Source organism: Stenella coeruleoalba (assembly GCF_951394435.1).
Source record: "Stenella coeruleoalba genome assembly, chromosome: X".
Classification (NCBI taxonomy): domain Eukaryota; kingdom Metazoa; phylum Chordata; class Mammalia; order Artiodactyla; family Delphinidae; genus Stenella; species Stenella coeruleoalba.
The window spans coordinates 1082369-1370726 of NC_137152.1; the positions used below are offsets into that span (position 1 = coordinate 1082369).

At 45.4% G+C, this 288358-nt stretch overlaps 1 protein-coding gene and 2 long non-coding RNA genes across 7 annotated transcripts in view; 2 read left to right on the top strand and 1 right to left on the bottom strand.

Moving 5' to 3' along the window:
• DHRSX (dehydrogenase/reductase X-linked) overlaps positions 1-41370 on the top strand; it is a 154939-nt gene extending 113569 nt beyond the window's left edge. For 3 of the 4 annotated variants that reach the window (XM_079909795.1, XM_079909797.1, XM_079909796.1), the window contains exons 3-5: positions 6242-6449; positions 18568-18775; positions 40362-41370. In XM_079909795.1, coding sequence (XP_079765921.1) covers positions 6242-6449; positions 18568-18775; positions 40362-40559 — 614 coding nt within the window. In that variant the 3' untranslated portion in view covers positions 40560-41370. The remainder of the gene's footprint in view (positions 1-6241; positions 6450-18567; positions 18776-40361) is intronic. The other variant, XM_079909798.1, reaches the window with a different exon arrangement.
• A 3520-nt stretch (positions 41371-44890) lies between these two features.
• On the top strand, positions 44891-162425 carry LOC307179934. 2 transcript variants are annotated; one of them, XR_013825616.1, is made up of 5 exons: positions 44891-45868; positions 138074-138178; positions 159182-161148; positions 161879-162026; positions 162219-162425. It is a non-coding gene; the product is annotated as an uncharacterized lncRNA (long non-coding RNA). The 2 variants fall into 2 exon arrangements; XR_013825615.1 differs by having other exon boundaries at positions 161879-162425.
• A 3199-nt stretch (positions 162426-165624) lies between these two features.
• On the bottom strand, positions 165625-241235 carry LOC307179935. Its single transcript, XR_013825617.1, has 3 exons — positions 239600-241235; positions 180251-180318; positions 165625-167433 (listed from the first exon to the last, which is right to left on the bottom strand). It is a non-coding gene; the product is annotated as an uncharacterized lncRNA (long non-coding RNA).
• Positions 241236-288358: the final 47123 nt, after the last annotated feature.

Genomic DNA, 288358 nt, shown 5'->3' on the forward strand with positions numbered 1-288358 from the left:
CTGTTGCTTTAAAAATATGTTTTCCCCAACGATGCTATTTCCGCCCAGACCTTGCTCAGATGACTGTGATGATTTCCCAGCTCACCTTGAACTCGTGCTGTGCCCGGAGCATCCTCACTGTTGCTCGGGGTCAGTGAGTTTCTGCTAGAATCTGTCAGCAGAGCTTGTATGCAATGACGATCCGTGTTGGCAGGTCCCCAGGGCTGCGTCATTGCTGCACATGTCCTGTCTTGTACATTCTCGTTAGGAAATACGTAACACGGAGTGGGGCGGATGGAATAGGTACAGCCTGAAGGAGATCGGGGAGGGGTTGCCCTTCAGCTCAGGTCACCACGAACCGGACCACGGGTGCCCCAGCGAACATGAACACGGATGAGTCCGGCTGTTCTGCCCCAGCGGGGTGACATCCAGAGTCGGTGCAGCTGTTCCAATGTCTGGCTGACCCGAGCCTCCTGGCTGTTTTCTCTGCTGTCAACGTCCAAGGAATCAAAGACCATCATAAGGAAGTAACAACCACCACCAGCTTCCTTTTATTATATAATGTTACCCTCAACTCACCAGGTGGAAGCCGGGAAGTCGCTGCGGGTTAACACCCCCAGATTCAGGCCATAATTCCTGCTGACCCCATATCCCCTTCAAATGCCCCTGCTCCGTGATGTGGGGCATTTTCCAATGGATTTTGACCTTGGAAGGGCATGTCTAGTGGCTGCCAGTTTGTCCCAGGAGGTGGAGCTCTCTAGCCTGGACTTGACCGTTTCAGCGTGCACAGACCACTCCCCCATCCTAGTGGCTCAAAATAACCGTCTCCTTTTTTATTTTTTATTTATATTTATTGAAGTACAGTGGATGTGCAATATTATATAAGGTACAGGTAGACAATATAGCGATTCCCAACTTTTAAACATTATACTCCATTTGTAGGTATTATAAAATATTGGCTGTGTTCCCCGTGCTGTACATGTGTCCTTCTAGCTTATTTATTTTATGCATAATAGCTTGTTCCTCTTTACTCCCCTCCCCCTATCCTGCCCCTCCCCCCTTTCCTCTCCTCTCTGGGAACCACGTGTTTGTTCTCTGTACCTGTGAGTCGGCTTCTTTTCTGTTATATTCACTAGTTGGTTGTATTTTTCAGATTCCACATATAAGTGATATCCTATAGTATTTGTCTGGCTTATTTCACGAAGTATAATGATCTCTAGGTCCATCCACGTTGCTGCGAACGGCATTAGTTCGTTCTTTTTCCTGGCTGAGTAATATTCCATGGTATACATGCACCACATCTTCATCCACTCCTCTGTCTTTGGGCACTTAGGTGGCTCCCGGGTCTTGGCTGTCGTCAGCAGTGCTGCTGTTAAAATAACCCTTGTGCCTGCATTTTGGGCAGTCGTCACTCTGGTCCTCCCGTGGGGTGGCACCTGGGTCGCCGTTGTCTGACGGGTCAGCCAGGGCCAGACGTCCAGGGTGGCTTTCTCCTGTGGCGGGAAACGGGTCCTGCCCGTCGCCTGGCCTCAGCTGAGCTGGTCGACCAGATCCCCACGTGCGGTCTCCTCACCAAAATAGTGATCTCAGAACTGCCAGCCTTCTCTAGTGAAGCTGGCTGTGCCCAGAGAGACAGAGTTCTGAAAACCGGAAGCTCCGGGGTCTTTCTGAGCATATGCCCTTGGACGTTGTACGACATTGTCACTGCCACTGCGTTCGACTCATGACAGCAAAGTGCATGAGGCTGCCAGGATTTGAGGAATGCGACACAGACTCGTCTCCCGAGGAAACGGGTGTCAGACGCATGTGCAGGCTGGCTGTCCGGCTGCTTGGAGGACGCTGTCCCTTTCAACCAGCCTCACATCGGCCAGGTGCCCTGGATGCACGGGTCTGTCCTGCGCTGAGGGCTGCCGGCACTGACAGAGCTCACTGGTCCAGCTTCGTCCCACTAACTTGGGCGATCAAGGAAACACATCACCAGGGAAGTGCGTGCGTTTTCTCTAAATGCCAGACCTTATGTCCACGTGACAACCCAAAAGCCTGTGTTTCTTCTGGGTGACTTCTGAACGGCACCCTGGCATGCTCTTCAGAAACATTTTTCAAATTAAAAAAATGTTTTCATTTATTTTGGCCGTGCCGCGTGGCATGTGGGATCTTAGTTGCCCAACCAGGGATTGAACCCACGTCCCCTGCGTCGGAAGGTGGATTCTTTTTTTTTTTTTTTTTTTTTTTTTTTTGCGGTACGTGGGCCTCTCACTGCTGTGGCCTCTCCCGTTGCAGAGCACAGGCTCTGGACGCGCAGGCTCAGCGGCCATGGCTCACGGGCGCAGCCGCTCCGTGGCATGTGGGATCTTCCCGGACCGGGGCACGAACCCGTGTCCCCTGCATCGGCAGGCGGACTCTCTGTGCCACCAGGGAAGCCCGGAAGGTGGATTCTTTACTGCTGGACCTCCAGGGAAGTCCAGAAACATTTTTTTTTTATACCTTACTTTTTATTGACTACAAGACAACATTTTAGAATATTTTTGAGCCTAATATCATGTAATCTTAACAAATTCATTTGACTGTGAAAATCGTAACAAAGTGTCTCATCTCAGAACGACACAAGTTTAGAGACCAGACATGCTGGAGCGTATAGGTCTGTAGCTGAGAAAACCTATTTTTGGTTACATAATGGTCCTGGGGAAAAAGAGAATCGTAGGGTTTAGAGTTAAAATAATGGATTTTAGTTCTGTAGTAACCTGAATGGGAAAAGAATTTGAAAAAGAATAGATACACATATGTGTGTCACTGAATCACTTTGCTGTACACCTGAAACCAACACAACATTGTTAATCAACTGTACCCCAATATAAAAGTTAAAAATAAAATCATCCTTTGACCTAAAAAAAAAAGGATTTTTAGTTTTAATTCTATGATTTCCTGGCTGTGTGAACTTTGCCAAGCCACTTGACTTCTTCTTTATGTTGTTTTAATGGAAAGGCATTTTATTTTAAATGTAGCTGTGTGAACCTGTCAGTCCCAAACTCCCAATCTGTTTTGTTCATCGAATTTTAGTGGCTGTAGGTATATTTGAACACCACTCCGCTGAGTGCCTAAGACACGTATAGCTCGTTTTTCTCGTGTCTGTGGCCTCCGTCCATGCTGTGCCACAGTCATGGTGTTTGACAGTCATCAGCGCAGGGGATAAACTTTCCACAGCCCGGAGGTTTCTGGGGAGAGCTGGGTGTGGAGGGGAGAGGCAGGTGTGGCCAGGGTGCGCGTGAGGTGAGACACCACACACCTGAACTCCCCGTCTTCTCGTGTCTGCGTCTGGAGCCCCATCTTCCGTCACGGTTCCTCTTCCATCCTTGTCTGTGGAAGCTGCCGTCAGCCTGCAGCCTCCCTACAGCTCTGTTTTTTTAATATTACCACCTTGCAACACCGAGAGCACTTGGCTGGCTCTGTGAAAGCCAGAGCCTGAATCAGATGTTTTCTGCCTCAGGAACCTCAGAACCTGCAGTGGGGATGTACGGGGTCGTGAAACCTACCCGGGACCTGAGTGTGGAGGGACGTGCAGTGTGGCCTGTGTGGCCCGGGAGGGGCCTTGCAGTGCAGCTGGGAAAACTGTCCACACGTACAGTTACTCAGACATGAATGTGTATTTGGAGAATGACATGTAGAAATGCATACACAGGCACATACAAATATATATATACACACACATATACAAATACAAAAATATACATATAGAAATACACATCCATATAAAATACACATCAACACACACATATACAAATGCATGTTCAGAGAATTACATACAGAATTGCATATACCTGCAAATGCAAATGTATGTACATTATACAAATACAAAATATATACACGTAGAAATACACATCCATATAAAATACACGCACATCAACAAACACATACACATATACAAATGCATATGTGGAGAATGACATGTAGAAATGCATACACAGGCACATAGAAATACATATTTATATATATACACACATACAAAATACATATAGAAATACACATCCATATAAAATACACGCACATCAACAAACACATATACAAATGCATATGTGGAGAATTACATATAGAAATGCATACACAGGCACATAGAAATATATATTTATATATATACACACATATACAAATACAAAATACATATAGAAATACACATCAACAAACATATACAAATGCATATACAGAGAATTACATATAGAAATGTATATACAGCTACATACAAATGTACATATAAAATTGCATACACAGGCACATACAAATGTACATATACATATGCAGATACAAATATATGTGTATACATCCATGTAAACAAACATATCAATGCAAACAAACATATACACATATGTAAATGCATATACCCAGAGAAGTGTATACACACGCAAGTACAAACACATGTATATACACATGCAAAAATATATATGCGTATGTGCACAAAATTATGCGTATATGCAAAACAACTTGAAAATGCAAATATATATGTAAATACAAAAGCCTATGTGGACGAATATACAACTGGAATACATGTATGCATGCATTACACATAAACACAGGTGCAAATGCATAGTTGACTGTGAACACTTACACATAGGCAAATAACTGCTCATATACTTACAAATATGCACACATGTACATGCATATGCATGTTATGCAAATGCAGGCACTCATGCAAGTACATATACATGCATCTGCAATGCAAATTCATAGGCATGCATACAACATATATGCAAAAGAAAACGCATGTATAGTTGATAGGCATTTGTAAACACATGTGCATGCAAACACACACGCATAAACACGTATGTGTATAAATGTGTGCAGTGCACATGTGTGCAAATACATATGAACATATACACGATACGCATGTATACATGGACATATACAAATGCATCTAGAATAAGCATACGAATACATGCAGGATTCCATGCACAAATAAAATGCACACACACAGGCAGGCAGCACGCACACACACCTAGACACACACATAGACAAACACACGTGCAAGCCTGCTGGCCGCTCTAGGAGATGGAACCATATGGGCCAGGCATGTGTTCTGCCCATCACCCATGTCCTGGCCTCTGTAGGAGGGACTTAGGGACAGGGATTTAGGTGACCTTTGCCCCCCACCGGAGGGCAGGCTTGGGTGTCCCAAACTGTCGGGTAGAACGCACAGAGCTTCAGGACATGCTTCACAAATGTGTTTATGGACCAATGGCTGGCGGGCCGGCTGGGGCCTGCAGTGGGGACGTTCCCCAAAGGGCGCCTGAGGGATGAATTCACTTCTGGGGTTCACCTGAGTGAGGGGCTGCCGTGGCAACGTGAGTTTGGGGGTCAGGGGTCTGTCCACCTGCTTGTGGACCATAGGATAGCGTCACCCCCTGGTGTCCCAGCCGTGCTGCCCCCGCCTCAGACCAGGCCCCTGGCATCTGCGGATGGCTGTTCCCATCCAGAACAGGGATCTGCCCGGGGGACACTGTTGGGTGACTCAGGACTGTCTCACTTTCTGGGGGGTCCTGCTGTTTTCTCATCATTTACAAGCTCGGGCCGTTGAAGGGCAGAGTTTGAGAGCAGGAAGGGGTCTTGTTGGTCTTTTGGCATCTTCCCCACCGTGTACAGAGCAGGAAACTGAGGCAGGAAGGTGGGGCAGCAGCCAGGACCAGAGCCACCCTCCTGGCGCTGGGCAGGTGCCCCATCCACCTGGGGGGCAGCGCCACCATCCTCTCCTACCTCTTCCCATCCCACCCCATCCTCGTCCCACCTCATCCCACCCCATCCCATCCAGCCTCATCTCATCTCCTCCATCTTCATCCCATCTCACCTCATCCCACCTCATCTCCTCCCATTCCATCCCATCCCCGTCCCACCTCATCCCACCCCATCCCATCCAGCCTCATCTCATCTCCTTCCATCCTCATCTCACCTCATCCCACCTCATCTCCTCCCATCCCATCTCATCCCATGTTATCCAAACCATCTCATCTCCCATCCCACCTCATTCCATCCCATCTCATCCCATGTTATCCAAACCATGTCATCTCCCATCCCACCTCATTCCATCCCATCTCATCCCATCCTACTTCATCTCATCCCACTTCATCCTATCCCATCTCTTTCCATCCCACCTTATCCCATCCCATCTCTTCCCATCCCACCTCCCCCCACCTCATCCCATCCCGCCTCCTCCCATCTCCTGCCATCCTCATCCCATTTCTTCCCATCTCACTGTCCGTGAACCCTCCTGTGTCCGCAGCTGGTGTAATGATGGTGCCGCAGGGGACCACCGAGGACGGCTTTGAGGAGCACTTTGGTGTGAACTACCTGGGGCACTTCCTGCTGACCAACCTCCTCCTGGACACCCTGCGGGAGTCGGGTGCCCCCGGCTGCAGCGCGAGGGTGGTGACCGTGTCCTCAGCCACACACTACGTCGGGGAACTGAACTTGGACGACCTTCAGAGCAGGTGGGTGCCAGTCGCCAGGGGTCTCGAGTGCTGCCAGGACGGTCAGGGTGACCCGTCACCACGACGCACTGGGCAGGGTGCTTGTCCCAGGGGATGGCGGTTCACACCCCCAAACGTTTGTAAATCAACCTGTCTCGAGGTGAAAGCTGTGTTGACTAACACAGGCAGACCTGGGAGATGCTGCGGGTTTGCTTCCAGACCACAGCAGTGGAGCAAATATTGCAGTAAAGCGAGTCACACGAATTTTTTTGCTCCGAGTTCATCTAAAAGTGATGCTTACGCTACACTGTAGTCTAGTAAGTGTGCAATAGCATCGTGGCTATAGAAACAGTGTACACACCTTCATTAAAAAATACCTCATTGCTAAAAAATGCTAACCATCCTCTGAGCCTACAGGTAGTCATGATCTTTTTGCAGTAGTAACATCCAAGCTCCCTGATCAGAGACGCTGTAACAAATAGAGTAATAACGGAAAAGTTTACAATACTGCGAGAATGACCAAAATGTGACACGGAGACACAAAGCGAGCAAATGATGTTGGAAAAATGGCGTCAGTAGACTTACTCAACGCGGGGCAGCCCCAGACCTTCAGTGTGTAAAAAAAATGCAGTGTCGGTGAGGCGCAGTATCGGTGAAGCGCAGTATCGGTGAAGCGCAGTATCGGTGAGGCGCAGTAAAGTGAGGTCTGCCCGTATTAACAATTGTTTGCTAACTGGCACTCACACATCCATATCAGTCTATTTATATTTATGCTTTGAGGTAAATCCTATTATTATCGTCATTTTACACTTGAGGAAATTGAGAAGCATATATTTAAGAAAACTTATTTAATGGAAGTATAGTTGATTTACAATGTTGTGTTCATTTCTGGTGTACAGCAGAGTGATTCCGTTATACACATATATACGTTTTTTCCTGCATTCTTTTCCATGATGGTTTATCCCAGGATATTGAGTAGAGTTCCCTGTGCTCCACAGTAGGACCTTGTTGTTTATCCATCCTAAATGTAACTGTTTGCACCTGCTAATCCCAGAGTCTCAGCCCATCCCTCCGCTCCCCTCCCCCTCCCCCTCCCCATTGGCGACCACAGGTCTGTTCTCTGCGTCTGTGAGTCTGTTTCTGTTTGGTAGATAAGTTCCTGTGTGTCATATTTTAGATTCCACATATAAGTGCTGTCCTATGCTATTTGTCTCAGACGTCTGGTCTCCAGGACTGGGGGAGGATGAAGTCCTGTCGCTTTCAGCCCCCAGTTTGTGGGTCACCTGTGCTGGGGCTGAAGGAGACCTTCAGGGTGTGTGGGTCTCGTGGAGGACCAGCCCCGTGGCCTCTGAGCCGGGCCAGGATGGGTGTCACGGGCGCTCTGGGGTCCTGATGGAGTTAACGGGCTGACTTCGTTCGCTGCCGTTTCTGAGTTGTCCCCGTTTATTTCTTAGCACGTAGGTGTGCGTAGCCCTTGAGCCAACCCGGTGCTTTCTGCACAGGGCGTGCATAGCAAGGAAGAGAATGAAAAGGCCCCTGAGCCTCTAGAGAGTCTAATGTCGCCTCAAGCACTCACACAGCAATGCGGCTGCTTCTCCCCCTGGACTCAACACCCTGTGTTTTAACTCCTGGGGTCCAGTCGTCCCTCAAAGGGGCGTCTTTGGACAGAGTGGTTCTGTCATCCGCATGGGTCCAGGCTCAGGGTCTGCAGAGGGTATAGGATCGCCAAGTGTTTCCTGCATCTGATGGGGGCATGACTGCACACGGCTCGTAAAAAACAGCATCGTGGGCTTCCCTGGTGGCGCAGTGGTTGAGAGTCCGCCTGCCGATGCAGGGGACATGGGTTCGTGCCCCGGTCCGGGAAGATCCCACATGCCGCGGAGCGGCTGGGCCCGTGAGCCATGGCCGCTGAGCCTGCGCGTCCGGAGCCTGTGCTCCGCAACGGGAGAGGCTGCAACAGTGAGAGGCCCGTGTACTGAAAAAAAAAAAAAAACAAACCCAGCATCGTGACAAGGGGACCCGTGTACGGGGTGGGGCGCTTCTTTCAGGAATATCGTCGTCTTTTTCTCCTTTGAATACGGGTGTAGAAATATGCAAGAGAACGCAGACGTGTGCCGCGTAGCTTCCTTTTTCTAAAATGAAGCCTTTTATGGCATTGCAAGAAACTCTGACATTTGCAGAGAAGTAATCTCACGGCCCGCAGGAGTGCGTGTGTCAGGAAGCGGTGATAACTGCCCTCCTGTATTTGTTTACGTTTTCCTATGTCGAATCACATCAAAGGCATCTCGTTGTTATCATTGTTTTCCCTAAATGGTTATCCAAAGGGGATGAGACCGTTTAGGACCGTGGTTTTCAAGGTGGGGTCCCCAGAGCAACAGCATCTGTATCACCTGAGAAGTGATGGATGATACAGGTAGACGCTCAGACCACACAGCCACCACTTGTGAAATCAAAACTCTGAGGGTGGGAAAACAATCTGACGAAATATATGTACGTATACACACACACATGTATACACATATATATAACTGAATCGCTTTGTCGTACACCTGAAACTACCACAATACTGTAAATCTTACTATGTATAAAATAGATAACTAAGGAGAACCTGCCGTATAGCACAGGGAACTCTGCTCACTGCTCTGAGGTGACCTGAATGGGAAGGAAATCCAAAAAAGAGGGGACATAGGTATACGTACAGCTGATTCACTTGGCTGTACAGCAGAAACTAACACAACGTTGTAAAGCAACTGTACTGCCGTCAAAATTGTTTAAAAAGACAATGAAAGGGTATTTCCTAGCAACCTGCTCCCTCCAGGTAAATCTTATATATACCTCATAGTGTATATGTCACTTGAGACCAGGCCACATACAGCCTTTTCATTCTATAATAAACATACAGAAAATTACCTTTAAAAAAACGGAAAGAGCCCAACTCACGCTTGTTCTATTTTAAAGGCTTGACAATAGACTGTTAAAACGTTAAAACCGTGTTCAAAACAAAACAAGCCAAACTCAGGGTGTGCGGCCAGGCATTGGGAAGTTTAACACGCCCTCTGAGGGGCTCTTAATGCATGCTGACATTTGAGAACCACTTGGGTTAAAAACATGCTGCCTTTCCGGGTAAAAAAAAAAAAGTGAATTCTTGGCTCGCACCTGATGTAGACACCGCTGGTGATGACGGTTAATTGCCAAGATTGATTTGCTGGCTTGGGTAAGGAGCGTTCTTGTCAAGCATAAATCACTTGTAAAAGCGTGAAGTGTTCCAAACCCCGGTGGGTTGTTACACACGAGAGGGCTTGTCCCCTCTGCCCGGCCGCACTCAGTCCCTCCTCCTACAGAAGAAATTCCAGTGGAAGAGATGGGCGGAATCTCGGGAAAATTGTAGTCAGTGAACAAGACTCGTGATGTAGTGGACAGCTTGGTTAAAAAAAAAAAAAAAGTTATATTTAGTGGGAAGAAGGTGAAAAAGCTATATACTATTTAAATAAAAAAATTATATTGAATTTATTTAATACTTGTATATCTATAATAGTTAATTATATATAATATGTAAATGATATAAAATATATCTGCAATATTTATGTAATTATGCAATTATAATTATATGTATAGTTATAATTTACGTATATGTGAGAGGGAGAGACTGACTTTTCTTTAAAGGTATCAACTGTGCACAGAGCTCTGTTGCATCTTTTTTTTAAAAATTATTTATTTACTTATTTATTTTTGGCTGTGTTGAGTCTTCATTTCTGTGCGAGGGCTTTCTCTAGTTGTGGCAAGCGGGGGCCACTCTTCGTCGCGACGCGCAGGCCTCTCACTGTCGCGGCCTCTCTTGTTGTGGAGCACAGGCTCCAGACGCGCAGGCTCAGTAGTTGTGGCTCACGGGCCTAGTTGCTCCACGGCATGTGGGATCTTCCCAGACCAGGGCTCGAACCCGTGTCCCCTGCATTAGCAGGCAGATTCTCAACCACTGCGCCACCAGGGAAGCCCTGTTGCATCTTTTTTTAAAAATTGCCACAGATATTATATAATTTATATAAGTTGCAGGTGTACAACAGAGTGAGTCACAATTTAAGGTTCTATTCCCTTTACAGTTATTGTAAAATATTGGCTATATTCCCTGTGCTGTACAGTATATCCTTGTAGCTTATTTTATTTTTTTATTTTTTAAATTCTTTTTTTCTGGCCACACCATGTGGCTTGTGGGATCCTGCTTCTCTGACCAGGAATTGAACCCACACCCCCTGCAGCTGAAGCACAGAGTCTTAACCACTGGACTGCCAGGGAAGTCCCCTTGGAGCTTATTTTATACATAATAGTTCATATCTCTTACTTCCCTCCCGCTATATTACCCCTCCCCCTATATTGCCCCTCCCCCTTCCCGCTCCCCACTAGAGTTGGACTTGTTTTCAGAAACTACCTCCCGTGCTTGGAGGAGCTGACAAGGTTGACCAGCAGGCCAGAGATTCAGGGAAGCGGTGACGTTTGTAGTCTTGAACCTAAAGGCTAGGTGACTTAGGTCGTGGTCTTGAACCTAAAGGCTAGGTGACTTAGGTAGAATTTCTATGCTGTGGTGTTTGAGGCCAAGTCCCTTCTTCTTTTGGGGGAACCTCATTCTTTTCCCCTGAATGCCTTCACCTGATAGGACGAGGCCCACCCACATGGCCGAGGCTCACGTGGTTTACACGCAGGCTACTGGTTTCATGGTTCATCTCCTCTGAAAAATAACTTCCTGGCACCATCTAGACGGGCACTGGGCCAAACACTTGAGCGTGGACACGTGAAATGAACCGTCAGGGCCACAGATGTGGGCAAGGCATTCTGTAGGTGATGCGCCGTGGTGTCGGTCTACTACCCACCCTGCACCCTGACTTGTCTCCGTGCTCAGCCTCCTGCACCCATGGGCACCTCGGGACCCAAGGGACCCTCTGCGGGGGTCGCGTCAGAGGTGCCCCAGCTGCGTGCCAGCCCTGAGGGTGACCGCACGGGAAGACCCCTCTGCACCTCTCCCGGGGACAGCTCGTCCTGCTTGTCCTTGGACCCTCCCCTCTGAATGCAGGCAGCTGTTTCCTGGGCTGCCCTCGGCTAGGAAAATGGTACCCTGCTACCTCCTCTCCTTGGACCCAAACCAAAGCGAGTCCCCCGTCTTGACTCTTGACCTCGGAAGAGATCAAGAGATTAAGATTTGCTCTTAGTGGCAAAGTTAACAGAACCCTCGGGATGCAGGGTTAGGCTACGTGCTGTGTCACCAGCCGAGGTGGTGCTTTGGGTACAAGTGTTGCGTGTCCCTGGGTCTTGTGGCTCCGTCCACAGAGGTGCAGCTACAGACCAGAGCTCAGAGGGGACTTTCGTAGGGTTCCTCACAAGCACACTCGCCTCATGGCTTCCTCTCCCCACAAGAAACTTAACATCTTATGGGCTTACTTCCTCTGAACATAGAAAAGTCTCCTTCTTTTTCTTGGCTTTCTCTCTTCTCTATTCTTCAGTGGAGTAAATCAGCGAAGTCCACATTTTTATGGTTTGTACCAAGGAACTTTTTCTTTTTTCTTTCTTGGCCACGCCGTGTGGCTTGCGGGATCTTAGCTCCCTGACCAGGGATCATACTCAGACCACGGCAATGAAAGTGCGAAGTGCTAACCACTGGACCGCCAGTTCCCAAGTAACTTTTGCTTTTGTAAAACAGTGGTTACTGTATGAGTTTCCTGGGGCGGCCATGACAAAGGACCAGAAATTTGGGTACCTTAGAACAACGGAAAGTTATTGTCTCACAGTCGTGGAGACTGGAAGTCCACGATCAAGGTTGGCTGGTTAGGCAGGGTGGGTCCCTCGTGGAGGCTCTGGGAGGAACCCACCCAGGCTCCGTCTCTTCCAGGCTTCTCTCCAGCTTCTGGAGTTTGCTTTATGGCGCGAGTCATATTGGATTGCAGCCCACCCAAACAACCTCATTTTAACTTGATCACCTCTGTAAAGACCCTATTTCCAAGGAAGGTTGTATCCTGAGGTTCTGGGGGTTAGGACTCCACAGCATAACCTCTTCTGTTATGGGAAGAGGGGGAAAACAATTCACACACCCACAGCACACACCATTTGTCCCTCTCCAATGGATAGATCCTTAACCATTTTTTTTTTTTTTTTTTTTTTTTTTTTTGTGGTACGCGGGCCTCTCACTGTTGTGGCCTCTCCCGTTGTGGAGCACAGGCTCCAGACGTGCAGGCTCAGCGGCCATGGCTTACGGGCCCAGCCACTCCATGGCATGTGGGATCCTCCCGGACCGGGGCACGAACCCGTGTCCCCTGCATCGGCAGGCGGACTCCCAACCACTGCACCACCAGGGAAGCCCCATCCTTAACCTTTTAAGGCTCACGTTATTTCAGCCTGACCTTGCTTTGGAGACACAGTAATCATTGACACGTTATGGGCACGGCCCTGTCTTGTGAAAATAGCTGTCTTGGTTTGAGTTTCCCAAACTTAACTTTGGGGCAGTTTTTCACTCTTTTATTCATAAGTGCGTGTTCACATCCTCGTATATCGTTGGTTGTGGCACCTCTGTGGTGAGATGTCATGTTATAAATATGCTGTCCTGCATTGATGTGGTTTTCACTAAACATTTAGCATGTTCAGTGTGTGTCCTGGGACCCCTTACAGGCAGCCGGCACCCTTGCCGTGCTTCTGTGACCAACTGTAGCAGGTGTTTGGATGAGGCTGGAATTCACAGGCGGCCCTGCCGCATCCCGGGCTGTCTCTGCCGACTTCCCTTCGTGGAAGGACAGACTCCTCTTAGCTGACGATACTTTCAGAGGTCCTGGTGGGTGGTCTCTCTTTCCATCTTCCTCCGTCGTGTTAAACCTAGGACACCAAGGCAGAATGCAAGGCAGTTGTTCGTCTTGTCAAGGGAGAACTTCCGTTTGGAGCTGAGGGATTATTGACTTGCCGACGTGCTGGCTACGGGTCCTGCTTGCAGACTGATCGTTACCAGGCTTGGCCAGCATCCAAAACGCGCCAACTGGAAACTAGGTTATGGGTAGTACGTGGAGTTTCCATAATCGTGTTTGCCATGTGCTCGTGGGTTACTGTCTCAGAATTGAACTTTCAAGGGAAGCAAATGGGACTTACTCATATGAAGTGAGCATCACACAGTCAGTTGTCTTACTGGAGTGGGACTGAGCCATCACACACACACACACACACGCACACACACATATGGCACGGTGTCCATCAAGGTAATCAATGAAGAGCTCCTTTCTTATAATAAGCTGTCCAGGCCGGTTGGTTTTTTCTGATCTCCAACGGCAAGAGGAGAATAATGTTTTCTATAACACGCTGAAAACACAGACCTCAGATACCCTTAATCATATCCACATTCAGGGTCATGTGTGTTTCCCTGGGGTTTTCCTTCAACAAGAAAGCTCAGTGAATTAATGGTTTTCAAGATATTGTCTTAGAAATCCCATAGTCATAGGCATGATTTCTCATGGGATTGAGGGAGTTCAGGAAACGGACTCCCCGTGAGACACGTAATGCGAAATGGTTTTCTAAGACAGGTGGGCGGTAGTTTACTCGTGGGCAGTAGAGAGCAGTGTGCAGAAGTAACCTTGACCACTCGTGTGGAAGTAGTTGAAACATCAAAGCATAGGATTAATACGGTGTAGGTCAAAGATGGTGGAAAGCCAGTGAGGAAAGCCATCTTTAAGATAGAATGGAATACACGCACACAAACATATATATATACACACACACATATATGTAAATGGGTGTATATATATATATATATATATAGACACACATATAGACACAAATATGTATATATGAATATGTATACACACGTATAGAGACACGTGTATATGAGTATATATATAGACACATATAGACACATATATATGAGTATATATATAGACACAGATACATCTATGTATATATGAGTATACAGACACATATATGTATATACGAGTGCATATACACACGTGTGATTACACATACGTATACACACATTCATATACATATGTGTGATTGCACACATTCATGTACATATATGTGCGATCACACATATGTACACACATTCATATACATATATGTGTCTATACAAATATACTCACTCAGGCAGTGTGATCAATGGCCATTTCTTGGTGGAGGGGAACACTGACATCACTATGGAATTGATTTTCCATTCTTCTTTGAGCTTTGTCATTTTTTTACAACCAATATATATTTCTTTTATAATAATGAAAAATTAATATTATCCTTAAAAAGTTCTCCCAAGGTATACCTTTGGTCCTACTGAAGGGGACCAGGACACGCTAGCCCCAAGTGTACCTCTTTGATACCTGCCATCTTTTGAGCTAAAGGCAATTGAGAACAAGCAGACCCAGGAAACGCTCTTTACTTCCCTCCGCCACCGCCCCCAACTGTCTAAAAAATACAGTATCAATTTACTGTTTTGTAAAGGAAATTTACATTTATCCAGGGATTTTCCATTTGTAGTAATGTCTCCATTCCAGGGAGAGAGCTACTCCTGGAGATGACTCTTTTCACCCCAGAGGCTCTTATTTGCATAACAAGACGGTCCTTATTCATATACACACATTTCTTCCCTTCCCATAACCTGCCGCCTCCACCCAGAATCCCAAAACCCCTTTTCCTTTGTTTACGCTAAGTTGGTATATAAGCCTCTATCATCTGGCCACCTCCCTGAATCACATCATTTTGGGAATTCCTATATGTATGTATGTAATTAAAACTGTTTTCTCTTGTTAAACTGTCCTTTAACAGTTTGATTTGCAGGCCCCAGGACAGAACCTAAGAGGATAGAGGGAAAAGATTTCCCCCCCTACAATACTTTATTAAAATGCAGATTTTACGTGTGTATATTTTAAAAAGTAGAAATATGTGGGTGTGCATTTATTGTCATAGGCAATAGTAACTTTGTCTTTGATGAGAACTTGAAAACCTCATTTGCTTAGCGGCAATGTATGACCCGCTACATTCCTGGCTCCTGCTGAGCCCGGGGGCACTAGCGGACCCTGTGCACTTAGCATCTGGTCTCAGGTGGCTCAGTGTAACTTCTTCAGTGGGTGTAGATTGGCTGTCGGATCAATGCCAGGTGGAGACCAGGTACAGTCCTCAATCTTGTAAATGTCACATACTGCTTACATGAAACAGGTATCCAAAAATCCAGTGTCCTCTTCCCAACCAGAAAGCCATGCTGCTTCAATTTAGGAATAGGATTTCCCATCTCTAAGTAATGTTTTCCTAGTTTTTAATCAAGAACCCCTTTGAGGATTATCGAGTCTTTGATTCAGTACACAGGTTTGCATATGTTGTGTTCAAAATATCATTTTTCACCTTTCCTTCTCTTGTCTGTAAGGTAGAGAAAGTGATGGGGGTCTGACTGTGCCAACTCAAAATATGCCACTTTGACATACAGGTTATTTTGAGCTTCTGGAGAAGCAACAGGTGCAGAAGGGTGCCTTTCGGGAGCCTCCCTTATCTGACTAAAAGCAGAAACTTGTGAGAAATGAGGACTTCCCAACTCTTTGGGGTTTTCTCTTCTTTTCTATGAAGTTCCCCATACGTGTAAAGTGAGAAGTAAAGTTGGTATCCTTCTCTCTTTACTCTGACACTTGGTGGTTTAATTTGCACGCCTCCGGTACGGAACACAAAAGTACAGGAGAAAAATTTTTCCTCCCCGACAAAAAGCCTACCACAAGACTGTCTCTACTTTTGTTTCAGATCGACTTTCAAATTCGTTATGAAGTAGTTACATCAACAGATTATTATCTATTGAAAACAAAGATATATTTTTATGGTTTCCGTTCTACCTTTTGACACCATTCATTACAAAAGCAACGTATTAAAAATCTCATGTTTCGAATCAAGCCATGCAGACATTTCCTGAATTTCTTCTACCTCTGCTTAAGTTTGTGGATTGATTCTCCCTTTCAGCTGCCTTCTGTCTGTTAAAATTGCAACAGTCTCTTCATTGTTTCCAACACCAAGTGTCCCTGCCATTCCTCCGGGCTTTATTTATAAACTTTCATGGGGAATCATGTCCTCTTGTGTATCGACTTTGATTCTTTTCCAGTTCTACGGTGGATGTTTATTTATCTTTAAATCCACCAGGGAACCTCTCCTGAAATGACTTGTACTCTTGATTTTTTCTTCCTCCTGTAGAGAAATGTATTGACTTTCCCAGCCACATAGTATATTTCGAGAATTTCCGTTCTCTCTTCTCCATGCTACCGTAGGAAACTACAGTTACATCACTTGCCAGTTTACCCTTGAGGAATGCGCACATTTATGGTTCCCTCTCTTCTTTCTAAATTCGGGGTTCCTGTTCCCTCCCAAACAGCCCTGGCAATTCAGGAGCAGACGCGTGCACGTGAGGTCGACGTGGCCCAATTCCAAGGTGAAAGTTCAGCCTTTCTCTCCCCCCACTTAATAACTCCCTCTTTCCTGGAGCTCTCTCCTCTTCTGGGGGGAAGAGACAGGAGGAAACTGCCCAAAACAAGTATCTCGACGATAATTGGGAGGTTGTCGTGGATCAGAGGAGGGCGTCTGTGCTCAGAACTGCGCTATATTTTTGTCTTAATTCCTCCCTCCAACAGAAGACCTGTTTGGAATTCCTTTGGCCGACGCCCTGCGGCCAGCTTGTCCGGTGTCACCCTTGGCTGACTTGTTCTGAGTCATCTTTCAGACAAAAGACTTGGGGCTTCTTTTCAGCTTAAACTGCATGGACCCTAGGCCAAACCCCCGAGTTTGCCTGTGGCAAAGGGGGTTTGTGACGAGGGGCTGTGTGATGGGCACACGGTGGGGACGTGCTGATGAGGAAGAAAGATGCTACCCAGGAAACAGCAGGAGGCCGGAAATCAGTCCGAAAAGGGGTTGACGTGGTTGTCACATAGGAACAGAAAAGCGCCCATGTGTGCAGTTTATAGAGTTGAGGTTTTTCAGAAAGTCTCACGTGGCAACTAAGCGTACGAGGCTCGATTTCTGATACCCTTTCTTGTCCTGTTTTCTACGTTCTAATATTTCCCTTTTCCTTTTATTATTTTTTTCCCCTTCTGTGCTTTCCTTGGTCACATTTTCTCAGTTCGCTTTTCTGAATCATTTAGTCAAGTTAGTTCGTTTATTGCCATCTTTTTTTTTTTTTTTTTTTGGCTGCGTTGGGTCCTCGTTGCTGCACGCGGGCTTTCTCTAGTTGCAGCGAGCAGGGGCTACTTTTTGTTGCGGTGCACGGGCTTCTCATTGCAGTGGCTTCTCTTGTTGAGAAGCACAGGCTCTAGGGCTTCAGTAGTCGTGGCATGCAGGCTCAGTAGTTGTGGCTCACAGGCTCTAGAGCGCAGGCTCAGTAGTTGTGGCCTGCAGGCTCAGTAGTTGTGGTGCACGGGCTTAGTTGCTCCGCGACATGTGGGATCTTCCCGGACCAGAGCTCAAACCCGTGTCCCCTGCGTTGGCAGGTGGATTCTTAACCACTGCGCCACCAGGGAAGTCCCCATTTATTGCAATTTTTAATTCCTATTTAGAAAGAGCCTTTGTCCGTTAAATTCCAAAGCGTGTTTTCTCCGCGTTTCACGCGACGACTCTGATTTCCTTCTTTTCATCTTTGTGTGAAACTCCCACGAGGGTGAATTCCACGGGTGGATTTTCTCCCAACTTAGGAGACACCTCTGAGGTTGAAAGAGTGAAAGTAACATAGAATATGGGGCACATCCCACCGGAAGAAGGAACTCAGGTGAGGCTGTATTCATATCCCATAAAACTCAGGAAAAGGAGCTGTGGGCCTGAAGAAAGTGACTAAGCCCTAAGGAATGAGAAACGATGTGTTTTGCCAGAGAGGCGTCCCGGGTTGTCAACACGTTGCGCCCCCCATAACATGATCTGCAACGACAGGAAGCTAAGATGGACAGGCTGTGTCCGAGTGGGACACGCATCAGGGCCTGTTTCCCGAGCGCTGAGCGTTCGGAGGAGAGCAAAACGCAGTCAGTTCTCAGAGATGGAAGCGATTCTCGTAAGACACTTGAACTCAGGTGCGTGTGTAGCTGCCCTCAGCCTGTAGCTGGGGGTTGCCTCCCCGGCCGGGCGAGGGGAAATCGGGGCCAGACGCCTGCGTTTCACACCCTCTCCCGCTTTGCTTCTGCAGCAGCAGCTACTCGGCGCACGCGGCGTACGCCCAGAGCAAGCTGGCCCTCGTGCTGTTCACCTACCGCCTGCAGGCGCTGCTGGAGGCCACGGGCAGCGCCGTGACCGCCAACGTGGCCGACCCCGGCGTGGTGGACACCGACCTGTATCGACACGTCTTCTGGGGCACACGGCTCATTAAGAAGCTGTTCGGCTGGTGCCTATTCAAGGTAAGGCTGCGGTGGTCGGGTGTGTCGCGGTGGCTTGTGTGCTCCGAGCCCACGTGGGCAGAGTTTGGTTTCCCGAAGGGGCTGGGCTTTCTGTACTCGTGCCGGGGGTGGGGGGGGGGCGGTCCTCAGGACGATGAGAATCCTCGTGGCCTGGGAGCCCGTGGTCCCATTGCCGAGATAAGCACCAAGGCAGAACCCTCCCCTGTGTATCCACGCGGCACTTTTTTGTTCTTGTTGCTGGAAAGGAGAAAAAGCGATTTCGGGCAGAGGCCGGCGGCGGGCTTGCATTTGCTCCCAAGGACCCTGGTCATTAGCGAGCGTGTCTGACTCGGGGCTGATGGATCTCAGAGGGTCATGTCTTGAAAGAGTAGGCGGCATCTGGGGTTGTCCTTCTGGGCTCTCCCTGGCCCTGGTTTGCACACTCTTTTTTTTTTTTTTTTTTTTTTTTTTTTTGCGGTACGCGGGCCTCTCACTGTTGTGGCCTCTCCCGTTGCGGAGCACAGGCTCCGGACGCGCAGGCTCAGTGGCCATGGCTCACGGGCCCAGCCGCTCCGCGGCATGTGGGATCTTCCCGGACCGGGGCACGAACCCGCGTCCCCTGCATCGGCAGGCGGACTCTCAACCACTGCGCCACCAGGGAAGCCCTGGTTTGCACACTCTTGAAGGGCGTTGGAAGCACACCCGTCTGCCTCGAGAAGTGAAAGCCGTGTGTCTTCCCCTCCAGCCTCCCTCCGGTTCGGGATTAATCGCGTGTGCTTCCTGCTTGTGTCTGTGCCGCCCTGCGCGCGGTGTCTCCTTGGACAGCGCTTTGCTTCTCTTGTTATTTTCTGTTGGCGTACAGTTGATGAACCGTGCGGTGTAAGCTTCAGGGGTACAGCACAGCGATTCAGTTACGCGTATACACGTGTCCACTCTCTCAGATCTGTTCCCATTTCGGTTGTTACAGAATATTGAGTAGAGTTCCCTGTGCTCTCCGGCAGGTCCTTGTTGGTTATCCATTCTACCTGTGAGAGTTTGCATCTGCTAACCGCAAACTCCCAATCTATCCCTCCTTCTGACCCTTCCCCCCATAACCGTAAGTTTGTTCTCTAAGCCTGTCAGTCTGTTTCTGTTTTGTAATTAAGTTCATTTGTGTCATCTTTTTTTTGAATATTATCTTAATTTTATTCTTGCAACATCCAAATGAGACAGACCAGTTGTCAGGTATTTTATGATAACGAATACATTACAAAGTCCAAGCTTTTGAAATAAAGGAAGATGACTTATTAAAACCTTCTAAGTATCCCTGATTTACTGATAACTTTTAATGCAGAAGGAAATGAATAGGTAGGTGTCTGACGTGCAACTCATGGTTTAACTGCAAATACCTAGATTAGGTAAGCAATTGTTATTGGTTCCTAACTAAAAAAAAGTTGCAGAATATAAAACATATACACCATTTTCATATTTAGCATCTCATTAAGACCCATGTTTCTCTATTATTTTAATTAATTTATTTATTTATTCTTGGCTGTGTTGGGTCTTCGTTTCTGTGCGAGGCCTTTCTCTGGTTCTGGCGAGCGGGGGCCACTCTTCATCGCGGTGCGCGGGCCTCTCGCTATGGCGGCCTCTTGTTGCGGAGCACAGGCTCCAGATGCGCAGGCTCAGTAGTTGTGGCTCACGGGCCTAGTTGCTCCTTGGCACGTGGGATCCTCCCAGACCAGGGCTCGAACCCGTGTCCCCTGCATTTGTCATCTTTTTTTGGATTGCATATATAAGTGATACCACACGGTATTTGTCTCTGAGTTACTTCACTCCGTATGAGAATCTCTCGATCCATCCATGACATTATAGGTTATTGTAAGACAGTGAGTAGAGTTCCCTGTGCTCTACAGTAGGGCCTTGTTGGTTCTCTATTTTATATCCAGCCGTGTGGACATGTCAGTCTCGGTCCCACCAAAGGCCGCTTGGAGGACTCATCTGGGTCCCGCTGGACCTCAGCAGACCCCTCTCCACGGGGCATCGGACACCCAGGGCACAGCACAGCCATGGCCGGATGCCGGGGCGAAGGGCGGGCTCTCACAGTACACGTGAACCAGACCACAGAGGGTGAGGCCGGGAAGTAGGAGCTGGGGACACACAGAAGGCTTGGTGACACGTGCCTGCCGCCACAACCATGGCTCACATGATGCCGAAGTGAGAAATGCTGAACGCCAGGCCCCTCAAGTCCCTCCGATTAAAGGTTCCCCGTGTTTCTGTTTCGGTGTCCCTCCTGCTCCATTTTGCCCACGTGGAGTGAGCCCTGACAATCTAGTATGCACGGGTCTCTGGGTTGTTCTTTTAACGTTTGACTCCATTTATAGTTATTAGAAACTATCATCTCTATTCCCGGTGTTGTACACGATATCCTTGGAGCTATTTTATGCCTAATCGCCTGGACCTCTTAATCCTCTCCCCCTGCATTGCCGTTTGGGGTATCTCTTTCTTGATCAAACTTCCTTTCTGGTGCAGTTAGGTTGTGATCGGTTTTACCCTGATATGTGCAATAATCCTAAGAAAAATTAACATCCAGTCTGTCGCCCTCTGTATGAGGTACAAGCTAAAAGTAATTCCTTTACATACAGTTAATCCCCAGGTAACCCAGTGAGGCCCATAGAGGCCATGGTTGTCGTTGTTTTACCATCCACACTGGAAGCATAGGGATGAAATTACTTACCTGCCCAAGGAGGCCCTGTGCCCCCAGACACATTGGTGTTTCTGTGAGTATTTCTTGCTTTTCTTTATAAACATTGTTTTTTATTTCTGTATTTTTTTTTGCTTTTTATTGAAGTGTAGTTGATTTACAACGTTGTGTTAGTTTCAGGTGTACAGCAAAATGATTCAGTTATATGTATATATTTTATATATATATAGAGAGAGAGATTCTTTTTCAGATTCTTTTCCATTGTAGGTTATTACAAGGTAGTGAATATAGTTCCCTGTGCGCTACAGTAGGTCCTTGTTGATTATCTATTTTATATATAGGAGTGTGTATCTGTTAATTCCCAAATCCTAATTTGTCCCTCTCCCTCTTTCCACCTTGGTGACCATGAGTTTGTTTTGTATGTCTGAGTCTGTTTCATAAATAAGTTAATTTGTATCATTAAAAAAAAATTAGATTCCACATATAAATGATCTCATATGGTATGTGTCTTTGTCTGACTTACTTCACTTAGTATGATCATCTCTAGTTGCATCCATGTTGCTGCCAATGGCATGATTTCATTCTTTTTCATGGCTGAGTAATATTCCATTGTATATACACACCACATCTTTGTTATCCATTCCTCTGTCGATGGACACTTAGGTTGCTTCCATGTCTTGGCTGTTGGGTGTAGTGCTGCAGTGAACATTGGGGTGCATGGATCTTTTTGAATTAGAGTTTTCTCCAGATATTTGGGATTGCTGGATCATATGGTAGCTCTATTTTTAGTTTGTTAAGGAACCTGCAAACTGTTCTCCATAGTGGCTGCACCAATTTACATTCCCACCAACAGTGCGGGAGGGCTCCCTCTTCTCCACACCCTCTCCAGCATTTATTGTTGGTAGACTTTTTAATGATGGCCATTCTGACTGGTGTGAGGTGATACCTCATTGTAGTTTTGATTTGCATTTCTCTAATAATTAGTGATGTTGAGCATCTTTTCATGTGCCTGTTGGCCATCTGTCTGTCTTCTTTGGAGACATGTCTGTTTAGGTCTTTGGAGCGATTATTCTTTTAGGATAAATTTTTAAAAGCGAGTTTGTCTATCTGGAGGCTGTGCACATGTACAATGTGGTACCCAAATTCCCACAGCACATTTCTGCCGATAGTTTTCTAGTGTTTTGCCCCCAGACCGTATGTGGTCCCGTTTAACCCTGCGTTTTCTTCCCCGTTAGCAGCGAGATGGCGTGTTTACGGGACAGTGTCTGGCTCCTTACTAGGATTACGTCTTTCTTTCCTCTGACCGTCACCTTTCAGTGGGAGGTGCTGACCGGCTTTCACAGTCTTGGCGGGTGGACCACATTCATTTCTTCCTCACCACGGGGTCGCAGAGATTAGAAACGGTGATCGCCAGAGCCCTGGAGGGGAGGGTGGAAGCCGTAAATGACAGCGGTCGCCCTGAGTTCTCCACCACTGGGCTCTCCTCAGGGCAGCCTTTTGGGGCCACCCGTGGAACTCAGATTCTGACAAGTAGGAATTAACAGTTGCAGCCGGGCCCCAGCATGCAGCCAGCACCAGCTGTAATTACATCTTCGTCAGCAGGCCGTCAAAACCCAGCTCTCCTGAATCACCCAGTTCCCCTTTGTGGTTCCGTTCAAAATCGAATTTCCTTTTGTGCATGTGACAACTTGTGCGAATTGTTGGTTCTTGTCCTGTGGGGACACTTATCTGTGCGCGTGTGTGCGTGCGTGTGCGCGCGCGTGGCGGAGGGGAGGTGATGATGCAGAAAAAGCTTCTCTGTATATTAGGGACATAATCACTTGTTTCATCTTCCACGATGAATTCTTGTGCCTTCGGTCTTAGAGAAAGTACTTTTTGCCAGAATGAGTCAAGGGGTTAACATTTTTTTTTTCTTGTTGTAAATTGTTCCGTTGTTGAACTTTCATGGTTTCTGGGCTGACGTGATTAGAAATTCCCCTCCAGTATTTTTACCTGTGGCAACAACTGAATCCTTAGCCTAGGTGATGTCCGCAGGGGGTGATGTAGGAGGACCCCAGGTGCTCATTCCTGTTCAAACTGGGAGCCCTGTGTCCAAGGGTCCATCCTTCTCTGCTGACCGCACACCATGACGATGACTAAAACCGCCAACCGTGACGCTTACTGAAGGGGTTTCCTAGAAACCTGCCCTTGCTTCCGTCTGTTCTGAATTTACTCTTATCTACACTATCACCCTCTTGTCCTGCCTTTCCTGACTCTGAACTGAGTATCTTTCCAGACCACCTTTTAGATGATTCTGCAAATCGAGAAAAGCAGCATGTAGGAGGAGGGGGTCTCCTGTGCAGTCATTTGCTCACATGTTTTGTACATTTTGGTGGTGTTCCTCTTTTCACAACCGATATAATCACCGTAAGAAAACTTAATTTGGGAGGGGGAATTTTTTTTTTTATTGGTGTATAGTTGCTTTCCAGGATTGGGTTAGTTTATACTATACAGTAACCTGAACCAGCTGCATGTGTACGTTGATCCCCTTGGTGGGAGGATGTTTGATTTAATTCAGGATTTCGGACAGAGCTGCTCTCTGTCTGAATATAGGTCATTTCTGGGTTTGACCACGTCTTTCTTGATGCTTGCGATACTGTGTTTTATAATAAGAAATATATGTGTTTGGTCCCTGTCCCCATTTCTGGCACAGAGCTCCTAAAACCCTTGGAGTTTCCCAAGTGTTGAGAGCCTGAAAGGTGTCTCTTGTTATGTTCATGAGGTGTGCCCTTTGGAACTCACTCAAGGATGGTAGCTGGTTGCCAGGGAAACCAACCAGCAGCTAAAGGGTTGGAATTTTCATTCCCACCCCCTGACCTCTCGGGACGGGGAGAGGGGCTGGGGGTTGAGTCCATCACCAATGGCCAGTAATTTAATCAATGGTGCCTGTGTCATGAAGCCTCCATGAAACCCCCAAAGGTCAGGGTTCAAATAGTTTCCTAGTTCGTGAACACGTGGCGGTACCAGGAAAGTGACAACCTGGAGAGGGTTTGGGGGTCCCCTGCCCCCGCCCCAGATCTCACCCTCTGCGTCTGTCCCATCTGGCTTTTCCTGAGTTATCTGCTATTATAATAAACCAGTGATCTAGTGCGTAAAATATCTCCTGACTTCTGCGAGCCATTCTAGCAAATTAACTGAACCCCAGGAGGGGTCATGGCAACCTTCCATCTATAGCCGGTTGGTCCGAGGCACAGGTGACCACCTGGCGTCGGAATTGTGGTAGAGGGAGGGGTAGTCCTGGGGGACTGAGCCCTTCCCCTGTGGGGTCTGAGGCTACCTCCAGGTAGATGTGTCAGAATGGAGTTGAATGGAAGGACCCCCAGCTGGAGTCGCAGAATTGCTTGTTGGTCTTGGAAAAGCCACACTTGGGAACTGGTGATCAAAATCTTAGCGCTTTTCAGAGGTGCCTTATGAATTCTCCATAAATGCCCATGTATTTATTGCATTTATTCCTAGTTATTTCCTGAAATGCTGATGTTTGTTTCGGTTCTGAATAGGGTTTATTAAAAATGTTACAAACTCGGAACACATCAGAATAAAATATTTAAAAGTCAATAATAAATGAGCACACGTCATCACAGCATCTGCCACGCCCTGCTTTTCTCCAGAGGCACATTCCTTCCTCCCCCGAGACGTAACCCCTATCCCAGGTGTGCTGTTACCCATTCTCCTGTTTCTCATTACGTGGGTGTGTCTCTGAAATTTAAGTTTGCATTTTTTCATCCTGACATGAGTAGAGTAATGTCTGTGATGTACTTTCTTTGCACCATAAATTTGTTTCCTGGGGTCGTTGTCATAAATGACCACAAATCAGGTGGGTTAAAACCACAGACATCCACCCTCCCCCATCCTGGAGACCAGACGTCTGAGGTCAAGGTGTCCCAGGGCCGCGCTCCCTCCGGAGGCTCCAGGGGAGGGTCCTTCCCGCCTCTTCCAGCGTCCCTGGGCTCGTGGCCGCGTCCCTCCCGTCTCTGCCTCTTGTCTTCACGTGGCTTCTCCTCTGTGTCTGGGTCTCTCCTGTTCTGTCTCTTAGAAGGACCCTGGGATGTAGGGCCACCGCATCCAGGAGGATCACATCTCGGAACCTTCATGGCTGCAGAGACCGCATTTCCAAATACAGTCCTGTTCAGGGACTAGGGCTTCAACATGTCTTTTGAGGGGTCACAGTTTACCCCAAAGCACTTAGTATTAAATGTCGGCGATCTGCCCATGTTGATGCATGTAGAAGTAGGTTATTGCTTTCCATCCCTGTGAAGTCGTCCCCCTGCACATACATCATGGTTCAGATTCATTCTCAGGGTCGAGGACACTTGGGTTCTTTCCGGTTCTTTCCTGTTGCCGCAGCTTTGCCGTGAAGGGTCCTCCATGGATCTCCACTTCTCACTTTCTCTAGGGAATATCGCAGGCAGTGACATTTTAAGGCTAGAAGCTTCTCACATGTTCACGTTTCCTGGGAATTCCATTTGGTTTTCCCAGTGCACAGTCCAGGGACTGAGAATTCCCAGTGGTTTACATCTTCATCATATGCGTTAAGTGTTGGACTTTTCAGTCTTTGCCAGCTTGGGTCCACTGCCGAGCTCTTCAGTCCTGGAGCAGGAAATGGCGTTTGCTGTGTTTTAATTTGCATTTGCATTTTCCGCAGTATCCTTGCGGTGGAACGGTGTCCGTGGGTTTCTTTGGCGTCTGGACGCTGGCTTCTGGGAAATGCCTCTTCCCCGTTTTTCTAGGGGGTGTTTAGCCTTTGTGTTTTGGATTCATCTCTGTTCCTTATTCTGGCTGTTGGTTTGTATCGGTTATGTATGTTGCCGATACTTTTTCCTTTGTATTTTCTGCTTCAAGAACATACAAGAAAGTAATATTGTATGGTTATAACCAAAGATATTGGAACATAGGAGAAAAATACTTTGAAAATGGAGAAACAAAAAAATAGATACATGTATATCTGTGTGTATATCTGCACACACGTACATATACATGCATACATATAGATGGAGTATGTGGCATATATCATTTGTGGAATGCACGTTGATTTGTAACTTCCTAGATGCACATAGTTATATGGAAGATTATTTATTCAAGGGACATGATTCCTTCTCAAGTAATTTTGATATATTAAATATGGGGCTTCCCTGGTGGCCCAGTGGTTCAGAATCCACCTGGCAATGCAGGTGGACACGGGTTCGAGTCCTGGTCCGGGAAGATCCCACATGCCGCGGAGCAACTTAGCCCGTGCGCCACAACTACTGAGCCTGTGCTCTAGAGCCCGTGAGCCACAACTACTGAGCCCGCGTGCCACAGCTACTGAAGCCCGTGCGCCTAGAGCCCGTGCTCCACAACAAGAGAAGCCACTGCAATGAGAAGCCCGCGCACCACAAAGAAGAGTAGCCCCCACTCGTGGCAACTAGAGAAAGCCCGCGTGCAGCAACAAAGACCCAACACAGCCAAAAATAAATGAATGAATAAATTTATAAAAAAAGAAATATTGAGATTCCAAAATTTCTATCCCATTATCAGAAGAATCACATTATAACGGCCTCACTGATGACAATGTTCAGTATACTCTGAGCCTGTACTGCCTGTGGTGATGGCTTTGTGATTCATGGTATGTGGGAACGTGGAAATATAATTTCAAAATATAGGAAAACAATGTTAAAGAAAATAAAGTCTATTTCATTTTAAAAAAACAACAAAAAAAGACAGAAACGTGATTTTACCAATTCCACCCCTGACATCTTCTACTTCCTAATAGATTTTCAGTCTCAATTTTTTTTTAGCCATATGCTTATTTAATCTGCATATATGGATCAGACTGTCTCCTTTGTGTGCTGCTTTTGGAAATGTCCCCATCTACTCTCTAGGCAATTAAATAGTAGCTCATGTATCATTTGTCCTGGTAGCTAATTTGTTATTTTGAAGGGAAAACATCTAATGTTTCTCTCTGAAGAATACTTATACCTATTGTCCTTTGTATATTATACTTGATCGTATGCTATGTTGTATATCATTCCTATCTTGCTTTTTTTTTTGAGAAATTTATATATTTATGTTTGGCTGCGTTGGGTCTTTGTTGCTGTGCGCGGGCTTTCTCTTAGTTGCGGCGAGCGGGGGCTGCTCTTCGTTGTGGTGTGCGGGCTTCTCATTGTGGTGGTTTCTCTTGTGGCAGAGCACGGGCTCTAGGCACACGGGCTTCAGTAGTTGTGGCGCACGGGCTCAGTAGTTGTTGCTCACGGGCTTAGTTGCTCCGCGGCAGGTGGGATCTTCCCAGACCAGGGCTCGAACCTGTGTCCCCTGCATCGGCAGGCAGATTCATAACCACTGCGCCACCAGGGAAGTCTTCCTATCTTACTTTTTAACAAATAAAGTATCAGTTTAATTTTATAAAGACCTGACCTACAGGGCACAGGGTTAGACAACTGTGGGTCGGCTGCATGGTTTTGAGAATAAAGTTTTATTGGCACACGTGGCTGCTTTCGTGTTACAAAGGCAGAGTTGAGAAGTTACAACAGAAACCGAAAAGCCCACAGAAGTCAAAAGCATTTCTTGTCTGGCCGTTTGCAGACAAAGCTGGCTGGCTCTGACCTAGACAGGGGACTGCATTTTAGTTTCCTTTCCTCCCTTATGTGGGTGGTGTGGGTCAGTGCATTCCCTAGAAGGGGTGGTCTTTATTTCTCGAATGATTCTGACCGTCGTGGAGCCTCATTCTGTGGGATTCTGTTCCCCAGCGACTTCACTGCGCACTTGCTTAGTGATATTTATCCTGGAGCTGGAGATCCCCTTTCTGTGCTGTTTTTTGACAAGTGTGGATGGTAAAGTTTTGATGATTTGTTTAAAAAAAAAAAAAAAAGAAAGAAAGAAAAGAGAGAGAATTAAGAAGCTTTCTATTTCCTGCCCCCTTTGCTTCGGAATAGTCTAATTGTCATGAGACGCTTTTGAAAAGTGGAACGATTCCCTTTGAAAACTCTCAGGGTTTGGGAGTTTTCAGAAAAGGAATTCTAAGTCCGCTTTCAAAATGCCTTCCATGCTTGTTGCTTGGTTGAGGGCTTCTTCCTCTTCTGTGGTTAGTTCCGGCAGCATCCTCCTATCGATAGAATCGTCTGTTTCCAGTGTTAGACTTGATGTGTTTTTACTAAATCTCTTTCCTCCAGCTCGGGAATGCTCCTGATTCCAGTTGAATGAAGTCAGCTACTCCCCTGGGCTCCGTTTAGACCTTCATTAACTCTTTTCAGTTTGCTTTTTCTCAGCTCATCTTTTAGTCTCTCAATTCTCAAGCAAAGGATGTTAAAATTTTTCAAATTCTACGTTCTTTCGCTAGCAAAACATCCACGCTTAGACATACTCCCTATTCCTCCAGGAATCCCTGTACATCCCGAGAGAGTACGTGGTGTTCTTTCTTTGTGGTCCAACGTTGAGGTGAAGCTTGCACCTGCGAATCATTTGTTAAAAATCTTTTGATCATCACATGCACATTTGGGTTTAAAATGTGCAACCACAGGGCACTGAGTAATGGTGCTTTTATATATAAGAGAGGAAATTATGGAAACTGTAGCATTCCGTAGCGGAAGCCTATTTGTTACCATGGTAATAAAGCAAAAGTGATGTGAGTTGTAAAAAGAAAAATGTTGTAGGACAGTGGCAGGCTCTGATGTCACCTTTGTAATGATGATTGTATGTCATCATTATACGTATTATTTCGTTACACGTACGTGTGTGTGCATGCATTGTGTGAAGTCTTCAAGGGTGTGCCCTCAGTCCCTGGGGGGCTGGGGGAGGGGGTCTAGAGGATTTATGTCCCTTTATGTCCCTTTATGTCATTTAATGGCATTCTTTTCCATCACTCCGAAACCTCTATTCTACACGTTATCAAAAGCCGTGGACTTGATTCCAAATTCAGAGCCGGTCCCCTGGGTAAACCAGTTAGTACCTTGAAACAACCCAGCAGGCTGATACATTCATAAAGATGAGAGGCTTAATTGGTTCTTTCTACAAGCAAGTCAAGACCATTCCATTTGTCTGTGCCGTAGGGTCAGGGAAGGTCTTCAGAGGGAGTGAGTGCCCTTCAGGCGTCTAGGAAGCAGTCAGTAGCGTCATAAATCAAATCTAGCTCCGATACAGAAAACCTGCATCTCCCAGAGGCCGTCGGGCCCTTGCATTTGGGGGTGTCATCCTGGCTGCCTCCCCCCACCCCCTCAAGGTCAACGCGTACCACGAAAAAATCGTACCACGGTTTTCAGTGCTGACTGCCTCTGGTCCCCTGGTCGGGGCTCCTGTCCAATAAGCCCTTTGAAATTCCCTTTAGCAGGTCTCCAATTACAAACGATCACGTCTCCCCTGTGCAGTGTGCCCTTGTCAGGATAACATATGTGGCTGGCCGTGGTTGGTTCCCTTCACCGTGCATCGAAATCTGTCCAGTGAAGACGGATCGGAAAGTCTGGTTCTCGGATGGATGCGCTCAGCGGCTGAGAGGCCTGGTTAAGCACCTCAGGGACACACGTCCAGGGAGCCTTCTGTCTCACCTCTGCGTCCTGAGCTGCTCCGTTGTCGGGGACCAAGCATCCAGGTGCAAGCACGCTGTCCCAGCAGCTTAAGACATGTGACACCCCCAGTTGACATTCCATCATGTCCTAGGGACCCGCCATCCATGACTCCAGGCTCCTTGGAGGTCAGCCTCTCGCCGGAGATGCTGGGTGATCCAGGGGAAGCCCAAGGTCATCACAGCAGTCCTCATAAGAGAGGTTGGGGGGCTGAGGGTCAGAGAGGGAGAAGTGACGGCAGAAGCAGAGGTCATGGCTTCCTGGCTTTGAAGGTGGAACAGAGGACCACGGGCCAGGGGATGCAGTGGCCTCTCAGAGCTGAAAGAGGCAAGGAAACACTCTCCCCACGACACCTCCAGAAGGAATACAGCGCTGCCCGCACCTGGATTTTCGCCCAGATCCACTGTATGCTCCCGACCTCTTAGGATTTGAAGAAGATGATACCCTTGTGCTGTTCTGAGCCACGATTTTGTGATAGTTCCCAAGAGCCCCCAGAGGAAATTCATACACTCCCCTCTCTCCTTAGATCTCAAGTGTCCAGACCATCACCTTGTGGCTTTTTAAGCTCCTTGCCTTCAGATCCTGCCCTTCTGGGGCACGTTGATAAGACTCACCTCTCAGGTGGGCGCCTGCGTCACCTACCTGTGCCGGGCGCTGCCCCGGACGCCATGAGGGAGTCCTTCTTGAAGCATCAGCCCCTCCCGTCCTGATGAGACCTTTGACGCACGTCTTAGAAACGCCCAGATGACGCCCACGACGTGCTGGATGTCACACAGCACTTTGTAAACATCGGCGTGTTTAATCTGTATTCCAAGACCACGGGGCGGGCACGAATCCTGCCCCCAGTTTACCAAGGGGAACGTGGAGGGATTTTTTTTTTTAACATTAGAAACGATTCGGTTTTATGAATGAACATATATTAAAATTCACAGTTTATAGTATAGTCTAAATAAAGTCTCTCAGAAATCCACTGTAGGGTCCTTGATCGAAGCAAAGGTGACAAGCTTTCGAGAAACATCCTTGTCCTTCCGATACCGTGATCTGAGGATGGTGCACGTCACGCACCAGGCATGATGGAGTGTGTTTCCTGGGTGCCGTGTGCTGGGAGATGCATATTGGATTCTGAATAGACAGGAAGGTGCTCTGAACAGTGCTCCCTCTGGGATAAATAACGTCTCCCATTTTCTATACACCTTAGGGAAAAAAAAGATCACATCACCTCAGATGGGATTCCCTAGGAGGCATGGAGCAGGGAGTTAGGGTGTGATGTCCTTCAGACTCGTGACATCTCTCTGCACAGAGCTGTGAAGACCGTTACTAGGGCATCGGGAGGTATGTCCCAACATCGTACCAGGCAGTGAGTACTCCCTTCCTCAGCAGTCTTCATGAGTGCTGAAAGGAGGAGGACGGTGTCAATGATCTGCCCTTGCAGTGGACGCAGGACACGAAAGGTGCAGCCCTTGGAGGGGGTTGAAGGCTGGGCTAAGGTCCAAGGAGCCTGAACCAGGCTGGGACCATCAGTGATGCAGAGATAGCTCAAGATGAGGGTGGCCATACTGTCATTTCTCCCTTGTCTGCTGGGTCCCTCATCAGAACCCCAGATCCCCACAAACGGTGTGAGCTACCCCCATCTCCATTCTCCCCAGGACAACTGGTCCCAGCCCCAATGAGTGTCTTAGATGTTGGGTCTGGACCTCCTCCCAGGACGCCCGATAACAGATGTCAATAGTGGTGTTATTACAGGTGGCCAGTAGGCACACGAAAAGATGCTCAACATCACTAATTATTAGAGAGATGCAAATCGATACTACAGTGAGGTATCACCTCACACTGGTCAGAACGGCCATCGTTAAAAAGTCTACAAATAACAAATGCTGGAGAGGGTGTGGAGAAGAAGGGAGCCCTCCTACACTGTTGGCGGGAATGTAAGTTGGTATAGCCACTATGGAAAACAGTATGGAGATTCCTCAGAAAACTAAAAATAGAGCTACCATATGATCCAGCAATCCCACTCCTGGACATATATCCAGACAAAACTCTAATTCAAAAAGATACGTGCACCCCAGTGTTCATAGCAGCACTGTTTACAATAGCCAAGACATGGAAACAACCTAAATGTCCATCAACAGAGGAGTGGATAAAGAAGATGTGGTACATGTACACAGTGGAATATTACTCAGCCATAAAAATGAACAGAATAATGCCACTTGCAGCAACATGGATGGACCTGGAGATGATCCTACTGAGTGAAGTCAGTCACACAGAGAAAGACACATACCATGTGATCTCACATGTGGAATCTAAAATATGGCACAAATGAACTTATCTACCCAACAGAAACAGACTCACAGACACAGAGAACACAGTTGTGGTTGCCAAGGGGGAGGGGAGATGGGGGAGGGATGGGTGGGAGTTTGGGATTAGCAGATGCAAACTATTATATATAGAATGGATAAACAACAAGGTCCTACTGTAGAGCACAGGGAACTCTTCTCTATCCTGTGATAAACCATCATGGAAAAGAATATGAAAAAAGAAAGTGTCTGTGTGTATAACTGAGTCACTTTACTGTGCAGCAGAAATTAGCACAGCATTGTAAATCAACTATACTTCAAAAAAAAACCCCAAAACAGCGATGTTGTAGGATCAGATGCACCCAGCCTACAGAGCAGCCCGTGGACTGGAGGGCGTGGTGGGATGGACCTGGGGTCTGGTTAGAGGCCGGTGCAGAGGGGCAGAAGGAGTTCATTTTGAAAATGATTCTAGAGACCAAGTCAGCCGTCTTGACTGCTTGCCCGTGGAAAGTGAACCAAGAAAGACTCGGGTCATTTGGGGTTTCTGACTCAGGGAAGTCGGGTGCATGGTGGTGGCTGTCCAGGAAATGGGGGAACTGGCAGGTGGGGATGGAAGGATGATTGACCCTGAGGTGTGTCCGTAGGGTCTCTACCTCTGGGTGCCAGCTGGGCTGCTCTGAGCGTCTGTGTGCAGCTCAGAGGAGCAGGTGGAATTTGTGGTTGCAAATATGCAGGCAGGAAGGGAGGTGACCCCCGAGGCCGTGGGTGTGGGTGACGCACCCATCATGACTGATGAGGAAGATGGGGAGGGTTGGAGTCTCTGGAAGAAGCAAGACCTGGCCGTTCCGTGCAGCACCTCCCCTCCGTCCTCTCTGCCCCTCATTTTCGTAATTTGCTAATTCTGGGTAATACCATCTCCTAAGACTGTTGTGAGCGTTGCTGACATAACACGTGGGAAAGCATGTGCAACACGGTAAAGCCCTGGATAATTACGTAGTTACAAGGCGTTCGTGTTCCCCTCTCACCGCACACAGCTCACGGCTCTGTTACGCACCGTGTGAACCCCACCCTCTGCTCTCTTTCCTTCGCTTTATTTTATTTAGTTAGTTTTTGTGCGCTTGCACCCAGCCCTCGACCCATCACCTCTGCTGGTTTTCCGCTCCAGGGGCGCGGGGGCTCTTATCTAAATGATCTCGCTTGGCTTTTTGGCTTCATGCAGAGAAAAACTTCAGCTGTAAATACGCAGTGTCTCCCCAGCCCTGCGCCCCAGGCCCCCGGCGTGCGTCTGTCCTTCAGGGATTCCGAAGCCTCTGATAAAAGCCACCCTGTTTGCTGCCGGGGTTTGGCTTCACATTTGAGACATCTCTGCTTTCTTACAAGTCTCCAAGAGGATCTCAGTTTTTTTTTTTAAGCTGCAGGTAAAATGGGAGATGTTGTTTATCCCAGAGGGACCACTGTTTAGAGCATCTTGTTATCTATTCAGAATCCGACTCTCATTTCCCAGCCCATGGCACCCAGGAAACACACTTCATCGTGCTTGGAAGAGCTCCTATCAATGACAAGTGAACGGGGACAGGTAATCCAGTTGTGCTGGGAGCTGCAGCAGGTGTACCTGGGAGGTACAGCCTTCATTTTAAAAATCGTAGGAGGTACCGTCCTCAGGTCCACGGTATCATCAGAACAAGGATGTTTCCCGAACGCTTGTCATCTTTATTTTGATCAAGGATCCTGCAGCGGATTTTTGAAATGCATTATTTAGACGATGAACTGTGAATTGAATTTGTGTTCATTCATAAAACTGAATCGTTTTTAATATGTTAAAAAATCCCTGCATGTCCTCCTCTGTAAATTAGAGGCTGTATTTGTGTGCACGTCGTGGTGTTGGGATACAGGTTAAATGTGCCAACATTTACGAAGTGTTTTCCAATATCCGGCACAGCCTGGGTGCCACGGGGATGTTTCCGAGACGTGTTTCGAAGGCATCATTAGGAATGGGGGTGGGGGATGCTTCAGAAGGATTCCCTCGTGGTGTTCAGGGCAGCGCCTGGCACACGTAAGTGCTGCAGGAGTTTCTGCTGCCCCCACCGAAGCTGCTTGGACCAGTACCATGACCTCTTTTGTTTGTTGGGTTCTAGCTCAAAAGGATTTGGGGAAAGGGGTGCTGGTTATTTCCTCTTCATGCTTTTTAGATAACCTGAAGACATCCTCGTTTAAATATAGAGTTGGGACATGTAGTCATCAGCTCAGGCTGCCCCAGTAGAACACTGCAGACTGGGCAGCTTAAACAACAGACATTTGTTTCTCCAGGTTTCGGAGGCTGGGAGTCTGAGATTACGGTGTGGGCAGATTAGTCCCTGGCGAGGCTGTCTTCCTGGCTTACAGATGCCGCCTTCTTGCCGTGTCCTCACGTGGTGGAGAGGGAGCTCTGGGGCATCTTCTTTTCTTTTAAGGACACTAATCCCATCCTGGGGGCCCCACCCTCATGACCTCATCTAACCCTAATCCCCTCCCAAAGGCTCCATCTCCTAATAGCACCCCATTGGGGATAAGAGCTTCAGTGTATGAACTCGGGGGTTGCACACATTCCATCCATAGCAGGACGTATGCATTCACTGGACACCTGTTTAAGAAGCATCTCCCACCCACCATGGACGTTGCTGGTCTCAGGTCTATGTGGCAGAACCTGAGCATCGGGGGCCGGACACCCACACAAACACCTGGCACCTGGGTGAGGAAGCTGAGGCTAACGGAGAGTGGTGGCTTTAGCAAGGTCTCCTGGGTCACGAGAGGTGATGCAGAAATTGAACCCTGGTCCTGGGACCCGCAGTTCTTTGGTGCCACTCCCTCCTCCAGAGGATGTAGCTAAACGTCCCAAAGTTAACGTTGGGCGTGGGAGGGAGTGTGTGTTGTGCGTGTGACCTGCTTATACACGCGTGTGCATCTCAGCGCCTACCAGACTTCCTTCCTTTCACTCAGGCGTGATGTGTCATCACCCTGATGGGTGAGGGTTAGGACAGTGACATCGGATGTCGGGAAGAAGAAATGCTTAAAACCGTCCATTTCGGGAGCTGTCAAAACATTTGGGAATTAAAAAGTACAAATGAAGTCTCATTTCTTCCATCTTTATCATCTGCCCAGGGCTTGGAAATGTTCTGCAGATGCTCGGGGGTGGCTGTTTTTAGCCCAGCATCTATCATGTGTTTAAGTGGGATAAGTGGATGAGATTAATTCTCCGTGAGATGCACGAGCACGAAGAACAGCTCTTTTTTTTCCCCCTGTCCTTTTCTATGTCAGAGAACTACCTGGCTGGGCAGGGCCACCCTGGGTGAGTGTGTGTACATGCGTGTAAGTGTATTTGTGTGCATGGGTGTATATGTGTGTGCATGTGAATGCATGTGTGTGTGAATGTGTGCATGAGGGTATGTGTGTGTGCCTATGAATGTGTGGGCATGGCAGTATATGTGTGTGCATGTGAATGTGTGCATGTGACGGTGTGCATGGGGGTATATGTGTGCATGTGGATGTGTGTGCATGTGATTGTGCATGTGAATGTGTGTATGGGTGTATATGTATGTGTGCATGTGACTGTGTATGGGTGTATGTGTGTGCATGTGACTGTGCATGGGGGTATATGTGTGTGAATGTGTGTGTGGATGGGTGTATATGTGTTGCATGTGAACGTGTGTGGATGGTTATATATGTGTGTGTGTGCATGTGACTGTGTGTGGATGGGTGTATGTGTGTGTGCATGTGACTATGCATGGGGGTATATGTGTGTGCATGTGAATGTGTGCATGGAGGTATGTGTTTTTGCATGTGAACGTGTGCATGTAAATGCGTGTGTGTGCATGTGAATGTGTGTGCATGGGGGTATATGTGTATGCATGTGACTGTATGCATGGGGGTATATGTGTGCATGTGAATGTGCATGAATGGGTGTATATGTGTATGTGCATGAGGGTATATGTGTGTGCATGTGATTGTGCATGTGAATGTGTGTGTATGGGTGTATATGTATGTGTGCATGTGACTGTGTATGGGTGTATGTGTGTGCATGTGACTGTGCATGGGGGTATATGTGTGTGGATGGGTGTGTGGGTGGGTGTATATGTGTGCATGGGTGTGTGTGTGCATGTGAATGCATGTGTGCATGGGTATATGTGTGTGTGCATGGGGGTATGTGTGTTTGCATGTGAATGTGTGCATGTAAATGTGTGTGAATGTGTGGATGGGTGTATATGTGTGTGTGCATGTGAGTGTGTGGATGGGTGTATATGTGTGTGCATGTGACTATGCATGGGGGTATATGTGTGTGCATGTGAATGTGTGCATGGAGGTATGTGTGTTTGCATGTGAACGTGTGCATGTGAATGTGTGTGTGTATATGTGTGAGTGCATGTGACTGTGGATGGGTGTATATGTGTGTGCACGTGACTATGCATGGGGGTATATGTGTGTGCATGTGAATGTGTGCATGGAGGTATGTGTTTTTGCATGTGAACGTGTGCATGTAAATGCGTGTGTGTGCATGTGAATGTGTGTGTGCGTGGGGGTATATGTGTGTATGCATGTGACTGTATGCATGGGGGTATGTGTGTGCATGTGAATGGGTGTGTGAATGGGTGTATATATGTGTGTGCAAGTGAATGTGTGTGTGTATGGGTGTAAATGTGTGAGTGCGTGTGACTGTGTGTGCACGGGGGTATATGTCTGTGCTTCGAAGTCCGTTTCCTTCAGAAACAGGATGACCAACAGATTTCCATTGCAATCCCGTCTCCTGACAGTAGCTGAATTTTGGGCCCAGTGCCGTGCCCTTTGCGCATCCCACGCTCATGTCCGGCACACCACAGGCAGTACCTTCTGGAACTGCCATCCTTGTGTCTTAGTTGGACATGCGGACCACAAGCACTGTTACCCAGACAAGAGGGCTTTCAACCTGTGGGGGAAGTGGACCCCCAGATAAGGCCCGCTGGAGGACCCCAAAGAAGCAGCCTCTAGAGAGGGCTGGACACGTCCCAGGGAAATCCCAGGAGCGGGGGAGCCTGCAGCTGCAACAGAGCAGGTGTTTCTGATGGAGGTGACTCACTCTGGGGGTGAAACACGGCAGGGGTTTTCTGGGCATGGACCCCTGAATCCTCGACCTGGAGAACGGTTGACTTACGAAACAAGCTCGTCCCAGGAGCCAATTGAAGGATCTTTTTGCCAAGGAGGTGTACATCCATCCTAAGAAGAACGTCTCGGACACCACTGAAGGGAAGAGCAGTTCCTCTGTCTTGTAATAACGTATAACGGAAAATCGTCTGGAAAGTGTATGTGTGGGACCCTCCCGGCTCTCACCCTGCGGCCCACGCTCTGCACGTGGCTGTGCCTGGTCTGGGTTTTATCACAAAAGTGGAATCACGAGGAGATGCCGTCTTGGATTCTGTGAGTCGTTCCTGGAAATCCTCAGCCCTGCGGGGGTCCTGGGTACCCCAGGACCTCTAGTCAGTGGGTCCGGAGTGCAGGAGGACCCCAGAGACGTGTGGTGAGCGCCGTTAAGAAGAACCGAGGCCATAAACACGCAGAGGCTTTGCCACCTCTGGGTGGACAGCACCAGAATCGAATCACAGTTGAGGTGGAAACAGAACCCTGGTCCTAGCCACCGCCCCAGGAATACAGGTAAATCCAACATCCGTTCCCAGAAAACAGACTCAGGGCACATGCGACGTGCAGGCAGCATCTCCTATTTAAACGAGTAAATCCTTTTTTCTTGGAGGATTTTTTGTTTAATACATCTGAAAAGAATGGCATATACAGAAAACCGGATGTGAGAAAGCATCGGAGCAACGCTGACGAATTGACAAGGATGAGACTTGGGGCTGGTGGAATAGGTGACCTACGCGTTTCTAAAAGTTGGAAACTGCAACTAAAATAAGATGAAAAAACCCCTATCAGCACTTGGGGAAAAAACCCCCAAACACTTAGGAGTCTTCATAAGACTGCGTGTCAGATCAACATGCTTTATACTTCATAACTGACATATAACATTGTGTAACTTTATCTCCATAAAAAAGTAGTAGAATCCTGTCTAAAGGAGCTCGTTGCTACAGTGAAATGAATGTTTTTTCCTGAAGAGACGTGACCCATGGCCACCCCGTCCCAGCACATGAGAACACAGGCTTTCCAATAATGCGTGTTCCCCTCTGTGGACTTTCTTGCAAACTTTCAGGCTCCTCCTGGGAGACGCCCATATGTTTCAGATTGTCTTCGTCAACTCATGTCTTGACCGTAGGGTCCCAGGATCTTGCTTCCTTGAGTATGGGACCCGGTAACATCAAAGGAACAGTTAACCCGGCTGCCCTCCGCAGTTTCCCATCTTTGTCATGTCCAGTGTTTTTGGCAGGTGGGTACACAGCCCTCTTGGGAGATCACACGGGGAGGTGTTGGTCTTCCAGACAATACCTTCAGAGTCGCGGCTTCTCTGCCTGTCAGACGGCTCCGTGGAGTAAAGGAAGCTTTGCCCTGCGCTTCTCTTCTTAACCTTCTCCAGCCCGATTATAAGTGCCGGGGGACATTTGTCATCACGACTTCCGAGATGGCCCTTTTGAGCACGTCTGAATCCAGAAAGACGTGACCGTGGGGTTGTTTCCTGGCCTGCGTGTGTACCTGAGGGTCCCACAATGGGACACTCTTAGAGGCACACGAGAAGGACCAGGGCTAGGCGTGTTGAGCGGATTTCCAAACGTGTGTTACATGCGATGAGCTCCTGACAAGTCATCGTCATGACAGTAACATGAGGGGATTATGTAGGTTTCTGGACACTGAATCGTAGCCCCAAAGCCCCTCACTTCCCACAAGGTCTAATCCCTTGAACTTCTCTGCCTGGTTCTTTTAATCCACCGGTTCTTTTTTTTTTTTTTTTTTTGCAGTTTTTAAAAAATTATAGTTGATTTACAGTGTTTCAGGTGTACAGAAAAGTGAATCAGTTTTATATATATATCTATGTTCTTTTTCTGATTCTTTTCCATGACAGGTTCTTACAAGATTTTGAATATAGTTCCCTGTGCTGTACAGTAGGACCTTTACATATAATAGTGTGTATCTGTTAGTCCCAAACTCCTAATTTATCCCTGCCCCCGTTTCCCCTTTGGTATCTGTAGCTCTGTTTTCTGTTTGTGAATCTGTTTGTGTTTCATAAATAAGTTCATTTGTATTACTTTTTAGACTCTGCATGTAAGTGATGTCATGTGGTATTTGTCTTTGTCTGACCTCACTTAGTACGATAATCTCCAGGTCCATCCATGTTGCTGCAAATGGCATTATGTCATTCTTTTCCATGGCTGAGTAATACTCCATCACACACACACACACACACACACACACACACACACACACACACACACACTTATATATATACACCCCACCACCCCACGTCTTCGTCTAATCCACTGACCGTGCCCAGGGACCAGCTCCCAACCCAAAACACAGGGTGTCTGGCGTTCAAACCTTCCTCCTTCCCTCCTACTGCCCGAGGTCCACTTTTCTCAATCTCTTCTCAGCCTTTCAAGCTTTTTCTTGAACTTACAGTTCTCCTGCTGTAACTCTCCTCACTGCATGGAAACCAAGAACCTTTCTGCCATCTCGACGTTTCCACCTCAAATTGCTAAATGTCGTGCGTTCAACACAGAGGCGGAACAGTCATCTGCTCTGAGCCAACGAGGAAGCATTTCGGTTTCATCAGGCGTTGGCCAGACAGCAGAAACGAACACCACGTTGTAAACAACTCTACTTCAATAAAAATAAACTTTTTAGAAAAGAGTTGGAGACCTGAGTATTTACACTGGGGTCTTCGTATGCATCTATCGAAATGGATTAACCCAATGTGGAAGTACAACCCACTTGGGTTCACCTTCCTGCACCCATGGAGGCTGGGCTGCCCCACCCTGTCCGGCCCGGCTTTGCGCCTGAGTCCATGGAAGAAGGTCGGAGGCGCTGTCTCACCCACAGTGTCTGTGAGCGTGGCGACCCCCGTGTCTCTGCTCTGAAAATTGACCTCTGTTCTTCTTTCCTTCTCCCTGCAGACCCCGGATGAGGGAGCCCGGACCTCCGTCTACGCGGCGGTCACCCCAGCGCTGGAAGGCCGTGGGGGCTGCTATCTTTACAACGAGAAAGAGACCAAGTCTCTGGGGGTCACGTACGACCTGGAGCTTCAGCGAGAGCTGTGGGCCAGAAGTTGCCAGATGACGGGCATCGCCGACGTGACCCAGGAGGTCTTCTAGGGTTAGCCACCCGCCGGGGAGACTGTGATCTGCCAGGCGTGCGCAGGTGTGTCTGTGCTGGACCACGTGTCTGCGTCGTTCACATCCCCCGCCCTTGGGGCTCTGTCTCCCCAGCGTCTCCCGTCGGCTTCCTTGCCCTGGGCCGGAACTTGAGGAGAAGAGGAATGCTGAGTGCGACCCCAAGCAGCTGGCCCTCAGCCATGAATCTCGTGATCCCCAATGTGTCCAGTTGTACCGGGTGCCCTGAGTCATTAAACCCTGCCAGCCACGCAGGCGGTGTTCTTGCTTAGCACAGAGGCGCCGAGGACCCTGGGGTAGAAACATCCGGGTGAAACGAACACTTTCAAGGGGGCCTGGGACTCTTGGGCGCTGGTGGCTTTGAGGGTGTCCTGTGTCCCCTGTTCTCTCACTCGCAATTTGTGCCGGAGGTGCGGCTCTGATCTGTGGGTCCTGGAAAGGGAGAGACGTGAGCCTTCCTTAGTCTGTTGATCAAGGGTCATGTAACCACCCTAACCCTCTGCCCCACCATCTTTAGGGGGACCAGGTCCTAGGGGCTTCCTGCCGCCATTAGGGCATCTATCAGGGCTCTCACCCCGTGACTCACGGAAAGACCCTCAACAGAGGGGTAGGGAATTCTGTAGGACACGGGGTAAGAAAGGGGACCTGGACACCTGTCACCGTGGGGTCTGTGGGACAGGGTTGGGGCCTGGACCCTGTCACCATGGGGTCTGTAGGAGGGGGCCTGGACACCTGTCACCATGGGGGTCTGTGGGACGGGGCCTGGACACCTGTCACCATGGGGTCTGTAGGAGGGGGCCTGGACACCTGTCACCATGGGGGTCTGTGGGACGAGGCCTGGACACCTATCACCATGGGCATCTGTAGGATGGAACCTGGACACTTGTCACCATGGGGTCTGTGGGATGGGGCCTGGACACCTGTCACCATGGAGTCTGTGAGATGGGGACTGGACACCTGTCACCATGGGGTCTGTAGGACAGGGATGGGGCCTGGACACCTGTCACCATGGGGTCTGTGGGACGAGGCCTGGACACCTGTCACCATGGGCATCTGTAGGATGGAGCCTGGACACCTGTCACCATGGGCATCTGTAGGATGGAGCCTGGGCACCTGTCACCATGGGGTCTGTGGGACGGGGCCTGGACACCTGTCACCATAGGGTCTGTAGGACCTGGACACTTGTCACCATGGGGTCTGTGGGATGGGGCCTGGACACCTGTCACCATGGAGTCTGTGGGATGGGGACTGGACACCTGTCACCATGGGGTCTGTAGGACAGGGATGGGGCCTGGACACCTGTCACCATGGGGTCTGTGGGACGAGGCCTGGACACCTGTCACCATGGGCATCTGTAGGATGGAGCCTGGACACCTGTCACCATGGGGTCTGTGGGACGGGGCCTGGACACCTGTCACCATAGGGTCTGTAGGACAGGGACGGGCACGGGGCCTAGACTAAACCAATCATGGGATTCAGCTGCACAGGGTTTGCTGGTCTGCACGTTCCCCCACCATTTTTGAGGGCCTTAGTCTAAGAATGGCAGCTTTGCTGCCCACTTGCCCTTCAGTGGTCACATGAAGCCTCTCTTCTGGTATCTGCTTCTTCATTTCATCGTCTGTTAACACAGGCATGTTCCTCTCCTGGAGATGTGTGCAGGGCTTGGATTCTACCTCAGACCACGATACTAATGTAATAACAACCATCATGTCGAATGCCCCGTGCCTCCCTGGATTTGGGTGCCCATCGCAGTCTGTCAGGCTCTTCCTGAACTAGTTTGATCGTGGACCTTCCAGGGTCTGCAGACACCTCATCTTCCAGCAGCGTGACGGCCGCCCTCTATGCCTTGGAAACAGGTCAGTGGTGGGACCATCCTGGTTTCATCCAGTTCCCTCTGTAGTGGCTTGAATGGTGGCTTCTCAAGGTACATGTCCACATCCTAACCCCTGAAACCTGCACATGTGTTCCTATTGGGAAGAGAATCATTGCAGATGTCATTAAGGTCTTAAGATGAGGACACCATCCTAGCTTATCCAGGTAGGGCGAATGTACTCACAAGGTTGCTGATTGGAAACAGGGAGAGGGAGAACTGATTACAGAAGAGGGAGGGGGTCACGTGACCACAGAGTCAGAGATGGGAGGGATGCGGCCACAAGTCCAGGGACGCCTGGAGCCCCCAGAAGCTGGAAGAGGCGGGAAGGACCCTCCCCTGGAGCCTCTTCAGGGAGCTCAGCTCCGCATCTTCAGAACTGAGAGAGAATAAATTTCAGTTGCTTTAAGATACCAGCACCTTGATGGTAATTTGTTACAAGAAACTCATACAGTTGTTGACACATGTGAACATCTCTAGCAGCTTAGTGGACCTTTGCCTGGGCATCCGGGCCCGCCCTGCTTCACCCACCAGTCAGGCAAGGAAGGCTCAATCCTCTCTCTGAGAATGGCTCTTGGGTTCTCAAATTCCAACATGGAGAGATCAGACATTTAGAATGCTAGCGAAAGGACTCTGTGTGTTTCCTGCCAGACTGCACCCTGAATTTCAAGACCAGGGACCACTGGTCAGCTAACCATGCATTCCCTCAATTGGCAAAATCCCGCTGAGGCCCCAGACCTGATGTCAGCCCCCAGCACATTCATGCGTTGGAATAACAGCCAGCAGCTCTTCCAGAGTGGGGTTCACACTACACTAGATAGATAGATAGATAGATAGAAAGGGTTTCCGGGTCAGCAAACTTTTTATATATAGGACCAGTTAATAAATATCTTCATATTTTAGGGCTTTATGATCTATTACAACTGCTCACCTCTTCCATATGACGCACAAGCATCTACACACACTACGCTAACGTGTGTGGCTGTGTTCTAATAAACCTTTATTTACAAAAAGGGGGGAGGTCAGATTTATCCGAGGCCCGTACTTTGTTGACCTTGGGTTTTGACCCCTGTGTGCCACGTGGAGCCTTGTAAGTCCTGTCGTATGGGTGGGCATTTAGCCTCAGAAAGACTCGGTGTCTCACCCAGTTTCAAGTTCCTGCTGACCCTTAGGTGGGAACCTCAGGGGTGTCTAACCCCAGAGACCATGTTTTCCTTACAGATGAACAAGATGTTATGAGTTCTGTGTCGTGCAACCAGGAGACGGTGGTGTAAAAGGACAGGAGACCAGGACGTGTATGTTTGAGTCCTTACCTCCTCGCCTGCATCCTGCTGTGGTTGGCAGAGCTGAGACCGCAGCGTCTGGGACTGTTCATGTGGTGGCCTGAGAGGAACAAACCAGGGCCCCTTCTGCAGGTGCGCAGACTCTGCAGGACGTCCGCTCGGATAAGAAACATCCTGACACCCTTCCCGGGAGAACCATAGGGTGACAAGGAGGCTCCCGGGGACCATGGACCAGCACGAGGAAGAGAGCTGCCAGAGGGTCAGAGATTCCTGTCCCCCTTCATCACAGTTGCAGGGGAGGTGATGATTACGGTGTGAAGCCACAAGACGATTTGTGGGTCCTGGTGGCCCGTGGCTCAGATCACTGTGTGAAGATGGAGGCGCATGGTCCCAGTGGAAGACCCTGCTTATTCAAACAGCTCACTATTATGTCGTGTATAAGAGTGTCCTGGGCGGCTGTAACACAGGACCACAAACTGGGAGTCTGAAAAGAACAGAAATTCATCCAGCCCCCGGTCCTGGAGACCAGATGTCTGAGGTCAAGATGTCCCAGAGCTGTGCTCCCTCCAGACGCTCCCGGGGAGGATCCTTCCCGCCTCTTCCAGCTTCTGGGGGCTCCAGGCGTCCCTGGGCTTGTGGCCACATCCCTCCCATCGCTGCCTGTGTCTGCATGTGGCTTCTTCTCTGTGTCTGTGTCTCTCCTCTTCTGTGTCTTATAAGGACAGTGTCATTGGATGTAGGGCCACCCTCCTCCAGGAGGACCTCATCTCAGACCCTTCACTTCCATCCGGATAATCAAGAATGATCTCTTCATCTCAAGATCCTTCATTAGTTACATCTGTCAAGAGCCTTTTGCAGACAAAGTCATATCCACAGGTAACAGGGTTTAGGACGTGGTCATATCTTTTTGGTAGAAAATATTCAATCCACTGCGTGGTACATGAACTGGATACTTGGAAACTCAGGAAACATCCATTCCTTTTCTGGTGAACTGGAAAACCACGGAGGTCACGGCTTCTTCTATATGTACCCAAGGCCGCTTTCCTGGGCGAGTGACCCATGTCACTACCCGGGACCCTGGGCTCATAAGGACGCCTATTGGCTTAATGCCCTATGGCCGCCATATTGAAATTCTTGAAGCATGAACAAGGACCCACATTTTCATTTTGCCCTGGAACTGCAAATGCGGTAGCCCTCTCTGCTCACATTCCTTCCAACCTCAAGAAAGAGGAGCAAGTCTGCACCCAATAAGGACCCCCCCACCCCCAGCACACCCTCCATCCGGCCACTGATGCGCTCAAACCTACCTTTCGTGGGTGGTGAAGACCTCTCCCCGAGATCCAGTAAGGCTAGTGGGTTTTGGCTGCACGCTGGGGAAGCCTCTGAAAACCACTAATGCTCAGCTCCACCATCAGCAGAATCCCCAAGTTCGTTCCTCTGGGCACCAGCATTCATTAGACCTCCTCAAGCCATCCTCCTGTTCAGGCAAGTTTGAGACCCTCTGGGCCAGGCAAATGCAGATTGAGGCTTCCAGCCCTGGGCGCCAGCCCCTCCCAGAACTGCTCAGATGTTCTGCTAAGCCCTACAGCCCTGACTGATGTGTTTCAGAACTAGAATTACTTTGTATGTTCAAACCAAGATGGAGACAGGCCTTGTCTAATATTTCCGGACAGCCAGGATGGCAGAGCAGGATCTTGACTTCCAGGAAGATCCCAACCTTGGAGCATTTGCACATCACTAGAGAGCCCTTTACGGCTTGAGGTCATAGTACACAAGTGCCAGCTACTCTTAGCAGCATCACAAAGTTGGTTCCCAGGTACAGACTCAGGATGAGGATGCAGGAAGAGTCCTGGCCAGTCCGACATCCTCTGTCACTTTGAGAACAAGCTTGCTGGCCCCTGAAAGATGCTGCAGTCCCTGGGCGAAGCTAGGCTCTGAGAGCAATTTGGACTGTGTAGGACCCTGGCCTCACAGGCTCCTCCTCTTTGTATGACCGGCCTTATGTCGCTCGTCCACCAGGGGAGAGAGAGGACACAGTTCTGGAGAAGTTACCATGTTCCCTCGACACCTGATTGTGGAACATTCCTCAGAGCTCAGAGACACTTCGCAGCAGCTGGAGAAGTCTCGTGGACCACTGGGTGAGTAAGGCCACGTCCATGGCGTGGTGGGCACTGGGGATCCTGGGTTTACACCTGTCGCTGTCGTTCAGGGAGCCTGGGAACGGGGCTGTGTGCATACACACCGGGATGGATGACCTTCCATCCCTGGGCAAGTCTTGATTCAGTAACTGGACCCATGGTGCATGTATTTCTCAGTTCCCTGCGTGTAGCATCAATGAGTTTTGTACGACAGTGGAAACGACCACCTCATCCATCCATCCATCCATCCATCCATCCATCCATCCATCCATCCATCCATCCATTCGGCAATGATGTGTTGAGTAGGGTTACCCAGCCAAGCTCTGAGCAAACACTGGATGGAGCTCAAAGTTGAGTGGCACAGAGCTCTTGTCCTAAAGGAGCTTGCTGTCTAGGGTGGGATTAGGACTCAAAGATATCAGGTCTTAATGCCTAGAAACTGGAGATGGTACCAGACGTGATAAGAGGCACTTTTGACGGGAAAGAGTGGGCTCTGCAAAGGGGGGTCTGTGTCCGATATGACCCAGTTGAAGCTTCCTCTGTCTCGGCTCCCACTGGATTTTGAGGGTGCCTGTATCGAAAATACCTCTCATCTTGGCTATGAGGAAATACAACCATAGAAGGTGCACCGGGCTCCCTCCAAGGCTGGACAGGTTGGGAGGCTGATTAGGAGCTCCTCAGGTGACCCATGGGTCCGGGAGGTAGCACCCTGCCCATTTCCCATGTGGGCTCTTCCTTGGGAAGTGTTAGTCTCACATTTGTTAAGCATCCTCGTTAAGCCTTTTGGTCTCTGTGTTTCCGACTCTTCATCCATCAAATAAGGCTCCTAACATGTGCCCTGTCTCCAACCGGGTTTGCCGAGTGGACAGCAAGACGGTATGCGTTCTGTTTGAAGGATGCTTAGGGGTAAATCCCCGCCAGGCATGGTTCTCCATCCAAGCTCCGTAGTCAACTGAATTTGTCGTTTAACCAGAGAAATGAGTTGGGGTTGTATTTTCTGTCGTCTGGGTACCAGTATCCTAGGGGTTGGATCTAAATTCGTAGCTTGTTTACCGACGGCCACAAAAACACAAACACGATCCCAGACATGAGGACATCCGGGGTTTCTGCATGTGTGATGGGGGAGCATCTGTACGTAGTAAAAAGCTTGAGAATTTTTCAGTCTCTGGGGCTCTCTTCAGTGAAGCATTTTCTGAAGTTCACAGTCTTTTAGCGATCTTTGCGTTTATTGCTAGCTTAGAACTTCTGGTGATATTGCCTACATCTGTTCCTTCCCTTTTTTTCCCTTCATTCTTTGCCTTCATTCTGGGATGTCATGTCGGGCTTCCTGAGCCAATGCCTGCCCTTTATTTTTTACTTTTCGTATTTCTGGTCGCAGGGTCCTCATTTCTGTCTGTCCCTTGGGCTGCATCTCATAGATACATAGTTCAGTCCTTATTTTCATGGTTCCTCTTTACCCCATGGGTTACTTCAATGGGTATTTAAAAATCCCCAAGTATATAGAATTAAAAATAATCCTTATACTGTCATGGGTCCAGGAATGCATTAAAAAGTACATCTGTTCTAATTCACCCAGAACCTACTTGTTTTGTCCTTAAAAGACCCTGCGGGACTTCTGCTCTACCGTGGTACCAGATGTGTAGATACAATAAAACGTTTTCATTTAAAATATCCTGGAAAGGAAAAAAATAGCATGGGAACTAAGAGGAACACTTTTTTAAGGGAGGAATATTTAGTTTTCTGGCTTTATTGAGGTATCAGCAACAAATAGAAAATAGACAAATAGAAATTGTATCTCTTTAAGGTGGACAACATGTTCTGATCTGCAGTGTGGAATGTCTTTTTAAGGGAGGAATATTTAGTTTTCTGGCTTTATTGAGGTATCAGTGACAAATGGGAATTGTATCTCTTTAAGGTGGACAACATGTTCTGATTTGCAGCAACAATGTGAAATGTCTATTGCCAACTGCATAATTTGGTCAAACAGTTTACCCTCCAGGATCCCGGTGTCCCATTCTGTTCAATGGGTCTTTTATGGTTATAAGACTCAAATAAGAGGATGGATCTAAGAGCGTTTTAAGGCTGCAAATACGTTTCCTGTATGAGTCATGTCACCGTTGTGGGTTTGGTGCAAATCACGTGGACCTGGTGATCTGGACTCCTTTCCTGATATCCTGGTGCTTCTAAGCAGTGGCTGTTTTCTCCGGGGTGCGGGGAAAGGCGGGGAGGGGCACCCTGAGTGGACCTCGCACTAGCATTTGGCAGGAGGAGGCCAGCGTGTTAGATTTCTTACAAGGCACAGGACAGGGTACCCAGCGTCAGATGTTCTCACACCTCACATGACTTCTTCACATCTGGCTAGACGTTCACATAGGGGAAACCCTGTTTATGGTTAACCCCAGCCTAGAACTCACGGCTGTTGACACATCAGTGCAAGAGATTGAATTTCCAGGCGAGCAACCATTGCATTCATAGAAGATTATCCTTGGCTTGAATGTTCAGCATTTGGGGAAACCGTAGGGCAGGCGGCAGCTCGTGGCATTTGAGTTACCAGTTCTCTAGGCCTGGGGCAGCCGGCACCATCTTGGGGATCCAACATACGAAGACATCCCCTTACTGCTTCACCCTCTCCGGGCGGGGCTGGGGGGAGGTCCAAGCACTGCTATGTTCAAATGGGTATGACTTTATGGTCATTTGTCTGTAGGTATCTGTGATTTTGTTTTAGGAAAGTAAAGGGACGTTAAAAATGGGTTAACCTACATCCCCCGGGTGGAATATTATTTGGCCATGAAAAAGGAATGAAGTATTGATACATGGTATATCGTGGGTGGACACTGGAAACATCCTAAGTGAAAGACTCCAGGCACAAAAGGCTACATCGTATATGATTCCACTTCTACAAAACACCCACAGTAGTAAACTCCAGAGAGACACAAAGTGGCTTAGTGTTTGCCAGGGGCCGGGAGCAGTGACCGCTCACGGGGACAGGTCTCCTTCTGGGGAGATGAGAAGGTTCTGGCACCAGATAGAGGTGGTGGTTGCACAACATGGTGAATGTGCTCAGCGTCCCTGATTTGTCCAGTTTCAATGACTCATTGGACGTTATGTGAATCTCGCCTCCATACAATTAAATACTTGCTACGAAGCAGATACAAAGCACCTCCCAGCAAGGCTGTGTTTTCTTCTCAGCCCCACACACTGGGCATTCGCGGGCGGTGCTCTGAACCGGACCAAACTGATCAATGGAGCAGAAGCGGTCTGGCCTGACCGTCCTCTTCCATTTTTCCTTTGCACCAGGATTGCATAAGACATTCTCCCCTTGGGATAGCTTTCCTGAGCCGGGATTCCCAAGAGGGCCAGAAGAGCATTTTTCCAGGGATGTCGACCCCGGCGATGGTAGGGTTGACATAGTGTGATGCTGTGGGTTCTGACAGACCTCGAACATCGTCCTCGGTTTCCACGAGCAGGGGTTACGCCCAACTCCTGTCCATCTAAGCTAACTGCTTGGTGCCGGTGCGGGAACACCCCCATGGTGGGCTCCTTGGGTATTATATCCTGTCATAGATAGTGGACAGCCCTCAAGTTGTTTCTTGCTTCAATCAGATCAAAAATAACTAATACGGGTGTTCGTTTCCTTTTCAAAAAGATTGGGAAATAAGACAGGAGATGTGGGGCTTCCATTTAGGAAGTTCCTACTTTATGCCAGGATATTTCCAAAATGGGGAGATTAGGTTTGACATAAATACATTACCATGTGTAAAATAGGTAGCCAGTGGGAACCTGCAGTATAGCAGGTTCAGCTGGAACCTGGAAGCTCTGTGATGCTCCAGGAGCTCAGCTCGGAGCTCTGTGATGACCTAGGTGGGTGGGATGTGGGGGGAATGGAAGGAAGGTCCGAGAGGGAGGGGATATAGGTATACATATAGCTGATTCACTTCATTGTACAGCAGAAACTAACACAACATTGTAAAGCAACTCTACTCCAAAAAAAAAAAAATTTCCAATATCATCTGATTTAACCGTCTATGCATCCTGCAAAGAAGGTGTCCCCGCCTTGGGCTCCCAGGCCCCCATCCACTGGACCGTATGGACGATATTTCCACGCCTCAGACGTTTCGACGCTTGATGTTTCGAATGAAGCTTTCAGCGCACGCTCCGGGCAGCCATGTCTTGTCCATGAGGTCCTGTAGTGTAGCGGGTCGAACCCTTCACTTCCAGGTAGAGTCAAGGCTCTAGGAAGCAAAACACAGCTCTCCTCTGTCTTCGAGGTCATAGCCTGCCTTTGAAGGACGCTGAAGGTCATCCTTTCACATCGAGAATGTGCAGCTTCCGGTCCAAAGCAGACCTTCCCTCCCTAGCCAGTGGACCAGCCTCCCAGCCACCGGGGCCATAGATCTGCATATCAGTGGCTGTTGGCAACTTCACTTTGTATTTTAGTTATTTGACCTTCAGGCGTCCTTGGCAAAGGCAAGCAGCCTTTAATGCTCACTTGTAGCAGGAGCCCCGCTTCCTTTAAAAACTCTGTCTCCCTGTGTCTGAAGGGCAAGGAGGCGGAAAAACAAGAGTTTCGGTAACCTTCAAAATAGAAAGAAATAGACCCCACTGGGTTCCATCATTTTCTGCCCGTCTTTGAAATTCTCTCCGTGGAAGGTTTTATAAGTACCAAAGCGGCATGAAATATGACAGTCGATTTCCTAGGATTGGAAGGACCTCAGAGGCCATGCATAAATGATGACGCACCCTTCCCGGGGCTGGAGGGAGTTATAAAACCGTCCAAGGTGATTCAGGCACAGGATTTGCTGTCGGGATGTGTCTTGGGTATTAGGAAAAAATCGCACCTGGTTAAGTTAGAGACGCAAAATTATATCCCGAGGAAAAGAACCGAAAGCATTTCCAGGCAGTGCAAGTGGCAACTCTCTGCTTGGAAAATGATGGATGGAACCCCGATGGGCGAAACCAGAGAACGCACGTGTCTTAGAAGTTTGTAAGGGAGGGAGGTCAGGACACAGCCAGGAAACTGGACCAAGTGGCCAGACGCCTATACCTTGGGTTTTCTCACAATTCGATTCATGAATATGAGTGTGTACATATATATATGTGTATGTATACATATATGCATAATTTATAAGGGGTGATGCTATTGGCTACCCCAGGTATTCTCCACCTGGGCAGGTGGACATTTGAGGCTGGACGACTCTGATGCGGGCGTCCTGGGCACTGGGGGCTGTGGAACAGCATCCTTGGTCTCCACCCACCACATTCCAGGAGCCCCTCCACAGTCGTCACACCCCAAAATGTCCGTAGACATTGCTAGTGTCCCCTGGGGGTCGGGATTACTCCCTTTGGGGAACCCCTGGGTCACTCCAAAGACTAAGCCCTTCAAAGCTATGTGCACTAGATTTTAGAATTGCAGAGCTGGAATGCACATTAAAATTCCAAGTGAGTTATCAGTCCGTTTCAGACCAAATTAAAAACAACAACAACAACAACGAAAAAGCCGCTGAGATTCCCCCCCCCCCCAGCTGGTGAACACTGCTGTTTTCTTTTCCGAGGGGAGGTGTCCCAGGCTCCCCCTCTCAGCGCTTAAGGGTCTGGGATGCTGGGGAGACGCTGGTGGGCGTGCCTCCCACCCCATCCCTCCCACCCCCACCGGACAGCCCGGACGCTCGGACCAGGTGCACCGCCCTGAGATGCAGCTTCCGCATCTGGAGCTGATATCCTGCCCACCCCCGCGGATGGTGATCAGGGATGTGAGGGGATCCGGCAAGGATCCCGGCAGCACCAAGGGGCTATGACACGCTTGGCCTTTCTGGAATCGCGATTTCTCGGTACCATTTGCAGCTCAGCTCTGGACCCTTGTCGGGGGGAGAGAGAGAGACAGACTGCGTGTTTCATGTACCATCTTAACCATTTTTAAGCGCAGAGTTCAGTGGTATTAAGTACATTCACGATGTACTTAATGTACCATCCCCACCGTCCGTCTCCAGAAACATTTCATCTTCCCAAACTGAGACTCTGTCCTCATTAAACACTCACTCCCCAGCCCCCTCCCCAGCCCCCGGCCCCCACCATCCTACTTTCTGTTGCTATGGAATCGGACTCCTCTAGGGACCCCATATGACTGGAACCCTACGGGATTTGTCCTTTTATATCTGGCTTCTCTCACTGAGCATCACGTCCTCAAGGGCCATCCATGTTGTAGCCTGTGTCAGAGCTTCACACGTTTTCAGGGCCGAGTCATTTTCCCCTGTGTGGATGGACCCTGTGCTGTGTATCCATCCATCCACCATCCATGGACACTTGGATTGTTTCCACCTCTTAGCTATTGTGAATAACACTGCTGTGAACCTGGGCTCGCAAATATCCCTTTGGGTCCCTGCTTTTACTTCTTTTGGGTAAATACCCAGATGTGGAATTGTGGGATCACAGGGTAATTCCATTTTCAAGTTTCTCAACACATAGAGCTCTTTTAAACACTTTACATGCAATAAGACATTCACTCGTTTTTGCAGGACAGTCATGTGAGTTTTAACTCATGTAGATTCGTGGAACCACCACCCCCGATGGGATTCAGAACATTTCCGTCACCTCAGAGTATTCGCTCGTCCTGGTTCTTCATTCACAGTCAGACCCTCTCTCCAGCCCTCATCCCTGGCGACCACTGTCCCTATATTTGACTCTGCCAGAAAGTCATACAGGTGACATCCTGCAGTACTTAGCCCTCTGAAATTGGCTTCCTTCACTCAGCAATATGCACTTTGCTGAGTCGTCGCAAGGAACATGGCCCGTTCCTTTTAATCACCGAGCGATACTCCATTGCATGCACACATTGTGTGTAGTTCATCCTTTCCCCGCTGAAGGACGGCCACCTGGGTTTCCATTTGGGGGTGATCTGTGCAGACTGCTGCTACCAGCATTCCTGTACAGGTCTGTGTGTGAATGCAAGTTTTTGTTTCTCTTGGATAAACATCTGTGAGTAGGATTGCTGGGTCATACGCTAAGAGGATGCTAACCTATCAGAAACAGCCAAACTGGTTTCCGGAGAGGCGGTACCATCTTGCGTCCCTGCCAGCATCCTGTGGGAATTCTAGCCACCCCACATCCTCAGCAGAGTTTGGCATTATCAGTACGTTTAGGTTAGCAATTTGAACAGGTGTATCGTGACGTCACATTGTGGGTCTGAATGTGAATCTTTTTACAGAATGTAGAGGCTTATGATTCAGTGATTTTTTTTCATATAGATTCTAAGTCAACACGATGCTCAGTGAGAGAAACCAGACGCAGAAGGACACACAGTGTGTGATTCCATTGGTAGGAAACGTCCAGAACAGGCAAATTCACAGACAGAAAATGGGTTCATGGTGTCGGGGGCTGGGGGAGGGGGATGGGAAGTGACTGCTCATGGGGACGGGGTCTCCTTTGGTGGGATGAGCGTGTTCTGAAACTAGACGGAGGTGATGGTTACACAACATTATAAACGTACTAAATGCCGCCAAATCTTTCACTTTAAAATGGTTACTTTTATATAATGTGAATTTCATGTCCATTACAAAAATCACTAGCAGTAATTTTTTTTAACGACTTTAACCTAATGCAAAGGAAAAAAAAGAAGCCCATTGTTAATGAAACAGTACCTGGAGACTGTTCCTAGAATCTTTTCATCTGTGTGCATTGTGAAATTCTGCAGAGGTGAATATGGTCCCATCTGGACCATCAGAGGAGGATGGAGCCGGTGTCACCATCAGAGGTCACCCAGCATCTGGATGTCCCTCATGTTTGGGGAACATTTTCTGTCTCATGGGCAGAGTCTGTCTCCTACCGGGCACGTGGCAAAGGCAGAATCTTCCCTTCTTTGTCCTTCTCCTGCCCCTGGGACAGGCCAGGTGAACCTGCTCCATCAGTTACACAGTTGCCGGGAGAGGGGGGAATCACGCAAACCTGGTGAGGCAGGATTAGGGTAGGTGGTCCTGAATCAGCTCTCAACATGGCAGTGGTGTGGTCCTTCCAGGCAGCAGGAGGATGGGTTCAGGGCAGCATCCAGGTATCTCCTGTGTGAGGCCAGTGTTGGCTGGGGCAGCCGAGCTGGCCTGTCCGCCCAGGACCTGGGGCATGATGTTGCTTGGGCCCTGCCTTTTCTCTGGTCCGGCAGTATCCTGGACATTCTCCAAGCTGCCCATCACCTTTTCTTCTAAGACAGTTCAGTAGTGCGTGGACCTGATTCTGAGGTGCAGACGAGGAGGTGCGTCACAGCCTACATCCCAGACCCCGCATCTCCCAGAGAGGGTCGTCCCCTCTTAGCCAAGTCCCAGAAAGGTCGTTCACGGCATCTCGGGGCAGCCACTCTATCACTTGTTGATACCTTCTGATACTTCTCTTCTGTAACCAGATGGGAAACGAGATGGTCAGACACACTGTTATCAAACCAAACTTGGGTCCGGTCACCCACGTGCAGCAAAGCCAATCTACTGACCCTGGGTTGTGGTGAAGGAACGTACAGCGTTTATTGCAGGTGCCAAACAAGGAGTCCAGGCAGCTAGAGCTTAAAAGGCCTGAACTCCTCGATGGTTTTCAGGGGAGGGCTTTTAAAGACAGGGTGAGAGAGGGGCGTGGTGAGTGTGTGATCAGCTGGTGGACATTCTTCTGACTGGCTGGCAGGGAGGTCATCGGCAGTCCACATCATCAACCTTCTGGTCCCAGCTGGTCTGGCGTCTCCATGCTGGCGAGCAGCATATGAAGGTAACTTCTCCCACCTGGTGGAGGTTTCAGTATCTGCAAAACAGCTCACAGGATTCAGCTCAGAATATGATCTATAGCCCTTGAGGAGGAACTAAGGTCCTTGACTTTGTTTAATGGCTACATTATGATTATTTTGTCATGCTTGACTGTTTCCCTTGGCTTCTCATTTTCCCACTTCTGTGATTAAATTTGCTCTTTGGAACTCGGGGAAGGACTAAGAGGTGAAAGCTTTTCTACAAACAACAGGAAAGCAGAGGACATGGGGGGAGGGGTTTCTGTCCCAGGAAGGACTCACAGGGTCCTGCTCAGTTACAACATTATTCGTAAGAATTGTACAAACCAGAGAAATGAGGCAAAAGCAATCCAGTGCCCCCTTTCAATGTCACATCTGAATGTTATCAAACCAAACCGTCTTGGGGGGGGGGTGCATTTGACCCTCTGCAATTGTAACCTTCCGTGAATTACTCTTGGGTATGGATTAAGGACCCAGCTGTGTCAGGTCACTTGGTAACTTGTAGAAGATGGTGAAGTAGTCAGTGATCTACACCTCAGAGAACAGATAACCCCAATGTGGCAGGTTTACTGCCTTGTAGGACACCCACCTGCTTTGTATGTGACTTTTCCATTTTAGTCCAGAATCCTGACTATATATTTACCAACCCCTGCAGCTGCTGTGGGACCAGGCTTAACACTGCACACATTCCCTCGTGAATGAGGTTCAAAAAGCCCTTGATACGGGCTCGCGGTGTATCTGTAGAACAGTCGTGGTTTTATGTTTTCTGACATTGTAGTTGGACACCGTCAACCATACAGGGACGAGACGTCCAGCCACTGGGTTTGCCCTGGGAGGGTCTTTCCCACATCATTCCAAAATCCACCAAACACCACTCTCTCTTTCAGCGTATTTTTTCCCTTCCTGTGGTTTCCTGAATAATGGTCTCCCTAAAACATCCCCATCCTGAATCCCAGAATCCCTGAATCAGTTCCTGGATGTGGCCAAAGGGACTTTGCAGGCGTGAGTAACTGAAGGATGCTGAGAAAGGGTGAGGGTCCTGGGTTATCCAGGTGGAACCAATATAATCATAAAGGTCTTGACCAGAGGGAGGCGGGGTGGGCGGGTCAGATAGATAGAAGGCAAGAAGGCGACAAAAGACAGATTTCAAGATGGAACCCTGCTCTTTGGAGGAAGAAGCCAGGAACCAAGGATGCAACTCCGGAAGCTGGAAGAGGCAGTGACGTGGATTCCCCCAAGTCCTGCCGACACCCCGATTTCAGCCCTGTGAGACCCGTGTCAGACTTCTCACCCCCAGAACCGGAAGGCAGTAAACGTGTGTTGTTTTGGGGTCATTGGTTCCAGCAGCCCAGGAAGCTGATGTAAGCCCCAGCGCTCACTGGCCCCGTGTCACACCCATCTTTGCTGAGGACGGAGAAGCAGCTGCCCATCTCTTCTGAGCCCGACATTTCCTACGACTTACGGAGCTTTTGCTGTCCCTTCATAGAGCCCAGCGTTGAAATCAGTCCAAACGCAAAAAGGCAACCCTGTCCTTCCTTCACTTGGAGCCAGTAAAGCGGGCTGTCATTGCAAACTGGGCTTTTTTTTTCCTTCTCTGTTTCTCCCTTGCCGACCTGGTCTCTCTCTCTCCCCACCATCATATCTCCTCTCTCCTCCTTCGCTGTTCATTTCTATTCCTACCCATTGAATAACAGCTACACCGTGATCTCCGCCGGTCCCTTGGAAATTAATTCAGTTACCTTCACAGGGAATGACCGCTTCTGACTTTAAAGTACCAGACGCCGGGGCAAGAAGGGGGAGGGAGTTAGCCCCCAGCCAAGGGCACAGATACCGAGCAATGAGAGCTCCCTCCAGCCCCGGGGCTGTGCTGCAGACCACATTAGTAATTGATGCTCTGAGCCGGCTTCCCGGGCGGAGATGCGAGCTCTGTCCTTTGGACCATTCTTCAAGTCGTTCTGAGTCTGTGCGTTTGTCAGTGTGAAGGTTGAATTGGAGGACAAAGAAAGAAAAGAAAGAAAAAAAAGAAATGCCTTCCTTGAAATAAGATCGAAGGGCAGTGTGTAGGTGTAACAGCTCTAGATAGAAGTGTGCACCTGTGCAGGTACATCACCTTACTCTGTCTGCATTACCTGATTTTCTACATTGGGAGCTCTTGGATAAGGGCAGCCTGGGTGGGATGGGGGGAGACCCTCAAGGCGTCTCTCTCTGATCTTCCCTTCTCAGCGCCGGGAGCAGAGGCTTCTTCCATTCTGAAGTCATCAGTGAGATGAATTTTTAAATGGTGTCTTTTTGTAAAAGGTCAGGGTCCTACAAGGACCCTGCTGCATGGGACGTGACCATGAGCTTCAGGTACCCAGGAACACACCTTCCCTGGAGGCCTGGGTGATGCTAAGGTCAGCTTTTGAGACCCAGAGGCTGTTTCCGCGATGGTTCTGTGTGGGAGCCTGGAGCTCTGGGGGGCTGTTCCCCAGCAGTGTTTCTGCATCAAAAATTCTGTCCTTTTAGATGACTGCGTCTTCCAGACCTGGTTTCCCAGCCTCAGCCCACTGACGTTTGTGGCTGGATGACCCTCGGATATGGGGCGTCCTGTGCACTGCGGGGCGTGGAGCTGCACAACTGGTCTCCACCCACCACATGCCAGGAGCACCCCTCCCCCGAGTTGTGACAGTGGGAAATGCCCCCAGACATTGTCAACTGTCTGCTGGGGGTAGAGTCTTCCCCAGTTTCTAACCATTATCATAGATAAATAGATACAGATGGCAGACTTTATTTAGATAGATGGACGGATGAATGGATGGATGGATGAAAGAGAGAAATAATTAGATAGATATAGATGATAGTAGATGATAGATCGATAGATGATTGATAGAAGATTTTATTAGATAATATAGATAAGATAGAGATGGATAGATGATAGATTAGATAGATATTGTTAGATAGATGCTAGATAATAGATGACCGATAGTAGTAGATAGAAGCTAGATAACAGGTAGATAATAGATGATAGATGTAAATACACGTAGACATGGATCTGAATGTCTACACAGACATGAACAGAGACTGAGGACAACCAAGGAGAGACATGAAGTCTGTGAGGAACAGAGCAGGTGGAGAGAGTTGACAGAGGGTCAGAGAAGGGGTGACGTTCAAGCAGACCTCCCTGATGGGAGGGGGTGGGCCCTGCATCTACCTGGGGTGCAGGGCGCTCCATGCGCGGGGCGGGCAGGATGTGTGAAGCCCCTGGGGCAGGGCTTGGCTTGGTGATTCCAGCAGCAAGGAGACTGTGTCGCTGGAGTGGGTGTGTCGTGAGGCAAAGTCCAGGAGGATGACCTCACTGGAGTTGAAAAGCTCTGTCCCTCCGTCGGCCCCAGCGTGTGAGGATTGAGGGGGTATTCACCGGGGGAGGGGAGAACGGGGGACCAGAGGAAGGGCTGAGCCTAAAGAGACCGTGCGGGATGGAAGGCAGGTCTTAGGGGGAAACACAGCCATCGGTGAATCACGCAGAACCCACCTCCTGGTCACCCAGGGCGCCACCCACGGCTGGAGCCTGTGGGCGCTGGGTGATGGTGGGTCACCTGGGACCCTGTGTGGGCACCTTCCGGCCTCCTTCAAGCTGCTGGGAGCACCGCGCACCCAGCCGTGCTGGCCTCAGGCTCGTGGAGGACGCCAGCAAGGGTCCGGATGCATGAAGGTCCCCGTCTGGCATCATTGGATTTTCATTCTGCGCCGCCCCCCCCCATCCCCCCGCCCAAGGACCACAGCGCTTCTCAGCAAGGACGTAGCGTGATTTTCCAGCGCCCAGGAAATAGCAGCAGGTGGGGAGTGGGCAGGTCACGGGGGCTGAGAGGCTCCCAGGCAGGAGGCCACCGCAGGGTTACGGCCAGAGGGAGCGAAGGGCCAGAAAGTGAACCCTACCCGGGAAGAGATGGCTCGTGGTCCTAAGTGGGAAGCAAAAGCCAGGGGAGGAACCAGTGCACTGGATGGTGGAGCAGGAACCCTCAGGGTAGAGAGAAGATTGACAGCCTGGGGCTAAATGGCTGCGCTTCCTCTTGGCTTTTGTGGAGCTGGTCAGAGGTCACGGCCTCCCACGGAGACTAATTATAAGTCAGCATATCCCAAGGCTCCTTGTGAAGTTGGAAGAAGACCCTGGGGACTTCCTGGACAGTCCAGTTGTTAGGACTCGGGGCTTCCACTGCAGGGGACACTGGTTCGATCCCTGGTCCGGAAACAGATCCTGCACGCCGCATGGCTCGGCCAAAAAAAAAAAGAAAAGAAAAGAAAGAAGATTCTTGGCCTCCGACCACAGCCTGAAAACCCAGACGGCAAAAGTGGGAAGGGTGCGGCTGATTTGGAGAAAAGAAGGTAGCTCTTTTCATCCATACGTGCGTGGATGAATTTATGTTCACGTGCGTGCATGCCTGTGTGCACGTGCGCTCCTGAGTGTGGATGTCTGCTCGTGCAAGTGTATGTTCACGTGAGCAGTGCACATGTGCATTTATATGCACGTGTGTGCATGCATGAACACATATGTGTGCAGGTGTGCGGTGCATGCATGCACTTATGCATATGTGGGGGGTGTGCCTGTGTGTGCGTGTGCAGGTGTGCAGCGCATGTATGTTTGCATGCCTGTGTGGGTGTGTGTGCGTACATGCCGTGCATATGTGCAATTCATACGTGCACTCGTTTTCATGCACGTGTGAATGAGTGTGCATGGGTGTGTGGATGCCTCAGGTACGTGTGTGCGTGCACGTGTGCATTGATGCCCTTGTGTGTGCGTGCATATGTGGGTGTGCATGAGTGTCCGTGTGCAGCCATGTTTGTGTGCCTGTGTGGGTGTGTGTGCATACGTGGCGTGCATATGTGCGATTCGTACATGCACTCATGTTTTCATGCACGTGTGGATGCCTCAGGTATGTGTGTGCGTGCACGTGTGCGTCGGAGCCTTTCCCGCAATCTCCAAGGCAAGGGGTCCTGGCAGGAGAAGGTGTGGACGGAGGACGGAGCAGGGGCGTGCGGAGGTAGGGAAGTCACTAGAGAGGCCCGTGGGCACGGGGCAGAGGAACCCGAAAACAGCCCCGTTTCCATGAAAACAGTCTGTAGGGAAGCTGGGGATTGAACGCCAGCAGGCTCGTTCACGGTGCAGGGTGATGAAGCCGGCCTGGTGTCTTTCGGGCGCCTTGTTTTCTACTGCGTGTCCGCATCTGCCCCCGCGCCCGTGTCAGCCCTGCTATGGCATCAGCGGCTGTCACACGTGTCCCAGAAAACACACGTGTGTGTGTGTCTGTTTCCTGCAGGCGTGACGGCACCGAGTCCCAAGCCCTGGTGTCCTGGCTTTCTGACCCCGAATGCCGTTTAGGGAAACTCACTGTGTACATTCTCGTCCCGAAGTCGGTCTACTCACAAGAGAACCATTTTGTTTTCCCCGCCTCCCAGCGATGACCCAAACCTTGGCATTGAAGGAACGGGAGGAATCTTGCTAAAAAACTGAAGGGAGAGATTCAAGGGAAGGGAGAGGAGAGCAACATAAAATTCTGTGGTGGCCCCGAATCCCATTTTCTGTCCCTGGGAGCGCGTGTTGTCCTATTTGTACGTGTTCAGAAACGACCGGCGTGATTGTTTCCATCATTCCCTCGGTCCTTACGGCAAGTGTTTTTCCCGGACGGTGGTATTGCTTCCCTGGCATTTTATAATGCCTTTGTAAATTTGGAGAAGCCTGAGCCCCACTCTCTGCAAACAAAGTTAACATTTTGCGATGAAACTCCAAAAAACAGCCTCCGTCAACCGTCTGCCCCATCTGTGCCTGAAATTCTGGTCGACCTTTTCACCTGTGTTCTTACCTGATACACACAAGCATCTTAGGAGAAACACTTCATTCTACCCATTTTACAGATGAGGAAACAGAACCTCAGTGAGCAGGGGGTTTTGCACACGATGCTATACAACCGCTTTCGACAGGGCTCACATCACTTGATTGAAAAAAAGAAAATAGTAACCATTTGTGATGCCCGTGGTGGCGATTATAAAAATTACACCATAGCATAGGATGAGGTTGAACTTCTCAGGATCTTTTTCCAAAATGACCACAAAAATGCCTTACTTCTTTAAAAATTGAAATATGGTTGATTTATAATGTTTCAGGTATACAGCAAAATGATTCATTTATACATGTATATGTTTATATTTCAGATTCTTTTCCCTTATAGGTTATATTACAAGATAGTGAATAGAGGTCCCTGTGCTATACAGTAGGTCCTCGTTCGTTGTCTATTTTATATATATAGTAGTGTACATCTGCTAATCCCAAATTCCTAATTTATCCCTCTCCCCTGACCCCCGCCATTTCCTCCTTGGTGACCATAAGTTAGTTTTCTATATCTGCCTGCCATTTGGATGCAATGATTTAATTATCATTAAAAAAATGTTGTTTTGTTCCTTATTAGTCTTTAAAAACCCCACCGAGTCTAGATGAGACATGTTGGAACCTAAGGGCCTTAGCTATACCTTAAAAGGCAACTTTGAGATGATTTTGGATGATTTTAGATGCTGAAAGCTCTTTCTGTAAAGGGACAGATTGTCAGTATCTTGGGCTCCAAGGCCAGAAGTCCCTCTTACAGCTCCTCAGGTGTTTTAGGAATGTGGCCGTGAACAGTATGTCAATGCACAGGCCTGGCTGTGTACCAGTAAAACTTTATTTACACAAGGAAGCGAGGGCCGGATTTGGCCCACGTGTCACAGTGTGCAGACATGCACTTTTGTGGGTGTGGTGCTGCCCTGGGCAGAGGGAAGTCCTATCAGACAGAACAATGCATTCACCTTTGGGAATTTTACTTACTTTTGTCCTCATTCAAGAGCTCGAAATCGGTACTTTGTCATTTTTATTTTTCCTGAGGTTAAAGTGTTTAAGCGATAATACGTCATCCCAGGAAGCCCGGAGGCCCGTGAGAGGCAGGGAGGGAGCAATCTGGGGACAGGTGGCCACGTGTGGTACCCCCTTCCCCCACGTCCCTGGGGAGATGAGCTCATTGGGGGTCAATGGAGGTGGATTTTGCTCCATTGATCTTTGGTAGAAGGAGGTCTCGCCCCTGGAGCGACATCCAGCGGCCAGTCCTGAGATACTTACGCTAATCTATTAGCTCATTCCCCGCTGCCAGGTCTGCTTTCCTCCACAGCTTCAGAGCCTTGCTGGCCCCTCCTCAGCCCCCACCCCCACCCCCAGGCAAGGGAGAGAAAGGCAGTGAGGGCTGTCGATTACGGGGAAGAATAAATGGAGAGAATAGGAGAAGCAGAACCTTAATTTACAGACCAGTGCGGGCACCATCTCTGTTCCACAGTGGCCTGCAGGGAAGCATAGGGACCACAGCGCATACCACGCAACAAAGGCCCCACCGTGGTTCCCAAGGACTGTGGGGAACCTGGTCATTGAGGCAGAGTCTAGAGCTCATGGCCTCTGGCTGGATGCAGCCTTGTCCATCCACCCCAGTGAGTCTCAGTATCATTTTCTGTGTCAGTCAGGGTTCTCCAGGGAAACAGAACCAACAGGAGATTGGGTAGGTAGGTAGGTAGGTAGATAGATAGATAGACAGATGATAGAGACAGGTGATAGATAAATAGATACATAAGAAGATGGTGGATAATAGAATAGATATGATGGATGGATAAATAGATGATAGACACATAGATAGAAAGATTGATAGATGATAGGTGACAGATAAATAGATTGATGATAGATTAGATATAAATGAACACATAGATGACATGTTGATGATAGATGAGACAGAAATATTGATAGATGAATGATAGATTAGACATAGATAAAAGAATAGATAGATTATAGATAGATGAATAAATAGATGATAGGCGGATAGAAAGATTGATCGATGATAGGTAAATGATAAATAGATAGATTGATAGGTAGGTAAATGAATTAGATTACAGACAGGTAGATATTTAAGGATGTGACTCCCATGATTGTAGGGGCTGGCAAGTCCAAAGTCTTTAGCTTAGATCAGCAGGGAAGAGTTAATGCTGTACTCTGAGTCTGAAAACCATCCGAAGTCAGAATTCCTCCTTCTCAAGGGACCCTCCGTACTTTTCTCTTCGGTCCTTCAACTGATTAGATGTGGCCCACCCGCAGTAGGAGGGCAATCTGCTTTACTTAACCTCTCCTGATTGAAACGTTCATCTCATCTTTAAAAAACAAACAAACAAAAAAACATCTTTACAGCAACATCTAGACTAAGGGTAGACCAAAAACTCGGTGCTAAGCCTGGCCAGTTTGACACATAAAGTTAACCGTCATACTTCTCTAAGTGTACCCTGGGGTGAAAACTGTTAGGTTGCATTGCAGGGTGTGGGGTTGGTGACGGATGCTTGAGACCTGAAAAGGTCCTATTTCCTCCAAAATGTGAAAATAAAGGAGCAGAACTATAATTAGCAAGAGTTTCATTCAGTTTCTATAAAAGGTAGAATCGTGGGCTTCCCTGGTGGCGCAGTGGTTGAGAGTCCGCCTGCCGATGCAGGGGACACGGGTTCGTGCCCCGGTCCGGGAGGATCCCACGTGCCGCGGAGCGGCTGGGCCCGTGAGCCATGGCCGCTGAGCCTGCGCGTCTGGAGCCTGTGCTCCTCAGCGGGAGAGGCCACAGCAGTGAGAGGCCCGCATACCGAAAAAAAAAAAAAAAGGGTAGAATTATGTTCACTGCAACTAAACTAGTTTATCATTTTATAACATTCACAGACATTGGCACACATAGAGTTCAAATGTAAAGATCTAGACACAGTTAATTCTTATCGAAAGTAATTTATCTAAAATGTCCCCAGAAATGCTTTCAGCAAAAAATATGTATGAAATATATATATATTTATTTACTTATTCTATATACATATTGTGTATATATATGCAGATTCAATATAGGTGTATATGTTATATATAACATATATGTATAGTAGTCAATTGAAGTGTATCCCTATTCTAACTGCTGGTACATATGAATGGGACCTTATTTGGAAATAGGGTCTTTGCAGATGTGATTATTTTAGCATTTCAAGTTTATCCTGGGTCAGGGTGGCCTTATGTCCTTACAAGAGACAGAAGGGGAGAGACACAGACACAGAGGAGAAGCCCTGAGAAGACAGAGGTAGAGACGGGAGGGACGCGGCCACAAGCCCAGGGATGCCTGGAGCCCCCAGAAGCTGGAAGAGGCGGGAAGGACCCTCCCCTGGAGCCTCTGGAGGGAGCTCAGCCCTGAGACACCTTGACCTCAGACGTCTGGTCTCCAGGATGGGGGAGGATGAATCTTTGTGGTTTTTAGCCTCCCAGTTTATGGTCATTTGTTACGGCTGCCCTTGGAAGTCGATACCTAGTAGTTTACGTCCATGTATATAAGTCTGTGAATAATATTGGATGAGATAGTATTTTTATATATTTTAAGTAGTGCAGTGTGGGACCTGTCAAAGAAAAGTCCAATGAGAAGAAGAGAGACTTCTGCTGTCGGCAGGGTTCCTGTTGGAAGAAGCCCAGGTTAGGAGTCTAGACCTGGATTTCAATCCCGGCTCTGCCGTTCACCAGCCCGGTGGACTTGAGGGCAATGCCAGTTGGGGAAGTGGACACCACCTACGCCTATGGTCTTGATCGGGTCGAAAGAAGTAATGATTCCTTTCTCGGAGCCCACAAAGTCCGCTTTGAAGGCGTAAACCGGTGTCAGGTTTTGGAGCAAGATGTTGAAATTGTCCTGCAGAAACTGGAGGGGAAACAATGTGGTTTTGAATAAGCAAATGACAAGATCCAACTGGTGTTTCAGAAAACTGTTTTTTTCCCTGCTTGCCCCATTTCTGCATCATGTGGGACGGGGATGAGCTCAGTGAGGTGGTCAGGTGATAGGTGATGCTGTTCTCAAACGGCAAATTCACGTGGACCTGTTCCTCATGCCTTCCACTATTTTCAGGAATCACGGCTCAAACCTGTTCCATTCCTTAAGCTGATGACTAACGACCAAAGCTGTGAGGTTCTGAAGTATTTATGTCATTATTCATTTCAACAGAATTTCCACAGGCACGGGAAGTAGTGTTCGCGTGTGAGACACACACACCCAACGCTTTGTGCACTTGTGATTCTGCAGGTTTCTTATGAGAGTTCTATGCCCCGAGGCTGGGGTCCTCCAGCCTCGCGTGGGGACCCACCCTCCCTACTTGGTGGGTCCGTGCCTCCAATCTACCTTTGGTTAATATTCCCTTGTGCTCCGTGGTCACCATTTTCCTAAATAGTAGTTGATCCCAACCTAGAGCAATATCTTGGTCACACTTTTCTCCTGTCAGCTCCCAGGACTGAAGAATGTTCTGCAGCCAGATACCAGACACCTGTGACCTCCTGGGGAATTAGGATTTACTGTCCCTGAGTATTTTGTTTGCTTTTTTTTGTTTGTTTTCATTGTGAACCAATATGTTCTTTTTAAAAAATTTTTATTTTATATTGGACTATAGTTGATTTAGAATGTTGGGTTAGTTTCAGGTGTACAGGAAAGTGATTCTGTTTTATATACATTCTTTTTCAGATTCTTTCCCCTTATAGGTTATTACAAAATATTGAGTATAGTTCCCTGTACTATACAGTAGGTCCTGGTTGTTTATCTATTTTATTTATTTATTTTTGAATTTTATTTTTTTATACAGCAGGTTCTTATTAGTCATCCATTTTATACACATCAGTGTATACATGTCAATCCCAATCTCCCAATTCATCACACCACCATCCCCGCAATCCCCGCTTTCCCCCCTTGGTGTCCATACGTTTGTTGTCTACGTCTGTGTCTCAATTTCTGCCCTGCAAGCCAGTTCATCTGTACCATTATTCTAGGTTCCACATATATGCGTTAATATATGATATTTGTTTTTCTCTTTCTGACTTCACTCTGAATGACAGTCTCTACATGCATCCACGTCTCTACAAATGACCCAATTTTGTTCCTTTTTATGGCTGAGTAATAGTCCATTGTATATATGTACCACATCTTCTTTATCCATTTGTCTGTCGATGGGCATTTAGGTTGCTTCCATGACCTGACTATTATAAATAATGCTGCAGTGAACATAGGGGTGCATGTGTCTTTTTGAATTATGGTATTCTCAGGGTATATGCCCAGGAATGGGATTGCTGGGTCATATGGTAGTTCTATTTTTAGTTTTTAAAGGAACCTCCATACTGTTCTCCATAGTAGCTGTATCAATTTACATTCCCACCAACAGTGCAGGAGGGTTCCCTTTTCTCCACACCCTCTCCAGCATTTGTTGTTTGTAGATTTTCTGATGATGCCCATTCTAACTGGTGTGAGGTGATGCCTTGTTGTAGTTTTGATTTGCATTTCTCTAATAATTAGTGATGTTGAGCATCTTTCATGTGCTTCTTGGTCATCTGTATGTCTTCTTTGGAGAAATGTCTATTGAGGTCATCTGCCCATTTTTGGATTGGGTTGTTTGTTTTTTTAATATTGAGCTGCATGAGCTGTTTATATATTTTGGAGATTAATCCTTGGTCCGTTGATTTGTTTGCAAATATTTTCTCCCATTCTGAGGGTTGTCTTTTCATCTTGTTTGTGGTTTCCTTTGCTGTGCAAAAGCTTTTACGTTTCATTAGGTCCCACTTGTTTATTTTTGTTTTTATTTCCATTACTCTAGGAGGTGGATTAAAAAAGATCCTGCTGTGATTTATGTTGAAGAGTGTTCTTCCTATGTTTTCCTCTAAGCGTTTTATAGAGTCCAGTCTTAAATTTAGGTCTCTAATCCATTTTGAGTTTATTTTTGTGTATGGTGTTAGGGAGTGTTCTAATTTCAGTCTTTTACATGTAGCTGTCCAGTTTTCCCAGCACCACTTACTGAAGAGACTATCTTTTGTCCATTGTATATCCTTGCTTCCTTTGTCATAGATTAGTTGACCATAGGTGCGTGGGTTTATCTCTGGGCTTTCTGTCCTGTTCCATTGATCTATATTTCTGTTCTTGTGCCAGTACCATATTGTCTTGATCACTATGGCTTTGTAGTATAGTCTGAAGTCAGGGAGTCTGATTCCTCCAGCTCCGTTTTTCTCCCTCAAGACTGCTTTGGCTATTTGGGGTCTTTTGTGTCTCCATGCAAATTTTAAGATTTTTTGTTCTAGTTCTGTAAAAAATGCCATTGGTAATCTGATAGGGATTGCATTGAATCTGTAGATTGCTTTGGGTAGTATAGTCATTTTCACAGTATTGAGCCTTCCAGCCAAGAACATGGTATATCTCTCCATCTGTTGGTATCATCTTTAATTTCTTTCATCATTGTCTTATTGTTTTCTGCATACAGGTCTTTTGTGTCCCTAGGTAGGTTTATTCCTAGGTAGTTTATTCTTTCTGTTGCAATGGTAAAGGGGAGTGTTTCCTTAATTTCTCTCTCGGATTTTTCTTCATTAGTGTATAGGAATGCAAGAGATTTCTGTGCATTAATTTTGTATTCTGCAACTTTACCAAATTCATTGATTAGCTCTAGTAGTTTTCTGGTGGCATCTTTAGGATTCTCTATGTATAGTATCATGTCATCTGCAAACAGTGACAGTTTTACTTCTTCTTTTCCAATTTGTATTCCTTTTATTTCTTTTTCTTTTCTGATTGCCGTGGCTAGGACTTCCAAAACTATGTTGAATAAGAGTGGTGAGAGTGAGCAACTTTGTCTTGTTCCTGATCTTAGAGGAAATGCTTTCAGTTTTTGAGCTTAAACCATTGAGAATGATGTTTGCTGTGGGTTTGTCATATATGGCCTTTATTATGTTGAAGTAAGTTCCCTCTATGCCCACTTTCTGGAGAGTTTTTATCATAAATGGGTGTTGAATTTTGTCAAAAGATTTTTCTGCATCTGTTGAGATGGTCATATGGTTTTTATTCTTCAATTTGTTAATAGGTGTATCACATTGATTGATTTGCGTATATTGAAGAATCCTTGCATCTCTGGGATAAATCCCATTAGATCATGGTGTATGATGCTTTTAATGTGGTGTTGGATTCTGTTTGCTAGTATTTTGTTGAGGATTTTTGCATCTATATTCATCAGTGATATTGGTCTGTAGTTTTGTTTTTTTGTAGTATATTTGTCTGGTTTTGGTATCAGGGTGATGGTGGCCTCATAGAATGAGTTTGGGAGTTTTCCTTCCTCTGAAATTTTTTGGAAGAGTTTGAGAAGGATGGGTGTTAGCTCTTCTCTAAATGTTTGATAGAATTCGCCTGTGAAGCTGTCTGGTTCCGGACTTCTGTTTCTTGGAACATTTTTAATTGCAGTTTCAATTTCATTACTTGTGATTTGTCTATTCATATTTTCTATTTCTTCCTTGTTCAGTCTTGGAAGCTTATACCTTTCTAAGAATTTGTCCATTTCCTTCAGGTTGTCCATTTTATTGGCATAGAGTTGCTTGTAGTAGTCTCTTAGGATGCTTTGTATTTCTTTGGTGTCTGTTGTAACGTTTCCTTTTTCATTTCTAATTTTATTGATTTGAGTCCTCTCCCTCTTTTTCTTGATGAGTCTGGCTAATGGTTTATCAATTTTGTTTATCTTCTCCAAGAACCAGCTTTTAGTTTTATTGATCTTTGCTATTGTTTCCTTTGTTTCTATTTCATTTATTTCTTCTCTGATCGTTATGATTTCTTTCCTTCTGCTAATTTTGGGTTTTGTTTGTTCTTCTTTCTCTAGTTCCTTTAGGTGTAACATTAGATTGTTTATTTGAGATTTTTCTTGTTTCGTGAGGTAGGCTTGTGTTGCTATAAACTTCCCTGTTAGAACTACTTTTGCTGCATCCCCTAGGTTTTGGATTGTCGTGTTTTCATTGTCATTTGTCTCTAGGTATTTTTTGATTTCCTCTTTGATTTCTTCAGTGATCTCTTGGTTATTTAGTAACGTATTGTTTAGCCTCCATGTGTTTGTGTTTTTTACGGTTTTTGCCCCTGTAATTGATTTCTAATCTCACAGCATTGTGGTCAGAAAAGATGCTTGGTAGGATTTCAGTTTTCTTAAATTTACTGAGGCTTGATTTGTGACCCAAGATGTGATCTATCCTGGAGAATGTTCTGTGTGCACTTGAGAATAAAGTGTAATCTGCTGTTTTTCAATGGAATGTCCTATAAATATGAATTAAATCTATCTGGTCTATTGTGTCATTTAAAGCTTGTGTTTCCTTACTAATTTTCTGTTTGGATGATCTGTCCATTGGTGTAAGTGAGGTGTTAAAGTTCCCCACTATTGTGTTCCTGTCGATTTCCTGTTTTATAGCTGTTAGCAGTTGCCTTATATATTGAGGTGCTCCTATGTTGGGTGCATATATATTTATAATTGTTATATCTTCTTGGATTGATCCCTTGATCATTATGTAGTGTCCTTCCCTAACTCTTGTAATAGTCTTTATTTTAAAGTCTATTTTGTCTGATATGAGAATTGCTACTCCAGCTTTCTTTTGATTTCCATTTGCATGGAATATCTTTTTCCATCCCCTCACTTTCAGTCTGTATGTGTCCCTAGGTCTGAAGTAGGTCTCTTGTAGACAGCATATATATGGGTCTTGTTTTTGTATCCATTCAGCAAGCCTGTGTCTTTTGGCTGGAGCATTTAATCCATTCACATTTAAGGTAATTATCGATATGTATGTTCCTATGATCATTTTCTTAATCATTTTGGGTTTGTTTGTGTAGGTCCTTCTCTTGTGTTTCCCACCTAGAGAAGTTCCTTTAGCATTTGTTGTAGAGCTGGTTTGGTGGTGCTGAATTCTCTTAGCTTTTGCTTGTGTGTAAAGCTTTTGATTTCTCCATCGAATCTGAATGAGATCCTTGCTGGGTAGAGTAATCTTGGTTGTAGGTTCCTTCCTTTCATCACTTTAAATATGTCATGTCAGTCTCTTCTGGCTTGTAGAGTTTCTGCTGAGAAATCAGCTGTTAACCTTATGGGAGTTCCCTTGTATGTTATTTGTTGTTTTTCCCTTGCTGCTTTCAATAAGTTTTCCATGTCTTTAATTTTTGCCAATTTGATTACTATGTGTCTCGGCATGTTTCTTTTTGGGTTTATCCTGTATGGAACTCGCTGTGCTTCCTGGACTTGGGTGGCTATTTCCTTTCCCATGTTAGGGAAGTTTTCGACTATAATCTCTTCAAATATTTTCTTGGGTCCTTTCTCTCTCTCTTCTCCTTCTGGGACCCTATAATGCGAATGTTGTTGCGTTTAATGTTGTCCCAGAGGTCTCTTAGGCTGTCTTCATTTCTTTTCATTCTTTTTTCTTTCTTCTGTTCTGCAGCAGTGAATTCCACCATTTTGTCTTCCAGGTCACTTATCCGTTCTTCTGCCTCAGTTATCCTGCTGTTGATTCCTTCTAGTGTATTTTTCATTTCAGTTATTGTATTGTTCATCTCTGTTTGTTTGTTCTTTAATTCTTCTAGGTCTTTGTTAAACATTTCTTTCACCTTCTCGATCTTTGCTTGCATTCTTTTTCCAGGGTCCTGGATCATCTTTACTATCATTATCTGAATTCTTTTTCTGGACGGTTGCCTATCTCCACTTCATTTACTTGTTTTTCTGGGGTTTTAGCTTGTTCCTTCATCTGGTACATAGCCCTCTGCCTTTTCATCTTGTCTATCTTTCTGTGAATGTGGTTTTTGTTCCACAGGCTGCAGGATTGTAGTTCTTCTTGCTTCTGCTGTCTGCCTTCTGGTGGATGAAGTTATCTAAGAGGCTTGATGGGAAGGACTGGTGGTGGGTAGAGCGGGGTGTTGCCCTGGTGGGCAGAGCTCAGTAAAACTTTAATCCGCTTGTCTGCTGATGGGTGGGGTTGAGTTCCATCCCTATTGGTTGTTTGTCCTGAGGTGACCCAACACTGGAGCCTGCCCCACTCTTTGTTTGGACTAATGGCAGACTCTGGGAGGGTTCACACCAAGGAGTACTTGCCAGAACTTCTGCTGCCAATGTCCTTGTCCCCATGGTGAACCACAGCCACCCCCCGCCTCTGCAGGAGACCCTCCAACACTAGCAGGTCGGTCTGGCTCAGTTTCCCCTGGGGTCAGTGCTCCTTCCCCTGGGTCCTGATGCGCACACTACTTTGTGTGTGCCCTCCAAGAGTGGAGTCTCTGTTTCCCCCAGTACTGTTGAAGTCCTGTGGTCGAATCCCACTAGCCTTCAAAGTCTGATTCTCTAGGAATTCCTCCTCCCGTTGCCGGACCCCCAGGTTGGGAAGCCTGACGTGGGGCTCAGGACCTTTACTCCAGTGGGTGGACTTCTCTGGTATAAGTGTTCTCCAGTCTATGAGTCACCCACCCAGCAGTTACGGGATTTGATTTTGCTGTGATTGTGCCCCTCCTACCATCTCATTGTGGCTTCTCCTTTGTCTTTGGATGTGGGGTATCTTTTCTGGTGAGTTCCAGTGTCTTCCTGTCGATGATTGTTCAGCAGCTAGTTGTGATTCTGGTGTTCTCACAAGAGGGAGTGAGAGCACGTCCTTCTGCTCTGCCATCTTGAACCAATCTCTGTTTATCTGTTTCATATACAGTAGTGTGTATCTGTTAATCCCAAACTCCTAATTTATCCCTCCCACCTCTTCCCCCTCTGGTAACCATAAGTTTGTTTTCTATGTCTGTGGGTCTGTTTCTGTTTTGTAAATAAGTTCATTTGAATCATTTTTTTTTAGATTCGGCATATAAGCGATATCATGTGATATTTGTCTAAAATCACTCTGCATACTGTGGTTGTTTGAGAAGTGATTAAAAGGAGAATTTCTATATTGCAAGTGAACTCCAATTTAAAAAAATAATTTAATGCAACCTAGTATATATAGCATGGATACACAGCAAGGTCCTACTGCATAACACAGGGAACTATATTCAATATCCTGTGACAAACCATAATGGAAAAGAATATGAAAAAGAACAGTTATATATATGTATAACTGAATCACTTTGCTGTACAGCAGAAATTAGCACACCATTGTAAAACAACCTTACTACAATAAAATTAAAAAAAAATAATTTAAAAAGGAGAATTTCTGAAACAATCCCTGACTTTGAATAAAGGCTTTCTCATGCCTTGTTTTTGTTTCTGAAAATGTTCCAAATTGTTCATCATTACCCAGTGTTATCTGTTTACAGGGAAATCAGATGACATTGTACGTTACAGGGACATTACATTACATGAGATGACATTACAGGGAAATCATGACAAAACAGAAACAGACTCTCAGACATAGAAAACAAACTCATGGTTACCAAAGGGGACAGGGGAGAGGGATAAATTAGGTGTTTGGGATTAACAGATACACGCTACTATGCATAAAAACGATAAACAACAAGGACCTGCTGTATAGCACAGGGAACTGTATGCAATATTTTATAATAACCTAAATGGGAAAAGAATATGAAAAAGAATAAATATAGGTATATGTACAGTAGAATCACTTTGCTTTACACCTGAAACTAACACAACATTGTAAATCACCTTTGGTCCAGTATAAAATAAAAATTAAAGAAAAAAATGTTTTTAATTAAAATATAATAAAGAAGATGGATGGCATCTAGTTGTTCCCACGGACTCTTAGGAACTTTTGGAAACTCACTGAACAGCCCTGCTCCTGGGGAAACAGCAGAGGTCTCAAAAGTATGCCAACAGCCATGGGCTCCACCCAGCAGTTTTCCACCAGCCTGTTTCCAAAGAAAGGGGTTTCATTTCTGCAATGAAATGACATAGCCCGATATCTCTGAACAGAAACCTATTCTGCTCCCGTGTATTTGAAGGGTCGAAATGTCCTGAAATCATTTATCTCCTTGTGTGATTCCCTTAGAGAAATGAATTTTATATTCTTCTGGGAAGACTGTAATTTTGTGTGTAACACAGCCTAAGTCATGGCTCCTAGGTTTACATTTCAGAGATGAAATCAACCGCCCGGTGACATTCTAGGATATTTACCTGAGAACTTAGTTCTGTGCCCTTTACCGTGTGGGCTTCCTGGGGGAAATTGGCTTTTAGGGCTGGAGACCTTCTCAGACAGGAGACTATTCTGTCCAATCAATGGGCTTTTTTTCCTGCACTTTACAGAGAAAGAAAGGAAAAGTGTATAGCCCAGTGCTCAGTTGTAGAGAACAGAGTCTATTTGAGGTACTGTAAGTTGGAAAAGATTTACTGCAGGATATATGTATATTTTAATAAAGATGTAATTCCCATGTCATAAAATCCACTCTTTTAAAATGTACAATTCAGGGACTTCCCTGGTGGTCTGGTGGTTGCAGGGGATGCAGGTTTAATCCCTGGTCGGGGAATAAGGTCCCATATGCCCCTGCCCCAAAATAATAATAAAATAAAAATTTTTAAGAAGAAATTAAAATGGACAATTCAGTGGGTTTTAGTATATTCACAAAGTTGTGAAACCATTAACTTTGTTTAATTTCACAACGTTGTCACCACCTACAGAAACCCTGTTCCCATCAACCCCCCCCCGTCACCCCTTTTCTCCTAGGCGCTGGCATTACTCATCTGCCTTTCGTCTGCATGGGTTTGCCCATTCTAGACACTTCCTGTGGATGGAACCCTACACCTGTGGCTCTTTGTGACTGGTTCCTCTCACTCAGCTTAGTGTTTTCAAGGTACATCCACACTGAAGCACGCAGCTGTACTTTGTTCTTTTTCATGGCTGAGTAATATTCCATTGTATATTTCTACCACGTCTTCTTTATCTCTTCATCCGTCGGTGGGCACTTAGGTTGCTTCTGTGTCTTGGCTACTGTAAGAAGTGCTAGCATTCCTGTTTTAAGAGAGTCTGCAGAATGCTGCTTCAGGTCTGGACCTCTGACGTGTAGGTAACCCTAAAATGTGACCAGAGAGTGTCTTAAGGCCCAAACCATCATAACTAGTGAATCTCACAGGACTCAAAATTCAGAGACAGATGTCAAGAGCACACAGGTCCCTGAGGGTTTGGGTTCCAATTCTTGTATTACGTTTTTAGCATCACAACTTTCTTTATCGTTCCCTTTTCTTATCTGGTAAACAGGAAGTACAAGTTTACAACCTTATAGGGGTTTCTGGAAGATTCAGCTCATCCAGGGTTTATGGAGCCTCTGAGATGTGTTGCTTGGGTAACAGCCATGAACAAAATAAACAACCCCTCCCGCTTGCCCTCCTTTTGCTTATGGCTTAAAAGGGATGGTTACCAATAACCAAGCTCAATAATTACGTAACAGTAATAATAATAATGATACGTAGAGGAAGTGGCAGACTGTAGGAAAAAGAACAAGTAGAAGGCAGTTGAGGAATCATGCATGCTAGGAGTGGGGTACCATTTGCAGAATAAGAATGGTCAAGCTCGGTCTTACTGAAAAGATACAGTTATAGGAAATAAAGGAAGCAGAACTCTTGGGGCTGTGAGCATCACACGTACAGTCAAGGGTCCAAATCTCATTGTGATCGTCACTCTTCTCATCACCGCCGCCAACAACACCATCATGACTGCCACCGTTTCAGTCAGCGGACGAGACTTAAGCTGCCGGCGACTAGCTCAGACGTTCAGCATCTCGGAGAAGAGACCTGGTGAAGAATCCCAGTAGGAAGTGGCTCCAGTCTCTGTGAGCTGGAAAGCGTCGGGTGAAACCCTTTCATCCTGTTCTATATTCAACACTCACGCCGCCGACAGTGCTGCCTTTGATCCGGGGCAGTGGCTGGAAGATCAGGGGTCCGGGAGTCAGCAGTGCCTCAGATGTGGGGCTGTTTGATCCCCTTGCCTGGGGCTTCTGAGCTCCAACACCCGCCTTCGTAAGGATGGGACCTGGACAGTGGTCCTGATGGGGGCATCCAGACCTCATTTCCTAAGGCCACCGCGCAGCGCTGGGGTGCCAGAGGCACTGTGAGGAAAGTGGGAGCAGAAACGAACCTCTCATTATTCACTGTGTGGGACTCACATGACAGTTCAGTTCTCCCCGTCGCCCAGAATAAGTTCTGCTGAGCAGCGCAGCACAGACATTTAGGTACAAGCCCACCGTCCCTAAAACAGAGATGTCGACGCCCACGCCGTCATGCTGCCATGAGGGTCAACGAGACGCGCCATGCTCGGCCCAGCACTCCGACGCGGTCCTCCTTTTGTCCATATATATTTATGAAACGAAGGCAGCCTCAGCATTTCGTATGCACGGACTCTGCCTGCCACCCGGGGAAACACAGAAACCGGAGTTTTCTCAATCCCCCAGCAGCTTCAAGGATGCGATGCATCCTTGGAAGGTCGTCCTGCAATATGACGCCCCGTGGAAACCCATAGGGTACATTTGCATGAGATGCTTTTGTTGGACAGGCTGCCCTGTGTGTGTCAAGGCGCTGGCTTAGCGTTGGGAATTCTGGACAGATACACAGCGGATTCAGGAAGCAATCCCAGGTCTGAGATGAAAGCAGCTATTTTCCCAGCTGGCCAGGAGCCTCCGCCGTCCACGCCTTCCTCTGGTCCTTCTGACTTAGAACCTGTGGATGGATTTTTCTTGGCGATCTTTTTCTCATTATTTTTTCAATTGTGGTAAAATAACACGACGTCACATTTGCCACCTGAACCGTCTTTAAGTGTACGGTTGTCTGGCCTGAAGCACGTTCATACTGTGTGCAGCCACCCCGCCATGCGTCTCCAGAGCTGGTTCGTCTTCCCAAACTGCAATTCTGTCCCCGTGAGATGCTCACTCCCCACCTCCCCTGCCCCCAACCTGCTGAGGACTTTTGTCCTCTGTGTTGGAATGTCTGAAGGTGGCTTCTGTGATCATCACAGGGGAACCTGGCCTGGCTGGCAACTGGGGCCAAAGTGGGGGGCCTCCTTCTGCCACCTTTCTGAGCTGGGGACCCACCAGGACCCGTGTGCCTCCCCTACCCACGCTGGAGCTCCGAGGTCCCTCCAAGGCCGAGGTCCATGGTAGCAGATCAGACAAGAGGGAGACGGATGAGGGGCCCTGACCCGTCTGCACGTGCCCCACCATCAACGACATAGAGTTCATCCTCAGCAACGAGAGACGCTGTGGGCTCGTCCTCAGGAGGGGTCTGTAAAGATACAGAGGAGCTGGTCGGGGGCTCCTGGTCGAAACCCCATTCTTGCACAAGGAAAGGACGGCTTAAGGCTTGCGTGCCATGAAACTTTCTAATCATGGTGCAGATGCAGTGCCTGACACCTCCTCCCACCTCTGCGTGGTCACGATAGTCGATTCTTCTTGCCTTGCAGCTTTCGGTGGCTGTATGAGTTTGGTAGGGCTCCCATAACAGAGCACCCCAGACCGGGGGGCTTAAACAACTCACACTTATCTCCCCCGGTGCTGGAGGCTGGAATCTGAGATCAGGGTGTGGGCAGGGCTGGTTCCTCCCGAGGCCTCTCTCCTTGCCGTGTAGACGGCCGTCTCCTCCCTGTGTCCTCACAGGGTCGTCCCTCTCTGTGCGTCTGTGTCCTGATCTCCTCTTCCTATAAGGACACCAGTTCTATGGGATCAGGACCCACCCCAGTGACCTCATTGTACCTTCATCCCCTCTTTAAAGGTCCTGTCTCCAAATACCCCAAGCACCGTCACATTGTGGGTTAGGATTTCAACATGAGTTAAGTGTAGGGGGACACACGTAACCCGTAACACTTGGCGACTCTGTGTCCAAGGAGACCGAGCTTTGCACGGCGGGTCCCATGTCTCTGGCTTACCCTCAGCATCCTGCATTTCGTGGGCAGCTCTTACACATGCCTTGTTGCTGGATGCGTTGCAGTTGGTGAGACATTTCAACACCCACCCGAGTACAGGGCACGAGGCTGGGACCACAGCCCCACACAGGATGCCTCGGCCAGGCAGTAACTAGCAGACACGGGTAGGTGCTCATGAGCTGCTTGGATGGACGACCCCCTTCAGTAACAGAGGGCTGCTTTCCTGGACCCACACTCCACCGCAGGGTCTCCTGAGTTGTCTGATTCCAACGTTCAGAGCTGAGGATGTTGGGTTTTTTAAAACCTATACCTGCAAAGAGCATCTCTAGCACTGTGTGTGGTCAGAGGAGGTGAGGTGGGGGGGACTTCATGCAGAGGAGGGGTCCTCTATGGGGGCGGGGGGGTTGCCTGTCCATGGTGGGGAGCCCTGAGTGGGGCAGAGTGTGAGGAATCACTGCCAGGGGCTGTACACCCATCTCCACACCAAGAACTGCCCGTACGACAGGTAACACTGTGTCTGCTATGAACACACAGTCAATTTTTTTTTCCAATAAACCACAAATACGTCATAGATGATGGCTAAACGAGTAGTAGCTATTTTAGCCCTTCATCTCCTCTTTTGAAGAACACCAGTATGCATGTCAGTCACGTGGGAATATGTGAATTTTTTGATATCCAAAAAGCCCAGTACAGCTGAAGATGACTAACATCTGTAGCTGCTGAGAACAGGTGGTTCCCGAGATGAATCTTGGTGGCCGATGGCATGAGATGTGATCAGCTGAATAACGTCTGCTTCGGACAGGACTTCGTGATACTCTGACCAGACAGGTCCAGGTGGGGAGCTGTTTTAAAATATAGGGTTTAGAGACTTCCCTGGCGGTCCAGTGGTTAAAAAACTCTGTGCTTCCAATGCCGGGGGCGCAGGTGCGATCCCTGCTCGGGGAACTAAGATCCCACATGCCGCACAGTGTGGCCAAAAAAATAAAATAGTTAAAAAACAGGGTTTATTATTATTCAGATATAGTAGACCCAACAAATCGGGAGATGACTGCCATGGAGAAGCTAGTTTGTAGATCTACGGCCGTGTGTCGTTCCTTAGCAATGCCGTCCTTTCCTCAGCAATACCGTCCTTTCCTCAGCAATACCGTCTTGTACACTTGAAATGTACTAAGAGGGGTGATCTTAACTGCTGTCATCACAGAGAAGCGAACAAACAAAAACGAAATTGGAAACTGTGTGAGATGATGCGTATGTATTCATGAGTTCATTGGTGGCCACTCTTTCATATTATATACGTGTATCAAAGCATCAAGTGGTACACCTTAAGTAATACACTTTTTATTCATCAGTTTTATGTTGATAAAGATGGGGAGAAATACATAGTTGGTGACTCACAGTTCCCAAGAGGAGGGGGCACACCACACCACGCAGGGCCACATGGGGAGGCACCAGGGTCGGTCAGGAGGATGGGGGTTGGGGACTAGACGACAGCCTGTATTATGGTTTCCACAGGAAGGAACAGGTAAGCAGGGTTAGGATGGGCTGGTGTGAATGATTCCAGCAGGTCCTGGGTACAGTTGCTATCCTAGCTGTCTGGTACCTGCTCTCGGAGGGATGAGGGCAGGTGGATGGTGGCCCTTGAGAATGCAAATAAAAACAGCAACACAGGTAGCTCCCTGCTGGCGTTCACACCCAGCTTCTCATCCTTAGTAGACTTAAAACCTGAATTCTGCTTCCTCCGTCAAATGTGGGTCCTCGAGGGGCTTCACTTCCAAAAGGGGCCAGTGTCATCAGCATTGTAAACTGTCAGATCCCAGACATGTACTACTCTTTCATCTTTTTTTTTAACATGGGGGAAATGTTTTCACATTTTCCTCATCTGTGCTCTCAGCTTCTCAAAAAAATGTAACATAGTAGAATCAAAGAAGATCTTGAAGCAGTAAAACAGCTAATATTTCTATGAAACAAGGAGGCGTAGGAGAGCCCCCTCAGAGGAGGGGGTGGGGCATGGGGTCTGGATGGGTCAGTTTGCATTTGGAAGGGGGGTCGTTTGCTATCTCTAGGAATTGGCCGTCCCCTGGAAGGTCAGGAGGACCCCAAGATATCAAAGCATCAGAAACACAGAAAGTAGGAAGTACATTATTATAGGACCCTTCTTCTGTTAAAGGACACTGACAGGATCCCTTTTTCTTTCTTTTTCCTTTAAAGGAGATGCTTGGCTTTGGGGAACAGGGGGAGGAGGGGCGTTACCAAGCTGTGGGAAAACGACACTTTCCAGAAACACCTGGACTTGTGCTTTGAAAGAGCAGCTCTGCTGCTTCCTGGGGACACCTCTTCTCCAGGCATTGTAGACATACCATGCCATGAGCCAGCAATGTTTCATTGTTGGCCTTGAGTTGTAGGACCACCTAATGGAACATTGTTCAGCAGCTTTACTTTGCCAGACTGGTGACTCATCGGTGGGAACCCCAGGTAGGATGTGGACCCCATGCAGAGGTGCATCTTGTCTGGCTTAGATGGATGGGTACGAATCCCCATTCTAATCTAATCTCCATTACAAGGAGGTGGAGGAAACAATTTAACAAGTGTCGTCTCTTCGTGCTGAGGTTACAGCCATGTCTCACCTACCCCGAGGCTTCACGGCCATGAGTACGGTTGACTGGGACCAGGGCGTAAAGCGATGAGCCTGTCCGATGGCAAGGAAAGTGACGGGCTTCATGCTCTAGGTGTTGGTGGAACCCTAAGGACTGACACCATCACTTCATTGGTAGGGACCGCCTTGCGTCTACCATCTTGTCACAAAACGCCATGTTGTGGAGGCATCAGGAGAAAGGGGTAAAGCTGCCAGTTGAAACAGACAAATACTCAGAACCCAGAGAGGAAGAATAGGACCCAGCACACCCTGCATCGCTCATGCTTGGGGACAGAAGCAGAGGAGAGCGAGGGATTTTACCCCATGCTGGTGACTGGATTTGGGAACTCAGAAACGCCACAGGTGACTGGAGCAATTCATCACCTCTGAGCTTGGCACTCCTGAGCTCCCCCTTGTCTGCCACCCGGGTGGCGACCCAGCTTTGCTCAGTCACACCTGCTGTCTCATTCTCACACCCCAGACTCTTCAACAGGACTTTAATGTTCAAGGTCAGCATTGTTTCCTCACAACGGAGCTGCCTCCGTGGCAGGGATTTCTCTATCTCTGCAGAGAGCGGGGTTCATCTAGAAGACGGCTGGGTTCCCGTCCAGGTGTGGGGTCCTTTCACCTTTCACTGCTCCGAGCTGGGGAGCAACAAACCGTCTGTGTGAGGCCATTGCATGAGACACGCAGGAATCTCAGCACCGAAGGGGCAAAGGGGGTTGAGAATCCCAAAGCGGTTGGCAACTCTCGTGACTGGTGTAGCGCCGGAAGGTGAGCGGGAGGGGAAGGACCCGCAGGAGTTTTCCCCTGATGAGCGGCGAGGAGACAGACGTAAACTAGTCAGAAATCACGCTTGAAAGAAATACGAAAAACATGCTAGCGCTTCATTTGGTGTCTTTCTACACAATTTTTATTTTGTATTAGAGTTGACGAACAGTGTTGTGCTGGTTTCAGGTGTACAACAAAGTGACTCAGTTCTGCATAGACATGTATCTCTTCTTTTTCAAATTACAAGATGTTGCGTAGAGTTCCCTGTGCTCTACAGTAGGTCCTTGCTGGTTATCCATTTTATATGTAGTCCTGTGTATATGTTAACCACAAACTCCTAATTTATCCCTCCCCCCTCCCTTTCCCCTTTGGTAACCATAAGTTTGTTTTCTAAGTCTGTGAGTCCGTTTCTGTTTTGTAAATAAGTTCATTTGTGTCATTTTTTAAGATTCCACATATAAGTCATATCATATGGTATTTCTTTCTCTGACTTCACTTAGTAATAATAATCTCTAGGTCCATCCAAGTTGTTGCAAATGGCATTATTTCATTCTTTTTATGGCTGAGTAGTATTCCGTTGTGTCTGTGTACCACATCTTCTTTATCCATTCATCTATTGATGGGCATTTAGGTTGTTTCCATGTGTTGGCTATTGTGAATAGTGCTGCTGTGAGCATTGAGGTACATGTATTTTTTCAAATTATGGTTGTCTCCAGATACATGCCCAGGAGTGGGATTGCTGCATGATACGGTAGTTCTATTTTTAGTTTCCTGAGGACCCTCCATCCTGTCCTCCATAGTGGCTGCACCAATTTGCATTCCCACCAACAGTGCAGGAGGTTCCCTTTTCTCCACACCCTCTCCAGCGTTTATTACTTGTAGACTTGTTTGATGAGGGCCATTCTGAACGGTGTGAGGTGATAACCTCACTGCAGTGTTGATTTGCACTTCTCTGATAATTAGCGATGCACATCTTGTGCCTCTTGGCCGTCTGTCTGTCTTCTTTGGAGACATGTCTGTTTAAGTCTTCCGTCTGTTTGGCATCTTGATGACACTTTCTAGATAGATTTTTTTCCATGGTCTTAAAAAAATAAACACACTCTTGGCCTTTCTAATGATTCAGGTTGACATGGGGATGTTGTCCACGCTGATGGGTCCAGGTTTTAAAATGTCGGTCCTACTCCAATAAGGAACATACTCAAAAGTCTTGGACATACGTCAAGCCACGAGAATCTTAGACTCGTTGCTAGACCAGCCTTCTAGACAGCTCATGGGTGCCCAAGACGTCTTACTTCTGTCAAATTCCTTCAAGGGGAAAGAAAAGGGTCCTGACTTTATGGGTTTCCATGTTTCTTTTTCTTTCCCCTTTCATTCCTGCTCTGCTCAAGGTCTGTAGTGGGTTGGATTGTGGTTCCTCCCAGAGCTATGTCTACATCCTAAGCCCTGGTTCCTGGGAACTGTAGCCTTATTTCAGAAAAGGGTCTTTGCAGATGCAGTGATGTTCAGAATCTCAAGATGAGGTCATCTCGGATGAGGGTAGACTCTAGAAATCCAATGACTCATGTCCTTAAAACAGACGAAAGAGAACACACATGTAGAGAAGGTCGTGTGAAGACAGGCAGGGATTGCAATGATGCGTCTACCAGCCCAGGAATGCCGAGGCTGCCAGCAGCCCCCAGAAGCCGGGAGGGAGGTGTGGAGCAAGTCCTCCCTCACGGCCCTCAGAGGGAACCCTGCCAACACCTTCATCTTGGACTTCTGTCCTTCAGACTGTGACACAATACATTTCTCTTGTTTGAAACCACCCCGTTTTTGTAAATTTTGTGATAGATAGCATCTTCAGGAAACTAACAGAAGCTCCAACACGAGTTGTTTTTTTCCCCTTAAAGGACTCTCGTAATCCCACAGCAATCACTTCCCTAGGTGCAAGGCCGTCTCCTTTTCTGATGCTTCTGTTACGGATGTCATACATGTGTTGTGTGTGCACAGATGCTTCACTGTTCCTTCACAACGGTGAGAAGGAAGGGGAGCTCTTCTCGCTTAATTTTTCTTACGCATGGCAAGAGGTGCACCTGTGTCCATAGAGGGGATGATCCGGCAGGTGCTCAGACCGCGATGTATCCCACTTGGTTGGAAGTCTCTGCCACGGACCGGAATATAGTAGTCACAAGCAATTCATTCTTCCTGTGAGTGGCCCAAGGTTACTTTTCACATCCTCAGTGGCCTCTTGCAAGATGGGATACGTTTCCCTCCGTCAGGCCCTGCCCTCTGGTTCCTGGCAGGACTTGGCTACGTGGAGCCTGGCATCCTCAGCCCGTTAACTCTCCCCGGCAGCTGAACTGTGCGGTTGACAGGTATTGATCCCCTTTCCCTGGGGTGATCCGAGGATGCTGAGTGAAGCCGACATTTTGTGGTTGCCCCGGAGCTTGGAAGGCTCTACTGCGCCCCACGCTGATGGCAGAAGACAAGAGACACCCAGACACGCACGTAGGAAAGCATTTGAGAGGTGGGTCATAAAAACTCTCCATTTCTATTTAGACGGAGAGATTACTGTAAGACTGTCTCAGACGGCTCAGGTTCGGGTGTCCATTGAGAAGACCGAAGAGTATTCTAAATTCTCTGTGTTCCTTGAGAAATGCCTTGGGTGTTGGGGAAAGAGGAGGCAACCACATCTCCACAGGAACATTCTGCAGTTTTCCTGTGGTCAGAAAGCTAGAAAATAGAACCCAAAGTCGACTCACCCATGCGTCCTTGCTTTCCTGGACTTGGAATTGGCCATCAAAATCCATCGCCCATAATCCGTGGAGTAGAACGGATGAACCAGGCTGACTTTTGGAGACTGTCTGCCTAGGTTAAAGGATTCCTGTGTCCCCAGATGACTCATGACCCCAGCAGATGGATCATCATGCAATTCCCACAATGATGAGAAAAATACTGGTTAAGATGGAGTGATGCAAACCTCTAGGGAGGTGTCCACGAGACCCAGAGGTTATGCTAATTGGAACAAAGAAGGATGGACATGTTTACGTGGGGACTCGGGACTTGGAACAGTTATCATGTGCAGTTGTCACGTGCTCGGGGAAAAAAGGACTGTCTACACAAGGGAGCGTCCTGACAGTGTAGACAACTATGGGATTGGAGGAAGAGTTGTCATATAAATTGGGTCCCTACTTGCCTCTTTGGCCGTCTCCCAGTTTGGGAATCAGACTATAAAGTTTGAAATATGTTTCCAAAATCATTTAAAACTGTATGGCTAGAGGCATGGCTGACAAAAAATCTGGATTTCTAGCTGGGACAGAACCTCATGACATGTCAACAATCGACGGTGTCATCTTAGTGTTTATGTCCAGAGCTTAAAAATCTCAAACTAGGACAGAAATTCGAATGATTCCACGGTAAGAGACCTTCACCTCACTGATTTCATCTCCTGCTGGCTGGAGTCTACCATTTAATAAAATAACTTAAAAAAGACCTGAGAGTGGATACCTCATATATATATATTTGCACTCAGCTCTCTGTTGTCCGCATTAGACAAACCTGAGGGTCCGTGGTGTGATCGCAGCACGATTCCGAAAACCCAAGAAGGAACCTCTAATTCTGTGTCTGCCACAGTTTGGGAATCCTGTCCCCTTTTGCAGATTCTACCACCACAAGGGTGTCGCGTGCTCTTTGTTCTTCATCGCGAAAGGCCCTGGTATCTTAGCTCCTTTGGTATTTTCTAAAGTAATGCCACAGGTTGATCCGCACCCCGCCCGCTAAGCCTTATTCTCATGCAGTTTTCCATCCAACCACGTCCTTCCGTTTCTCCTCCTGCAACCCACTGCCACCGCTTATTGTGCGATCAGCAGATTTCCCCAAAAGCTAAAAGAAGACTTCGGAGACTGAGAAACCCGTGAGGACAGAGGGACAGGGGGCTCTTTGTCAGATCCGCGGCAGCTCCAAGCAAGCTCGTCCTCTACCGCGCGCTTCTGTGTAAGAAGCTCCTGTGTATGGGCACTCCCGTCACAGACTGTGGCTCTGTCGTAGGACGGGACTCAGGACACGGCTGGAACAGAGTGTCTTACTCTTTAAAAATAATACCACACCCAGAGCGTAAAACTTAAGACCTTCCTTGGAAATTCACACCACAACCTAATAAATTTTTTTATTAATTTATATTGGAGTGTAGTTGCTTTACAATGTTGTGTTAGTTTCTGCTGTACAGCAAAGTGAATCAGTTATACATACACATAGATCCACTCCTTTTTAGGTTCTTTTCCCATATAGGCCATTACAGAGTATTGAGTAGAGTTCCCTGTGCTGTACACTAGGTCCTTATTAGTTATCTAGTTTATATATAGTAGTGTGTATATGTCAATCCCAATCTCCCAATTTATCCCTCCCCCCTTACCCCCTGGTAACCATAAGTTTGTTTTCTACATCTGTGATTCTGTTTCTGTTTTGTAAATAAATTCAGTTGTATCATTTTTTTTTTAGATTCCACATATAAGTGATACCATATGATTTGTCTTTCTCTGTCTGACTTACTTCACTCAGTATGGTCATCTCTAGTTGCATCCATGTTGCTGCAAATGGCATTATTTCATTCTTTTTTATGGCTGAGTAATATTCCATTGTATTTATGTAGCACATCTTCTTTATCCATTCTTCACTTGATGGACACTTAGGTTGCTTCCATGTCTTGGCTATTGCAAATAGTACTTCTGTGAATATTGGGGTGCATGTGTCTTTTTGAATTATGGTTTTCTCCGGTTACATGCCCAAGAGTGGGATTGCTGGGTCATATGGTATTTTTAGTTTTTTAAGGAACCTCCGTACTGTTCTCCACAGTGGCTGCACCAATTTACATTCCTACCGACAGTGCAGGAGGGCTCCCTTTTCTCCACACCCTCTCCAGCGTTTATTGTTCGTAGATCTTTTGATGATGGCCATTCTGACGGGTGTCTGGTGATACCTCATTGTAGTTTTGATTTGCATTTCTCTAATAATTAGTGATGTTGAGCATCTTTACAGCCATCTCTATATGACCTAATAATTTTAATGGGCCAGAATTTCTTCTTCATCTCTAAACTAAAACCACATGTACAGGGACTTCTGTGGTGGTGCAGTGATTAAGAGTCCGCCTGCCAATGCAGGGGACACGGGTTCGAGCCCTGGTCCGGGAAGATCCCAGATGCTGCGGAGCAACTAAGCCCGTGCGCCACAACTACTGAGCCTGCGATCTAGAGCCTGCGAGCCACAACTACTGAGCCCACGTGCCAAAACTACTGAAGCCCGTGTGCCTAGAGGCCGTGCTCCGCAACAAGAGAAGCCACTTCAATGAGAAGCCCACGCACCGCAATGAAGAGTAGACCCTGCTCACTGCAGCTAGAGAAAGCCCGCACGCAGCAATGAAGACCCAACGCAGCCATAAATAAATAAACAAATAAATAAGTGTATTTTTTTAAAAAACATATGTACAAGTGCAGCTATTCAATGAAAACAGTACCCTTTTCTTCACCAGATTCATAGCTGCATTTCTGTGCCATCCAGTCCCAACATAATCCCTTGCTACTTGCTCGTGATGACTTCTAGTCACAAGGATGGGTGTATGAACCTGTTTATGATGTGTTTGCTGCCATTATGTCCTCCGTCGTCTTTGGCGTCCAATCCACTGGCTGCCCCAACCTCTCGCAGCTCCCAGTCTGGGCTGCCATGATTCTGCTCCATCTTGGGACCACCTTCTTCCCCTCTGCTTCATGTTCTCTTGATATCTGTCTTCCTGCCGTTTCTCTTTTCTTTCCCTGAAGTGTGGGTCTCAGGCTCTAACTTTGCTAACAATACTCTGCCAACCATAGTTAATGGAGCCAAGATGCAGCCGTCAGCCACAGCAGCTCAGAATTCATTGACATATGCGGTGCCCTTGACTTTCTGTTGCTCCTCCGTGGGACCCGAGGCCATGGGAAGACTTCTGGCTTTGGTCCATTCACATGCAACCATGTCTGATCTAAACAAACAACACTGTTTTAAATTTCTTCATCCAACTCTTTTCCCAGTGAGTTCTTCTAGCACAGCTTTGGTGGATCCTTTCTCCGACTTATATCTGAGTTCAGTTGCACAGATGCACACCGCACGTCTAAAGCTATTTCAAAATGAGCGGATGGGGCCACCTAAGTGTTTTAGTTTCCAGATGGCCATGCCAGAGATGACTCATGCTTACTCCTGTCATTTTTCCCGGAAGGGCAAAGTAACAGAAATGAATATTTCTGTGCCTATACTTGTTCAGGACAATAAGTTCCTCTGGAGAAAAACCAATACTTGTTGAAGGAAAGTTAGAGGAGAGAAAGAGACCTTATTCTGTTCAGTTTCTGTTCATTGATTCCCAAGGAACCATGGCGTTGACACATAACAAATGAGTTTAGGGGGATGGAACTGCCCTGAACATCGCTTAGGAGGCTCAAACCAGACCCATTTGTTATGAGGCCACTTAGAGGTTGTCTCACAAGGAGGTTGGATCATCACTTTTCCTAGTTTTTAGGCCACCGAGAATGCGCCACTGCCCAAATGAAAACATCAGTCAGAAGACTATCTTTCAGGGATAAAGGAGAGAGGGAAACAGTCATTTGGGGTCAGATTGTTTTCTCAGAAGCCTAAGTGGAGGCTCTGATGACTCACCACAGGGGATTCAGATTCTCATGGGTGATGGCGGTGGTGCTGCTGATGGTGATAGTGTGATGATGATGGTAATAGTGATGATGATGATGATAGGGATAATGGAATGAAGATGATGGTGTTGATGATGATAATGGCAGTGATGATGATGGTGATGATGTTGATGTTGGTGATGATGATGCCTTTTGCTGATAAGCTATGAGGCTTATATCACTTAGAAAATAAGATCATGCCCACTTTAGTTCTGGGTTATCATGCAAGATCTTCTTTTTTTGGTCTTATTAAACATGGATTAAGGCAAATCTCAGAATTCCATTTTACGTACTATGTGAAATGACCAAGGCTCATCCCAGAGTTTCTGCTCAGGATTTTGTAAGGGAGGATGGAGCAAAGGAATTAGTCATTTATCCATTCATTGCTTTGACCTATGAGTAGTGCAAACATTTGGGATATCAGTACTGCATGAGAAACCAGGGATAGAAAAATATAGGAGCTAGCAAGATGATGGAGATCATGCAGTAGTGTTTGTTGAATGAATAAATGATGCCCATGAGCTCTTGGAAAAAGTTGGCCTGGCTAACACCTGTGAGGTCTACCTTTTAACCTACGATATGATTGTGCTTCTTTCATAGGTACGGGGCTCTTTCCTGGTAACACACACACATATTTCAGAAGAGCTTGGATCAGATATCGTCCGTGTTTGAACCAGAGTGTCAGGGCAAACTCTGTTCTCCTGACGCTGTGTCCCAAACTGAAGGCAACACTTGGCACAGTGGAGGACTGGCAGCTATCTGTGAGGGATTTCTCCTTCTGCTGTCAAATCACAGAAGCTCCTGCTTGGGGTTGACAAGAGGGGTCCTCATTTGGAAGGCTTTCCTTAGTCTCTTGTTCCTGACCCACAAGCACGGCAGACTCCCTTGTCTTACATGAGCTTCTTGTAACCTTGTGTTACCTACACATGCGTCCCCATTTATATCAGCCCTTTCTTTGTCTGGTTGCTTTTAAAAATAGTGCAGTCTGGCAGCTCCCGGTTCCCTGCTTCACCTTCAGTCTTCCTTTTTTCCCCAACTATTTCATCTTAGTAATAGTGCTTGCGTTAATTTTATATGTCGACTTGACTTGGCCATGGTGCCCAGATGTGTGGTCAGACATTATTCTGGGGGTTTCCGTGGGGGTGTTTATGGATGAAATTAACATTTAAATTGTTGGACTTTGAGTAAAGCAGATTGTGCTCCATAGTGTGGGTGGGCCTCGTCAAATCAGTGGAAGGTGCGAATAGAACAAAAGACTGACCTCCCCAGAGAAAGATGGCATTTTGCAGCAGAGGTCCTCTGGACTTGCACTGCAACATCATCTCTTTCCCGGGTCTCCAGCTTGCTGGTCTACCCTGCAGATTTTGGACTTGCCAGCCTTTATAATTGCATGTCATTGCATGAATCAATTCCTTAAAATAAAAATCTCCCTTTCTTTCTCCCTCTCTCTCTACACACACACACACACACACACACACACACACACACACACACACACACACACACACACACACACCCTATTGGTTCTGTTTCTCTGGAGAACCTTACTACAATAATTTCAGCATGAATATTAAAATAAAATATCTCACACAATCTAATTGCTCTGTCATGCTGACTCTTTTTTAATGTGTAGCTTCAACGTTTATTGATAATGATGCTTATGATGACAGGTTTTTTTTAAATATCTTTATTGGAGTATAATTGCTTTACAATGGTGTGTTAGTTTCTGCTTTATAACAAAGTGAATCAGTTTTACATATACATATGTCCCCATATCTCTTCCCTCTTGCATCTCCCTCCCTCCATCCCTATCCCACCCCTCTAGGTGGTCACAAAGCACCGAGCTGATCTCCCTGTGCTATGCGGCTGCTTCCCACTAGCTATCTATTTTATGTTTGGTAGAGTATATATGTCCATGCCACTCTCACTTTGTCTCAGCTTACCCCTCTCCCTCCCCATATCTTCAAGTCCATTCTCTGTTAGGTCTGCATCTTTATTCCCATCTTGCCCCTAGATTCTTCATGACCATTTTTTTTTTAGATTCCATATATATGTGTTCGCATACAGTATTTGTTTTTCTCTTTCTGCATTACTTCACTCTGTATGACAGACTCTAGGTCCATGCCCCTCACTACAAATAACTCAATTACATTTCCTTTTATGGCTCAGTACTATTCCATTGTACGTATGTGCCACATCTTCTTTATCCATTCATCTGTTGATGGACACTTAGGTTGCTTCCATGTCCTGGTTATTGTAAACAGAGCTGCAATGAACATTTTGGTACATGACTCTTTTTGAATTATGGTTTCCTCAGGGTATATGTCTAGTAGTGGGATGGCTGGGTCATATGGTGGTTCTATTTTTAGTTTTTTAAGGAACCTCCATACTGTTCTCCGTAGTGGCTGTATCAATTTACATTCCCACAAACAGTGCAAGAGGGTTCCCTTTTCTCCACACCCTCTCCAGCATTTATTGTTTCTAGATTTTTTGATGATGGCCATTCTGACTGGTGTGAGATGATATCTCATTGTAGTTTTGATTTGCATTTCTCTAATGATTAATGATGTTGAGCATTCTTTCATGTGTTTGTTGGCAGTCTGTATATCTTCTTTGGAGAAATGTCTATTTAGGTCTTCTGCCCATTTGTGGATTGGGTTGTTTGTTTTTTTGTTATTGAGCTGCATGCATGAGCTGTTTGTATATTTTGGAGATTTTTCCTTTGTCAGTTGCTTCATTTGCAAATATTTTCTCCCATTCTGAGGGTTGTCTTTTCATCTTGTTTATGGTTTCCTTTGCTATGCAAAAGCTTTTAAGTTTCATTAGGTCCCATTTGTTTATTTTTGTTTTTATTTCCCTTACTCTAGGAGGTGGGTCAAAAAGGATCTTGTTGTGATTTATGTCAGAGTGTTCTGCCTATGTTTTCCTCTAAGAGTTTGATAGTGTCTGGCCTTACATTTAGGTCTTTAATCCATTTTGAGCTTATTTTTGTGTATGGTCTTAACGACTGTTCTAATTTCATTCTTTTACATGTAGCTGTCCAGTTTTCCCAGCACCACTTATTGAAGAGGCTGTCTTTTCTCCACTGTATATTCTTGCCTCCTTCATCAAAGATAAGATGACCGTATGTGCGTGGGTTTATCTCTGGGCTTTCTATCCTGTTCCAGTGATCTATATTTCTGTTTTTGTGCCAGTACCATGCTGTATTGATGACTGTAGCTTTGTAGTATAGTCTGAAGTCAGAGAGCCTGATTTCTCCAGCTCCGTTTTTCTTTCTCAAGATTGCTTTGGCTCTTCGGGGTCTTTTGTGTGTCCATACAAATTGTGAAATTTTTTGTTCTAGTTCTGTGAAAAATGCCAGTGGTAGTTTGATAGGGATTGCATTGAATCTGTAGATTTATTTGGGTAGTAGAGTCATTTTCACAATGTTGATGTGCAAATGTGTTTGTAATTGCAGTGTTCTAATATTTTAATGTTCATTCATGACAGTTTTATGTATTGCTTTCCCCATTAGCTTTGATGGCAGCCTGGTGTTTTATCAAATGAAAAAGTGCACTTTATCTGACCTTCTATAAAATGGTTCTGAGGTAACCATCTTTGTGCTTCCCTCCTCCCCACATTTGTATTATTTACTTAGAATAAACCCTGATGAACAGGACTTCTTGGTCACACTGTATGGACGTTTTGCATTTTTTTGATACTCAACTCTCTTTGTCTCTTTCTTTTCTGCCCCTAAGAATCAGCCTTTGGAAGTGGTGTTGCCCGATCAAATTACAAGACACCAGTTAAACTTGACATTTTTATAAATAACATTTTTCAGTGTAAATATATACCAAATATTGCACGATAAACAATACGTAGTAGTTTAGTATATGTATATCCCGTGCAGTATTTGAGACAAGTAGTTTATTTAGTACAAGTATGTCCCATACAATATTTTAGACAAATCTTTTATTTAGTATATGTATGTCCCATGCTGTCGTTGGGACATACTTATACTAAAGAACAGATATTTGTTGTTTATTTGTTGTTTATCTGAAACTCAAATTTATGTGTCCTGTGTGTTGATTTGCTAAAGCCAGCAGCCCTGTTTGAAACATTTGTCTAGGACTTAGAGCCAGATTGATGAAGCTTTTAGAGTCAGAATACTCCTTATTTTCAATATTTTACAATCTGACTTCTGATGGGACCACTGAAGTGAGTGAAATTGTGTCTCAAGTGCTAACATTTTTTGAGCTCCGCTGGAAACCATTGGAGAACCATAGACCAATAACTGGGCAACATTGATTGAGTGTGGCTGGGTATCAAGGTAGGAAAGAACCAAACAAGATTGCTTAGCTTCAAAAAAGAAGTATTTACGTTTGGTGAGCGCTGTGTTAGGTATTTGTGGTCTAACCACTAGGTTCGTGTAGCGCAAACCTAGTTTTCTATGGTAGGTTCTGCTAATCACCCCCAGACTAGGACAGTGGAAGCAAGGTTTCCGGGCATATTTAAGGAAGACACTGTCAGGTGCAGACTCTGCATTTGCGTGAGTCTGACAGAGAGCACATCCTCCAGTGTTGCATCCTGGGTGCCCTGTTTGCCTTAATTTTGCTCAGTCTTGCTGCAGATCCACCAGAGATGAGAAATACAACAAAAGATCCCTATCTCAGACCATAAACCCAACCCGCACATTTCTTGTCTCACTGAAACCCTTGAAGGGCGGCACTGTTGCCATGGAAATCTTATTTTTGTCTGCAGACTGTAAGCTCCTTCAGAAAAAGGACCAGGAATCACTTGCCTCTCCGCTCTGCTCAGTCTGTACCTTCTTTCTTAACATGGCCTTAGCGTCCTATAAATATCAGTTGAATTAGTAAAGCAATGACAACTTTACAATTATTGGGTTGGCCAGAAAGTTCATTTGAACATCTTACAGAAAAAAACATACGAGCTTTTGGCCAACACAATCTTTTCCAAAGAAGTGACGGGAAAATGAAACTCCAGACTCATCCACTTTTACCCATTTTCGCCATCACTTCCTACTATTTTCCAAAGCTTTAACTGGGAAGATGTCAGTCTACATGATCAGATAAATTGATGTGAAAATCACTGTAGGAACAGAAATTCCTCCCCACCTAAGAAGATACTTCTGCTAACAAATGATTTATTCAACAGAGATGTTGAATGTCCTTTAAAATTAAGTTTTCCAAGAAGGAAGTTGGACATTGTTCACCTGCCCGGTCATGACTGCCCTGGGTGATGAAAAGCGATTCGAGGAATGTGCAAAATGGCTCTCATGAATTTCCCCCTGACAGGTGTCGAGACACGCAGCTGGGCGTTCATTTGTCTGAACATTGCTGTGGAGGCTCTTGTGTTCCCTGGACGCATAGGAGTGTGAGCTGTGTAAAGCACACATTGTGAAGGGAGGTTGGACCTTCAGATTGTATCTTCTGAGTTAAAAAAAAAAAAAAGGCATTGTAGATTTTAAAATAATAAGAATAGTTGAGCCACGGTCATGCCACGTATGAAAGTAGAACAGTGATGTTGATCTCTGATTGCTCTTCATCCTTTAAATAACTAACCTGAGAGTGAGGCAGCTCTCCGAAGAGAACATTTCATCACAAGAAGAAAGTCTGTGGAGAGAGAACCTATCACGCAGAGTTGTCTGATCTGAACAGTAGAATCTCAGCATTCATTTTTGAGGTCCCGTCCTTTGCAACCACAATTTCCTCTTTGTCATAGACAGCAGTGTGTCCATTGTGCCTTGTCACCCTTCCACTGAGTGACTTTTAGCATTGATTGGCAGCCTGCTGCCAGTCTGAAAGGAACTAAAGTGTGCTGGGTTTCACAAGTCAATCGTTAAGTCAACGATGGGTGGGAAATGCCCCCCGTGGTTTCCAGGAGCTCGTGCGCGTGTGCACGCGTGTGTATATGTGCACGCACACACCAGGTACATCAGATGGCTGGTGACTGGGGTGTCTGCTCAGGGTTCTGGGGGTTGCCACCTGCTGCAGATTCCTGCTGGCATTTCACTGGCAGTGTCCACTATGTCACTTAAGACATCCTCCAGATTTCATTCCCAAACATCCCAGCAGAGCCTGCACCAAGATGAACCCATGTGGCCATAAAGAATCACCAGTTATCTGACCTGTGAGAGCATCGATTTATCAACGCTTAACACGTTCGTATTATTAAATATGACATTACTTGTATAAAATGTATCCATTTAAAAAGTTACCTTTACTTTTTTCCCGTGGTCAGTTTCCCTTGGCAAGCACTGATTTCAGATGTGGTTCCTCATGTTATCCCAGACCTTATACAAAACATGAGTAATGTCGTTTTATACATTGAATATTTGTATAGATTTGCCTTCCCATTTACCATTTTTTGATGTCTTTATTTCTTTTGACATTCTTGCACCTTCCAACATGGGTTCGTGCTGGCTTTCTTTTTTAATTTTAAAAAACTTTTATTGAGATACAATTGACCTAAAACATTGTATAAGTTTAAGATACGCAACATGTGGCTTTGATACATTGATGTGTTGCAATGTGACTGCCACTGTACTAACACCTCTGTCACATACTTGTCTTTTTTGTTGTGGGAACAATTAAGATCTAATCTGTTAGCAACTTTGTAGTTTACAAGATTGATGTCTGTAATCACTGTGCTGTGCATTAAATCTCCAGGACTTATTTATCTACTGGTTGCAAGCTTGTGCCCTTAAACAACATCTCCCAATCCCCTACTCCCAAGCCCCTGATCACCACCATTCCACTCTCTGCTTTTACAAGTCTGAGGTTTTTAGATTCCACATATAAGCTATACCGTACAGTATTGGTCTTTGTGTAACCTGACGTCTCATTTAACATAATGTCCTCAAGGTCCATCCACGTTGTTGCAAATGGTAGGACTTCCTCCTTCCTCATGGCTGAATAATATTCCTCTGTGTGTGTGTGTGTGTGTGCGCGTGCGTGCACGAGTGATATTTTTATCCGTTACTTTGATTTATCTGTTGAAGACATTTAGGTTCTTTCAATATCTTGGCTATTGTGAATAATTCTGCAGTAAACATGGGAGTGTAGTTATCTCTTTGATATCCTATTATTCCCTTGGGATATACCAAGGAATGGAATTTGTGGATCATATGGTAGTTCTATTTTTTAAAATAAATTTATTTATTTTATTTATTTACGTTTGGCTGCATTGGGTCTTCATTGTTGCGCATGGGCTTTCTCTGGTTCCAGCCAGCAGGGTCTACTCTTCGTTGTGGTGCGCGGGCTTCTCATGGCAGTGGCTCCTCTTGTTGTGGAGCACGGGCTCTAGGCACGTGGGCTTCAGTAGTTGTGGCGCGTGGGCTCAGTAGTTGTGGATCGTGGTCTCTAGAGCGCACGCTCAGTAGTTGTGGCACATGGGCTTAGTGGCTCCATGGCATGTGGGATCTTCGTGGACTAGGGCTTGAACCCATGTCCCCTGCATTGGCAGGCAGATTCTTAACGACTGTGCCACCAGGGAAGTTCCAGTAATTCTAGTTTTAATTTTGGGGAGAACCTCCATACTGTTTTTCATAGTGGCTGAACAAGTTTACACTCTTACCAACTGTGCACAGGGCTCCTTTTTCTCCACATCTTCACCAACACTTGTCATCTCTTGTCTTCTTGATGATAGCCATTCTAACAGGGGTGAGGTGTTATATTATTGTAGTTTAAATTTGCATTTCCCTAGTAAATATCATATAATAACGCATATATGTGGAATGTACAAAATGGTATAGATGATCTTATTTGCAAAGCGGAAAGAGAGACACAGGCGTAGAGAACAAATGTATGGATACCAAGGGGGAAAGGGGTGGGGTGGGAGGAATTGGGAGACTGGGATTGACACATATACATTGTTGATACTATGTATAAAATGGACAACTGATGGGAACATACTGTATAGCACAGGGAACTAATGCACGTGATAACCTAAATGGGAGGGAAGTCCAAAAGGGAGGGGATATCTGTATGTGTGTGGCTGATTCATCTTGTTGTGCAGTGGAGGCTAACACAACATTGTAAAGCAACCATACTCCAATAGAAATTACTTTAAAAAAAAAGAAAAGAAAAATCTGGGAATAGATGCTGCCTCTACTCCTGCTCTCAATATATACATATCCTTTTTCTTAACTTCTATATCTTTGGTTAACTAAGTCAGAAACTGATAGCTTGTATATAATCATATTATGTTCAATAATAAATGTCTTTTCAATAAAAAAAAATTTTGCATTTCCCTGATGATTACTGATGTTGAGCACCTTTTCATGTACCTGTTGGCCATTTGATGTCTTCTTTGAAAATGTGTCTATTCAGTTCCTCTTCCCATTTTTAATTGGATTTGGGGAGGGGTGTTGAGTAGTACAAGTTTATTATATTTTTTGGATATTAATTCCTTGCTCCATACATGGTTTGCAAACATTTTCTCCCAGTCTATAGGTTACCTTTTCACTTTTTTGGATTCTTTTGCTATGTATAAGCTTTTTACTTTGATGTAGTGTAATTTGTTTATTTTTGCTTTTGTTGTGTTTGCTTTTAATGTTATATCTTAAAAAAATTATTGCCAAGACCTATGCCAAGGAGCTTCTTTCCTAAGTTTTCTTTAGGAGTTTTATGGTATTAGGTCTTATGTTTAAGTCTTTGATTCATTTCAAGTTAATTTTTGAGGGTGGTGTAAAATAGGGATCCAATTTCATTTTTCTACATGTGGTCATCCCATTTTCCCGTCACAGTTTGTTGAAGAGACTCTCCTTTCCCCATTGAGTGTTATTGGCTCCCTTGTTAAATATTAGTTGACCATAAATGTGGGGAGTTATTTCTGGGCTCGGTTTTAATTCCATTGGTCTTTGTGTTTATTTTTATGCCACTGCCATATTGTTTTGATCATCATAGCTTTGTAGTATAGTTTGAAATCAGGAACTGTGATACTTCTGGCTTTGTTCTTCGTCCTCATGATTGCTTTGGCTATGAGGGGTCTTTTGTGATGCCATACAAGTTTTAGGACTACTTGTTCTATTTATGTGAAAAATGCCTTTGGGATTTTGATGAGGATGGCTTTGCATCCATAGATTGCTTTGGGTAGTATGGACATTTTTTTTTTTTTCCCCAGTACGTGGGCCTCTCACTGTTGTGGCCTCTCCCGTTGCGGAGCACAGACTCCGGACGCGCAGGCTCAGCAGCCATGGCTCACGGGCCTAGCCGCTCTGCGGCATGTGGAATCTTCCCAGACCGGGGCATGAATCCGTGTCCCCTGCATCGGCAGGCGGACTCTGAACCACTGCGCCACCAGGGAAGCCCAGAATGGACATTTTAACAATAATATTTCTATTGATCCATGAATACATGCTATGTTTACATTTGTCTTTCTTCCTCAGTTTCTTTCATCAGAGATTTTTCTTCATTGTACAGATTTTTAATTCCTTAAGTAAATATATTTCTAAGTATTCTATTATTTCTATGCTGTTGTGAATGTGATGATCTTTGTAATTTCTTTTCAGGTTTTTCATTGTTAGTGTATAGAAACACATGATTTCTGTATGGTAATTTTATATATTGAAACTGTACTGAATTCATTAATTCCAACAGTGTCATGATTGACTCTTTAGGATTTTCTATATGTCAGATTATATCATCTGTAAATAACAACATTTTACTTCTTCCTTTTCAATTTGGATGCTTTTTTTTTTTGTCTTGCCTAGTTGCTCTAGCCAGGACTTCCAGTACTGTGTTGAATAGGAGTGGTGAGAGAGTGCACCGGCTTTAACATCTCCTTCAGTGGCGGTCTACTCGTGGAAATGTTCAGAGGCTGTTGTTTTTGCAGCTGTATTTATTTCAGCCCCATTTTGGAAAGATACTTTCTCTGGGGTCTATTTCCTTTCAGTGCTTTCATTCTTTTATTCCACTCTCTCCTGGTAGACCGGCTTCCACTGCTTGAGAAGAGTCAGGCGTAAGTCCCACCATCAGGCCTTTGAAAATATGCCACCTTTTGCCGTCTGGCTGCTTTCAAGCTTATCTCTTTGTCTTTGGTATTCTCTGGAATGCCTTGTGATGTATGCGTGTCCATGTATTTAATTTTATTCTTTTTGGGATTACTTTGATTTCCTCTACGTGTGGGTTACTGTCTTTCTGGTTGATTTTCATCATCATCTCTTCATGTATTCCTGTCCTCTGTCTTTCTGGAACTCTTAACGTTTGTTAGCTCTCCTTCTTGTGTCTTCACTATTTCTAACATGTCTTTCACATTTTTCATTTCTGTGTCTCTCTGTGCTGGCTTCTGGAAAGTGTAGCCTTCCAATTCACTGATTCTCTCTTCAGTTCTTTCTTATCTACTTTTAACTCCATCCACGGAGTTTTAAATTTCAGTGTTTGTATCTTGCATTTCTAGAAGTTCTGTTGGGTCTTTTTCAAATCAAGCTCGCTGTTATTTCTTTGTGTAGGTTGCGCTGCAATCTGTATCTGATCATCTAAACCTGAAATCTTCGTTGCTCTGTTTGTTCTGTGTCTCATGCCTGTTGAGAATTGCTCAAGGAGACATAAGTCCTATGGGCTTTGTAATCTTTACATTTCAGACACTCTTCTCCCTTGTCCCTGAATGGGAGCACATTCCTCCAGAGATGTGTGTTTGCATCTTCTGGGGGTCTCTGTGGGCCCAAAGTATGATGTAATCATGCTGTTCATTCTGAGAGTTGGAATCCTTGCTGTTACACTTCAGATGTCATCACTGTGCCTAGAAACACTGTCCATTAGGACCATTTTAAACCAAATTCAGAGTTTAGAATTTTACTGGAGGGAATACCACCTACGTGATGTGAATTTATCCTGCTAATCTGCATGAGGGCAGGTTCTTGGTTACAGATTTTCAAGAAATGCCCTTTGCCTTATTAACTAAGTGCCAATGCGTGACTTCTAGAGGGTGGGAGCTGTGTTTGCATCTTGTGGACTCTTATACTGAGAATGTCATTGCTGGTTCTCAAACCCATAAATTCACGTCTTCTTTACATTCTAAATAATGATTAAGGACCCCACACAGCTTCTGTCTGGGTGACTTATATAAATTGATATTTACCATATTAGCAACGAAAACTGAGAAGACTGTTACACATCTATTGATGGATACATATAAAAATAATGATAATAAATCCATTACATGTTAACACAAATAATATATTCTTATTGTATGAAGAATATCTTATATTCTTATTATATAAAGAATATAGTCTTATGAGTATATTACATTCTTCTTATAAACTATATATATATATGTTATATGTAATATATTCTCACTGATGGGAGAATATGAGTGACAAGAATGGCATTGTTTTACATTTTTGCAAATCACTTTAATGTCTGGCATTCTAGAAAACAACCAGATTCTCATATCTGCTTCTGTATTCAGTCTGTTGTGTTATCACCCATCACATAGCCTCCAGAAAAGTCCCCTGGACTCTTACAAGAGAGCGAGGGTGAAAAAGACAAATATGGTCTCAGTATCATTAGGAAAAGAGTTTTGACTCAGGGTACCCATCCCCAAGGTTCCCTGTACCACACTTTGAGAACAACTAGTGTAGCACTTTGGAGTCACAACTTTGTGGAGGAAAATGTCTCATTAGACCCCCGACCTTGACAAGGACATAAAAAGCATTGTCTTCTGTTTCTAGAGATGTGAGAGGACATCAAAAACGTGGTCTGTATTGGACCAGTTCAGTGACTGTTCTCTGGGAAGGGGCGGCTTCAGGGCTCTGCCTGTCTGTCTCCCTCAAGATTATGGCCTGACGGTTCTGTTATCCCATCTGTCTTGAGACGCTTCTAATAAGATGCTTTATGGGAATTCCCTGGCAGTCCAGTGGTTAGGGCTCCGTGCTTTCACTGCAGAGGGCCCGGTTTCAATCCCTGGTCAGGGAACTAAGATCCCACAAGCTGTGCAGCCAGAAAAAAAAAAAAAAAAAAAAAAAAGGTGCTTTACAAATACAGTCAGCCAGCATTCTTCATTTTGTTTCAGCTGGAATGTTGGCTCAAATAAGCTAATCTTCCATGTTACCAGAAATAGCACTCATATTAAAAGACTTAAGCGTGACAGATTAAGATGATGAGAAGACAATAGGAATATTAAGGATTTAAGTTATATAACAGAAGGAGAGTTTAATGGATGTATAAGAAAATCCGTATCCGTAGAATATAAATGACATTGTTAACTATTAGCTCAAAACGAAAACATTAATTTCAAATCGTATAAATAGGATCAACCGTATTTGGGGCCATAATGTCGTGATGTTAAAATCTGATAACAGAATATTCACAAGTGCTATCATCCACCTGGAATTTGTGTTTTATTGAAGTAGAGTTGATTTGCCACGTTGTGCCAGTCTCTGTACAGTGACTCAGTTAAGCACCTATATACATTCTTTTTTATATTCTTTTCCATTATGGTTGATCCCAGGAGATTGGATATAGTTCCCTGTGCTCTACAGTAGGACCTTGTTGTTTATCCATTCTCTATATGTAATAGTTTGCATCTACTAATTCCAAACTCCTAATCCATCCCTCTACCTCCCCCCTGCCCCCCGCCCCGTGGCAACCATAAGTCTCTTTTCTGTGTCCGTGAGTCTATTTCTGTTTTGTAGATAAGTTCGTTTGTGTCATATTTTAGATTCTACATATAAGTGATATCGTATGATACTTGTCTTTCTCTGTCTGACTTATTTCACTTAGTATGATCATCTCTAGGTCCATCCATGTTGCTGCAAATGGCATTATTTCATTCTTTTTTATGGCTGAGTAATATTCCATTGCATACATGTACCACATCTTCTTTATCCATTCCTCTGTTGATGGACGTTTAGGTTGCTTCCATGTCTTGGCTATTGTGAACAGTGCTGCAGCTAGGGGTGCATGTGTCTTTTTGAGTTACAGTTTCCAACTGGAATTTTAAAACTCTCTTTTAAATGTCTTTCGGGAAGAAGAAAGGAAGCTAAAGCAATCACTTTCAGAACATCGGGGATATGGCTAAAATTACTCTCGGGTGGTAGGGAAAAGGGGGTTGACTTTTTTTAAATGAGTTTATTTTTTAAATAACGAATCAAACGTTAGACTAAGAAGTTGATAAAGAGAAACATCAATCTCAAGAAAGCAGGAAAATGAAATTCTTCAGCTAATAGGGGAGTAATTGAATAAGTAAGAACATGGGTCAATATGCATAATATAAAATCCCCCCTTGTTCCCAAAGCCTTCAGGGATCTACATGATTCGGAGACAAGCTACCTCTGTGATCTCCAATTCCACCACTATGTATTTTTCTCCCTTCATTGATGACACATGGACCTCCTTGCTTTTCTGGGATTGCAATCCACCTTAGGGCCTTTACCCCGTCGGTTCTCTTTGCTAGAATTTTCAATGCCCAGATGGCAATCGCTACGAAGTAGGGGATTTAACTATTGTGTTCACAGCCTTATATCCACCTTCTAGAATATTGCAGAGTCTGAAACGAATGCTTCGTAAATATATTTAATAAGAGGATACAATAAAGCAGAGACCTAGTCTTCTGAAAAAATGTTCAGATAAACCACTAGAAAGCAATGTGAAAAGAATGATAAAGTGCGCATACCCCAAATCGACCCCAAGACAGTATATTCATCGCAAAAATCAGTGTGATTGTCAGTGGCTTCTGCAAATACTTTTGAAAAGTAGAATAAAAGGGATGCTTCTGGGGAAAATATGCATGACCAGAATTTAGAAAAACAAAGCAAATACCAGTAAATCAGCTTTAACAAAGAAATTGAGGAAGAGCTCTCTCTGCATAAAAATGTTCAAGGTCATAGAATTCTTAACTAAGTTCTCTGAAACCTGCCAGGAATTCTCAAGGTATTTATATTACTCAGAGATGGGGTTAAGAAGGAAAGCTTCTAAATAATTTGGGACAGCTTCCTCAGAATCATTCTAAAATTTGATTTAAAAAGCCTAAGAAAAAGAGGCTCCAAAGTGATAGGAATATTATTGCAAATAACATGAAAATTGATTCAGCAAATAGCGTCATTCACTACATCAAAAGAATAAGACCCAGGACAAGGTGAGGTTAATTTTAGCAGTTGAAGGGTGGGTTAATTAAGATATGATTCATGCAATGCACCCTATAAATAGGTCAAAATAAAAGGAAACAACTAATACAGGTCTAACGGGTATTTGATAAAATTGCACCCTTCTTCCTGAGAAGAACTCTTGAACAAAACAAGAGTAGAAAAATGTTGCTCCACAGAGAACAGACTTGTGGTAGCCAAGGGGGAGGGGCTGGGGGAGGGATGGACTGGGGGGTTGGGATTAGCAGATGTAAACTATTATCTATAGGATGGATACACAACAAGGTCCTACTGTAGAGCACAGGAAACTCTATTCACTACCCCGGGATAAGCCATCATGGAAAAGAATATGAAAAAGAATGTATATATGTGTGTACCTGAGTCCCTTTGCTGTACAGCCGAAATGAACACAAGTATACTTCAATAAAAAAAATAAATTAAAAAAAAAGAAAGTTAACATGTTGTTCCCATGGTGTATATTTACGTACACATATTTGTCTGTTTGCAAACACCAGTAGTGTGCTAAATGAGGATTCACCAGAAAACAAGCTGTGAAAACCACAGACAAGACAAGCATGTTTTATCCTGTCACCTTTGTGTTTCAATAGTGTTGTAGGTACCTTGTATCTACACAGAGAAAGGAAAAACAGCTGTCGTGACATCTGACGTAGGTTGACCAGTTAATACGTGCCTGCCCTTTATATTTCTTTTTTCTAATTTTTTATGGAAGTAGAGTTGATTTACCATGTTGTGTTAGTTCCAGGTGTACAGCAAAGTGATTCAGCGATACATGTATGTATCTATTCTTTTTCATATTCTTTTCCATTATAGGTTATTACAAGACATTGAATATAGTTCCCTGTGCTCTCCAGTAGGTCTTTGTTGATTATCTATTTTATATATAGTAGTGGGTGTATGTTAATCCAAACCTCCTATTCTTCCCCCCATCGCCTTTGGTAACCACACGTCTGTTCTCTAAGTCTGTGGGTCTGTTTCTGTTTTGTAAATAAGTTCATTTGTATCATTTTTTTAGATTCCACATATAAGTGATATCGTATGATATTTGTCTTTCTCTTTCTGACTTACTTCACTTATTATGATCATCTTTAGGTCTGTCCATGTTCTAAGCACTTTATCTTCCTGACGTCATTGAAACCTCAGACAGAATTGAGAAAGGAGGTACTGTCGTTAACCCATTTCACAGACAAGAAAATACATGCAGCAGGAGGTCAAATAACTTGCCCATTGTTTATTAAGTGCAGACCTTGGGTCTCAGGAAGTGTGACGTTAAGATCTCTAAGATCCTAAGTGGGCTGTTGTAAGGTGTACAGCTATTGGGAGTGGGTGTGCAAGTATTTGTAGGGGATACGTCTTCAAAGATTTATAATAATGGACCTAGGGCTTCCCTGATGGCGCAGTGGTTAGGAATCCCCCTGCCAGTGCAGGGGACACGGGTTTGAGCCCTGGTCCGGGAAGATCCCACAGGCTGCGGAGCAACTAAGCCCATGCGCCACAACTACCAAGCCTGCGCTGTAGAGCCCGTGAGCCACAACTACCGAGCCCACGTGCCACAACTACTGAAAACCCGTGCACCTAGAGCCTGTGCTCCACGATAAGAGAAGCCACCGCAATGAGAAGCCTGCGTACCGCAACAAAAGAGTAGCCCCCGCTCATCACAACTAGAGAAAGCGCGTGCACAGCAACGGAGACCCAACCCAGCCATGAATGAATGAATGAATGAATGAATAAATAAATAAATTTTTAAAAATAAAATAAAATAATGGACCTAATAATAATCAACATAGCAAATGAAAAAACGTTTTTAAAAAAACTGGGCCAACTATACAAAGAGGCAGTTCAGAGAAGGAAAGAAAGACGTACCCAGTGATCACCTTCACAGGCTCATTTATTTTTTTTAAAGGCAAATGAATATAAAGTGAAATGCCATTTATAGTTATCATTTTGGCAAAAATGAAAATGTCTGATGCTCTCCAGTCTTGATGCATGTGTGGGAAACCAGGAACTGTAGATTATTGCAACGTTTTAGGAGGGTCAGTTGACAATATCCACCAAATTATAATGTGCACATCCCTGAGGATTTATCCTAAAGATCTACCTGATTTATTGAATGTCTGTGCAAAGCTCCATGTGGGAAGACGGAGCTTAAACTACGGCACATTGGAAACAACCTAAATGTTTATCAATGGGAAATGTTTAAGTCAGTGGATGTCCAAATAGAGATAGGAAAAAACCCTGACATCTTCTCAAATGGGATCGATCGATCCCATAGGTCTGCAAATGTAAAGTGTCCAAAATGCATTCTAAGTGAAACCAGTTGAGTTTGAAGCTAGTTTGTAAAAGATGATTTCAATTGCATTTTGAGTTACATATATGTATGTACTGTAATGTACGTGTCTGTGCATTGGAAGTTCTGGACGGATACAGATGGTTACATGACAGTGATGACTTTTCAGGAGGAAAAGTGGTGTTGAGGCAGGGGTGGGGGGTAGGGGGGTTCTATTTGCTCTGCACCCCATGCATTCCCTCTTCTACATTTTTTCATTTTTTGTTATAGATATGAGTTATATTTACAACTGTTTAACCCAGGTAAAATTGTGAACCCAAATGCAAATGAACTTGAAAAGCTAAAAGAAAACTTCCTAAAAGCCAGTTGAACTTGTAAAGCTTGATGCTAATTGTATTAGAGTTCTCCAGAGAAGCAGAAATAATGGGGGGTGGCAGAGAGAGAGACAGAGAAAGAGAGGAGATGATAGATAGGTGGATAGATAGATAGACAATAGGTGGTTAGATAGATAGGCAGACATATAGATAGACATAGATGATACATACATATAGATAAATAGGCAGGTAGATAGAGAGGGATGATAAATAGATAGACGTATAGATAGATAAACAGATAGATAGACATAGATGATAGACAGATAGATAGATAGAGATGATAGATATAGATAGATAGCCAGGTAGTTAGATAGATACAGATAGATGGATAGATAGGTAGATAGATATAGTTGATAGATACAGATAGATAGGCAGGTAGATAGATAGATAGATACTTATTCAAATGTTATTATAAGTTTCATGAGATTATGGAGGCTAGCGGTCTCACCATCTGCCATCTGTAAGTTGAACACCCAAGGGAGCAGGTGGTGTAGCTTGAAGGCCTGGGAGCCAGAGGGTGGAGGGCAGGCAAAGATGGATGTCCCAGCTCAGCAACTAGGCAGAAAGTGAATTCTCCCTTCCTCCACCTTTTTGTTCTGTTGAGGCCTTCACCTGATTAGATGAGGCCCACCCACCCTGGGGAGGGCAATCTGCTTTCTTCAGTCCACTGATACAAACGCTCATCTCATCCTGAAACACACTCCCAGACACACCCAGAAATAATGCTTCACCAAATGTCTGGACCCCATGGCCCAATCACGTTGACGCATGCAGTGCACCCTTACATTAACGAACTTGAAAGTCTTTTTAAAAATGATGCTTTCCCAGGAAACTGGGGGTCCTCTTTAAATTAGGTAGACATAGTCCCAGCACCTTCCGAGGGGCCAAGCCCACCATGAGGGGTGACCTCAAGTAGCATCTTGGTGTCTCTGCATTTCAGGATGATGTCCTCAAAGTGAGGAGGATTGGACAGGGCGACCTCCAAGGTCATCCCTGGTTCTGAGGTTCTAATGCCCATCTTGGGGCGGGACTCTCAGCCTCATGGCATCACCTTCTCTGGTTTGCCTGTGGATTCTAGAGAACATTCCCAGGAAGCGGACCAGGACCCATGGGCGATGTCCTGCCATCTTGGTGGGTGGGCCTCCCACTTCCATTCCCTTCTGCTGTCCCCAGCTGACCCCTGCAGAATGACCCCTCCACAGAGGCCCCTACTGGCCTACACTTCCGACATGGACAGAAGCACCACAGGCCTCGTGTGATGCTTAAATTCAGTGTGTCGACTTGGATGAGCAGTGGTGCCCTGTCCATCAATCAAACACTCCTCTAGGGGTTGCCATGGAGCTATGTCGACATGACTGACATCTACAGTCCGTAGACTTTAGGCAAAGCAGCTCACCCTTGGGAATGTGGGTGGGCCTCGTCCAATCACTTTAAGGTGTTAGGAGCAAAATCAAGGATTCCTGCAGAGGGGCTTCTGCCTAAGGACTGAAGCATAGAAATTCTCTTCACCAGCCTGCCTTGCAGATTTCAGACTTGTCAGCCCGACAATTGCTTGAACCAATCCCTTAAAATAAATCTCTCTCTCAATCCATCCTTACCCATAGCCTATTGGTCCTGTTTCCTTGAGAATCCTGACTTACATACCTGGCTTGTCTGTGTAAGGACCAGGGGCATTGATGAGACTCTTCCCAGCCCACCTTGAGTCCCCTAATAGGGCATCGCCTTCTTTGGAAGTGGGCATCGGGGCCAGTGGTCAGCAGAGAGCCACAGACCCTAGGCCTGTAAAGTCAGGCTAGAGTCCAACTATACTGAACCATTTCTCAGATTCACTCTTGTCCCCAATTGGTGGTGCGTGTGTGTGATCTTGATATCGCCTCTCCTTAAAAAACCTCAAAAGTAGAATCCACGTTCTTCCGCTTTGCATGTTTCTCATTTTTGTAATGGACACGTTTCCTTAATTTCAAGTGAAACCCCTGGTCAGGCTGACCGGCATATACGAGAACGTCTCAGCCTACACGGATGAAATCACGTTCACACATGCTTTTCAGGTTTCTTGTATTAAAAGAGAGGTTGGACGTAAGAGGTTCCACCTCCCCGTCACCACTTTACCTGGGGAACGCAATCCCCAGCGCCACGCAAATAAGGAGACGTGGCCTTGCAAACATGCCCACGTGTGGATTTCTAATCCATACGCAGCTCCTCTCGTCTTTTGGGGTTTCTTCTTTTTCGGTGGATTTTGCTTCTCATCGTATAACTGACACAGTAATGGAGAAGCAGTCTGAATCAAGGCATTTTCTGCGCCAGATCAAGAGAAAATCGTACATTCTGTGACACGCGCCACCAAGCCCGTACTTCCGCCGTGCGCGCGTGGGTAATTATCGGCCGTGATGTATCCTTGGGTTAATTTATGCACGCCTATTCCTTGCTTCCCAGAAGCAAAAATACAGCACGACACCGGGGCTGCAGAAACCTATCATTTTAGCTGTCGGTGGATGCCTCCCCACAGTGAGAAAAACATTTGCAAGTTGAATCTTATCCTCCACACAAGTTCGGAGACAGAAGACAAAACATTTGGTTGGGAGCTTGTCCTGCATCCCCGGCGACACATGTGCACGCAGGGGTCGTGATGTCCGTCACCGGTGATGTTCATTTCCCAGAGGTGGTACCCAAGTCATGTCTCTGAAGAAGGGTAACCCGAGTTTTACAAACTCTCTTTCTCTGCGTTCATCGTGTAAAAATGTGGTTTGTCTCCTAAAGATAATACTTTGCTTATTTTAATCGCTACTGTTTCCTTGGCGATTTTTTTCCGAGGAGGATTGGATTTGCTCAAGATAGATGTTGCGGATGTCACCCAACGCCCACTGGCTCTGTCTCAGGGTTTCAGATCCCAAATTCATCGCTGGCCATCCTTGCAAAGAATTCTGTGTCCATTTCCTCCTTTCCTCACAAACTTGAGTAAAGCTGGAACTGTCAGCTGCAGGTCTTGACGTGTGTCCAGTGAACTGTGCAGACAGGAAACCATTTTCCACGTCACTTCCTTTGGATGGAAATGAAGATGCCGTGAAGATCGATGGGAACCGAGTCTCACTTTTTTAAAGAGAGAAGACCTTTGGTGACGCCAGCTTCTGAATTCCCTTCTGGGGAACAAAGATGCATGGGTATTTTCTAGGGAGAAAAGAACCTTAGGAGAACATGCGTAGAGGAGATATAGCAGAGATGCTTGTGGGGAATAACACAGCATCATGCTAACGTGGCTCTTTCTTCTTCCTGTGCGTCGTCAAATGAGAATATGGGCATCAGGAACTTTAAATAATAAGGACACACACAAAAGTGGAAGGGCAACTCATCCTCTCTCCCCACAGGAAACCTTCTCTGGAAAAGAAGCCTATTGGCTAACATGGATGGACTCCTGTGTATTGGAAGTCCTTCATCCAGGAATTCTGAAAAGAACATCTATCGTTAAGATTGGAGATCGCAGCCCATCAAACAAATACTCTTCCCAAGAGAAGTAAAGAGAGAATCCCGATTCTGAGCTTGTGGTGTTACTTCTTCAGGGTGGAGGATGTTATCAATCATGGAATCTTCAGCATAACATAGGATATTTCTCATGATGCTGCATTATCCCTTTAATATGTCACTCATCACTAAATATGTAATTACCAGGAAAAAAAAACTCAGGTCACTCTCCAATTTTATATTAATTTCTTTATTTTACTGGAGATGGAGTATAGTTGATTTCCAAGGTTGTGCTAGTTTCAGAGGTACACCAAAGTGATTCAGTTATACATATATTCATTCTTTTTCAGATTCTTTTCTCATATAGGTTATTATAGAGTATCGAGTAGAGTTCCCTGTGCTCTACAGTAGGTCCTTGTTGGTTATCTATCTTATATATAGTAGTGTGTGTGTGTTAATCCCATGCTCCTAATTTATCCCCCCCTCCCTTTCCCCTTTGGTAGCCATAAGTTTGTTTTCTATGTCTGTGAGTCTGTTTCTGCTTTGTAAATAAGTTCATTTGTATCATTGTTTTCAGATTCCACATATGAGTGATAGCATGTGATATTTGTCTTACTTCACTTAGTACGATAACCTCAAGGTCTATCCATGTTGCTGCAAATGGCATTATTTCATTCTTTTTTATGGCCGAGTAATATTCCATTGTATATATGTACCACATCTTGTTTGTCCGTTCCTCTGTTGATGGACATTTAGGTTGCTTCCATGTCTTGGCTATTGTAAACAGCACTGCAGTGAACTTTGGGGTGCAGGTATCTTTCCAAATTAGAGTTTTCTCAGGGTATATGCCCAGTAGTGGGACTGCTGGGTCATATGGTATTTCTATTTTTAGTTTTTTAAGGAACCTCCATACTGTTCTCCATAGGGGTTGCACAATTTGACATTCCCACTCCATTTTTAATTATTATTGTATTCCATTTCCAAACAATCGAATCACTTAAGGATATTTGCTTCATATTTGGGTTCAGTCACTGCCAATACTAGGAAACAAACGTGTAAGCGTTCACAGTTGACAGAATCCTCGGAATAGAAACAGGTCTAGGAACCAACCATCTGAAATCACCTAAACCACATTGATTGGAAACTGAGGGATGAACTACAAGATCCTGTCCACACCGTGAACTTCAACCCAGGGATTGAACTTCTTGCTTGTCCTTGTATCATAATAACAGTCAAGCGACAGGGGATGAATACACCTTTGTTGAAGAATCTACTTGTCCCCCAAGTTGATGAATATACCTTGGTGTTGTCTTCTAATTCTGTGACTCAAATGAAGGGTTTGAAAAATACCAGCTTTCTACATAGTTTTCTCATTTGGTCCATGTGAAAATTTTAGAATTAGACCCGATAGAACCAGGATATCTGAAGAGAGAGAACGGCAGGTGGTGTTTTTGGCTTTTTGGTTACGTCTTCAGTGACCTCTGAGGCACTGGCCAAGCACATTTTTGGCTGGGTTGATTGACCTTTATCTGCTCAGACAGTGCTTTCGTCTTGATGCCTCATAAAATGAAAATAAATTCACCTGCCGTACCTGGGCTGATCAGCACAGTGGCCTTTGATGAATAGAATATCACCGCAGGCTTTTGAGACCCGGATGTAAAGAACTTTTTTTTTCCCATATGATGTTCATAGGTCTGTATATTGACCAAGACTTGGAATCCTGGAGAAAACAGGGGATAGTGGCATCTTACAATTTATCAAGGCATGTGTATCAAAAACGACTTAGTTGACAAAAACAGAACTCTTAGAAAACAGTGGGAAACCCAGTTGGTCAAGTAGAATGAGAGCCTCAGAGAAGACGGCCTTACAAGTCCCATAGGGCAGTTGGGAAACTGAGGCAGGGCTTTGACATTAGGCAGCAAAGACCAGGGTAGGTGAGCAGGTAGAAAGGAGGAGGACAGGATAATTGTGATGGAGGGAAAGATGGAAACAGAACAGCCAGGAGACCACCTTGGAAGCCTTTTGCCAGAGACGCTGAAAAAATAATTGCATCGTTAAAAGCGCAGTTAGCTGGGGAGAGGGTTGGATTAGGGGAGAAAGAAGAAATTTTAGCAGGGCTGTTCTTTAGCTGGAAGATTCCAGTACCTTTCTTCTGTTCGTTCAAATATGGAACACATTCTTTACCAGGTGGGAGAGAGTCACGGCCCCAAGCCCACTTCCCCGTTAGGTGTCACCACCATGCTTCCTGGACCCTCTAGGAAACCCTGGAAGGGTAAGAGGCCACCAGGAAATCTCTGACAATACGGCTGGAATCCATGCTGAGTGCCCAGTACCATTCAAAGAGGTGGTGAAATATGTGGGATGTTGTAGTGGGTCGAGTGGTGGCCCCTCAGAAGATAGTTCCATGTTCTAATCCTCAGAACCTCTGAAGGCGACCTTATTTGGAGATAGGGACTCTGAAGATGTGATTAAGTGAAGGGTCTCGAGATGAGACCACATCTGGATGAGGCTGGCCCTAACTCCAGTGACAGGAAGCTGTGAACGGGACCTTAGTTAGAAACAGGGTCTCTGCAGATGAGATGCAGTGAAGGGTCTGAGATGAGGTCCTCCTGGAGGAGGGTGGCCCTACATCCAATGAAAAGGTCCTTCCGAGACACAGAAGAGGAGAGACGCAGACACACAGGAGAAGCCACGTGAAGACGGAGGAAGAGACGGGAGGGATGCGGCCACAAGCCCAGGGACGCCTGGAGCCCCCAGGAGCTGGAAGAGGCAGGAAGGACCCTCCCCTGGAGCCTCTGGAGGGAGCTTGGGCCTGAGACACCTTGATGGCAGACCTCTGGCCTCCAGGACAGGGGGAGGATGAGTTTGTGGTGTTTTAAGCTTCATGGTTTATGGTCATTTTTTAGGGCGACCCCAGGAAACTCATACAGACGTCATCCCTGATTTGAGGAATGATGACATTTTGAGAAAGAAAAGACACTCACAGAAATATCCTAGAACCGTTAGAGACGAGAAATCAGTGCAGGAGATGTTTGGGAACACGCTGTACCCCGTGAAAGCAGGTGTCTTTGAGAGTGGAGGGGCTTCCTAGAGGGGAGAAGGTAAGAAGGAAGAAAGAAAAACGTCCAAAGTGTTGCAGGAGCACAGAACTGGTGATTGAAAGCTTAAAGATGAAGATGAATTTGGGCTAATAGAGAATTACGGGAATTCCCTGGCGGTCCAGTGGTTAGGGCTCTGTACTTTCACTGCTGAGGGCTCAGGTTCCATCCTGGTCGGGGAACAAAGATCCTGCAAGGCGTGTGGCACGGCCAAAAAAAAAAAAAAAAAAAAAAAAACACTACAAGGAAGAGAATTACAAGGAACACGGGGAGTACACTCAGCCCTCTGGTGGCCAGGAGGACACTGCAGGCTTCCGGCAGAGGAATCGACTCATAAAAACCTGAAACACGAGAGCTGGAGAGGCTGTTTAGACCGTTTCCAGAAGCCTCTGCGTTCCAGATAAGGAACCGAAGTGCCTAGTGCCCGGTCAGCGTGCCGATCCACTGCCGCACCCCTGCATCGCCACCTCCTACGCTGCCCCCTCCCCACGTTGGGGTACACCCTTTGAAGCTCTGTGTTCTGACAGATAACAAAATACAACAAACAGGAGTCGACCTTTCGTCTGTGAAAGTCATTTTCAATCCCTTTTATGGAAAGGAGACTTTGTTTTTCTTGAAGCCAAAGAGTTTTATTGCATATAGACTGGATAAAGAACAAGGCCCTACTGTAGAGCCCAGGGGACTATACCCAGTCTCCTGGGCTAAACCCTCCTGGAAAAGAATATGAAAAAGAATGTCTAGATATGTAGAAGTGAGTCACTTGGCTGGAGAGCATAAATTAACACAACATTGTACATCAACTATACATCAATTAAAATAAATATTTAAAAGTTCTCCTAAACATTAAACCCATACATGCCTATTTGCATAAATGATAAATTCCTATCTTATTCTGAGACTGATTTTTTTTCCCCAGCTGGCTGAAAGATTACTTAGAAAATAACTCACTAGGAGGTAAATTTGCAGCTGGGTGGCCTCCTGAGGCCACCATCTCCTTCCACAGTAATGGAAATTCAGTCCTCAGAGAAAGGTCAGGGCAGTGACTTGTGGGCTACCCAGAAGGCTTAGAAAACCTTTTATTTAAAAAAAAAAATCATTTATTTTCCCTCTTGGTTGGCTGATATGTCAATAGCTATGTTTTAAATGTCTTGGAGACGTTTCGATTATAGTTTTGTGTTTTATGACCAACATTCTCAGAGTCTGATCTTAACCTTGAGCCTTGGAAGCCTTCCATGGTAATAATTTTTATCAGATGGGCTCCCAGCTACTGAGTTTGTCACATCATGTTTTATTTTTTCCTTCTATTGAATGTGGTATAATTGACTGAACATGTCACATCATATTTTAAATACTGAGCACTGAATAGAGGCCAAACTGTGGGCTTTTTTTTTTTTTTCCCATCACACTCCTGCCCTGTAAAAATATAGACGGTCTTAACGGGTTTTGCAAGATATAATTGATAGTGTACTTTTTGAGTAGCAAAATAAATAAAGTAGGGTTGGATTATAACCCAAAGTATAAAATAAATATCCATTAATCTCTACAGACATAAATAAATATTGAATAAGGATATAATGGGGAGAATAAATAAATCTCCCTTACAGGAGAAGAACAGGTAGATGATTTATGTAGACCGTTGGCCCTCAAGGATATGAAGCATAAATTCCCATGCCCTAAGCATGGGCTGTCCATAGTGAACTTCATTCCAAAGAGGACAGACTAGAAGGGGCAGTGGGGGAAGAGTCACTTGACAGTAGAGACACCCGACCCATGCGACCTCAGCCAGGTGATCAAGGTCCTCATCAATGGTAGGTCATGTTGGTAGCAGTGCACGTCCTATTTATGAGAACTCAAACAGAACTGGAACGTTTGCTGTCCCTAAACATATACTTGTGTTTCCCTGTGACTCCCCAGGAGTTGAAGTCTTCTGTTAGCCTCATGTTTCCTCCATCCTCATCCCTTTTTCCAAAACAAAATAAAATAGTTGAGATGTCCTGCATGCTCCCATGCTGTGTGCATTTGGACCACTGCCAAACACGGTGGGCTGGTTTCTGTCTTCTTTCCCTCCCCTCTGAGCCTCACTCCATCTGCCTGGACCGGCTCAACATCCTTTAAGAAGTAGCCCCTTTGCAGACTCTTTGCTTCCCCATGGGAAACACCTTCCCACCGCCCACTCCCAGGCCCGGACACCCTGATGCAACTCTGATAAATTTTCCTCTCGATGGCTCTGAATCCCTTGCTCCTGGCACTTGGTCATAGGGGTGGGCTTTGTTGACTGTCTTCTTATCATCCCCCATCCCTCCCTGAGAGGTGAGTTTCTTGAGAGCAAGCTCTGTGACTTTCAACACTGCACTCTCAAAACTTGTACATAGGGCTTCCCTGGTGGCGCAGTGGTTGAGAGTCCGCCTGCCGATGCAGGGGACGCGGGTTCGTGCCCCGGCCCGGGAAGATCCCACATGCCGCGGAGCGGCTGGGCCCGTGAGCCATGGCCGCTGAGCCTGCGCGTCCGGAGCCTGTGCTCCGCAACAGGAGAGCCACAGCGGTGAGAGGCCCGTGTACCGCAAAAAAAAAAAAAAAAAAAAAAAAAGAAACTCAGCTGAATGAATGCACTTCCTTCCATGTAGCCATTCACTGTGGACAGAGCCGTTTGAATATGTTCATTCTTGCTTCTGGAGAGGAAAAGGTCTGGGCTCTGGTTTTTTTGTTTTGTTTTGTTTTGTTTTGTTTTGTTTGTGGTACGTGGGCCTCTCACTGCTGTGGCCTCTCCCGTTGCGGAGCGCAGGCTCCGGACGCGCAGGCTCAGCGGCCATGGCTCACGGGCCCAGCCGCTGCGCGGCATGTGGGATCTTCCCGGACCGGGGCACGAACCCGCGTCCCCTGCATCGGCAGGCGGACTCTCAACCACCGCGCCACCAGGGAAGCCCTGGGCTCTGGTTTTTATGGGATGACCCCAGGGAGAATTTCATGATTTCACTTGACCCCATGGAGCAGTCGTTCTGAAACTTGCCTGTACACTTTATTTGTTTGTTTGTTTGTTTGTTTATGGCTCTGTTGGGTCTTTGTTGCTGCACACAGGCTTTCTCTAGTTGCGGCGAGCGGGGGCTACTCTTTGTTGCGGCGCATGGGCTTCTCATTGCAATGGCTTCACTTGTTGCAGAGCACGGGCTCTAGGTGTGCGGGCTTCGGTAGTTGTGGCTCCCGGGCTCAGTAGTGACGGCATGTGGGCCTTAGAGCATGCAGGCTTCAGTAGTTGTGGCAGACGGGTCAGTAGTTGTGGCCCGAGGGCTTCAGTAGTTGTGGCTCGCGGCTCTAGAGCGCAGGCTCAGTAGTTGCGGCACACGGGATTAGTTGCTCCGCGGCATGTGGGATCTTCCCGGACCAGGGATAGAACCCATGTTCCCTGCATTGGCAGGCGGATTCTTAAGCACTGCACCACCAGGAAAGTCCCGGCTGTACACTTTAGAATCACTGAGAGAACTTGCAAAAATCCCGATGCCCAGATCTGCTTCCCTGGCCATTAAATAAAAGTCTCTTGAGGTGAAATCCGGCAGAGTAGAGTTTTCGGTTCCCCAGGGGATTCCAATGAATAGGCAAATTTTAATCTCTGTGTAAAAGTCCGATGTAAAAAGGCAGGTATTTCTAGCGGAGACCACGTGCCATCCCTACAAAATATTTATCACAAAGAATTCTGAGTCTTAACCACTTTGGACTATTTCATAATAACAAAGAGAATCTGACTCATGCTTGGAGTTTGTTGAGGTGAGACACCATTCATCTTTTATTCATCTTCTAGAATATTTGTACTACCTAGGATTTTTTTAAATGAAAAAATCTGTAACGTTAGCAGCATTTCCTCTTACACAATTGCAATAGCCTTGCATCGTTAACCCTACTCAGAGTTGCCAATCACCTGATGTGTTTTCATTTTTACGTGTTATATTTATTCACAAAGAAAAAGTTAATCTAGCATCATGTCATCCGTCACCTTGCTACTGGAAGCACGAAGCCCAGGTTAACAGCATTCCCGCAGAACAGAGGACCCACCCACCCCGAATTACTCAGTCAGAATCCGCCTTTTTGCAATATCTCCAGGACATGCATGTGCATAGTTATGGTTGAGCTGTCCTGATAAACAGCATCTACTTAGTAGGAATGCAATGTTGTTTATCAGGAATAAAGGAGCAAAAAGGAGGAATGTAAGAGGAGGAAGGGAAGAAGAATAGAATGTTAGACCCGAGAAGAGCGAGACGCATGGGTGTGCCCAGTCTCTGCATTTTGTGGAAAACAGAATGGTAGATGAAAGCGTGGAAATCGATTATCAGTTTACCTGGCTGGGCAAGCAGAGATCGGTGTGTGGATTCTGGTCTAGTGCTGCCTTTAAGCTGGGGTGAGTGTGACATGGGATCAAGTAAAATTCACACGTCCTTGAGGAATGCACAGATCCCCAGGTACAGCCTCAAAATACCACCCCATGCTGAAGAAACATCACATGTACTTTGCTGATCGATGGCCAAAACACCTTTTATGGATTTGATTAGAAACCCGCTGTAAATATCGCCCATGATCCAACATTTTCAGTGTATTCAGAACTGTTACTGAAACTTAACCATTTTTTCCCCAGATCTGTTATGATATTAAAATAAATCTACAGGTTCTGTGGCCAGAGGGCACGTTTTGGGTAACTCCCACTATTTGTTTGAAAAAATAAGAAGACGAAAACAAGAAAATGAAGAAGGAAAAGAGGTCGGCCTTTGAGTCTTGCCCCATGGGGCACGGTTGTTGCACGCCATCAGCTCGCCACACCACTGACTTTCCGTAGACATTCCGAACTGGCTACAACTTAGGAGTGCATTTAACAAAGGAACGAATGTAACAGAAGCATCCTGCAAAAATACAAAGACTCGTGTGCGTATGTACGTGTGCATATGTGCGTATGTGCGTGTGTGTGGGTGTGTGGATGTGCGTACGTATGTGTATTTCCATTCGGTGATAACTGCTACAGTGTAATTCAGCAAATGAGAATCTCCAGATGAATAACCTATAAAGAGTACAGAGGTTGGTATTTGCCCCAGATTCCATCCATTGGGTTGTTATTTATTTATTTATTTTGGCTGTGTTGTGTCTTTGTTGCTGCACGCGGGCTTTCTCTAGTTGCAGCAAGTGGGGGCTACTCTTCGTTGCAGTGCCCGGGCTTCTCACTGCGGTGGCTTCTCTTGTTGCGAAGCACGGGCTCTAGGCTTGCCGGCTTTAGCAGTTGTGGCACGCAGGCTCAGTAGATGTGGCTCGCTGGCTCAGTAGTTGTGGCTCACGGGCTCTACAGCACAGGCTCAGTAATTGTAGTGTGTGAGCTCAGTAGTTGTGTCTTGCGGGCTCTAGAATGCAGGCTCGGTAGTTGTGGCAGGTGGGCTTCAGTAGTTGTGGCTCACGGGCTCTACAGCACAGGCTCAGTAGTTGTGGCGCATGGGCTTAGTTGCTCTGTGGCATGTGGGATCTTCCCGGACCAGGAATTGAACCCGTGTTCCCTGCATTGGCAGGTGGATTCTTAACCACTGCGCCACCAGGGAAGTCCCTATCCATTGGGTTTTGATCTTCTCCCTATGACGTAGATCTAGGGGACCTGGAAGGGAAAGAAGGAAGACCACGCGCATCCTTGGGGAGGGTTTGGAGAAACAGAAGTGAGCTTTGCCTCTTCCACTTTGCTACCTGGTCCGTTATTCTCCCTTTGTTTGCTTCCTGCCCCCTCTGCATGACTTCACAATTCCCCAGGCTTCTGGAGTGCTGGCTAGAACGTTTCCGAGCCCAGTACCCATAACCCATTCAGACCTTGAGAGATGACGCCACAGTTAATGGTCTCGACAGTTTTAATAATGACTCCATTCCTGTGTTTTGATTACTACCAGATGGTTAGAGACAGTGAAGCAAGCCAGCTAAAAACCACAATAGAGCCACGTGAGCCACGGAGTCCTGAGGACACTGTGCTTCTACCCCATGGGAGGGACTCTTCATGCACCAGGAAACAGGAAGGCAGCCCAGGGTCTGCATCTCACTGGCCCAGTGTTGTCTGTCCTGCACAAGCTTCGTCCTCCTACCCCACTGCCTCTACCATCCGGTGCTGGTGTCATTCCGTTTACCTCCTTTTCTGAGCCTCTTCCCCGGCACAAGGCACAGACTTTGCTCCCTGCTGTTCCCTGGCCCAGAACCGTCTTTCCTCCTGTTGTCAACTGTCCAGATTTTCTTCTTTAAATTTTTTGAGGTAGAGTTGCTGTACAATATTATATAAATTTTAGGGGTACAATATAGTGATTCACAATTTTTAAAGGTTATACTCCAGTTATAGTTATTATAAAATATTGGCTGTATTCCCCATGTTGTGCAGTATATCCTTGTAGCTTATTTTATATGTAATAGTTTGCCCCCCTTACTCCCCTCCCCCTATCTTGCTCCACCCTCCTTCCCTCCCCCCACTGGTCACCACTAGTTTGTTCTCTGTATCTGGGAGTCTGCTTCTTTTTCTTATATTCACTAGTTTGTGGCATTTTTTAGATACCACACATACGTGATATCATCCAGTATTCCTCTTTCTCTGTCCCTTAAATACCTCATTTAGTGATTCGGAAGTCTCCTTGATCTGCATAACCAGTCATCCTCCAAGAATGATTGATTCTGCATCCCATGTACTTTTATCCCAGTCTCTCAGGCTGGCTACGTTCGTGTCTGCATTTGCTGTCTACACCACTTATGTCTTGGACCATTCCAGTACCTCCCTAAATGGCTTCCCATCTCCTCCAAGCCTCCAATGTAGAACCCACTCAACAGTATCTTTCTAAAAACACAGTTTGAAGGCATGGAAAACCACCATGCTGATAAGAGAGGCATTCCAGAATTCAGTTCCTCCCCGACACCTCCACACTCATTCCTAACCTACCCCCCTATCATATAATCTACACCCCAAAACTTGCAAGGACCCCAAGGAGCCTCCTCCTAGGTGTCTTTCTGGAGAATTCCTCCTCATGTTTTAAAACCTGCCCGAGGTGTCACCTCCTGCCCAAAGTCTTCCCTGAACCCCCAGATCAGATTCATTAATTACTTCTGTGGGCTATGCTTCCATCCATCACTTTATACACTGAGCTGCATTCTGTCTTTTTCTAATTCTTTTAGGTGGTAAGTTAAGCTGTTGATTTGAGATTTCTCTTGTTTCTTGAGGAAGGCCTGTATTGCTATGAACATCCCTCTAAGAACTGCTTTTGCTGCATCCCATAGATTTTGTGTGGTTGTGTCTGAGCTGCACTCTGATTCTCTGTTTACACCTTGGCCTGCCCAGCGAGATGACTCCTGGGATCATATTTCTGCCTCTAGACCCTAGAATGGCACCTAGTATGTGACGGGCATTCAGTAAGTGTTTACAAGCGGGGGCCAGCCTTCTGTTTATATAGATCCAAGGGACACCGAATATCAAAGCAGTGCACAGAGAGCATTGTGGATGGATGCACTGGTGCTGGTTGAAGTTTAAACAGCAACACAAAATTTATCTTCAGGCATCAGGACCCAGTCCGCTCCCTGCTTTACTCCCGACTTTGACGTGAACATTCAAAATACTCTCTACATGTTTTCTCTTTTCCACAGTTAGAACACAGATGTCTGATCTGGGTTTCCATTTTGACTTCTCACAGGCACCGTGGCTAAATTTTATCCTGTTTTGGCAATGGCAGATCTCTTCTATTATTTTCTTCCCAGACGTTAGCAAACCATTTTTTAATTTAAACGTATGCTTTATCTAGCCAGATTCATTCATTCATTCATTCAGCAAAGTTCAATTTTATAAAGGGCTCTGGGATACGGACAAAAGCTCTCTCTTTGTAGTTCTCTTTGCTCTGAATTTTTAATTTTGTATTACTTGGAGTAAAATACACATTTCCACGATCTCCCCTTCCTTTTGACATCTTCCAAAACCTTCAACTCGTCAGGGGCAGAAGCTGCTGCTTGTTTTTAATGACTCCTCCTAACAGCCACACAATATACACAGCTTAGCGGAAATGATCGCTATTAGAGAAATGACAGCCGACTTCAGGAATAGGACCTGGCTGGCACGGCAAGCCTGTCATCGTAACGTCAGGGGCTCTCGTGGTGATGGTTGCTGCCCCCGCTGTGCCCCGCCCCGGCCTTTCCTACGCCGCCAGCAGATCTCACCTCCCCCTGCGATAATAACTGAGTCAATCCACGTCTGCATTTGCTGGCCCGCAGGAAGAGATGCCACTGTCACTCCTGGCACACACATGTCCTTTTTTTTTTTTTAATTTTATTTATTTATTTATTTATGGCTGCGTTGGGTCTTCGTTTCTGTGCGAGGGCTTTCTCTAGTTGTGGCAAGTGGGGGCCACTCTTCATCGCGGTGCGCGGGCCTCTCACTATCGCAGCCTCTCTTGTTGAGGAGCACAGGCTCCAGACACACAGGCTCAGTAATTGTGGCTCACGGGCCCAGTTGCTCCATGGCATGTGGGATCTTCCCAGACCAGGGCTCAAACCCGTGTCTCCTGCATCGGCAATCAGACTCTCAACCACTGCGCCACCAGGGAAGCCCCACATGTCCTTTTAAACACCCACTGACGTTTAAACACTTCCCTCTCCTGCCCCGCCCCATCTCACCCAGATGTCACTGTCATTTGCCGACAGACACAAGTGCCAGTGTACCCAGTGCCACATCCAGGTCTCTCCAGGTCCTCGGATGCAGAATCCCACGCTGAGGCCGTGGTGTGGAAGTGGCCGCCACCTGGCTTTGTGTGGGATTCGAATCAGCTGTATTTTATGCCGCTGTTTTCTCTTCACCCGGGAGGACAGGGAAAGTGGCAGCTTTGTCCAGAGCAAGAGTTTCAACAGGTTTTTTTTTTTTCATTATGTCCTGACTAGAAATCTGTGCCTTCTTTCGCTCATATTAAGGATGTAGTTTGAATTCTGAACAGGAAGCAAGAGGCAGGTGAGAGCAGACAATTGAAATAAAGTGGAGGATGAGACACACTTGCAGAAAGAATGTGCTGGAGAAACAGGATTTATACTCATTTGATCATAGCTCAGACGTCCACTGGGCTTGTGAGGGCTTCCCAGCTCTGGAGCGTGCATTAAAACGCCCCGATCTGTAGGTACATATAATGGACTATCATTCAACCTTTAAGAAAAGAAGAAGGAAATCCTGCCGTTTGCAACAACATGGATAGATCTGGAAGGCATTCTGCGTAGTGAAATAAGCCAGACACGGAAAGACAAATACTGCAGGATACCGTTTATGTGAGGGACTGAAAATTCTCCAATTTGCAGAACAGAGAGTAGAACGGGGGTTGCCAGGGGCTGGGGGTGGACAAGTGGGGAGACGATGGTCAAAAGGTACAAACCTTTGGTTATAAGATGAGTAACTTCTGGGGGTCTGATTCCAGCCTGGCACCTGGAGCCAGCCACGGGTGGGTGGGCTTTGTGCGCACGGGGGTTTGGACGCAGTGAATAAGGTGGCTGTAAACATCTGTGGATGCACATTTCCGGCTCTTTGGGATAAATCCTAGGAGTGGGGTCCATCTGCCACACTGCAAAAGTGGGATCCTTCACCAGCTAACTTAAGTGTGTCATGTTGGTGCGGAAACGTTCCGGTCCTGAGGGCACGGTCCCTTACTCGTGGCTACCCTTGGCCGGGTCTTGCTATGTCAAGACGTCTTCTTAAAGCACTGAGCTAGCAGGAAATCAGGGAGGATTCTAAAGGCAGAGCCCAGCACGGTCATGAGACAGTGGTCTCTGCATTTTGCTCTGAGGGTGTTGGAAAACCACGGTGGGCATCCATTACCCCCAGTCCCAAGGCTTGATTGGGGAGCTCACAGGAGACCCTCCCCAAATAGGACTACAACCCCCAAGGACCAAGTTTAAAAGTAAAGGAGAAGCTTGTCATAACCTTTAATGGAAAAGAATCTAAAAGCGAATATATACATGTATACGTATAACCGAATCACTTGGCTGTACACCTGAAACTAGCACCGTATTGTAAATCAACTATATTTCAGTAAAAACATTTTTTAAAGTGAACGAGAAATGTCACCACTTCCGCCACCACGCCGGCCACCAAAGAAAGCCACGCCTGACGTGATGGGTGGTCCTTAAATGGCCAAGCAGCCGTGAACAACACGCCTCCACTCACGCCTAAGAAGCCTGGTTTATTCCACTGGGAAGAATCCCACAGTGGCGTCGAGAAAGAGAACAAGAGGCTCATTTGGCAAAGAAAGAACCATACGGATAACAAGTCAAAAGGAACAGAGAAGAAGCCAAGAACCCAAAAAACACACAGCGCCCCTCCCCCCGCTCCGTACGTGGAGGTGATTCAGCCCCGGTGAGCCGCGGTCCCGAGGTCACGTTAGCGGGGCTGAGCCCCTGCGGCCACCCAAGCCCTTGCTGTGATTGCCACGCCCAGCTCTCCGAGCTCATTCTGGTGTCCACGGCCCCGCCTTCCCGGAACCATCAACGTCCCCCATTCTCCGAGGGGACAGAGTGCCCCCTCGGCAACCTTGGGGCACTCACTGGCCACGTGCTCTTGGGGGTGGCCGCCAGCTTCTCCACCTGAATCTCTGCCCCACGTTCCTTGGAGCCGTGCTTCCCATCCCCACATGCATCCGCTGTCCGTGTACATCTTCCCACGTAGGCGGTGCCCCCTGTGGAGCTGTGCATATGGCCCCGGGTACCAGCAGGTCAGCGTCTGCCTCTACGTCCTCTTCTCAGCCCTCCTGTCCGGTCCCCAATGCCCACGTAGCTGGGCACGTCCAAAAAGTCACCACGGCGTGGACAAAGGAACCCAGCGGTGGGAGCTGGCTTCCACAGTCTTGGCGGGTGGACAGAATTCATTTCTTCCTCACCTCAGGGTCGCAGACGTTAGAAACAAGGATCGCCAGAGCCCTGGAGGGGAGGGTGGATGCCGTCGATGACAGTGATTGCCCTGAGTTCTCCACCTCTGGGTCCTCCTCGGTGCAGAATTTTGGGGCCACTGACAGAACCCAGATTCTGACATACGTGTGCATCACTGCGTGTGTGTCTGTCTGTCTGTCTGTGGGGGTGTGTCAGTGAGAGAAGAGAGAGGAAGAAAGAAAGGAAACAGAGACAAAGATTCACTTATTAGTATAAGTTACAAGGAAGAATCTGACAGCCCCAAGAAACAACAGCTGATTGAGAAGCGGGCAGTGGCCTCGGGCTTGCTGAAGGGTCCCCCACTGTTTTCTTAATTACTGCCTCTCCCCAGTCAACAATATGCTATTGATGAAAGACGGAAGCCTGGGAGCCAGGAGACTGGAGGATTTGTCACATCATCAGCGCACCTGGTCGTTGTCAAGTCACTCGGCACACCTGGTCGTTGTCAAGATTCCCTTTGAGCATCACCTCTGCTAAACTTACTGCTTTTCTTTGTCTTAATTACACACATTGAGAAACAAAGAAGTGGGCAGAGGCTTCACCCCCAGATGCGTTCAGCAGCCCACAGGTTAAGTTCCTACTTTTCTGTGCAAAACAAATGCCCCCGGCGAGGGTCCCCTGGCTTCAGGCCACCAGAGCCGAGCTGATTTTATTAGCCTTTTCACACCAGCCTGCGATCAGAGCCCAAGCTGAGTGAAATTCTGCATCCCGGGCATCTTGTCTGCATGGGTGGCAGGGGACGCCCCTTGCCCACCCTCGTGCACGGGTGATGCGCCTCCTGTCGCTGTACATGCCTACAGCGTCCGTCACGGCTTCCACGCGCGGACAGGAGCCGCAAGAGCGCATGCAGGATACATGGGAGACTGACTCCCAGGTGGTGTCCGGGGCTGCAGACCTGGTGCCAGCGTCCTTGCAGGTTCTCCACGTCTGCAAAGGAGTGTGATGCTCCCAAATAGGGAGACCTTGAGAACATCCCGGGGAGGAGCCCCCAGGCTGACACGATCCAGGAGATAATGGTCCCCTGACACAAGCGCAGATGCCTGCCCGGTATTCAGGGAGGAGGACCCCTAAAAGCTGGGGTGGTTTAAGGGCAGGGTTAATGGAGGAGAAACTGAGCGGGTGTGGAAGGAAAACCCCAAGAGTTTTGGGGAGATGAGAAAGAAGTATTCACTCAGGTCTGAGCCCGTGGGTTTGTTCCAAGGATGTTAAACTTCGGGTGATGTGAACCCAGCCGGGTTCTGGCACCCATGTCATTCGCTGTCCTGGTCACAGGCTCTCCAGTGTTTGTAGCTCTGCCTGATTGGGTCCTTTCTCTTGTTAGCAGCAATGTGCAGGGATGAATTATTTAAATTTCTGGGTCTGACCTTCTGACGTGGGGTCTCTCGCTCCCTCCCTCCCTCCCTCCCTCTCTCTCTCTCTCCTCTCTCTCTCTCTCTCTCTCTCTCTCTCTCTCTCTCTCTCTCTCTTTCCTGACTCCCCATCTTATTTCACAAAGGGTTTAAGGAAAACCACCACTCCTCCCGCACCATTTAAAAGCTGGTTCTTATATAGATGAATGAAACAGGATAGAAAGCCCAGAGATAAACCCACACACATATGGTCACCTTATCTTTGATAAAGGAGGCAAGAGCATACAATGGAGAAAAGACAGCCTCTTCAATAAGTGGTTCTGGGAAAACTGGACAGCTACATGTAAAAGAATGAAATTAGAACACTCCCTAACACCATACACAAAAATAAACTCGAAATGGATTAGAGACTTAAATGTAAGGCCAGACACTATCAAACTCTTAGAGGAAAACATAGGCAGGACACTCTATGACATAAATCACAGCAAGATCCTTTTTGACCCACCTCGTAGAGAAATGGAAATAAAAACAAAAATAAACAAATGGGACCTAATGAAACGTCAAAGCTTTTGCACAGCAAAGGAAACCATAAACAAGATGAAAAGACAACCCTCAGAATGGGAGAAAACCTTTGCAAATGAAGTAACTGACAAAGGATTAATCTCCAAAATTCACAAGCAGCTCATGCAGCTCAATAACAAAAAAACAAACAGCCCAATCCAAAAATGGGCAGAAGACCTAAATAGACATTTCTCCAAAGAAGACATACAGACTGCCAACAAACACATGAAAGAATGCTCAACATCACTAATCATTAGAGAAATGCAAATCAAAACTACAATGAGGGGGCTTTCCTAGTGGTGCAGTGGTTGAGAGTCTGCCTGCCCATGCAGGAGACACGGGTTTGAGCCCTGGTCTGGGAGGATCCCACATGCCACGGAGCAACTGGGCCCGTGAGCCACAACTACTGAGCTTGTGCGTCTGGAGCCTGTGCTCTGCAACAGGAGAGGCCACGATAGTGAGAGGCCCGCGCACCGCGATGAAGAGTGGCCCCTGCTCGCCACAACTAGAGAAAGCCCTCGCACAGAAACAAAGACCCACCACAGCAAAAATAAATAATTAATTTTTAAAAAAACCTCCTACCCCCAACATCTTCTTAAAAAAAAAAAAAAACTACAATGAGGTATCACCTCACACCAGTCAGGATGGCCATCATCAAAAAATCTACAAACAATAAATACTGGAGAGGGTGTGGAGAGAAGGGAACCCTCCTGCACTGTTGGTAGGAATGTAAATTGATAAAACCACTATGGAGAACAGTATGGAGGTTCCTTAAAAAACTAAAAATAGAACTACCATATGACCCAGCAATCCCACTACTGGGCATATACCCTGAGAAAACCATAATTCAAAAAGTCATGTACCAAAATGTTCATAGCAGCTCTATTTACAATAGTTAGGACATGGAAGCAACCTAAGATGAATGGATAAGAAGATGTGGCACATACATACACTGGAATATTGCTCAGCCATAAAAAGAAATGCAATTGAGTTATTTGTAGTGAGGTGGATGGACCTAGAGTCTGTCATACAGAGTGAAGTAAGTCAGAAAGAGAAAGACAAATACCGTATGCTAACACATATATATGGAATCTAAAGAAAAAAACGGTCATGAAGAACCTAGGGGCAGGATGGGAATAAAGATGCAGACCTACTAGAAAATGGACTTGAGGACACGGGGAGGGGGAAGGGTAAGCTGGGACGAAGTGAGAGAGTGGCATGGACATATATACACTACCAAACGTAAAACCGATAGCTAGTGGGAAGCAGCCGGATAGCACAGGGAGATCAGCTGGGTGCTTTGTGACCACCTAGAGGGGTGGGATAGGGAGGGTGGGAGGGAGATGCAAGAGGGAGGGGATATGGGGATATATGTATACATAGAGCTGATTCACTTTGTTATACAGCAGAAATGAACACACCATTGTAAAGCAATTATACTCCAATAAAGATGTTAAAATTTTTCTTTAAAAAATAAAAAGTAAAAGCTGGTTCTTTCAGAATCTACAGGGGATGCAGTTGTGAAAACATTTTAAAAAGTTGCATTAAGTAGACAGTTTTTAGGAGCTGTTTTTTTCTTTTAAAAATATGGGGGTTTTATTTTTGTTGTTTGTTTGTTTGTTTTTTGAGGGGACCGGGTTCTCTTGGGCGCAGCTGGTGAGTTTTATGGAAAAACCACTCTGGTATGGCTACAGAGAATGGATTTGCCCCTGGGGGCAAGCACAGAGTGGGGAGACCTGCATAAACTTTGGGAAAACCTGGATTTGGGTGATGGAGGGACAGAGGGAGTTGGGAGAGATACAGCCAAGACTCTGGGTGAGTGTAGATGCTGAAGGGGTGGAGAAAGGCCACATTCAACTGTTAGCCTGGGATTCCTGGGGCCAGACAGGAAAGACAGGGATGGAGGGATTGGGGAGGATCTGGGGGTGGGACTTAGTGAATTCAATTATAGACATGGATTCAAGGACTATGTGGAAATTTCTGGCATCCCGTTGCCTATTTGTTGTCTGGCCACAGGAGAATGGTCTACCCATTACTCAGTCTTGGGTTCCATGCATAGACCATCAAGTGACCTTCCACAAGGGGGCCAAGGACACAATGGGGAAAGGACAGTCTTGTCAACAAACGGTGTTGGGAAAACTGGATATCCGCATGCCAAAGAATGAAACTGGACCCTTATCGCATGCCATACACAAAAATTAACTCAAAATGTAGTAAGACTTCAGCGTCCCATCTGAAAAGCCTAAAACACCTAAAAGAAAACATACAGGAAGAGTTTCTTGGCAGCAGTGATTTCATAGATCTGACCCCAAAAGCACAGGCAACAAAAGCAAAAAATAGACAAATGGGATTGCAACAAACTAAAAACACTTCTGCATAGCAAGGGAAACAAAGCATACAGCAAAGAGACAGTGTCTCTGCAGAATGGGAGACAGTATTTGCAATCTGCACATCTGATACTATAGAGCGTTTGGACAGAGGAGATGCCCTTTAAAAGCTTCAGTGACTGCAAAGTGGGTTGGGAGGTTCTGCCTTGTAACAGATGTTCTGGATTGCTGGTTTTTCCAACTCGAGCAATTTGTCTTAATTATGCAAGTAAATTAGCTCAATGTTACCTCTTACTGAAAGATGCAAGCTTTATTATTATGTGATTTCTAGTCCCCTAGGGGTGTAACGAGGGCTCTAGGAAATTGGTTGATTTTTCAGACGGTTGGTGGGATTTCGTTTATTCTCTGGAGAACCCTTCCCATCTGTGCTCCTATCTGGAACATTCAAATATTTTTTGTTGTCTGCACGGTACTCAGCACTCTTGAGGCAAACCTCCCAGCTCCCCTGAGCCACTGCCCAAGTTTTGCAAATCAGATTCTGTTTTGGAGAACCGTCTGGAGCTCTAAAGGGTTTTTTCATCTTTCATCTACTTTCCTTTAAAATTCTCTGAACAGGCTTATGTCTGCACCAAAATCACACCCAGGGAGCTTCTAATAGGCGACTTGGTGCGTTGTTTTTGTTGTAAATGAGTTTGGCAGTAGCAGGTTCATTTCCCCAGAGCTGTGCAGCTCATGGCCCTGCATTTGCAGACACCCATCACAGCACTGGAGAGTCATGGACAGAAGCCCCCATCCTCCTGCTTTCACAGAGAGAAGACGGTCCCTGCTGAGAGCCAACATTAGTCTGAGCACAGTAGAAAAACAAGGAGGTGGGCACCTTTCCAGGTAATTAAATCTGTGCAGAAAACTCCAAAACCTAATTGAGGCTGAAAACTCTATTTTGGTTGTTATTTGTAATCAATCCACCCTGGCATTTCCTGCCAACGTTGCGTATGGAGGCATACTCCCAAAATGTTCTGTCAGTTATTTAGAAAGGAAAAGGTCACTCTTTCAAAATTTTTATTTTTTTAGTTGAAGTATAGTTGCTGTACCATATTATATAAGTTACAGGTGTATAATATAGTGATTCACAATTTTTAAAGGTTATACTCCATTTGTAGTTGTTATAAAATACTGGCTGTATTCCCTGTGTGTGCTGTACAATATATTCTTTAGCTTACTGATTTCACACGTAGTAGTTTGTGCCTCTTACTCCCCTCCCCCATATTGCCCCTCCCCCTTCCCTCTCCACACTGGGAACCACTGGTTTGTTCTCTATATCTGTGAGTCTGCTTCTTTTTAGTTATATTCACTAGTTTGTTGTATTTTCTTAGATTCCCCATATAAGTGATATCATATAGTATTTGTCTTTCTCTGTCTGACTTATTTCACTAACATAATGCCCTCCAAGTCCATTCATGTTGCTGCAAATGGCAAATTTTCATTCTTTTTTATGGCTGAGTAGTATTCCGTCGTATATATGCACCACATCTTCTTTATCCATTCATCTGTTGATGGACACTTAGGTTGCTTCCACATCTTGGCTATTGTAAATAGTGCTGCTATGAACATTGGGGTGCATGTATCTTTTCAAACCAAAAATTTTAGCTTAAAGATCTAGAATTCTGCGTTTTATTTTTTTTCCAATCAAACATCACATGTATTTTTTAAGTTGGAATATAGTTGCTTTACAATGTTGTGTTAGTTTCTGCTGTACAATGAAGTGAATCAGCTACATGTACACCTATATCCCCTCCCTCTTGGACCTCCCACACCCCATCCCACCCATCTAGGTCATCACAGGGCACGGAGCTGATCTCCCTGTGCTATACTGCAGGTGCCCACTAGCTATCTGTTTTACACATGGTAGTGTATTTATGTCAATCCTAATCTCCCAATTCATCCCACCCCCCCGTTTCCCCCCGTGTCAACACATTCGTTCTCTACATCTGCATCTCTATTCTTGCCCTGCCAATAGGTTCATCTGTACCATTTTTCTAGATTCCAAATATATGCGTTAATATATGATAATTTCTTTCTTTCTTCACTCTGTATGACAGACTCTAGGTCCATCCACATGTCTGACCCAATTTCATTCTTTTTATGGCTGAGTAATATTCTATTGTATATATGTACCACATCTTCTTTAACCATGCAACTGTCGATGGACATTTAGGTTGCTTCCATGTCTTGACTATTGTAAATAGTGCTGCAGTGAACATTGGGGTGCATGTATCTTTTTGAATTATGGTTTTCTCTGGGTATATGCCCAGAAGTGGGATTGCTGGGTCATATGGTAGCTCTGTTTTTAGGTTTTGAGGAACCTTCATACTGTTTTCCATACTGGCTGCACCAGCTTACATTCCCACCAACAGTGTGGGAGGGTTCCCTTTTCTCCACACCCTTCCCAGCATTTGTTGGTTGTAGATTTTCTGATGATGCCCGTTCTGACCGGCATGAGGGGATACCTCACTGTAGTTTTGATTTGCACTTCTCTAATAATTAGTGATGTTGAGCGTCTTTTCATGTGCCTTTTCGCCATCTGTATGTCTTCTTTGGAGAAATGTCTATTTAGGTCATCTGCTCATTTATGGATTGGGTTTTTTTTTTTTTTTTTTTAAATATTGAGCTTCATGAGCTGTTTGTACATTTTGGAGATTAATTCTTTGTCAGTTGCTTCATTTGCAAATATTTTCTCCCATTCTGAGGGTTGTCTTTACGTCTTGTTTATTGCCTTTGCTGTGCAAAAGCTTTTAAGTTAATTAGGCCCCATTTGTTTATTTTTATTTTCATTACTTCAGGAGGTGGATCAAAAAAGATCTTGCTGTGATTTATGTCAAAGAGTGTTTTTCCTATATTTTCCTCTAAGAGTTTTATAGTGTCTGGTCTTATATTTAGGTCCTTAATCCATTTTGAGTTTATTTTTGTGTATGGTCTTAGGGACTGTTCTAATTTCATTCTTTTCCATGTGGCTGTCCAGTTTTCCCAGCACCACTTATTGAAGAGACTGTCTTTTCTCCATTGTATATTCTTGCCTTCTTTGTCATAGATTAGGTGACCGTATGTGCCTGGGTTTATCTCTGGGCTTTCTATCCTGTTCCGTTGATCTATATTTCTGTGTTTGTGCCAGTACCATACTGTCTTGATTACTGTAGCTTTGTAGTATAGTCTGAAGTCAGGGAGCCTGATTCCTCCAACTTTGTTTTTCTTTCTCAAGATTGTTTGGCTATTCAGGGTCTTTTGTGTTTCCATACAAATTGTAACATTTTTTGTTCTACTTCTGTGAACAGTGCCATTGATAATTTGATAGGAATTGCATTGAATCTGTAGATTGCTTTGGATAGTATAGTCATTTTCACAATATAGATTCTTCCAATCCAAGAACATGGAATATCTCTCCATCTGTTTGTGTCATCTGTGAGTTCTTCCATCAGTGTTTTATAGTTTTCTGAGTACAGTTCTTTTGCCTGTGTAGGTAGGCTTATTCCTAGGTATTTTGTTCTTTTTGTTGCAATGGTAAATGGGATTGTTTCTTTAATTTCTCTTTCTGATCTTTTGTTTTGTTAGAGTATAGGAATGCAAGAGATTTCTGTGCATTAATTTTGTATCCTGCAGCTTTACCAAATTCATTGATTAGTTCTGGTAGTTTTCTGGTGGCACATTTAGGATTTTTTATGTATAGTATCATGTCATCTGCAAACAGTGACAATTTTCTTCTTTTGCAATTTGTATTCCTTTTATTTCTTCTCTGATTACTGTGGCTAGGACTTCCAAAACTATTTTGAATAATAGTGACAAGAGTGGACATCTTTGTCTTGTTCCTGATCTTAGAGGAAATGCTTTCAGTTTTTGAGCTTAAACCATTGAGAGTGATGTTTGCTGTGGGTTTGTCATATATCACCTTTATTGTGTTGAAGTAAGTTCCCTCTATGCCCACTTTCTGGAGAGTTTTTAATCATAAATGGGTGTTGAATTTTGTCAAAAGTTTTTTCTGCATCTATTGAGATGGTCATATGGTTTTTTTTCCTTAATTTGTTAATATGGTGTATCACATTGATTGATTTGTGTATATTGAAGAATCATTTGCATCCCTGGGATAAATCCCACTTGATCATGGTGTATGATCCTTTTAATGTTTTGTTAGATCCTGTTTGCTAGTATTCTGTTGAGGATTTCTGCATCTATGTTCATCAGTGATATTGGTCTGTAATTTTCTTTTTTTGTAGTATTTCTGTCTGGTTTTGATATCAGGGTGATGGTGGCCTCGTAGAATGAGTTTGTGAGTGTTCCTCCTTCTGCAATTTTTTGGAAGAGTTTGAGAAGGATGGGTGTTAGCTCTTCTCGAAATTTTGATAGAATTCACCTGTGAAGCCATCTGCTCCTGGACTTTTGCTTGTTGGAAGATTTTTAATGACAGTTTCAATTTCACTGCTTGTGATAGGTCTGTTTATATTTTCTGGTTCAGTTTTGAAGGTTTTACCTTTCTAAGAATTTGTCCATTTCTTCCAGGGTGTCCATTTTTATTGGCATAGAGCTGCTTGTAGTAGTCTCATCTGATCCTGTGTATTTCTGTCATGTCAGTTATAATGTCTCCTTTTTCATTTCTAATTTTATTGATTTGCATCGTCTCCCTTTTTTTTCTTGATGAGTCTGACTAAAGGTTTTCGATTTTGATAATCTTCTTCAAGGAGCAATTTTATTGATCTTTGCTGTTATTTTCTTCATTTCTATTTCATTTATGGGGTTTTTGTTGTTGTTGTTCTTTCTCTAGTTGCTTTAGTGTAAGGTTAGATTGTTTATTTGAGATTTTTCTTGTTTCTTGAGGTGAGGTTGAATTGCTATAAACTTCCCTCTTAGAGCTGCTTTTGCTGCATCCCATAGGTTTTGGGTCATGATGTTTTCATTGTCATTTGTTTCTATGAATTTTTAAATTTCCTCTTTGATTTCTTCAGTGATTTATTGGTTATTTATTAGTGTATTGTTTAGTCTCCCTGTGTTTGTGTTTTTTACAGTTTTCTTCTTGTAATTGACTTCTAATGTCATAGCACTGTAGTCAGAAAAGATGCTTGATGATTTCAAATTTCTTAAATTTTCCAAGGCTTGATTTGTGACCCAAGGTGTGATCTGTCCTGGAGAATGTTCCATGTGCACTTGAGAAGAAATTCCATTCTTTCAGGTGGAATGTCCTATAAATATGAATTGAATCTATCTGGTCTATTGTGTCATTTAAAGCTTGTGTTTCCTTATTTATTTTCTGTTTGGATAATCTCTCCATTGGTGTAAGTGAGGTGTTAAAGTCCCCTACTACTATTGTGTTACTGTCGATTTCCCCTTGTATGGATGTTAGCATTTGCCTTATGTATTGAGGTGCTCCTATGTTGGGTGCTTAAATATTTATAATTGTCATATCTTCTCGGATTGATCCCTTGATCATTATGTAGTGTCCTTCCTTGCCTCTTGTAACAGTTTTTATTTTAACGTCTATTTTATCGGATAAAAGTATAGCTACTCCAGCTTTCTTTTGATTTCCATTTGCATGGAATATCTTTTTCCATCCCCTCACTTTCAGTCTGTATGTGTCCCTAGGTCTGAAGTGGGTCTCTTGTAGACAGCATATATATGGGTCTTATTTTTTTGTATCCATTCAGCCAGTCTAGGTCTTTTGGTTGGAGCATTTAACCCATTTACATTCAAGGTACTTAATTGATATATATGTTCCTATTACCATTTTCTTAATCGTTTTTGGCTTGTTTTTTGGGGTCTTCTCTTGTGTTTCCTGCCTAGAGAATTTCCTTTAGCATTTGTTGTAGAGCTGGTTTGGTGGTGCTGAAGTCTCTTAGCTTTTGCTTGTCTGAAAAGCTTTGATTTCTCCATCGAATCTGAATGAGATCCTTGCTGGGTAGAGTAATATTGGTTGTAGGTTCTTCCCTTTCATCACTTTAAATATGTCCTGCCACTCCCTCTGGCTTGCAGAGCTTCTGCTGAAAAATCAGCTGATAACCTTATGGGAGTTCCCTTGCTCAGGTGGAGGAAGACTTGGCTTGTGGGGCGGGTGAGCTTGCTCAGATGGGCACCCCTCCCAGTGCCCATGGAGATGGGGACCGGTGGGTGGGGAAGGGCTGTGCAGTGGTGGCCAGTCCCCTTGTGTGCCACTCTACAGTGGCCTTGCTTCTATGGTGGCTGAGGCTTCTTCTGCAAACCTTCCCATTTGTGGAGCTCCTTATTTCTGTCATTTCAGGCTGCCTTTTCACAGCCAACAGCTGTCCCATCCCTGGTCTGTTCTCCAGCACCCAGCTCCCCTCCACACCTGGAGACACACAACTCAGTCTGGGTTGCACAGGGCTGCAGCAAGGACCGTGCGTGCAGTTCTTACTTTGTCCTGCCTTCCACAGACGTTTGATGCATTCCCCTCTGATCCCCTAGAGTCCCTTTCTGCCCCAGATGACTTCTCCACCATGACATTGCTTTTCTGAACATGGGAACCTCTCCCCACCTTCAGCTCCCTACCGGGGTGCTGGTCCCTTCCTTTTCCTCTTTTCTTTTTTTCTTTCTTTTGTCCTACCCAGTTGTGTGGGGATTTTTCTTGTCCTTTAAGGTGTCTGAGGTCTTCTGCTAGTGTTCAGCAGGTGCTCTGTGAATACTGTTCCATTTGTAGATGTATTTTTGTATCCCTTGTATTCCCAGCATAACCCCTGGGGCTCAATTTTGGTTTTGCCCCCCTCCACCTTTGCGTGAGGTCCACCCTCAGGCATCTGTTCCCCACCCAGGTGAGAGGGGGCAAAAGCAGGGCTGATTGGGGCATACTTTTAATTTAACTTTTAATTTAATTAACTCCGTCGAATCTGAATGAGATCCTTGCTGGGTAGAGTAATATTGGTTGTAGGTTTTTCCCTTCCATCACTTTAAATATGTCCTGCCACTCCCTCTGGCTTGCAGAGTTTCTGCTGAAAGATCAGCTGTTAACCTTATGGGGAGTCCCTTGTATGTTATTTGTTGCTTTTCCTTTGCTGCTTTTAATATTTTTTCTTTGAATTTAATTTTTGTTAGTTTGATTAATATGTGTCTTGGTGTGTTTCTCCTAGGGTTTATCTTGCATGGGACTCTCTGCACTTCCTGGACTTGATTAACTATTTTCTTTCCCATGCTAGGGAAGTTTTCCACTATAATCTCTTCAAATATTTTCTCAGACCCTTTCTTTTCCTCCTCTTCGTCTGAGACCCCTATCATTTGAATGTTGGTGCATTTAGTGTTGTCCCAGAGGTCTCTGAGACTGTCCTCAGTTCTCTTCATCCTTTCTTTATTCTGCTCCGCGGCAGTTACTTCCACCATTTTAATCTTCCAGCTCACTTATCCGTTCTTCTGCCTCAGTTATTCTGCTCTTGATTCCTTCTAGAGTATTTTTCATTTAAGTTATTGTGTTGTTCATCTCTGTTTGTTTGTTCTTTAGTTCTTCTAGGTCCTTGTTAAATATTTCTTGTATTTTCTCAATCCGTGCCTCCATTCTCTTTCCGAGATTTTGCATCATCTTTACTATCATTTCTCTGAATTCTTTTTCAGGTAGGTTGCCTATTTCTTCTTCCTCTATTTGGTCTTGTAGGTTTTTACCTTGCTCCTTCATCTATAACATTTTTTTTGTCGTCTCATTTTTTTGGATGGGTCAGGCTGTATTCCTCTCTTATTGGTTGTTTGGCCTGAGGCCTCCAGCACTGGAGTTTGCAGGCAGTTGGATGGAGCCGGGTCTTGGTGCCGAGATGAGGACCTCCGGGAGACCTCACTTTGCTTCATATTCCCTGGGGTTTGAGGTTCTCTGTTAGTCCAGCAGTTTGTACATGGCACTCCCACCACAGGGGCTCAGGTCCAACCCCCAGCCTGGGAACCAAGATCCCGCAAGCCACATGGCGTGGCAAAAGAAAGAAAAAAAGGAACAAACGAAAAAGAGCAGAACAATAACAAAGAATAAGAAATAAAATAAAATTAGAAACATAAAAAATATATTAGAAAAAGTAAAAATGAAAATGAAACAACAACAAAGCAAAACAGAACCACAATAGCAGAAAAAAAAAAAAAAAAGGCCGGAGGAGGCCCTGGGGGAGAGGGGGCTTAGACCCAGGACACACATGGCCAGAGGGGGCTCCAGAGGGCAGAGTTTCAGCCCCGGGATGCCAGCTGGCTCGCCAGGGCCGAGCAGGCAGGGGAGATGCTGGCCTTGTTCCCCTCTGATCCTCCAGTCCCCTGAAGGTCTCTCCCCGTCCCCGCTGATCCCCTCACCGTGAGTGGGCCTTTCTGAGGGTGGGAACCCCTCCCCTCTCCCAGCCATCCCTCAGGGACACCAGTCCCGTCCCGCCTCCACGTTTCATACCCCCACTCCTTCCTGTCCACATCCTTCCCAGTCATGCGGGGATTCCTCCCATCTCCTTAGGGGTCTGAGGTCCCCCAGCAGTGCCTAGGAGGTGCCCTGGTTACGAGGAGATGCAAACTCCACATCCTCCTACTCTGCCATCTTCACCCCGCCCCCTACAATAGAATTCTGCATTTTAAATCACAAGGGGCATGCTTGGAAAATTATGACTAGGTCTTCCCGCTTTAATAAATGCTTGGATATTTTATGACTGTCACCCCTGGAGCCAAGCTAATCTGTTCCAGTTTTCTTAGAAATATTCCAATTTCTGATTTGCAAATGGAAAATCAGGCTAGCAGTGCTTCTGCCTTTGGGTAAGAGAGATGGATGTCAGGATGTCAGAATTTCCTCCAACCGTCCTTTTTCTTTGACTCTGGTTTTGAACTTGGAAAATGTAGCCCAAGACAAATAGGGAAATGTGAGTAAGAGTTAGTCAATTTATACATTTTCAAAGTATCAGCAAAGGTAAATGAAAGAATCCGTTTCCAGCATGGGAAGCAGGCAGATTTTATGAAAGATTGGATGTAACTAGGATTAGTTTTATGAGATCTTTTGTGGTTAGTCCTCAACCATATTTTTATAAGTCAGTATGAAAACCTCCACCTGTCATGAACTGTGTTTTCCTGTGATAATTCCAAATGTACCTCCATTCAGGAAATCTCAGCTGTGGGTTGACATGTATTATCCTGTCGTGGGATAGTGGAGGATCCGGCAGGAAGCAGTCGTCATGTTTTCTAGTTTCCGGTCATCCCATCCTGGGTCACTCGCTGTTCTCTGCTGTATCTACACCAACCCAATATTAATGCCCGTAAGATACTCACTTTTAGGTAGAATTAGGGAAAAAAAACCACAAATACAGGAAAAAGATCAGCATAAACCAGGAGTGGGACAGGACTTGAATTCCACCAACTGCCACCCAAATGGAAAATTCCAAGGAGCATCAACCCCCTTGATTTTCAAATGCATTCTAATTTATTCTGCTTTCTGAAGAGCATGAGCAAGAATGAATCTTCTGGGCTTCCCTGGTGGCGCAGTGGTGGAGAGTCCACCTGCCGATGCAGGGGACACGGGTTCGTGCCCCGGTCCGGGAAGATCCCACGTGCCGCGGAGCGGCTGCGCCCGTGAGCCACGGCCGCTGAGCCTGCGCGTCCGGAGCCTGTGCTCCACAGCAGGAGAGGCCGCAACAGTGAGAGGCCCGCGTACCGCAAAAAAAAAAAAACAAAAAAAGGGCCTCTAGGGTCGCTCACCAAAAGAAAGGCAGCGGCACTGCCTTTGGATAAGGCAAAACCAACAAAAGCCCACCACACCTCAATGTCTTAGCTCAAGATGCCGTAACAAGATGCCAGAGGGTGGGTAGCTTAAACAAAAGTAATTGATGTTCTCACAGTTCTGGAAGCTAGATGTCCAAGATCGTGGTGTGGGCAGATTCAGTTCCTGGCGAGACTCTCTTCCTGGCTTACACATGGCATCCTTCTTGCTGTGTCCTCACATGGTAGAGAGAGAGATCTGGTCTCTTTCTCTTCTTATGAGGTCAGTAATCCCATCATGGGGGCTCCACCCTCAAGATCTCATCTACCTCTAATCACCTCCCAAACACCCACCTCCTAACACCATCCTGCTGGGGGGCAGGGCTTCAACACAGGAATTTTGGGTGAGGGACACAATTAGTCCCTACAACTCATCCTGGTAAATAGCATCGTTCCGTTGCTCAAACCAAAAGGGAAGCTTGGTTCTTCCTCCTTCCCTATATTTCATCCATTTTTAGGCTGTGCTCATTCTATCCATGACAGACATGTCCAGTTATCCCCATCATGGCAGCCACCAGCCCAGACCCAGACACATTCATGAACATGGACCACAGCCTTAGTCTCCTAAGCATCCCACCTTTGGTCACCGTTCTCCCACTCCCACTCCAGGCAGCTGCGTCTCCAGCTCCACAGCCTCACCTCCACCTGCACAGCCTTACCTCCAAGCCACAGACTCTAAACTCTCCATCTCCCCACCGTATCCTACAGGACCCAGGGTGATCTTCTGGGGCGTCAGTCTCCCCATCTCAGCCCACTCTCTCACCTGCCCTCCTCATTTCAGGCACACCAGGCTTCTTTCTGTTCTTTAACCCACTGGTCCTCAATGGTCTCCTGTGCTCCTTTCCTGGCTGTTCATTCTTTCTCGGGCTTCAAGATGAATGTCACCCCCTCAGAGAGACGTGCTTTGATTTTTCCATTCACAGGGACCTCTCCCACCATCTGTTTACTTCCTCAAGACACATATCAGATTCTTTTTTTTTTAATTTTTTAAATTTTATTTTATTTATTTATTTATTTTGGTTGCGTTGGGTCTTCGTTGCTGTGCACGGGCTTTCTCTAGTTGTGTCGAGAGGGGGCTACTCTTCGTTTCTTCGTTGCGGTGCGTGGGCTTCTCGTTGCAGTGGCTTCTCTTGTTACGGAGCACAGGCTCTAGGCATGCGGGCTTCAGTAGTTGTGGCACGTGGGCTCAGTAGTTGTAGTTCACGGGCTCTAGAGCGCAGGCTCAGTAGTTGTGGCACACGGGCTTAGTTTCTCCGCGGCGTATGGGATCTTCTTGGACAAGGGCTCGAACCTGTGTCCCCTGCATTGGCAGGTGGATTCTTAACCACGGCGCCACCAGGGAAGTCCCCATATCAATTCTTTAGTTCTTCATTTCTTTTTTCTGGTCACCGTTTATCCCTCCTAGTACAATGGATGTTCCCTGGGAGCAGGGAGAATTTCCAATGGGAGGCTGTCCACACCTCCCAGGACCTGCCTCACAAAGAAGCGAAATGTGTTAGGTGGATGAGAGAGGGGATGACCGTTCTCACCTGCCTCCCATCCCTACAAGCAGAATCTCCTTCCCCCAGGATGTCTTCCACTTTCTCCTCCCCTGAGGAGCTGCCCATCCCCCAAGGCTGACCCACAGAGCAGAATCTTATCAAGACTGTGACTTACTCCTACATGTCCAAACTCCAATTAAAATGACTAATAGGGGTTCAGAGAGGGAGAAATCAATGTCATGTCTAAAAAAACAGGAGCTGGGGCTTCCCTGGTGGCGCAGGGAGTCCGCCTGCCGATGCAGGGGACACGGCTTCGTGCCCCGGTCCGGGAAGATCCTACATGCCGCGGAGCGGCTGGGCCCGTGAGCCATGACCGCTGAGCCTGCGCGTCCGGAGCCTGTGCTCCGCAACGGGAGAGGCCGCAACAGTGAGAGGCCCGCGTACCGCAAAAAAAAAAACAAAAAAACCCCCCAAAAAACAGGAGCTAGTGGCACTCCTATACCAGAATCACAGAAGGAGTTTAGCTGGACATATTGCTATGTATAAAACCAACTAAAGGGCTTCCTGGTGGCGCAGTGGTTGAGAGTCCGCCTGCCGATGCAGGGGACGTGGGTTCGTGCCCCGGTCCGGGAAGATCCCACATGCCGCGGAGCGGCTGGGCCCGTGAGCCATGGCCGCTGAGCCTGCGCGTCCGGAGCCTGTGCTCCACAACGGGAGAGGCCACAACGGTGAGAGGCCTGTGTACAGCAAAAAAAAAAAAAAAAAAAAACCAACTAAAATACAAACCAGAGTAATTGAAAAAGAAGGAAAAAGTGGGGGAGGGATAAATTAGTAGTTTGGCATTAGGTACACACTACTATATACAAAATAAACAAGGTCCTACTGTAGAGCACAGGGAATTATATTCAATGTCTTGTAATAACCTATAAGGGAAAAGAATCTGAAAAAGAATAGATAAATATGTATGTATAACTGAATCACTTTGCTGTACACCTGAAACACAACACTGTAAATCAACTATACTTCAATTAAAAAAAAGATTTTAGTAATAAAATGAGATTCAGGCCTTCCCTGGTGGCGCAGTGGTTGAGGGTCCGCCTGCCGATGCAGGGGACACGGGTTCGTGCCCCGGTCTGGGAGGATCCCACATGCCGTGGAGTGGCTGGGCCCGTGAGCCATGGCCGCTGAGCCTGCGCGTCCGGAGCCTGTGCTCCGCAACGGGAGAGGCCGCAACAGTGAGAGGCCCACGTACCGCAAAAAAAGAAAAAAAAAATTCCACAGTGAAACCATTATAGAATTATCTATTGCTCCCAAAGTAGTGTTAATTTTCAATACCGTTAATACAATTAACTGTATTCTACTCGGTAACCGTGCAGAGCTGCAGACTCAGGTGGTGGAGAGGAAACCACTTTCTAAGTAAATGAATGAATTCTGCAGCCAAATAGATTTATCCCCTAAATCGAACATTTTTTGTGTTATGCAAATTATTTGCCTCCAGAGCAGTTAGAAAGTGTAAAGAGGGGATGATTCTTGATCCACACTTCAAAAAGACATCAAAAACCAGAAAGCAAAACAGATGATGATTTTCACAAGTTTTTCAAAAATCAGGTCATAGCCAAGTCATCCTTGTCTTCAAATCTATCAAGCCGTGGAACAGGGATAAAATGTCTTTAATAGGATTTTCTGATGATGACTAAATAATTTGTATAGTCTCCTCTGAGGGACAGAATCAACATGAGTTGACTGTCATGTGTTTGATCCTTTCCTCTGTAGATTAGTGCTCCTTAAAGAGGGGGACACGTCTTCCCACATGAAAATGTGGAATTGAAAACTTTTCTAAGAATTAAAGTATTGGCTAAAATCCTCAACTGGTATGTGCTCCAAAGAAAGAGTTACAATTGTATGGGAAGGAGATCTATCTTAAGACGGGATATTTTAAGAACCGGGCATCCATGAATCTGCTGAAATGTTTTTTTCCTTTTCATCATTTCAGACACTCAGGAGAGTCGCTCGACTTTCTGGAAGACCCTATTGGATACGCAGAAAATGGAAGTGGGATGGTCCCGTGCCATCTGTGGAATCGCTGACTCCGTCCCTGGTGAGTGCCCTTGTGCGTGTCAGTGAACGGTGTGTGTATGCATGAGCTGCTGAGTGCAAAATATGATTCTTAACCCTGACCTTGACCTACAGGTGTTGAGGGGATGAGGTAGGTAATCTCCTGCCATATTAATCCTGGTGACCATCCTCTGCAGTGGGTCTTCTGAGACAGAGATTCAACTTAGAATTTCCCTGTGACATACTTTCTTGGGTCCAACTGGGACTCAGAACCAGGAGGGGGGGTACCATATGGCAGGGCCCCCTGAGGCCCATTTGGGTCTGAGTCATAGCTGGGTCAGGAGCAATTCAGCCAGTCCGTGGAGTCTTTGCTGCACGTGAATTATATGTGAGAGTCAGGCATGAAACGAGAACAGAATGTGGTCAAATACTCGACCACGATATCTAGGATTTCAGCCCTGCTCAGGGCGCAGGGCACGTCTTAACTTGCAGCATCTTCACTACGGCCCTTGAAGGAAGACAGCCTCTGGCCGATGTTTATAAATGAGAAAGCTGAGGCACAACGCTTGAGTCAGTGTCAAGGTCACACAGTTTGTAAACGTGGAAGAGTCGGGATGCTAATTCAGACAGTGTCAGGCGCAGGAAAAGGAAATGACTTGTATCTAAGTGTTGGGGCCAATGGTTAATTTCCAAACGTGGTCACCATCTATTGGAAAACCCCTAAGGTCTAGCATTTGAGAGATGGAGGGCAGAAATTCCTTCTAGGGAAGAAATACCCAGACCCCCTGGTGGAGAGTCATCTGGGTTCTGCTGGGAAGTGCCCAGGGAAGTGGTCACAGAACGCTGTGTAGCAGCAGCCAAGGTTCTCACCTCCCTGGTATCTGACTTGAGGGTCTTCCACCGGGAAGCAGTAGGAGCTCCTCTTAATAGCAGAAGCTATGTTAGTAGTCGTTGTAGTGACAAAAATTGTCTCCTCAACCAGACTCTGTCAGGCTCCCCTAAATTCTTCAGTGAGGTCTGATTTTTGGACTTTTGTGTACATTTCTGCATTGTCCAGTTTTAGCAAGAGCCACGCTTAGTCGGTTTAACCAGAACCCACCCCCTTCGTATCTGGTCATCTCCATGTCTGGTCAACTTCGTATCTGCTCATCTCAATATCTGATTAGGTTCTTCATCCTGCACGCCCCACCCCCCAGGTGACATCTAGTCACCCTTCCCTGTCTTCAGCAGGAATCCTGTGGGGTCAGTTTAGCCAGAATGCCCTCACCCCTAATTTTCCTGTTTGTAGTTTTCCATCCACTGACCCTCCCCTGCTCCGTGGCTGTAAATCCCCACTTGCCCGTGCTGCCTTTGCAGTTGAGTCTGGCTCTATACTGAGCTCTCTTTGCTCTGTTGCAATAGTCCTGAATCAAGTCTGTTTTTACCACTTTTTCTGTCCTGCTCTGGTTTTTCTTTAACAGTAATAGCAATAATAGCAGTAGTAGTTGTTGTTGTAGCAATGATTGGAGTAGGAGTAGCAGTCATAGTAACATTAGTAACAATCGTGGCAATAGTTGTATTAATAGTAACAATACTTGTAGTAGTTGTTATCCTAGCAGTAGTAACAAGAGTGGCAGTAGTTGTAGTAGCAAATTGTAGTAGCCGTAGTAACAATAGGGGCAATAATTGTTGTAGTAGCAATAATTGTAGTCATTGTAGTAGCAATGCTAGTTATAGTAGTATCGATAGTTGTTACAGAAGTTGTGGTTGCGATACTTGTAAAAATAGTTGTAGTAGTATTTGACGTAGTACCTCTAGTTGTAGGAAGAGGAGGAGAAATAATTACAGAAGCAGCTTAGCAGTAGTAACAGCACTAGGTCTAGCAGTAATCATTGTCCTGGAGCTAGATGTTGTAGTAATTGTAGTTGTAGCCACAGTAACAATTGTAACAGTAGTAACAGTGGTACTGGTAATTGTTATAATTGTAGTAGTAAATGTAATCGTTGTAGTAGTCATTGTAGTACCACTCATTGTTGTAATAATTGTCATTGTAGCACTAGTAATAATTATAGTAGTGTCTGTAATAGTTGTAGTGGTTGTTAAAATTGTCGTCATAGACATAATAGCTGTAGTGATGGTTGTAATCACTGTAGTTGGACCAGTAGCAATAATTGTAGTAGTGGTGGTAATAATAGTAGTGTTTGTAGCACGAGCAACGGTTGTAGTTGTGGTAGTAATAGGAGTTGTGATGCTAATAGTTGTAGCCGTCACTGTAGCTGTAGCAGTAATTGTAGCAGTTGTGATAGTAACAGTAGTAGCTGTCGTAGTCCTAGGAGTACCGTTTGGTGTCACAGCAGTAGCTGTAGCCATAGCAATAATGGTACTAGCAGTCGTCGTCAGAATTGCTGTGCTTGTAATAATAATAGTAGCAGTTGTCGTGGCGCTAATTGCTGTAGTCACTGTTGCAGTAGTCACAATTGTAGCAGCAGTGGTAGCAGTAGTTGTAGTAAGTGTTACAGTTGTGAGAGTAACCCTAAGAGTTGTAGTAGTAATTATACCAGTACTAATGGCTGTAATAGTTACAGCACTGGTAATAATTATAGTAGTGTTTGTAACCATAGTAGTTGTAGTAGTTGTAACTGCAGCAGTAAATGTAATAGTTGTGGTGGGTGTAGGAGGGGTACCTTTTATGGCGGTAGCAACTGTTGTAGTTGTAGTAATAAGAGTTGTGACCGTAAGAGTTGCAGTACTAATTGTAATAGCGGTGGGTGTAACAGTAGCAAAAATGATAGTAGCCGTGACAGTAGTGGCAGTCATTGTAGTCACTGGAATTGCTGTACTTGTAAGGATAATAACAGTAGCAGTTGTACACATTGCTGTAGTCATAGTGGTAGGAACTTGTAGCAGCAGCAGTAGTAGTTGTAGCAGTAAACAGTATAGTTGTAGTAGCAAACCTCATGGTTGTGGTACTAGTTACAGTACTCATGCCTGCAGTCATCGTAGCGGCAGTCACAATCGTAGCAGCAGCAATGGTAGTAGCAGTTGTCGTAGTGGTAAATGCTACAGTTGTACTAGTAAATGCGATAGTTGTACTAGTAAATGCTACAGTTGTAGTAGTAAATGCGATAGTTGTACTAGTAAATGCTACTGTCGTACTAGTAAATGCGATAGTTGTACTAGTAAACGCTACAGTTGTACTAGTAAATGCGATAGTTGTACTAGTAAATGCTACAGTTGTACTAGTAAATGCGATAGTTGTACTAGTAAATGCTACAGTTGTACTAGTAAATGCGATAGTTGGAGTAGCAGTTACACTAGCACTAGTCGCGGTACTCATTGTGGTCGTGCAGTAGTCTGCACGCCGTCATCACTAACAACAGTCCCGCGTGTAAGCTGTGCTGGGGGTCGGGTGCAGCCGTAGGAGTTCTCACCGGCTGAGCTCAGTGGACCCTCGCCGTGCCTTTATGTGACCCGTCCCGGCCTCTGAGAGGCGGAGTGCCCTGCCCAAGCTCGCACAGCTGGTACCAGGCACAGTCTCACCCCTGCATCTCCTGTGCTTGGCCCTGCTTAGGAGAGAGAAGGAATTAAAACACACTTTCTAAAAAATAAAAATAAAAACCCAAAACTACACAAAAGGAGGCATGCTTTCTGTCTTCAAAGAATTCTCCACCTCTGAGGGCCATCACGCCCGGGGAGAAATGGGGCAAGAAATCACCTCCAAAGACACGCACCTTCAAGATTACGGATGACACACATGTGTCCAGGATAAAAGTCTACAGTTTTTGTTTGCTGTGAAAGAGATGTTTGAATCCAAGGATTGTGAGAGACCATTGAGAAAATGGCTAAACCGATGCCACCAGATGCATTCCTCTCCTTCTCGAGAGGCAGGGAGAGCCCACGAGAAAGCCGTTCCTCATTAGGAGTGGGCTGTCATCCAGATGCGCTCTCAGTGCAGCTTTGCAGTTCTTCCTTCACCCCGGACAGCTCTCGTGACCACAGTGACCGCAGCCAGGGAGCCCCAGGGAGCTTTGCAGCCTGAGGATGTTACAGCATCCGTGGGAGCTGAGCTCGTTTTCTAACCTCATGGGAGACCCGTCTGCATCACAATTCAGTACCCGGTGTCGCAGACCTCCCACCCCCTCCCCTGTGTGCTCTCTACAGGGTGAGCCTGGTCTCGTCTTGTTTGCTCTACCCGGCGCTATGAGTCCCGCGGGGCCGGCTCCTGAGGGAGTTTGCCTCTTCCTGATACAGGTCGCTTATGACTTAGATCCCCTCTCTGGTTTCCACCAGGATGACAGGTGGTCTGATCGTGAAGGGACTTTGGGGACCTCCATTTTCAGATGGAAAAACAAAAGTCCACAGCAGCTCCATGATATATTCGGTAACATGACCGTGTCTGAGACCTTTTAATGCCAAGAACGTCTCAATGACTCTTGGGCTTGGATTTATGCACTTCCCTGACGTGTGGAATCGTTAGTTGTAGGTGCGTTTCTGTGTGTATCACACACACATACGTATATAAACATCCAGTGCCTTCACCACACACACACAGACTTATACAGACATACACACACGCACTAATATACTTTGTCTGTTATACGTTATTAAAACCATAACAAAGGACATTTAGTAAAAGTATGTTTTACATGTAGTCATTGGACAGCCTGTCTCAGTGTACTTTGAAATATTTATCATACACAGCTTTCCCCAGACAGGTGAGGTCAGAAAGCTTATTCCTTTTCGTTCCAATGTAGCAAAAGCAGGACATTAAGAGGACGGTGATTAATTATGACATGTCCCCAAAAGGGCCAGATTCTTGCCTTTGGAACCATTTCCAAGGTAGTGTCTTTTTCTTTACCCTGGAGCCCTGCCGACAGACCCCTGGGATGGGAGAAATGCGCCTTTTGGTATCACACACCCAGAATGATGTTTAACCAAATATCTGGGTGCCCCCTGACTAGTCAAGCTGAAACACGAAATTATCCCTCACGGGTCTTCCAACCCTGGAAAAGCGCCACAGCTCAGACATTAAGAATAAGGAAAGGGCTTCCCTGGTGGCGCAGTGGTTGACAGTCCGCCTGCCGATGCAGGGGACGCGGGTTCGTGCCCCGGTCCGGGAAGATCCCACATGCCGCGGAGCGGCTGGGCCCGTGAGCCATGGCCACTGAGCCTGCGCGTCCGGAGCCTGTGCTCCGCAACGGGAGAGGCCACAACAGTGAGAGGCCCGCGTACCGCAAAAAAAAAAAAAAAAAAAAAAAAAGCTTGTGATGAGAAATAGAAGAAAAGTCAGGATACAGATTTCTCCGTGTTTACTGGGAAGTACTTCTAGCAGGAGGCTTGGGGGTGTGTTCGGACAGGTTCGCTTTGGAAGAGTTTCTTGTGTAGTTTGCAAGCCGCCACTCACGAAAGCCACGCCGGGACCTCACAGTTGGTGGGAAACTGTGCTGTGATTTCTGACGGCTCCAGAGCTGCCTTATGTGTTAACCACTAAGAAGCTAAGGAAAGGGAGGGGTCCTTGCCTGGATCCGGCTGGACCCACGCCCACACGTTGGCTGTGTGATATTCAGCGCACAGAGCAAGGAGAGAAGCCCTCGTCCCCTGCAGCGGGCACAAACCCTACTTGCTTCGTGCGCTCCACCCCCGATCGCCAACATTCCTCTTAGAAAGTGTCGACTTGAAAAAAAAAAAGCACAGGGCTTCCCTGGTGGCGCGGTGGTTGAGAGTCCGCCTGCCGATGCAGGGGACGCGGGTTCGTGCCCCGGTCCGGGAGGATCCCACATGCCGCAGAGTGGCTGGGCCCGTGAGCCATGGCCACTGAGCCTGCGCGTCCGGAGCCTGTGCTCCGCAACGGGAGAGGCCACAACAGTGAGAGGCCCGCGTACCGCAAAAGAAAAAAAAAAAAAAAAAGCACAACGTGAGAGTTGTGAGTTAAGTTTTATTGGGGGCAAAATGAGGACTATAGCCTGGGAGACAGCATTTCAGACAGCTCTGAGCAACCGCTCCAAAGGGGTAGCAGGGGAGGGGGGAGGTCCGCATATATGTGGGGTTTCGGTGAGGGGGGAGTGCATGCAGTCAGTACATATTTTTGCAGGTTTCTGCTAGTCTCCTGCAGGTTCCTGCGAGCCACACGGAACAGACGGCACCAGGAAGGATTTTAGTGCTTTCCTGGTTACGAGGAGGTGCGAGCATTGGGCTCATAAAACCGTCTCCTGAAAATCTCTAACTATCTGAAGACCTGTCCCGCCAGTTTTTGCCAGAGCACAGAGTTCCTCATTCCTGGTCTCCACCCTGAGCTCCTTTCAGAGGGTGTTGAAGGTCAGCAACTGCAGCGGCTCTTGATTTAATCCTTGTAGAGGTGACAGCAAGGGCCAATCTGTAGTTGGCAAAAGCAACATGAGAAAACTGCTCCCCCAGCCCCTCCTAAGTCGCAGAGATGAGCAGCTAATGGAGGTGATAACAGAGTGAAAAAGCAGCGTGGATTACACGCCCACGGAGCACCAGTGGTTCCATTAAATGCTGACAGTGCTCTGATGACAGAGGGATGAGGTATCTCCCATCTAACAGGTTAAGGAACTTAAGTTTAGAGAGATTAAGTCATCAAGCTCCCTCCACTGATCAGAGGCAGAGCTTCTCCTGTTTACCTGAAAGACCCCCAAATCCTCTTCTGTGATCACCTGGTGACCACGGTTCCAGGAACAAAGGGTGTAAACCCACCTGCCTCCAAATCAAAGACGGTGCATGGCAGAATCAACCTCGTAAGTCCTGAGGTCCCACAGCCCTTCTCTTCCTCCTTCCGTGGTTCATCCTCTTTCATGTATTATTTCAACACATAGTTATCTGTCAAGGGGTTCTGTGTGCTGGCCACTGTTCTGGCTCCAGTGAACAAGCCAGGTCAGGTCCCTGCTTAATGTCCATCCCGGGGGGAGGAAGCAGACAGTGAGTGGACATGCAAGTAGATGAAATGCACGATGTGCTTTTTTACGTGGTCGTTGAGTGTTCCGAGGTTGAGCAGGGAGAGGACAGGCTGACCAGAGGAGCCCTTGCAGCACTGTGGCCGGAGAGGGCTTCTATGCGGGGTGACGTTTGTCCGGAGACCTGGCTGAGGTGAGGAAGGGAAAGGACAGCTGTGCCCCAGCCAGGAGCAGACTGTGTGGACAGTAGAACAGCGATGGTCCGGCACGGAGGGATGCAGCTCGAGCAGATGTGTGTGCAGGAGGCTGAGGCCAGAGGGACTGGGGCAGGTCTTGTTATCTTACTTGGATTTTGGAGTCTATCATGAGTGAGATGGGAGCCACTGGAAGTTTTTCTCGGATGGAGCCGATGGTGGTGGTGGTCGACCCACAACTGCTGGGAATTCCTTGCCATTTCCATGAACAGCGACCTGTCTTCCAATGCAAGCCCTGACTCTTGTTGGATACCTACCCTGCTTGCTGGAACACACGGGGCCCATGGGAGAGACAAGCTGCAAATCGGCGAAAGGCACATAGCCCCGCTGGTAACTACTGAGCACAGGGTATAAATACCCCGGCTCACACACCTCTCAGCCCGGCTCACCCGAGGAAAGTGCTTTAAGGTGCTTCTCAGAGCATCACCATGATATTACGCTCCAGTCACCTGGGTGTGGCTGGCCTGATAATTCCCCCCTCCTTGGCTACTTTCCTTCCTTGCGTGACCTCCCCATCCCACTCCTGGAGCTCCCTGCCCCTCCCTGCGTTCAACCCTCAACCCAGGCTCTGCTTCTGGGGGAAGGTCAGTTGCGAAACCTGACCTGGGTACAGACAGGATCAGTCTGACTGCTGTGTGGACAGCAGTGATGCAGGAGGGACTGGTGGCAGGTCCTGGATGTTGGCGTTGTCCAGGGACAGATGTCCAGTGCCTTGGACCAGGCAGGAGATGGAGGTGGGGTGATGAGCAGCAGGCTCCCTGGGGACTTGCTGATGAACGGCATAAATAGATGCAGGGAATCTGCGTGGTTATCTGGGCTTCTCTTTTCCTTGCTGAGGCTGCCCTGTTCTTGACAGTTCTGTGCCTTCTCGCTCTCTCGCCTTGCCTTCTCCAGCCCTCCCCCATACCCACCACCTTGATCATTAACAGTACTGCAGAATTTAATTCAACGCAAGGCTTTTGTGGAGCGTGGTGTAGGCGTTAGACACCCACCCAGGTACCAGGGAGACAGAAATTCGTACTTCCCATCCAAGGTGTGATGAACAGAGGCAGCAAATCATCGGGATACGGTGTAAAACTGCACCACGTCTGTCTGATGTGAAGACAAGTTTGGGCAAATAAAACTTGTCTTTTCTGAGTAGTGTTTTTTTTAATTGGAGTAGAGTTGATTTACAATATCGTGTTAGTTTCAGGTGTACAGCAAAGTGAATCAGTTATACATATGTATACATTTTTCAGATTCTTTTCCATTATAGGTTATTACAAGACATTGAATATAGTTCCCTGTGCTATATAGTAGGTCCTTGTTGCTTATCTATTTATATATAATAGTATGTATGTGTTATTCCCAAACTCGTAATTTATCCCTCCCTCCCCTTTCCCCATTGGTAACCATAAGTTTGTTTTCTACGTCTGTGGGTCCGTTTCTGTTTTGTAAATAAGTTCATTTGTGTCATGTTTTAGATTCCACATATAAGTGATATCATATGATATCTGCCTTTCTCTGACGTACTTCACTCAGTATGATCATCTCTAGGTCCATCCATGTTGCTGCAAATGGCATTATTTCATTTTTTTTATGGCTGAGTAATATTCCATTGTATATATGTACCACATCTTCTTAATCCACTCATCTGCTGATTGGATTGTTTCCATGTCTTGGACATTGTAAATAGTGCTGCTGTGAACATAGGGGTGCATGTATCTTTTTGAATTAGTTTTCTCTGGATATATGCCCAGGAGTGGGATTGCTGGGTCACATGGTAGTTGTTTTTAGGTTTTTAAGGAACCTCCATACTGTTCTCCATAGTGGCTGTATCAATTTACAGTGCAGGAGGGCTCCCTTTTCTCCACACCCTCTCCAGCATTTATTGTTTGTAGACTCTTTGATGATGGCCAGTCTGACTGGTGTGAGGTGATACCTCATTGTAGTTTTGATTTGCATTTCTCTAATAATTAGCAACATTGGGCATCTTTTCATGTGCCTGTTGGCCACCTGGATGTCTTCTTTGGAGAAATGTCTATTTAAGTCTTCTGCCCATTTTTCGATTGTGTTGTTTTTTGTTGTTGAATTATATACACTGTTTGTATATTTTGGAAATTAAGCCCTTGTCGGTCCTATCGTTTGCAAATATTTTCTCCCAGTCCATAGGTTGACTTTTCCTTTTGTTAATGGTTTCCTTTGCTGTGTAAAAGCTTATAAGTTAGATTAGGTCCCATTTGTTTATTTTTGCTTTTATTTCTATTGCCTTAGGAGATGGACCTAAGAAGACATTGGTGCAATTTATGTCAGAGAATGTTTTGTGTACATTCTCTTCTAGGAGTTTTTTAAAATTTACTTTTATTTATTTATTTTTGGCTGTGTTGGGTCTTTGTTGCAGTGCATGGGCTTCTCATTGCAGTGGCTTCTCTTGTTGTGGAGCACAGGCTCTAGGCGCATGGGCTTCAGTAGTTGTGGCTCGCAGGCTCTAGAGCACAGGCTCAGGAGTTGTGGCACACGGGCTTAGCTGCTCCGTGGCATGTGGGATCTTCCCAGACAAGGGCTTGAACCCGTGTCCCCTGCATTGGCAGGCAGGTTCTTAACCATTGCGCCACCAGGGAAGCCCTCTTATAGGAGTTTTATGGTGTCATGTCTTATATTTAAGTCTTTAAGGCATTTTGAGTTGATTTTTGTATATGGGGTATGGGTGTGTTCTAACTTCATTGAGTTGCATGCTGACTAGTGTTTTTGAATGTCTGTCTTTATATAAAATGCAATGGGTATATATTTATAATTATCTGTTGATACACAAACACGACTTATCGTTGCCTTCTAATTAACTGAAGTAGGTAGTCTTGCAGTGTGAGCCTTCAAGAAAATAAAGATGTTCGTCAGAAATGGATCACCTGTACAACTGTCATGTGTATAACACATTATCATGTTCAAGGGACTGTACAATTTAGCTCATTTGTCTCATTTAGACTCATCTGTGATGAGGCTACGTTATTTCATCATCAAGATCATCTTCACCACTGTCATCACCACCACCACCACCACCACCACCACCATCACAACCATAATCATCATCACCATCACCATCATCTCCATAATTATCATCATCACCACCAATAGTATCACTATCATCACCATCATCATCATTACCACCATCACAATTACCATCATCACCACCACCACTATCGTAATTATCACCTTTATCACCACCATAGTCATCATCACCACCACCACCATCTCCATAATTATCAACATCATCACCACCACCATCACCACCATCGTCACCACAATCACCATCATCCTCATCATTTTCATCATCACCATCCTCACCGTCATCCCCATGTTACAGAAGTTGAGCCTCACCCAAGGTCACAGAGCTAATAACTAATGACACCATCACTGCAGACCTTGGCAAAGCAGAGCTCTCTCTGCCCACTCCCCCGACCACATGCCAGGAACCTTCCTTCAAAGACAGATACGGCTTGCCCTTTCCTCTCCTCTCCTTCCTGCTTGCCCCCTGAAATGGGGAGCCAGCCTCCTGCACCGTGAGGACAGGGGCCGTGAGTAGGGGTGGAGGAGTGGGGAGATGCAAGGACCCTGCTTTTGGAGGACTGACACCAGCCCTGAGCCGATTCCTCAGGGTCACCTTTACATGAGAGGGAATCACGTTTCCATCATTTCTGAGCCCTGTTGTTTTAGGGTTTCTGTTGCTGCCAGCCCTAATCCTGATGCAGTCTTCAAGCTCCACAGATCCTGCAAACCACCCCCCTCCTCCCATATCGTACGCACATGCCAAACCCCCCATCCTAACTACTCTGAAGGCGGCTCAGCCATTTCCATAATCTGATTTGCTTTTAATCTGTGTTGGAAAGGATAAAAGCAATGGCCTTCCAGGGCAGACATGGACCAAAACCACGCAGCTGCACCAGGTAAAAACGCTGCGGATAAGTGTTTGTTTGGAAAGCGCTGGCTTATCGCGAGGGATGTCTAGGAGAGCCATTAAGCAGTATTTTAAAAATCCCGTTTATTCTAAAGTGCATATTTTCCATCTCTGGCTCAGGTCCAGCCAGCAAAGAAAGGCAGGCTTTGGCTTGTGGCTTCTTTTATTCCTCATCCCAAATTGATCATCACCGGTAAATGAGATCAAAGCTTCCAGCCCATCAGCCCGTAAAGGCCCCTGGGAAAGGAAATGTTAAGCCGTCATCGGGACCCAGCTGGACATGGGAGTGGGTGGCCCAGTGCCCACGAGGGCATCATTGTATCTCAGCCTTGCCCTGTTGTGACTGCACGGACCACACATCCTAGGAAGAAGTCCAGCCTCTCAGAGGATTTTTCTGACACAGTGAGATGCCAGTTATCAGAGGCAGTGAGCCTTGAGGCTGGATGATGGCTCATGTCAGAGGGGGAAGTTTTTGTTTTCTTATTGAACTCTAGTTGATGTGCAATAATGCATTAGTTTCAACTGTCCAGCAAAGTGAGTCAGTTTGTTTTGGTTTTTTTGCAGGTTACTTCTCCTTATTATTACAAAATATTGAGTGTAGTTCCCTGTTATATAGTAGGTCCTTGTCGATGAGCTATTTTATATATAGTGTGTATCTGCTAATCCCAACCTCCTCATTTATCCCTCGCCCTCCCTTTCTCCTTTTGTAACCATAAGTTTGTTTTCTGTGTCTGTGAGTGTATTTCTGTTTTGTAAATAAGTTCATTTGTATCATTCTTTTTTAGATTCCACATATAAGTGATTTTGTCTTTCTCTGTTGGACTTAATCAGTACTTCACTTAGCATGATCATCTCTAGGTCCATCCATGTTGCTGCCAATGGCATGATTTCCTTCTTTTTCATGGCCGAGTAATATTCCGTTGTATATATGCACCACATCTTCTTTATCCCTTCCTCTGTTGATGCACATGTAGGTTGCTTCCAAGTCTTGGCTGTTGTAAATAGTGTGCGTAGGGGTGCATGTATCTTTTCAAATTATAGTTTTCTGTGGATATATGCCCAGGAGTGGGATTGCTGGGTCCTATGGGAGCTCTATATTTAGTTCTTTGAGGAACCTGCATACAGTGGCTGCATCAGTTTACATGCCCATCGACAGTGCAGGAGGGTTCCCTTTCCTCCACACCCAGGAGGGGTCCTTCTTGATCACCACAGAGCTGTGCTGCAGGCTGCCTGGGGGCCCGGAACACATCCCTGGGAGTGCTGATGTTACTGGACACAGAACAGCCTCTGTGGTAGGATGTTTATGCAACGGACATCTGGGAAATACGTGAAGGTAATCCTGCCCTTGACGTTCCAGTGGCCAGGAGGGCACATCAGAAAAGCATGGCGTGCTGGCCGTGGGCTGCTTCCTAACAGTGCTGTGAGCAAAGCCAGCTCAGTATTTACCAAAGAGAGACATCTGGGTCTTTCGTGCCAACAATTGAAATTAGTCTTGCAAAAAAGCAAGAGTTTAATCCAGTCCAAAGAAAATTGGATTAAGGGAAGAGCATTTTGTAAAATGCTCCTGGAAACTATGCCAGAAGCCGTAGCACAATGGTTGTAAAAGAGTTTTACAGGAGTGTGATGAGATGGGTGTGTGTGTGTGTACACGCAAGAGGTTTATTGTGTGACTAGAGTGAGACAGGTGCAGAGAAATCGTGGGACTTGGTGGGGTGTGCTCAGGGGGAATTTAATAGATGCTCTAAGAGAAATATGTACAACTCATAGAATATCTTCAGTACAGGACTTCCCTGGTGGTTCAGTGGCTAAGACTCTGGTGCAGCATGGCCAAAAAAGAAAACCAAACAAAAAAATTCTCTGTATGATTGCAATATTAATATCACTCCGTGTTCGTTCGTCAATCAGTATGATTCTTTCTCTCCGAGTACTGCTGATTTTACCATCAGGCTTTATCATCTTGAAACATGCAGATGTGGGTATTAGTCAGCTGAGGCCGCTGTAACAGAACACCCCAGACTGGGCAGCTTAAACAATGGAAATTTATTTCTCAGTCTGGAGGCTGGGAGTTTGAGATCATGGCATGGACAGGCTCAGTTCCCGGCGAGGCGCTCTTGTTGGCTTACAGATGCCACCTTATCTGCATGTCCTCGTGTGGTGGAGAGACAGACCCCATACCATATTATAACCTCACTTCACCTTCATTCATTGTTTACCCCAAATACAGTTACTCTGGGGGGTTAGGGCTCCGACATACGAATTTTGAGGGGATATAAATCCGTCCGTAGCAACATGGCTTGAGATAAGCAGGCAGGCTTGTCACAGCCCAGCAGGGGCATCTCAGCTCCCTACCTCGTTCCGTTTCTGAATGGGAACATTTCCCAACAAGGCTGAGAAACCTGCTAGTTGAACAATCACCCCCCACTGCTCCCCACGTTTGTAGAGCCCTTCATTTCCCTGAGGTCAGGGTGCCCCTGCTGTGCCCCTAAGCCCTGCCCCTCAGAATTCCTGCCCGCATCCCAGCCGCCAGATCTGGGCTTCAGTGACTGGGCCTCCCTCTGGTCCCAGAAGGCCACTGGCCGCCCTAGAATCAGCTCAGTGCAGGGAATCCACAACCACCAACCCCCAAGGGGAGGTGGAGTAGGAATCCCCCAGCCCCCTCGGGCAGCTCGCTCACAGGTGCTGTCCAGGGCACTGGGGCTTCCAGAGCAGCTAAGTGCAAATGCCCCAGTGCTGCCTGGCCGGGTTCACAGCCCTGGTCCCCCATCCCTTTCCCTCACCCCAGATACTCCCAAGTCTGCATGCTGTGGGACCCCAGCCACGACAATCAGCAGAGATCCTGGAAAAATAAAACCCACCCTGGGTAGTTACCCAAGAGGAGAAAAAGCAGCAAACACCTTCGGTACATCAAACGCCATCCATTCAACACCTATGAGAAAAGTCAGCTCTATTTTTTTTTTTGAATTTTTGAATTCTGTGTATTTTTTTATAGAGCAGGTTCTTATTAGTTACCTATTTTATAGGTATTAGTGTAGATATGTCACTCCCAATCTCCCAATTCATCCCACCACCACCACCCACCCCTGCTTTCCCCCCTTGATGTCCATACATTTGTTCTCTACATCTGCGTCTATTTCTGCCCTGCAAACCGGTTCATCTGTACCATTTTTCTAGGTTCCACATATATGCGTTAATATATGATATTTGTTTTTCTCTTTCTGACTTACTTTACTCTGTATGACAGTCTCTAGATCCATCCACGTCTCTACAAATGACCCAATTTTGTTCCTTTTTATAGGTAATATTCCATTTTATATATGTACCACATCTTTATCCATTCGTCTGTCAATGGGCATTTAGGGTGCTTCCATGACCTGGCTATTGTAAATAGTGCTGCAATGAACATTGGGGTGCATGTGTCTTTTTGAATAATGGTTTTCTCTGGGTATATGCCCAGGAGTGGGATTGCTGGATCATACGGTAATTCAATTTTTAGGTTTGTTTTTTCTTGAACATCTTTATTGGAGTATAATTGCTTTACAATGGTGTGTTAGTTTCTGCTTAATAACAAAGTGAATCAGTTATACATACACATATGTTCCCATAGCTCTTCCCTCTTGCGTCTCCCTCCCTCCCACCCTCCCTATCCCACCCCTCTAGGTGGTCACAAAGCACCCAGCTGATCTCCCTGTGCTATGCGGCTGCTTCCCACTAGCTATCGGTTTTACATTTGGTAGTGTATATATGTCCATGCCACTGTCTCACTTTGTCCCAGCTTACCCTTCCCCCTACCCGTGTCCTCAAGTCCATTCTCTAGTAGTTCTGTGTCTTTATTCCCATCTCGCCCCTAGGTTCTGCATGACCCTTTTTTTTTTTTAGATTCCATATATATGTGTTAGCACATGGTGTTTGTTTTTCTCTGACTTACTTCACTCTGTGTGACAGACTCTAGGTCCATCCACCTCACTGCAAATAACTCAATTTCATTGTTTTTTTTTTTTTGCGGTATGCGGGCCTCTCACTGTCGTGGCCTCTCCCATTGCGGAGCACAGGCTCTGGACGTGCAGGCTCAGCAGCCATGGCTCACGGGCCCAGCCGCTCTGCGGCATGTGGGATTCTCCTGGACTGCGGCACGAACCCGTGTTCCCTGCATCGGCAGGCAGACTCTCAACCACTGCGCCACCAGGGAAGCACAGTTTCGTTTCTTTTTATGACTAAGTAATATTCCATTGTATAAAGTGCCACATCTTCTTTATCCATTCATCCAATGATGGACACTTAGGTTGCTTCCATCTCCTGGCTATTGTAAATAGAGCTGCAATGAACATTGTGGTGCATGACTCTTTCTGAATTATGGTTTGCTCAGGGTATATGCCCAGTAGTAGGATTGTTGGGTCATAGGGTAATTCTATTTTTAGTTTTTTAAGGAACATCCAATACTGTTCTCCATAGTGGCTTTATCAGTTTACATTCCCACCAACAGTGCAGCAGGGTTCCCTTTTCTCCACACCCTCTCCAGCATTTGTTGTTTGTAGATTTTCTAATGATGCCCATTCTAACCGGTGTGAGGTGATGCCTCATTGTAGTTTTGATTTGCATTTCTCTAATAATTAGTGATGTTGAGCAGCTTTTCGTGTGCCTCTTGGCCGCCTGTATATCTTCTTTGAAGAAATGTCTATTTAGGTCGTCTGCCCATTTTTGGATTGGGTTGTTTGTTTCTTTGATATTGAGCTGCATGAGCTGTTTATATATTTTGGAGATTAATCCTTTGTCTGTTGATTCATTTGCAAATACGTTCTCCCATTCTGAGGGTTGTCTTTTCATCTTATTTGTAGTTTCCTTTGCTTTGCAAAAGTTTTTAAGTTTCATTAGGTCCCATTTGTTTGTTTTTATTTCCATTACTCTAGGAGGTGGATCAAAAAAAGATCTTGCTGTGACTTATGTCAGTGTGTTCTTCCTATGTTTTCCTGTAAGAGTTTTATAGTGTCCTGTCTTACATTTAGGTCTCTAATCCATATTGAGTTTATTTTTGTGTATGGTTTTAGGGAGTGTTCTAATTTCATTCTTTTACATGTAGCTGTCCAGTTTTCCCAGCAACACTTATTGAAGAGGCTGTCTTTTCTCCTTTGTATGTTCTTGCCTCCTTATCAAAGATAAGGTGACCATAGGTGTGTGCGTTTATCTCTGGGCTTTCTATCCTGTTCCACTGATCTATATTTCTGTTTCTGTGCCAGTACTGTATTGTCTTGATGACTGTAGCTTTGTAGTATAGTCTGAAGTCAGGGAGTCTGATTCCTCCAGCTCCGTTTTTCTCCCTCAAGACTGCTTTGGCTATTCGGGGTCTTTTGTGTCTCCATACAAATTTTAAGATTTTTTGTTCTAGTTCTGTAAAAAATGGCATTGGTAATTTGATAGGGATTGCATTGAATCTGTAGATTGCTTTGGGTAGTATAGTCATTTTCACAGTGTTGATTCTTCCAATCCAAGAACATGGCGTATATCTCCATTTGTTTGTATCATCTTTAATTCCCTTCATCAGCGTCTTATAGTTTTCTGCATACAGGTCTTTTGTCTCCCTAGGTAGGTTTATTCCTAGGTAGTTTATTATTTTTGTTGCAGTGTTAAATGGGAGTGTTTCCTTAACTTCTCTTTCAGATTTTTCTTCATTAGTGTATAGAAATGCAAGAGATTTCTGTGCATTAATTTTATATCCGGCAACTTTACCAAATTCATTGATTAGCTCTAGTAGTTTTCTGGTGGCATCTTTAGGATTTTCTATGCATAGTATCATGTCATCTGCAGACAGTGACAGTTTTACTTCTTTTCCAATTTGTGTTCCTTTTCTTTTTCTTCTCTGATTGCCATGGCTAGGACTTCCAAAACTATGGTGAATAATAGTGGCAAGAGTGGACATCCTTGTCTTGTTCCTGATCTAAGAGGAAATGCTTTCAGTTTTTCTCCATTGAGAATGATGTTTGCTGTGGGTTTGTCATATATGGCCTTTATTATGTTGAGGTAGGTTCCCTCTGTGCCCACTTTCTGGAGACTTTTTTTTTATCATAAATGGGTGTTAAATTTTGTCAAAAGCTTTTTCTGCATCTATTGAGAAGATCATATGGTTTTTATTCTTCAATTTGTTAATATGGTGTATCACATTGATTAAGTTGCATATATGAAGAGTCCTTGCACCCCTGGGATAAATCCCACTGTGATTATGGTGTATGATCCTTTTAATGTGTTGTTGGATTCTGTTTGCTAGTATTTTGTTGAAGATTTTTTCATCTATATCCATCAGTGATATTGGTCTATAATTTCCTTTTTTTTAGTATTTTTGTCTGGTTTTGGTAACAAGGTGATGGTGGCCTCATAGAACAATTTTGGGAGTCTTCCTTTCTCGGAAGAGTTTTGGAAGAGTTTGAGAAGGATGGGTGTTATCTCTTCTCTAAATGTTTGATAGAACTCACCTGTGAAGCCATGTGGTCCTGGACTTTTGTTTGTTGGAAGATTTTTAATCACAGTTTCAATTTCAGTACTTGTGATTGGTCTGTTCATATTTTCTGTTTCTTCCTGGTCCAGTCTTGGAAGGTTATACCTTTCTAAGAATTTGTCCATTTCTTCCAGGTTGTCCATTTTATTGGCATAGAGTTGCCTGTAGTAGTCTCAGGATGCTTTGTATTTCTGTGGAGTCTAATTTTAATGATTTGAGTCCTCTCCCTCTTTTTCTTGATGAGTCTGGCTAATGGTTTATCAATTTTGTTTATCTCCTCAAAGAACCAGCTTTTAGTTTTATTGATCTTTGCTATTGTTTTCTTTGTTTCTATTTATTTCTGCTCTGATCTTTATGATTTCTTTCCTTCTACTAACTTTGGGTTTTGTTTGTTCTTCTTTCTCTAGTTCCTTTAGGTGTAAGGTTAGATTGTTTGAGATGTTTCTTGTTTCTTGAGGTAGGCTTGTATAGGTATAAATTTCCCTCTTAGAACTGCTTTTTCTGCATCCCATAGGTTCTGGATCGTGTTTTCATTGTCATTTGTTTCTATGTATTTTTAAGAGTGTTGTGGTCAGAAAAGATGTTTGATATGATTTCAATTTGCTTAAATTTTCTGAGGCTTGATTTGTGACCCAAGATTTGATCTGTCCTGGAGAATGTTCCATGTGCACTTGAGAAGAAAGTGTAATCTGCTGTCTTTGGATGGAATGTCCTATAAATACCAGTTACATCTATCTGCTCTATTGTGTCATTTAAAGCTTTTGTTTCCTTATTAATTTTCTGTTTGGATGATCTGTCCATTGGTGTGAGGTGTTAAGTCCCCCACTATTATTGTGTTACTGTCGATTTCTCCTCTTTTATAGCTGTTAGCAGTTGCTTTATGTATTGAGGTGCTCCTGTGTTGGGTGCATATATAATTGTTGTATCTTCTTCTTGGATTGATCCCTTGATCATTATGTAGTGTCCTTCCTTAACTCTTGTAATATTCTTTATTTTAAAGTCTATTTTGTCTGATATGAGAATTGCTAGTCCAGCTTTCTTTTGATTTCCATTTGCATGGAATATGTGTCCCTAGGTCTGAAGTGGGTCTCTTGTAGACAGCATATATATGGGTTGTGTCCATTCAGTGAGCCTGTGTCTTTTGGTTGGAGCATTTAATCCATATATGTATGTTCCTGTTACCATTTTCTTAATTGTTATGGGTTTGTTTGTGTAGGTCCTTTTCTTCTCTTGTGTCTCCCACCTAGAGAAGTTCCTTTAGCATTTGTTGTAGAGCTGGTTTGGTGGTGCTGAATTCTCTTAGCTTTTGATTTCTCCATCCAATCTGAATGAGATCCTTGCTGGGTAGAGTAATTTCCCTTTCATCATTTTAAATATATCATGCCACTCCCTTCTGACTTGTAGAGTTTCTACTGAGAAACCAGCTGTTAACCTTATAGGGATTCCCTTTGTTGTTTTCCCCTTGCTTTTAATATTTTTTCTTTGTATTTAATTTTTGATAGTTTGATTAATATGTGTCCGGGTGTGTTTCTCCTTGGATTTATCCTCTATGGGACTCTCTGTGCTTCCTGGATTTGATTAACTATTTATGTTTCGGTTTCTTGGCTGTGAGGCATGTGGCATCTGAGCTCCCTGACCAGGTGTTGGACCCACACACCCCTGCGCTGAAAGGTGAAGTCTTAACCAGTGGACCAGCAGGAAGTCCCCTGGGAGAAGTGGGTTTTGGTGGAGGGTCTCAGCTGACCTGCAAGACGGGGCCAAGGGTGGACAGCCCTCTCACCTCTGTGCCCCTCACTTCTCTTCTGCCCCCATCCAACAGGCAGACCCATGGTGAGCTCTGTGGGGCAAGGAGCAGGGGTGGACAGGGATGGAGTGCATGCGATAAGAACACCCACCCTACTCTCCCCCCTCCTCACCCATTTAATGGATCATCTCCTCACCCATTTAATGGATCATCTGTGGCTTCCCTGATCAGAGAAATGAGAATCTGCTGATGTAAGTTACTCTGCAACCCACTTTTACTTTTTTAATTTTTATTGGAGTATAGTTCACCTACAACATTGTTAGTTTCAGGTATACAGCATAGTGATTCAGTTATCCATGTACATATTCTTTTCCCATTTAGGTTATTACAAAATACTGATAGAGTTCTCTGTGTTACACAGTAGGTCCTCGTTTTCCTCTATTTTATATACAGTAGTGTGTGTGTGTTAATCCCAAACTCCTAATTTATCCTTCCCCCACCCTTCCCCTTTGGTAACCATGCATTTGTTTTCTATGTCTGTGAGTCTGTTTCTGCTTCATAAATAAGTTCATGTGTATTATTTTTCAGGTTCCACATATAAGTGATATCAGGTGGTATTTGTCTTTGTCTGACTTACTTCGTTTAGTATGATAATCTCTAGGTCCATCCATGTTGCTGTCAATGGCATTAGTAACGTATGTACCACTTCTTCCTATCCATTCATCTGCTGATGGACAGTTAGGTTGCTACCATGACCTGGCTGTTGTAAACAGTGCTGCAATGAACATTGTGGTACATGACTCTTTTTGAATTCTGGTTTTCTCAGGGTATATGCCCAGTAATGGGATTGCTGGGTCGTAGGGTAGTTCTATTTGTAGTGTTTTTGAGGAACCTCCATAGTGTTTTGTAGACTTTTTGATGATGGCCATTCTGACCTGTGTGAGGTGATACCTCACTGTACTTTTGATGTGCATTTCTCTAATAATTAGAGATGTTGAGCACCCTTTCATGTGTCTGTTTGCCATCTGTATGTCTTTGAAGAAATGTCTATTTAGGTCTCTGCCCATTTTCTGATTGGGTTGTTTATTTGTTGTTGTTGTTTGTAGATTTTGGAAATTAAGCCTTCATCGGTTGCATTGCTTGCAAATATTTTCTCCCATTCTATAGATCGTCTGTTCATGGTTTCCTTTGCTGTGCAAAAGCTTGTAAGTTTGATTAGGTCCCATTGGTTTATGTTTCTATTGCCTTGGGAGACTGACCTAAGAAAATATTGGTATGATTTGTGAGAGAATGTTTTGCCTGTGTTCTCTTCTGGGAGTTTTAAGTCTTGTGTGTGTGGTGCGAGCGTGTGTTCTAACTTCATTGATTTACATGCATGTCTCCAACTTTCCCAGCACCACTTGCTGAAGAGACTTTTTCCCATTGTGTATTCTTGTGTCCTTTGTCAAATATTAATTGACATAGGTGTGTGGGTTTATTTCTGGCCTCTGTTATTTAAAGATACATTAAAACAGTATAAGAACTGAGGAAGATTGGGGGAATCCACCAACAAGTCCAGAGCTGAGAGCACAGAAGAGCATAAGTGTTGAGACGCCTGCTGTGGTCAGCTGAGTAACGTCCCCAAAGATGTCCACGTTCTAATACCCGAACGTTGTGAATATGTGAACTTACGTAGCAAAAGGGAGTTGGCAGATGTGGTCCTGCTAAGCACCTTGAGATGCACAGGTGACCTGGGTTTTACAGGTGGTCCAGTGTCATCACATGGGTCCCTGTAAAGAGGACGTCAGAGGAGTATTTGGTTACAAGATGCTGAGCTGCTCGTTTTGATGATCAAGGAAGGGGCCACAAGCTCAGGATGGCAGACGCCTCCAGAAGGTGGAAAAGGAAGGAAATAGATTCTCCCCTGGAGCCTCGAGAAGAAACCAGCCTGCAGGATCCCTTGAATTTAGAGCTTTGGGCTTTAAAACGGTAAGACGGCACATTTTGTTCTTTTAAGCTACCAAGTCCTCGGTTCTTAGAGTAGCCACAAGAAACTCAGAATCCAAGGATGTTAAGCAGGGGGACAGCTGACACTTGCAGGGAAACGACTTATGAAGATTAGATGACTAGGACAGATGAGAAGTAACTAGAGAGAAAGATCTGTTTTTCAACCTATTGATTTTCATCTCCCTAAGAGACTGCAAACTCCGGGAAAGAAGGGCTCAAGTGTCTCGGGCTCACCTTCCAAAGGGAGCAGTATCTCTACCTGCTGCCCCATCCGGCTCGATCCGTGAGAAGCAGAGGGAGGAGGGTTGCCGTGTCAGGTGCGACCCCACGCCTCTGCAGGGTTCCTCTCTCGTTGCCAAGATCCTGGCATGTGGAACATGGTGCAGGTGCAGGGATTCAGATGCACCATGGCTTACATTCCGGGGACACGGTAAGGAGATAGTTAATCAATTACCGTCTAATTCTGATGGCTCCAGCGCTGCACCCCTTCCCTCTGAAGCAGATGGTCGAGCTGAAATGGTTTACCTGCGTAGACAACGTGGTTTTACTTCATCTCAGTAGACACAGTGTGGGCTCCTGAACGGCCTCTTTTCATCACTTTTGGGTCTTCTTCAGCCACCCAGCCAGGCTCTCCATGAATAACACCTGAAAAAGAATGCACAGCCAGGAGCCTTGCCCCTGCCCCGAGGTCAAGGCGGCTAAGGCCGAATCGCTGCTTTGTCCGGGCAGGGGTTCTGCACTGCAACAGGAATGCAGTCGCCACGTCCAACCTTCAGATCTCGGGTCGCAGAAGAGGCAGCCCACCCTCAAGCCTTTCCAGCCCAAGAGAAAGGTGCTTTCCACTTTGTGCCTGTGAGCGCCAGGCTCCATCCCCCTCCTGCCTCTGTGCACCCTTCTGCAAGTCACTCGCCTCTTTACTTTCTCTGCACGATGGGAAGCTTGCCTGCAAGGTGGTTAGTGGTGGAGATGGGACCTGTGAGGCACTGGCAGCTCAGAAAGTGAATCCATATTTGCGTCACTGTCACCGACAAGGTGAGGACCGGCCGGTTCCTGTATCTCTCCAGGAGAGGAGCAGCAGACCACTTCCCAGGGGAATCTGAGTCCGCTAAGTAAATGCTGCGACCATTTGATAGAAATACTGTAAAGCCATTACCTTCTTAGAACAGACCATCTGTCTCCTGGTATCAGCCATCACTTAAAAGCCAACTCAGCCCAGCCTGGTCAGGTGCTAATCAAGGACATGAGTTAATAAGGCAAAATAATTAGAGGATTAGTGTCATGACCTACCTGGTAAGTGCCCATCTTATATTTTAATGCCTATAATCACAGTCTCAGCTGTTTGGGGATAGAAGAATCCAGCAATGACACTGTCTGATACGGATTCTCTGATATTTTCTTGAAGAACCAAGGGACTCGAACGCAGGAAGCAGTCCCACTCGAGGACGTCAGGGCAGCGCTGACACCCTTTAATAAGTCAAGGATGCAGTGTCCATCACAAACCTTTCCTTCTCTGATTGCCTGAGATTTATGGGATCCTGATGAGTCACTAGGGACGTGAAATCATAACTAGAAGAAACATCACCACCAATGAGACAGCGTGTCACAGCTCAGCGTACGTGGTCGACCCTTCCTGACAACATCTCATAACCGCAGAACAGAGGAGATGCCTGTGTTATCCCGACGTAAATATGGACCCCAGGAGAAACCAGCTCTTTGGACCCACGGTAACGGTTCCTGGGAGGGCATTATTGGGGGTGGGTTTCCCACGGTGCTGCTTACAAGTCATTCCTTGGAGACCCCGAGATTGTAGAAAATACTGATCCAGAGCACAGGATGCACATGACCTAAAAATGGACCCGAGGGGAAAACAGTTAAGTGGGGTTATGATGGCTCTACCGGTCCAACCAAACAAGGGAGGGTGGATTTATGATCAGATTCTGAATTCTAGAACAGGAAGGGATCTGGAACGAACAGAAGCACAGACGCTGTCCCCACAGGATGGTCTACTTAGCAACTGGCTCCTCCCTCCCTGGGGCCATGTGTCACTATTCAGCCCATGGGGGTCAGGGTAGTTCAGAGGGTACTTGCTGAGGTTGCAGACCTGCAGCTCCAGGATTTGGGGGAAGGTGGTGTCCAGAATTGTCCCTTCCTTTTCACGAGGAGGCTCAGCTCATCCCCGGGTGTGGCGAGTTCAGGCCTGCAGGCTGGCTCAGGGTCCACGAGGATGGATGTCCACCTCACCAAGCATTGTAGGGAGGCAGAGGGTCATCAGTGAAGGGCTTCAGGAAGCATGAAAAGCTGCGTGGACGGATCCCCGGAATGGACATGATGATGAAGATGATAGACTGTCCACTGAGCGTCTCCCGTTTCTCATTTCCTCCTATCCTTAGGGTGGATGAGCATCTGAAATTAGGCTGTGATGTTGTCTGATTCTTGTGCCCCCTCCCCTTGAAGGTGGGTGTGATCTAACTCACTGTGACACGAGAGCGTCCAGCCGGTCCATCAGGACGGTCTCCAGGGACAGGTCCCGAGGAGGAGTCTTAAGGAAAGTGATATGTGGTCTTCAGCGTCTTGAGTCTGAAGGGAAGCAGCCTCGAAGAAGGTAATATTCATGTCTGCACTACCCTGTATTGTGTGTGTGGATCTAACAACTATAAACATTGTAAGCATTATAAATATGGCAAATATCTATGATACACATACAATACGATTTATACAACACGCATATAGAACGTAAAACGTATACCATTTGACAGCATGACAGTTAAGGTATCTTTTTTTTTTTTTTTTTGAGGCACACGAGTACCTTGTGGCCTCTCCCGTTGTGGAGCACAGGCGCAGCGGCCATGGCTCACGGGCCCAGCCGCTCCGCGGCATGTGGGATCTTCCTGGACCGGGGCACGAACCCATGTCCCTTGCATCGGCAGGTGGACTCTCAACCACTGCACCACCAGGGAAGCCCAAGGTATAATTTTTAAGTTGTAATATATAGTATAAAATATAATCGGTGTAATTGCATGTATTATACATTATATGAGTATATCTTAATACACAATAGGTGTATATATAATGTATAAACATGTATTATATATATATTAATATATGTGTATATATGAATATAATGTATAGACATATATATTATATAACAGAATATATAATATACATTCTAACAAATGACTGACATGTAATTGCATACAATATGTACAGTATATATAATGTAAAATCATATTTCATATACGTTAGATTTTACATTATACTATATATAATATACAATTTAATGTACCAAAAATTAGATGGTATAACCTTAAATACTAGATATGATACATGTATATTATATACAAAAATTAGTATATAATATATACTGTTATATAGTAGTATATATATTACCATGTACTAGTATATATTACTATACTACAATATACCTTATACATAATCTATATTGTGTATTATGTGTTCATTGTACATAATCTATATTATGATGTGTATGTTATATATAATATACATAATATAGCAGTATAATAACTATAATATATATTATACACAATTTAATGGACGTCCTGTTGGCTACCTAGCTTGTTTCCATTGTCTTTAAACTTTCCGTTGCACCTGGATGCACACACTGACTCTCTTCCCTGGGAAAGGGCAGTCCCCACCTCCTCCATGTCCCCGAGGCTGCCCACGGTGGCCCCCGCTTTGGGCACAGAACCCCCCCATCCGGGTGCCACCCGGTTCCCCTCCGTCACCTCTGCCCTCCTCACCAGGGAGGACATCACTCAAGTCCCACCTGTGCTGCTCCATGCCAGCCTCTGCAACAGCAGAGCAGCCTCACCCTGGATTTCCATATCCACAGTAACCTCTTCACTCGCCTATCAGCCGGGCTTCCCTGGTGGCGCAGCGGTTGAGAGTCCGCCTGCCGATGCAGGAGACGTGGGTTCGTGCCCCGGTCCGGGAAGATCCCACACGCTGCAGAGCAGCTGGGCCCGTAAGACATGGCCGCTGAGCCTGCGCGTCCAGAGCCTGTGCTCCACAACGGGTCAGGCTGCAGCAGTGAGGCCCGCATACTGCCAAAAAAAAAACTATCAGCTGCTCCTTCCTTTCTCCTGCCTCTGGACCCCCGTCCTCCCCTGACCCTGCATGAAGATGGTCCCTGAGGTCTGACCCTGGCGTTCTCTCCCTGAGCAGCGTGATGGGGCCAATGGATTCTGCAATCTCTCACCGTTATGGAAGCTCCAATCCCTCCCTCCAAAGTGAAATGTCAGGTGGAGAAAGACAAAATATGTGGAATCTAAAAAATACAACCAAGTAGTGAATATAACAAAAAAGAAACAGACTCCCAGATCTAGAGAAGAAACGAGTGGTTCCTAGTGGGGAGAGGGGCGGGGGAGGGGGGCATTACAGGGGAAGCAGAGTAGGAGGTACAAAGTACTAGGTAAAAAATAAGCTACATGGATACATTGTACAGCACAGCGAACACAGCCACTATTTCGTAATAACTATAAACCTCTTCCTTCCTGAACTTGGCCTGTCACTAACGACGTTCCCTCCCCCATCAAACACCACAGCTGCTAAGCTACCTGAAATCTAGACATTGGGAATTGATTTCTGTGGGTGAGGAAGCGGGTCTCACCTTTGTCTCACCCCGACACAAATGGGGTACACTTCCATGGGGTTACCCAGATCTTCAGGGAACTCCAATTTCCTGCATAAATTGTTCTCCTTTTCCCCAGTGTGCTACTTAGGAAAAGGACAATAAATGATAATTCACATAAATACTAGAAAGCTAGCGACGTGTTAAGAAAAATAGGAACAGCTAATGAAAAAGGAAAATTTGTTTTTCAGAAAGAGGGCTATTAAAGCAGGAAGCAGAACAATGGTTGCCAGGGGCTGGCCGTGGAGGAACCATGTCGGCAACAAAATGACGAGAGAGCATGGAAATGTACACAACTCAGCGGTGGTGCCGATTCCACAGCCGTGCACAGGGCTCAACACTCACCCACCTGTCCACCTGAAAGGGCTGCTTTCACTGAAAACAATTACGTCTCAGTAAACGTGAACAGAAAACCAAAGGGGCCTAATCGTTTTCATTCCTTTCCTGCATGAGTCAGATGGGTGAAGATACGCACAAGCAGTTCTTTCACTTTTACGTAAAAAATCTGCGCTGTTGCTGTTTACAACAGCCAAGACGTGGAAGCAAACTAAACCACCACCGAGAGAGGAATGGGTAAAGAAGAAGTGGTTCATGTATACAATGGAATATTACTCGGCCATGAAAAAGAAGGAAATCGTGCCATTGGCAGCAACATGGCTGGACCTAGAGATGATCATACTAACTGAAGTAAGTCAGACAGAGAAAGACAAATACCATGTGATGTCACTTATATGTGGAATCTAAAAAATAATACAAGTGAATCTATGTACAAAATAGAAACAGACTCACAGACATAGAAAACACACTTATGGTTACCAAAGGGGAAAGGGGGGAGGGATAAATTAGGAGTTTGGATTGACATATACACAGTACTACACATAAAATAGATAAACAACAAGATCCTACTGTATAGCACAGGGAACTCTACTTAGCACTCTGTAACAACCTATATGGGAAAAGAATTTGAAAAAGGATAGATACATGAGGGACTTACTTCCCTGGTGGCGCAGTGGATAAGAATCTGCCTGCCAATGCAGGGGACACGGGTTCAAGCCCTGGTCCGGGAAGATCCCACATGCCGCGGAGCAACTAAGCCCGTGCGCCACAACTACTGAGCCCACGTGCTGCAACTACTGAAGCCCGCACACCTAGAGCCCGTGCACTGCAATGAAGAGTAGTCCCGCTCGCGGCAACTAGAGAAAGCCCGTGCGTAGCAACAAGGACCCAACACAGCCAAAAATAAATTAAATCTTAAAAAAAAAGCGATACATGAATATGTATAACTGAATCACTTTGCTGTACACCTGAAAATAACACCACTGTAAATCAACTATACTACAGTATAAAATATATATATATACACACACACATATATATATATTTTTTCACAGTACGCAGGCCTCTCACTGTTGCTGCCTCTCCCGTTGCGGAGCACAGGCTCTGGACACGCAGGCTCAGCGGCCATGGCTCACGGGCCCAGCCGACGTGGGATCTTCCTGGACTGGGGCACGAACCCGTGTCCCCTGCATCAGCAGGCGGACTCTCAACCACTGCGCCACCAGGGAAGCCCCTAAAATATATATTTTTTTAATTGTAATTTTCATGTAAAAAAAAAAAAAGCGTGTTTAAGGCACTGTCCAAATGAACAACTTTCCTTGAGGATTTTGTTTGCATTTACGCTTTCTTTTGAGACGGTATCTGGGGGTGGGATCCTTTGTCATCCCACCTGTGGCCCTGCTCCTGATGATACTGCTGTACACAAAAAATGGGTAAAAACACACCCCTTATCTTTCATCATCTGTTTTGGCCTCATTGCCTATTAAAAAGACCCTTAGATAAAATGAAAAAAAGAAAGCATTAAAGTATGGAATTGCACCGCTAGCAATGTGTTCCCACCATCCGGGCAGGCGTCCAGCAGAGGCAGGTGGTGGGTGATGGAAACCAGAGGCCTGCCCACCAGCCGTAAGCACTCTCCCCACGCTCAGCACGGCCACCGGGGTACAGCTGATGGTCGTGACAAGTGGGGCGGCCCTGTGGGAAGGGCAGGGGGCAGACCGAGGGGGATGCCAGCAGCGTCCGCATTCCACAGGTGCCTGAGAAGCAGCGTGCCCGCCACCACATCTGGAACGTGCAGGCACAGTTTCTAAAGGAAAACCTGTACAACTGAACCACAGGTGAGGACAGACATCCACACGGAATCCCCTGTGAGTCCCAAGTAGAGAGGGCAGCACAGCCGGACCCACAGAGGACCCTCCCACCGCCCTGAAAACTACCTTCCACAGCTTGAGTTTTAAATCGTGGACTCACCCGAGTGCCCCCAGCTGTGTGGCTGTGCCTGGCTGAGAGCTGACTTGACTTTTACCCCATGCCACGTTCCCAGGGAGTCCTTCTGGAGACCCCGTTACAGACTGTTTACAACAGCTGAGACGTGGAAGCAACCTAAGTGCCCATCGACAGAGGAACAGATAAAGAAGATGTGCTACCTATACACACAGGGGAATATTACTCAGCCATGAAAAAGAAGGAAACCGTGCCATTGGCAGCAACATGGGTGGACCCAGAAATGATCATACTGAGTGAAGTTAGACAGAGAAAGACAAATACCATATGATATCGATGTGGAATCAAAAAGATACAAATGAACTTATGTACAAAACAGAAACAGACTCACAGACATAGAGATCAGCCTAGAGGGAGCGGGGTGAGGGAGGCAAGAATTGGGAGTGTGGGATTAGCAGATGCAAACTAGTTTATATAGGATGCACACACAACGAGGTCCTACTGTACAGCACAGAAAACTCCACTCGATATACTGTAATAAACTATACTGGAAAAGAAACAAAAAAACCCACCATTCTTCCCTGACCTATAGACAGTGCACTGGCTGGTCTCTTCCTCCCCCCGCCCCACCCTCTCTCCCTGGCTCACTCCATTCCAGTGTCCTTCCTGCTCTTCCAGTTAACCTTGTATGTTCATCCTCAGGGTCTACACCCTTGTGGTCCCCTCCTCCTGGAATTTTCCCCCTAGACATCCCCATGGCTTCCCCTCTTACCTCCTTCAAATTTGCCAAAAGTCACCTTCACAGGCAGACTGATACTGACCACGTTCACGGCCATCTGTAGTCTCCCTCCCATCCTCGTTGCAGATTTGATTCTTCTCCATTCTGCTTGTTACCTTTCTGATGCTCTAAGGGTTACTTTTACCTTATAGGCTCTTTGAGTTGATGCTTTTGTCTGTCTTGATCACTGCTGTGTCCCAGCACCTAGAAGCCTGCCAGTGTGATGGTCTTTTCTTGCTTGAAATCTTGAACTGAAGTAAGGATTGAGGAAACACCCAGTACGCACGTCTGTGCTGCAAACAGCTGAGTGATAAAGACAGAAAAATACAGATAAGGATTCCGCTGATGGGCTCAGGAAAGTCCATTAGACCTGTTCTGCACCACTGTGTCTGTGATCAAGCAACTGAACGTGCCGTGGGACTCTGGGACACATGTGGAAGAACTCCGGTGACAGGAGGATGCTTGTGTGAACACAGAAGACGCGTAGAAGGTAAAGTTGGAGAGAAGATTGGGAAGCGGGTCATATAAAACCTTGGAGGCTGTGCTGAAGACTTTGATTATATTCGACCTGCAATATTTTATCCTGGGATATTCTACCTATATAACAGAACATGCACAAATGACCGTTTTTTGTTTGTTTTGTTTTGCAGTACGTGGGCCTCTCAGTGTTGTGGCCTCTCCCGTTGCAGAGCACAGCCTCCGGACGCACAGGCTCAGTGGCCATGGCTCACGGGCCCAGCCGCTCCGCGGCACGTGGGATCTTCCTGGACCGGGGCACGAACCCGCGTCCCCTGCATCAGCAGGCGGACTCTCAACCGCTGCGCCACCGGGGAAGCCCGACCTATTTTCATTTATATTTTTATAAGATACTCTGGCTTTTATGAGAGCAGTGGACAAAGAGAGACGCTGTGTTATCTGCTAGGACTGTCGTCATAGAGGACCACAGATGGGCGGCTGCAACACAGAAATGTATTTTCTCACGGTCCTGGAGCCTGGAAGCCTAGGATTCAGGAGCCAGCAGGGTTGGCTGCTGCTGAGATTTCTCTACCTGGCTTGTAGACAGCTATCGGCTATCTTCTTGCTGTGTCCTTCCATGGAGGAAAGAGAGAGAGGGAGAGGGAGAGGGGGGAGAGGGAGAGGGAGGGAGGGGGAGAGAGAGAGGGAGAGAGGGAGGGAAGGAGAGGGAGAGAGAGGGAGGGAGGGAGAGAGACGGGGAGGGAAAGACAGAGACAGCACTCTGGTGTGCCCCCCTCCTCTTGTAAGGACAGGAGTTCTATGGGATCAAGGCTCTGCCGTTATGACCTCATTTCACCATCATTCCTTCCCTAAAAGCCCCATCTCCAAATACAGTCTCTTTGGGGGTTAGGGCTTCAACGTATGCACTTGAGGGGGGCACAGTGGAGTCTGTAACACACAAGCGGAAACTGGGAGACCCATCTAGGGGCATCACTGAGAGAGCACGGCTGAAATGGAAACAGTGAGAATCAGACTTGAGACATCTGATGACCACAAAGCCAACGGGATTTGCTGGTAGATCAAAAGTGAAGGGCAAGAGAAATAAAGACGAGGGCTCCATGATTAGGGACGTAGGTGCTCAATTTCTAGAAAATGAGCATTAACGTGTATGCTTTCTGCAAGTTTATCTTAGACAGATTCCACTGATTTAGCGTGATGGCTCCCTGGTCTCAGGGCAACAGACTCGATAACAGAATGTTATCTCTGGTCACCACTGCTCTGGGTTACTGAAACTGAGCAGGACCCTGTGGGGTTCCTGGGCATGGAAGCCTTTCTGTCCCCCATTTCTTGTTTGTAGGGAACAGACTCCAGCCTCCTGGACCTTCCCTGACTCCCAAAGGGAAGATGCAAACAGTTGCCAATCAGGGAAGGATGGGGATGCAGAGACAAGGGAGGAGCAGTGAAGAAACAATAGTGCAGCCTGGGGGCAGGTCCTGGCTCCCCCTCGAGGGATACACATGACAACATCTTTGAGCTCTTTACAGCACTAAGACCCCCCAAACAAATGGAAGCTGTCACCATTCTTCATTCCAGAGAAGACCCCCTGAGGCCAGATTCAAGGGACCAGAGAAGTTCATCAAGAGATTAACTGAGGGACTTCCCTGGTGGTCCAGTGGCTAAGACTCCATGCTCCCAATGCACGGGGCCCGGGTTCGACTCCTGGTCAGGGAAGTAGATCCCACATGCTGGTACTAAACATTCCACAGGCTGCAACTAAAGATCCTGCATGCCGCAACTGAAGATCCTGCATGCCGCAACAAAGATCCCGTGCGCCAAAACTAAGTGCTCATGCAGCCAAATAAATATTTTAAAAAAAGAGAGAGAGAGACTACCTGAGACCAGATTAAAGGGGTGCAGGCCCTGCATACACCCTGATCCTGATCAGCAACCCCACCCTTGAACCTTTGCTACAAAACTCCTCACTAGCCCCCCTCCAGGTTGGGACACACAGTTTTGAGGGCACGAATTCAGTGTCCCCCTTTGCCTGGCAAACCAATAAAGCTATTCTTCTCAACTTCACCCACAGCCGTCTCTGAGATTTCATTCGGCACCAGTGCACAGAGGCTGAGTTTTGGGCATCATTACCGCTTTTACATAACCTCTTTCTGCTCACGTTTCTTCCATTCCTGTCCTAAAATTCCCATTCTTAGACTTTCCATTTCCCCTTGGTAATGTCAATCAGGAACTATGAGGTTATGACTCCTGGCAAAACCAGGACTGAGTTCCCCTGCCGAGTTTAAGATTCACCTCTTCATCCAAAACCTTATTGCCTTTCTTGTCCCATCCGTTTCCCCTAAGGTGTGAGGAATATCCAAGAAAAGACGGGACTGAAAATGAGCAGGACTGTTTGGGGAATCTCCCGGGTACAGTATCTCCTCTATGTCCCCCGTTTGTAGAAAAAGGCTTTCGTGTCCCAGACCTTCCCCGTGTTCCAAAGAGCAGACTCAAGTAGTTAAGGCTTAGAATCATAGAGTCACAGCTCTCCTAGTTCATCCTGAAAGGACAGAGATAACAGTCTGACCCGTATCTCTGAGTTGTTCTGCAGAAACCAAGACCCCCGCCCGGGTGGAGGATGGTGACCACATGCTAACCACAAGCACTAGACCCCAGGCTGGTTGGAACCAGATGGCTGATGACTGAGATTCCCCGAAACACCACCCTGTTACCTCACCACCAGCCCATCAGAAGAAGGTCCAGGAGCTGATCAGGCATCCTAGAACCCTCTCTCCAGCACTGTCTTTAAAAACCCTTCCCTGAAAGCCATCGGGGAGCTCAGGTCCTTTGAGCACGAGCTGCCCGTTCTCCTTGCTTGGCACCTGCAATAAACGCTGTACTTTCTTTCTTTTCACCCGGGGTCAGTAGATTGGCTTTACTGCACCTCTGGACCCGAGTGGACCCAAGTATGGTTCGGTAACACTGGCACCTCAGTGTTCTTCTATTTAAGATTCAGGGCTGTTGTCTGACGAAATAATCTATGTGTTCAGAATTTAGGAAGTAGCTAAAGTTGTTGTTATGCCCTAATTATTGTACAGCCCTTTGGACCTTGTTTGATCTGTCATGAGCTATTGAAAAACAGAATTACATCATGGTTTGTCTCTATCCAATGAACACACCAAAAACGAAAAGGCAGACACAGGTAGAATTAGAACATAAGCAGAACAGGAATTGGTCGTGGATGCCCTAGAATAGTCAGCATTTCCATTAATGCTGGGATATTCTACCTATAACAGAACGTAAGGGTTTATGTCCATGTATAACTTTACTTGGAAGTGATCATAGCAGCGTACGATTTGAGAGCCAAAAGGGAATTGTTAGAACACATCCCAACCTCAACAAGAGCCAAGCAAACTAAAGACTGAAGATGTGAAATGCTTGCTCGTGGTCACGGGGCAGCATGAGATCAAGGATGAATGTCTCGGGCTCTTTGCTCTTCCTATACTATGCTGTTCCTGTCCTTTACCTACCACGGGATAAACTTCTTAGTGAGCAAATGATGCTGCTTCTCCCAAATTACTCCTTTCTCTTTCTTCTCAAAAACTAGCACTTTTTCCTCCATGCTTCTCATGCATAAAGACCTGAGTTTTCTCAATTCTAAAATAATAACACCTTTGCCTACAACAGTATAATCTCCTTTTGGTTAATAAAGCATAATAAATCGTGCAAGCACATTAAACTGCTGGAGAGAAGTATTACGATTTCAATTCTAGGAATTGAGTCCATACTGATTGCATACGTGAGTACAGTTATGACACGTGGACAGACGCAGTACAGCTGTTTTCTGCCGGAATCGTCCCATTCTGTTTATCCTTTAAAACCTACACAGCTCCCTTAGAGCCTAATTTACTCAGTGGAATATGTTAAATGGCATTAACTATAAATTAGGTAGTCCTCCAGAATTGGGGGACATTAGATGGACACAGTGCAATGCTAAGAAAATGGTATCAACCCTTTTCTCTGTCAACTTATATTAAATTTGATACTGCATGTAACCATTATTGGATTAGATGCTGTATTTCGAAATCAGTTCTGTTACTGTGGAAAATTTGTGTTACTTCTAATTGAAAATAAGCAGTTCAAAGTTTCATATTGATTAGATGACTTAGAATAATTAATCATGGATATTCAGAGCATTATAGAGCTTATCTGCCTCATGGAAAGCAGATGCTTCTTCTAGGCTAATATTTTATCTTATCAAATTGTTATTAAATTCAGTACTCATGACCATTTTAATAATGGTTATGGAGTGATGGTAAGAATTTATGAAAGTCGTTAAAATGGGGGTTCTGTATTCCCAAGAGGAACACACGCGGTTGGACACCTGGTGAGCTGCTTCCACTCATACACTGAGATGCACGCGTTTATTATCTATACCTGGACATCATGGGTCCACGGTGATTACTGCATCATTAACCACTGTTATGAGATGAAGTACTGCATGCTGTACCTGCTGGATACACTAACAGGATGCAAATACAACACCAAAAGGACGTACTGAGAACAACTTTCTCGTGATTACTTAGAAACGGACAGAAATTACACCTTGAAAGACGACCTGGGTCTTTCATGAGACACTTACCAGACGTACGTGAGCCTCACATTCTTCATCTAAGAGGATTCAGGGCGCTTTATGGATGTACAGGTTTCAAAATATTTTCACATAGACCCATGTCATTTCATTCCCTCGCACACACATGCACACACTACAGATTAGCAATGTAACCTATTTTGAAAAGAAAGACTAACTCATTGAAAATATAAATATGCATAGATAACTATTAAATTGAGATAAACTGTTTTCACAAGAAATATTTAATTTTCACTTTAGAAAATAGAGATAGATGTAGCAGATTGTGACGATTAATATAAAAGAAAGATATAGGTATAAATATTATATAGGTAGATAATCACTAGTATCTCTCAAGTAAAACTTTTGCTTTTATATATAGGATGCATAAACAACAAGATCCTACTGTATAGCACAGAGAACTATATTCAATATCCTATGATAAAACATAATGGAAAAGAATAGTAAAAAGGAATGTGTGTGTCTCTATATATATAAATAAAACGGGCTCACTTTATGTACAGCAAAAATTAACATGACATTGTAAAAGTCTATGACAAAGTTTTCTCTGAATTAGTTTGTGCACGCAGGAAGTTAAGAGGAAAGTCGCTATCAAACTATTGTTGTGTATGATAAATTTTCTTTTTACCTTGCTAATTTCTTTATCTTACTTTCAGACTGGAGGTTTCACTTGAATTTTCTCTGCACTGCCTGAGCCAGTTTTTTGTTCCTGCCTTTTACTCTACAAAAATTGTGTCAAGCCTCAGAGGTCTGGTCATTGTTCAAAACGTTGCACCCAGCTTTTAAGATATTCGCTTTACTTAAACAGCTGGGCCTAAACCTCGAAAAGAAACCTATGAAGAAATTAAGCTTTGACATAACACCTCTTCTTTATCCATTCACCTTTGGGGTTGCTTCCAGCTCTTGGATATTGTAAATAATGGTGCAGGGAACACAGGTGTGCAAATACACCTTCAAGATCTTGCTTGAATTCTTTTGCATATATACTCGTAAGTGGGATTGCTGGGTCATACGGTAATTCAGTTTTTAATTTTTTGAGGAAATTCCATACTGTTCTCCATAGCAATTGCACCATTTTACATTCCCACCAACAGTGCACAAGTATTCCAATTTTGCACCCTTGGCAACATTTGCTATTTTCTGCTTCTTTTGTTTTTGATTATGTTGTGTTTCTAGTAGGCATCCTCATTGGTGTCAGGTGATATCTCATTGTGTGATATCTCATTAGAGATGTACATTACTCTAATCATTAGTAATAGTAAGCATCTTTTCTCATGCTTATTGGTCACTGTCTTTTGGGGTGAAATGTCTATTTAAGCCCTTCTGCACGTTTTTAATCAATTTACTTGTTTTATTGTTGTTGAGATGCAGAAGTTCCTTATATATTCTTTTTTAAATTTTTTAAAATTTATTTTTTTTTAAATTTAAAAATACTTTTAAAAAATATATTCTTAATAATCACCCCTTATCAGATATACGATTTGCAATGATTCTCCCATTTCACAGGTGGCCTTTTCATTCCTGATTGTTTCTTGTGATGTGCTAATGTTTTGTTGTAGTCCCACCTGTCTATTTTTCCTTTTGTTGCCTTTGGTTTTGGTGTCCTATCCAAGAAATTATGTGGCCTTAAAAAGGAAGGAAACCCTGTCAGCTGCTAAAACAAGAATGAACTTCGAGGACGTCATGCTGAACAAAATAAGCCAGGGACAAAAGGACACACACTGTAGGACTCCACTCACATGAAGTATCTAAATAGTTAAAATCACAGACACAGAAAGTAGAAAAGTGTACACCAAGGGCTGGGAGGATGGAGCACAGGAAGCTGGTATTGAATGGCTACAGAGGTTCAGTGTTGCAAGACGAGAAAGTCCCAGATATCTGTTGAACAACAATATGTCTACACTGAACACAATGAACTGTACACTTAAAAATGGCATATGTATATATATATATAAAACTGATTCATTTTGTTGTAAAGCAGAAACTAACACACCACTGTAAAGCAATTGTACTCCAATAAAGATGTTAAAAAAAATGGCTACGGTGGTAAATAAAAAAGAAATTAAGCTTTAAGAAAAAAAATTAAAAAGAAAGCACACGAAGAAAACTTTGGAAATAGAGTGCGCTCCCTTTCTGCATTCCTGCTGGACGCAGAGACCTTAAAATCACAGGGGGTTAACCATCACACACATAAAATACAAAGGATACAGATCATCGTAAGGGGACCATTTTGAAGGGCATTCCTAGGAAATATGATATCGAGGCACTTTTAAGGCAGTTACACTACCCTATTACGGCTTATGAAGATTGCCAAAGCAATAGTTAGAACATCAGAGAATAAAGTGTTCAGTGAATCGCTTTCTTTATGAATAGCCCAGCTCCGTCTCTTAGAGAAAACCTCGAAGAACTGAGTGGCTTATACGGCAGTTAAAATAGTTGCACTGTTCTAGTAAAAAGCAATCATTTGATATTGAGTTGGCTATTGACAGATATTAATTTGTGCCTTTAGATTACTAGTGACTGAGATAATTCATCCTTCGTTAAAATTCCCTATTATTAGAGAATATTAATTTATGTATATAAGATTTTATTGTCCCACTTTTTAAAAATCGGAGTAGAGTTGATTTACAATGTTGTGTTAGTTTCAGGTGTACAGCAAAGTGAGTCAGTGATTCAATATTTATGTGTATCTACAAAAAAAATTGGGTTGGCCAAATAGTTCATTCAGGTGTTTCATAGCATCTTATGGAAAAACTCGAACGAACTTTTTGGCCAACCCAATATATATATATATATATATATATATATATATATATATATATATATATATATTCTTTTTCAGATTCTCTTCCTTTATAGGTTATTACAAAATATTGAGTAGAGTTCCCTGTGCTCTACAGTAGAGGTCCTTGTTGTTTATCTATTTTACATATGTATTAGTTTGTAGCCGTTAATCCCAAACTCCTAATTTATCCCTCACCTTTGGCAACCGTAAGTTTGTTTTCTATGTCAGTGGGTCTATTTCTTTTTCCTTTTAATTAATTAATTTATTTATTTTGGGCTGCACTGGGTCTTCGTTGCTGTGTGCAGGCCCTCTCCAGTTGTGGCGAGCAGGGGCCACTCCTCGCCGCGGTGTGCAGGCTTCTCACTGCGGTGGCCTCCCCTGTTGCAGAGCACAAGCTCCAGAGTACAGGCTCAGTAGTTGTGGCGCACGGGGCCAGTCGCTCCGTGGCACGTGGGATCCCCCCGGACCAGGGCTCGAACCCATGTCCCCTGCACCGGCAGGCGGACTCCCAACCACTGCGCCACCAGGGAAGTCCCCTCAGTGGGTGTATTTCTATTTTGTAAATAAGTTCATTTGTATCATTTTGTTTTAGATTCCACAAATACGCAATGTCATATGATATCTGTCTTTGGCTTACTTCACTTAGTATGATCTCTAGGTCCATCCATATTACTGCAAATGGCATTATTTCATTCTTTTTTATGGCTTTTTCTATATCCATTGTAAGATATACCACAACTTCTTTATTTTTAATTGAAGTACAGCTGATTTAGAGTGTTGTGCTAATTTCTGCTGTACAGCAAAGTTGACTCAGTTATACCCACATATACATTCTTTTCTAATTATTTTCCATATGGTTTATCACAGGATATTGAATATAGTTCCCTGTGCTCTACAGTAGGACCTTGTTGTTTATCCATCCTAAATGTAATAGTTTTCCAAATTCCCACCTGCTCATGTCTTGTTTCTGCTGTCATTGTTTTGTGGCATTTGGATTCCTCTCTTCGGATAAAAACGCTACCAGGAGCCATGATGCATTCCTGTTTCACACTCTGTCAATATTAACTGTCATCTTCACGATCACACTGAAGATTGCACGGTGTTCTTCCCGGCAGTTGCCAAAGAATGTACCTTTCATATTTTGTAAACAGTCTTCATAGTTGTTTCTCCAAAAGAAATAGAGAATTTTCTTTTTCCATCAAAGAGACTGAAGAGTGTATTAAAAATATTCACATGTTTTGTAGAAACTCAGGCTGGAAGATTTGAATATTACGATAGTCTTGGAAATAATCAAATGGCCAAAGACTTTGGCACGTTCAATGTTGCAAGGTGATTCGGCCCTTTTTGAAGAAAACACAAAAACTTTTCATCAGCCAACCCTCTCAGAGGAAGACGTCTCTATGTAGAGTCATGAGGAAAGCAAAGCACTTGAAGTATTTCTGTCCACTGTCTGGTCTGATTCCTTACTCTGGAACTGTGCATTATTTCTTTGATCTGTAGATAAATACCAGCAGCCTCTGTACTGTTGAGAGTAATTTTTTTTTTTAGCTTTATTCATTTATTTCTCAAGCAGTGATTAAGTAGAATCTCTGGCATATTCACTGTCAGCTATAAAGCTGGTATTCTGAGTTTGGTGGATTCAAGGCGTTCTTTGGTATTTCACACACAAGGGGAAACCCTTTTTAGTGCATCTTGAAAACACCAAAATGGTAGTCTTAGGTCAGAAATCGCAGTTGTTTTTTTTTTTCCCCCAATGTGGATAGTTTATTTTAATTCAAAATATTGTAAAGATCCCTTTTTTCATCCATTCTAGGGAACAATGATGATAGATAGGCTAAAGTGGTAATAAATGTCAACCACACCATGCTTCCACATATAAGCTAACGTCTTAAAATATTATTTTAAAATTTAATAATGTAAATACATATTTAATAACTTTTTCAATTTTAGAAAAATTTTAGATTTACAAAATTATTGCAGATAGCACAGTATTCTGGCATTCTCTACACTGCTTCCCCTATCATTAACCTCTTATATTAGTATTGAACATTTATCATAATCAATGTTGATACATTTTTATTAACTAAATTTTATACTTCATTCAGATTCCTCAGTTTTCCCCTAATGTTTTGCAATACAAATAACAATCACCAAAAAAGCTGTGGATTCCACCTATTAAAAATGGAATCTAAATGTGGATTAGTATCTCTGGTGAGAAGTGATAGCTTTCCTATTAGCTGTATGGATAGAGACATACTTGATAAGAATAAATCTGGTTTCTTTCCAGATTGATCTAGGAGAAGACTATGCTCGTTTTCTACTGTGTATGTTTCAAGATATATAAGTTCTCTGTATGAATTTAGGAAGGCAAGTTACGAACCTCAACTATTTCCATCTATCTTTACGGGCACAGATCTGTGAGTCTTTGAATTTATATCCAACTGCTTCCCCAAAGATATGTGAGTTACACTGAAACTCAGTGTTCAGCACGTTTCCTGCACAGTTTATTCACAGCCTGACCAACGAATGATCAATGTTCCATGAAATTTACATATAAAATACGCATTTGAAGAAAATAAAGATATAACCCAAACCACTTTCTCCTAATTCATTCCCAAGGTTGCCCACAGATTCTGAGATAAACCTACAGAGCCACAAAGATACCAAGAATGTAAACAAAGGATGAACTGAATCGAGTCTGCACCCCGTGACTTAACAAAGCAAAGGAAGATGAAGCTGTCCCAGAAAGCTCTGGGTGGATGAAGAGACCAACTGCTTCCCACTGAGACAGAGTAAAAAGAAGGCACAGATTGATGCTTTCAAGATATGATTCAAAATGTTTAGGGACTTCCCTGGTGGTCCAGTGGTTAAGACTTTGTCTATCAATGCAGGGTGTGCGGGTTCGATCCTTGGTTGGGGAGCTTAGATCTCACATGCCTCGCGGCCAAAAAACCAAATCATAAAACAGAAGCAATGTTGTAACAAATTCAATAAAGACTTTAAAAAACAATGGTCCAGGAAGGCGGAAGATGGCGGAAGAGTAAGACGCGGAGATCACCTTCCTCCCCACAGATACACCAGAAATACATCTACACGTGGAACAACTCCTACAGAACACCTACTGAAGGCTGGCAGAAGACCTCAGACCTCCCAAAAGTTTTCTTGAGCTATAAATGACAAATAAAATTTGTATGAATTAAAAAAAAAACAAAACAAAACATCAAAAAACCAAAAATGTTTAGGGGTTTGTGTTTAGTGAATGTCATTTTTAAACACAGTACTGTAAATAAAATGTTTCCCTAGGGCTTCCCTGGTGGTGCAGTGGTTGAGAGTCCGCCTGCCGATGCAGGGGACCCGGGTTCGTGCCCTGGTCCGGGAAGATCCCACATGCCACGGAGCGGCTGGGCCCGTGAGCCATGGCCGCTGGGCCTGCACGTCCGGAGCCTGTGCTCCGCAACGGGAGAGGCCACAACAGTGAGAGGCCCGCATACTGGGCAAAAAAAAAAAAAAAGTATCCCTAGAGGTAAGTGAATAGGAAAATGGACATGACAGCAAACTAAAATATTCTGGGATTTGAATGCAGCGATTACCCTATAACACAAGAAAAATATATATAATTAACAACAACAGCACTTAAGGAGTTTCAGCCCTAACGTTATATTCTGAGCTAATTTAAAATACTACAGTGAAACATTTTGATTTTAACCATCACTGAATTAACTGAAAAGAATTCCACTGGTGATACCTGATTTATTGGCCGGACCATCCAATATGAACATATCTCAATAAAGAGAGAATGAAATAGCGGGGAACGACACATCTAAATAGATAAGGTTACAATCTTTGAATGACTTATGCAACTACCAAAAGAGACTTCTTTTCTTCTAAATTAAAAAAAATTTTTTTTTATTGAAGTCTAGTTGATTTCCAATGCTGTGCCAGTCTCTGCTATACGGCAAAGTGACTGAATTATATGCACAGAGATATAATTTTTTATATTCTTTTCCACGATGGTTTATCCCAGGACACTGAATGTACTTTCCTGTGCTCTACAGTAGGACCTTGTTGTTTATCCATTCTCTATATAATAGTTTGCATCTGCGAATCCCAAACTCCCAGCCCATCCCTCCTCCATCCATATATATTTGTAACTGAATCACTTTGCTGTACGGCAGAAATTAACACTACGTTGTAAACCAAATATACTTCAATAAAATAAATGTTCAAAACTCACGTCAAGTTGCATAGCAGAATTGTGAAGGTAAGTACGATGTGTCCCTCTTTTATAAGTGAACTCTCACTCAATCCTCACCTGGTGACGACGTGCAGTATATGATGCTAGGATGAGGATGATTATAATGGTGGCGGTGAGGGTGGTTTAATGACTACATGGCTGCCAGGTATTTCGTTAGGTCCGTAGTTTTCTAACTACAGAACATACAAGAATTGACTGAGATTTTTTTTTTTTTTGGTCGGGGGCGGACCACGCCGCACAGCTTGCAGGATCTTAGTTCCCCGACCAGGGGTCGAACCTGTGCCCCTTGCAATGGAAGTCAGGAGTCCTAACCACTGGACCGCCAGGGAAGTCCCTTGCCTGAGATTTTAAAGAAGCAAATCACAGGCTTTCCTTCGACAGATTATGAATCAGCAGATCTGTGAAGCCCAGAAATCTCTCAGTCATTATGGTGGATATAGTATACAGCCCTTACATAGAGAAACACTCCAGAGAAAGTACCCTGATATCCTTTAACGACTAATATTTAAAAGAAAACACAAACTATAGCTTCTCCAGGGATGTCCAAAGACTTTTTACATCGACTCCTTTTGGTCACTTTTTATTTGAAGGGAAGCCGCTAGTTTTCAACTGACGTGAAGATAATTCAGCTCTCCTGTTTCTCCTATAAAAGACATCCTTCCTCACTGCTAAGTACCAAATCTCAGTACTTAGGAGTCTGTTCTCTCTAAATGTCCTCTCTTCATCCTGTCCACAATGAGCTCAGAGGGATACTTTTGAATTATGATGGTTTCACTGACTAGCAGATAAAACCCATCAGAATTATTGGACCTAGAACACAGTACGGAGGATGGACCTTTGGGAAATCCAGTCTCAAACATACAGCACGTTTTTTCCAATGCCTATGATCCAGCATCCAGAATCCAGCACTTAATGATCATGGTTTCAACTCACAGGTCAGGAAAGAGAAAGAGCGTCGCATGACGTCAGAGGTACTTACTGGTTAGTTCTGTGAGCAGCGTCCATCCACGGGTCACTGGATAGAACCCGATCACGTGCCATCCCGAACTGTAAGACAGGATGACAGACGTGATTTCTCCGTGTGTCTAGAAGGTAGAAGGAACGGGTGTGGAGGATGCTGGAGGGAGACTGATGGGAAATGTGCATTACGAGCTTCCTAAGCAGCCCAACATGACTGGAGCCTAATACACGTGTAGACACAGAGGATGACACACGACGAAATCCGTGAAAGGGAAAAATCACAGAGCCCCTTGTATGTAACGGCAAGGAGTCTGACTTGCATTCTATAAGCAGAGTAGAATCCGGGAATAATACGAGTCTTAAGATTAAGGTCTGATTTTCCTGAGATGATCCTCAAAACCTTTTCATCACTAAGGTGCTGGGAAACTCTTAAGTGTGCAGGAGTGGATTTCCTGAAGAGACTTGTAATATGGTACAGCCTGGACCCTGCATATGTTTCTATAAGCCTTTTAAGAATTAGCAGATCTCCTAACAAGTGAAAGAAAATCCCAAGGTATTTATCCAAAAGGATTGAAATCAGGATACTGAAGAGATATTTGCACAACCATGTCCACTGCAGCATTATTCACAAGAGCCAAGTTGTGGAAACCACCTAAGTGTCCACCGAGAGATGAAGAAAAGGAAAATTTGCTAGATCCATACAACGGAGTACCATTCGGCCTTTAAAAGCAAGGCAATTCTGCAATATGGGACATGCAGGAACCTCGAGGACACCGTGCCAAGAGAAATAACACGAGTCACAGAAACACGAACACTGCACGATCCCAGTTACATGTGGAATCTAAGACAGTCAAATCCATGGGCTCAGACTGGACTGAGCTGCCTGGGGCTGGGAGGAGGTGGAAATGGGGAGTTTGGAATCAAAGGGCACAGAGTTTCAGGTAAGCAAGGTGAGTTCTAGCTCTGCTGTCCAACAGCGTACCTTGAGTCAACAATACCATCCACTTAAATTTTTGTTAAGAGGACAGAGCTCGCGTGAAGTGTTCTTACCCCAATAGAATAAGAGTTTTTAAAAAAGAAAGAAAATCCCAAGAACCCCAAACAATGTGAAACCGAAACAACCAATGAAAAGCCAATCCTATGAGTTGAAACCGAAACGTAGGCTGTGGGCAAGGTCAGATTTTTTTGTTTGTTTGGTGTGTGTGTGTTTGGAATTAAATACGAACACTGTGGAAGGAACCTGGAGATTCAGGCCGGGCCCATCAAACAAGATGGGTGAGCAGGACCCGGGAGCCCTCTAGCAGGCAGCATTCTTGGCAGGAGCTAAACTGGTCTTAGGTCAGTATTTATCTTAGCTTCCGGCAGAAGCCAGAGCAAATATCTCTGGAAGAAAGCAATTCCCACCGAGGGCACAGATGCTGCAATTATATTGAATCAAAGATGAGATCACAAAATAAATAACCAACATCCAAGAGGAGAAGCCTCTCTGAGTGACAAAAACAGAGGATTCGGGAACGCAAAGCCATACTATAATTGGGATTATCCTACAAAGAATATAAAAGCCAGGTCTGGAATGTTTAAAAGCATTCAGAGGATAAGGAAAAATCTGAGGTGTGAGCATCACTTTTGAAAGCAATCGGTGTCACGTCAAAAAGAACAATACTGACATTTTAGAAAATCTTTGAATTTAAAAATCCAAAAGATGGATAACAATTTATCCATAGCTTAAGGGAACGAATATGAAAATAGAAAAGGACTGGAAAACGCAGTTCGGGGATATAATATGAGAAAAATAAATAGGAAGCAGAAAATGTCAAGATCCGACACACATCTAATCAGTCACAAAAGAAGAGAATACGCAAATTAGGAAATGGGCAGCACTCAAAGATCTAATAGCTAAGGATCTTCTAGAAGTGGAGAAAAACGTGGACCCACAAAAATGGAAAGGAAACCCCCAAAAAAGGCAGTAGATAGACTCATCACAGTGAGACAAAATAGCAAAAGGGAAGATCTAAAAAGACCAAGAACAAAGGCATATTTAAGTTAGACTCACAGCAACTTACAAAAGCACCAACTCGACCGGATTCTACCTTTGCCTTTGGGCCATTTAGAGCTATTGCCCTGCGTCGCATAGAGGTTTCAGAGGATCCAAAATCGTGAATCCTAAAAAAACAACTTGTACGGGTTTTGTTTGGTTTTTGCTTGTTTTGTTTTACAGGGAGAGCGCCACTTGTGACACAGTCTTGATCTTGCAGGACTGATGATTTTCACTACTTGCTTTTTTCTTTGTTTTTGTTTCTTTTCTCTCAGCAATGAATCTCCAAGGTGTATCTCTCTCTCTCTCCCCTAATTCCTTCCCCCAAGGACCCCCGCCTACTAAATCATAGTCAGTATCTATAATGACTTGCATTTTGCTGTAAACATGCAATTGAACAAAAAATAAATACCTTTGGCATCAGAGAACAACAACAAAAGAAGTATGAAGTATCGACTATTTCTATGAAAATGTACACTTTTTTTAATGGAGAAAATTCTCACATGTAAGGTAGGACATTCATTTAATCGGTTAATGAAATGAAATGATGAGAGATAATTCTCTGGGTCTGCGATGTTTCATGCTATCTGGAGGGATTTTTATCTTATGGTTTTTTTCTGGGGGTGCCACTAATTGTCAAGGAGAATTTACTCATAGGGACCCTGACCACACCTTTGAGAAGAAGGGGATGTATCGGAGTTCCTGACAGCAGCCTCGGTGGAGTCAGAGGACACGATTCCGAGATGTAGGAGTCCATTCGTGTGCAAGAGGCATAGGTGTCAGATGAGGAAACAGCTAATGAGAGACGGGAGGTTACGAAAGAGGAACTAGAAAGCGCAGTCGGCAATGCTGAGCTGGGTCCCCAGTGTTCCCCCAGGGTCCCCTCATCCTAATCCTTTGTTTCTAATTCCCAAGGGATGTCCAGCAACACAGGTGTCATTGACAGTGATTCCCAGGTCCATTTCTAGCCCAGATTTGACAACACTGAGGCTCTGTCCCAGCTGTGCTTTCAGTCTTAGAATTGGGCAGAAAAGTAAAATCTAAACAAACGACCAGTTCTATTCAAAGTATAAACATGTATTAGGAGGTCGGGATTGACACAGACACACTACTATATATAAAATAGACAACTAACAAGGACCTACTGTAGTGCACAGGGAACTCTACTCAATATACTGTGATAACCTGTAAGAGAAAAGAATCCAAAAAAGTTATATATATATATATATATATATATATAACTGAATCACTGTGCTGTATACCTGAAACTAACATGACATTGAAAATCAACTGTACTTCAATAAAATATATATTATTTAAATGACACACCACAGTTTTACAATATTTAGTGGTGAAGAATGAAATAAACGATGTTGAGGGAAAAAGAAAAAAAATCCTTGATACAGAATTAAAGCTATTTGAGATCGTGCTTACTTTTATTTTGTCTAAATACATAATTTCCTGCAGGTAAACAGAAATGATACATTCCACCTTGCCTTCTGTTTCTGTGTTTTTACTTTTCTTAATCACTAGCTTCCTAAAGAGAACACACTGTATATTTCAAGATATAAATATGGGTGGAAAATAAGAAACGCAATCTGTCACCCTGACATCAAATATTTTGTCTCATTGGCACTTAAAAAAATGACCACAGTGAATGTCCACATTATATGTGTTTTGAAGTGAAACAGTTTTCTTGGTGCCAATAACACCACGTCTAAAAAGGAGTCTCAGTTTTCCACAAAAGTTCGTATTATATTCATTGGTTACATTTCAAATAAGAACAGTACTAACAAGATATTGTTAAATCATTTCTGACGACTTAGGAGCAACATGGAAAGCAGACAGTGCAAATAGAATAAAATAATATAAAGCCAGGTATACTTTAAGTATTTGCTCCACAGTCCAAGCTTTCTGTTGGGTCTGCACTAGATGGCCATGTGTTTTCCTTTAGATAAGGTGTGGTGATTCTCTCTAATTAGTAACCTGCCTCTTCTGCTGCTCGGTATTAAAAATAGGTCAGTAATGACCCTCCTTAACAGATAATTCTTTATAACTGAAAATAGAAGCTCTCCTTATTCCAGGCTTTCCATGTTCATCAAATCGTTCAGGTGCTTAAAAAAGTGCCTGTAAAGCGACACCGTTCCACACGCAGTGAGTTAGGCTTCATTGGAATCATGCACGTCACAGAACGCCTGCGGACGCCTTTATTCATCTAGTTATAATATTACCTGGAAGAAAGGTGTGTGTGTGTGTGCGCGCGCGAGTGCACAAATATGTAATGATATCCTTTATTTGAAGGATACTGTTCTTTTATTTAATTGAAGTATAGTTGATTCACAATGTGTTGATTTCTGCTCTACAGCAAAGTGATTCAGTTCTACACATACATACCTTTTTCTTTTTTGTATTCTTTTTCATCATGGTTTATCACAGGATAGTGAATACAGTTCCCTGCGCTATACAGTAGGTCCTTGTTGATTACCTATTTTACCTATAGTAGTGTGTATGTTTTAATCCCAAACTCCCAGTGCATCCCTCCCCCCTGCCCTCTGGCCCACCACAAGTCTGTTCTCTGTGTCTGCGAGTCTGCTTCTGTCTCGTAGATCAGTTCATCTGTGTCGTATTTTAGATTCCACATGTAAATGATATCATAGGGTATTTGTCTATGATCATCTCTAGGTCCATCCACTGTTGCTGCAAATGGCATTATTTCATTCTCTTTCATGGCTGAGTACTGAAGAATGCTACTCTTATACATGGATTGCACTGTCCTGCTCAGTGTCCACAATAGGAATAGATATTGCTGGGGTGCAGGCAGGCCACCCCAAAATGCGCCTCCCTGGCATACTGGTTATTTTGAATTAAAGTTACTTAAGAAACAGCCGATGCAGGAAGGACACTCTGACCCTCCTCTCTGTCCCCCTGAAGCAGGAAATACATCCCCCCCGTGAAAGGTTCCCTCCCTGCATCTGGACACAGAAGGACATCCTTACGGCCAGAGACAGGGAGTTTGGGCTGAGAAGCCTGTTCTTTCTTTAACTGACTGCCTCAAGCCCGAACTCTGATTAGATTCTTCATTAACTAAACACCGGTGTTCCTTTGTCCTGTTGATGCCTCACAAATGTATTGTTCCTTTGTGTAAAAAGTATAAAAGCCACCTGCTTTGGCCACTTCTTAGGTCCCATTTCTAGGAGACCTCTGTGCACACAAATTAAAATGTGCTTCTTTTTCTCCTGCTCAGCTGTCTTGTGTTAATTTTATTATTAGTCCAGCCACAAGGACTCAAGAGGGGTAGAAGGGGAAATCCCCCCTCCCCTACAATATTATAAGAGATTAAAGATAACAGACAACCGTTTTTCTCAAGTTGTCTATAAACACGTCTCATCACATGACTGTCACAGTCAGAGTCATTTATTCAGCACAACAAACATGTATAAAAGCGCTCTGTTCTGAAACAGCAAACATTTGCCTAAGAGATTCTAAGACTTAACAACCATACAATTTCATGAACACTCCTGACACACGGTTTCGGACCTTATACTTAATGGAATGGGATTTTTTTTTTCCTAACTGAAATTATGTTTGTAAAAAGAAAACCACTGTTTCATTTCATTTCAATTCTATTCTGTTCAACATTACTGGGTTGTAGTCAGGTAGAGTTTCTGAAAGCGAAAGGATATAGAAATCGTCTTGAGGCAAAAGCAACTGAGAAAAGTAAATGAAAGGTCTTCTCAGAGATATTAGCAATTTTATCACATAAATACATTAGGCGCTCTGTTTTATTGATCACAGAAAAGCAAGTGTTCACACTCTACGCACGCACGCACACACACACACAGTCACACATGAAGATATCCGTTTCATTTACAAATGTAAACATCTTGTTCTTTCTGTGTCTGAAGGCTCATGTCTCACAATGTAATCCACACCTCATTTCCTGTTCATGGACCGGGCTGTTACAGACCCCTGCGCATGGCTGCCACGGACCAGCTGCCGTGTCCCCTGCGTTGGCAGGTGGATTCTTAACCACGGAGCCACCAGGGAAGCCCCCTTTGCTCATTTTTTTAATCAACTTACTTGGGGGTTTTTTTGCTATTGAGTTGTGGGAATTGCTTACACTTTTATGCCTTTGTATTGCCTATTTGCACTGCTAATTCCTCCAACTTCAGCAAGGGTAAATGTTGATAACAGTGAGAATAAGCATTTTTTCTGTTTTTCCTCATTTTAATGGGTATTTCCCTTAGCATTTCCCCTGTAAGGACATGATGCCTTTGGGCTACACATATTGAATTTGGTATCATTACTTTCTGTTGTTGTTTGGTTAGTTTCGGCTCTTGTTTAGGGTAGACATTTATGCATTTTCCCTATTTAAAAATCAGGATTTTACCGTATTGAATATATTGAAGATTTGTGACTCACATATGATCAGTTATTAATAATACTGCATATTACTACAGAGAAGCTGAGGCCTGTATAAATTTTAATACTTCTAAATCAGTTTAATCTTTTTGCCAAGGATACTCGTCTACCATGGCCAAGACTTTGTCTAACTTATGACAGATTAACTTTCCTGACATAACATGGGTCTTTCCAAAGAATGATTTCAAGTGTGAGGTTATTTCTGACATTTTGGGGGGATTAATCTGTAATAACTGATATATATCATAATTTTGGCTTTGTTTTCTGGACAATTATGCTTATATTGGTCTTTTTGATAGATATATCCCTCAAAGTCTTTTTAATGTCTTTTTATTCTGTTTCATTGCATTGACTTTTCTTACACCTATCCTCTCTGTCTCTTCATTATTTTCCCTACAGGTTATATTCTTTCTTGCTTTTCATTTCCATTTCTGTGATTTTTACTCCCTCTTCACGACAGTGTTATGTTGGTTCATGACCACATTCTGCTGTCTTCTTGCCATCTTTTTTTTGAGTGATTGTATTTTGACTTTGTTTTCTTCCTTCATGGGTGTGAATTGCTTTATTAAAGATGTGTAAGTGTTCTAGAAAGTAGTGTATAAAATTTATTGTTTTTAAAACTCTTCAACCTTGTTTTTATATACGCCAAGGTCCTTGTCCTGAAGTAGGTTATAATGTTACACCCATACACTTCCTTCAGACTTTGGGTATTAGTTCCTCATTATTCTGTATAATTTCTCCTCCACCTCTTTCCTGTTTTGTCTATCATTACTGCTGTCACTCTAAAATATGTAGACCTAGCAGTATGGTCAGAGCAGACTTCTTACCATGACACTTACTGAGGTTATAATTCAGGGGCAGAATTTAGTGGGATAGTTCTGAAAATTCCCTGCTCAAAATATCATCATTTTTCCCAGTGTGAATTAGAAGTAGAATAATTCAAAGGAAAAGAGAGAGTTTGCAGGGTTGGGTGAGCTCTTGGTTCAATTTCGCTTTCGTCATGAACCATCTGGGTTAAATTTACGTTGCCATCACTCCGAAGTACTGACGTGTTTTACTGAACTCGTGTTCACTGTACCAATTCTTTGCCATGGTCATTAGATGTGTCCCTACTTCACTTTCCTGGTTCCGGGTAGCTGTACGGGTGCAGTACACTTCCGTTCTAGTTAATAAATATAGCTTATTCACATCGAGGTAACTCATTCAATCAATATCATTTCAATGATCAATAACATGTGAACCCTTAAAGTCTTATTTCAGGGACTTCCCTGGTGGAGCAGTGGTTAAGAATCCGCCTGCCAATGCAGGGGACATGGGTTTGAGCCCTGGTCCGGGAAGATCCCACATGCCGCAGAGCCACTGAGCCTGTGAGCTTCAACTACTGAGCCCGCGCACCACAACTACCGAAGCTGACGCGTCTAGAGCCCGTGCTCCGCAACAAGAGAAGCCACCGCAATGAGAAGCCCATGCACCGCAACGAAGAGTAGCCCCTGCTCACCTCAACTAGAGAAACCCCACATGCAGCAACAAAGACCCAACGCAGCCAAAAATAAATAAATAAAATTTTTTTTTTAAAGTCTTATTTCAGGCAGGGAGATTCAAGTGGAAATCTGACAAGCTCCTCATTTGTGCCCTCAAGTAATCAAGTGATGGAGAAAGGAAAGGAATTATTTCATTATAATACTGGTATATTTTTATGCAGGATGCATACATATAGGACAGGGCTTTGTGAATGGGAATAAAAGTGTAAGAGAATGTTCTGGAAGGAGATGACATCGGACTGGACGCACTGAGGATGATAAGGCATCCACTAGGTAAGGGCTGGTGGTTTGTGGCAGAGGGTGCAGCATGTATCTTGCCAAGGCTCTGGAGACCACACACCTCATGGACACGGTCGCTAGTAACTCAGGGACCCCGGACATGCATGGGAGTGGACGGACGCAGAGGTAGAAAAGGCAGGATGCTAACAGCAGCTGTAGAGATGGCAGAGAGATTCAGAATACAGCTGCGACATTTAATAGCAAGGGACCACGAGCAAGCAAGATTTTAACTGCAAGCGTGGAAAGCAACAATGTGTGATTTTTGGCAAGAGACTCTTCAGCTGTGAGAGGATAAGGAAGTTCATTTTGAGCGGGCTAAGGAATGAATGGAAGATGAGAAAGGCGAGCAGTGAGATGGAGATGACTCTAGGAGATGAGATGTCACGAAAAGGAAGAAGGATACGACAACATTCAACGCTAGGACACCGCACAACGGCTTGTCCTGCAGTTCTGCTCTGCGCTGTAGGAGGTCTGGAAATGGACGCGATCTGAAGAAGCACGTTTGGGGAACACTGGCGGAGGTCGATTCCTGAGAATGTGGGGCAACCGTAAGATCCCGATTATGGCAAAGAATTCTGAAAATGGTAGAGAAATAATTGGACGGTGGGTGGATAAAATTTCTTAAATTAAGGCAGAACCCCAGAATGGACTTGGCCACTGGAAATTCAAATCCTAGATTTGATGCTTAGCAGAAGTGAAGTGGGGACAGCATGTCTGACGGGCAGTGGCCACACTGTCAGCTTCATTTGTAAAAGGAAGATCATTCTTTTCTAATTTGATCAATGGCCTGAAAGCTGTGATGATGAGAACTGACAGCTTTAAATCTCTGGATATAATTTATCTGGACACCAAGGCGTATTTTGAAATGCATGGCTGTTTGAAAAAAACACGAGAGTGAGATATTACAAGGATTACAAGTGAACTGGGCAAAAGTTAAAGATTATCTAGGTACTTAAATGATAAATAGATGATAGATAGAAGCTGAAAGTTTTATATATATGTGTGAAAATTAAGACTGAATGATCTATTGTGTTTTGTCTTACTGGAAAACTCTAACGCAGAGAGTGCTAATTCAGATGCCAATTGTTGCTGGCTTGAACAGGCTGACAGTATGCGTAAATTAAAAAAAAACAAACGTACACTTAGTATATTCACTGAAGATTCTTCCACGTCTTTTTATGGCTTGAAAGCTCATTTCTTTTTAGCGCTGAGTAACAGACCCTTCTGTGGATGGAGCATGGTTTCTTTGTCCACTCACCTACTGCAGGACATCCTGGCTGCGTCTGAGTTTGGGCAATTATAAATGATGGTGCTATAAACAGTACAGGCTGTGTGATTCTAACTATGTGACATTCTGGAAAACCCCAAACCATGAGGACAATAAAAAGATCAGTGCTTGTCACGGGTTAGGAGGGAGGGATGAGCGCACAGAGCAGAGGATTTGAGAGCACTGAAGCTCCCCTGTATGACATTACAATGGGGGACACGTGTCATTTTACACTTGTCCAAACCCACAGAACGGGCAACACCAGGAGTGAAGCCCGCTGCAAACTAGGGACTTGAGGTGATGATGATGCTTCAATGTAGGTTCATCAGTTACAACAGCTGTACCATCTGTGGGAGCTGCTGACACCAGAGAAGGCTGTGTCTGGGTGGGAGTGGGGGTACGGAAACTGTCTGTCCCTTCCTCTCGATACTGCTGTGACCCTAGAATTGGTCTGAAAAATAACGTCTATATAAAAAATCATCTTACCAAACAACCGAGCAATCCCCTTCCTATGTCCTTAACTCAAGAGAAACGAAAACCAGAATCACACACGAATCCGTTCGCGTATACTCCAGACAGCGTCAACTGGAAAGAAAGCGGACATCCCACAAAACACGACGAGATAAAAAGTGGAGTCTTCACACACACGTAGAATGGGACTTGGCTTTAGAACGGCTGGACACGTCAGTACCTGCATCTCCGTGGTTGAGTGTCTACGTCACCTGCTGAGCCACAAAGACAAACACAAAAAAGTACATGCTGTCTTCTTTCCTATATTTGACATTCTGAAGCGTGTACGGTGACAGAAAACACGCCAATGGTTGCCTTAGGGCTACGAACAGCAGAAGGTTCTGTCTGAAAAAGGACAGGCGGGGATGTCTGGGGTTCTACGGGGGTTCTGTGCGTTGATTGTGGTGGGCAAGTGGCTACGCTAATTATACAACTTTTTCAAACTCACTAAACTGTGCACTTTCAATGGATGTAGTCCCCAATTCCTAACAGACACATTACTATAGATAAAATAAACAACAAAGACCTACTGTATACCACAGGGAACACTACTCAACATTCTATTATAACTTATACGGGAAAAGAATCTGAAAAAGGATACATATATATGTATAACTGTATCACTCTGTGGTGCAACGGAAACTAACACACACTGTAAATCAATTATACTTCAACAACAACAAAAAATATTTTAAAAAAATTAAGTGGATGTAGTCCATTGTATGCATTAGACCTCAGCAAATTAGATGAAAAGGACAAGTTGACATCAACACATTCATACACCTGTGAAATACACACACTCAGTAAAGGTTAAAATCCAACATCACGCTCCTAGAAGAGATGCACAGTAGTTACAAGAATCCCTTAAGTTTAAAAGAAGTGGATTCGAGACCTCTCTGGTGGTCCAGTGGTTAAGACTCCACACTCCCAATGCAGGGGGCCCGGGTCTGATCCCTGGTCAGGGAACTCAGATCCCTCATGCCTGCCGCAACTAAGACCCGGGACAGCCACATAGATAAATAAATGTTAAAATAAATTAATTAATAAAAATAAAAATAAATAAGTGGATGGGAAACATCTACTATGCAACACGAGGCATAAGAAAGCTGAAGCAACTGTGTTAAAACCAGACAGGATGGGGCTTCCCTGGTGGCGCAGTGGTTGAGAGTCCGCCTGCCGATGCAGGGGACACGGGTTCATGCCCGGGTCCGGGAAGATCCCACATGCCGCGGAGCGGCTGGGCCCGTGAGCCATGGCCGCTGAGCCTGCGCGTCCGGAGCCTGTGCTCCGCAAACGGGAGAGGCCACAACAGTGAGAGGCCCGCGTAGCGCAGGGGAAAAAAAAAAAAAAAAAAACCCCAGACAGAGTAGACTTCAGGAATATACGAGTATCAAGGATCACTAATGATAAGGGGTTAAATCAACAGGAAAATATAACCGTATTACAGATGTATGTCTGCAAATAACAGATTCAAAATAGAGGGAGCACCATTCTGAGAGATCTAACGTTGAAAACGGACAAATCCACAGTTACAGATTCCGAGTTCAACCCTCCCCTCGCAGTAACTGGATAAAGTATCACTAAGGGCAGAGGTGATGGGAGCTGCCCCCTCCGACACCTTGAAATAACTGACCTCCGCCAAGCGTAGAACACATCCTCTCAAGGGCACATGAAACACCCACAAGGGTCACATACTCTGGGCCATGAAATAAGTCATAACACGTTTTCAAAGACTGGAGTTCTATCAAATGTAGTCTTGGATCAAAACAGAATTAAGTTAAAAATCAATGAAAACAACGACCTGGGAAATCCTTGAATATTTGGCAATTTAAGAGACATAGTTCTGCTTTGTACAACATGGGTCATAGAAGGACAAGAAGCATGAAAAACCCAACCTATTAAAAATTAGATGGAGCTAAAGCAGCACCTAGAGGGATATTTATGGCTTTACACGCCCCTATGAGATTTCGTAAAGGATTAAATCAACGTACTTTTTCTCTAAGAATCTAAAAAAAAGAGCAAATTAAACCCAGCACAAGATGAAGGAAACAGTAGATATATGAATATATGAAATCATAAATCACTGAAAGAAATCAATACAGAATATATGCTTTCATATATTAATTTTCAGTGCTCTACGATTTCTTTAGAGAGATGCCAGACACCTGGGAAACGCTTCCTTTTTTTTTAAAATTTATTTATTTTTGGCTGTGTTGGGTCTTTGTTGCTTTACAGAGGCTTTCTCTACTTGCGACGAGCAGGGGCTACTCTTCGTTGCAGTGTGTGGGCATCTCACTGCAGTGGCTTCTCTTGTTGCGGAGCACGGGCTCTAGGTGCGCAGGCTCCAGTAGTTGTGGCACACGGGCTCAGTAGTTGTGGCTCGCGGGCTCTAGAGCGCAGGCTCAGCAGTTGTGGCGCACGAACTTAGTTGCTCCACGGCATGTGGGATCTTCCCATACCAGGGCTCGAACCCGTGTCCCCTGCATTGGCAGGCAGATTCTTAACCACTGAGCCCCCAGGGAAGTCCCTGCTTCCTAATTTTAATAAAAGTGAAGAGGTAGCAAAGGAAGAATGAGTTTCAGAAAAAATGGGCAGCATGAAGATTGGGTACACTGTGACACGACCCTTCTTGGTGACACACAACATCATTGCTAAGATTCCTGACAAACCTACAGGAGCAGAGTCCTTGCGGGAACCAGCCAAGGAGGTTTTCTGTACGAAGATGGTCCCGTGACACAGCAGTAGGCTTGTGTGTGGACACCGGAAGGTGGAGAGAAGCATGGGACAGAGCTGGGGACCTTTTAGAAACCACGGCTTGAGAGTGGACACATGACATGCTGTCCTTCTGCAAATGTCTACTGGGCATTTTTATAAACGTTGGTATAAAGTATTGAGGAAGCTTAGAAGACCCTTCCTTCTCCTGGGGAGCTTCCCATTCGTCTGGGAAAAGCAAACAAGTAAATACATGTCTATTAGGTCAGATGTCGATGAGTCGTGGCGCGCAAAATAAAACGGAGAAAACAGCTGCGACAGACTACAGGTTTGAAGGAGGACGCCTTAACATAATCGAAGGAACATTGCCCCACACAGAAAGAAGGGCAAGGGCAGACACCTTGGGATGACCATGCTTCTGCCACTGGGAGATTAAGTGTGTGTCCCGGGTGGAGGGCTACTGAGCCTGTGAGGTCATGGAGGGTCTGGGGACCCGGTCAGCTGTGACCTTACAAGATTTACATGGACTTTGGGGTAGAAGTTTTCCCTGGGAAGACTTTGGAATTTTCTAAGTGGTGGCTAACATCACAATATTTGTACCTCTTCAGTGGTCACGATGCTTGCTTTGTTTGCAATACTTTTGCACAGCAAATGAGTTGAAATGGAAGCGCTTTGAAAAGAAACAGGCCAGAAAAGATCGGGGTCGGAGGCTTTCCATTTTAGCCTGTGCCAAAGCTGTCCATTAATACTTTATGGAAAAGGCAGGGGGAAATTGAGTCTGTTTTGCACAAACTATTGAAACCTCTGAAATATTCATTTTAAAAATAGCAAGCGATCTTTTTTTCTTTCTCCCCTGAAGAAAAATAAACAACCCTGTTCAACCAACTGCTCCCTCCTTGGAAACAAGTGTCTTGGCCATTTACCAGCTCTCACTGAAAGTATGTTATAGATAGAAAGCCAACAGGCTATTGTAACTCAACTTACAAGCGGAACTTATTTATCTTTTATCAGCGCTCTACAGGAAAATCAGGGTCTTGCAATGTCCTGGAACCCTTGCACAGAACTGGTGAAAATGAGATGTGTTTCCTTGGAACTTCTGAAAATCTGCCCTTCCCCACATTTATAGAGAGACGTGGGGTGTGTAGTTTCTCTGGTGTTTTTGTTTTGTTTTGCTCAACCGTAAGATACGAATAAGTGAGACCTTCAAAGGATGGATTAGTGAGAGCTTTCATACCAGTAAGGAGACATTTAAAATTTTCACTAAGTTTCTCTATGCATGCAAAAATCCTCTGCTTGGTTCAACTTGAATTTTATATATACTTATAATCAACATGGTTAACATGAAAGTATATTATGCATTATATAAAAGTATACATTATACTATTATAAAATTATATGTAATATAATATATATTAAATATTTTATATATTTATATTAGAGACGTTTATTATGTTTAATATATATTTACTATATATATCTTACATTCGTTCTGTTTCTCTGGAGAACCCTAATACAAGCTTCATGAGCAATTATTAAAGAATGCCTTTTAGATTTGCAAACAATATTATGGGGCTTGAGAAACATGTATTTGCTATATTTGATTGTTCCTCTCTCTTCTGAATCATATTATACTGTTGATATTTATTTTGATTATTCCTCAATTAAAAAAGTGACTTTAGCACCTATTCCTCTCCAAATATGCCACGCTTCTCTCTCCTTCTCTTGCCAAATTCTTCAAGAGAGGTGTCTAAACAAGAGTACCCCTATCTCTCCTTTTCATGTCTCTCTGGAACGCACCTCAAAGCCAAGGGGAGGGTGGGGCTTATGGATGTCATACGGACAGGAGCCGACATGATGAGTGACCGGGATGCACCCACATTTCAACCATCTCCACACCGTGAAGTACGACGGATCACGTCAAGTTCTGACCTAATGACATGCCACATGCCACCTCTGAGAAGAAACTTGCAATGTCATCGTGGGGTTCGGTGCAAACTCCTGTTTTTCCCTTTGCCCCGAGAATGGGCACTTCCCACAGAAAGAGCTATTTCTCCTCTGGTGTCCTGGAATGAGGAAACATGGAGCAGAGCCTTCCACGAGCTGCCGCGTGCATGGCCGGGAGGCTGAAATAAACACTGACCCGTGTCGACTACCACTGACGCTGGGTGCTGGGGCCACCAGCCAAGGGGGCTGAGGAAGACGTCTGGTATGTTCTCACACATCACGTGTCCACACACAGACTCCACCACGTGCCCCAAAATGACCCAAGGTCCATCTTCTGAGTGTCAGAAGCCTGCAGGCAGACATCTGCATCTCTGGCTGTTCCTCCTCTCTCCCGATCTGTGCTCAATCTGCAAGCACCTGACGGAGGCTCTATTTCAAAGTGTTTGCAGAAACCAAACATAAGTCATTACTAATACCAGGACCACCAGGAACAAATACCACCCTCTCATCCATTGCTCTGATTTCCAACAAGACCCCTGAGTGGTCTCACCCGGCTCCGCCGCTGTTAAGAAGTGAAATACACAATCTGATTAAAGTTAACATTACAGCATGACCTTTCTCCACTCAAAACTCACCCGGGGCTTTCTGTTTGGCTAAGGGTTAGAGACCACATTTCAAAAATGCTTCTGTGTCTCCACAATTCTGTATGTGACTTGCGCGGTACAGAGGGAAGCCCTGAGAATTTATGACCAATTGTTATTTAAACAGCTTATAAATTACCTCAATACTTACGGTAATTTGATTTATGCCTTACCCCAAAGTAACACCTGTGTTCGGTCAAGTTCATCTGTAATGTAAGGATAATAAGGGCCCTTATTTCAGAGGGTGGCTAAAAGAATCCCAAGAGATATGCCGAAAACATTTAGACCAAAGCTTAATATATATCCTCTCAATAAGCTCAAAATATTTTCAAATTTCCAATTACTTTTTCTTGGATCCACTTTATTAAAAAAATTCTAAATTCCAAATATATACGCACATTCCAGTTCTTTTTACTTATGCTGTACTAAGTTCAATGTTAAATGCATAATAACCTGTATGATTTTACTGTTGTGTCATTTGTGAGACTCCCTCGAAGTTTCAGCAAATAGAAAATGTTGGTTTGCTTTTTTAAAGTTCAAGCATTCTCCCATTGTTCTGCGAAATGTTTTAGAATAATTAAACTTGATGAATCTTGTTTTCCAAATGTTTTATATCTTTTGCGATCGTTTATTGAAATGTTCTCTCAGTCCTGAAAGAAGCGTGTTGAACTCTCCCTCTCTAATTTTGCAATCATAGTTCTGTCGATGTCTGCTCCGGTGATTTCAGGATTTAGTGTTCCTCATGTGCTCTTTTAGGATTGTTACACCTTCCTGGTGTGTTTCATCTTTTACTCTTCTCCACTGCTCCTTTTTTCCCCCCTTTCTTGCATGTTTTGCTAATTCTGTCTGATATTACTACAGTCATAACAGCTTACTTAAACTTAGCGTTTGTTGGGTTTTTATTAGTTTTATCCTGAACGTGCACACAAGGTGTCTTGGTTCAGAGGTGGATTTCCGGTGAAGAATCTCACAGGAAATAGTAAGTGCATTCCTGGGGTTTGCCCCAGTCCTCACCCAGGGGGGATGCAATGAGAAACAAGTCAATTGTTCAAAGGAAAGAGCCTAACGCCCTGGGGGGCAGGAAAATGAGTTTTCTTTGTGTGGACAAGTCAAAGGGGAAGCTGTCCTCTGAAGGAGTCCGCTCCTTCCTCCAGCCTTTGGAACGTAAATGAAACCTCCCCAGGAGCCTGAGACACCTGCCTTTTTTATCCCTACCAATGGCCATAAGGTCATGGGATCATTCCTCCTTGAAGTGTAAATACCCCAAGTGAATACCAGTCTTCTAGGGGCCTTGGGGCTTAACCAAAAGATAAGTCTGAGTCCTAACCAGTTATCTTCGGGGGAGATAAGAGAAGTTTTATTATCCTGTTGGATCAGAACAAGTATTTCCTTCATTAGAGAAACAAATGGCTACACACCTAGCCCTTATGGCATGTGAAAATGTTTCCAGGATAAGTGAAAGGTAACATTTCCTAATTTTATATCATATATACTTCAGTGTCCCACTGACTGAAGCGTTTTTGTTTTGTTTTGTTTTCTTTAAAGAAACACTGAAAAAGCCAGAAAAGTTTTCTTTCTCCAAAATGATTTTTTTAGGATTTTCATGGTATATTCCTTTCCAGTGTGTTTGCATCTTTATATCCAAGAAGTATATCTGGTAAAGAACATACATTGTACATTTTTCACAGAGTCTGATTCTCTTTGTATGTTATATGGAGATGACAGTAAATTTTAAATAAGTTTATTACTGTATATGTATGTGCAAACATAGATGACAGATAAATTTAGGTAAATTACATACTATAATATAACATTTAATAGGATCTACCTGCCTAGCTAGCTATTTGTCTATCTACATACAATTTCATTCTATCGATTTCAAGTTCTGTGTATTTCACCAAAATTAACAAAAGAAAAAAGGTATTAGGCTTAGTAGTCACTCTCTCGGCAATCTTTTCACTCAAGCGACTGTATGACTTGTTGTCTTCCACTCATCAGCTCTCTGCCCGGGTGCCCTGTGTTATGCTTCTATATAACCCTCATCAATCTCCTACACTGTGCGTTTATTTCTGTGTTTCCTGTCTCCCCTCCCGAAACAGAAGCTCGGTGGATCTGTACCTGTGTGGGCCGCTGTTTTCTCTGCTGCAAGCCTAGAACAATGGCCTTCCCCCAGCCTGGGCTCAACAGAGACCTGCTGAACCCTCAGCATTGGCACCTGTGAAAATACCCACTTTCTGGACAGTGTGCATGGGGTAAGTGCCTACTCTGCTCTCTGCTGTACTTTGTGAAACTGGAGCATAGTTTTTACAACGTTGCGTGAGCTTCGGGTGTAGAGCACAGTGATCCAGTTCTATATACACACTATACACTCTTCATACATATACACTCTTCATACATACACACTCTTCATACATACATTTTAAAAAATTTTCATTGCAGTATAGTGGCTTTACAATGTTGTGTTAGTTTCTGCTGTATAGCAAAGTGAATCGGCTCTACGTTTATCTTGTCTTTTTTGGATTTCCTTCCCATTTAGGTCACCACAGAGCACTGAGTAGAGTTCCCTGTGCTATACGGCAGGTTCTCATACATACATATTCTTTGTCAGATTCTTTTCCATGATAGGTTATTCCAAGACACTGAACATCTGCTGTACTTTTTAATAGTTATTTTTTAAAAATCTGAGACACCCATTCATTCCACAGACACTGAATTTGTCTCCTAACGCAGTCACCAGATGGCTACAATGTAGGAAGGTTCATTAAGTGCTGTCCTTGAGTGCAGGTAACCTGCTAGGCAGGATTTGAGCGCGACTTATTTGTGCTGAGAGTGGCTTTTTCCTCGAAGGCGGGACTAGCTAATATGGAACTGTAACTCAGGGACGGGGAGGGGGAAGCAATTCCACAGTCCATGGACAGTAAACATGGTGACAAACAACGGAGCTCGGAGCCATGGCCCCACAAGAACGCCATACCCACCATGTGGCAAAATAAATACACACACCGAGACGAAAATAAAGAACAAACAGACACTATGCACGTTAAAAGCAGTGCACGGATAATGGGGGAGACAGTGGTCCCTGCCCTTCCAGAGGGAAGCTGCCCCTCTGACGTTTGTACAAACTACGGGACTGTCTCCTCTAGTTGGGTCAATGCCTATTTTCATGATTGAAACGGGCCACACGCGTATCTTGAAGTTAGCACAGACACTGGAGGTGTGACCAGGGTTTGCATTTTTCCCCATCTGCATGGATGGATCTGTGGGATTCTGGATGGCCCGAGGGGCGCACAGGAGGCTTGGGGAGGAGAGATTTCTGGAGAGAAAACTGCGTGGCAAGATGAAGACCCTTGCTCCTGCTGTCCCCATTTGGAGACCTGAGCCTGGCTCTTTCTGAGCCTGAAAACTTCTCCCTAACAATACTGAAGTTGAGACTAAAACATAATAATAGCAATAATAATAACTATTATTAGAGTATGAAGCAACGAGTAGGGGCTGCTCTGGCTACACCAGCAAATGCCTGAGATCCCCTTGGAATGACACAGTGCACTGTGGAATCCACGTAATCAATTATCGGGGCATTTTTCTAGGACATGCATTCTCAGTGGTGGCAATACTGCCCCTAAAAGGGGCCCAAAAGGGATTCCTTGTGGGTTAAACAGAATCACGTTCTTGTATCTACAAAGCCCAGACACAAACAGTGTATGTAACCAGACAGACAGTTATTTCTGCTACTAAGATTTCATGGAGGTGGGGCTGGCTGAAGAAGAAAGATCTCAAAAGGCTCCTTGGAAAAAGGGGGTGTGACGGCTGTTTTATGGATGTGCGTGTGAGTGTGTGTGTGTGTGTGAGTGTGTGTGTGTGTGTGCGTGTGTGTGTGTCCCTTTTGGGGCTTTATACACGTGTATCCAAATTTATCTGCCCCAAAGCCTAGCCATCTCCTCTGACTCACAATTACTCCGTTACCTGGGTCCATATGCACGTCTACTGAACATGTCTTCCACGGTCTCTGTGTATTTATATTGTCTTTTAATTATATTGTCTTTTAATTGGGTCCTCCTCCATTTCTACTCTGCTTGTAAAAGAGAAGGTGAGCCAGCCAATTACCAGCTGCACTGCAGTTCCTGCATTTGATAACACAGTGTAAGCTATTTCAGGAATATCTCCATTTCTTCCTTTACCACTGATTTGGGTAGTCACACAAGCTTATAAATCCTGCTTTGTTCAGTAAAGTTAGATAATTTGTGCTGATGTGCAAAAGAGAAAGGAAGCTCCTGAGGGATGATGTCAGACAAAATTAAAAGAGAGGAACTAAAATTTCTCCAGAGAATTTTGCTTTCACCTTTCAGGAGAATGGAAAACCCTTTACGTCGCATCCAATAACCCAGAGAAGACCAGTGAGAATGGGCCATTCAAGGTTTATATGCGTAATATTCATCTTAATGATGAAAATGACAGAGCAGCCTTCAACTTTTTTGTCAAGTAGCAAAAATAACGTAGAAGGAAACCACATATAAATCCCATAGCCTGAGGGAGGGTCTGGCTTGCATGTTTGCAGGGAATTATCGGGATTATATGTCGAAAAGCATGACTCCCTGAGTTATGGGGCTGAGAACGGCCTCTGGAGTTGTGGGATCAGGTCCGCTCTACGCCTCCAGGGAATGTCCTGGAGCCTTTGCTTAGGGGGAGGAGTCCCAGAAGCTCCACTGGCATCAACTCATGACAGGAAAGAGGGACACAGCAGGGGGAAGAGGATCCTGCCCTCGACCCCGACAGTCCCACCCAGGGGCTTGAATCCTTCACGCGTAATTGGTGAGCGATGGTTCCCACTGTGCCCCAGAAGCTGTGGGCAGGTAGAGGACACGCAGTGCGCTCTGCCCTGAAAGGCTTACACGCAGCGATGTTCAATCGTGACTAAGTTTATTAGAGGTCTCAGAGCCCCAAGTGCTACCCATGGAATGCTGACTATATGCAGGTGGTTTACTAAGAACTCAAATGAGTAAGAGAAGATGAAGAAACACGCTTCTGACCTTCATTGGTGAAAGGAGAGTGAGGGATACAGATTCACATGCTAATAACAATACTGTACGTGAAATTCTACAATAATGTTAGGGATGAGGTGGAAAGACGGCACCAGGAAGCTGGAGAGGGTGGGAACACGGGGAGTCTGAAACATTACATGAGGAATGTGACGCACACAGGATGCTTTGAAGGGGGACTGGGATTTCTAAACAAAGAGCTCGAAAGAGGGAGAAATACGGCCATCCTCAGAGGCACCCATTCATTTAAAAACCCAGGAAATAGCAAATAGCATCAGGGAGCTGGGATAGCATGTGTGGAGGTCTCTGTAAAAGCAGAGATTTAGAAAAGAAATATCAGACTTCGTTCTGAAGACTCTTATATGCCCAACGACTCTCAGTTTCAACTTCGCCACAACAGAAATGGGTATCTATTGAGTTAAGCAGAAGCAGTCAAATTCCACTTCTTTCTGATTATGCTTCTCCTATGAACTCATGAAATATAAAAGAAACAAGGTTTGGATTCTCAAATTTAATTCTCAACTTTCAGCTTCACCATATAGATCAATGGCAATGCCTTAAACTAAATAAGAGTATCTTAGGAATTGTAGATCTTGGTGTCTGTCTCTCTCACATCTAAACTTTACGTTACATTAGTAATAAACGTAAACACATAATTTGATGATTTCGTCCTTGAAAGAACAGTTATTCCCACACTAACGTTTAAGTTTAAGCAGAAGAAGCCAAACATAAAGAAATGAAGCAGGAGGAATTATTTAAATCGAAGAAATACAGGGTATCCAAAAGCATCAGAGATCTCTTGTCGATAGGATTAAAATATATATGTATATTGTAGGTGTAACTTATGTTAATGTTTCCTTTTATCTGTCCTTTAAATCCAAGTATGATGGCATTGAGAAATACAGCTTAATAATTCAAAAAAAATGGCAATATAAAGAAAGAGGGCAAGTGCAAGGAAGAAATCTAGGAGGAAACAGAAGACTAAAGGAAATATTTCTATCAGTATAAATAACCAGGGCAAATTTACTGTCCAGAAGAGAGTCAAGCATAAAGGCTTGAAACTAAGGACAGAAAGTTATTAACCTGTTAGGAACTGAAAGAAATTGGAACTGGAGGAGAAGGGCAGCTTTTCCTATGATAAAAAAATGAAGAACAGATACCAAAAAATTATAAAAGAAATTGAAGCCTATTTCTGAAGACCTAATTTCTAACTATATACGTGTAATCCAACCATCTCTCCCTATTTTCATACTTTGAAGAATAAAAACATTAAGAAAAAAATAACTAAGAGATTTATGCTTGGAGAGATTGGTTTATAAATATATACGATTGATCATCTATTATACAAAATATACAACTGATTGTATACACATAATTATACACACACTCATACACACACATGCATATCCTATCCCAGTACATGTATCTGTTAGTTCTCAGTACTTTTTTTTAAGAATACATAACCTGGTTGTTTGCTATTTTTAGAATGTTTGTGCCCCATTTAATTGACATCACATGTGGGCACACTTTTAAAAATCAACTTTATGGACGTTTACTTATCTGTGATTACATGCACCCTTGTGAAGGGCAAAGTTCAGTGTGTGTTGACACATGTGCACACCTGTGTAATCACACCACAGTTAAGACATAAAACCTTTCCGTCACCCCAGAAAATTCCCTCTCTCTCTCTGACCATGAAATGTCTACCGATCTAGCCAGAGGTAACAACTGATCTGATTTTCCCACCTGTTCTAGAACTTCAAACAGTTACACACTCTGCACCTTTTTCTCCTGGTCCTTTCACTCAGCGTACTACTTTAAAAATGTATCCACCAGGGCTTCCCTGGCGGCGCAGTGGTTGAGAGTCCGCCTGCCGATGCAGGGGACACGGGTTCGTGCCCCAGTCCGGGAGGATCCCGCGTGTCGCGGAGCGGCTGGGCCCGTGAGCCATGGCCGCTGAGCCTGCGCGTCCGGAGCCTGTGCTCCGCAACGGGAGAGGCCACAGCGGTGAGAGGCCCACGTACCGCAAAAAAAATAAAAAAATAAAAAAGTATCCACCAGGCTACATACACAAGGAGTCACATCTTTCACGGCCCAGTGAAAGGACGATGGGGATATAAATATTCGTACTTCAGCAGTCATTGGACAACTGTGTTATTATTCCCCACCTGTGATGACTGTAACTCTGATGTGAGTAGTTCTGTGCTAACCTTTGTGCTGCCGTACACTCTCAGTCCTCTCGGGTAGGCGTGGAGTGGCTGCTTCCTAGTACAAGTGCGTATTTAGCTACAGGAATCGGTAAAGTACCCAGTAACAATCCCTTCTGGACGATCACCACCAGTGTTTAAGGCATTCAACGGCAATACGTCCTTTTACAAACTTGGAATAAACATCGTCTGCCACTTCATCCAGTCTCATTGATGGAAAGTGGAATCTCACTGTGGTTTTAATTGGCTTTTCCCTAATGACGAATAATGGAGGTACACAGTTTCACACCGCCTTTCTTCTGGACGTGTCCTGTTCAATAATTTATCCAATTTTTGTTGGGTTATTTCCCCTTTTATTTGGGTTGTGTGCATCTTCATATATGACAAATAACATGTTTTTGTCTTACACTTACACACAGAGATACATGAAGACAGCCTTTTGTTATACAGGTGACACATGTAATTATCTTATGTTACATGTACATAATTTAAGTCAGATGTGTATCATGTGTATTTCTGCATTTGCTTGTGCGTGTCTGAATGTGTTTGTATACACACGTGTGGCTTTCAGTGTTTAATTCTCTAAAAGGTTTTTTATAGAAGACATTTGTGTTTTGATGAAATTAAACTGTCTTCTTTATTTTTTTGGCTATCACATTATCTAATAAACCATTGCCAGGGTTGTGAGAACCCCTAAGGTCTGTCATGATGGCTAGACCTCTCAATTTCCAGAAAGTATTTAAAGGGAAGACTTGTTTTCTTCTTTTCTAAAATTCTAGATTTCTTCATGCTTACTTGGCTGTAAACGTGACCTGTTTATCTTTGGAACGGCTCTCATTTTGTGTGTAGACATGACACCCTTGCCTCCTGACAGCTGCCTGATGTTAGACAACATATTTCTTCTCTTTCGAATGTCACATCGTTCATAGCCACTAAAAGGATACCTGACACAGGGTCTAAAGAGGGTAAATCAGAGAAAATCCTAATTGTGCGTCACATTTTTATCACGGTAATCAACCAACTTGAAGATCTTTTGTTTTTAAGGTTCCACGGAAAATGCACAGAATTACATGCTAACGGAAGAAAGATAGGAGACAGTGTTTGGCAAGTTGACTGTAGGTATGAGAGTGTTTCACTGGTAAAGGTCTATCAGGGTAGAAATCTTGGTCTCAACTTCCTTCAACCACTCCATATATCCGAATGCTCGTTCTATTAACAATCAGAGGTGTGACCAGGCACCAGTCCCTAAATCTTCCAAGCACTTGGTCGTGAGCAAAGGGTTCAATCGCATGAATTGGACAGCCCGTCCCGATTAGGAGTGTTACTCATTGAGAGACTAAGCACGGGTGTGGAGAACTTGTATTTCATAAGGTGTTCAGTATATGAAACTGCTTCTACGTAATCTAAAAACAACCTTAGGAACTAACGTCTCACGGGTCTATATTGAGTTTAGACATCAGTGCCACTCCATAGAGTACACTTTTAAAAAACAATCTTAGAACATCTTCATCCATCCAACGTCTGGTGGATGAATATAAATCCAAGGATATCATAAATGATTTCAATTCTCCAGCACAGTTCTTCATAAACACAGCTTCTGTTCAAAGCAATGGGGATGCTGGCTCAGAGTTCTATCTCTAAGTCCTTTTTAATTCACTCATTCTGAATTTGGAATGGTCTAAGGGGTACGTATTGGATTAAAATTTAAACATGATCAACCTGTGGTTCCAACCCTTGCCTAACATAACCAACAGCAAAGTGACTGTACCATGAACACAAGTAGGGAAAACATATGCCTGAAACGTACCCCTACACATTCATCAGTAATTTTTAGATTGCGAGTAGATTTTTTTTAACTCCTGTACTAATTTTTCCTTTAGCTGATTCATTAATGCTTCTACTCTATTTTCTTCACTTTTCTCCACTGCTGGAAATCATTTAAATGGATTTTGAAACGGCAACTTGAGATGGAAGAGAGACAGAGTAGCTGGCCTTCTTGTGCAGGTCTCTTGGGAACTAGCTATTGGAAACGCACCCCCCCTTTGATTTGGGGACTCTAATGTGTACCCACAGTATGCAGCACACAGCAGTGGCTTTGATGGTGACGTGAGACCCGGAAGACAGATTTACTTTCACTGTCTCCATCACCTTCATTGCCTCTACAGCCTATCTAGTGATGCTGCAACGTCCACCTCTGTAAAAACCACGGCCATAACACAGGTGGTCACTGAGGACCTGAAGAGACGCATAATCTGATTTAAACTGTCCCAATGTTACCCAGAGCTCATGGACTCAGAGTGGGCTTGGGCAAGATGCGTGCACCTGTCTGGGGCCGTGAGACTCTGAAGCTGTTTCGGCTATTTTTTTCTTTTTCTCAGGCAGACTGATGCTTTTTCAGTGTTTCAGACAAGGAGCAATGGCACCCGGGGTTTCAGGAACACAGCCGGCACTTTTAGATCCTACCTGGATGAGCGATTCCAATAAGGTGTGAGGCAGGGCTCACGAGAGAATGCGTTTAGAGGGTTCAGAAGGAAAGCGAGGTAGGTCGCTGCTTGTTCCTCCCCAGATAAACAAGGCAGAGGGGACGGGCAGAGCCAGAGACGAAGGTGCAACCCTCCAGGTGGGGTGTGAGTTAACTGTTAGGGGGTCCCTGCCTGCACATCCTAGCAGGTAGAACTGTCTTCATGCCAATAGACATGGTGGTGGTCTCTACACATCTGTGAAGTAATAACCTAGACCGAGGGGCAGAGGAAACGCAATAATTAACATACGGCGTTCAGACGGTTCCCTGGTACAGGGTAGGCACTCAGGATCACACAGTTTTGAGTGGTTTATTGACTTTGGTCCCAAAGAGAAGTCAATTCCATGGCTGGGATCATGGAAAACCAAAGAACTGTAGAATTGGGATCTGATGACTTGCTCACGTTGTTTAAAAAAAACTGTCGGATTCATGAAAAAACATCTTCTAGAAAACATCTTAGTAAGATAGCAAGGTGTGGCCAGTTTAATTGTATAAGAAGGTGGGAATGAGGAAAAGTCTTCCCTGCTTGCCTTCCTTTACTATCAGCTGTAGCATTCAGCATACCCACGGAGTGAGACAGAGATCAACACAGGATGTACGGTTGCTAATACCCTAGATGTGCCCTGATAAATCTGATCGACAATAATTAACGTGGGGTTGTATATATGTATATTCTCTCAAAGATGTAAGTAAAAATAAAATCAAAATTATTCCTCTCTGAAAATGCTCTGAGAATGTATAGTGTCAACACGGATGAACTAGACAAGACTACAAAACTTACTGGACTGACTGGTATGTATTACATCCTAATATTCCCATTGCCACTGTCACGTAACATTTCCATCATCAGTTTTTTTATTCAGAAAGTCAGTAAGTGCTGACAATATTCATTACTCAGGGTACAACGCCTAGGTCTCTATATTTACTGAGTTAACGACCCTGGAGAGTGATCTATCAAGAAAGAGGGGCTTGTAGGGGTGGGAAGTATCGGATCATCAGAAATTTCAAAATAATTCCCACCTGCTGAAATTAAAAAGTAAAACACGGAGTTTTACTAGGAATAGTTTAACATGTCAACTAATTTCAAGCCCTGGTTATAATCAGGCTGACCTCCATTTCTCCATTCAGGCCACTTTTCTAATGCATTCTGAGCCTTGGAACTGAAGCTTTAAAAATAAGTCTTCATCTTGTTCAACTGTTCTGCTGCACTGTTAGGGATACTGGCATCACCCCAAATACCTGCACAGGGGCACTGAGAGATGTGTGTATCACTGGGACAATAGGTGTCTATTTCAGAAGAGGTATTGGGTAGAATGGTGGGGTAATTAGAGAATAAATTTTCTCCCATCACCCATCACCCTGTGTGACAGGGTGAGTGTGTCTCTGGAAGTGGACAATCGTGTTTCCAGTTTATCTCAGTCTAGAACAAGGCATGAGTGTCAGGTATAGATTCTAGGAGGTTGATAAAGGACCAAGTAGGGTCCACACTGTGATCATGGAGCCCCAAATTCATAGACCTCCTGGTCAGCCTTTGGGGTCTCGCTGCTGATGCTAGATACTGCCTAGTTACAGTGCTGTATTGGGATTCATTCTCAAGACAGACAGCAGACACCTGTGTCATGGGAAGCGGTAACCAGCTGAGACTCTCTTACATTGTACACCAAGCGAAATCTGACTTGCACATTCAATTCCTTGTTCTGTATTCAGACATTTCCCTGGGTTCTAACGGGCAAAATTCTGCTTCTGCATGGTGATTTTCAGGCAGAGGAAATAACACGAAAGAGGAAGACTTTGAGAAGTTCAAGCAGATGACGAGAGAAGAGGGGATTCCGGAAGAAAATACTGTGAATGTCACGGAAGCTGGTAACAGAATTATACTTTTTCCTGAATGTATCCTTCACCTGGCATGTAAATACGCTATCGGGAAACAAGTCAATTGATTTAAAACTTCCTCTTCCACGAGTCATCTTTTATAAAATCCATCACTTAAAAAAAAGAAACTTTGGAAATACTGAGAAACGGTAGTAATCGGTGGTTCTTTGATTCCTGCCGTTTTGATTTTCCCCAGTGGAAAAAAAAAGTGACTTCACCACCTAATTCTAAGTAAACACAGCCTGTTATTGATGCTCTTTCATGAAACAAATCAACAAGCACACGCTGTGATTTCACATGTGCCAAATGTTGTCAGTAATGACTTTGTGTCCCAGTAACTTAAATTCTGTCACTAGAGAACTTTTTCTGTTCCAGTAGGTAATGTCGCTTCTCTTGAGCCTTATTACATTTCAGATTTGTTGGTTGATTCATGCTGAGCGGTTCTGGTGAGACAGCCTTATCCTGCAGGAATCATGCCAACCACAGTCATTACAGAGAAGCAGGGATGTGGCCAGAAGTTGGTGGAAACTAGTTTGTGTTCCAGTCAGGCCTGACATGATAGCTGTCCACACACATCCCAACTCCAGGAGGACTGGGGTTAAAGAGACCTCACACTTCCTGCAAGAACAATGTTTAATTTTGCCCTGCTCAAGGCCTTCCAACCACACTGTCTGAAACGTGCGTTTGGTCTATAGTCCCCTTCAGAAGGTGATTTTGTTCTAGAGGAAACTTTAAACTTTCTAAACTAAGAGAGCCTCAGAAAACGACACTGATCTAGGCTAAAGTGTGTTTTTATTTTTCTGTTTGAACAAAACGGAAGGAAAAAAGCAAATAAAAACACTATCTTCCAGGTGAATGTGATAAGAAAGATGTGGTACATATGTACAATGGAATATTACTCAGCCATAAAAAAGAATGAAATAATGCCGTTTGCAGCAACATGGACAGACCTAGAGATGATCATACTGAGTGAAGTAAGTCAGGCAGAGAAAGACAAATACCATATGATATCGCATATATGTGGAACCTAAAAACTGATACAAAAAAACGTACTTACAAAACAGAAACAGTCACAGAGAAAAAAACTTATAGTTACCAAAGTGGGAAAGGGGCGGGGATGGATACATTAGGAGCTTGGGATTGACATATACACACTACTATATATAAAATAAACGACAAGCACAGGGAACAATACACAATATTCTGTAATAACCTATATGGGGAAAATCTGAGAAAGAATTGATATACCTATATGTATAACTCAATCACTTTGCTGTACACCTGAAACGAACACGATATTGTTAATCAACTATACTCCAAAATAAAAATTAGAAAAAACATTCTCAAAGCCCCAAAAGACAAAACTTTTGGAATTAGGAGAGAAGTGTACCTCCACCACAGAACTGGTAAACCAGTTTTAGATGAAACACCCACACAAGCATGAATCCTGACATCATAACTCCTAGAGCGGATCCCAAATGGGAAAGGTCCCACCGTATGTACATCCTTAGGAAAATTCCAAATGGATCCTCCCATGGCACAGAGATGTGTCCACCGGGAATCTGTCCACTGGGTTCACTAACAGCTCCTCTACCCTTGGACGTCCTACTCCCTGAGGCTCACCCCTGTCGGCTGTCACACAGTCAACTCTACTAAACTGTGGTCCTGTTTTATTCAGCTGCAGGATGTGTCACTGGGAACCAGGCATATCATCTCCTCCATGGAATCAAGGTCAACAACACGAAGACAACATTCCTGGTTCCTGCAGAACAATCCCCCTTTCTCTCTTCATCATCACACTCCCTTTCCCATTTCATCTCTCCTGGTCACCATTCATGTCCCGTCTGGCGCTACTTGATTTCTGAGGGTTTAAATAAATAGATTTAATATATACCCTGCACACGTGTGCTTGTGCAGAAAGTCACCTAATTTAAAACACACACATATGCACATTCAGTACCCAGGAAAATGTACTTTTAATAGGCTAGATGCTCCATCAGACACAATTCTGATGAGGATTAAATACAGATGTCCTAGAGATGTCCAGGAGAGAAGGAGAAAAAGGACTAAACCATCACCGGACAGGGGACGGGGTCACGGATACTCATATTGTAGTGGGAGGGGGCAGTCTGGTCAAGAAAAACGTCCCCAGAAAGCATCTTATTCATTCCAGGAAGGGGAACTTGTGTTTGAATCACTGAGATTTATGCACAGAAAATGCAAGACGCCATGTCCCATCACTGGGGGGAAACAGCACCAACACTTCTGAAATTGCGCTGAAGACCTGATATTTCTTAACGATTAGCTCCCTCGTAATCGAAGATGGGGCAGCAGCTGAGACTTGGTCAGTCCACAGGATCGTGAAGTCCGTGTACTGCTTGGAGGGGCCAGATGACTGAGAGCTCAGTCAGGAAGATGGACCTGCAAACACAGCTCAAAACATCTAAAGATGGTATTCCATCCTCTTACGCTTCCAAGAGCAGTAGACACTAGTATTCCCAAGGAGTGGCCATCCCCACTCTAATGGGCAGAGCACACAGTGATCAGCTCCGCACGGCACTCAGGGTGTTTTCGGTCTCAAAGATCTAGCAGCCTCCGTGCGTAACTTATTCCCAGGGTGGGGCTAAAGTTCAGGGAACGGGTCCAAGCCCTGGGAAAACAGAGCTACACCTAAGCAACATTTACCAGAATAAACGTTGTGGTGCCTCCACAGACACGGACTCCAGATGTACAACGGGCAAGTGTCAGAGACATCAGCACCGAAGATTAAAAGGACTCTGTCTGAAAGTAACAAAGCCTCCGTGGCAATGTTTGAATTATTTCTCTTGTGTATGTAGGGTGTGTGCAGTTGGAGTTCTAACTCCGGTCTTCACAGTATGTCAGGAAATGCTGGATTGGTGGGGTGGAAATACACAAAGGCAATGCAACAGAGAGTGACGGGATGAACCTCTTAAGGAACACTGAAAGGTAGGACCTGGCATAAACAAGTTAAACAACTGTGAAATAGTACATGGGTTCGTGATGTGAGCAATCTTAACAGGGAAAACAGGGTAGTCACCACGAATGCTACAGAAATGAAGAAAAATGTAGAAGAAAACCGGAAACAAAGTTATGCCAACCAAATGAACACGTGATGAAATGGACACTTTTCTTGAAAGATCTGTTACCAACACTGACACAAGATGGAACAGAAAATTTGACTAGTCCCTTTTCTTATAAAAGATTTTCAATCTGTCACCACACAATTTTCCATTAAGAACTTGGAGGTCCAGAAGATCGCACTGCAGAGTCCTCTCAGACATGCAAAGAAGAGACGGCACTAAACTTAGTCAAAGTTTTCAGAAGGAGATGATGAGGGAGCCTGTCGTACTCCTTTTAGGAGGTTAGCATGACCTAAAACCCCCAAATCTGATCAAGACGTCTTAATACACATAAACATATGAGTTCATAGTAAAATATCTCTATATCTTAAACTGTTCTTTAATCCCATAGACAGAATTAAGTCCTCTCAACAGAATGGTATAATTTACACATTGTACCTATGCATGCATTGTTATTACAACACAAACCTATTAACATATTGGAGAGCAGTCTTTGTTTTGTACGTACATAAGGATTAAACTACATGGAGAATCTTGCTTCTGCTCTTTTTCAGAGAGTAATATTTTTAGAGATTATTTGTATGTGGATTCATCGAGATCTAATGTATTAATTTTTTCCATCTCACACTGATACGTTATAGCTACCAGATTGTGAAGTTGTTTTAAATATTTCAACATTACAAACAACAGACCAGTGAATCATACTTATACGTATCTATCATTTTAACATTTCTGTAAACGGAAACGCCTTGTCAAAGTGAAAACACCTTTAGGATATTTACGGTTACAACCAAAAGGACCTTTCAAAACCCCTATGTATTTTCTGTTCCCGCGTCCCAGCAGGTCCTACCCACAGATACACACCTGACTCCCTCTTCCAGCTATCAGAGCCTCACTCAAAACCCTCCCTTTTGGAAAATGCGTCTCCCACGAAATGGATTTTGCAAACACACTCCACGTTCCTGCCCTGCCTTATTTTTCATCCTTGAACTTAGAAACAGGTGATATATTTGGCAATCACCAGTTAGCTTGACTGTATTCTGTCTCCTTTCACTGGAAGACACCTCACTGGAGGGTGAACTGAGTCTGGTTCACGAGTTATCAGTCTGGTTCACCTGTTACAGCACCACATCTTTATTAACACAGACCAAACACTGGACAGTAGGAATCTTACAGAATACGCTCTCTTTAAAATGTGGATACGTATAAAAGGTTACTGTATACTGGACTATACTGTATACATTCTACGAAGTTACTGTAAGATAAAGGAAAAGCTGAGTCCTTCTACGGAGAACTGAGACTTTTCCCTCACTGAGTGTACACACCTGGAGAAGGGCTGGCCTGGGAGTCACTGTTCTTCACATCGGATTTTGTTTCCAGCCAGGCATTAGCTAACACTCACCAATTACTAGAGTAGGGTGGAGGGATGGAAAAAAACAATTCCTATCTCATTGACAAGAAACATTTTGATCAAGGATTCGGTGCAGAGGCTGACTGACTGAAATACCCACCCAGGAATTAAGCGTCTACCATTTAGTAAAACAAACACACAGGCTGAAATGAAAACAAAGGACAGACAGACACCAAAGGATAAATACCAATATGGGAACAGCAAGGCAAAGGTGAACAGTGGCGAGAGACAATGGGACCTTTTCTCTCTGGAACCTGCCGTCTCTGACATTCGTAGGAAATTCTGTCCTGTCCGTATCTACCTGCGTGCCTACAAGCTTCCACAGGGATTAGGAAGGTCACGGAATATGTCACTTGTTTTCCTTTTAATACCTCTCTTTTCCTCTCTACCTGGATGGGTTCGAGAGGTTCTCAGTGGCAAGCATGGGCTCAAAGGAACCTCCAAGGGGTGAGGACTTCTAGCAAGAAAACTTGAGATAAGGCATAGATGTTGCCTTCGCTACTCATATCGAGTGTTTATCTGTTCTTTGCTTGGGCCGTGAACCCCCTCCAAGTGGTTCCAAAGCGCCTGCCCATTAATGGAAAGACGGTGATCCCTTCCCGAGTCAGACTGACGAGACACCCTTGGGAGCTATGCTGAAATGTACAACCCGGGCACTCATTTAACAGACGAATCCCTATTCCCTATCCGTTTCTAGGTGGCGACTTCCTTCTTGAAACAACCCCACTGTGTTACCGAACCTGCCACGACTAGCTTCCCATTTCTTTACGTATTTTGGGTATAACCAGTCCTACAGCGCGGGATGCTGAGTGACTCATTTCCTTCTAAAGGCACCCGGGCCAGTGCACCCCGGCCTCAAGAACAAAAATCCCCAGGGACACACACTGCCTCACTGATTAGCCAGCTCTGGCACCGGGGATGCAGCCAACACCCAAGTCCAAAGCCCATGACGTCGTGGAAGTTACACATCAGTGAATGAGGACTGCCTATAAGAAGAAAATGAGATCACGAAGTGGGGAGGAGAGAGGAGTTAGGGAGTGTGGGGCTTGTCACGCTGGAGAGAGGAGCAAAGCCTGCTGGAATCTGCAGGTTCCCCTAAGGACTGAGGCTTCGTTCTGGGCCAGAGGAGCACGTTAACTCATACGAACCAGGATTTCTCAGCCTCCCCATGGTTGACCCATGACTGGATAATTCTCTCTGTGACGTGCTGTCCTGCACACTGTGGGATGTTGAGCAGCCTGCTTCATCTCTACCCACCAGATGGAAGGGGTCGCCACCCACCTCTCCCACTGTGACAACCAAAACTGTCTCACCGTCCATGTCAAGTGTCTCTCTTGCGAGGTACAGAGGTCCCTGATTGGGAACCAATATCCTACAACAAGCAGTTCTAGAAAGCCTTCCCAGACATGGTCAAACCAAAGCTCCTGGGTAGGAGCAGAGACATCTACATAGGGAATCAGTACACCAGGGGACACACAAAACAGGGCAAGCCTTGGGAAGACGGCTCTAAAGCCTTGCTGCTCAAAAGTGTGGTTTGCGACCAGAAGCAACAGCACCTCCTGGGCGCTTGTTAGAAATGCAGGGTTTCAGGATCAACACTAAACATGCTCCATCAGAACCAGCAGCACCAGTAAATTTCTCTGGGAATCACTGTGCATGTTCCCATTTGAGAGGCACTGTGTGGAGAATGTCACCAGGATCAGATCTCAGAAAGTGGGCTGCTGGTTAATTATCTCATTTGAAATTCTATGTATATTGGAACCTTGGTCAGGAATCCTTGGGGAAGGCAATCTACAGATTCAATGCCTCCCCTATCAAAATAACAATGACATTTTTCACATAACTAGAATAATTTTAAAATTTGTGTGGAAACCCCAAAAAAACCCAAATAGCCAAAACAATCTTGAGAAAGAAGAACACAGCATGGAGGAATCATGCTCCCTGACTTCAGACTATACTACAAAGCTACAGTCACCAAAACAGTATGGTACTGGCAAGAAAAACAGACACATAGGTCAATAGAACAGGACAAAAAGCCCAGAAACAAACCCACATACCTATGGTCAAATAATCTATGATAAAGGAGACAAGGATGTACACTGGAGAAAAGACAGTCTCTTCAATAAGTGGTGCTGGGAACACTGGATAGCTAGATTTAAAAGAATGAAATTAGAACATTTTCTAACATCATATACAAAAAAAAACCTCAAAATGGATTAAAGACCTAAGTGTAAGACTGGATACTATAAAAATCCTAGAGGAAAACATAGGCAGACACTCAACATAAATCACAGCGTTATTTTTTTTTTACTATGTCTCCTAAAATAAAGGAAATAAAAGCAAAAATAAATAGGACCTAATTAAACTTAAAAGCTTTTGCACAGCAAAGGAAACCATCGACAAAACAAAAAAATAACCTACCAAAAGCAAGAAAATATTTCCAAATGATATGACAGGGATTAATATTCAACATACATAAACAGCTCAAACAATACAACATTAAAAAAAGAAACAACCCAACTTAAAAATGGGTAGAAGAACTGAATACACATTTTTCCAAAGAGGAAATACATATGGCCAATGGATACACGGAAAGATGCTCAAAATTGCTAATCATCAGGGAAATGAAAATCAAAACCACAATGAGGTATCACCTCACACCAGTCAGAATGGACATCATCAAAAAAATCTACAAACAATAAATGCTGGACAGGGTGTGGAGAAAAGGGAACCCTCTTGCACTGTTGGTGGGAATGTAAATTGATACAGCCACTGTGAAGAACAGTATGGAGGTTCCTTAAAAAAACTACAAATAGAATTACCGTACGACCCAGCAATCCCACTACTGGGCATATACCCTGAGAAAACCATAATTCAAAAAGAGTCATGTACCACAATGTTCACTGCGGCTCTATTTACAATAGCCAGGACGTGGGAGCAACCTAAACGTCCATCCACAGCTGAACGGATAAAGAAGATGTGGCACATACATACAATGGAATCTTACTCAGCCATAAAAAGAAACAAAATTGAGTTATTTGTAGTGAGGTGGATGGACCTAGAGTCTGTCATACAGAGTGAAGTAAGTCAGAAAGAGAAAAACAAATACCGTATGCTAACACAGATACATGGAATCTAAAAAAAAAATGTTCTGAAGAACCTAGGGGCAGGACAGGAATTCAGACACAGACATAGAGAATGGACTTGAGGACACGGGGAGGGCGAAGGGTAAGCTGGGATGAAGTGAGAGAGTGGCATGGACATATATACACTACCGAACGTAAAACAGATAGCTAGTGGGAAGCAGCCGCATAGCACAGGGAGATCAGCTCAGTGATTTGTGACCACCTGGAGGGGTGGGATAGGGCGGGTGGGAGGGAGACACAAGAGGAAAGAGATATGGGGATATATGTATAACTGATTCACTTTGTTATAAAGCAGAAACTAACACACCATTGTAAAGCAATTATACTCCAATAAAGACGAAAAAAAATACATGCACCCCAATGTTCATAGCAACACTATTTACAATAGCCAAGACATGGAAGCAACCTAAATGTCCATCGACAGATGAATAAAGATATGGTGTGTATATATATATATATATATATATATACACACACACACAATGGAATATTACTCAGCCATAAAAGAGAATGAAATAATGCCATTTACAGCAATATGGATGGACTTGGAGATTACCATACTAAGTGAAGTCAGACAAAGACAAATATATGTTACCACTTATATGTGGAATCTAAAAAAAATGATACAAAAGAACTTACTTATAAATCACTTTGCTGTACAGCTGAAACTAACACAACATTGTAAATCAACTATACTTCAATTTAAAAATTAAAAATAAAAATAAAGAAAAAGAGAGAAGGAAAAAAAGAGGAAAATGGAACACAGAACAGATGGCACAAATAAAAATAGACTCTACTGGTGATTAAAATAAATTGTCTAAACACTTCAATTAAAAGAAATTGTCAAGTTAGATAAATAAGAAAGCACACGACAACTACCTGCTGTCCACAGAAATATAAATCCTGGGATTGACTAGTTTTTCAATACAGGTTCCTCAATTTCTTAGACTTTGAGGGCTCTGATTAGAGCCTCTAGGTTTTCACATTATTGCAGTGTGTACCATTTTCTTCAATCAAAGGAAATAGTTTTTTTGATAAATTAAACACATTGTTTTCTCAATAATAACTATAAAAAAAAGAGCACACACAACAAATGTCAGCGAGAATATGGAGAAAAGGGAACCCTCCTACACGATTCGTGGGAATGGAAATTAGTGCAACCACTGTGGAGAACAGTACTCCTGTGTGGAGAGGTTTCTCACAAAACTAAAAACAGAGCGACCGTAGGACTCAGCAATTCCACTACTGGGCATATACCCAGACAAAACTCTAATTCGAAAAGATGCGTGCACCCCTATGTTCATAGCAGCACTATTTACAGTAGCCAAGACATGGAAGCCACCTAAGTGTCCATCAACAGAGGAGTGGATAAAGAAGATGCGGTGCATATATACAATGGGATACTAGTCGGCCATCAAAAAGAACAAAATAATGCCATTTGCAGCAACATGGATGGACCTAGAAATGATCATACTGAGTGAAGTAAGTCAGAGAAAGACAAATATCACATGGTATCACTTACAGGTGGAATCTAAAAAATGATACAAATGAACCTATCTACAAAACAGAAACAGACCCACAGACATAGAAAACAGACTTATGGTTACCAAAGGGGAAAGGGGAGAAAGGATAAATTAGGACTTTGGGATTAACAGATATGAACTATTATATACAGAATAGATAAACAAGGACCTACTGTATATCACAGAGAACTATGTTCAATATCTTATAATAACCTATAAGGAAAAGAATCTGAAAAAGAATACACAGATATATAAAAGATTATATAAAATATATGACTATTATAAAATTTTATATATAAAAATGTATACATAAAATATATAAAAGAATATATATATATAACTGAATCACTTAGTTCTACACAAGAAACTAACACAACACTGTAAATCAACTATACTTCAATAAAAAAGAAAGATTTGCAATCCAAAGGGGAAAACGATAGAGGAAATTTTGACATGTTGAGGTACAGGGAAGTCATCCTGGCTTATACATGATTTAATTTGAACTTTAGGCTAACCAAAACAGCATGTTTGCGGCCTAGTAAACATGCACTGTACGTCTGCTTTAGCCATGAAGGAAAAATACATTTATAACTCAGAATGGAATAACTGTGGTTCAGACATCCAACATGGAGCCAGGTGGCCATTGCTGAGGTGGATTCAGACACATGAAAAGATGCTCAACACTGCTAATCATCAGGGAAATGCAAACCAAAACCACAACGAGGTATCACCTCACACCTGTCAAATGACCATCACCAAAAAGAACACAAATCACAAATGCTAGGGAAGCTGTGGAGAAGAAAGGACGCTCCTACACTGTTGGGGGGAATATAAACCACGGAGAACAGTATGGAGGTTCCTTAAAAAACTAAAAATAGAGCTATCATACGATCCAGCAATCCCACTGCTGGGCATATATCCAGACAAAACTGATTCGAAAAGATACACGCACCCCACTGTTCACAGCAGCACTATTCACAATAGCCAGGACATGGAAACAACCTAAGTGTCCATCGACAGAGGGAAGGATAAATAAGACACAGTGGTGCATGTGTACAATGGAATATGACTCAGCCATAAAAAGGAATGAAATCATGCCATGTGCAGCAACCTGGATGGACCTAGAGATGATCATACTGAGTGAAGTCAGTCAGACAGGGAAGACAAATACCACGTTACCACTTACATGTGGAATCTAAAGTGTGATACAAATGAACTTGCCTATGAAACATAAACAGACTCACAAGAGGATTGGCTGAACGTGGAATCAGTAAACTTTCGACAGGTTGGTGTCGTGACGAAACATGAACCTGAAAACAGATGCCTGCATATATGGCTTTGATTTTTTTCCTTTCATACATTTTCTATACAAAATGCACACCGCAGGACAGAGCTCCATGCCCCCCACCCCTACCAAGTGCCCGATGGTCACAAACTAAAGCAAATCATTTGCATTTTCGTTTACAGACAATGCGTGAATGCCAACGTAAAATGTTTCCCCCGTCCCACCACTTTGCAATTCCACTGACTTGTTGTAAGTTCTGGAAGCTGCAGCGAAGAGGCTGGTCTTTGTTGTAACAGGGCTGCAGATTTCAAGGGATTACTGTAAGCGTTAGGGATGGACTCTTGACAGCTCGATGTGGGAACGGCCCAAAGCGATTTGCACGGCCACATATCCAACAAAGCCCAGAGCTTCTGAGTGAAATCAAAGACAGTGGGATCTCTAGGTCCATCCATGTTGCTGCAGATGGCATGATTTCATTCTTTTTCATGGCTGAGTAATATTCCACTGTATATACGTACCACATCTTCTTTATCCATTCCCCTGTCGAAGGACATTTAGGTGGCTTCCATGTCTTGGCTACTGTGAACATTGCTGCTGTGAACATAGGGGGGCATGCACCTTTTTGGGTTACAGTTTCCAACTGGAATTGTAAAACTCTTTTAAACGTCTTTTGGGAAGAAGAAAGGCAGTTAAAGCAATCACCGTTTCGGAACACTGGAATGTTATCTTTCTGAATTACGGTTTTCTCCAGGTATAGAGTGAAGTAAGTCAGAAAGAGAAAAATGAATGTCATATATTCGTTTAATGCATATATGTGGGATCTAGAAAAACGGTACAAATGAACCTATTTGCAAAGCAGAAATAGACACAGACGTAGAAAACAAACGTATGGACACCAAGGGGGGAGTGGGATGGATTGAGAGATTAGGACGGACATATGAACACTACTGTGTATGAAGCAGAGGTACAGTGAGGGCCTACTGTATTGCACAGGGAGAAGAAAAGAAGGTACAGTATGTTTGCAGGACATATATTAACCTTAAAAATGCATTCCAATATCCACTGGGTGCAGATCAATGCTGTTTGATACCACTTATATGAGGTACCTAAAAGAGTCAAATTCATGAAGTCAGAAAGTACACTGGTAGATGCCGGGGCCGGGGGGTGGGGGAATGTGCAGTTAATGTTTGATGGGGACAGAGTTTGAGTTTGGGAAGCTCAAAAATTCGGGAGGTGAGGATTGTACAATAACGTGAATGTACTTAGTGCCACTGAGCTGTGCAGTTAAATGTGGTTAAAATAGGATGTTTTGGGCTTCCCTGGTGGCGCAGTGGCTGGGAGTCCACCTGCTGATGCAGGGGACACGGATACGTGCCCCGGTCCGGGAAGATCCCACGTGCCGCGGAGCGGCTGGGCCCGTGAGCCATGGCCGCTGAGCCTGCGTGTCCGGAGCCTGTGCTCCGCAACGGGAGAGGCCCGCGTACCGCAAAAAAAAAAAAAGGATGTTTTATATTATGTGATTTTGACAATAAAAAAATATGTTAAATAAAAAAAAAATTTTAAAGTACAGCTGGATCACAGCCCCTTCAAATGTGCTCATGCAACAATTCATTGGATGGAAGGCGCATTTCCCCTGGAGGTCACCCCGCTCCGTTGTAATGAGTGATAAGGACTTTTCCGTGGGTACATTGGTTTTCCTCTGATACATCCACCCCTTCTAATCCTTTCTGCAAAGCCCAAAGCAAATGACCGTTGTCTCCATTCTGCAGACAAGAAAACTGACGTTTGGTGACGTCGAGGGTCTCCAAGAAGGCAGCCCAGCTACAGAGGCAGCAAAGCAAGAACTAGGATTGCAGGCCATGAGATGCCAAGGCCCACGCTCTCTCCACGACTCCGGAACGTTTTATTACTTTCTCCTTCCGTCCAGCGGAGAAATGACACCACACGAGTACCACATGCTGTGAAATGGGTCACCGCGGATAGTACAATAGAACTGCACATTATTAAAAGTGTACGTGGGGGGACAGGATGCAGTGAGAGGTGTGGAGAGCAGAGATGAGTTTTAATTAACATTGCTTTGCAACCAGGACCGATCCTGGCAGCCTTCCTGGCATTGCCTGATGCCCTGGGAATCAGGTTCCTTCGGCGAGATTGCTTTGAACCATCAAGGGAAGCTGCAAACCAGCTGAAAAATGGGATAGAATCCCCTCAGCATCACTTAGGAGTCTGTTCAAAGCTGTCGCTCTCAGGATCCTTTGAAACCAGCACAGGGCAGATGCTGGGAAGCTAAGAACAGTCCTTTTCTAATGCAAACACCCGAAGAATGGCACACTAGGGTTCTACCTGCAGTGTCCCCAAGGCTAGGAAGTGTCCCCATAATTCAACAGCTCTCTTTTCTCCAAATATGACAGGGCAAGGGAGTCGTGGTGAGGAAGGAAATGGAACTGGCAACAAAGGCAAGGTCAGAATCCCACGGTCCGTTCACCGAAGCATCCTTATCCGTGCCCATTCTCAGAAGAGGTCCTGCAGCATTTCCAAACCGGCTCCTCAAACACTACTGTCACAGCCTCTCCCCCCACCAGCATCTCTCACCCACAGAAGTGTTATGTTTATTCTCTGGTCGTAAAACTCAGTCACACAGGGAGAGGCAAGCATCTGTCTGAACCTTCTCAGGGGTCCCACCATGGGGCACCTGATGTCTGTCACCTGCTGCTCAGGTGTTCGGCGGGCACCCAGCCATAGGATGACGTAATGTCCCATGGTCCATCTTCTGTTGGTTTAGCCATCAGGAAAATGAACACGCTCTCAGCACTGGGAAGTGCTTTTATTTACACAACGCCTACCGCAGAATGTCACTGATGGGACAAACCCACGCAATTAGGGAGGGGTCACCCCTGTGACGCTCTCCCTGTGCCCACCCCATCTGTGGCTAAGTGTTCCCAGCTCTGGGCAGCATGGCGACCAGAGAGACACCTGCATCCTCTCCAGCCACAGCACGCCCGCAGCCTCCACCCACCACCAACGTTGATTTTAAGCTGCTTGGGTCCAGGGAACATTCCACGCTTCCGAGACAGGGTCTTCTTTATGCAGCTAGGAGACAGACACTCATGACACTTAAGGGGGGGGTCCAGTTCCCCACGTGATCTAGCATGGCTCCAAACCACCTTTTATAAGGAGCTGTGAACAAGAGTGTCTGCAATTAAGACGGGCTCCCTCTGGGCTTCTCATGTCACCAGATCCTCTTACACAGCTCTGAAACCTCACAGATACGGGGGTCATCGTTTGCACCCTAGTGAACGGCTCTGTCTTGGGGTTGGCATCGGTGACAGCCCAGCAACCTTTCGTTAATGCAGAAATGGACTTTCCACTCCCTGTGGGTCATCGCCTGCTCCACAGTCCCGGCGGGGAGGGAAGGATCCTTCCCCGCCGATGTATGTGGGGTGCTCTCTGCTTTGGGTGGATGAGTGAAGACCACTGGGTCTCTGGGATTTCAGAGTCTTCTCTTGTTTGTCGTCTCCCAGTCATGGTGACGCAAGCAACGGAGTTCATAACAAAGGTAAATGGAGGAAAAATGCCTGTATCCACAGGGAACAACAATATTAGAATTCAGAAGTGGGAGAGAGCACAGGGAACCTTGAGAAAAAGTTCAAATAAAAGGAGAACGTGTTCTTAGAGACACAGTCTTCTGAGCAGGAGAAACTTGTGTGCGCCTCACGCTGGTCACAGTGGCCATCGTCAAAAAGCCTACAAATAGGGCTTCCCTCGTGGCGCAGTGGTTGAGAATCTGCCTGCTAATGCAGGGGACACGGGTTCAAGCCCTGGTCGGGGAGGATTCCACATGCCGCGGAGCAACTAGGCCCGTGAGCCACAACTACTGAGCCTGCGCGTCTGCAGCCTGTGCTGTGCAACGAGGCCGCGACAGTGAGAGGCCCGCGCACCGCGATGAAGAGTGGCCCCCGTGTGCCGCAATTAGAGAAAGCCCGCGCACAGAAACGAAGACCCAACACAGCAAACATATAAATTAATAAACTCCTACCCCCAACATCTTAAAAAAAAAAAGTCTACAAATAACAAATGCTGCAGAACGAGAGAAAATATTGGCAAATGATGCAACCAACAAGGGTTTAATTTCCAAAATATACAAATAGCTCACACAACGCAAGAACAACAACAACAAAAAACAATCAAAAAATGGGCAGAATTTGTTGTAAGGTTGGTTTGGTGGTGCTGAATTCTCTCAGCTTTTGCTTGTCTGTAAAGCTTTTAATTTCTCCATCAAATCTGAATGAGATCCTTGCTGGGTACAGTAATCTTGGCTGTAGGTTTTTCTCCTTCATCACTTTAAATATGTCCTGCCACTCCCTTCTGGCTTGCAGACTTTCTGCTGAGAGATCAGCTGTTAACCTCATCGGGATTCCCCTGTATGTTACTTGTTGCTTTTCCCTTGCTGCTTTTAATATTTTGCCTTTGTATTTAATTTTTGATAGTTTGATTAATGTGTGTCTTGGCCTATTTCTCCTTGGATTTATCCTGTATGGGACTCTCTGTGCTTCCTGGACTTGATTAACTATTTCCTTTCCCATATTAGGTAAGTTTTCCACTATAACCTCTTCAAATATTTTCTCAGTCCCTTTCTTTTTTCTCTTCTTCTTCTGGGACCCCTATAATTCGAATGTTGGTGCGTTTAATATTGTCCCAGAGGTCTCTGAGACTATCCTCAACTCTTTTCATTCTTTTTTCTTTATCCTGCTCTGCAGTAGTTATTTCCACTATTTTATCTTCCAGGTCACTTATCCATTCTTCTGCCTCAGTTATTCTGCTATTGATTCCTTCTAGAGTATTTTTAATTTCATTTAGTGTGTTGTTCATCGTTGCTTTTTTCCTCTTTAGTTCTCCTAGGTCCTTGTTAAACGTTTCTTGTATTTTCTCCATTCTATTTCCAAGATTTTGTATTATCTCTACTATCATTACTCTGAATTGCTTTTCAGGTAGACTGCCTATTTCCTCTACATTTGTTTGGTCTGGTGGGTTTTTACCATACTCCTTCATCTGCTGTGTGTTTCTCTGTCTTCTCATCTTGCTTAACTTACTGTGTTTGGGGTCTCCTTTTCACAGGCTGCAGGTTCGTAGTTCCCGTTGTTCTTGGTGTCTGTCCCCAGTGGCTAAAGTTGGTTCAGTGGGTTGTATAGGCTTCCTGGTGGAGGGAACTAGTGCCTGTGTTCTGGTGAATGAGGCTGTATCTTGTCTTTCTGCTGGGCAGGACTACATCCAGTGGTGTGTTTTGGGGTGTCTGTGACCTTATGGCATCTAAAAGAAAATGGTTCTGAAGAACCTAGGGGCAGGACAAGGATAAAAACGCAGACGCAGAGAATAGACTTGAGGACACGGGGAGGGGGAAGGGTAAGCTGGGACAAAGTGAGAGAGTGGCATGGACATATATACACTCCCAAATGTAAAACAGATAGCTAGTGGGAAGCAGCTGCATGGCACAGGGAGATCAGCTCAGTGCTTTGTGACCACCTAGAGGGGTGGGAGGGAGGGAGACGCAAGAGGGAGGAGATATGGGGATACATGTATATGTATAGCTGATTCACCTTGTTATATAGCAGCAACTAACACACCATTGTAAAGCAATTATACTCCAATAAAAATGTTAAAAAAAAAATGGGCAGAAGACCTTAATAGACATATAGGTCCAGAGAAGACATCCAGATGGCCAACAGGCACAGGAAAAGAGGCTCAACATTGCTAATTATTAGAAAAATGCACATCAAAACTCCAAGGAGGTATCAACCTCACACTGGTCAGAATGGGCATCATTAAAAAGTCTACAAACAATAGGTGCTGGAGAGGGTATGGAGAAAAGGAAGCCCTCCTACCCTGTTGGTGGGAATGTAAGTTGGTGCAGCCACTATGAAGAACAGTATGGAGGTTCTCCTAAAAGCTAAAAATAGAGCTACCATGTGATCCAGCAATCCCACTCCTGGGCATGTGTCAGGAAAAGACAAAAACTCTAATTCGAAAAGATGCATACACCTGATATTGACAGGAGTACCATTTATAACAGCCAGGACATGGAAGTCACCTAAACGTCCATCGACAGAGGAATGGATAAAGAAGATGTGGCACATATATACAGTGGAGTATTACTCAGCCATAAAAAAGAATGAAATAATGCCATCTGCAGCAACATGGGTGGACCTAGAGATAATCATACTGAGTGAAGTAAGCCAGAGAAAGACAAATAGCATATGATACCACTTATATGTAGAATCTAAAATATGACACAAATGAACATATCTACAAAGCAGAAACAGACTCACGGACATAGAGAACAGACTTGTGGTTGCCAAGGGGCAGGGGGGTGGGGGAGGGATGGAGTGGAAGGTTGGGATTAGCAGATGCAAACTAGTATATATAGGATGAATACACAACAAGATCCTCCTGTATAGCACAAGGAACTCTACTCAATATTCTGTGATAAACCAAAATAGGAAAGAATATGAAAAAATATATATATATAACGTATAACTGAATCACTTTGCTGTACTCCTGAAACTAACACAACCTTGTAAATCAACTGTACTTCAATAAAAATTTTTTTTTTTTTTAAGATTTATGGGTGGATCCCTGGCTGAACACACTCTCTACACTCAGCTAACCGCAGGCAGATGTGGCCAAATTTTCCACAGCACACCTGGTGGAATTACACCTCCAAGAATCCCCCTTGGAATCTAAGGTTCCCAAAAGCCGCCTTAGGACACTCAGCGCTTTCTTCATTTTTTTACATTAATTTTTATTGTTGTATAGTTGATTTACAAGGTTGTGTTTGTTTTCTTCATTTTTATATTCGTTTCTGTTTATCAGTTCAAAATCCAGCAGGGCCAAGCTGTACCTGGTTATCCAGAATTGCGTTTAGCCGTCTTCCCGGAATCTACTTATACCTTTCAAAGTGGATGCTGTGTCCACCTTGAACTATCCTCGTCAGCATCAACAGTCTCACCCAGACTCCCAACACATCCTCCGCGGCTGAATTCTATGTTACTTGGCTACTACCACTCCGTGGAAGGTGTGTTCCTTACCGCAAATCCTTCCAACCCCCAATGTTCTGTGAAGTCTCCTCAGTGCACGTTACGTTGTTCATCGCAACAGCTACGGCCAGAACCACCATTCCCATAACCACTTTGAATGCTCAAAGTCAAGCTCTCAGAGGCTCACAAATGTCTTTTCAGAGATTCACACGGAGGAGAGCAACCCTCGTGGAAATATGCTCACAAGTATTTCTACTTTGCCAACGGGCCTCCAGGCCAAGACGGGAAACTCTGGAATACAAAGTGAATGTCCCGTAGGGTCGTTTTTTGCCCAGGATGCCTGGTTCCCACAGAAACAAGTCTAGTCCACCCCACTTGCGGCATGGGAGACCCCAGTTCCAACGTGTGCGATTTGACCAGCTATCACAGCATCAGGGCCCCCTTCCTGGAGTTTTAGACTTTCACTGTGACAAGTGTAGAGATATGCGTATTTATATCATGCTGGCAGCCAACCGGCCTCTTCTGTTTCACTTTCCCCACTTTTTCTGGAAGCCACTTGCATGTGGAAGGTCCTCCCAGGAAGTCCCTAGAGGCTTCCAGGCGGCCCGAAAGCAGTGATGGTTTACAAGCCAAGGGCATTGAAAGCAATGAGCTTCCGAACCTCCCCGCAGGGTTTGGGAGGCTACTGGGACTCGCACACCTTCTTGTTTCTCTCCCAGCTGCTTCAGAAACATTTCTTAATAACCACAATAAAAAACAGAACTACCATATGATCCAGCAATCCCACTCCTGGGCACACAGCCGGAGAAAACCGTAATTCCAAAAGACACATGCACTCCCATGTTCATAGCAGCACTATTTACAATAGCCAGGACATGGAAGCAACCTAAGTGTCCACCAGCAGAGGAATGGATAAAGATGTGGTGCATACATACAGTGAAATACTACTCAGCCACAGAAAGGAACAAAACTGTGCCATTTGCAGAGATGTGGCTGGACCTACAGACTGTCATAAAGAGTGAAGTCAGAAAGAGAAAAGCAAATATCGGATATTAATGCATATATGTGGAATCCAGAAAAATGGTAGAGAGGAACCTATTTGCAAAGCAGAAATAGAAACACAGACGTAGAGAACAAACGTATGAACACCGAGGGGGGAAAGGGGAATGGGATGAATTGGGAGACTGGGATTGACATATACACACTACTATGTATAAAATAGATAACTAACGAGAACCTGCTGTACAGCACAGGGAACTCTACTCACTGCTCTGCGGTGACCTAAATGGGAAGGAAATCCAAAAAGGAGTGGACATATGGATACGTATGACTGATTCACTTTGCTGTACAGCAGAAACACAACATTGTAAAGCAACTCTACTCCAGTAAAAAATTACAATATGTATATATATAAATAAAAAGAAAATTTAAAAACGAAATTAATAAAGGAAGCCCACTGAGGGAAAAAAACCTGAGTTTTTTAAATGGGCAAAGAACATGAACAGATATTTCTGCAAAGAAGATATGCCAATGGCCAACAAGCACATGAAAAGATGCTCAACATCACTAATGGTTAGAAAAACGCAAATCGAAAGCACAGTGAGACACCACCTCACACCCACTAGGATGGCTATAAACGGAAACAAAAGCAGAAAATAACAAGTGTGGGTGAGGCTGTGAAGAAAAGGAACCCTCCTACGCTGTTGGTGGGAATGTAAACTGATACAGCCACTCTAGAGCACAGTATGGAGGGTCCTTAAAAAGCTAAAAACAGAGCTACCGTACAACCGAGCAATTCCACTTTCGGTATTTATCCAAAGGAACGGAAAGCTGGGTCTCGAACAGATACTTGCACACCCGGGTTCATAGAAGCCTTATTCACAAAGGTGGAAACAACCCAACCGCCCATCCATGGATGGATGGATGAAGTGTGGTCCATCCACACAACGGAATGGTATTCAGTCATAAAAAGGCAGGAAACGCCGACACCGGCTACAGCATGGAACCGGCTACGGCATGGACGAAGCTTGAGGCCGTCGTGCTCAGTGAAAGAGGCCACACGCAAAAAGACACATAGTGTGTGACTCCATTTACAGGAAATGCCCAGAACACGCAAATCCCCGGCCAGAGAGAAAACTGGGTGCCGGGGCCAGGGGGGGGGAAAAGGGGACTTAGTGTTTCATGGGGACAGAGTTTCAGTTTTGCACAAGGAAAGGAGTTCCGGAGAGGATCGTGGTGATGTCTGCACGACAGTGTGAATGGACTTAACGTCACTAAACGCTTAAAAACGGTTAAAAGGGTGCATGTCATGCTTTGCCTGTTTCACTACAATAGAATGGTTTTTATTAAAAAGTTTCCAACACACATCCTAGGCCTTCCTTTGCTCCAATAAAACTGAAAGTTGGCATGATTTCTTCAACGTCGAGTAAAAAAGAAGGGGGAAAAAATGAAGGAGGGATGACACACACTAGAAAGAAAGACGACGGAAGAACACTGATGTGTGCGTGGGCAACCCGCCCCCCGCCCCGAGGTTCTCCTCCTGGGGGCAGGGATCACGTCTTACTAAAAGCGCTATTTGCCTTGTATTCCATGGCTTTCGCTCTGTGGGTACCCTGGGAAGTTTCTGAGCAACAGGACAGACCCGAGTTAAGATTTAATGAGCCATTTATATGCGTGTCTCTTTCCAACGGTTGCTGTAACGACAGCGCACCCTCAAGGCTCAAATGATGCATATTTATTATCTCACAGGTCTGGGGGGTCAGAAGCCCCACAGAGCTAAGACCCCGGTGTCAGCGGGGCTGCTGCCTTCTCGAGGCGCCAAGGGAGAACCTGTCTCTTGCATTTTCCGGCTTCTACAGACCACCCACATTGCTTGGCTCCGTGGTCCCCTCCCCCATCCTCGAGTCCCGCAGAGGGTGGTCCTTCCTCCCTCACATCACATCACTCCGCCCCTCGTTCTCCCTCCCTCGCCCGCTTTGAAGGACGCTGTGCTTACACTGAGCGCATCCGGATAATCCAGGATCATCTCCATCTTAAGGTCAGCTCATGACCAACCTTACCTCTACCTGCTACCGTAATTCCCTTTTGCCACGTAAGGGAACACGCCCACCTGCTCTGGGGATGAGGAATTAGGGATTGGACATCTTCGGGGGTCATTTTTCTGCTGGCCACACACGGTCAAAAAGGGACGTAGTGGGGACCCAGACCCGTATCCTCCGACAGAATTCACGTCGCAGTTAATTTTCCACCAAAGTTTTCTATAAACGGTCGTGATTCCCTCCTTCCTCCCGGTGGGCACGTCAAAGAATTGAACAAGGCTTGACAGACAGCTGGGCTTTTTGTTTTTCTAAAATAAATAAAATAAAACCTAGAGTCTTGTCACAAAATCAAAGATGATAAAGCACAATTTCTCTTCTAAAACATAGATTCAGACAAACTCACGCCACTAAAAATAAACGGTGTGTGTGGGGGAAATAAAGCCTAGATAATTGCTCTTCTCCGGGATACTTTCTCCTGGAATCCACAGCCCTGGCGCCCACCTCGGGCTGTGATGCCGGGAGCAGAGCCCTTGACGTGGTTTTGTGGTCTCCTCACAGACAAGGAGCTAAGGTGCTTCCCAGGGAACTGAGTCACGCCTACTTCTACCAGGGTTTCCTGCAAGACACGCTCTTTTATTTTGTTTGGGTTTTTGGTTTGGTTTTTTAATGTTTATTCATTTATTTATTTTTGGCCACACCGCGCGTCTTGTGGGATCTTAGTTCCCCAACCAAGGAGTGAACCTGGGCCCTCAGCAGTGAAAGCAGCGAGTTCTAACCACTGGACCGCCGGGGAGTTCCCTGCTTGGTTTTAAATATGGAAATTTTGGGTTTTCGGTATTTAGTTTCAGTGGTTTAGGGATAATTTAAGAGGTTATATGCTAGGGCTTCCCTGGTGGCGCAGTGGTTGAGAGTCCGCCTGCGAATGCAGGGGGCACGGGTTCGTGCCCCGGTCCGGGAGGATCCCACGTGCCGTGGAGCAGCTGGGTCCGTGAGCCATGGCCGCTGGGCCTGCGCGTCCGGAGCCTGTGCTCCACAACGGGAGAGGCCCGCGTACGGGGGGGGGGGGAGGTTATATGCTATATGACGATGTTATGTTATATATTCTATGCTGTTGTGTATGTTATGCTGTGCCAGTCATGTATATAATGGCAATTGTGTGCTATGACGTGCACTGTGTCGTGTTACATGTCAATTACATGTTATGGTATGTACTGCGTGTTATGTCAGCTATAATGTCCTATGTCTCAATAATGGCAACTATGATACGACATATACTTTGTACGTCATGCCGTATGTTATTTACATGTTATGACATGTTATGTCCGTTATCATGTCATGTTATATCTCATAATGGCAATTATAAGGTATGTTATAGGTCAAGCACAACGTCATGGTAGCAATGGCATATTATGAGATATAACATGACATAACATTTGCTATAAGTCAATTAAGTCTATGTCCCATTAAAACAATCATTTCTGGGACGAAGTGAGAGAGTGGCATGGACATATACACACTACCAAATGTAAAATAGGTAGCTAGTGGGAAGCAGCCGCATAGCACAGGGAGATCAGCTCGGTGCTTTGTGACCACCTGGAGGGGTGGGATAGGAAGGGTGGGAGGGAGACGCAAGAGGGAGGAGATGTGGGGATATATGTATACGTATAGCTGATTCACTTTGTTATACAGCAGAAACTAACACCATTGTAAAGCAATTATCCTCCAAGAAAGATGTTATAAAAAAAGATCATTTGATACATGCATATTCTGAAATAATTACTGTGATAACACTTAACATCTCCAACCCTTCATATAATTACCATTTCGTTTTCTTGGTGAGAACACTTAAAAATTGCTAAAGAGAGTAGATCTTAATTATGTAATACAGCACTGTTAACTAGAGCCCGATTCAAAAGGATGCAGTGCACAAAACAGCAGTTTTTAATTCAAAGCCATGACATAAGGAAGGACTACAGCCGCGCTCTCTGGACTGAGCAGTGTCACTTGTGGGAATGAACAATTCCGTGCTGTGCTCGGGCGATGCCCGTGTGAGGAAGTAAAGCATTTATGTGCAAGGGGGGTGTTTTACTTGCTAAAATCATTTTACTTTGCATTAATGAATGCCACTTTCTTGATACAGATACTTGCCCGTATTTTGAACATGGTGAGGCAAAATGATGCTCGTTATCTGGAAAAAAGGAAGGAAGGGAGGGAGGTGGGAGGGAGGGAGGAGTAAAATAACAAAGAACAGATATTCCAAGCATCAGCTGTTCATGGCGGGGTACCTGGTAAGGTGGAGTGTTCAAATATTTTAGCGAAAGAAGGTGCCTTAAGATGTTTCCATCTTGCAGATATTTGACTAATTGCTATAACTGAAGAAACACTGACGGAAACGACAAAATACTACGTTTCATTTATCAGATCGCCAAAGGTCTAACCATCTGGTGATGTGCGGGTCTGGGGGAGATGTGGGAAAAGGGGCCATCTTAGTACCTCTTCACGACAGTGCCCATGGGTGCCACGGGCACCGCAAAGGCAAGTCGGCAGCCACTAGTGAAACAACTCATGCATATTTGAGACGATACCACAGAGACGCTCATCTCAAGGCCGAGATGAAATGCCCATGCTTATTGGTATAAGAGAAGGAAAGATGATACGAATTAACAATAAGATTGGTACCATATGAAATCAGCAAAAAGCCGCGACACCACCTGTTGGTCAGGACGTGAATGAATTCGACCTGCATATACTTCCGGCGGGGGTGTAAACTTAGACCAAATCCTGAGAATCACACGTGCAAAGCTTACATTCACACACCCTGGCAACGAGTTCCGTTTCAGGTCTGCACCCCAGAAGCAGGCTCGCACACACATTCCAAGACACAACTATCCACGTCCAACATGACTTGCGCTGGAAAAACCCAGAACCAAGCCAGAACTCTGGCATCCACTGCCCGTATCATGTCCAGCGATAACTGCAGTGTATTTAACATGAAACACACACGCGCAGACAATTTCTGCAAAGACAACCCAAAACCTGTGAACAAATGTCTTTCACGGGTGGGGTAGTGGGCTCACAGGTGTGTCCTGGGACCCACTTTTAGTTTTCATATTAGTAGCCTTGGGCTCTGAGTTGTTTTTTTTTTTTTACTCCAATGTATTAATAGTTTTAAAAGAATAAACAGCAATTTAACTTACAAGCCTCTTAATTACCGCTGACAAAGACGTTCTGTAAATATTAACACGCCAAACAAGAAAGCCGAAGAGATGTAATGCAGTTCATTTTTGTAAGCTAATCAACTGACCTTTAAAGTCAGTTGAAACAACTATCACATAGATTTAAATTTGCTCGACACACAAACCTACATGCACACACACACACACACACACTTTTCCTGAATGCAAATAATCTCAATAGCCAATCCCCAAACGTGGACTATTGTCTGAGGGATGGACAATTGCACGACCACACATGAAACCTCTCATACGCCCTGCAGTTCCCGGTTCCTGATATCTGGTATATCGCCCGTCCTAATGCAGTCCATTGATCCCGTCTTCAGCTGCCCCACTTTCTCTAAGGAGGGGACCCCGCCAACACACTTGTCATAGATCCTTCAGGAGAACAGACACGACAGAAAACCTGTCTCGTGTCCTACGCTGGCAGATTTTGGCCAAACCCATCAGGTAGTAGGAGCGATTGCTGCATCTCTGCTACAGGTGATGACGGTCCCGCCCCTGAGCGCAGAGACTGCGGTAGAGGGGGTTTCCCGACGGTCACGTGGCTCTGCTGCTTGTCTCTCAGCACAGAGCTGGCATCGCTGGGCACCTGACCGGGGCTGCTTCGGGTCCCAGCGCCACCCGTGGGCCAAGGGCGCTGCCCCTCTTTGTGTCCTGCTGTCTTTCCCTTTTTGCTCTTTCAGTGTGCTTCCTTCTCCCCTTTGATGTTCTTAACTCCCCAGCAGCTCTCAGCTGGGCAGCTCTAGAGCAGAAGCGGCAAAGGGACGGCCAGCTCACGCGTGACCCAACAAATCCCCTCGTCTTTCTGGGCTCACGTGCAGGAAGGGAGGCCCCTGTTCCAGCCAATGACACATACAGGAACATGACGGATGCCCCTCTAGACCTTGGAAGTGTCCACACGTGCCCCTTCCTACACTTTTCCCACTTTGCCTGCCTTGCCCCACCCCTTGGCAACTTTGCTGTCATGAGACTGGAATCTATTTGTCGCAGCTACTCGACTCTGATTGACACGCATTCCTACCCCTTACAGAAAACATTTTTCAATGAAATACTAAAACACTCCAAAAGGGATTCCGGGATTCAGGAAGACAACGCCACACACCCCTAGGTCATCCATCCGGGGTCGAACCAGGAACAGGACATGAAGGCTCAGTAAGGCACTGACACAGGCTCGAAGCCGGCCTGCCCTCCTGCTCCTGAAGGCCCATCGCTTCCCCTGATGCCGAGACCACCTCCCGGGGCGCAGATGCCAGCCCACCAGCTGACGGGGTGCGTTTCTCTGCGGTTCTCAGCTGCTCCCGTGGCTGTGCCCCCTGGGGGCTGCACTTACCTTTCTCCCCCGCATTTGCCATCTGGCCTCTGGAGAGGAAGTAATACTGTCTGAACAAGAAGGGTGGACGACCCAAGACGCTATTGCCAGGTGAGTCCTCAAAGCCTTCCATGAAAAAATACAGCCATTGGACAAACTGCTGTTAATATAAAATAAACAAGGTCCTACTGTAGAGCACAGGGAACTATATGTAATACCCTGTGATAAACCATCATGGAAGAGAAAATGAAAAAGATATTTTTAACGGAATCCCTTTGCTGTACACCTGAAACACATTTGTAAGTCAACGACACTTCAGTAAAACAAAGTACAGCCGTCGGAACACCGTGTTCTTCCTCCATCTCCAAATATTTACTTTAATTTGGTGTTTTTCTTCTGTTCGGTAGCTTTCTCAAGGAGAACCAAATGTTGAAAACGAATGGGCCAAGAGACACGGACCAGAAGGTCTTCATTCCATGTTAATTTTCCCCAGGGCTGTTTCCATCACTGAGCAAAACGTACTTGGACACGATGCAGTCGGAGTTTAGTCATACCCCATTATTTTGTTTGAAAACGCATCAGTGGCCATGTGGGAAGTAAACAGAGCTGCCTTTCCCTAGTTGTCACTGTTTAAAATAATTCTGCATAATGTGAATCACTTTATTTCAGCAACACCAACAGCCCTAGCACCAGGTGCAGTGTTGGAAAACATCAAACAAATGGAATAGAAATGTCATCTCTATTATTTTATGCCCACATATCGAAAGACGATTAGCCTCTAGTCTCCACCTCAAAAACTGATTCTTCATCAGTAACATGACAGGTTTGGAAGAAACTCACTAGATGCTCGATGTTTGTGGTAAAAACCACATCACATGTATATACGGTGGGTGGGAATGGAAAGTGCTGCAGCCACTGTGGAGAACAGAATGGAGATGCGTCAGAAAATAAACTACAAAAGACAGTTGCCATATGGTCCAGCAATCCCACTCCTGGGCATGTATCTGGGAGAAAATTCTAATTAGAAAAGATACATGCACCCCAAAGTTCATAGCAGCACTATTTACAATAGCCAGGACATGGAAGCAACCTAAGTGTCCATCGACAGATGAACGGATAAAGAAGATGTGGTGCATATATACAATGGGATATGACTCAGCCATAAAAAAAAGAATGAAATAATGCCATTTGCAGCAACACGAATGGACCTAGAGGTGATCAGACTAGGTGAAGTCAGAAAGACAGGTATCATGACATGACTTCTATGTGGAATCTAAAAAAATACAAATTAGCGAAAATAACAAAGCAGAAGCAGACTCACAGATACAGAGAACAAACTAGTGGTTCCCAGTGGGGAGAGGGAGCGGGGAGGGGCAGGATAGGCGGGGCTTTAAGAGATACAAACTTACGTATAAAATAAGCTACTAGGATATACTGTACAGCACAGGGAGTACAGCTAATGTTTTGTAATAACTATAACTGGAGTATAACATTTAACAATTGTGAGTCACTCTATTGTATAATACCGTATGCCAAATATACTTCAATAAAAAAATTATAAAAAGATGAAAAATGACAATGAAATCGACCACTAACCACACACATATATTACTTGATATACACCTATATAAACCACCACTTGTATATATACTTATTTATAGATAATTATTTGCACATGTAGTCTGTACACATATTACGTGTGCACAATTTTCAAAATAGCATTTCCTACTATATCAAGAAGCTGGATGCGGGCTTCCCTGGTGGCGCAGTGGTAAAGAATCTGCCTGCCAATGCGGGGCACACGGGTTCGAGCTCTGGTCCGGAAAGATCCCACATGCTGCGGAGCAAACCTGTGTGCCACAACTACTGAGCCTGCATGCCACAACTACTGAAACCCACGCACCTAGAGCCCGTGCTCTGCAACAAGAGAAGCCACCACAATGAGAAGCCCGCGCACCACAATGAAGAGTAGCCCCCGCTCGCTGCAACTAGAGAAAGCAGGCACGCAGCAACGAAGATCAAACGCAGCCAAACATAATTTAAAAAAAAAAAAAGATGGATAGAAACAGGGAAATGGAGCTTTATGACATATATTACATTTTTCCAAGAGGAACATATTCAGAAATGACTGCCATACATAAAAGAATACTAAGAAGGATAAAAACCATAAACAATCCACCGATGATTAGTTTTGAATCATTAGATGTACGGATTTCACAAGAAAGGATAACCCTAATAAAGGATGTAATGAGGTGAATTTGGCTTTGCCGGTCCGGAAGCACGGACTCATCTGATTCTCCTCCGTGATACTCCTCTTTCCCCATAATCTATGCATAACCCATGAATGACCAGATCAGGGGAAGACAGAAGCATAGACCCATGAAAAGCAAACCAACTCAGATGAACAGACTGGCCTGTAATAGAAACGCCCAATTCGTAGGAAAAACTAAGGTTGCAGGAGTCATTTCATTGGGATTCTGGTAACACCTTTGATGCCGACTATAAAATTGAGGTGCGTGATAAATTCAGGTTCACTGGGGAAAGCACATGAGGACCAGTGCACCCCCAATGGAGAAGGGGACATAGTCACAGTGAAAAGAGGGGCCTACATACATACGCAGGGGTGTGGTTGTATCTAGTTGTGTTAAATTGTCCCTTTATGTGCTATAGGCTGAACTGTCCCCTCCAAATTCACGTGAAGTCCTAGCCCCCAGGACCTCAGAATGTGACACTATTTGGAGATAAGGTCTTCAAAGAGCGGATGACTGTAAACTGAGGTCATTAGGCTGGGTCCTGATCCCATGGGACAGGTTTCCTTATAAAAAGAGGAGATTAGGACACAGACTAGCAGAGAGGGACGACCCTGTGAGGACTCAGGGAGGAGAGGCCGCCTACAAGCCCAGGAGAGAGGCCTCAGGAGGAACCAGTCCTGCTGACGCTTGGATCTCACATTCCATTCTCCAGGACTGGGAGAGACACATGCCTGATGTTTAAAAGCGCCCCCAGTCTGGGGCATTTTATGGCAGCCCGAGCAAACAGATACATCATGATTTTACAAACGCTTTTAAAAATTATAGCAATCAGCACACCTGCAGGTCCCATACAGCAATTTGTGGAATACACCAGCAAACTTCATTTTAGGGTCAATCAAAAACAAAGTGCGATTTAAGTGTGAAAATTGAGTTATAGGATAAAGTTTTAAAGCACCGTGAAGACACGATAGAATACATTTGCACAAGTACATGCCCTGCGAGCAATCCCATGCTAAGGTCACATTTTTGTGATCTGTATTTGACTCAAAAAGCATTCGTATCTTTTGGCCCCAAAATGTCAATACGAATGCTAACAGTTTGCAACATCACTAACCGAACACCACACGGCAAACTCAGTGGGAAAGGACGACGCAAAACCAGCCGTGACCTATAACCAGGAGGTGAGAATAAGCACCGTGGCATCCACAAGCGGCTGTATACAGTCACCGCACTGACATCCAGAACCGACTGTATACAATACCCATGACGCCCCTTCCTGAAATTGGGGGAACTGCAGTTGAGATGGGCTGGGAGCTGGGACCCTTTGCTGCAGGGCTTGCACCTGGACACACCTCTCCTCCAGCAACAAAATACAAAGAAACTAGAAGGGACTAAAAATAACCGCACACAGCTGTGGGAAATTACAAACAATGAGATACAAAAAGACCAAACCCCAACTGCCATTTCTGAGGTGTTTCGAGCAAAAGCAGGTCCTGCGCGTGATTCCTGCGCGCTGCACCACCGAGGGGTGGGCAGACCCCCTAAGCCATCCCTCCATCCCAACCCACCCAACTACTCCCACCCTCAGCGCACTAGGAACCAGCTCAGGGAATGAGCAAAGCACCTGTTACTTGTTTTCACTCCCTCCCGCTGCAGGACAAGTCCCAAGACAGCCTCCCATGAACTCATCTGCCTTCGAATCCATTTCTATTGATTAGAGAGAACAAGGACCCAGGCAGGGAACACAATGACCTGCTTCCCTGAGGGCACAGCTGAAGGTCAGGACCGTTGCCAGCTACCTCTGCAGCCGAGTTATCATAAAATAAAGAATCACCATCTTTCCTGAAGACTCTCGGAAGATGCTCATTTGGCTTGTGTACTGTATGTTACTAACACATGATGCGTAAACAACCGTTTACTCCTAAGCGGAAGCCACCCATGCCTGGACAGTTGGCATTATATTTACTTGCACGAAACAAACTTATGCACACAATTTCCGATGATGCATGAGACTTCGGAGTCCCTGTCATGAGCCCATGATGGCAGAATGAAATCATCTTTTTTAAAACCTATTTTTTTTTCTTTTTTTTTTGGCCGTGGCTTGCAGGATCTTAGTTCCCCAACTAGGGATCAAACCCCTGCCCCCTGCAGTGGAACCGTGGAGTCCTAACCACTGGTCCGCCGGGGAAGTCCCGCCTTAAACCTATTTCTTGAACAAGGCGCTCTCCAGGTGGAGAGCTGAGAACTGATCTTTGGCCAAGAGAAACCCACAACCCTTTTATACCCAGGGAAGAATAAAGAGTATCCTTACCATGCACATGCAGACCTCTAAGGAATGTTTCCTATCGACCTCAGCCAGCATCCTTGCTAACTCTGATGAACGCTGCAGGCCCAGAAACGGAGTGGCCTGGTGTCTGCAGAGGGAGCCCAACCCTGAAGAACGGCTTGTTACGTGGGGTCTACAAGCCCCGCCTGGTGGTTTTTGATGATTTTTTTCCTTCCTAGTTCCTTCTGATCAGCTATCTCTCTTATAAAACAAAACATAAGTGTGTTCCACTGTAACAAACCCTTCTGTGTCATATTTTAGCTCCCTCAGCCTATGTCACATTAACTGTGTAACTTATTCCCGTCTTGATTTTAAAATCTCGTTAAATACAACTATGGCTTTTGTCCTCGTGCCAGGCTAAAAAGGAGTGATGTTCTCGTTAATAACTGGGCAAACGGGGAGGATTCTGCTGGCCACTCTGGGGAACATTGTAATGGTGATTAACGCTTCTTCTGTAGCAGGGAAATGTTGAACTCATGAGGCGTTTTTAAGCCAAATGCCATCTCGTCTCTGCTGACAAAGCGAACTGGACACAGGAGTGGCATTTACCTGGACGGAAATGAGGGGCAGCTAATCCACGCCTCCATGTTTCCACCCATGAAACACAAGAACAGAACTCAGGGAAATCGAAGACGCAGCCATGGAAGGAGGAAGACCCTGATGTGAGGCAGGGGATACAACTGCAAGAGGAAACAAAGCAAGGATGAAACGGATGGACCCCAGGGGACAGATTAAAAAAAATAAAAGATGGGAGATGGTGGGAGCTGACAAAAAGGAACAGAGACCAGTCTCTACGAAGAAGAAACGGTAAAAAAAATTAAACTGTACTGGGAAAAAAAAGTCCCCTTTTTCTTCATGGGATAAAAGATACCTTCTCTCTGGGAGCACTGCCTGGGGAAGCAGCTAATGTTTCCTGAGTATGAGAACATGAATATACAACTTATGGACGTTATGACAGACCGGGGGATGGACCCCTCCCCCCACGTCCCCTGCCTCTTGATTCTAAAAAAAGCTTTACCCTCCTAGGCCTTGCGGGATCTCCAGAGAGCAAGTTTAATCAGAGAAGTGAGAAAATATACAAACAAAGGAACACAGTCACGCAAGACAATAATAGTTTAGCCATTAAACAGAGTCAAGGGCTTTCACTTCCTCCCTAAGGGCTACAGATCAGATTCTGAGCCACGTCCTTTGCGTTGCTTTGCAGAGACCGAAAGCCCCACCAGGTGGGAGAAGTTACCTGCGTGCCGCCCACCAGCACGGAGACCCCAGGTGGCTGCAATCAGAAGGTTGACGACGCGGACGCCAGGTCCCCCACCAACCAAGCCGAAGAAGGTCCACGAGCTGACCTCGCACCCGAAACCCTCTCCCTCGCTCTGGTTTAAAAGCCTTTCCCTGAAGGCCCTCGGGGAGTTCGCGTCTTCAGCGCGAGCCGCCCTTCTCTAGACTTGGACGCACGTGGGGCGTCTTGCAGACAAACGCTGCTCTTCCCTTCACCACAACCCGGGATCAGGAGCTGGGCTTCGCTGAGCAAGGGACTCGGGTTTGCTTTGGTAACAATTATCTGCAAGCGCCGCCCTCGACGCGGCTAGCGAACAGGCTTGGGTAGCTGGGCATCCTCTGAATTTCCCCGTGTACCCCAGGGGGGCACAGACCCTGCCCTCAGGGGACTTACACAGGAGAAGCACGTGGACATAAAACATGAAACGCGGTAGAGTCTTCTCCGGGTTAAATGCATCTGCAGAGAAGGTCTGGGGCGACCAGATTTGGGCTCGGAGAAACTGAGTCATGGAGAATCGTCTATTAGTTACTTGCTGGGTAACACAGCCGGTGGGCTGAGGCTCTGATGGGGAATTGGAAGCATGGAAGAGAAGGGCAGTGCCTTGCTTCAAAGCCAGATTTTCACCAGATACTCAACCAGAATGGCTTTTCGGCGGGGGGAAGGGGCAGGAAGGGCAGATGGGACCAGTCGTTTGGGAAAAGTTTAACACACGCAGCCAAAGGCCCCATATAAGATTATGACACAGGCACCAGGGAAATGTCAAGTCCAGCGCCTCTGCTGGGATTATACACTCACTGTCTTGGGAAAGTTTCAGGTCTTAATCACTTACCTTTAGGTTTTAAAAGCTACAGGGTTTTCTAATTGAACTATAGTTGCTGTATAGTCTATTAGCTTCAGGTGAACTTGATTCAGTATTTTTACAGAGTTCCAAAAATAGCACAAATGGCCAAGTGAGCTAAAAACATCACCATTTCCCCTCAAACTGATACATCGAAAGGCATACGATTCCAGTAATTAGAAAAATGCATCTTCATTTCCAGATAGTATTTAGCCTGGATTCCCCACCTTGCTCTGACAATGGTCCAACTCATTAAGAATTCAGCCCATTTCTCTCCCACGGCTGTCTGACCAAGTGCATGGGTAACCACAGCCTGGGCTGGATGGAAAAGATGGGACACAAAACAAAGATAGGCAGGTGGGTGCAGGAGGCTTTGGGGTGTCATATTCCATCCAGCTCCACCAGATTCAAGTTTGGCAACAGTTTGGGGAGACTGCTGTTGGAGTCTTAATTGTTCTTTCTTTTCCCCCAAATGACCCTATTTAAACTAGGGAGAGTGTACGCCCCCCTTCCCTCCGTGAGGCTGAACGGGATTGAACGTGCCTCCGTAGAAAGCACGTGGAAATCCAGCCCAGGCTGCACACCGAAAGGCACCCGCACTCTTACCTTTGCATCCCACTGACGGTACAGGATCCTACTCAACAGCGTCACGAAAAACGGCACCAGCGTCTTGTCATCCCTCCTGCACACACGTCTCAGACCTCTCACCCGGCCGGTGGGGCTGGTGGTGGGCACACTGACCGAGATGCAGTATCCTTAAGTGACTCAGCATGTGATGAGCGCCCCAAGACTTGTCACCGAGCAAAGGCTCACCGCCCGACGTGCACAGAAGCCAATGCAATGGCACAAGCTTTCCCAGAAGACGAAGAGCTTCACCGTCAGCTCAACCACCAGCAGCGGCCCGGGCTCGCAAATGCGTCTCCAGGATTCAGCGTCCGGAGTGAACTTTAAGGGGTCAGGGAGTTTCAAGCTTGGAAGCTGATTGGCTAGTCTCCAATCAGGCCATATGAGCTACTCCTGCAGATGGAAGCCAGATTTTCCTTATTGAAGGAGTTCTCGCTTCGTAAAGGGCTCCAGTGGTAACATTTCTAGTCCTTAAGTTGTGTAGACTGAAGATTCTTGGCTCCGAGATCACCCTAGTAACATGGGTTCCCGTCCTGAGCATGTGCAGTGCTGTCTCTGTAAAATAACTCGGGGATTGATGGATCAACGACCTATTAAATGAGGCGAAACCAGGAGAAGCTGGTGCTGTTTCAGCTTGATTAATCAACAACCTATTTAAGGAGGCAAAGCCAGTTTAAGCTGGTCCGTGATTTCCGTGCCGTTGGAAACTGATTCCTGAAACCGCGTCTGATGTGTCACGGGACACGCAAAGAAAGTCATCTTAGTTTTTTGGGTTTTTTTTTTTTTTTTTTTGCCGTACGCGGGCCTCTCACTGCTGTGGTCTCTCCCATTGCACAGCACAGGCTCCAGACGCGCAGGCTCAGCGGCCATGGCTCACGGGCCCAGCCGCTCCGCGGTATATGGGATCTTCCCGGACCGGGGCACGAACCCGTATCCCCTGCATCGGCAGGTGGACTCCCAACCACTGCGCCACCGGGGAAACCCTCATCTTACTTTTTTCAACATTGTGCTTGAATATCGGGCATAGTGCACGTGCAAACGGTTCTTGAATTCCTTCCTTCTTCCAGAAATGAGACCCAGGCTCTCGTTAACCCAGAGAGGTGATGACGAAATTGCAAACAATCTCAGTGTTTTCCCTGAGCGCCCCTGTGGGGCCAGCGATAGAATCATTGGAGGAACTTCTTAAAAATACTGTCGACCTGATATCTACCCAGGTCACTCTCAGAGGACGGGGCCCAGGAATGTGTGTTTTTATGGGGTGTCTGAACTGGATGCACAGCCAGGTTGAGGAAGCACTTGTTGATTAGGGAGGGCAGAAGATCTGGGTATAAAAGCCCACCCCCTTATTCATCATCACAGGAGCCCCAGAGTTCCCACGGCAGATAAAGTGGGATATTAACAGGGCCTCTCTCTCAACAGCTGCAGAGAACTGAGTGAGAAGACAGACCTGAAAGCCCCTGATACGCTGCATCCCGCTAACCAACCAGAGCCTGCTCTGTAGATGGAAGGTCGTCGGAGGATGATGGAGGGTAAGCATTTCAGCCCAGTGAGTCTAACAGCCAACATCAAATACCATACACGGTGTGTCTGGGACAGCAACGCAGCGGATTCCCCCCGAGAACACAGAGAAATGGCGAGCACTCACTGGATGTCGTTCACGTAACATTACCGCCCTGAACACCGACGCGGCCAAGCCATGCAGTTTGATGAGCCACTGAGTGCGTACACCTGTATTGGTCTCCCCGGGGTCGCCATCACACGACCACACACCAGATGGCTGAAACCAACAGAAAAGTATCTTCTCTCAGTTCTGGAGACCAGACGTCTCAGATTAAGGTGTGGGCAGGGCTGGTTCCTTCCGGAGGCTCCAGGGGAGAATCTGTTCCAGGTTTCTCTCCAGAATCCGGGGGCTGCTGGGCTTCCTTGATGGTCCTTGGCTTGTAGACACATCTCTCCAATCGCTGCTCCATCGTCACGTGGCTTCACCTCTCAGTGTCTCTGTGTCTCCTCTTCTTATAATGACATTGGTTATACTGGATTAAAGACCCACCCTCAGAAGCAACCTAAATGTCCATCAACAGAGGAATGGATGAAGATGATGTGGTCCGTTTATACAATGGAATACTACTCAGCCCTTAAAAAGAATGAAATAATGCCATCTGCAGCCACATGGATGGACCCTGAGGATGTTATGCTAAGTGAAATAAGTCAGAGAGAAAGACAAATGCTGTATGATCTCACTTATATGTGGAATCTAAAAAATACAACCAAGTAGTGAATACTGTATAACAAAACAGAAGCAGGCTCACAGATACCGAGAACAAACGAGTGGTTTCCAGTGGGGGGGGGGGGGGGCAAGACAGGGGTAGGTGATTAAGAGGTCCAGACTGCTATGTATAAATAAGCTACAGGAACATACTGCCCCAAGTGGCATTATTTCCTTCTTTTTCATGGCTGAGCCGTATTCCATTGTATATATGAACCACTTCTTGTTTATCCATTCCTCTGTTGATGGACATTTAGGTGGCTTCCATGTCTTGGCTATTGTAAATAGTGCTGCTATGAACTTTGGGGTGCATGAATCTGTTCGAATTAATTTTGCCTGGATGTGTGCCCAGGAGTGGGATTGCTGGATCACATGGTAGCTCTAATTTGAGTTTACGAAACCTCCATCCTGTTCTCCATAGTGGCTGCACCAACTTACATTCCCACCGACAGTGCAGGAGGGCTCCCGTTTCTCCACACCCTGCCCAACATCTGTTATTTGTGTTCTTTTTAATGATGGACCTCTGACCGGTGTGAGGTGATGTCTCACTGTGGTTTTGATGTGGACCTTTGTTTTTTGTTTTTTTTTTTGCGGTACGCAGGCCTCTCACCACCGTGGCCTCTCCCGTTGCGGAGCACAGGTTCCGGACCGCAGGCCCAGCGGCCATGGCTCACGGGCCCAGCCACTCCACGGCATGTGGGATCTTCCCAGACCGGGGCACGAACCCATGTCCCCTGCATCAGCAGGCGGACTCTCAACCACTGCGCCACCAGGGAACCCCCTCTCACTGTGGTTTTGATCTGCATTTCCCTGATGATTAGCAACGTTGAACACCTTTTCGTGTACCTGTTAGCTGGCTTGGAGAACCGATTCTAAAGCTTTTTCCTTGGGCCTGTTTAGCAATAAGCCAGGATACTCTGCTCCACGTGGCATCTTCTAACCAAGAAGCCAAAAATGGTGTTCCACGAAAAGAGCAGCTGGTTCAGCTCACAACTCAGTATCTGCACAAGCACTCTGCTTCACAGTAACTTTCATATTTTGTTAATATAGCAGAAGTGCTTTATTTCAAAAAAATATTTAATTCTATAGCTTTTAAAATATTATTTAATCCATTGGCTTTAAAAAATTGTTTTCATTTATAAATTTAGCTTATTTTTGCTATCCTTTCTGGTTTTCTTTCTTGAGATATAATTCACATATGGTAAAATTCACCCTTCTAAGCATGCAAGTCAGTAGTTTTGGGTGTATTTATGAGTAGCCCCCACTCGCTGCAACTAGAGAAAGCCCGCACGCAGCAACGAAGACCCAATGCAGCTAAACATAATTTATAAAAAAATAAAGCTGGATGGAAACAGGGAAATGGAGCTTTGACATATATGACATTTTTGCAAGGAGAATATATTCAGAAATGACTGCCATACATAAAAGAATACTAAGGAGGATAAAAACCATGAACAATCCACCGACGATTAGTTTTGAATCATGAGATGTAGGCATCTCACAAGAAAGGATGACCCTGATAAAGGATGGAACGAGGTGAGTTTGGCTTTGCCTGTCCGGGAGCACGGACTAATCTGATTCTCCTCTGTGATGGTCCTCTTTCCCCATAATCTATGCATAACCCATGAATGACCAGATCAGGGGAAGCCAGAAGCACAGACCCGTAAAAAGCAAACCAAGTCAGATGAACAGAATGGCCTGTAATAGAAACGCCCAATTCGTAGGAAAAACTAAGGTTTCAGGAGTCATATCATTGGGAATTGGGGGACGCCTTTGATGCCGGCTATAAAATTGAGGTGCGTGATAAATTCAGGTTCACTGGGGAAAGCACATGAGGACCAGTGCACCCCCAATGGAGAAGGGGACATAGTCACAGTGAAAAGAGGGGTCTACATACATACGCAGGGGTGTGGTTGTATCTAGTTGTGTTAAATTGTCCCTTTATGTGCTATAGGCTGAACTGTCCCCTCCAAATTCACGTGCTGAAGTCCTAGCCCCCAGGACCTCAGAATGTGAGAGTATTTGGAGATGAGGGTCTTCAAAGAGCGGATGAAGGTAAATGAGGTCATTAGGGTGGGTCCTGATCCCATACGACAGGTTTCCTTATAAGAGGAGGAGATCAGGACACAGATGGGCAGAGAGGGACGACCCTGTGAGGACACGGGGAGGAGAGGCCGCCTACAAGCCCAGGATAGAGGCCTCAGGAGGGACCAGCCCTGCTAACACCTGGATCTCAGATTCCGGCCTCCAGGACTGGGAGAGATACATGCCTGCTGTTTAAAAGCGCCCCCAGTCTGGGGCATTTTATGGCAGCCCGAGCAAACAGATACATCACGATTTTACAAACGCTTTTAAAAATTATAGCAATCAGCACACCTGCAGGTCCCATACAGCAATTTGTGGAATACACCAGCAAACTTCATTTTAGGGTCAATCAAAAACAAAGTGCGATTTAAGTGTGAAAAACTGTGTTATGGGATAAAGTTTTAAAGCACCGTGAAGACACGATAGAATACATTTGCACAGGTACACGCCCTGCAAGCAATCCCATGCTAAGGTCACATTTCTGTGATCTGTATTTGACTCAAAAAGCATTCGTATCTTTTGGCCCCAAAATGTCAATACGAATAGTCACAGCTTGCAACATCACTAACCGAACACCACATGGCAAACTCAGTGGGAAAGGAAGACGCAAAACCAGCCGTGACCTATAACCAAGAGGTGAGAATAAGCACCGTGGCATCCACAACCGGCTGTATACAATCACCGCACTGACATCCAGAACCGACTGTATACAATACCCATGACGCCCCTTCCTGAAATTGGGGGAATTGCAGTTGAGATGGGCTGGGAGCTGGGACCCTTTGCTGCAGGGCTTGCACCTGGACACACCTCTCCTCCAGCAGCAAAATACAAAGAAACTAGAAGGGACTAAAAATAACCGCACACAGCTGTGAGAAATTACAAACAATGAGATACAAAAAGACCAAACCCCAACTGCCATTTCTGAGGTGTTTCGAGCAAAAGCAGGTCCTGCGCGTGATTCCTGCGCGCTGCACCACCGAGGGGTGGGCAGACCCCCTAAGCCATCCCTCCATCCCAACCCACCCAACTACTCCCACCCTCAGCGCACTAGGAACCAGCTCAGGGAATGAGCAAAGCACCTGTTACTTGTTTTCACTCCCTCCCGCTGCAGGACAAGCCCCAAGACAGCCTCCCCTGGATTCCTCATCTGCCTTCTAATCAATTTCTATTGATTAGAGAGACCAAGGACCCCGGCAGGGAACACAGTGACCTGCTTCCCTGAGGGCACAGCTGAAGGTCAGGACCATTGCCAGCTACCTCTGCAGCCGAGTTCTCATCAAGTAAAGAATCACCATCTTTCCTGAAGACTCTCGGAAGATGCTCATTTGGCTTGTGTACTATATGTTACTAACAGATGACGCGTAAACAACCGTTTACTCCTAAGCGGAAACAACCAATGCCTGGACAGTTGGCATTATATTTACTTGCAAGACACAAACTTACGCACACAATTTCGGATGATTCATGAGACTTGGGAGTGCCTGTCACGAGCCCATGATGGCAGAATGAAATCATCTTTTTTAAACCTATTTCTTTTCTCTTTTTTTTTTTTGGCCGTGGCTTGCAGGATCTTAGTTCCCCGACCAGGGATCAAACTCGTGCCCCCTGCAGTGGAAGCGTGGAGTGCTAACCACTGGACCCCCGGGGAAGTCCCTCCTTAAACCTATTTCTTGTATAAGGAGCTCTCCAGGTGGGGAGCAGAGAACTGACCTTGGGTCAAGAGAAACCCACAACCCTTTTATACCCAGGGAAGAATAAAGAGTATCCTCATCGTGGACATGAAGAGCTCTGCAGAATGTTTCCTATGGACCTCTGCCAGCATCCTTGCTAACTCTGAGGGACGCTCCAGGCCCAGAAACGGAGTGGCCTTGTGTCTGCAGAGGGAGCCCAACCCTGAAGAACGGCTTGTTACGTGGGGTCTACAAGCCCCGCCTGGTGGTTTTTGATGATTTTTTTCCTTCCTAGTTCCTTCTGATCAGTTATATCTCTTATAAAACAAAACATAAGTGTGTTCCACTGTAACAAACCCTTCTGTGTCATATTTTAGCTCCCTCAGCCTATGTCACATTAACTGTGTAACTTATTCCCGTCTTGATTTTTAAATCTCGTTAAATAAAAACTATCGCTTTTGTTGTCGTGCCAGGCAAAAAAGGAGTGATGTTTTGGTTAATAATTGGGCAAATAGCGGGAGGAGTCAGCTGGCCACTCTGGGGAACACTGTAATGGTGATTAACGCTTCTTCTGTAGCAGGGAAATGTTGAACTCATGAGGCGTTTTTAAGCCAAATGCCATCTCGTCTCTGCTGACAAAGCGAACTGGACACAGGAGTGGCATTTACCTGGACGGAAATGAGGGGCAGCTAATCCACGCCTCCATGTTTCCACCCATGAAACACAAGAACAGAAGTCAGGGAAAACAAAGACGCAGCCATGGAAGGAGGAAGACCCTCATCTGAGGCAGGGGATACAACTGCAAGAGGAAACAAAGCAAGGATGAAACGGACAGACCCCAGGGGACAGATTAAAAAAAATAAAAGATGGGGGGTGGTGGGAGCTGGACAAAAAGGAACAGAGACCAGTCTCTACGAACAAGAGACGGGAAAAAAATTAAACTCTACTGGAAAAAAAAAGTCCCCTCTTTCTTCATGGCATAAAAGATACCTTCTCTCTGGAGGCATTGGGTGGGGAAGCAGCTAATGTTGCCTAAGTATGAGAACATGAATATACAACTTATGGACGTTGTGACAGACCAGGGGATGGACCCCTCCCCCCACGTCCCCTGCCTCTTGTTTCTAAGAAAAGCTTTACCCTCCTAGGCCTTCCGGGATCTCCAGAGAGCAAATTTAATCAGAGAAGTGAGAAAATATACAAACAAAGGAACACAGTCACGCAAGACAATAGTTTAGCCATTAAACAGAGTCAAGGGCTTTCAGTTCCTCCCTAAGGGCTACAGATCATATTCTGAGCCACGTTCTTTGCATTGCTTTGCAGAGACCGAAAGCCCCGCCAGGTGGGAGAAGTTACCTGCGTGCCGCCCACCAGCACGGAGACCCCAGGTGGCTGCAATCAGAAGGTTGACGACGCCGACGCCTGGTCCCCCACCAACCAAGCCGAAGAAGGTCCACGAGCTGACCTCGCACCCGAAACCCTCTCCCTCGCCCTGGTCTAAAAGCCTTTCCCTGAAGGCCCTCGGGGAGTTCGCGTCTTCAGCGCGAGCCACCCTTCTCTAGACTTGGCCGCACGTGGGGCGTCTTGCAGACAAACGCTGCTCTTTCCTTCACCACAACCCGGGGTCAGGAGCTGGGCTTCGCTGAGCACGGGACTCGGGTTCGCTTTGGTAACACTTATCTGCAAGCGCCGCCCTCGACGCGGCTAGCGAACAGGCTTGGGTAGCTGGGCATCCTCTGAATTTCCCCGTGTACCCCAGGGGGCGCAGACCCTGCCCTCAAGGGACTTACACAGGAGAAGCCACGTGGACATAAAACATGAAATGCGGTGGAGTCTTCTCCGGGTTAAATGCATCTGCAGAGAAGGTCTGGGGTGACCAGATTTGGACTCGGAGAAAGTCATGGAGAATCGTCTATTAGTTACTTGCTGGGGAACACAGCCGGTGGGCTGAGGGTCTGATGGGGAATTGGACGCATGGAAGAGAAGGGCAGTGCCTTGCTTCAAAGCCAGATTTTCACCAGATACTCAACCAGAATGGCTTTCGGCGGGGGGAGGGGCAGGAAGGGCAGATGGGACCAGTCGTTTGGGAAATGTTAACACACGCAGCCAAAGGCCCCATACAAGATTATGACACAGGCACCAGGGAAGTGTTAAGTCCAGCTACTCTGCTGGGAATATACACCCACTGTCTTGGGAAAGGTTCAGGTCTTCATCAGTTACCTTTAGGTTTTAAAAGCTACAGGGTTTTCTAATTGAACTATAGTTGCTGTAGAGTCTACTAGTTTCAGGTAAACTTGATTCAGTATTTTTATAGATTTCCAAAAACAGCACAAATGGCAAAGTGAGCTAAAAACATCACAATTTCCCCTCAAACTGATACATCGAAAGGCATACAATTCCAGTAATTAGAAAAATGCATCTTCATTTCCAGATAGTATTTAGCCTGGATTCCCCACCTTGCTCTGACAATGGTCCAACTCATTAAGACTTCAGCCCATTTCTCTCCCACGGCTGTCAGACCAAGTCCATGGGTGACCACAGCCTGGGCTGGATGGAAAAGATGGGGCACAAAACAAAGATGGGCAGGTGGGTGCAGGAGGCTTTGGGGTGTCATATTCCAGCCAGCTCCACCAGATTCAAGTTTGGCAACAAAAAAAATTCGTGGAGACTGCTGTTGGGAGTCTTAATTGTTTTTTCTTTTCCCCCGAGTGACCCTATTTGAACTACGGAGAGTGTAAGCGGCCCTTCCCTCCGCGAGGCTGAACGGGATTGAACGTGCCTCTTTAGAAAGCACGTGGAAATCCAGCCCAGGCGGCACACCTAAAGGCACCCGCACTCTTACCTTTGCATCCCACTGACGGTACAGGATCCTAATCAACAGCGTCACGAAAAACGGCACCAGCGTCTTGTCATCCCTCCTGCACACACGTCTCAGACCTCTCACCCGGCCGGTGGGGCTGGTGGTGGGCACACTGACCGAGATGCAGTATATTTAGGTGACTCAGCATGTGATGAGCGCCCCAAGACTTGTCACCGAGCAAAGGCTCACCGCCCAACGTGCACAGAAGCCAATGCAATGGCACAAGCTTTCCCAGAAGTCGAAGTGCTTCACCGTCAGCTCAACCAGCAGCAGCCCGGGGTCGCAAATGCGTCTCCACGATTCAGCGTCCGGAGTGAACTTTAAGGGGTCAGGGAGTTTCAAGCTTGGAAGCTGATTGGCTAGTCTCCAATCAGGCCATATGAGCTACTCCTGCAGCTGGAAGCCAGATTTTCCTTATTGAAGGAATTCTCGCTTCGTAAAGGGCTCCAGTGGTAACATTTCTAGTCCTTAAGTTTTGGGGACTGAAGATTCTTGGCTTCGAGATCACCCTAGTAACATGGGTTCCCGTCCTGAGCATGTGCAGTGCTGTCTCTGTAAAATAACTCGGGGATTGATGAATCAACGACCTATTAAATGAGGCGAAACCAGATGAAGCTGGTGCTGTTTCAGTTTGATTAATCAACAACCTATTTAAGGAGGGAAAGCCAGTTTAAGCTGGTCCGTGATTTCCGTGCCGTTGCAAACTGACTCCTGAAACCACGTCTGATGTGTCACGGGACATGCAAATTAAGTCGTCTTAGTTTTTTTTCGGTACGCGGGCCTCTCACTGTTGTGGCCTCTCCCGTTGTGGAGCGCAGGGTCAGCGGCCATGGCTCACGGGCCCAGCCGGTCCGCGGCCTGTGGGATCCCCACCCCGGACTGGTGCACGAACCCGCGTCCCCTGCATCGGCAGGCGGACTCCCAACCACTGCGCCACCGGGGAAACCCTCATCTTACTTTTTTCAACATTGTGCTTGAATACCGGTCATAGCGCACGGGCAAACGGTCCTTGAATTCTTTCCTTCTTCCAGAAATGAGACCAAGGCTCTCGTTAACCCAGAGAGGTGATGACGAAATTGCAAATAATCTCAGTGTTTTCCCTGAGCGCCCCTCTGCGGGGCCAGCGATAGAATCATTGGAGGAACTTCTTAAAAATACTGTCCACCTGATACCTACGCAGGTCACTCTCAGAGGACGGGGCCCAGGAATGTGTGTTTTTATGGGCTGTCTGGACTGAACTGGATGCACAGCCAGGTTGAGGAAGCACTTGTTGATTAGGGAGGGCAGAAGATCTGGGTATAAAAGCCCACTCCCTTATTCATCATCACAGGAGCCCCAGAGTTCCCACGGCGGATAAAGTGGGATATTAACAGGGTCTTTCTCTCAACATCTGCAGAGAATTGAGAAGACAGACCTGAAAGCCCCTGATACACTGCATCCCGCTAACAAACCAGAGCCTGCTCTGTAGATGGAAGGTCGTCGGAGGATGATGGAGGGTCAGCATTTCAGCCCAGTGAGTCTAACAGCCAACATCAAATACCATACACGGTGTGTCTGGGAGAGCAACGCAGTGGATCCCCCAGAGAACACAGAGAAATGGCGAGCACTCACTGGATGTCCTTCACGTAACATTACTGCCCTGAACACCGACGCGGCCAAGCCATGCAGTTTGATGAGCCACTGAGAGCGTACACCTGTATTAGTTTCCCCGGGGTCGCCATCACACATGACCACACACCAGATGGCTGAAACCAACAGAAAAGTACCTTCTCTCAGTTCTGGAGGCCAGACGTCTCAGATCAAGGTGTGGGCAGGGCTGGTTCCTTCCGGAGGCTCCAGGGGAGAATCTGTTCCAGGTTTCTCTCTAGAATCCGGGGGCTGCTGGCCATCCTTGCTGGTCCTTGACTTGTAAACACATCTCTCCAACCTCTGCTCCATCGTCACATGGTTTCTCCTCTCAGTGTCTCTGTCTTCTCTTATAATGACACTGGTTAATACTGGATTAAAGACCCACCCTCAGAAGCAACCTAAATGTCCATCAACAGAGGAATGGATGAAGAAGATGTGGTGCATTTATACAATGGAATACTACTCAGCCCTTAAAAAGAATGAAATAATGCCATCTGCAGCCACATGGATGAACCTTGAGGGTGTTATGCTAAGTGAAATAAGTCAGAGAGAGAAAGACAAATGCTGTATGATCTCACTTATATGTGGAATCTGAAAAATACAACCAAGTAGTGAATACTGTGTAACAAAACAGAAGCAGGCTCACAGATACAGAGAACAAACGAGTGGTTTCCAGTGGGGGGGAGGGGCAAGATAGGGGTAGGTGATTAAGAGGTCCAGACTGCTATGTATAAATAAGCTACAGGAACATATTGCCCCAAATGGCATTATTTCATTCTTTTTCATGGCTGAGCCGTATTCCATTGTATATATGAACCACATCTTGTTTATCCATTCCTCTGATGATGGACATTAGGTGGCTTCCATGTCTTGGCTATTGTAAATAGTGCTGCTATGAACTTTGGGGCGCATGAATCTTTTCGAATTAATTTTGTCTGGATATATGCCCAGGAGTGGGATTGCTGGATCATATGGTACCTCTAGTTTTAGTTTAAGGAACCTCCATCCTGTCCTCCATAGGGGCTGCACCAACTTACATTCCCACCGACGGTGCAGGAGGGCTCCCGTTTCTCCACACCCTGCTCAACATCTGTTATTTGTGTTCTTTTTAATGATGGCCTTCTGACCGGTGTGAGGTGATGTCTCACTGTGGTTTTGATTTGCATTTCCCTGATGATTAGCAACGTTGAACACCTTTTCGTGTACCTGTTAGCTGGCTTGGAGAACCGATTCTAAAGCTTTTTCCTACGGCCTGTTTAGCAATAAGCCAGGATACTCTGCTCCACGTGGCATCTTCTAACCAAGAAGCCAAAAATGGTGTTCCACGAAAAGAGCAGCTGGTTCAGCTCACAACTCAGTATCTGCACAAGCACTCTGCTTCACAGTAACTATCATATTTTGTTAATATAGCAGAAGTGCTTTATTTCAAAAAATTATTTAATTCTATAGCTTTTTAAAAGTTAATGAATCCATTGGCTTTTAAAAATTGTTTTATTTTTTAAACTTAGATTTTTTGCTATCCTTTCTGGTTTTCTTTCTTGAGATATAATTCACATATGGTAAAATTCACCCTTCTAAGCATGCAATTCAGTAGTTTTGGGTATATTTATGAGTAGCCCCCACGCGCTGCAACTAGAGAAAGCCCGCACGCAGCAACGAAGACCCAATGCAGCTAAACATAATTTATAAAAAAATAAAGCTGGATGGAAACAGGGAAATGGAGTTTTGATATATATGACATTTTTCCAAGGAGAATATATTCAGAAATGACTGCCATACATAAAAGAATACTAAGGAGGATAAAAACCATAAATAAACCACCGACGATTAGTTTTGAATCATGAGATGTAGGCATCTCACAAGAAAGGATGACCCTGATAAAGGATGGAACGAGGTGAGTTTGGCTTTGCCGGTCCGGGAGCACGGAATAATCTGATTCTACTCTGTGATGGTCCTCTTTCCCCATAATCTATGCATAACCCATGAATGACCAGATCAGGGGAAGACAGAAGCATAGACCCATGAAAAGCAAACCAACTCAGATGAACAGAATGGCCTGTAATAGAAACGCCCAATTCGTAGGAAAAACTAAAGTTGCAGGAGTCATTTCATTGGGATTCTGGTAACGCCTTTGATGCCGGCTATAAAATTGAGGTGCGTGATAAATTCAGGTTCACTGGGGAAAGCACATGAGGACCAGTGCACCCCCAATGGAGAAGGGGACATAGTAACAGTGAAAAGAGGGGTCTACATACATACGCAGGGGTGTGGTTGTATCTGGTTGTGTTAAATTGTCCCTTTATGTGCTATAGGCTGAACTGTCCCCTCCAAATTCACGTGTTGAAGTCCTAGCCCCCAAGACCTCAGAATGTGACACTATTTGGAGATAAGGTCTTCAAAGAGCGGATGACTGTAAACTGAGGTCATTAGGCTGGGTCCTGATCCCATGGGACAGGTTTCCTTATAAAAAGAGGAGATTAGGACACAGACTAGCAGAGAGGGACACCCTGTGAGGACACAGGGAGGAGAGGCCATCTACAAGCCCAGGATAGAGGCCTCAGGAGGGACCAGCTCTGCTGACACCTGGATCTCAGATTCCAGCCCCCAGGACTGGGAGAGATACATGCCTGATGTTTAAAAGCGCCCCCAGTCTGGGGCATTTTATGGCAGCCAGAGCAAACAGATACATCACGATTTTACAAACGCTTTTAAAAATTATAGCAATCAGCACACCTGCAGGTCCCATAGAGCAATTTGTGGAATACACCAGCAAACTTCATTTTAGGGTCAATAAAAAACAAAGTGCAATTTAAGTGTGAAAAATTGAGTTATGGGATAAAGTTTTAAAGCACCGTGAAGACACGATAGAATACATTTGCACAGGTACACGCCCTGCAAGCAATCGCATGCTAAGGTCGCATTTCCGTGATCTGTATTCGAATCAAAAAGCATTCGTATCTTTTGGCCCCAAAATGTCAATACGAATAGTCACAGCTTGCAACATCACTAACCGAACACCACATGGCAAACTCAGTGGGAAAGGGCAACGCAAAACCAGCCGTGACCTACAACCAAGAGGTGAGAATAAGCACCGTGGCATCCACAACCGGCTGTATGCAATCACCGCACTGACATCCAGAACCGACTGTATACAATATCCATGACGCCCCTTCCTGAAAGTGGGGGAACTGCAGTTGAGATGGGCTGGGAGCTGGGACCCTTTGCTGCAGGGCTTGCACCTGGACACACCTCTCCTCCAGCAGCAAAATACAAAGAAACTAGAAGGGACTAAAAATAACTGCACACAGCTGTGGGAAATTACAAACAATAAGACACAAAAAGACCAAACCCCAACTGCCATCTCTGAGGTGTTGGAGCAAAAGTAGGTCCTGCGCGTGATTCCTGTGCACTGCACCACCGAGGGGTGGGCAGACCCCCTAAGCCATCCCTCCATCCCAACCCACCCAACTACTCCCACCCTCAGCCCATTAAGGAACCAGCTCAGGGAATGAGCAAAGCACCTGTTACTTGTTTTCACTCCCTCCCGCTGCAGGACAAGTCCCAAGACAGCCTCGCCTGAATTCCTCATCTGCCTTCTAATCAATTTCTATTGATTAGAGAGACCAAGGACCCAGGCAGGGAACACAGTGACCTGCTTGCCTGAGGGCACAGCTGAAGGTCAGGACCGTTGCCAGCTACCTCTGCAGCCGAGTTATCATAAAGTACAGAATCACCATCTTTCCTGAAGACTCTCGGAAGATGCTCATTTGGCTTGTGTACTGTATGTTACTAACACATGATGCGAAAACAACCATTTACTCCTAAGCGGAAACCGCCAATGCCTGGACAGTTGGCATTATATTTACTTGCAAGACACAAACTTATGCACACAATTTCTGATGAGACTTGGCAGACCCTGTCGTGAGCCCATGATGGCAGAATGAAATCATCTTTTTTTAAACCTATGTCTTTTCTCTTTTTTTTTTTTGGCCGTGGCTTGCAGGATCTTAGTTCCCCGACCAGGGATCAAACCCCTGCCCCCTGCAGTGGAACCGTGGAGTCCTAACCACTGGATCCCCGGGAAAGTCCCCCCTTAAACCTATTTCTTGAACAAGGATCTCTCCAGGTGGAGAGCGGACAACTGACCTTTGGCCAAGAGAAAGCCACACCGCTTTTATACCCAGGGAAGAATAAAGAGTATCCTCATCGTGGACATGCAGAGCTCTGCGGAATGTTTCCTATCGACCCCAGCCAGCATCCTTGCTAACTCTGATGAACGCTGCAGGCCCAGAAACGGAGTGGCCTGGTGTCTGCAGAGGGAGCCCAACCCTGAAGAACGGCTTGTTACCTGGGGTCTACAAGCCCTGCCTGGTGGTTTTGATGTTTTTCCTTCCTAGTTCCTTCTGATCAGCTATCTCTCCTATAAAACAAAACATAAGTGTGTTCCACTGTAACAAACCCTTCTGTGTCATATTATAGCTCCCTTAGTCTATGTCACATTAACTGTGTAACTTACTCCCGTCTTGATTTTAAAATTTCACTAAATAAAACTATCGCTTTTGTTGTCATGCCAGGCAAAAAAAGGAGTGATGTTCTGCTTAACAGTTGGGCAAATAGGGGGAGGATTCAGCTGGCCACTCTGGGGAACACTGTAATGGTGATTAACGCTTCTTCTGTAGCAGGGAAATGTTGAACTCATGAGGCGTTTTTAAGCCAAATGCCATCTCGTCTCTGCTGACAAAGCGAACTGGACACAGGAGTGGCACTTACCTGAACGGAAATGAGGGGCAGCTAATCCACCCCTCCATGTTTCCACCCATGAAACACAAGAACAGAAGTCAGGGAAAACAAAGACGCAGCCATGGAAGGAGGAAGACCCTCATCTGAGGCAGGGGATACAACTGCAAGAGGAAACAAATCAAGGATGAAACGGACAGACCCCAGGGGACAGAGAAAAAAAATAAAAGATGGGGGATGGTGGGAGCTGACAAAAAGAAACAGAGACCAGTCTCTACAAAGAAGAAACGGTAAAAAAGTTAAACTCTACTGATAAAAAAAAGTCCCCTTTTTCTTCATGGGATAAAAGATACCTTCTCTCTGGAGGCATTGGGTGGGGAAGCAGCTAATGTTGCCTGAGTATGAGAACATGAATATACAACTTATGGACGTTGTGACAGACCGGGGGATGGACCCCTCCCCCCACGTCCCCTGCCTCTTGATTCTAAGAAAAGCTTTACCCTCCTAGGCCTTGCGGGATCTCCAGAGAGCAAATTTAATCAGAGAAATGAGAAAATATACAAACAAAGGAACACAGTGAAGACAAAAATAGTAATAGTTTACCCATTAAACAGAGTCAAGGAATTTAGTTCCTCCCTAAGGGCTACAAATCATATTCTGAGCCACGTCCTTTGCGTTGCTTTGCAGAGACTGAAAGCCCCGCCAGGTGGGAGAAGTTACCTGCGTGCCGCCCACCAGCACGGAGACCCCAGGTGGCTGCAATCAGAAGGTTGACGACGCGGACGCCTGGTCCCCCACCAACCAAGCCGAAGAAGGTCCACGAGCTGACCTCGCACCCGAAACCCTCTCCCTCGCCCTGGTTTAAAAGCCTTTCCCTGAAGGCCCTCGGGGAGTTCGCGTCTTCAGCGCGAGCCGCCCTTCTCTAGACTTGGCCGCACGTGGGGCGTCTTGCAGACAAACGCTGCTCTTCCCTTCACCACAACCCGGGGTCAGGAGCTGGGCTTCGCTGAGCACGGGACTCGGGTTCGCTTTGGTAACACTTATCTGCAAGCGCCGCCCTCGACGCGGCTAGCGAACAGGCTTGGGTAGCTGGGCATCCTCTGAATTTCCCCGTGTACCCCAGGGGGCGCAGACCCTGCCCTCAAGGGACTTACACAGGAGAAGCCACGTGGACATAAAACATGAAACGCGGTGGAGTCTTCTCCGGGTTAAATGCATCTGCAGAGAAGGTCTGGGGTGACCAGATTTGGACTCGGAGAAAGTCATGGAGAATCGTCTATTAGTTACTTGCTGGGGAACACAGCCGGTGGGTTGAGGCTCTGATGGGGAATTGGAAGCATGGAAGAGAAGGGCAGTGCCTTGCTTCAAAGCCAGATTTTCACCAGATACTCAACCAGAATGGCTTTCGGCGGGGGGAGGGGCAGGAAGGGCAGATGGGACCAGTCGTTTGGGAAATGTTAACACACGCAGCCAAAGGCCCCATATAAGATTATGACACAGGCACCAGGGAAGTGTTAAGTCCAGCTACTCTGCTGGGATAATACACTCACTGTCTTGGGAAAGTTTCAGGTCTTAATCAGTTACCTTTAAGTTTTAAAAGCTACAGGGTTTTCTAATTGAACTATAGTTGCTGTATAGTCTATTAGCTTCAGGTGAACTTGATTCAGTATTTTTATAGAGTTCCAAAAACAGCACAAATGGCAAAGTGAGCTAAAAACATCACCATTTCCCCTCAAACTGATACATCGAAAGGCATACAATTCCAGTAACTGGAAAAATGCATGTTCATTTCCAGATAGTATTTAGCCTGGATTCCCCACCTTGCTCTGACAATGGTCCAACTCATTAAGACTTCAGCCCATTTCTCTCCCACGGCTGTCAGACCAAGTCCATGGGTGACCACAGCCTGGGCTGGATGGAAAAGATGGGGCACAAAACAAAGATGGGCAAGTGGGTGCAGGAGGCTTTGGGGTGTCATATTCCAGCCAGCTCCACCATATGCAAGTTTGGCAACAAAAAAAATTCGTGGAGACTGCTGTTGGAGTCTTAATTGTTCTTGCTTTTCCCCCGAGTGACCCTATTTGAACTACGGAGAGTGTAAGCGGCCCTTCCCTCCGCGAGGCTGAACGGGATTGAACGTGCCTCTGTAGAAAGCACGTGGAAATCCAGCCCAGGCTGCACACCGAAAGGCACCCGCACTCTTACCTTTGCATCCCACTGACGGTACAGGATCCTACTCGACAGCGTCATGAAAAACGGCACCAGCGCCTTGTCATCCCTCCTGCACACACGTCTCAGACCTCTCACCCGGCCGGTGGGGCTGGTGGTGGGCACACTGACCGAGATGCAGTATCTTTAGGTGACTCAGCATGTGATGAGCGCCCCAAGACTTGTCACCGAGCAAAGGCTCACCGCCCGACGTGCACAGAAGCCAATGCAATGGCACAAGCTTTCCCAGAAGACGAAGAGATTCACCGTCAGCTCAACCAGCAGCAGCCCGGGCTCGCAAACGCGTCTCCACGATTCAGCGTCCGGAGTGAACTTTAAGGGGTCAGGGAGTTTCAAGCTTGGAAGCTGATTGGCTAGTCTCCAATCAGGCCATATGAGCTACTCCTGCAGATGGAAGCCAGATTTTCCTTATTGAAGGAGTTCTCGCTTCGTAAAGGGCTCCAGTGATAACATTTCTAGTCCTTAAGTTGTGTAGACTGAAGATTCTTGGCTCCGAGATCACCCTAGAAACATGGGTTCCCGTCCGGAGCATGTGCAGTGCTGTCTCTGTAAAATAACTCGGGGATTGATGAATCAACGACCTATTAAATGAGGCGAAACCAGGTGCAGCTGGTGCTGTTTCAGTTTGATTAATCAACAACCTATTTAAGGAGGGAAAGCCAGTTTAAGGTGGTCCGTGATTTCCGTGCCGTTGTAAACTGACTCCTGAAACCACGTCTGATGTGTCACGGGACATGCAAATTAAGTCGTCTTAGTTTTTTTTCGGTACGCGGGCCTCTCACTGTTGTGGCCTCTCCCGTTGTGGAGCGCAGGGTCAGCGGCCATGGCTCACGGGCCCAGCCGGTCCGCGGCCTGTGGGATCCCCACCCCGGACTGGTGCACGAACCCGCGTCCCCTGCATCGGCAGGCGGACTCCCAACCACTGCGCCACCGGGGAAACCCTCATCTTACTTTTTTCAACATTGTGCTTGAATACCGGTCATAGCGCACGGGCAAACGGTCCTTGAATTCTTTCCTTCTTCCAGAAATGAGACCAAGGCTCTCGTTAACCCAGAGAGGTGATGACGAAATTGCAAATAATCTCAGTGTTTTCCCTGAGCGCCCCTCTGCGGGGCCAGCGATAGAATCATTGGAGGAACTTCTTAAAAATACTGTCCACCTGATACCTACCCAGGTCACTCTCAGAGGACGGGGCCCAGGAATGTGTGTTTTTATGGGCTGTCAGGACTGAACTGGATGCACAGCCAGGTTGAGGAAGCACTTGTTGATTAGGGAGGGCAGAAGAGCTGGGTATAAAAGCCCACTCGCTTATTCATCATCACAGGAGCCCCAGAGTTCCCACGGTGGATAAAGTGGGATATTAACAGGGCCTTTCTCTCAACATCTGCAGAGAATTGAGTGAGAAGACAGACCTGAAAGCCCCTGATACACTGCATCCCGCTAACAAACCAGAGCCCGCTCTGTAGATGGAAGGTCGTCGGAGGATGATGGAGGGTCAGCATTTCAGCCCAGTGAGTCTAGCAGCCAACATCAAATACCATACACGGTGTGTCTGGGACAGCAACGCAGCGGATTCCCCCCGAGAACACAGAGAAACGGCGAGCACTCACTGGGTGTCGTTCACGTAACATTACTGCCCTGAACACCGACGCTGCCAAGCCATGCAGTTTGATGAGCCACTGAGTGCGTACACCTGTATTAGTCTCCCCGGGGTCGCCATCACACATGACCACACACCAGATGGCTGAAACCAACAGCAAAGTATCTTCTCTCAGTTCTGGAGGCCAGACGTCTCAGATCAAGGTGTGGGCAGGGCTGGAACCTTCTGGAGGCTCCAGGGGAGAAACTGATGTAGGTTTCTCTCCAGAATCTGGGGGTTGTTGGCCATCCTTGCTGGTCCTTGACTTGTAAACACATCTCTCCAACCTCTGCTCCATCGTCACATGGTTTCTCCTCTCAGTTCTCTGTCTTCTCTTATAATGACACTGGTTATACTGGATTAAAGACCCACCCTCAGAAGCAACCTAAGTGTCCATCAACTGAGTAATGGATGAAGATGATGTGGTCCATTGATACAATGGAATACTACTCAGCCCTTAAAAAGAATGAAATAATGCCATCTGCAGCCACATGGATGGACCCTGAGGGTGTTATGCTAAGTGAAATAAGTCAGAGAGAAAGACAAATGCTGTATGATCTCACTTGTATGTGGAATCTAAAACATACAACCAAGTAGTGAATACTGTATGACAAAACAGAAGCAGGCTCACAGATACAGAGAACAAACGAGTGGTTTCCAGTGGGGGGGAGGGGCAAGATAGGGGTAGGTGATTAAGAGGTCCAGACTACTATGTATAAATAAGCTACAGGAACATACTGCCCCAAATGGCATTATTTCCTTCTTTTTCATGGCTGAGCCGTATTCCATTGTATATATGAACCACTTCTTGTTTATCCATTCCTCTGTTGATGGACATTTAGGTGGCTTCCATGTCTTGGCTATTGTAAATAGTGCTGCTATGAACTTTGGGGTGCATGAATCTTTTCGAATTAATTTTGTCTGGATATATGCCCAGGAGTGGGATTGCTGGATCATACGATAGCTCTATTTTTAGTTTTTTAAGGACCCTCCATCCTGTTCTCCATAGTGGCTGCACCAACTTACATTCCCACCGACAGTGCAGGAGGGCTCCCGTTTCTCCACACCCTCCCCAACATCTGTTATTTGTGTTCTTTTTAATGATGGCCTTCTGACCGGTGTGAGGCGATGTCTCACTGTGGTTTTGATTTGCATTTCCCTGATGATTAGCAACGTTGAACACCTTTTCGTGTACCTGTTAGCTGGCTTGGAGAACCGATTCTAAAGCTTTTTCCTAGGGCCGGTTTAGCAATAAGCCAGGATACTCTGCTCCACGTGGCATCTTCTAACCAAGAAGCCAAAAATGGTGTTCCACGAAAAGAGCAGCTGGTTCAGCTCACAACTCAGTATCTGCACAAGCACTCTGCTTCACAGTAACTATCGTATTTTGTTAATATAGCAGAAGTGCTTTTTTTAAAAAAATTATTTAATTCTATAGCTTTTAAAATATTATTTAATCCATTGGCTTTAAAAAATTGTTCTCATTTATAAATTTAGCTTATTTTTGCTATCCTTTCTGGTTTTCTTTCTTGAGATATAATTCACATATGGTAAAATTCACCCTTCTAAGCATGCAATTCAGTAGTTTTGGGTGTATTTATGAGTAGCCCCCACTCGCTGCAACTAGAGAAAGCCTGCACGCAGCAACGAAGACCCAATGCAGCTAAACATAATTTATAAAAAAATAAAGCTGGATGGAAACAGGGAAATGGAGTTTTGATATATATGACATTTTTCCAAGGAGAATATATTCAGAAATGACTGCCATACATAAAAGAATACTAAGGATGATAAAAACCATGAACAATCCACCGACGATTAGTTTTGAATCATGAGATGTAGGCATCTCACAAGAAAGGATGACCCTGATAAAGGATGGCACGAGGTGAGTTTGGCTTTGCTGGTCCGGGAGCACGGACTAATCTGATTCTCCTCTGTGATGGTCCTCTTTCCCCATAATCTATGCATAACCCATGAATGACCAGATCAGGGGAAGACAGAAGCATACACCCATGAAAAGCAAATCAACTCAGATGAACAGAATGGCCTGTAATAGAAACGCCCAATTCGTAGGAAAAACTAAGGTTGCAGGAGTCATTTCATTGGGATTTTGGTAACGCCTTTGATGCCGGCTATAAAATTGAGGTGCGTGATAAATTCAGGTTCACTGGGGAAAGCACATGAGGACCAGTGCACCCCCAGTGGAGAAGGGGACACAGTCACAGTGAAAAGACGGGTCTACATACATACGCAGAGGTGTGGTTGTATCTAGTTGTGTTAAATTGTCCCTTTACGTGCTATAGGCTGAACTGTCCCCTCCAAAGTCACGTGTTGAAGTCCTGGCCCCCAGGACCTCAGAATGTGAGAGTAGATGAGGGTCTTCAAAGAGCGGATGAAGGTAAATGAGGTCATTAGGGTGGGTCCTGATCCCATAGGACAGGTTTCCTTATAAGAAGAGATCAGGACACAGATGGGCAGAGAGGGACGACCCTGTGAGGACACGGGGAGGAGAGGCCGCCTACAAGCCCAGGAGAGAGGCCTCAGGAGGGACCAGCCCTGCTGACCCTTGGATCTCAGATTCCAGCCTCCAAGACTGGGAAAGAGACACATGCCTCATGTTTAAAAGTGCCCCCAGTCTGGGGCATTTTATGGCAGCCAGAGCAAACAGATACATCACGATTTTACAAACGCTTTAAAAAATTATAGCAATCAGCACAGCTGCAGGTCCCATACAGCAATTTGTGGAATACACCAGCAAACTTCATTTTAGGGTCAATCAAAAACAAAGTGCGATTTAAGTGTGAAAAATTGAGTTATGGGATACAGTTTTAAAGCCCCGTGAAGACATGATAGAATACATTTGCACAGGTACATGCCCTGCAAGCAATCCCATGCTAAGGTCACATTTTCGTGATTTGTATTCGAATCAAAAAGCATTCGTATCTTTTGGCCCCAAAATGTCAATACGAATGCTAACAGGTTGCAGCATCACTAATCGACACCACATGGCAAACTCAGTGGGAAAAGACAACGCAAAACCAGTCGTGACCTATAACCAGGAGGTGAGAATAAGCACGGTGGCATCCACAAGCGGCTGTATACAGTCACCGCACTGACATCCAGAACCGACTGTATACAATACCCATGACGCCCCTTTCTGAAACTGGGGGAACTGCAGTTGAGATGGGCTGGGAGCTGGGACCCTTTGCTGCAGGGCTTGCACCTGGACACACCTCTCCTCCAGCAGCAAAATACAAAGAAACTAGAAGGGACTAAAAATAACCGCACACAGCTGTGGGAGATTACAAACAATAAGATACCAAAAGACCAAACCCCAACTGCCATTTCTGAGGTGTTGGAGCAAAAGCAGGGTCCTGCGCGTGATTCCTGCGCACTGCACCACCGAGGGGTGGGCAGACCCCCTAAGCCATCCCTCCATCCCAACCTACCCAACTACTCCCACCCTCAGCCCATTAAGGAACCAGCTCAGGGAATGAGCAAAGCACCTGTTACTTGTTTTCACTCCCTCCCGCTGCAGGACAAGTCCCAAGACAGCCTCGCCTGAATTGCTCATCTGCCTTCTAATCAATTTCTATTGATTACAGAGACCAAGGACCCAGGCGGGGAACACAGTGACCTGCTTGCCTGAGGGCACAGCTGAAGGTCAGGACCATTGCCAGCTACCTCTGCAGCCGAGTTCTCATAAAGTAAAGAATCACCATCTTTCCTGAAGACTCCCGGAAGATGCTCATTTGGCTTGTGTACTATGTTACTAACAGATGATGCGTAAACAACCATTTACTCCTAAGCGGAAACCACCAATGCCTTGACAGTTGGCATTATATTTACTTGCAAGACACAAACTTACGCACACAATTTCGGATGATTTATGAGTCTTGGGAGTGCCTGTCATGAGCCCATGATGGCAGAATGAAATCATTTTCTTTTTTAAAACCTATTTTTTTTTCTTTTTTTTTTGGCCGTGGCTTGCAGGATCTTAGTTCCCCAACTAGGGATCAAACCCCTGCCCCCTGCAGTGGAAGCGTGGAGTCCTAACCACTGGTCTGCCGGGGAAGTCCCGTCTTAAACCTATTTCTTGAACAAGGCGCTCTCCAGGTGGAGAGCTGAGAACTGACCTTTGGCCAAGAGAAACCCACAACCCTTTTATACCCAGGGAAGAATAAAGACTATCCTCATTGTGGACATGAAGAGCTCTGCAGAATGTTTCCTATCGACCTCAGCCAGCATCCTTGCTAACTCTGAGGGACGCTCCAGGCCCAGAAACGGAGTGGCCTGGTGTCTGCAGAGGGAGCCCAACCCTGAAGAACCGTTTGCTACGTGGGGTCTACAAGCCCCGCCTGGTGGTTTTGATGTTTTTCCTTCCTAGTTCCTTCTGGTCAGTTATATCTCTTATAAAACAAAACATACGTATGTTCCACTGTAACAAACCCTTTTGTGTCATATTTTAGCTCCCTTAGCCTATGTCACATTAACCGTGTAACTTGTTCCCGTCTTGATTTTAAAATCTCGCTAAATAAAGCTATCGCTTTTGTTGTCGTGCCAGGCTAAAAAGGAGTGATGTTCTCGTTAATAACTGGGCAAACGGGGAGGATTCAGCTGGCCACGCTGGAGAACATTGTAATGGTGATTAACGCTTCTTCTGTAGCAGGGAAATGTTGAACTCATGAGGCGTTTTTAAGCCAAATGCCATCTCGTCTCTGCTGACAAAGCGAACTGGACACAGGAGTGGCATTTACCTGAATGGAAATGAGGGGCAGCTAATCCACCCCTCCATGTTTCCACCCATGAAACACAAGAACAGAAGTCAGGGAAAACAAAGACGCAGCCATGGAAGGAGGAAGACCCTGATGTGAGGCAGGGGATACAACTGCAAGAGGAAGCAAATCAAGGATGAAACGGACGGACTCCAGGGGACAGATAAAAAAAAATAAAAGACTGGGGGTGGTGGGAGCTGACAGAAAGGAACAGAGACCAGTCTCTACGAAGAAAAAACGGCAAAAAAAAAAAATTAAACTGTACTGGGAAAAAAAAGTCCCTTTTTCTTCATGGGATAAAAGATACCTTCTCTCTGGAGGCATTGGGTGGGGAAGCAGCTAATGTTGCCTGAGTATGAGAACATGAATATACAACTTATGGACGTTGTGACAAACCAGGAGATGGACCCCTCCCCCCATGTCCCCTGCCTCTTGTTTCTAAGAAAAGCTTTACCCTCCTAGGCCTTCCGGGATCTCCAGAGAGAAAATTTCATCAGAGAAGTGAGAAAATATACAAACAAAGGAACACAGTCACGCAAGACAAAATAGTTTAGCCATTAAACAGAGTCAAGGGCTTTCAGTTCCTCCGTAAGGGCTACAGATCATATTCTGAGCCACGTTCTTTGCATTGCTTTGCAGAGACCGAAAGCCCCGCCAGGTGGGAGAAGTTACCTGCGTGCCGCCCACCAGCACGGAGACCCCAGGTGGCTGCAATCAGAAGGTTGACGACGCCGACGCCTGGTCCCCCACCAACCAAGCCGAAGAAGGTCCACGAGCTGACCTCGCACCCGAAACCCTCTCCCTCGCCCTGGTTTAAAAGCCTTTCCCTGAAGGCCCTCGGGGAGTTCGCGTCTTCAGCGCGAGCCGCCCTTCTCTAGACTTGGCCGCACGTGGGGCGTCATGCAGATCAACAATTATCTGCAAGCGCCGCCCTCGACGCGGCTAGCGAACAGGCTTGGGTAGCTGGGCATCCTCTGAATTTCCCCGTGTACCCCAGGGGGCACAGACCCTGCCCTCAGGGGACTTACACAGGAGAAGCACGTGGACATAAAACATGAAACGCGGTAGAGTCTTCTCCGGGTTAAATGCATCTGCAGAGAAGGTCTGGGGTGACCAGATTTAGACTCGGAGAAACTGAGTCATGGAGAATCGTCTATTAGTTACTTGCTGGGGAACACAGCCGGTGGGATGAGGGTCTGATGGGGAATTGGAAGCATGGAAGAGAAGGGCAGTGCCTTGCTTCAAAGCCAGATTTTCACCAGATACTCAACCAGAATGGCTTTCGGCGGGGGGAGGGGCAGGAAGGGCAGATGGGACCAGTCGTTTGGGAAATGTTAACACACGCAGCCAAAGGCCCCATACAAGATTATGACACAGGCACCAGGGAAGTGTTAAGTCCAGCTACTCTGCTAGGATAATACACTCACTGTCTTGGGAAAGGTTCAGGTCTTAATCAGTTACCTATAGGTTTTAAAAGCTACAGGGTTTTCTAATTGAACTATAGTTGCTGTATAGTCTATTAGCTTCAGGTGAACTTGATTCAGTATTTTTATACATTTCCAAAAACAGCACAAATGGCATAGTGAGCTAAAAACATCACAATTTCCCCTCAAACTGATACATCGAAAGACATACGATTCCAGTAACTGGAAAAATGCATCTTCATTTCCCGATGGTATTTAGCCTGGATTCCCCACCTTGCTTTGACAATGGTCCAACTCATTAAGAATTCAGCCCATTTCTCTCCCACGGCTGTCTGACCAAGTCCATGGGTGACCACAGCCTGGGCTGGATGGAAAAGATGGGGCACAAAACAAAGATGGGCAGGTGGGTGCAAGAGGCTTTGGGGTGTCATATTCCATCCAGCTCCACCAGATTCAAGTTTGGCAACAGTTTGGGGAGACTGCTGTTGGAGTCTTAATTGTTCTTTCTTTTCCCCCGAGTGACCCTATTTAAACTAGGGAGAGTGTAAGCCTCCCTTTCCTCCATGAGGCTGAACGGGATTGAACGTGCCTCTGTAGAAAGCACGTGGAAATCCACCCCAGGCTGCACACCTAAAGGCACCCGCACTCTTACCTTTGCATCCCACTGACGGTACAGGATCCTACTCGACAGCGTCATGAAAAACGGCACCAGCGCCTTGTCATCCCTCCTGCACACACTTCTCAGACCTCTCACCCGGCCGGTGGGGCTGGTGGTGGGCACACTGACCGAGATGCAGTATCTTTAGGTGACTCAGCCTGTGATGAGCGCCCCAAGACTTGTCACCGAGCAAAGGCCCGACGTGCATAGAAGCCAATGCAATGGCACAAGCTATCCCAGAAGACGAAGAGCTTCACCATCAGCTCAACGAGCAGCAGCAACCCGAGCTCGCAAATGCGTCTCCAGGATTCAGCGTCCGGAGTGAACTTTAAGGGGTCAGGGAGTTTCAAGCTTGGAAGCTGATTGGCTAGTCTCCAATCAGGCCATATGAGCTACTCCTGCAGCTGGAAGCCAGATTTTCCTCATTGAAGGGGTTCTCGCTTCGTAAAGGGCTCCAGTGATAACATTTCTAGTCCTTAAGTTGTGTAGACTGAAGATTCTTGGCTCCGAGATCACCCTAGAAACATGGGTTCCCGTCCTGAGCATGTGCAGTGCTCTCTGTAAAATAACTCGGGTATTGATGAATCAACGACCTATTAAATGAGGTGAAACCAGGTGAAGCTGGTGCTGTTTCAGCTTGATTAATCAACAACCTATTTAACGAGGCAAAGCCAGTTTAAGCTGGTCCGTGATTTCCGTGCCATTGCAAACTGACTCCTGAAACCACGTCTGATGTGTCACGGGACATGCAAAGAAAGTCATCTTACTTTTTTTTTCTCGGTACGCGGGCGTCTCACTGTTGTGGCTTCTCCCGTTGTGGAGCACAGGCTCCGGACGCGCAGGCTCAGCGGCCATGGCTCACGGGTCCAGCCGCTCCGTGGCATGTGGGATCTTCCCGGACCGGGGCACGAACCCGCGTCCCCCGCATCGGCAGGCGGACTCCCAACCACTGCGCCACCGGGGAAACCCTCATCTTACTTTTTGCCACCTTGTGCTTGAATGTCGGGCATAGTGCACGGGCAAACGGTCCTCGAATTCTTTCTTTCTTCCAGAAATGAGACCCAGGCTCTCGTTAACCCAGAGAGGTGATGACGAAATTGCAAATAATCTGTGTTTTCCCTGAGCGCCTCTCTGTGGGGCCAGCGATATAATCATTGGAGGAACTTCTTAAAAATACTGTCAACCGGATATCTACCCAGGTCACTCTCAGAGGACGGGGCCCAGGAATGTGTGTTTTTATGGGCTGTCTGGACTGAACTGGATGCACAGCCAGATTGAGGAAGCGCTTGTTGATTAGGGAGGGCAGAAGAGCTGGGTATAAAAGCCCACCCCCTTATTCATCATCACAGGAGCCCCAGAGTTCCCACGGCAGATAAAGTGGGATATTAACAGGGCCTCTCTCTCAACAGCTGCAGAGAACTGAGCGAGAAGACAGACCTGAAAGCCCCTGATACACTGCATCCCGCTAACCAACCAGAGCCTGCTCTGTAGATGGAAGGTCGTCGGAGGATGATGGAGGGTCAGCATTTCAGCCCAGTGAGTCTAACAGCCAACATCAAACATCACACACGGTGTGTCTGGGACAGCAACGCAGTGGATTCCCCCAGAGAACACAGAGAAATGGCGAGCACTCACTGGGTGTCGTTCACATAACAGAAGATCTGGGTATAAAAGCCCACTCCCTTATTCATCGTCACAGGAGCCCCAGAGTTCCCACGGCGGATAAAGTGGGATATTAACAGGGCCTTTCTCTCAACATCTGCAGAGAATTGAGTGAGAAGACAGACCTGAAAGCCCCTGATACGCTGCATCCCGCTAACAAACCAGAGCCCGCTCTGTAGATGGAAGGTCGTCGGAGTTTGATGGAGGGTAAGCATTTCAGCCCAGTGAGTCTAACAGCCAACATCAAATACCATACACGGTGTGTCTGGGACAGCAACGCAGTGGATTCCCCCCGAGAACAGAGAAATGGCGAGCACTCACTGGGTGTCGTTCACGTAACATTACTGCCCTGAACACGGACGCGGCCAAGCCATGCAGTTTGATGAGCCACTGAGTGCGTACACCTGTATTAGTCTCCCCGGGGTCGCCATCACACATGACCACACACCAGATGGCTGAAACCAACAGAAAAGTATCTTCTCTCAGTTCTGGAGACCAGATGTCTCAGATTAAGGTGTGGGCAGGGCTGGTTCCTTCCGGAGGCCCCAGGGGAGAATCTGTTCCAGGTTTATCTCCAGAATCTGGGGGCTGCTGGCCTTCCTTGCTGGTCCTTGGCTTGTAGACACATGTCTCCAATCTCTGCTCCACTGTCACATGGCTTCTCCTCTCAGTGTCTCTGTGTCTTCTCTTCTTATAATGACACCAGTTATACTGGATTAAAGACCCACCCTCAGAAGCAACCTAAATATTCCTCAACAGACGAATGGATGAAGATGTGGTGCATTTATACAATGGAATACTACTCAGCCCTTAAAAAGAATGAAATAATACCATCTTCAGCCACATGGATGGACCTTGAGGGTGTTATGCTAAGTGAAATAAGTCAGAGAAAGACAAATACTGTATGATCTCACTTATATGTGGAATCTAAAAAATACAACCAAGTAGTGAATACTGTATGACAAAACAGAAGCAGGCTCACAGATAGAGAGAACAAACGAGTGGTTTCCAGTGGGGGGGAGGGGCAAGATAGGGGTAGGTGATTAAGAGGTCCAGACTGCTATGTATAAATAAGCTACAGGAACATATTGCCCCAAATGGCATTATTTCATTCTTTTTCATGGCTGAGCCGTATTCCATTGTATATATGAACCACTTCTTGTTTATCCATTCCTCTGTTGATGGACATTTAGGTGGCTTCCATGTCTTGGCTATTGTAAATAGTGCTGCTATGAACTTTGGGGTGCATGAATCTTTTCGAATTAATTTTATCTCGATATATGCCCAGGAATGGGATTGCTGGATCATATGGTAGCTCTAGTTTTAGTTTAAGGAACCTCCATACTGTTGTTCTCCATAGGGGCTGCAGCAACTTACATTCCCACCAGCAGTGCAGGAGGGCTCCCGTTTCTCCACACCCTCCCCAACATCTGTTATTTGTGTTCTTTTTAATGATGGCCTTCTGACCGGTGTGAGGTGATGTCTCACTGTGGTTTTGATCTGCATTTCCCTGATGATTAGCAACGTTGAACACCTTTTCGTGTACCTGTTAGCTGGCTTGGAGAACCGATTCTAAAGCTTTTTCCTAGGGACTGTTTAGCAATAAGTCAGGATACTCTGCTCCACGTGGCATCTTCTAACCAAGAAGCCAAAAATGGTGTTCCGCGAAAAGAGCAGCTGGTTCAGCTCACAACTCAGTATCTGCACAAGCACTCTGCTTCACAGTAACTATCATATTTTGTTAATGTAGCAGAAGTGCTTTATTTCAAAAAGTATTTACTTCTATAGCTTTTTAAAAATTAATCCATTGGCTTTTAAAAAGTGTTTTAACTTAGTTTATTTTTTGCTATCCTTTCTGGTTTTCTTTCTTGAGATATAATTCACATATGGTAAAATTCACCCTTCTAAGCATGCAATTCAGTAGTTTCGGGTGTATTTATGAGGTTGGCTTTAGCATTTTCACAGAGTTGAGCAACCACTACCACAGTTTCTTTTTTTAACATTTTTCCATCGCCACAAAAAGAAACATCTCACCCCTTCGCTGTCACTCTCCACCCCCTCCCCCAGCCCCTGGCATCCACGAATCTCCCTTCTGTCTCTTTGGATTTGCCTGTTCCATATTTTTCTGTAAATAGAATCACACACTGTATGTCCTTCTGTGTCTACTCTGTCAGTGAGCATCCTGTGTTCAAGGTCCATCCACGTGGTAGCCTGTGTCAGAGCTTCACTCCTTGTCCTGGCTGAGTCATATTCCACTGTGTCCATGGACCCCCTTCTGTCTATCCATCCATCCATCCATCCATCCATCCATCCGTCCATCCATCCGTCCATCCATCCAACCACCCACAGATACTTGGGTTGTGTCTACTTTCTGGCTGTTGTGATTAGTGCTGCTACGAACATCCATGTACAAAAGTTTTCATGGAGATATACATTATATATATGTCTTTGTTTCTCCTGGGTATATTCACCAATATATACACCCAGGAGTGGAGTGGCTAGGTTATAGAGAAGTTCTACTTTTAACATGTTGTGGAGCTGCCAGACTGTTTTCCAAAGTGTCTGTGCCCTTTTCCATCCTCGCCAGCCATGTACGAGAGTTCTGATTTCCATCCACATCTTTGTCAACACTTGTTATTACCTGACTTTGATTTTAGCCATCTGACTGGGTGTGAAGTGATATTTCACGGTCATTTTGGTTTGTATTTCTCTAATGACTAATAGTCACTGAGCATTTTTCTTAAGTGCTTATTGGCCTTTGTGTATCTTCTTTGGAGCAATATCTCTTCCGATCTTCTTCTAAGTCCTCTTATAAAGGACTTATAAGAGTCCTTTATATATTCTAGATACATGTCCTTTATCAAATATATGATTTCCAAAATATTACTTTATTTTTAAGCAATTTTACCAAATTGAATGGGGAACTCTTTAATTTAAAATATAAAAACAAGAAGTTTTTACTTTGTTTTGTTTTGTTTTACCTTCTAGGAAGGTAAGGAGATAAACAGAACTATTTTGAAGGGACTTGTTCTGAATAGAAAGCAGTGGAAAATTAAGAAAATTCATCATAAGATCTTAACCTCCTCCAGCTGTTTCTTCCATTCACAAATTTTCGTGGGTTTGTATTTTTCTCTGCCTGCTCTCCCTGTAATCTGATTTTTATTGCAGTAAACAGAAAGTGATGTATATTGCAATGCTGACCATCTTTGGTAAAATATTATGGGTAGATATAATAAACCTATTACTCTTCCTTTCAAATGGTTTCTCGAGGCATTAAATCTGCTTTCCAAGCCTTTTAAAAGTCCTAATGAATCTGCCAAACACTCTGATGACTTTATGCCGTATTCATAAAGTTTATTAATTGCATTCCTGGGCAATAAACAAAGTCAGGGGAAGACTCCTGCGCTGGATCCCTATTTTGCAATCATAATATATGAAGGTGCTCGGTCGGCTATGACGAACACAGTGTTCTGTACCTGGCAGAAAACACTCTGGTCAAACTGAACCCATACCCCACAAGATCAAGCACCATCATCTTCAGACGTCTGCATGGGGCCGGGACCATGCCTGGCACGATGATTCCTCTGTTAAAAAATGAGGGGCAGGGCTTCCCTGGTGGCGCAGTGGTTGAGAGTCTGCCTGCCGATGCAGGGGACACGGGTTCGTGCCCCGGTCCAGGAAGGTCCCACATGCCGCGGAGCGGCTGGGCCTGTGAGCCATGGCTGCTAAGCCTGAGTGTCCGGAGCCTGTGCTCCACAATGGGAGAGGCCACAACAGTGAGAGGCCTGTGTACCGGGAAAAAAAAAAAAAAAAAAAAAAAAAAAAATGAGGGGCAGCCGTTTTCCTGCTGCATTTTGCATCTGACCTTTCCTGTCTCACTGTTATGTCTTCCGACGATGGGATGGATTTTCAGATATCCTTGGGTCATCAAGTTTCATTCCACAAACATTTCCTGTGCCCTCATCCACTAAGACGTTTCTAAGGAACATGCAACTTGCCTTCCTCATTGGGAGACCCATCCAGCAGCCCACCTTTAGTCTTGAGCAGTAGCCAATGACCTCATGACCCGTGGAAACTAATCAGGACACAGAGGGATGAGTGAGTGACATGCTGGTAACAGGCGTGAGCTACTGGACAACGGATTATATCAAGGACTTTTAATTTTTTAACCGAAGTACAGTTGATATACAATATTGTATTAGCTGCAAGTATACAGCAAAGTGATTCTGTTATATATATATTATATATTCAGCTATACATATATATATTCTTTTCCAGATTCTCTTCCCTCATAGGTTATTATCGAGGACCTTTTAAACCCCTAGTATCGCCCTTGTAGATTCTGTCTCTATTTCGCCTGGCAATGACAGCTCCTGTGTTTCCAGGATCTGCCCACAGTGACGCCGTAAAGATCCGTGTTGCTCTTGGCAGAATGCAGAGCAGTCTGGGCGATTGACCAGGAATTTGTTCCCTCTTGGAAGGAAACCACGTTTAGTCGGTTAACAACGCCACTGATCTTTTGGAATCTTGCTTGTCCCTCCTCTGCAAAGGTCCCTCCCCCACTTCTGAGACCACCACCCTCTGGAAAGGCAGGATGTGAACTGCCAACCCTAAAAGGGCTTCCATTCCTTATTAAGATGAGGGCTGTCGCACTGGGCAGATGCCACGTTGCTGTGGATTTTCAAGGCACTTTATTCTTCTGAATTACTGCACCCACAGCCTCTTTTCACCAGTGGTAGTGTGACACCAAACTGAATTTTTGCAGTAATAGCTGAAGTTGTCTTTTTTTTTTTTTTTGACTGGTATTTAAGACCCCACATAGAAAAGTCGTTCCTCGCCGTCGAGATTCAGTTTGTGTTTAGAAGCATTCTTAGTTTGGGGCTGACATGTCCACACTGCTACCTATGAAACAGAGAACCAACAAGGACCTACTGTAGAGCGCAGGGAACTCTGCTCAGTATTCTGTCATCATCTATATGGGAAAAGAATCTGAAACAGAGTAGATACGTGTATATGGATAACTGAATCACTTTGCTGTACACCTGCAGCTAACCCAACATTGTTCATCACCTATACTCCAGTTTAAAATAACAATTTTTTAACAAGAAGCATTCTTAGCAGTTTTCTCACGGAAAACCTAACAGAGCAGTTAGGTCCTAATTTAGTTCCTATTTACGAGGTTAAAAGAAAGGAGAAAATAAAGGAAATGGGGCCAGGAACAGAGCTTGGGATGGATGTCCCACGGCTGCCCATCTTAATCCTAATTTTAAAGTCGGATATTACAGCCCCTTTCCCACACTTAGCTGCTGACTCTCGGCCTGTAGATCTATGATTTCAAGATGCAGAATCACAGATGGGAGAATTCTTGTAGATCATCTCATGCGGGACTCGCTGTGGAGGGCAAGAGCCTGACGCTCTTAGAGAGAGACAGGGACTTGGGCCAAGTGAGGGAGGGGTGGGTGTCGCTCTCCCGGCCCCATACACATAGACATGATGTTTTTCTGGTATCCCACCTTGCTCTTCTGACAGCCCCATCTGCTTCAGAGTCATCCATGGCATTTTCTTTCTGGCCGTGCCACGCGGCAAGAGGGATCCTAGTTCCCTAACCAGGGATCGAACCCAAGCCCCCTGCAGTGGAAGCGCAGAGACCTAACCACTGGACCTCCGGGGAAGTCGGTCCATAGCATTTTTATCTCTTCCCTTTCAATCTGTTCGCCTTTTGTTCATCCCTCTAATCATTTAACATTGGCTAGGATTTCCCGTACGATGTGGGGAAAGTGGGCACCTTTCTCCCCAAGATGAAGCAACTCCCTTCTAATCCTCGGTGGTGGAGGGTCATGGATGGACCTTGAATTTTGTCGAAGGCTTTTTGTGCATTTATCAAGATGAGCGAATGGGTTTTTCTTCTCTCGCCTGTTCAGATGGAGAAGTACATTGATTGATGTCCAAATAATGAAGGATCTGGAAATGCCCACTATAAACCCCACTTGGTCAGGATCTGTCATCCTTCTAAAATACTTCTAGATTTGGATTTGCTTCTATTTTGTTAAGGATTTTTGTAGCTATGTCCACAAAGCATACCATCTGTAGTTCACTGTCCTTGTAAGGTCTTGGTGGGGTTTTTTTGTATCCAAGTAATCCTGGCATCTAAATGAACCATAGAGTGTTTCATACCCTTCCATGTAGGGAAGATGTTTTGTAGAATTGATGCTGTTTCTCCCTTAAATGTCTGAGAGAATTCACCATTAAAGCCATCCACGCCTTCAGTTTTCTTGTTTGGATGTTTTTAACAATGAATTCAATTTGTTAAATAAAGAAAGAATTAAAAAAATAAATATAGAGCAATTCAAGTTCTATTTCTTCTTGGGTGAGTTCTGGTAATATGTGAAGAAATGCTCCATTTCATGGAAACTGTTGAATATACGGGTCAAGTTTTTTGTTATTTCCTTATTATCATTTCAATGTCTCTCAGGTCTGTAATGATGTCCTGTATTTTATTCCCGAGGTTTTTATTGTATTATTTCTGTCTCTCTGTCTCTCTGTGTCTCTCTCTCTTTTATCTATCAATCATCTATCTATATTATATAGAGAGAGGATATATCTATATCTGTATCTATATCCTTATCTTGTTTTCCTTGGTCAGCCTGGGTAAAAGTTTCTCAGTTGTATTGATGTTTGCAAAGAACTAGCTTTTGCCTTTATTTATTTTCTCTGTTGTCTTTCCTATTTTTTCTTTTAATGGAGGAAGGACAGGTTTTTAGTTTTTTGTTTTGTTTTTATAATTATTTATTTATTTTTGGCTGCATTGGGTCTTCGTTGCCGTGTGCAAGCTTTCTCTAGTTGCGGCGAGCGGGGGCTACTCTTCGTTGCGGTGCGCGGGCTTCTCATGGCAGTGGCTTCTCTTGTCGTGGAGCACAGGCTCTAGGCGCACGGGCTTCAGTAGTTGTGGCATGTGGGCTCAGTAGCTGTGGCTCACAGGCTCTAGAGCACAGGCTCAGTAGTTGTGGCACATGGGCTTAGTTGCTCTGTGGCATGTGGGATCTTCCCGGACCAGGGCTCGAACCCGTGTCCCCTGCATTGGCAGGTGGATTCTTAACCACTGTGCCACCAGGGAAGTCCCCCTCTGTTGTCCTTCCCTTTTCGATTTTAATGACTTCTTCTCTCACCTCATTATTTCCTTCTTTCTGATTGTTTTGGGTTTCATTTGATTGCCTCTTTCTAATTTCTTAAGGGAGAACCTTAGATGAACGATTTGAGAAGTTTCTTTTTTCTTCTACTGCAAGCATTTAATGCCCCAAATTTCAAAGTACTGCTTTAGCTGCATTCCAGAAATGTTTATTATTTTTTCCCTTGAGTTCAAAACATTTTCTAGTTTCCCTTGAGAATTTATCTTTGAGCCACAGTTATTTAGCAGTGTATTATTTAATTCCCAAATATTCGGTCATTCCCTAGCTGTCTTTCAGTGACCTATTTCAAGGTCAACTCCACTTTGGTTAGACAACATACCCTGTGAGATTTAAATTCTATAACATTATTTAAGGTATGGCTTATGGTCCAGCAGAGGGTCTGTATTCCCCGTGACGCTGAAAACATATGTCCTGTGCCGTTATTCTGTGAAGTGCTCTGTAAATGTCAACTGGGTCCTGTCTATTCTCTCCAATTTCCGGTTTACTTATTCTATTGAGTATTGAGAAAGGAGTGTGGAAGTCTCCAGTGATTACTGCAGATTTGTTTGCGTTTCCTTTTTGTCCTATCACTGCTCGCCTTGTGTACTTTGAATCCCTACTTTCAGGCGCAGACACAAACAGCATTTTTATGACTCTCGGCAAATTGTTCATCGTTGTGTAATTTTCCTCTATCACGGGTATGCCTCCTTTTTTCAAAGACTCCTCTGTCTGATTATTAACCCACTCCAGCTTTCTTTTGATTACTGCTTGCGTGGTTCATCTTCTTCCATCCTGATACATTATATCTGTTTGTATCTTTCTATTTAAAGTGGGTTTGGGGGACCTTCCCTGCTGGTGCAGTGGTTAAGAATCCGTGTGCCAATGCAGGACACGGGTTCAAGCCCTGGTCTGGGAAGATCCCACATTCCGCAGAGCAACTAAGCCCGTGCACCACAACTACTGAGCCTGTGCTCTAGAGCCTGCGAGCCACAGCTACTGAGCCTGCAAGCCACAACTACTGAAGTCTGTGCACCTAGAGCCCGTGCTCCACAACAAGAGAAGCCACCGCAATGAGAAGCCCGTGCACCGCAACAAAGAGTAGCCCCCGCTCGCCGCAACTAGAGAAAGCCCACGCGCAGCAACGAAGACCCAAGACAGCCAAAAGTAAATAAATAAAAATAAATTTCAAAGAAAAATAATGAAGTGGGTTCGGGACTTCCCTGGCAGTCCAGTGGTTAAGACTCCACACTGCCACTTCAGGGGACGCAGGTCTGATCCCTGATCGGGAAACCAAGATTCCACATGCCTCACAGTGTGGCCAAAAATAAAATAAAATAAAATTAAAATAAAAAATAAAGTGGGTTCCTTTTAGGTGATGGGTCACTGGGTCTTGATTTTTACCCAATGGACAATCTTTGTCCTTTCCTTGGTATGTTGACGCCATTCACATCGAATAGCAGCATGAGGTGGCTTCAGAAAGAGAAGAGGAAAAATACCGGGGCCCCTATATTTTTCACTCCATGAAAAAGCCCCTTTTTCTGGCTTTTGTACTCAGAGCTGGGGATCCACTTGGGGTTTCGGGTGCCCTCGACACTGTCACCTTGGTCGTGTAATTTCACAACCGGAGCCGGGCTTGGGGCTGAGCCAGAAGAGGAAAAACGGATTAAAAACCAGAATCTTCGCGTCTGTTCTGACTCAGACTCCCTTCCCACAGCTATCTGTTCAGCTGGGTGGGCTTATCTCTTGGAGTTTTTGCTGCCCATGCCTGCTGCCCACTTTCCACCTATTCACGGGTGAAACCCAGAATAGAAAGGACACTAGAAACTCCAAGAAATTCAACCCCACATCACTGACCATTGTATTAGCTTGCTAGGGTGGCCATACAAATGCCCACCAACTGTGCAGCTGAACTGATGGAAACCGATTCTCTCTCCGTCTGGAGACCAGAAGTCTGACATCAAGGTGTCTACAGGGGTGTTTCCTCCTGCGGGCTCCAGGGGGGGTCTGAGCCTAGCCCCTCTCCCACTTTGCCGTGTTTGCTCGGGACCCTTGGTGTCCCCCGGCTGGTGGATGTACCGCTCCAACCTCTGTCATCCCATGACTCTCGCCTCGTCTGTTTCCGTGTCCAGATTTTCCCTTTCTTAAAAAGCTGAAGCGCCAACCCTACTTCAGTAGGACCTGTTCTTCACTAATGACGTCTACAAAGACCCTATTTCCAAAGAAGGTGAGATTCCAGATGGACACGGGTATTAGGGAGGAACACTCCTCAACCCGGCGGTGTCATTCCTTAAGTGCTGACTTTCCACCCAATCCAGGGTCCTCAGGCCATTGCATTCTGTGTCTTATCCAACGTTTGTTGGTGTAATCCCTTGAAGAAACAGGGTACTGTGGGCTCTCTCCACTGAGGCCAGTGCTAGGAGTCTCTTCATTCTGCTTTAAAATGGTTTTGAGATTTTAGAATAACTTTAAATGGAGTATAATCTATACAAATATTGAATCACTATGTTGTACAACCTGAAAATGATATCATATTGTAAATCACATATGACCCAGCAATTCCACTCCTGGGCATATATCCAGACAAAACTCTAATTCAAAATGATGTACGCACCGCTATGTTCATTGCAGCACTATTAACAATAGCCAAGACATGGAATCAACCTAAGGGTCCATCAAGAGAGGAATGGATAAAGAAGGTGTGGTACATATATACAATGGAATATTACTCAGCCATAAAAAAGAACAAAATAATGCCATTTGCAGCAACATGAATGGACCTAGAGGTTATCATACTATGTGAAGTAAGTCAGAGAAAGATAAATATCATACGATATCACTTATATGTGGAACCTATTAAAAAATGATACAAATATTTGCAAACCAGAAGCAGATTCATAGACACAGAAAACAAACTTATGGTTCCTAAAGGGGAAAGCGGGGGAGGAATAAATTAGGAGGTTGGGATTAACATATACACACTAGTATGTATAAAACAGATCATCACACTGCCCAGCCCACAACTCCACAGTTACAGCTTTCCTTCCTGTCACCACAGGCTTCGAACAACTGGATTCTCTGCTCCTGGGGAGGCTTCTCATGAACGATACTACCCACTAGTTATGCTCATACACATTATTGATATAATAAGATTTTACTTCTCAATATTATTTTTTAAATAAATTTATTTATTTATTTATTGGGCTGTGTTGGGTCTTCGTTGCTGCACGCGGGCTTTCTCTAGTTGTGGCGAGCGGGGGCTACTCTTCCTTGTGGTGCGCGGGCTTCTCATTGCAGTGGTTTCTCTTGTTGTGGAGCACGGGCTCTAGGTGCACGGGCTTCCGTAGTTGTGGCACACGGGCTTAGTTGCTCCATGGCCTGTGGGATCTTCCCGGACCAGGACTCAAACCCCTGTTCCCTGTATTGGCAGATGGATTCTTAACCACTGCACCACCAGAGAAGTCCCATCGATTAATATTATTTGTAACAGAAATAAATCATTTATGTTTATTATGTGAATAATAAATAATATGTAATATGATAATATAAAATTATATGTAAAAGTTAAATAATAGATAGGACCATTCTGGTAGCAGTGTTGTTATTTTTTAAATTTTTATTATAACTGTCACGGTAGCAGTATATTATTATTATCCTCATCATCATGGTTGCCTTATTATTATTGCCATTATTATCGTGGTAGCAGTATTATTACCCCTCCTCCTCTCATGGTGGCAGCATTACTATTATAATATCATGGTAGCACAAGTTCCATTATACTATCATGGTGTTAGGATTACGATTATACTCTTGTGGTGGTCATACTTTTATTATTACTATCACGGTAGCTGTGTTACTATTATACTATCATGGTGGCCATATCATTATTATGACTGTCATGGCAGCTGGGTTAATATTATAATATCATGGTGTTAGGATTACTATTATACTATTGTGGTGGTCATACTTTTATTATTACCATCACGGTAGCTGTATTACTTTCCTCCCATGGTAGCAGGATCACTCCCCCTCCTCCCACGCTCAGCCTCACGGTAGCGGAATGGCAATGACTCTCACCGCAGCACCAGCTAATGTTGCCCGAGCTCTTGCCACAGCCTAGACACCACTGTTCATGTTGTACCTGTAATAACTCACTTCACGCTCAGATTCCCAGAGAGGAATTTCTTATCCTCATCCTCCTTTACATATTGAGACGCCGGGGCACAGAGAGGTTAAGGAACTTCCCCAAGGTCCCCCAGAGAGGAGGCGGTGTAGCCGGATCACACCCTGGCATGTTCTTCTCAGAGCTGGCACTAAGCCCCCCACCCCGCAGCTTGGATGAACCCAGATGGAGAACCCCGTCCCCAAAACAACCTGGCACCTGCTTTCTTTGCCATCCATCTCCCTCTCTTCCTTTTCTTCCACCTGTCCTCTCAGCCTTGCCTCCCACTTACTCCTTAATTTATTCCTTTTCTGAAGGGGTAGGTAGATCTTCGTTTTCCCAGAACTTCACCCCCTGGAGTCACACCTGTGAATGTAAGTTACTTACCTCTGCAAAGGAGCCTTTGCAGATGTAATGAAGGTCACTACTCTGCTAGCCTCAGGGAGATTGTCCTGGATGACCCAGGTCACCCCCACACGATCACGTGAGCTCTTGGGATCAGAGCTTTCTACTCACTGAGGGCAGAAGAGGAGTTCAACTGTTCAAAGCATGAGAAGGTCTTGACTGCTGTTGCTGGCTTTGAGGATGGAGGGGGCCACACGGAAAACCTGGGAAGGAACTGAATTCTTCCAACAACCAGTGAAATTAGAGGAGGGTCCTGAAACCCTCATGAAATTACAGTCCCAACCTGTGACTTGATTTCAATCCCGGGAGGCTCTGACCAGAGAACACACATCTTTCCAGACTCCCGATCTACGGAAAGTATGAGATAATGAATGTTTTTTTTAAAGCCGATAAACTTGTACTCGTTTGTTACACAGCACAGCAAACTGATACAGCCTCTCTGTCCATGGAGCCTGCTCTCGCTTTGCCTCTGACGAACTTAGGCTGCCTTTCCTTCCCTCCTCCGACGTGAATCTCAGCAGAATCGGGGACTACCTTCTTCTGAGCTGATCCCTGTCCTAATTTCCCATCTCTCTCTTCCACAACTCCTTATTCATCCTTCTGGAAGACCCAGTTTCCTCTCTCTGACTTTTAATATTCTTCATTATTTTTTTAAGATTTATTAATTAATTATTTATTTTCTGCTGCATGGGGTCTTAGTTACGGCACGCGGGATCTTTCATTGCAGCACGCAGGCTTCTCTCTAGTTGTGGCGTGCGGGTTTTCTCTTCTCTAGTTGTGGCGCGTGGGTACCAGAGCAGGTGGGCTCTGTAGTGTGCGGCACACAGCCTCTAGTTGAGGTACACGAGCTCAATAGTTGTGGTGCGGGGGCTTAGTTGCCCCGTGACGTGTGGGATCTTAGTTCCCCGACCAGGGATCAAACCCACGTCCCCTGCACTGCAAGGCGGATTCTTTACCACTGGGCCACCAGGGAAGTCCCCATTTTCTTCATTACTTCAGAATGAAGTTCTTACATTTTCCATTCTCCAGCCCTACATCCTCCTCCCTGTCTCTTTACTAGACAATCTCATCTTTGCTCACTAACCACTCTCCAATGGGCATCTCTGTTCAGATGTCTCTCATCTCTACCTCCATATAAACCCAGCATCTTCTCAACAGCTCAGGAAGATGGGTTGAGTCTCCTCAATGGGTCTCTAAACAACCCCCTGAACCTGACCTGTCCTGTAATACCTCTTTCAGGAAGTCCCACTGGGTAAACCAGAACCTAGGAGGCAAGACTTCTAGATGCCATCACATTGAGAGGAAAAAGAAGACGATCTTGCTTTCTGGTCTTCTCTTAGGAGGGAGGACACATACCCCAGAAGCCAAAGTCACGGGAGAAATCTCCCATAGGATTGCACAGATGGGTTGCATTCTCCTTCTTCAAACAATCCCTATCAAGGGACCAGTCTTGGAGGGCAGGTGGAGGAGGTTGTCCTGGGGTATGGGCTCAGGGGAGGGGAGCAGAGGAAGGGTGAACAAATCAGACATCTCTGAAGAAGGAGTTGGGGCGGGGATTGGGGGGGATTCTAAAGGCAACCAGCAACCTTCTGCCCAGACATACAGTTTCATCCGCTACAGAGGGATACTGCTGAAATTAAGTTTCTTTTCTCTAGCAGATGTATCACCGAAACAGAGATTTCTGCATTTACAAAATGAATGTTTCCAAATGCATAACTAATTGGATCCTTTTAAGGCATTTAAGGTTTAACTCTGATTTCCACAAGTCTTTCTTCAGACCTTAATTATAAATGTATGCACTAGGATTTATTTTCAAAACGTCTCATTTTTTTTCTTCATCCAAATATCCAGAAAGTCAAAAACAAACAAACAGAGCTGTGTGCACAGCTTGGATGGTGTCAGCCTTTAAATCAAGTCACTTGTTTGGTTTTAATTAGTGGAAGTCTGGCTTTAGCAGGAAAAACATCATTTTGGCAAACAACTTCGTTCTGGAGTTGGAAAATTGTCATCTGTTAAGGAGACATAAACGCCTCAAATTTCCCGCATGGAAACACACGTTGTGGTAAATTTAGTCTATTTTTCTTTTAGCCGATAAAAATGCTATTTATCAAATAGGCATTTGGAAAGCGTGGGAATCATAGCGACAGTTTCAGGAAAGGCAAAAATATTTTGAATTATTATTTGTGACATCTAGTCAGTATATAAAAGAACAGATTGCCATATTCGTGGGTTCTTTGTGCAATAAATTTCATTATATTTGTAGAGATATGTACATATATAAAGAGAAAGCCAATGTGAAGGATGAATTCTAACTTCACAGTAGTAATGACCCCTAAAGAGAAGAGGGGCAAAGAAGGATTGGGGTCTTTAAATATCTTACACACACACACATTCCCATCCCATCCATCTAACTATTCCTGGCAACAGAATATTAACATTTAACCATCCACTAGGCACCAAAATGGATTTGAAACTTCAAGGGGAGATACACATTGTCCTATGCTTGATTACAAAGAAAAGTATAGGAACGACTTCCCTAACTCTTGATCCCATCTCCCTTTGAAAATATGAAAGGATCTAGACAACCTGCTGGAGATTTTCTTAAAATAGAGGTGGTGCTGAAAAACTTTCCCCACCCTAGAAGATGCTTGTTTTCTTTATCAGTCAGCTCTGACTTAAACTATGCTGCATAACAAACAGTCCTAGATCACAAAGCCCTACCACAATAGAGTTCCTTTTCAGACCTATGAGTCTGTGAGTCAGTGACTGTTGGGTTGACCTAGACTGGGCTCCCACACACACACACCATGCTGAGCAGAACCCAATGTAACAACTTAGATTCATGTCTGCTCTACATGGTTTCATTATTCTGGAACTAGTGGTTATCCTGGGCATATTTTTGTAATGTTGGAATGTAGGTGGGCAACATCGTACAGAGGGCAACTCGAACCATTGGGGTTTGCAGCATTTTCTGCTGACATCCCACAAGATAAAGCAAAATGGATGGAAACTCCAAAGTCCATGGAGAAGGGAGGTGTGGTCCTCCCATGAAAGATGAGCCAGGGCAAAGGCAGGAAGGAAGAAAGAACTTGTGAGCAACTGATGCCGTCAACCACACCTTCTAACCTGAAGCCTGGTAAGAGGGGACTTGTTTCCCATTTCCCTCTTCGGATCTAAACTCCATCCTTTCCTTCCCAACTCTGCACCCTGAGACGCCGATGGACATGGTGTGCATTGCCCAGGGTCTCTGGTCTGGATTCCAGGTGAGTTCAGACAGTGGGAGGCACTGGCAGGAGATGGGAGGGAGGGACACAAGAGTCTAGGATCGTTTGCCTTGGAAACTTCCCTGTTCGGTTGCTGCCCGTGTAGCTGTGTTCTCCATCAGCTCCAGCTGTTGTAGGGCAGCCTCTCTGCCACAGCTCTTGAGCTGAACTCCAGGAGCATCTTGACTTATTCTCTCTTGACCCACAGGCTCAGAGGGGTAACGGTTTCTCTTCTATGTTGATAGGGTCTGGGAGCCTCTGCACCCTTTAGGACTTTCCTTAACCCTTCCCATTCATCTCTGCAGACTCTTAAAAACCCTAAGTGGACGCACTTTCCATATTCTGCTAGAACCCTGATTGAGGCAATGCACACGCCCTCCACTTGGAAGACACTATAGATTTGCACTTGCTAACAAGATGTTGACAGTGAGAAGCCAGGCAAGGATCAAACTTGGTGGTGGAGCCAGGACAGAAAACAGAGTTTCTGAAAATCAGTCCATTCTATTTAATATTTGGACCCTTACACCCTCCTACCCTATTCTGGAGGGATTGCCGTCCAGACTTTTTTTCTGGGAGTTTCCGTCACCGTCATCTTCGGAATCCCTGTGTGTGTCCCTCAGAGCTGACTGTAGGCAGCAGCAAAGCCTTCCCTAGAAGGTTTCCCGGGGCAGCTGTCCCCACCCCCTGCACCAGACTTGGTGCCGGGCCAGCGCAGTCCCGGGGGCGGGGGACGTTGCAGTCGAGGACTCGGTCCCGCAAGCTGGCCACACTTTTACGTGTCTCTGCATTTCCGGCCCAGGCACCTCTTCCAGACATCTCTCTGCTGGGGGCCCTTAGACCAAGCATGTCCTGGCATCTCTGTCGAGACCACCTTCTCGGGGGTGAGAGGGGAGACCCTGAACAAAGTTTTCTCCCCTCTGACTCAATACTCAGCACTTTTCCATCTGGCCTGAGGTATAATATTATAACTATTATAGATAATAACATATACAGTAGAATAGAAGCATAACTATATGGAAAGTGGGAAAGCCTATATGACCGAATTGCACTGTTATATATTGTCATATAATACAATATATACCATACATTACTTACCTAATATAATTTATTATGTATAATATTACATACATTATTATAACAATATTATAGCTGTTGTATACAATTTAATAATATAGCATAGACTATATTGTATCTATATTACAAGGCGGGGAAAATCCTATGTTTCACACAAATTGCACTATGATATTTGCAAGCACATATCATATCATACACTATATATAACATGTGGCATATATAATGCTATATATGCCACATGTTTTAGATAATATATAATACAACACATGCACCTCTATAAGCAAGGTAAGACAATAGCTCTACTGTCTACACCGTATATAACATGTATTATACAATATATACCATATGATATACAGTATTCTGATATACGTATATTACAGAACAGTAGACTGTGGAATGCTCTCGCTGGACTGACCTTAAGAAATCATCCTGCGGGCTTCTCTGGTGGCACAGTGGTCGAGAGTCCGCCTGCCGACGCAGGGGACGTGGGTTCGTGCCCCGGTCTGGGAAGATCCCACATGCCGCAGAGTGGCTGGGCCCGTGAGCCATGGCCACTGAGCCTGCGCATCCGGAGCCTGTGCTCCGCAACGGGAGGGGCCACAACAGTGAGAGGCCCGCGTACCGCAAAAAAAAAAAAGAAGAAGAAAAAAAGAAGAAGAAGAAAAAAGAAATTTCTCTAATGAGAAATCTCTCATTAGATTTACCCCTGGCGTTAGGCAGTACCCAGCCACAGGCACCTCCCACCTCCCTTCCCTAACCAGCCAACGGCAACACCACTGTAACCTCCAGATGCAGCCAGCCTGTCCCGGTGAATAAACATGCGTCTGCTGGATGTGAAGGCAGCTTAGCATCTAATCATCAGATCCCCCAGCGCCAGGGCCAGTGCCTTGCGTCCTGTTACGGATAGCTTCATCCAGGGTTGAAATACGTTACAGGCAGAGAGGATGATGCCGGAGCAGCCTCAGGGCCTGCTGAGTCAGGGAGTGGAGACTTCTTTGCAACTTTTATTTTATATTGGAACAGAGCGGATGTACGATGTTGTGTTAGTTTCAGGTGTACAGCAAAGCGATTCAGTTATGCAGATATATGTATCTCTTCGTTTTCAAGTTCTTTTCCCGTTTAGGTTGTTGTATGATACTGAGCAGAGTTCCCTGTGCTCTACAGTAAGTCCTTGTTGGCTATCCATTTTAAATACGGCAGTGTGTACATGTCCATTTTAAATACGGCAGTGTGCACATGTCACTCCCAGTTTTATTAGGGAGTGGGGACTTTATAAAAAGCTCAAAGCACGTGGCTGGGGGGTGTGATGCTCCCAGAAAGAATGGAACCCGAACGGGAGGAGAGAGAGGATGCCCCACGGCAAGGGCTCCCTGGACAGAGGTGAGGCACGGCTGCAACAGAGCACCACACACGGGGTGGCTTAAACCACAGACACTTACTGTCTCTAGTCCTGGAGGCTGGAGTCTGAGATCCAGGCGTGGGCAGGGCTGGGCCCTCCTGAGGCCTCTCCCCTGGGCGTGTAGATGGCCATCTCTTCCCTGTGTCCTCACGGGGTCATCCCTCTATGTCTGTGTCCTGATCTCCTCCTCTCATAAGGACACCAGTGCTATGGGATCAGGACCCACCCTAGTGACCTCATTGTACCTTCGTCCCCTCTTTAAAGACTCCATCTCCAAATACAGTCACATCCAGAGGTCCTGGGGCTCAGGGCGTCAACATATACGTTTGGGGGACACACAAGTCAGTCCATAACAGGAGGTAACCAGAGAATCAGTTTATACAAACAGCAACCCACGGCTGCGAAAACCAAGCCACGTCAATGGCCCCTGAGCAGTTCTCCCTGCTGAGTCGTCAGAATTCCCACCCCCTCATCTCCCTCCCCAGGACGGGACACAGGTCCATTCCTCAACCAAGTACCAGCAGCAATGGAATCACCATTATCACAGGACAAAACAAAGTCCACCACTTCCCAGGGGCTGGGGAGGCGGCCAGCCTCCCCACTAGAACTACCGGGGGTCCAGGGGCAAAGAGAAAGACGGGTAGGTTATTGGCTGGACCCTACCTGTGCCAGCCCCAGAGTAATTTTTACTAAAAGGAGATGAAATGAGGGCCCTTCCCATCTATCCCAGAGAATGCAAGAAAAAAAAAAAAAAAGAGCCATCCCCCTCGTAGACATTTTAGAGGCTGACAGTCATTTCAAGTTTCTAAACCTCAATTTCAGAGCAGAACTAGAGTGTGGAAGCATCAGCCTGTCACCGATGTCCTTACTGCTCTACGCTAATCTTTCTTCAGTCCCCAGGGACCCCTTTACAGATCCCACAGGGGCCTCTCAAGCCGTCCACACCTTCACCCCAGCACCCCCGAGACCTCTCCACTGTCCCTTCTCGGAGAACAGGTGTTGGTCCAAACAAAACACACATTTCAATCAAGCACTTAGTAGGTGGCGTGTCTTTTCCAGAGAGGCACACCGCCTGCATCCACGTGGCTTCTGTTCCAGCTGAAGGATCAACAAGGAATCATACTCACCACAAAGCATAATCATTTATTTATTATTTTTTATTGACGCGTAGTTGATTTACACTCTGTTACTTTCAGGCGTACAACATAGTGATTCAATCTTTTCACAGATTACACTCTGTTTAAAGTTATTACCCCTGTGCTGTGCAATATATCTTTGTAGCTTATTTATTTTATACCTAGTAGTTTGTAGCTTACTCCCCTCCCCCTATCTTGCCCCTGCCCCTTCCCTCTGCCCACTGAGAACGACTAGTTTGTTCTCTGTATCTGTGGGTCTGCTTCTTTTTTGTTATATTCACTAGTCTGTTTTATTTTTTAGATTCCTTTTTTTAAACTAATTTTTATTGGAGTATAGTTGCTTTACAATGTTGTGTTAGTTTCTACCGTACAGCAAAGTGAACCAGCTACATGTATACATATATCCCCTCTTTTTTGGATTTCCTTTCCATTTAGGTCACCACAGAGCAGTGAATAGAGTTCCCTGTGCTCTACAGTAGGTTCTCATTAGCGATCTATTTTATATACAGTAGTGTACATATGTCAATCCCAGTCGCCCAGTTCATCCCACCCCCCACCCTTGGTATCCATACGTCCGTTCTCTGCGTATGCGTCTCTATTTCTGCTCTGCAAAGAAGTTCATGTGTATCATTTTTTTAGATTCCACATGTAAGTGATACCATATGGTATTTGTCTTTCTCTGACTTACTTCACTTAGTATGATAATCTCTAGGTCCATCCATGTTGCTGCAAATGGCATTATTTCCTTCTTTTTACGGCTGAGGAGTATTCCGTTGCATACATGTTCCACATCTTCTTTATCCTTTCCTCTCCTGATGGACACTTAGGTTGCTTCCATATCTTGGCTATTGTAAACAGTGCTGCTATGAACGTTGGGGTGCGTGTATCTTTTCAGATTAGGGTTTTCACTTTCTTTGAACAGATACCCACGAGTGGACCTGCTGGATCATGTGGCAGTTCTACTGCAAATCATAGTAATAAATAGTTAGCACTGAATGAGATCTACCAAGTATCTCACAAGGATTTACTCATTTCATCCTCTTGACAACGTTACATGGTAGGTGTGGTGAACACTCCCACTTTCTATGGGGAAACTGAGGCACAGAGAGGTTAAGTGACTTTCCCAAGGTCACTCAGCTCAGAGTGACCCAACTTTCCCCAGCACCTGAGGTTCAAAATTTTGGAAGCATGACTGATTGCTCTTTCTACAGTTCTTCCTACATCCCCAGAGTTGAGATGGATGGACTGAAGACCGTCCGATCTCCTCGTCCTAAAATTATCCAAACTACCCATCAGTACAGAGGGAAAAAGAAACATGTCTCCAGGAAAACAAAAGGGCGTGTGTCCTAGCTGTGCCCCGATCCCCACGGTACCCACAGTCCTCCTGAGATGGGAGGCCACATCTCATTCAGTTGTCTGCATCTCCCACTGCAGGTGGGCACCGAGCTGAAGGACGGCAACCACATCTCACCAGTGGCCCCCGGCATCTCCCCACGTGGCACGCAGAGCAGGACGGATTCTCTCCCTTGCAAATGCTGGACTGTCTTAGTCTGCGTGAGCTGCTGTAACAAAACACTGTAAACTAGGGGCTTATCAACAACACATGTATTTCCCGCAGTTCTGGAGGCTGGAGATCCCAGCGAAGGCTGATTGAGCATTTGGTGAGGCTGCTTCCTGGTTCCTAGATGGACGTCTTCTCGCTGTGTCCTCACATGGAGCGAGGGGTTAGGGAGCTCTCTGGGGTCTCTATTCTAGGGACACTAATCCCATCATGGGGGATCCACCCTCGTGACCTCATCACCTCCCAAAGACCCCACCTCCTAACACCATCGCCTTGGGGAGTTAGGGCTTCAACATCTGAATTTGGGGGGATACGCACATGCAGTCCACAGCAAGAACTCTTGAGAGAATCAGAGCATTCAGCGAGGCCAGACGCTCAAAGATCATGAGGTAGAGAAACGCACTTGAGGGAATGATGGCCACATACAAGACCGCCCTGCTACCGTGCTCCAGACCCCGCTCCCCCTGAAGCCCGTCACCCACCTCTGCTTCTGCCCTGCACACGTGAACACAACCCATAAACCCACAAATCCAGGTGCCTCAGGGACCCTCTGTTTCTCCTTTGCAAACGCGCCTGATTAAAACTATGTGGAATGACCAGTTGCCCCTGCAAGATGTCCCAAAATAGCACAGATCTGAGGCTGCTACCCATCCCCCTGCCCCGGGGTGAGGCTATTTTGAGAGTTTTGTTTTGTTTTGTTTTTCCTAGCCAGTGCATTTAATAAGGACGCATTAGCACATCCACTCAACAAGGAGCAGTTTCATTGCAGGGGTGGATAGTGGAGGTTTGCTATTATCTTAAGGGCTCTGCATAAGACCCTAAGAGTCTCAGTTTTCAAACATATTTTTGGTGGCTTACTAAAGGGTCAACATCAAAGTATCTGTGAAGGAGGCAGAAGAATAGATGCCGATGACGAAGGTGGGGGAGGGGGAGAGGGAGGGAGGGGA